At 39.0% G+C, this 223164-nt stretch overlaps 14 protein-coding genes and 3 long non-coding RNA genes across 24 annotated transcripts; 9 read left to right on the top strand and 8 right to left on the bottom strand.

Moving 5' to 3' along the window:
* The first annotated feature begins 12496 nt into the window (after nt 1–12496).
* On the top strand, nt 12497–22648 carry LOC122654078 (U-box domain-containing protein 6-like). Its single transcript, XM_043848050.1, has 6 exons — nt 12497–12767; nt 13379–13464; nt 15079–15264; nt 18269–18376; nt 19503–20683; nt 21809–22648. Exons 2-6 carry the CDS (start codon nt 13414–13416, stop codon nt 22596–22598), a joined length of 2316 nt encoding a protein of 771 aa, XP_043703985.1. The 5' UTR covers nt 12497–12767; nt 13379–13413; the 3' UTR covers nt 22599–22648.
* A 1938-nt stretch (nt 22649–24586) lies between these two features.
* LOC122653969 lies at nt 24587–38948 on the bottom strand. The gene is made up of 3 exons (XM_043847936.1): nt 38934–38948; nt 24926–25590; nt 24587–24853 (listed from the first exon to the last, which is right to left on the bottom strand). Exons 2-3 carry the CDS (start codon nt 25571–25573, stop codon nt 24587–24589), a joined length of 915 nt encoding a protein of 304 aa, XP_043703871.1. The 5' UTR covers nt 25574–25590; nt 38934–38948.
* LOC122654083 (OVARIAN TUMOR DOMAIN-containing deubiquitinating enzyme 4-like) lies at nt 27397–31469 on the top strand. 3 transcript variants are annotated; one of them, XM_043848056.1, is made up of 6 exons: nt 27397–27686; nt 29230–29351; nt 29690–29835; nt 30069–30167; nt 30568–30729; nt 31395–31469. In XM_043848056.1, the coding sequence occupies exons 1-6, from the start codon at nt 27662–27664 to the stop codon at nt 31408–31410; spliced, it is 570 nt and encodes a 189-aa protein (XP_043703991.1). In that variant the 5' UTR covers nt 27397–27661; the 3' UTR covers nt 31411–31469. The 3 variants fall into 3 exon arrangements, with proteins under 3 accessions (XP_043703991.1, XP_043703994.1, XP_043703992.1); XM_043848059.1 differs by having other exon boundaries at nt 29690–29730; XM_043848057.1 differs by lacking the exon at nt 27397–27686 and adding an exon at nt 27810–27976.
* On the top strand, nt 35904–52995 carry LOC122654080 (argininosuccinate synthase, chloroplastic-like). Of its 2 annotated transcripts, XM_043848053.1 has the most exons (12): nt 35904–36029; nt 36409–36467; nt 36571–36652; nt 37313–37454; nt 37922–37970; nt 38166–38348; nt 38699–38773; nt 38855–39040; nt 40031–40119; nt 40225–40780; nt 44477–44480; nt 52974–52995. In XM_043848053.1, exons 1-10 carry the CDS (start codon nt 35960–35962, stop codon nt 40775–40777), a joined length of 1488 nt encoding a protein of 495 aa, XP_043703988.1. In that variant the 5' UTR covers nt 35904–35959; the 3' UTR covers nt 40778–40780; nt 44477–44480; nt 52974–52995. The 2 variants fall into 2 exon arrangements, with proteins under 2 accessions (XP_043703988.1, XP_043703987.1); XM_043848052.1 differs by lacking the exons at nt 44477–44480; nt 52974–52995 and having other exon boundaries at nt 40225–40917.
* On the top strand, nt 42055–45160 carry LOC122654082 (probable adenylate kinase 7, mitochondrial). 2 transcript variants are annotated; one of them, XM_043848055.1, is made up of 6 exons: nt 42055–42484; nt 43524–43664; nt 43906–43978; nt 44024–44115; nt 44742–44922; nt 45044–45160. In XM_043848055.1, exons 1-5 carry the CDS (start codon nt 42131–42133, stop codon nt 44892–44894), a joined length of 813 nt encoding a protein of 270 aa, XP_043703990.1. In that variant the 5' UTR covers nt 42055–42130; the 3' UTR covers nt 44895–44922; nt 45044–45160. The 2 variants fall into 2 exon arrangements, with proteins under 2 accessions (XP_043703990.1, XP_043703989.1); XM_043848054.1 differs by having other exon boundaries at nt 43906–44115.
* Nucleotides 47252–55754, bottom strand: LOC122654077. Of its 2 annotated transcripts, XM_043848049.1 has the most exons (11): nt 55560–55753; nt 54099–54896; nt 53263–53518; nt 52341–53229; nt 51659–51956; nt 51289–51513; nt 50296–50469; nt 49361–49558; nt 49149–49262; nt 47568–47957; nt 47252–47269 (listed from the first exon to the last, which is right to left on the bottom strand). In XM_043848049.1, the coding sequence occupies exons 2-10, from the start codon at nt 54813–54815 to the stop codon at nt 47625–47627; spliced, it is 3204 nt and encodes a 1067-aa protein (XP_043703984.1). In that variant the 5' UTR covers nt 54816–54896; nt 55560–55753; the 3' UTR covers nt 47252–47269; nt 47568–47624. The 2 variants fall into 2 exon arrangements, with proteins under 2 accessions (XP_043703984.1, XP_043703983.1); XM_043848048.1 differs by having other exon boundaries at nt 52341–53518; nt 55560–55754.
* Nucleotides 55755–57501: 1747 nt separating this feature from the next.
* Nucleotides 57502–62900, bottom strand: LOC122654079 (probable inactive leucine-rich repeat receptor-like protein kinase At3g03770). The gene is made up of 7 exons (XM_043848051.1): nt 61505–62900; nt 61125–61258; nt 59879–60122; nt 58823–59034; nt 58695–58717; nt 58003–58114; nt 57502–57728 (listed from the first exon to the last, which is right to left on the bottom strand). The coding sequence occupies exons 1-7, from the start codon at nt 62859–62861 to the stop codon at nt 57519–57521; spliced, it is 2292 nt and encodes a 763-aa protein (XP_043703986.1). The 5' UTR covers nt 62862–62900; the 3' UTR covers nt 57502–57518.
* Nucleotides 62901–97198: 34298 nt separating this feature from the next.
* On the top strand, nt 97199–116948 carry LOC122653970 (urease-like). Its single transcript, XM_043847938.1, has 4 exons — nt 97199–97335; nt 98309–98451; nt 116322–116432; nt 116880–116948. Exons 2-4 carry the CDS (start codon nt 98386–98388, stop codon nt 116946–116948), a joined length of 246 nt encoding a protein of 81 aa, XP_043703873.1. The 5' UTR covers nt 97199–97335; nt 98309–98385.
* A 7617-nt stretch (nt 116949–124565) lies between these two features.
* On the top strand, nt 124566–127251 carry LOC122654084. The gene is made up of 3 exons (XR_006331873.1): nt 124566–124600; nt 127003–127132; nt 127222–127251. It is a non-coding gene; the product is annotated as an uncharacterized LOC122654084 (long non-coding RNA).
* A 9838-nt stretch (nt 127252–137089) lies between these two features.
* Nucleotides 137090–141814, bottom strand: LOC122653971 (probable inactive leucine-rich repeat receptor-like protein kinase At3g03770). Its single transcript, XM_043847939.1, has 2 exons — nt 141640–141814; nt 137090–137877 (listed from the first exon to the last, which is right to left on the bottom strand). Exons 1-2 carry the CDS (start codon nt 141812–141814, stop codon nt 137090–137092), a joined length of 963 nt encoding a protein of 320 aa, XP_043703874.1.
* A 13391-nt stretch (nt 141815–155205) lies between these two features.
* On the bottom strand, nt 155206–163724 carry LOC122654361. Its single transcript, XR_006331897.1, has 3 exons — nt 163712–163724; nt 162308–162310; nt 155206–155344 (listed from the first exon to the last, which is right to left on the bottom strand). It is a non-coding gene; the product is annotated as an uncharacterized LOC122654361 (long non-coding RNA).
* Nucleotides 156157–169057, top strand: LOC122654360. The gene is made up of 3 exons (XR_006331896.1): nt 156157–156231; nt 157419–157424; nt 169047–169057. It is a non-coding gene; the product is annotated as an uncharacterized LOC122654360 (long non-coding RNA).
* On the top strand, nt 163787–168444 carry LOC122654358 (nucleolar protein 56-like). Its single transcript, XM_043848424.1, has 8 exons — nt 163787–164161; nt 164601–164815; nt 164913–165070; nt 165313–165500; nt 165578–165830; nt 166349–166497; nt 166593–166748; nt 167981–168444. Exons 1-8 carry the CDS (start codon nt 163957–163959, stop codon nt 168340–168342), a joined length of 1686 nt encoding a protein of 561 aa, XP_043704359.1. The 5' UTR covers nt 163787–163956; the 3' UTR covers nt 168343–168444.
* Nucleotides 169058–179529: 10472 nt separating the features above from the next.
* LOC122654357 (ankyrin-3) lies at nt 179530–188122 on the top strand. The gene is made up of 5 exons (XM_043848423.1): nt 179530–180092; nt 181206–181481; nt 182077–182214; nt 182376–183926; nt 188112–188122. Exons 1-4 carry the CDS (start codon nt 179769–179771, stop codon nt 183924–183926), a joined length of 2289 nt encoding a protein of 762 aa, XP_043704358.1. The 5' UTR covers nt 179530–179768; the 3' UTR covers nt 188112–188122.
* LOC122654359 (sister chromatid cohesion 1 protein 2-like) lies at nt 185369–191145 on the bottom strand. Of its 2 annotated transcripts, none has more exons than XM_043848426.1 (12): nt 190967–191145; nt 189595–189853; nt 189467–189501; nt 189339–189382; nt 188543–188607; nt 187916–188436; nt 187253–187364; nt 186711–186847; nt 186362–186642; nt 186146–186182; nt 185745–185997; nt 185369–185574 (listed from the first exon to the last, which is right to left on the bottom strand). In XM_043848426.1, the coding sequence occupies exons 1-11, from the start codon at nt 191088–191090 to the stop codon at nt 185972–185974; spliced, it is 1641 nt and encodes a 546-aa protein (XP_043704361.1). In that variant the 5' UTR covers nt 191091–191145; the 3' UTR covers nt 185369–185574; nt 185745–185971. The 2 variants fall into 2 exon arrangements, with proteins under 2 accessions (XP_043704361.1, XP_043704360.1); XM_043848425.1 differs by having other exon boundaries at nt 185745–186000.
* Nucleotides 191146–193814: 2669 nt separating this feature from the next.
* LOC122656737 (adenylate kinase 4) lies at nt 193815–200532 on the bottom strand. Of its 2 annotated transcripts, none has more exons than XM_043851372.1 (6): nt 200362–200532; nt 198197–198339; nt 197946–198068; nt 197685–197852; nt 196002–196091; nt 193815–194115 (listed from the first exon to the last, which is right to left on the bottom strand). In XM_043851372.1, the coding sequence occupies exons 1-6, from the start codon at nt 200471–200473 to the stop codon at nt 194014–194016; spliced, it is 738 nt and encodes a 245-aa protein (XP_043707307.1). In that variant the 5' UTR covers nt 200474–200532; the 3' UTR covers nt 193815–194013. The 2 variants fall into 2 exon arrangements, with proteins under 2 accessions (XP_043707307.1, XP_043707306.1); XM_043851371.1 differs by having other exon boundaries at nt 197946–198065; nt 198194–198339.
* Nucleotides 200533–205453: 4921 nt separating this feature from the next.
* LOC122656692 (probable aspartyl aminopeptidase) lies at nt 205454–213644 on the bottom strand. The gene is made up of 11 exons (XM_043851303.1): nt 213440–213644; nt 213103–213238; nt 212932–213010; nt 212559–212761; nt 212326–212395; nt 211561–211626; nt 211145–211300; nt 209642–209818; nt 207860–207934; nt 207635–207775; nt 205454–205829 (listed from the first exon to the last, which is right to left on the bottom strand). The coding sequence occupies exons 1-11, from the start codon at nt 213528–213530 to the stop codon at nt 205602–205604; spliced, it is 1422 nt and encodes a 473-aa protein (XP_043707238.1). The 5' UTR covers nt 213531–213644; the 3' UTR covers nt 205454–205601.
* Between the last annotated feature and the right edge of the window lie 9520 nt (nt 213645–223164).

A 223164-nucleotide genomic window follows, 5' to 3' on the forward strand; every position in this document is an offset into this window, starting at 1 on the left:
AGATTTAAGAAACTCGGCTGAAACTTGGCTCAAAGTGTTGCAGCGATTTTAATTCTCTGCTATTATTGCAAGAGAGGAGCCGACAAGACGAATCAAGGCCTCAAATGATTTCAACTAAGCCCCAGAAGCTCTTAAATGCGCCTCTCACTCTCTTTCTCTCTGCAAAAACGGCGGTGGCGAAACCAAGACGGCGAGCTGTCTAATCGGAAAATGAGGGGGCCTTGGAGGAAGGTTGCAGAAAGAGTAATGAGAGAGCAGACGGAGGAGGACGAAGAGGAACAGGGCCTTTATGAACCTCGAATATAGATATTCTATACCTTAGCTCACTCTTTCTCTCCCTTTTACCTGCGGATTTACTTTAATAAAATTTAGGATTCTGAGGCACACATGGGGGAGATAGGCAGATAGCCACGACGAAACCCAATTATCGTTCTGAATCTATTCTGAGTTCGTTTTGAGAAGAAGAAGAAGAAGAAGGGGGCGGGGAAGAATCGAGATAGAGAGACAAAAAGACGTCGTTCTGATCGGGAAAAGGTAGGGGAGGAGGAAAACCAGAGCTTGGTTTTATAGGATTATAGGCCTTAAATTCTCTCTCCAAACGGCTAGCACATAATTAAAACGAAATTTGCAGAAAAAACAAATCTCAAAATTTGGGAAACAAAATTAAAGGCAAAAGAACGTTCCCTAATCCCTTCCAGTCCCAGAGTTCTGCTAATAAGCTTCACTCCTCTGACCTGTCTGTGAACAGAGTAACAGAGATGCGAGAGGTAGAGGGAGAGATCCGGTTCTTAAGTCATATCAAGTATGAAAGGAAGCTAGAATGCATGAATATCATCCTTTAATTAAATCCAAAATAATTGTAAGCCCAGATCCAAATCTCCTAAAAAGATTTCTGAAATTTTAGTTTCCCAATTAATTCCTGAACCTGTAGAAGAAATGAATCTCTCATATATTTAAATTATCGAGGTTCCATCAATTTCTTTCTTACCTGTCAAGGGGCAGGTCTTTTCAAATTTTAGAAAAACATGGAAGAAAAAATTGTTTGATCATCTTTTAGTATTTAATACTTGATGTGGACTTAAATGACATTAGAAGGTAAAGTAGGAGTGATATGTGAAATATTGAAGGAGTGATACATGAAATTATCAAAGGTTTAGGGAGATACGAAGAATATTGGATGCATTATAGGGGATACGTGTACTTTACCCTTCTTTATATATGGGTTTGAATCCATTCGATTTTTACCTTTTATGCTGAGCCAATTTCGTTGTCGAATTCTGTCATTTCCATATATTTCTCCTCCATCAACCCTTTTTACCGAAATCGAAGAAACAAATAGGAAAAGAGCTCTTGAGGGCAAGACTGAAAGAGTGTAAGTGGAGAATTTTATTTTAATAAACATTCGGTAGAATACTATTGATTCTCAATGATTCTTTTTTCTTATTAGTTTTGCTCTTTCTGTTGATCTTCTGTTATTTATCAAATCTCCCATTTTCTATTATTATCTTTAGATAACCATCGATTACAGGGAAAATTATTTGGTCATCATAAGGGGATCTTTATCTATTGTTGTAATTGGAGTGATGCTGTGCACATTGTGTGGCGTAACAGAGGTCATGTGCACACAGTGGGATCTGCTGTGCATACATAGCCGCTGCTGCACCATACGATGCACACAGCAGCTCTCCAATTACAGCAACGGATAAAATTCTCATAAGGGCTGCGTCATTTATATCCCGTTTAAAGAGTGTTTAATATTAAACAAGCCCATAGCTTGGTTAAGGTCTGGTTAAGGCCCGATTCTAGTAACTCGATTGTAGCTCGAGATCAACAGAACCCGTTCTGTGTGAAGAAACTTCCGGGTCCTACGAACATTTTTTTTTTATTTTTTTTTATCATACAAAAGTAAAACCACAAGTAAGCAAGAATGAATTGAAAGAATTGAAGAAGAAGAAGAAGAATAAAATTAAGACAAAAAAAGATGATGATAGATACATTAATAGTGGTGGAGTAGTGGAGTATTTCCTCAATGAGTTGGAGATGGGGCTGGACGTCGATCTTGTAGCAATTGTGAGCATGGGTGGCCAGGATCTGCTTCATTATCTCATTGTCCTTTGGGGTGAACTTAAGACCCTCACTCTGCTGCTGCTGCGGAACCATCGGTTGTAGTTGTTGCTGCGGCATCTCTGAAATAGAAGTGCTTGCCATCGTCCTCCTCAACTTGCTTTACTTCTTTCTCTTGGTGTATCCAAGTCTTATAAGAACTTGAGGCTGAGCTGTTCGATACAAAGCCCCAGCCAATTCACTACAACTTATATATAAAAAGAAAGATACTGGCTTTAATCCTATTCTTTACTTCCATGTGAGGGTAGGCACATAATCCTCATATTTAGTCTCTTTCCAGATCTAAAGATGGAACACACTGGTCCCATAATCGGTCTTTTTCCATATAGATGGGAGAGGAGTGTTATTTGAGCAGACGGCACATGGGAACTCACCAATAAAGTGTTTAGCCCTACATGCCACATTCTCCCCCCCCCCCCCACCACTTTCTTCTTTATTAAAACAAAATAGGACTGAGTTCGACTGAGTTTCCCTCCATCCACCGTGAATGAGGGATGCTATTCATCGGCAAAAATAGGCGCAAACTTGGAATAATCTCTTTTTCCTTTGGGGTCATAAATACCCTCTTAGATTTTGATATTTTCTAAAATACTCTTTTTTTATCTCAGTTGGGCACCTCTCCCTCCAAAATACCTTTCTTGAACATCGTTAAAACCCAAACATCAGTTAATTTTTGTCTCATTCATTGAGAGGTGGGAGATGGCAAGAATAGGTATCAAGAGCGCATTTTGAAACATACCAAAACCCTAGGACGGTGGGTACGTGAACTGTCCTCTATGGGTGAAAGAATACTTTATCCAACAAAATAATGCATAACACATTAAGTTTAATGGAAAAAAGGGAGAAAATAATAAAAACACAAAAAACAAAAGGGTGTTTTTGTCAATTCAAAACTGCTGATGTTATTTTCCTCGTCCTAACCCTAAAGTTGACTTGTAGGGTTTCTCCCTCGAAATGCGAAAATCAATAGGACCCATTAGTACAGAGCACAGGTCGTTATATTCAACAACAAAAGTTTAACATCCGTATCAAAAACCCACTAATTCATGTGATTTTTTCGTAGTCAGTTTTGTGCTATTGACACCCTTAATATCCTTAATGAAACATACACATTATATTACTGTCAGCCTTATCACTACTTTCAGCAAAAGAGACTGTTTTCAGACTCAAACCTGTGACCTTTTGGTTACAATGGAGCAACCTTATTGTTGCACCAAGGCCCACCCTCATCTGTTGATTATATTATAATATCGTGCATGGCACTTGGAGACCTTTCATTTTCCATTTTTCAATTTTATTTTTTTGAAGAAAAAAAATATATATCCATTGAACCTTTGAAAGGCATTTTTCAATATAATTTTTTTTTTTTTGGGTCACGAGAAAGAGTTATATGACAACTATGATAGTTAGATATCCTAAGAATGGTATGGATTTATCACAAGTTGAATTTCAAAACCTAATTCAATCAAATATCATCTTAATGGTACCATTGGGCCTTATTAGGTGCAAATTCAAAAACAACTACTTGTTTGTCAATACTCTCGATCAGTATCGGTATTGAGTACTAGTAATGCTAATATGCATCGGATAATACGCTATGAATATATTGAACCATGATTGGCACATATCCCATGTGGGAACACTTACGATTATATCATGGTCGTGGATTTACCAAAGCTGTATTTTGGCTTGTGGAAAATATCGATTGAATTAAGACTTTACATATAGGATCTTATGGTCTACTATCCACAAATTTTGCCCAAAAGACGCTCTTTGTGTTGTAGTAGCGCTATCAGTGTTCGATAGTAGGGCCACGATTTAAAAATTCCACCTGAACTACCATGTATATTAAAGGGGGAAATGAACGCCACCTGGTCATATACTATGGCGTGTACCTACGCCCAGACACAGTCGGGTGCAAAATGACTTGCACACCCCTGCCTTTGCATAGGGGCGGGGTGGTCATTTTGTGCACGGCTATGTCTTGGTACAGGTGTATTGCCACAACGGATTTGGATCCTCTGTAGCGCAACTGGGAGTGTAGTGCACCATCCAACGGCCCACAGTGCTTGGGCACGTAGCCCAACACACAGACAAGGGTTGGGCTGCGTACCCAAACATTGTGGACCGTTGGATGTGTGCTACACTCCCTGTCGCGCTACAGAGGAACCCAACGCATGCCACAACACACGAGCTGGTGGTGTTCTTTCCCCCGTATTAAAGAGTCACTTTCTTGGTGGGTTTCTTGGAATACCCTTCCCCTTTTATTTTTCAAACCATTGGGGAAAAAAATTTAAGCTTTAGAGGAAGGGAGTCATGCACAGGAAGGAAGGGCCATTGAGGATTCGGAAATAGGGGGATAGATGATTTTGGTATTTAGAAGGGATTATTGTCCCCATCCAAGGGTTTTAAGCACGACTATGCACCTTACACAGCCATATATGAAATCTTTTGCCAAAGTTTTAATCAGTAGTGGTCATTAATCATTATTAATCTCGTGGTTAAGGGCAGGTAATGATAATAAATTTGGGCCTGGGCCTATGAGGCTATAGGGAACATCTTCATAGGGGATGCACATGGGTCTCATTTCCTCCCGCTCATACCGTCTAAAATCATACAAAGGGTGGGTTACCCTCTTAAACAGGAAGGCTTCACATGCTTTGAATTACAAGATAATCTTTATTCAAATATGTCTCCCATATAAGTTGCAAGAATAGTAATAGTTCTCGTATCTAATGGAATTGGTCCCGTGGACTCTCAACTTATTGGCTCTAGCTTAGATCAATAATCAAATTGAATTTGGGCTTGGGTCCAGGTCCAGGTCCTGGCGTTCTTATTCAATTATAAATTTTGTCCTAATCCCCCTACCCTTTTGAAGTTGGAGGGAGAAATAGTCTCAATATTTAGGTTGTGTTTGGTATACATTGTTGGAATGCAATGTACTAACTATAAGTTTGACCGAGGTTATACGTATGGCCATGCCTTACAACCATTAGGTGGGTGTGGAGGGGGGTAGAAGTGTAATTACACATCTCCATACAACAGTCGAAGGCATGAATGATTGTGTATGTAAATGGTCGTATCTATAACCTTTTCCCTTATAAGTTTATATAATATTAAATTAATTTTTACAAATAAAAAAAAAAATTTATGATTAAAAGCACAATCCCAAAGCGGTCGACTACAAATAAGGGTAGTATACATAAATGTAAAGCAAAGAAATAAAGTACACCACATGAAATACACGCATATAATATGGAATAGGCCAATACCATGCAAACCCTAACCCTAATACATGAATGCATGAAAAATCGAGTGAAAAACCTAAGCTGTAGAGAAAATCAAATAAGGTATAAAAAAACCCTAATTATCACGATGAAAATATGATACAATTAATACGAAAACCCGTGCATAAATAAAATATGATAATATTACGAAAATGTCCCTAGGACTAAAACAAACCTAGATAAAAATCTAGAAAAATACAAAAAAAAAAAAAAAGGAGAGAAAAATCATAAGGCGGCAAATCCACGGCAAACCCCTATTCTAACGACAAAACTACATTCTAATGGTAGAAGTATAGAACCATAAAAAAAGAGAATGGAAATTATGCAAAAACATGCATGAAAACCACATCATGATAAAGAGAGGACATGATGTGCAAACAAGTCGTTCAAGAGCTTACATCTAAATGCAAAGCAAATATAAAACGAGGTGTCTACAACCATTGTCTAGGTCCACTTATGATATTATATACGTGACAAATCAATATGTTGGATTATAGCTTCTGTTGTCAGATCTTTATGTATCTTGGAGTCCTTTCTATGATTTTTTTTGGGAACATGTTCTTTGTTTGAGAGCGTGGACCTTATATTATCACATAAGCCAATGGAAGCGTGTTTGAAAGCATCAACAGGGACGATATTTTTGCATTTTTTTGAAGAGTAGGGCGATCATTTCACCCCTTCGATGTTTGGGCACAATGCACACACTCCTAAATAGAATTCTTTTTTTTTTTAAGGCGGAAGTTTCTCACAATGCCTAGAAAACTGTGTCAATAAAGAGGTTGGGACTTGGGAGAGGGATTAGTTTGGTAAGGAGCCCATAGCGTTCATTTAGTTCCCACAACTTATTATATGAGAAAGAATCCTCACCCTCCTATGGTGGGATTTTATTTTATTTTTTTAAATTAACAAATCAGTTCAGAGAAGAATTTCACCTTCTTTGTGTCTGGGCAAAGCGCAAACACTCCCGACCAAATTATTATTTTTTATTTTTTTTCAAAAGACAAGTTTCTCATAATGCCAGAGAAGAAAATCGTGTCAATAAGAGGGTGGGAGAGGGATTAGATTAGTAAGGGGTCCACACTGTTAATGTAATCCCCACAACTTATTGTATGAGAAAGAATCCCCACTTCGCCATGGCGGATAATTTTTTCCTTTTTCTTTTGCCCTTTTTTCAGTTAACAAATCAGTTTAAAGAGAAAAGAATTAAGATAATTCAAAGATTCAATTTTTGACAATAATCTCTCAACTCAACCGGAACCCATCAAATTGGTGGGTCTAGATATTTCATTAATGGGACACATGTCAAAATTCTGGCTTCATGAACAGCCCAAATATTATTCATCTGATAATAAATAATAAAGTGGTACAATGGCATAATTACATATGACCCCATAAAAAATTGAACATATTGTTTATAATAACAATTAATCATAAGAAATCGAACTTTTTAATCAAATGACCCCACATGCTAAGACTTGAGACTAAATTATGACTTTCCAATTATAAGATCCGGCGAAGTCTCCAGTTGTCCCGAATATGTGACCCTTTTGTTTCCAGAGTCCAAGACCACAGTAATGGCTGTCGGTCATATGGGTCATGTCACTCTGGGGGCCCATGTAGCAGTGGAACCTACCCACCTACACACTTAATTTTTTTTTACATCACACAATTAGCCACTTAAATTGCACAAATATCCCCACCATCGTGGGGTCTCAGATGTCACATATCACATATTTCATGTTTGTCGCTTCTCTTTCGTTTACCTTTTTCAGAACATGTTCGATATGTAAATACACGTGTCAAACTCTAATTGAGCTGTAGTCAAACTCAGAAGAAAGAGGGAAAATAAATTAATATCGATGGACAACGATGAAGGAACTTTTACCACAAAAAATAAAAGAAGGGGAAAGTTTTATGAAGAAGGAACCTCTGTAACGTGGCTGGAGGTACGCGTCATTTTTCGTGAAGAGACATTAAAAAACTAAATGCAGACACCAGGGGATCAGCTCAATTGACAAAAGAGTAACTTCTCAAATAAGATTTCATTAAGTTCAAACCATCTTGGGTCACAATACAAAAAGCGATAAGAAGTTGGCGAGTCTTGGTTTAACGGTTAAGTTGCGTTATTAAAACCTGTTGGTTGCAGGTTTACAACTTGAAATCGAAGGTTTCTTCATGAAGACCAAATTGAACCAATTATTAGATTTAATTAAAGCCAAAAAAGTGATTTTGGTAGTGGAGAAAACCTACATTGAGTTATCTACAAAGGATCATCAGCATGATGCAACATGGATTGGTCCTCTGAATGCTGCGGCGAATGTTACATGGATGCCTCTTGCTCCATGTTTCATCAAAGTAAATTGTGATGCATGCAACACTTCCTCAAGGGATCTTGATTGGGGTTTGTGTTTTATCTTTAGAGACCACTTGGGAAGTCAAATTAAGGTTATCTCAATTCCTTATCTTCTCAATTCAACTATCCAAGGGGAGGTGGTGGCGATCAGAATCACATTATGACACGCTATTGCACTAGGATTCACACATCTGTAAGATTTTCATAAGGTGGGTTGGCATTGTCCCACTTTATTTTCTTAAAATCGATTTAGTTGTGTTGATGGGAGCTGTCTTAATGGTATGAGTCCAGTTACCATGTGTGGACCTAAAGTATTGTTTCCTTAATGGGAAGGAAACCCTAGTTTCTATGCAAGGTTGGTCCTTACCCTCACCACTATAAATAGTTGTCCCTGGCCCATTAAGTGACTTCTTAGAAAAAACCTAAAGTCAAGTGGAAGAGGGGAGACCAGACCAACGTTTGTGTGCAACAGGGATCGTAAAGCAAGTTTTCTGTTTCATCCATGGATCCATGTACGCCACTCGCACATCCATAATTTATGTATATGCTCATTGATCTCCATGACTGTTCCGCATGATTGTTTTTATCAATGGTTCATCAATGGTACCAAAGCCGATCATGGGTGATCAATGAGTTGCAATTTTATTTTTTTGGCTGTATGTGAAAACGTCCAATAGATCCAAAAAAATAAAAAATTTAAAAAAATTCTACATCGTCCATGGCCGAAACCATGGACGTGTTAACAAACAAGTCTGCCAACATGATCTCTGTTTTTTTGCAGCCACAAACAAGGAATTGAATTAAAAAATAAATAAATAAATAAAACCCTACTACAGCCATGGCTTATGCCCGTAGTTGTTTTTTGATTTTTTTTTGCTATGGTGGTTTAAAAAAAAAAAAAAAAAAAAAAAGAGGATTTCCTTATATTTGACCTCGGCATGAAGGTCGTCGAAGGGAAAGGATCCCTCGTCGGGGTCATCTGTGGTGGTCGGACCAGCAAAAATGTCATGCCGCTGGTCCGACCACCACTAAGGGCGGCAATGTTTTTCAAACAAAAAAAAAAAAAAAACCCCAATTTTCGTGGCTGAGTCTGATTATAATGAGATCATTGATTTGCTTTACACCATTAATCAATTCATGCAATTGAAGGTGGTAGCGATAATCAATGACATTAGGCGTCAATGTTTTTTTTTTGCAACAATTTCTTTCTCTTATATTCCACGGGCTCTGAACGGTATTGCAGTTGTTTTGACAAGGAAGATCCTATTTATCATGTGTTCTTCAAATTGGCCAAATTCCGTTCTTTGACTTTAAAGGCTTTGTATATTTGAAGCTAATAACCGTACATATGGTTATCAATTTCAGTAAATCTATCTTTAAAAAAACAAAATTCAAACAAAAGCGAACTGATTATTTATGATTTTGTTGGATTCGATGATACCCTTAATGAAACTACTACGTTTTGATTAAAAAACATGTCGACACGTGTACCATTCATTATAGGGTTTGAGGTTGAAGCTTGAAATTATTGGAGGGAAACAAAAAGATGTATCCGTGACCTACGGATCTTAAGGTTAAAAGTTATTTGATATGATAAAACAGACGGCTGGAACATTTCCACGTGTTCACTTAAGTTGTAGGCAATAAATAGATTCCTTATTCCGTACTCCTGTATGGAGACATCCGCTGCTGCCTGCCGGGTGTATCAGACTAGAGGCGCATCACAATAACACACCCTCGATGTGGTTTCCACTTTCCACAATAATCCATTTGATAATAGGACTGAAATGCCCCTAGATTGTTGGGATATTCACATAAACTGTTTATTGTTCCCTAAAAGTGGTAAATAAAAAGAGCTGATGTTTATCTTTGTAGAGTTAAGAACCTCGAATCTTGTAAATGCGTGTTGGCAAAGTGAGTTACCATACTGAAATGACCGAATCCTCCCTGCATTTTTTGCCCCTATTGGGTAATTCTCTACTCTTATTCTTTTTGAATAATTTTTGAGGAAATGAACTCTGCCCAAACACAAGGGTGGCAAAATGACCACCTCCCCACTGGCCGATGTTCTTGCATGTACCCTCGTTGACCTGCATTTTAGCATAGGGGCCACACAGCCAATCAAAGTTATTTTTTTCCATAATTTTTATGGGGAAAGGTTTGCTGTCCAATCGCATAACCCCTCCACCAATGTTCGGGACACGCACGGGCATTTAACAGGAGGGGTGGGGTGATCATTTAGACCCCTTGTGTGTGTGGATGTAGGGGAGTGCAATCAAACAGCCTTCATTTTCCCAATTTTTATATAAGTCTCTAGGAGTGCAAGTTTGGCCCTTTCAGCGTAAACTTGCTTATATAAAGCTTTGGGCTAAGCTCAACCTTCTTCGACCCTGCTTTTAGTTGACTATTAATATCCTTTAGTTAGACGATATGGATCTAATCATTTTCAAGTAACAATCTCAACCTTTTTCGATCATAACTATTCAATCTTAGATGACAAACTTTCTTGTTCATCTTCCGATCCATTACAACAAGAACATTTCAATATTCCATTGGACATATCTCTAGTACAGTGCATTGCCCAGTGTATCAAACGGTGATCATTGTACTTGGGAAGATAAAAATTCAAGTCTCAAGTGCGGTGTATCGTCCGATGCACTTTAAAAGTATAAACAAGTTGTGTACACGATCTTTTCAACCTTTCAACTTATAACGGGTTAATATATTTGAAGTCAACCGTAGTTAACATCAAGGTTTCGTCCATTTGTTATAAGAAACCGAGCAATTTATCTATCAACCGAAGTATCCTTTCAATCAAGAAAGATCATTTTCAAAATCCATTTCTTAAGAGTCAACCGTTGTAACCTTATTTCCAAGTTATGATTTATGCTAGTGAGTCAACAAACTCGATTAAGCAGTCCTTTTAGATGCATTTGTCATAAAATAAACATGCTAGAGTTAGTGAAGACAATCTTCATGCCTCCAAACCTGATTCTATCATGCATTAATTGTAGATAATTGAATCGATGTTGATGACGACAATCTCAAGCACATATGTAGCTTCACATATCTAGAAAAACATGAAAAAACTGAAGGACTCGGTGTGAGTCCTGCCGATAGACATTTTCTTTAAAAATGTAGACAATCCATGTGATGCAAACTAGATTTTTACAAATCAACTTTCAAAATAAAACAACACCCCAAACATGAGGCTATTTAGTAATGACACACTTCACTTACTAGACCACTAAGGGCACAAAGACTTTTGCTTAATTGGATACAAACAACAGAGAGAGAAAAATCAAAATACAAAGATTGTGACTGTCTTCAATATATGCAAGAAGTGTCTCTAAAAAACATACCCATAACACTAAGTCTGTTCCTACAAGATATGTTTGTTGACCATTCAATTATGTCTTTTAATAAGCACACCCATTGGTCATTTAACTATCTATTAGAAAAAATCAAAATACTCTAATATATGGAATCATATATTTTAATGGACTGAGTTTTCCTTCACCCACAGTGAATGGGGTCCCATCCACCGTGGGACGGGAGAGGGCGAGAAAAGGTATTGAGAGGGTATTTTGGAACATACCAAAACTCTAGGAGGGGTTTGTGAACCCTAAGTTGATGGGTGAACTATCCTCTATGGGTGGAAGGAACCTTAGTCCTATTTTAATTCATATAAATTTCAACAATTAATTGATCATCTTTAATACTCAAACTAAAACCAACCCAATTATTAAATGAGTGATCAATCTCAATCTTTAATTGACCTACCTACACTCACATAACCTGAAAAACAAAGGACATTTGAGTTGTTTTGTTCTCTAAAATTTATAGTGTCTCATAATGAAGGATTTCAAACTCATAATCGGGAGTTAAAACAGATGCTTGAATCGAAATTGGCCCCAAAAGCCCTAGAATTCCCGTTCCGAAGCATCTAGAATCTAGATTAGTCTGCTAATAATTCCATTATGAATGGTTAATTCAGTTGACCCGATTGCGATTTTTTAAGCCATGCTCACAATGTTGCATTTTCCAATAACTAATTGCTTAAAGTCAATAGAAGAAAAGAGCATACTTAGTGCACGAGGCTCCCATCACTACGAGCTACGAGGTTTGGGGAGGGTCATAATGTATTCAAACTTACATCCGATTCACTCTTTGAGAGATGCTATTTTCCGACTCGAACCCACGAACACTAGGTCACAAAGGAACAATTTTATTGTTGCATTGAGGTTCGCTCTCATGTATAGTCAATGTGATCCACACTAACATTTCTCTCTCATATTCTACCCATATGGGCCCATCTACATAATATCATTTTCCAATCCCTCATTGGCTATAGTGTGTAGATTATTTCTTACACAAAAGATCTGATTTATTTCTAAATGGATGGCTGTGATTATCTTATAGGCACTGTCTGAAAATATTTGTAATTGTATTAGGTTAAAATAGACTGATAAGGGTATAATTGTCTTTTAAAGAGGCTTTTCTGAAGCAACTGCTAACTGACAAACGGGAAAGTCGGCAATGGTCGGCCGATCATTTGGGAGACAAAAGCGGGAAGAATTCCAATCCCGCCTAATCCCTTGTAGCCATCGTCGTACAATACAAGATTTAAAAAAAAAAAAAAAAAAACCTTAATAATTAAATTAAGAAATGGATTTAACAAGTAAGAGTGAAATAGATTTAGATTTCACCATATCTCTTAGGATCTCTTATTATACTTGGTTCTTACAGAAAAAGCAAAAAGCAGTTTCTCCAATCTTGTCTCAAGAAACAAATCTTCAATGCCGTTACTTGCTTTGGTTCCGCCAACTCCGATTAATTCGTTCTAAGCGAAACTGCGAATCGAAACCTCAGTTCACAATTACTGGATTTCAGGCGGAATGAGATGGGAAACAGATAGTTGAAGCCCTACTTGTTCGTTTTTGTTTGTTGAGATCTGTCAATCATCGAGATGAAGCCTCCTTGGAAAATTCTATATTTTTCTGGTAGGCTTCCGAAGTAGGCATACTGTTGTCTGGCTTTCGTTCCTGTGCTTAAATCCCTTTTCATGTCATTTCTATTTCTTCTTCTGGGGGCCTCTCGTCTGTACTGTTGATCTTGTTGCTCTGGTGGTGTTCGACCCGTAATCAACTGGGTTTTTGTTCTTAAAGGTTCGGGTTCCTGAGTTTTTAATGTTCTTCTTGAATTTCATTTCTTGGAAAGAAATCGTAGTTTTTCGGATTGTTTTAGATAAATCCCAGCTTATGGTCATATCGTAATACCTGCGTCTTTTGTTCTATTTGAGATCTCAGATGCAGATAGTACATTTTGTTCGAAACCCAGACTGTTATATGCTATCATGTTGGTTACTATCTAATTGATTCTTGGAGATATCCGATGAAGTGATGCAATTAATACTAATGTGTTATCCAATTATAATTGGAGATGCCGAATAAAGTGATACAAGAATTATTACAACATAGAGTTGTTGTTGGCTACTTGAATTTACAGTGCTAAGGAGTTGCTTTGGCTTTTGAAAAGTCCTATTGAGGGTGCTTTGCTTTTTCTTTTTCCCCCCAAGTCATTAATTTAGATTTTCGTTCTCTTCCTTGAGCAGAGATTAACTTGTGAAAGCATCATTGATCGGGAATTATGGATGTTGCTGAGGTCGAAGAAAGTGTTTTTGCTGCCAGCGATGCCAAGGTACAAATTATTCGCTAAAAGAAAATTTATTCTGCTCAACATTAACCCCCGCCTTTTTAAAACTAACTATATTGGTTCATCATTAGCTCGTTTACTAAGTGAAGGTTTTTTTCTGTATTGTGGGCTCAATTAATAACATAACTGTCCATATGTCTTATTTGTTTAGGACTTTCGGGATTTACATTCTTGCTAGATATGTAACAGACGTTTAAAATATTACACAAGCTTGTCAGCCGATTATATCTGAAATAATAGAGCAATGATACCTGTAATTAACCTTCTTGTTGACCATTGTTCACTTTTAAAGCTTTATAATGTTTTTGCGCAACACTCGGTCAAAGCTTTATAATGTTACTGTAGGGGTGGATACTTGATAAATAGTTGACACATTTGCCTTTTTGAGAAATTAACTGCCAGACGATTGCTATACTTTTTTTTTTTTCTGGCAAAAGTAATAAGGACCGAGTGTTGCGCAAAAGTAATAAGGATTGAGTGTTGCGCCTGTGGCGGCACACTGTGTGCCTCATCTGACCATTGATATTGAAGGAAATAATCTGGGTCATCAATTTCGATAAGGAAATTGGGTTTTCCCCTGTTCCCGAGTTGTGTCTCTCTGCAACTCCTCTCTCCCTGACGACATCTTGCAGTCCAACAATAAACTGGCATTTACTTCCACTACGTTGTCCAACAGTTTTTTTCTGGCTTGGTGTCATCTTAACCAAGGGATTCATGATGAGCCTAACTGATTTCAAGGTTTAAGACTCATGTGTTAAGGTTTCTAAATTCATCATTCTTACTTCATACGTTAATGGCAGTTTTCCATTAAGAGTTCATCTTCCCCGGGGATTCACGATAGGTGTTAGTAATTTCATGGTTTAAGGTTCATAATTAAGGTTTCATGGTTAATGATTTAGGGCCTTTTAATGGTGGTTTCATTGACCTTGCTGTTCTCTTCGATTACCAGTGATTTCTCCATCCTTTGCATTTTCCGGCTAGGAAATGCATAGGCTCTGTAAAAATATTTAGGGTTGAAATATTGGCTCTTATGTAACTGGGAAATAAATCAATGATTAGAGCATTAGCCTGTTTCACTGCCCACCACGTGACGTGCATTGCACCAACCTCTTCATTTTTTTTGGATGGGGAGGGTGTAGTTAATAATGCAGTCTTAAGATTTAAATTGGATATTATCATCATTTTTATTAAAGCAATAGAGAAATTTAGAATTGTTACACAAATTTGATGGTTTGTATTAATGTTATCTGAAAAATTGGTTTGATGTGCAAATCTGAATTTCATTTGCATATGATGATGACAATGGCCCCATCATCATTCTTATTCTTATTATTATTGTTAGTGTTTGTTTTTGTTGTTGTTTTTACTTGGTTTTTGAAGTTGAAGTCATTTGAAGGTGTCTGAAAACTTTCTTCTCTTATAAGAGAAATTTGCAAATTCATACTTCCTATAATTTTAAAGAGTAAGAGTTTGGAATCATTGCACTTTCAACAACACCGTATTCGCCTGTCAGAACATATGACATTTTACAGATATATATTGCTTTACAGTTTCATTTAATTAGGTGGGTGATTATCAAATTTGTGATTGTACATGCAGTTACATGGAGGGATGTGTAGAAAACTTTCTGCAATTCTTTGTAAGGTATTGGAGGTTTTTCCAGTGTTAGAGGCAGCAAGGCCCAGGAGCAAGTCGGGCATCCAGGCCTTATGTTCGTTACATGTTGCACTTGAAAAGGCCAAGAATCTTCTTCAGCATTGCTCAGAATGCAGTAAACTTTACCTGGTAAAATTCCTTCCGTCTTACGTGGGTATCTTAATGCAAGTACTCATTTATCCCAATACTGTAGCTTTGGTAGTGTTAACTACTACCCATGCTTTCATCATATCTGCTAGTTTGACAGCTGGCATCTTCCATTTTTCTCGCTTGAGATTTTGTTCTCCAACTAGTTCGATTTAAAATAAGGTTTTGAATGTTAGCTAAAGAATTTGTTCCTGTAATTGGGCACTAATTTTGTTTTTCACCTGCTTTTAATGCTCTTTTCCACCAACAGTTTGGTCTAAAACTTTCAAATATATTAATGTTAGTGTTCAGCTCATAATTGATCTTTGAAGAAAATTCCATTATTTCTTTCTTAATTATTAAATGAGTTCTTTCATTTAAATTTTTGCTACTTCCTTGCACAGTCGGTAGGTAGGATGGCTTGGATTTATTTGATACACACATATACTGTTGAAATGCAAGGTTCGAAGTTTTGTTTTCGACCCTAGCCGGAACTGAGGTATCCCAGGTTTCGACCGAAATCTAGTTGAAACTTGGGATTCTTTTGGGCCAAAATTGAAACCTAGGTTGTGAGGCCCAGAAATGGTTTTTGTCCTTTTTTGTGTTGCCTATTTTTAACATTTTACACCTATTCCATGAATTAGTTTCACAAAAAAACCATCCACCCAAAATGGTACTTGTGGTTTGGACCCAAGTTTGCTACTGTACGCTGAATGTTGCTGTACACTAGCCCTATTATAAACAATGACTACATACAATTTAGTTACTGGAAATGTAAAAATACAATTAAAACTATCAAAACATACATTAAGCTAGGGAAATAAAGCATTGATGCAGGACAAACCCTAGAAGCTAAGGTATCCCGCAATGGGACTGGACCGCAGGTTATAACACCCTGAAATGGACTTGAAACAAGGGCTGGAATTTGCACAACACCATATTCAGCATTAGAAATAATTAACAGAATTTACTAATAGCAACTATCACCATAAATCAAATGAATAAACACCATAGGCTTTAGGAAACAGTTCTAGCAACAAGTATCCACAAAGCTAGGTAAGAAGATTCAAGGCATTGCATTCAACGAATCATTAAGCATGCATGACAGTCTACATTGATTAATAAACCACTAATTAGAAACATTAGGAATATAAACCAATATCAAGATAATGCAATTAATTCAAAAAATAGGTACTGTTTTGTGGCTGAAAAGGGTGGGAAAATCATGCAAACACAATTATAAAATTCTGTTTTAAGGTTAAGAGAAGGGATGGATTGTAGAGGTTGGTTTAGGGTTAAGGTTTTCAAGATAAAACCTGGGAATGGGGCTGGGATGGCTAGAGATAAGGTTAGGATGGGAAACAAGGGGTTTCGATTGAGAGGGATGGAGGGGAATGGTGATAATGGGGACTGGAATGCTTCAGCCGCAAGGGACAGGGGAAAAAAGGGATTCACGACAGCAGGGGAGGGGAGAAAAAGGAGTCACGACTGCAGGGGAAAAAAAGAGAAGAGAAAGGAGAGCCGTGGGGGAGGGAAGGGAGAGAGAGAGAGAGAGAGAGAGAGAGAGAGAGAGAGATGTACCTTGAGAGGGAGAGTGAGAATTGTAGAAGGGGGGGGGGGGAAAGCTTCACGCAGCAACTCTTTTCTTCATTCTTCATTCATTAATCAATAAAGTGGTTCATTACAACTTAAATAAAGACAATAAATGGGTATCCCTAAAATACCCTTAACCTAATTAAAACAAAAGAACTAACAAAGTGCTCACTTAAGTTATAAGAGCTGAAATGGAGCTGCAGAATTAAACAAATAAAAAAAACTAAAATGCCCTTCACTTATTTAACATAAGTACTAAAATAAAAGACTAAAATAACCCTAGATGTCTAAACAGCCTCGCGCTAGCCTGTAGCCTCTGAAATCTTCATCGAACCATAGTAACTGGCTCCGTGGAAGTAGTCTCCTGCGCCTCTGGTAGTGGTGCACAAAGGGCCTCTGATAATGGTGCGGCATGATGTCCCCATCAAGCATACAACACTCACCACTCAATTTCACGTGGAATATTTTTGGCGGGTCTAATCCACGAGCGGTGTATGACTGAAGAATTCGTTGATGTTCCTCCGAATGCAGCACATAGTTATCCCATGATATATTTTTGGTCCAGTTCTAATAGTCCATGACAACCCACCTATAAGCATCGTCATAAACATATTGGGGGTATCCCAACCTAGGGAATGGCTATGGCTCATTGAGACTGGAACTGGGTGTAGCCGGCACAAATGATTGGGCTGGATACGAGAAGATGCTGACGACGAAGATGACCCAATACCTGACCCATCCCCATACTCAGTGCTGAGAATGAAGTAGAAGATCCACATATCCACCCTCATAGCCACCATACCCTAAAAACTAATCCGACTCCATGAAGTCGTAGATCGGGCCATCAGTCTAAAAAAATGAAACAAAACTACCATGTCTATATAATACTAATTCTTCAAAAAAATAGATTTGGGAAAAAAACTATTACCTTCAAGCTCCAGTCCCACAAATTCAAGCTGTAGAAGGGTTAAAATGTGTATGAGAATGCAATAGTGGTGATCAATGAGTTATTTGGGCAGAAAGTCATAGTTTTTGGTCAAATCCTCCTTGGCAGTGTCGAACTTGTGGCACCTCAAGCTCTCGGTCGAAACTTGTTGAAATAGACAGGTTTCAATGGACTTTAATGAATATATAACAATAGTTTGACCATGTTTCGGTTGAACCCAAGGTTTCGTCTCGGGTGGGATTGAAACTTAGATATCTTGGTTGAAACTAAGAACTATGGTGAAATGGAGATGGATTTTGTTTTATAAATGATCGAATTTATTAGACTGTACTTGATACATCATTATCTTCTTTCAATTGCATTTTTGAAGGGAAAGTACTGCGTGTTTTTCCAGGGTACGAAATAGTTTAGATCAGTTTGTACTTCTCTCATGAATGTTTCATCAATTTCATCCGTTTTATTGCACAGGCTATAACAGGGGACTCTGTTCGCTTAAAATTTGAGAAGGTAAGGGGTGCTCTTGCAGATAGTCTCAGGCGTGTTGAAGACATTGTCCCGCAAGCAATTGGTTCCCAGGTAATTAATATCTTTCCTTGCATTTATAAATGCATCTGTTCATGAATCACCTTTTATTTATCAATAGACTGAAAACAATTTACTTTTGTCCATCGGTAATACCCTCAACGTCATGTCATTGTGCCTGATTGCTAGGGGTGCAACTCAGGCTAGGCTGGGTTGCGCATTTGAAGACTTTGAATTTGGTTGAGCCTGAGGCCCAGCTTGATGCAGTTGAAAGTTGAGCCCAAAGTTGGCCAAGGTTGCACCATACCTGATGCTAAATGTTCTGTAGCTCAAATAGTATGTCAAGAATTTGGGATGACTTGGTTTAGTTCTGTGTGCTTTGTCCAATTTTGTAATTGGAGATGATGGACCTTCTCCAAGATGGGCTGTAATGTATTAAACACTAAGATTCAGGGCCATTTCAGCACTATTTATGATGGGCTGGGGTTTTGATTGGAAATATTCCTATTATAATGGCGACAAAGGCTACACCAGCTGCCAATTGGGGTTTTACCATTGCAACAATTATAGGTAATAGCCCTAGCCTCCATTCTGTCTGGTGCCATTTGATATCTTCAGTAATCAGTACTGGTGATGATTCTTCTGGGCCCCAGAAGGGATAAAAATTTTTCTCCTGTTCTCTCCTTTCTTCCTCATTCAGACTCCTTGCTGGGGATGAATTGCATGGTCCTAGGAAACTTAGCCCCCTCAATCATATTAAATTATTTGGGTGCAGAAAGGGAAGTTAAAAAAAAGAAAGGAAAGGAGGTGATGAGGGAAATTCATATGGTGAAGTTGTATGCTGTAGGTCATAGTCCTAGCCTTTGGATGTCGACCTGATTCCAACAGGATATTTAGTCTTGAATATCTGAAGATCAATCATAGTGGGGAATCATTCCTTTTCTTTTTCATTTTTTGAATGGTTTAACAATTCATGTTACTACTCCGCAATGATGCTCATTTTCGTTTTTCTTGTCTCCCTACTGGGTTTGGTTTTCTTATGTGATATTTATTCTATTTTACAAATGAAGGAATGGCTTTGCAAACCCGATTATTTGCAGTCCTTTTTGTTGTTAAATTTTGCCACAGAATGAGGTCATTGAATTAACCCTAAGTTTCTTTTGGATCATATCCTTTTCAGATTTCAGAGGTTGTCACTGTACTTGAAGGGGCTGTTTTCTCCATTGATTCATTAGAGAAGCAAGTTGGTGATGAAGTGATTACATTGCTTCAGCAGGAGAGAAAATTTTACAGCAATTGTAATGACAATAATGAGCTTGAAATCTTTCACCAGGCTGCGTCGAGGCTTGGCATTACATCTTCAAGGGCAGCCCTCACAGAGAGAAGAGCTCTCAAGAAGCTCATTGAAAGAGCACGAGTTGAGGAAGACAAGCGGAAGGAATCCATCGTGGCTTACCTTTTGCATCTTATGAGAAAATACTCCAAGTTATTCAGAAATGAGTTCTCAGATGACAACGATTCTCAGGGATCAGCGCCATGTTCCCCAACTGTTGAGGGCTCCTTAGAAGATGGCATTGGGCCTTTGGGTAATGGCCAGGCCTTTGATCGACAGCTCTCGAGACTTAGTTCCTTCAATTTTAAGTCAAATATTCGGAGATCAGGGCAAATGCCAGTACCACCTGAGGAGTTGAGGTGTCCGATATCGTTGCAACTCATGTATGACCCAGTCATCATATCATCTGGGCAGACATATGAGCGGATCTGCATTGAGAAATGGTTTAGTGATGGGCACAGAACTTGCCCAAAGACTCAACAGCAGCTTTCCCATCTGTCTTTAACTCCAAATTACAGTGTTAAGGGTCTTGTTGCTAGTTGGTGCGAACATAATGGGGTCCCTGTTCCTGATGGGCCACCAGAATCTCTCGATCTAAACTACTGGAGGCTGGCATTATCTGAATCAGAGTTTACGAATTCAAAATCCATGGAGAGTGTTAGTTCCTGCAAGTTGAAAGGTGTTAAAGTGGTACCTCTGGAAGAGAGTGGGGTTGTTGAGGAACTTGAAAGAAAAGAAGTGGAAAATGTATCTTGCCCAGAAGAAGATGGTGACCTAGACATGGCTCAAAGATATGAGAGCTTACTGGCCATCTTGGATGGAAAAGGAGACACAAAGAGACAATGCAAAGTAGTGGAACAGATACGTCTACTGCTGAAGGATGGTGAAGAAGCCAGGATTAGTATGGGAGCCAATGGCTTTGTTGAGGCTCTGGTGAAGTTTCTAGAGGCAGCTGTCTGTCAGGGTAATGAGAAGGCACAGGAGACTGGAGCTATGGCTCTCTTCAACCTAGCTGTTAACAATAACAGGTTGGTTTGGTTCCCATATATCGTTTTTCAAAACAACTGTTGTTTTTCGTTATCATTATATGAAAACAATGCAAAATATTATGGGGGCTATCATGTGACATTGGGCTTTACCAAAATAATATTAATAATAATCATGTGACATTAGGTCTTTATGTTTTCTCTAACATTATTCTTTTGCTGTTTTTTACTTCCCTAATGTAAGCAGTACTTTATCTTGGTATTCACTATTCAACTAAGAAGAAATATCATTTTTCATCTGTAAATTCTTTTTAAAGGTAATGTACCAGTAGCCACACTGTTAGAACACTGCTTGAGACTGCCTCATTGGTGTGATGAAAAATACCAAAATTCCTTACTCCTGATGGCTATTTAAATATTTAACAAATGATGTAGCTTTGTCGTGAACTTAACTTTTAAGGCCAATTGATGTAGCTGGTGGCTGCTAATGTTTAATTGCCTGTCAGTGTCCAAGTCATAAGAGGCTGCTATTTTCATTATAATGAGTTATGGTAGCAGTTGCATGTCACAAAACTGGAACTACATAGCAAGAAGTGAATGTTTATATACTTAATTACCTCAGGATGGAAGGATTTGAAACATTCAGCCTCCCTTCTGGAACTGTGCCAAGCATAAATGTGGTTGAGATCCGGTGAACAAATATCCTAGGTTGAAACATTGACTTGTATCTCCCATTCCTTGTTCATCTGCCAGTTAATTTGTCCACCAACAGAATGCCAAAGACCATTTAATCAGATCAGTGATTGCAGCAAACTTTGTGGCTTATGTTCTCCTTGGTAGGATGCATATTTTCTCTCTATATTTGGTGCCAATCCTCCTATGTTGATGCCACTCTTAACATCGTTAGCGATAAAGAAGTCTTTTCATATTGTAATGTTGCATATCATATCCTCTACACATAGCTAACAAAATTTCTCTTTTCGTTATTTGTTCTTCTTTTGAAAGGAGAAACAATATACTCTTTTTACTATATTTTTTGTCTTCTTTGCCAGGGGGTGTGGGGGTGTGTGTGTTAACATTATTAATCCAATTTTTTTGAGTGGAAATGATTCTTTTGTGTCATCTATCTGCAAAGTGTGTTATTTATTTTTTATTTATTCTTTACAGGAACAAGGAAATGATGTTATCTGCTGGAGTAATTCCATTGCTGGAAGAAATGATCCTCATGTCGAAGGGATACAAGTCTGCAACAGCTCTGTACCTGAACCTCTCATGCCTTGAGGAAGCGAAGCCAATCATTGGTTCAAGTCAAGCCATTCCCTTCTTGGTCCATCTCCTCCGAAATGAATCTGAACCCCAGTGCAAGCTTGATGCCCTCCATTGCATCTACAATCTGTCCACTTATCCCACAAACATTCCCATACTCCTTTCAGCTAGCATCATTGAAGGGCTTCAAGCTCTCTTTGAGGACCCTTCTGATCACACATGGACTGAAAAATCAATTTCTGTCCTTATAAATTTGGTCTTGAATAGTTCAGGAAAGAAAGAGATTACAGCAACCCCAGGCCTCATTAGCTCACTTTCTGCTATATTGGATACAGGTGAGGCCATCGAACAGGAGCAAGCTGTCTCGTGTCTTTTGATTTTGTGTACTGGTAATTACAAATGCAGTGAATTGGTTCTACAAGAAGGTGTGATACCTGCATTGGTTTCAATCTCAGTCAATGGAACAGCAAGAGGGAAAGAGAAGGCACAGAAACTTTTGATGCTGTTCAGGGAGCTACGTCAGCGGGATCCATTACCCATTCAGACAGAGCAGCGGCCTGAGGGTAATATGGTTCAACTTCCCATTGAGGCTCCAGAGTCAAAGCCACTATGTAAATCTACATCTAGAAGGGTGGGTAGGGCTTGGGCTTCTATATGGAAGAGCAAGAACTATTCAGTGTCCCAGTGTTAGACCTTCTGTTTCTAACAAGCCTGTGTATAATTTCTGTTGCATCTTCTTTTGGGCCTTTTTCGTCCCTTCATTTTTCTTTCTCCAGATGGTTTTATTTTTAGAGAATAGGTTTCCTTTACCGGTGCCGGAACTATTACCAATAGTTGCACCAATAGGGCAACTATTGGTTAGTCTTTATCATTGGATGGATGGATGGAGAATTCCCTAGATAAGCTATTTGTCAAATTTGGTATCCCATCTGTGAAAAGGAAAAGAGGTAAGGGTCTATGTATTTCACCCAGAGGGGTTGTGGTGTGTGTTGGCGTAGGCATTGTACAAGGTGGGTGGCGCCAGCCCTACCTGATGAAGAATGAGGTAGGATAGGGGACCAATGGCAGCGAGAAACGCAACCATGTGTTTGAATTTGTTCTTAGGGAAATGAGTGAAGCTCCAAGGCTTTGTTCTTGTAGTACAAAAGTAGAGCTGACAACATTATAGGACCGTGGAAACCTGAACCGAAAAAGCCAACCATGGGTATGTTTGGATGCCAAGAAAAGAAGAAAAAATACAAAAAAAATTTGAATATGAGAGAGATTTGTACATAAATCAATTGTTGCATCATCATGATTTCTTCTCATTATGTTTTTTTTTTTCTTTTTTTCGACATACAAATAGGGTTTCCTAAATGCAAATTGGGTACACATGAGCTTTTGAATTAAATATATGTTTTAAGGGGAAAAGAACAATGTTTGGTTGCATGGCTTCTACGCCTAGGCACAGGAGTGTGCAAAATTATTGTCCAACCCCTCTTGAAATAAAAAAATCCCATCCGTGCTGATATTCATGTGTGTGCTCGCATTGGCCCTCGTACTTGTGCAGGGGTTACATGATCAAGCAACGACCTACAAAGTTGCGTTCTGTAGATTTACGCAACCAAACACAACCTTAAACTTTCAATTTACGTGCTAAACGTCCTTAGTAATCAGTGTGGGGATCATTCTTGGCCAATATTGATCCCCGAATCAGGCTAGATCGGATAGATTTATCCCTATTTTTCTTTAAAAATCGAATTTCTACTTTTTTATCCTTAGTTTGTATTGATCCACTGATACGGTTTCGTTCTCCTCTCAGGTTCCTGCCCGGTCAGGTGCGCAGGTTCCTCTCATAGGAGGGGTGGAAATAACGACCTCACCCCCTGCCCAAACACACTGCCCGAATGTGATGAGGTCATCATTTACGCCCTCTTATGAGAGGAACCTGCGCACCCGACCGGACAGAGAACCTGAGAGGAGAAAAATTCACGGTGGTTTCCACAGTTCAGATTCTTTCTTCACAACCATTTTTTGTTGGCATCGAAAGCGTACGTTCAGCTGCATGGGATCTCAACTCGTATCCTTGTGATCATAGAGAATGGTTCAGGTTCGCCAGATTCCAGATCCACATATTGGAATCCACTCACTCTCTATAGATTCCTCTGGCGTACGAAAATGGTTCTGCATCGATGCCTGTATAGATCCTGGTTGATACCAATACGGATTGGGTGTATCGAGTCAATTTGGATGGCCTCGAGAAAAGAAAAAATGGTGGGAAAGTTTCAAGGAAGAAAAAACAAAAGAAAAAAACTCAGCCTGGGGACAGGCACACGGAGAAAGGGTTAGAGGGCTTTTCCTCTTATCCTGTTTAGGATTTCCAGAGGAGAAGCCATGAATACTGACCGTCGAACACAAGAAGCAGAGAGGACTCTTCTTCTTTGTTCTCCACTTCTCCCTTGCTTCCTAGGCACAAAATCTGGCGAACTTAATGAACCTATATCTTTTGGATCATATTACATTGCATTAAAGATATAACCTATCCATTGATAACAAAAAAAAAAAAAAAAAAAACTCAAAAAGGATGAACTGTTAAGGAAACAAAAAAAGGTATCAAGATTACAAGCAAGAAAAGGGAATTTTTCTTTGATTTGGGGTCACAATAGGAAACCATCGAAATATCTATGGACTTGATCTACCTCATATTGTGGCGGGTGTCATGTGCCACCCTGCATCAAACAACTCCAGAATTGGGAAATCGTTCACGGCGAGCTCATCTCTTCCCACCTCTGCTCCGGTGGGTTTCTTTCTTTCTCCACCCACGATAAGTTTGACCAGAGGCTTCTGGTGCTCCTCTTTACCATAAGTATCTTCTTTCTTTTCCGCGTCTCCATTGTTTCCCATCTCAAGCACTTCCTTGTAGGTGCTCTTGACTTGTTTCACGTTCTCGCCACCTTGATCGCTAGCCCTCTCAGTTTCTGTACCTGCTGCATTGCAATCTGCTTCTGTTGATGGATTCTTGGGCTCACCAACAGGATCAGCAGGAGGAGCAGGAGTAGGAGATTTGTCCATTAAAGACTTGAAGATTACCTCATCCTCATGTTCAGCAACAGGAGCGGAAACAGGAAGAGAAGGAAAAGAGTCGTTGATTGAAATTTCATTCTCAAGAGGTGAATTGTGGGTTAAATCCGATTTGGGGGCGAATTCATCCTCATTGCAGTTGACGTCGACCATGATCTCTTTCTCTTTCGCAGAATCATCAGGTCCCCAGTCCATGAACGAAGAGAGCAAGAAATTCAATCCCCAAATCATGAGGGTAAATGCCCGTTGTAAGAAAGGTACCCGATGGATCATCATGTCGACTGCACAATCGAATTTCCCAGGCAGGGTTTCGGGGATATAGACGAAAGACTCGATCTTGTCGAACACATGAGATGATGATGGGATCAACATCTCCACCATGTCTTCTGCAGAGAGTATCTGGTCGTCGGCGAAGGAAAGGATGGCTAGCCACTGCGACACCATTGGGCTGACGATTGGTTCTGTAAGATATGCTATTCTGTGCGCAATGGAGCCTATAGGCCCGTGAACCTCCTCGGCTCTACCATAGGCTTTGTGAGCGATGGTGAGAGCTGAAACTCCACACGCATGCAACAGTCGACGTCTTCGTTTGCTTCCTGTTTCCATTGACGCAATGTGTCGAACAGAAGAGGAGATGGGAATGCAAATGCAGGCCAGCCACAGGTGCCTTTTGTTTTGTCGTCGGAAATACACGGTTGATCGATATATAGAAAATTTTTCTCACTCTCTTATATTCTTATTCTATATTTATTTAAATTTCTTTGCTTATTTAAAAAATTTAAAAATAAAATGAAAGGGAATTGGGTATGCGGCCAAGTTTTCGGTAAACTAGCGGCATGCACCAATCATAGGACAAACGAATCCTAACCAAAAGAAAAATCACATTTCATAAAGTCGGTTAAGGTTATAAATTTAGAATTGAAATCTAAACCGAAATTGATTATTTAAAATCGAATCAAACTTAATTAAAAAATTCAAATCAATTTTGGTTTTAAAAAGTAAAATTTCATTCGATTTGATTTTGAACCGAAACGAATATGGTGTAACACATATAAATCGAATTGAACTAGAACTAGAACTAGAACTAGAACCCGAACCTGAACCAATAGTGTAACATGTATAAATCAAACTGAAATCAGAATCGGAGCCTGAACCGAACCTTAATCCCACAATCATGTCTTTTTGTTTAGTAGTGTGAAATTTGTTGAGAAAAAAACGTTGAAAAGTACAAGATTTGACATTGTAGGAGTATATCTTCGTGAGGTTGTAATTTCTTTTCAAACTTTATTTGTTTCAACAAGTTATTTCCTCTTAAATTGAATTTAAACCGAATTACCAAGACTAAGTACGAGTTGAATGAAACTGAAGAAACCCAAACAAACTGATTCAATTTGAAGTTACAAAAATTATTGATTTCGTTTCTAACATATTATATCTTGAATCAAAACCAAAAATTGAAACTGAACCAATTGACATCCTTACCCATTGGCCCACCACCACCTCTCACTCGAATCTAGATTAGCTACCCACATGGGGACGAGTGGGGACAGATCTGACCCCTCCATGATGCGTGGATCCCACACCCCCATGGAGGTTCAGATCTGTACCCACCCGTCCCCATGTGGGTAGTAGATCTAAACTCCTCTCACCCAGCCTTCTCTATCATGAGTCACCCCTTTGCAATTCTCGCTCCACCCCTACTCCCATTCGGATTTACCGGACAAGCTATAGAAGTGGGGAGCCACTAGAAGGGGTTGTGGAAGGGAAGATGAGTAGGGGTAATTGAGGGATTTAAAATTAACAAGAGAGAAAAATAGGTGAAAATTTTTAAAAACTTGCTTTTAAACTTTAGAGTAAATATAACGGAAAAAAGTTCATGGGAGAGTGTAACCCACGCCTAGACATAGGGGAAAAATGACCACCCTCCCCCCATGATGTCAATGCACATGTTCTCATTGGCCACACTCTCCTAGAGAGAACGCAGACCCAAACATAAAATAAGAAGAATCCTTCTGAATAATTCCCTACTCCATTAATTGAACCAAAAAAGAGGCATTGATTGGAGAGAAATTTTCCCATACTTTATCCTTCGGTGTGGATCGGAAGATGAGAAGCAGAGCAGTTCCGACGGTCTTGTCTCGTCTTGTGGTCGATGAGAATCACGAAACACAGAGGGGTAAATAGGTAATTGGGTATGGAATGGATTTCTAGTGGGCCTGGGTCTGGGCCTAGGCCTGGATATATTCTCATGAAAAGTAAAAATTGGTAACAATCGAGAGGAGAGAAGGGGTCTCGTTTTGTTCATGTCTTCCAGGAATTTGACACGTTTCTCTTCCCTGTCGATGACAGGTTTTGAGTTCTGAGTTGCCGATACTTTGGGAAATCGGACGAGTCAAATTCCGAGTCTAGAATCTTCGAAAGTTTGCTCTTCAACTCCAACAGTCACATCAACGGTAACATTTCGCGCCGAAAACCGCATCGAATTGGATTCCCATTTTTTTCATCACTTTTTCACCATAACTCTGAAGGATTCCATGTGGATTCTCTTATCATCTCTCGCCTCAGATTCATTGCGAGCTTCAATCCTAAACATACTGCCACAAAGAGAAAGAAAAAAAAAAGAAAGAAAGAAATGCCTCTCTTCTGTAAAGCAGAAACAGAACTAACGTTCGGTTTTCAGTTGTTTCTTCAATTATGTCGACTTTGAAGTTTCCGTTTGGTAACGATCTTCCTCAATTTCGTACCATCTGTATTTTTTTTCTTTCAATTTGAGACATGTCTTCTAATTGACTTCTGGTTTTGAATGGTTTTGGGATGCTTTTCTTCTGAATTTGTTCTCCTTTTGATACGTTTCGTGCATTTGCCTTGTCTAATGAGGAATTTTACTGGTTATTCTTGTCGTAGAATGTAAACTTATTTGTCTATCATCTCTATTTTATCTCTATTTGCATCGAAAATTTGTCATTTCACCTTCGAATTTATCGGTGATCCTTATGGATTGGGGCTCAGGTTTGGCGCATGCTTTCTTGTTTTTTTTTTTTAATTTTTTTTTCTTTCAACTTCTTTGTTAGGAATAATATCATTATGAATGGTTGTGTCTGTAATTTGCATAAAACAATTGACAATGGATATCATAAAACAGAAACCTGTGTTTGAGTTCTATTGAATTTGCATGGTTTCTCAAAAAAGAATGAAAGGGATACACCATAAATTTTGGTGTCTTGGGTTTTTTTTAGATGCCAGCAATGTCACCTAATTGATTTGCTTCAGGAAATATTTTAAATTTTATACTGATAAGGTTTTCTTATAATAATTTGTTTTCTTGATCTTCTAGTATGCGCAACACTGTATCTGATAGGTCCTCAGAATGCATGAACCTCATATAACATGTTGGTTGTGTTTGGTTGCAAAGGAAATTGAAGGGAAGGGAAGTAAAAAAAATTTAAACTTAAAATGGAAAAATTTGGTAATCATTATCGGAGTTAGATGCAATGTAAAGTGAATTTTTATAACCAAATACAAATAAGATGGAATGATTTGGAGTTAGTAATATAATCATGTGGGTAATGATTACAAAAGTTTCTTTTTTTAGGTTTGAAATTTTCATTTCCCTTCCCTTTAATTTCCCTTGCAACCAAACGGAGCCGTCAGTTTTTGTTTTATATTGTTATCGTTCTGCTGAGGAAATGAATTGCAGAACACCACCCTCAAATCTCGGAACATAATTCAATGCATCGAGTACTTTATCATCACAATCACAAACTACCACAAAGTTAACCTAAGAGGATGATGGTGGTGCTTCTTTGTTAACTCACTTATTTATAAGATATTCCCTCAGCTTACACTAGTTCTCTGCTTGCAACTCCTGAAAGGGATATCCTCTGTTTCCTATACAGGGGCTTTCTGTCATGTTAATGGCTGAAATAGCCAATAAAAAATGTCCATCTGCTAGGGGCTCCTCAGTGTTGGTACCTGGCCTTACCTTCATCCACATCAGCTCCAATTTCAATCATGTTTTGACATTGGGTGCTTCATTTTTATAAAAAAAAATGGGTGAGACCTAGAAAAGGACTTACATGTCATCATGTGGCAGTGGTGTCTTGGGTGAACACAGTATCATGTGGTGTAAAAAAGGTGAATCAAAAGTTTCACAACTGCAATTGTTTAAGCAGATGACTTTTCCTATATGTATATTAATTGAAAGCAATTACTAGCTGTTGCTTATATTTTTGCTGATTTAGTGTGCTGTTCTTTTGTTGCAGGCATACCTGGCGATGGTAGATGTTTGTTCCGTTCTGTGGTTCACGGAGCTTGCTTGAGAGAAGGAAAATCATCTCCAAGTGAGAGCATTCAAAAGGAGTTAGCAGATGAGCTTAGAGCTAAGGTATGACATGAACTCCTTTTCCAACCATTACTAGGGGCATACTTTGACTGACATATGATCCCTCACTATGTAGTTTGTCTGGTGCTTCCTACACTTTCCAGATAACTCAGTTTGTTCAAAGTATCCACTGGTGATTTTTCTGTAGTCTCATCTTATTCAATTGAACATTTTTTTTAGTGTTCTTAAAGTCAGCTAGTTTTTGGACATGGGTTTGCTAAGGTGCAGGTTGTTGAAATGCTTGCTTATTCTCTCTTCTTAATGTTGATCATTGTTGTCAATCTTGAAGGCGTCACATTTTTCTCACCTTTTTTGTTACAAAATGCAATTGATTTGGTCAGGTTGTGGATGAATTCATTAAGAGGCGTCAAGATACTGAATGGTTAGCTTTCTTCAATAATCTTTTCCTGGATTCTCATTCAACATCAATATGGAAATGTTTATGCACTTGTATACCCTTATTTCATGGAATAGGCAATCTAAAAAAGTGGGGATCTTCAATAAGTTTTGATGTTTGAGACCGGTGGAATCCATTAAACACTTAATATTCAGGGTTATTTAATTTCATTACTAGATTTTAGCTCCAAGTTGTCAGAAAAATAACCGATTTTATTGGTCTGCTGATTCCACAAATATTTGAAGGCATGCCTTGGATGATGAGGTTTAGGATAAACCATAATTATCCATTTTAAGAGTGTGAAAATTCTTTGCAATTTGTAGGTTTCTTGAAGGTGATTTTGATGCATACGTTGCACAGATGAGGCAGCCTCATATTTGGGGAGGAGAACCTGAGCTGCTGATGTCCTCCCATGTGCTACAGTAAGTCTATATTTCAAATGTTAAAGTTCTTTCTTAACTGTAACCTTGGTTATTCTAGTGAAGGGTTGGATCTTGGTAACTTTAGCAGCCTAAATTTTTTTTCCAAATGCCATGATAGTTCAGGTGATAACCATTCACCACCCAATCAAGAGCTAAAACTTGGATGAGAAGTATCTGAATTTTTTCTTTTTTGGTGGTAATAGAAGTATCTGAATGTTAAATGTTATATTTTCCTGCCCTTGTGTTTTAGTAGTTGTCTCAGTCCAAACAATTTGAATGGATTGGGATGGCTGTAAAGTACACCACATTTGATCTGCCAAGGCAACAACAGGCCAGTCCATGTTTTCGTTTATTTAAGTTGGATCCTTACGAGATTTTTTATGCATGAATTTTACCGCAGGATGCCTATCACGGTATATATGAAGGATAAGTTCTCTGGCATCCTCAAATCCATAGCTGAATATGGTCAAGAGTATGGCAAGGACAACCCAATCCGTGTGCTATATAATGGTTGTGGACACTATGATGCATTGCAAAACCCTTATGAATCACAAGCCAAGATGTAAGTTTTAATGTCAACCCTGCCAGTTCATCTTTTAGCAAGGACATTTGAAGCGCATCGTCAATGAAATTATCTCTAGGAAGCTGGTTCTCTGTCAGTGATTGAGGTGATTGTAACAGGGCTTCAGTACCTTTTGATTCTTAACAGGCTTAACCGTTCCTAGAGTGTTTTACTATAAATAATTTTGGACCATGAAGGGACAACTTAAAGTCCAAGTCTTACCCCATGCATGAGCTGTGAGATCATCCATGTAAATGTAATGATCTTATTCGTGATTAAATGTGACAATTGTGATCATCCTGTGAGGTTCTTATGGGCATGAAAGATCTCACATTTACTATCAATCAAAATGCAAGCCACTGTCCCTTGCATTTTCCAACCAGGTCCCAATTAGATGAAGATGCCCTTATTGGAGTTTTGCTTATTAGCTGTCAGTTTGTGTTTGTGGTTTCCTATGAAATGGGTTCCAATCTTCAGTTAAACAAGCAAAGAAATAATTTTCGTTAGAAATAAACTTTAGAGTTCTTCTTGACCCTAAGGTCTGGTGCCTAGATTTTCTCCAATTATTTCAAGTGTTTTTTGAGTTAGAAGCTAGTTGTTTCTCATGCACATTTTATGTTAAGAAAAGAACTTTGATCTAACAAAATCCATTTTGGGAATGGCAGGTACAATAAAAGATGAAGGGGTTCCATGGGTAAGGATTGCAGGATTAGCATACATTCCTATATATATATATATATATGATATGATGTACAAAAATCTGTCCCTACTTGAATCTTAAAATTGTACTTGATGATTCCGAATAAACCTTTCTATGCTCATTTGGCTTGCTGTGTTTTTGGAACTTTTACATGCCACTACAACTGAAACCAGTCTGAATTCGGAACTATCCGCTCGTGGCATTTATATCATAGTGTTGCTGGTGTGGTATTCTTGGAACATGACAGATAGTAACAACACTCATAGTATTCTAGGAACCATAACTGATAGAATCAACACTCCTGTGAACCAAGATCTTGATTCTCCAGACAAAGCATTTTTTCCAGCTCGCCAATGAATTTTGAATGTCTCAAAATTAATGTAATTGTGAGTAATCTACTCCCAAGATTTTGTAGTTAGCAAAACTCAAAAAGCAACATATCTGATGGTCGATAAAGAATAACATAAGGTATTTGTGATAGTGAAATTTGGTTGCAGAACTGCAGAAGTAAGGATGGAAATGCCTATGACTGTAGAAACTATCATGCTTGGAAGTTTTTTGCCAGACATTCCAATATGTTTGTAGTTTGATTTTAGTTGCTCAATGTCCAGCATAAAATAAACCACCACAAAGGGGGTAGGGCTGGCAAAGGATTTGGTCATGATCCAAATTAAGGTGGATTTGAATCTCTCTAAAATCAATTCAACTTGTTCATATTCGCTCCATGTTAGTATACAAAATTTTAGTCTTATAATTGGATTCAGATATTTCTATACATTTCAACAGTTTATAGAAGAAGCAACCAGTGATTCACTATTCTACATCTTCTTCTTCTTCTTCTTTCCTCATTTATTCTCGTTTGGGTTCTTCCTTAGTGGTTCAGCTGGGATCTGAGTGTCAACATTTCCACTGCCAATGTAAGCCTAAATGCCATCACTTGTGGTCATGTCCTATCCTGTGCCTGTCTCTGAAGGCAAGGTTAAAGGTATCGGTATCGGGGTTTCCTTATCCTTGGAATCGGGCTGGTATCTAACATAATTTCAAAACTGTTCTACTTTTGGTCGATACACCCGATTCGTATAAGTATTGTATCGGTAATACTTAAACCATGCCCTCTAAGACCCACACACTAGACATTTTGGGCCCGTGCTTTGTAGGGTGCTTCCTTGTATCAATATCAAGTGCCAGCTATATTAATATGTATTGTCCAATACGATTCCGTTAGACCACTAAGCCACCACCATCACTTATCAATTAAACTAACTTAGCTATCTTTTATACATAAAAAATAAAGGAAATAGGATGCTACCTGGTGGTGCACCTTGTGTGGCTCCCATGTCTCGACACACAAGGTGCCTTGATTGCCTGGGATTTCTGCTTTTACATTGGGGGAAGACGGTTGAGCTATTGGATTTTTTTGAAAGAATTGGTTTCAATCCAAAGTCTGAGTCATGAAGGAAAACCTTTTTTGAAAGATTTGGGTTCAATCCGGAGTATGAGCTAGACCAAACAGTAGCGTCCAACTCTACAATCTTGAAGCTCAACCGTCCACAACTAATAGTCAAGACTCAAGATTGGAGTTCATAAAAAAAGGGGGAATCTTACCAAACAAAGGGCAAATTTCACGGACACCCCCTCTAAGTATTCAATATGTCATGGACTTACCAAACTTGGTCAAAATGGCAACCTTCTCCCTTACGTTAAGTAGGGTTACCACCCAACGTTAAAATATTGATTTTACCCTCTTAGTAATTTAAAAAAAAAATGGATAAATGACACTTAAGGTACCTAGCATTTGATAAAATTATAAGTTGGGTATCCAATGTTTGACAAATTCCCTTTAAGGTACTAAACCATCACCATTCACCACTGCCGTCGCTATAACTACACCCTCGTCTTCCCGCACGACCACCACCACCACCACCCCACCACCTACTGCAACAGCCCGCCCCCTCGACTACTCATGACGCCCGCCCGACCAAAATTGTCGTGTCCATGATTTGTTTATTTGTTTCCGTAAAGCTGCTCTACGATTCCATCCCTTCGATCCTTCAATTCGTTTCCGTAATCCAAAGAGTCAACAGAGATTGCCGTGTCCATGAAATTCCAGACATCCACCCCTTGAATTCCTCAAAATCAATTTAAAATCATCATAGTCCATTGTAAGAAATAACCTCCGATCCCCAAATTTCACCTAGTTTTTCTCGCTAGAAACTGTTGGAAGACCTAGAGTTTGGATTTCATACAATTTGCAAATTGATCCAATCAGATAACGTCAAGAAAAACAAAATGAGGTCGTTGACATCATTTAACTTGCAAAAACCAGGGAAAGAAGTGGTGGTAGGGGTTTTGAGTTGGGGTAAAGAATGAAGTGAGGAAGATGGGTTTCATTTTGGGGGGTTTTGGAAAGGGAGTGGGTAACGATGATGATGGAAATTTGGTTAATGGAAGGGAAATAGAGATGAATTTTGAAGTTCACTGGAGAGATGGGTTCGGTCATGATGTATGGAGAATAATAAGAAGAAGAAGAAGAAGGGGAAAGAGAGGGTGGTTGGACGGTGGCTGTGTACAGGTAAACAAAAAACAAAATAGTCTTCAATATTGCTTCATTCTTATCTCTAATAATCTGCTTGATTTCTGATCTAAACTTGAAGAAATTCAAAAGCAACAAATAAAATCGCACAATATGGGTACCTTTGGTTGTGGAGGGAGTAGATTTGGTTGGTCAGGACGAACATTAGCTAGCGCACTGTTGAACGCCATGGAAAAGGCATTACCGGGATGGGAAAAGAGGAAATCCTTGAGAATCTCCTCTGGAATTAGATTAGTCTTTTTAGCACTCTTTGAAGAATTAGGGGTGTAGTTCCTTTGGTGGATGAGCTACTGTCTTGTTAAGATCGTCAATATCTTCTTCTTCTTCTTCTTCTTTGAGCTTGGAACAATCGAATTGAGATTCGAGAAACTAAAACTCGAAACAGGAACAGAGAAATTGAATGAAAATAAAAGAGGAATCGATGAGTAGAAGAAGATGGAGATAAGTAAAGTGTATTTATAGGTTGATAGACATGCGGGCCTAGGCATCGATTACGATGGTCCGTTTAGGTGCTGCCATGAAAGTCATTGACATTGGTGGTGGTTGGAGGTTGCAGCGGTGAAGCAGAAAGAAACGAAGAAGCAGAAGAAATGGTGGGTCCCATGAAGAGAATGGTTTGTATTTGGGATTTTACTCTTAAGGGTATTATGGGAAGTTCACAGGTAAGGGTAATCTCGCTATTTAAAAAGAGTTAACAACAACGTAACTGTAGAGACCTAACGGAGTGGACTAAGTTGAAATAAAGTCATTAAATAGAGGGTGTCTATGACATTTTGATCAAGTTTGATAAATCCGTGACATATTGAATACTTAGAGGGGGTGTCCGTGAAATTTGCCCAAAAAAAAAATAAAGGGGGAAAAAATATCTCTGAATTATCGACTGAGGCTAAGCCAACAGTAACAACCTCTATCCCATGGTTCATTTTATAAATCTGGACTGAGTTTTCCTTCCGCCACAGTGAATGGGAATCCAATCAACGCAGCGGGTTCAGATTCATGAGGAGGGTTATTGGAGGATGTTTTGGGAACATTCTAAAACCCTATATGGGTTTGCAAAAGGATGGCCCGGTGAATGTTTCAGCTCAGTGGAAGAAAACTTTCTCCTAAATTTAAAAAATTAATTATCCAGAGACCAAAACCGAATCCCCTACTGTGAATTACTACTGTAAAAAGATTTCATTTGTCCGGTTTGTCAAAAACCTAGCTAAACCCGAGCAATATAACCACTATGTACATTTCCCTACTACTTAACGCGTAATCTTTGTTTGTTTTCATCAAAAAAAAAAAAAAACCAAATCCCCTACCCTTACGTTTCACATAGACATTTGTCACTTTTACTTCAATAAATACCCTTTATGCAAGGATAGGATAGATATTACCGAGTCCGAATCACCAACCAGTACATAAGCGCTTTCATATGGTTAGATGATCACATATGCCCTAGAGAGGTATTTATGGAAAGGGAAAATGTTATCTGGGATGCGGCCAGACACCTGAGGATGGAGAAAATGATCGGCCGACCCCCCTCAACTGAAATGATGTGCCCTTCCCACCCCATGTGTATGGGCGCAACATGTGCCCCCTACACTCCCGGGCAGAGAACATCGTCCCTTATGGAAATAAAAAGGACACATATCGATCTGTCACCTAATCCGATTTAAAACATATATGTAAAGGTGGGTGATCCAGATATCAAATAACCCGACCCGTCTTACTCCGTCGGGGATTGCATAGTTTTGATCTGAAAAGGGTTTTTCTAAACCCTAAAAGCCACATTGCTCTGCAGTGTGTCAGATCGCAGAGGAACCCGATTGGCATCAACCCGTGAGTTATTAGTAGAAGGATACTCTAGTCTCTACCAGAGAGAGAGAGAGAGGGAGAGGCAGAAACACACACAAAAGATCTTCCTTAACTTCTCTTTTCTATCAGAGCACTGCATGGCTCAGCTACAGGCTATTTCTTCATCTCCTTCCAGCAATTTCGTTTTCCATGGCACCATGAGATTTGGTAAACTTCGTGTTCCTCTTCTATTCTTTTTTTTCTCTTGCTTTTTTCTTCTGCATTTCAGAATCTCATATGCTAGAGCCTGTGATTATTTCCCCAAACATTTTGACGGATTATTATTATTTAAAGTTCTAATTTGGTCAAGTTCGTGATTACGTTAGAATTAGCTCCATCCGTTCTGGAAATTAGTCTTATTGAACTTACCGAGGGAACGAATTTTTGTTGCTTCATCAATGATGCTTGCCTAACTTTTAACTCCAAAAGTTTTGAGAAGATAAATTATATGGGTGAAATGAAATGATTGAAACCGTGTCTCTGTATGTTTAATTTCGTGTTCTTTCTGTATTTTTTCGGTTTTGAGTAAGCCCATATTTTGTTTCAGGGTTCCATCAGATTCATGATAAATTATGCTGCTTGGGGAGGTTGTCTTCACATCAAGAGGTAATGCTTATGCCGACTCCTCCCTGCCCCTGATAGCATGCTGCTTTGGCATTTGTTATAATGATCGCATAATATGATTTGTTATCTTCTTTTTTGTCATTAGTTAGGGGTAAGGTCCAGTGGGCTCCATGGAAATGCAGTTGTTCATCAAAAGGGAAACCTTGCTCGAGCTTCTGCCAATCGAGGTATGATATTCTTACTATCTTTTTTTTTCTTTCTAAAATGAACTACTGATTTCGAGTAGAGGTTAACCACATTCTTCAGTCCCTTTAACATAATTAGGTCATATGATAGGTCGACTCCGGTGGATCTTAGTTACTTTACTTCAAACTCAAAGGCATGATCAGAGATCCATCCTCTGGTTTGCTATACTGATGCTCGCCTTTTGCTCTGCTTATTTTATAGCTTCTTTTGTTTGTGATTGCATTTTACTGAAGAACCTATGTGTAATATATCGTGCTTTCTGTTCAGAAATTCTCCTTCAGTTTCTTGGTCAAGTTTGTGCCCTTCTTTTTTATGTGCTGAACCTTTAGTAGGTGGTTTTGGTCTTTTATATTTCCCATCTTAATTATTTCCCTTCCATTCAGAGTAGCTGGTTTTGGTTTTACCATTGCTTATTGAACTAATGAAGGGGAAGGATTCTGGTCATGGCAGACTATGTTTCTTTTGTTTTTCTTGGTAACAACATAAAAAGAATTTACCAGTACATATTTTTATTATCCAAGGAGGATTCATGATTGATAAGTTTTTTTGAAAGTGGAAGAACATTTGTTTGGATATACTATGGAACATTCTTGATTGCTTGCTACATTTTTTTGGCAAAATTCATTAATCTTTAGCTACAGTCATTCAGGCCGTCTTGACTGGTGAAAAAGAGGCTGATGTCTCTTCATCTCCGAAGGGTAGAGGACTGCGTGGGAAATTGAATAAAGTGGTTTTAGCCTATAGTGGTGGCTTAGATACCTCAGTTATTGTTCCATGGCTAAGGTAAATGTTCTGTACGGTTTCTTGCTGAATTGGTCTTCTCATCTTTTTCCTTCCCGGATGAGATTGGATGTGATAGTTTATGGTTTTTCTTATGCACATTCTCTTCAGAAAATGAAAACAAAGATGAAAGAGTTTTTAATTGTTCATGCATCTCATATAGTATGGAGAGGCTGTATTCTTGTGAACATTTCATTTCAATAGAAGCAAGGATGGCTAATGCTCTAGTGATTTTTTGTGAGAATTTCTAGCAGATGAGTTAGCAAAATTTGGAGCCTCTAGGAGCTCTATGTATATATCGGGCTATATCTGATAATGCAGTATTGTGATCACTTATTTATCATTGAGAGTTATTGTACATCTTTGTATACATGGTATATTGAAATGTATAATATTTTATTTTTGTTTCACCTGCTTCATGTTTTGCTTCATATTATTTATTTATTCCTGTATTCCTTTGTGTCCTGCAGGGAGAATTATGGGTGTGAAGTTGTTTGCTTCACTGCAGATGTTGGTCAAGTATGTCATTAGTATAATATCTACATCAACACTGGGTTATAGTGTTATACATTTGAAGATTATTGAGTCTTAAATTTTCTTCAAAAAGTGTGTTCTTTAAGTGTTGGTGTATTTCTTATGAGGTTGATATATCCAAGAGCTAGTTCTTTTTGACTTGTGTGATAAATGCCTGTCTATCTGAATGCTACTTTATAGGGTATCAAGGAAATGGAGGGTTTGGAAGCAAAGGCTAAAGCAAGTGGAGCTTGTCAGTTAGTTGTGAAGGATTTGAAGGAGGAATTTGTGAGAGATTATATATTTCCTTGCTTGCGTGCTGGTGCAATATATGAAAGGAAGTATTTGCTGGGGACCTCAATGGCTCGTCCTGTTATTGCTAAGGTGAAGAAAACATGCACCTAAGTAACTGTCCTGTGTTTTCGAACCAAATATGTTGATTCTCCATTCCCTACTTGGTCCAATACTTGGCACCCTTCCCCCAAACAGTGCTTTAGTTCTGACTGCTGCTTGTTTCATTATTTAACCATGACAACAATTGGGTTATATCCCTTGTTGATTTATGCAACTTCTTTTTTCTTTCTACAACTCTTATTTTTTTTTTAATTCTATATATGTGCATTTATTTTCTGCCAATGATTCTTCTGTTTTAATGTTGTTGGTCCTATCAATGTTATTTTAAATTTTAACATGTGAAGAAATCTGATGTTCTATTATCATCTTTTTACTATCAGGCCATGGTTGATGTTGCCAAGGTAGTTGGAGCAGATGCTGTTTCACATGGATGCACAGGAAAGGGAAATGATCAGGTGAGTCTCTCAACTTGCTGTTTTGGAACCTATACTGTTTGAGTGTTTTCTAACATTGTGAAATCCAATATGTCATTGCAGGTTCGATTTGAACTGACATTTTTCGCTTTGAATCCTGAACTTAATGTTGTCGCTCCATGGAGAGAATGGGAAATAGAAGGAAGAGAAGATGCTATTGAATATGCAAAGAAACACAATGTGCCTGTACCAGTTACTAAGAAATCTATCTACAGCAGAGACCGGAACTTGTGGCACCTCAGCCATGAGGTAAATCTACCTGCCTCTTTCTTTTCTGGTGTTTTTAGTACATACCTCAGCGTTTTTATTTATGATACTTTCGAACCTATGACATCCTTCTTGGAGATGTAAAAGGATGTGTATAATAAATATATCTCTGACAATGGACCTCATTATTTATCAACATTAAGAAACATGGAGAAAAAGTTGGCACCGATTGCATTTTCCTTGTCTTACAACACAGGTCAGTAACTTCAAAATGTTAAATTTATCAAACTATTCATGCAGGAAGGGAAGAAGCCTTCCATCTGTTTGACCTAATTCCAAACATATCAGAGTATTGGGATAAGCCCGTTTTGACAAAGGATTACTTCTGAGGTCTGGAGTTAAACCTACACACCTAGGGGTGTCAATGGGCCGGCCGGGATAATACAGGGTTGGACCCGGCCCTGCCAGGTCGAGGCCTCAACCAAGGCCTGACCCGGCCCTGCCAGGGCCAGTAAAACACTAAACCCAGCCCGGCCCGGCCCTGTTCGGGCTCAGGGTGGGTTAGGGCGGGTTTGGGCTGGCCGGGTATTTTTGACACCCCTCAAGTACTGACAGAAAAAACAAAGATCTATCAAGATCTGCCTCCTGCCTCCAAAAATCCCTGCGATGAATTTTTATATCAGCCTTTTTTCTCATTGGTATTTAATTTCTTGGATTTTCTGTCTCTAAAAATTGTAGGGAAAAAGAATGTTGCCTGGTAGTGTGGCCCCTGCGCCCAGACACATGAGCATGCAAAATTACCGCTCCGCCCCCTGTGAAATAAAAAATAATCTCATCCATGTTAATGCTCTTGTGCATGCTCTCATTGGCCCTCTGCTGGTGCAGGGACTATGCGACCAGACAATGATCTCTTGCCCAAATTTTTAGTACTTAATATATTCATAATATCCATTCTAAAAATGGAAAATTTTCTTGGATCTTCCGGTAGAAGATAATCTAATATTTGCTACTTGTTGATATGTGAAATTCAAGGGAGACATTCTGGAGGACCCTGCAAATGAGCCAATGAAGGATATGTACATGATCAGTGTTGATCCGGAAGATGCCCCTAACAAACCTGAGTGAGTTGGCACTTTTCTTTGGCATCTTATTGCATAGTTTGGAGGTACACATACTTTATATATATGAAATTTCCCAGCTCATATGATGTGCTTGTTGGATGCTAGATATGTGGAGATTGGAATAGTATCTGGACTCCCCGTCTCACTGAATGGGAAAGAGCTCTCTCCAGCTTCCCTTCTCACAGAGCTCAATGAAATTGGTGGGAGACATGGGATTGGCCGTATTGACATGGTTGAAAACCGTCTTGTTGGAATGAAAAGCCGTGGGGTTTATGAAACTCCTGGTGGGACCATCCTCTTCGCTGCTGTCCGGGAACTCGAGTCCTTGACAATTGATCGAGAGACAATGCAGGTTAAGGACTCACTTGCCTTAAAATATGCTGAGTTAGTGTATGCAGGTAGATGGTTTGATCCACTCCGGCAGTCAATGGATGCATTCATGGAGAAGATTACAGAGACGACAACAGGATCAGTAACCCTGAAACTGTATAAAGGATCGGTCACAGTGACAGGTCGGAAAAGTCCTAATAGTTTGTATAGACAAGATATATCATCCTTTGAAAGTGGCCAAATTTATGACCAGGCTGATGCTGCGGGTTTCATACGGCTTTATGGTCTCCCAATGAGGGTTCGAGCAATGCTTGAGAAGGGTATCTGAAGAGTGATCTTTTTTTTCATAATGTAATGAGTGGTAGAAGCAGTCAGGTAGGTGTTTCAATGGACCCAAACAGGGATAGTTGATAGAAATAAATTGTTGTTGCTGTAAGGATCCTAATGAGAGTATTTGACTATTGAGTATAAAAACTCTCAGGATCCTACACTACTACCACACATAGTACTGGTAGATCCTGGATCGGTGTAACAGTACGGACCAATACCAATTTTTAAAAAATTACAAAGCGCAAAATCATTCGATCTCAACCGATTCGTTCTGATCTGGACTGGTAGCAGCAAATGAGACCGATATCCAAACATTTATGATTGACGATGTGTAATTGTTGAATGGAATTCGATATTTCAGATTCCCGTGGTGGAAACTGAGTCATGGTTTTTAAAGAATCGGATCAGAATCAACCGATGTTAATCTTGATTAACCTTGATTGTATGTTTCCCGAGTAGGATTGAACCCAATTCTTTTTTTTATTTTTTTGGTAAGGTGATTAATCCCAATTCAATCAAAGCCGATTCAAGTTGAATTCTAATCACTTTGAAATAATTTGAATCAAAATGGGTAAAAACTGATCCAAATGGATTACAAGTTTATAAACCCTAGGCTGGAAATATATGAAGGGAACCTTTCAACTCTCTCACTGTTTCAAAAACTGGAATTGGAGTGATTGAATTGGCCGTGATCGATTCCGACTCCGGCCAACTTGTTGCTGCCAATTCTAAAATTTTTGGTCTCTGGATCACTTGATTTTCAGGTCTGACAATTGAATTTAAGGCTTTTGGGACCACCGCTTCCAGAATCGGTAGGACCGATCCGACCCGAATTCCAAAATTCAAAAGGCTTTTATAATTGTTCGTTGGCGTATGTAGAACATGGCTTGAGGTATCGGTATTTGGTGGACCGGTACGGCTAGAGGTAAAAAAATGGTGAAAAAACCGAAAAACTATTTTTTTATGAAAACAAAGTCCATTCAGATCGATATGGCCGATCCAGATCGGTATATCGATACCGATTACTAAAACCCTGATGGGGAGCACACGCCGCTTTCTGGGTTTTGGTTCTCGTCTTAAACCTACCTCTCATAAGAGTGCGGAGTGCCAACTTGCCCTTGCACAGTTGCACCAACGTCCAACATATATTATGAGTGGCATCCATCGTAATTAGTAGCCAACTCCAAGGTTTATTTCCCAACCACTCTCTCCTCTTAAACCCTCATTCATTTCGCTACTCAATCAAAAACCCTCTCTGCCACTTCCGACAAGCCTGAACCCTCTCTCTCTCTCCTTTGCTCTCTCTCTATTCGTCGCCGGAAGAAGCAGAATTTCGCAGTCGTCCAACGCCATGGTCGGGATCTTCTGCGTGAGAAGTGCGGCTTCCCATCTGGCACGGCGAATTGGACTCAGTCTAAACCTCCGATCCTTCGGAGCTGCCGCTGCAGTTGAGTTGCCAGACGATTACGATTACTACAACGACGGCGATTACGAGCTCTCGCGCGACCAACTTCGACTGGTACCTACTAACGATTCTGATGGTTCGATCGAGGGGAGGGGTGTGCAGTGGGTTTTCATTGGCAACCCTGGCGCCAAGAAACACGTCTATGCCGAAAAGCTCTCCAAGCTTCTGCAAGTCCCTCACATTTCCATGCGCACTCTCGTTCGTCAAGAACTCAACCCTCGTTCTTCTCTTTACAAACAGGTGGGTGGCTATGCCGTGTGCGTTCAGCGCTCTCTTTTTTCTTTCAAGTTTGACACCTTCTATCTCAATCAGTCGTATCTCTTTATGTTTATATCTTTGTCTTCTCTCTGAAATTCAATTCCTTCTATGACTTTTCTTTTCGTATTCTTTGCCTTGATTCTTGTATGTAAATTTATTCTTCTTTCTGTTGAAAACTTGGATATACTCCAGAAGTCTTGCCATGAATTCTTCCCGACTCTGGAACCCACTGAGGCCTAAATTGTCCTGGTAGATATTAAAAATTACTAATGTTACATTATCCATTTAATATATCTCATTCTAATGTTCACATGGTCACTGTCAATCCAACAAGGTATGATAGTTGATTTATGAGTTGTAGATTGGCCAATTTTATAACACATTCTCTGTGTAGGTATGAATTTAGCCTCTCTATGTATTAGATAATTTGATGCTTTAATTAGAGAATATGTTCCATATGATTGAGGGTATTCATGTAGATGCTAAAATGAGATATATGCATTAAAGAGAAAATATAACATTAATAATTAGGTGATATATAGTTAGCTCAGCTCAATACATGCATAGCAGGTAGATTTAAAGTTGAAAAAGGAAAAAAAAACAATGAAATATACCAATGAGGGGGGTAATTTGGTTAGAGTTGGAATTTTGCTTTGTTGGGGGGGGGGGGGGAATCAGAGGAGAATTATTCTAACGATGTGTTTAGTGTTAATATGAGTGAAGTTTTGGGGACCAACAAATTCCCCTTATTTTTTTGACAGTGAGACACATGATTTCCCTAGTGTTGAAAGACCAAAATGCCCTGTTATAACCAGTGGAGGGCAGTTTGGTCAAATTTCCATTCAGACTTCGGGGGCAATGCTTATTGCAGTCAGTCTGCACTGACTACAGTAGTACTGTTACCATCTTCAAACTTCAGGGGTTGGATTGTTCCTCAATGTCATTATTGTAATTTTATCTTTATCTGTTTTCGCTTAGCTTAGGGACTATGTTACTATGACAAAAGTCCATTTTCATGCAGATTGCGAATGCGGTGAACGAAGGAAAGCTTGTTCCTGAAGATATAATATTTGGTCTTCTGTCGAAGAGACTCGAAGAAGGCTATTACAGAGGTGAAACTGGGTTCATCTTGGATGGCATTCCTCGATCTCGAATCCAAGCTGTAAGTATTTAATTCCCGGAGTTATTGCTCCTATATTCAGAGTTTTATGATTTCACTTTAATTTCGGCATTATGGTTGACATTCAATCCTAGCAGATTGTTCAATGAGGAACTAGTCTAGTAGTTCTAATATTTTTGGAAACTGTGCTTGTGGGGTTGTGTTTGTTTTCTATGAAACAAGATGAGGAAATTTTGTACTTGCAAGTGATAATCTTTTCTTTTTTTTTTGATTTAAAATGCAGGAGATCCTGGACCAAATTGCCGATATCGATCTAGTTGTGAATTTCAGATGCACAGAGGACTGTTTGGTGAAAAAAAGCCTCGGAAGCAGAATATGTTCTCAATGTCATGAAAATACTTCTGTAAGAAATTCAGGGACAACTCTAGTGAAAACTTCCTTTGCTGGTACTGAAGATGCCCAGAAAGAGAAATTCCGAAACTATGAAGAGCAGGTATTCTCCTCATTACTTTTGTCTTGCACGTTATGGTAACAATCTGTAGCTCTTGTTTATTAGCTGTTTTATGATGAAGATGTGATTATAAATTTTCTGCTCTCACATTGTTTCTGTCATCCTGCTTTCCCTTGGAATGGTTTTGTCCTTCCTTTGTCTTCTCTAGGGTTCCAAAACAGGGGGAAGTAATTATTAAACATTCAAAGATGCCTAGATTGGTCAATCTTTTGCTAATGATTCCATCGTCTTGTAAGCCTTCCCTTGGGTATGTTATGGAAAGTTCCATGAACCAATAAACTTCTTCCACTTTTGTAAAATGAGGAAATCTAATTTCATTTGGAATCCTTATAATCATTGCTAGTCTCATGACATGCCCTGTAATGCCAAAATTCCAAAGTTATTTCTCCTCTTTCATGTTTCATTTGATCAACTTCTTTGTTCTCAGTACCCACTCTGTTGGAAGTGGTGGTGGATTCTCACATGAATCAGATAAGCATTAGATCAGAAGACAAGAACTGTGTCTAGATAACGAGGAATCCCTTTGCATGTCTCTTGCATAATCCTCTTCTAGTTCTATCTCAGACAAATGTTACTAATTGCTAATTGAATATCTCTCCCTTCTTCAGAACAAGCCTTTGGAAGACTACTACAGAAAAAAAATGAAGCTTCTTGACTTTCAAGCGGCTGGTGGTCCTGGAGAAACCTGGCAGGGGCTTTTGTCTTTGTTACATCTGAAGCACATTAATGCAATCCATTCGTCGCAGAAATTGACAGTATAATGTTGGTTTTTGACCACTCCCATTAGCAGTTCAGTAAAAGGTTTTTCAGTACTAGCCCTAATGTGCGGCTCTGCAGTGGAGATGGAATTTACAATTTCCATCCATCATAATCCAAAAAGAACCAGATTCTGTAAACAACTTAGAGAAAGATTCGTTGTGGGTTTTACTTTCCACATTACAATAGAATGATAGAGGCAGGAGATGCAGCAGTTGTAAGTTCATTGGAGCTTTCTTTAACAAATATTCTAGTATAGTTTAGAAGGTTTCTGCTCGATTAGAGTTTTTTTTTAATCTTTTCTAGTAAGTGTTTGTTGAGGATGTGAGTCTGTAATATATAGGTGAGAAAGAAAAAACGAAGAGAATATTAGCTCATGTGAGCTCAAGCAGACAGCCTCAAGGTTGCTCGCTTATTTTTGCTTTGAGATGATTGAAATATCAATATACTTTGTTTCGTCTGTGAATAAACCTTTAGTTTAATTTGAGACTCAGGTGACTTGTATTATTTGTCAAGATTTCACATTTCGTGATTTAAACCCTAAGGGTTTTTCTTTTCTTGGGTAACTAAACCCCAAGGTTTTAAGTGGCCTAAAAAAAGACTGGAGATTGGGGGGTGTTGGGGCCTGGGGGGTGAGGAGGAGATGGAGGAGATGGAGAAGATAGTAGTTTCAAACGGGAGGAACACCAAAGAAGAGATTGGAGAGGGAGAAGATTGTTCATCTTTCATCCATTGTTTTGGCCAGTACCTGGGCCCTCTTTCCCTCTTTCAACTTCATGCCTGAATCGCAGCCTTTGTAAATGAATCTCATATAACTAAAGATCTATTTTTCTTCAAAAAGGAAAAAAAAAGGGATAGGGTTCTCTAAGCGGCTACTCTAGAAAAGAATCTCCAAGTGACTCTTAATATTTGCCATGTGGCAGTTGAAGTGAGACCAAAATTTTGTGAATGAATAGATCCTTAGATTTTTTGCTCACATGTAAAGTTTGAATTAAACAATAGTTTTTCAAGTGACAGAATTGAGCTTTTGGAAATGCAAGACTATGGAAGGCCAGGGGTAGAGTTTTTCATCACCCTTCATCCATGATGATTTGATGCTATGATTGGACTTCTAGAAAAATGAATCTCATCATTAATTGTCGGCACCCTTCTGACCATTACTATGCACTCGTCCACGGAAAAATGGATAGTAGTGATCAGATACATATGAGAGTATTTGATCGAATTAGGTTTTAAAATTTGACTTTTGACATTGATCAATCCATGCCATCTCTTAGATGTACAGGGATCATAATTGCCAATCACATGGCAAAAATGAAAACATCTATGAGATTCTTTTCTAGATGGGTCATTTTGCCAAAATTTTCCTTCTATAAAACCTTAACTTGTCAAATGCTATTCTTAAAAAAAATCCCGTTTTTGGATCACTTCACTCCACAAAATACATAAGGGGGAAAGAGATATAGCTTTGGAGTTTCCAATAATAGCTTACAGATTGAAGAGGGGAACAAATCTTGTTCAGCATCTAATGTAGAGAGGATGGGAGAGCAGACCCAATTATATCGTTTATATGTTTACACTCCCCAATGGCCACTCAGAGTCTGAAAAGGAGACGGTGAGAGTTACACAAAAAACTTGAGGGGCAAACCTAATCAGTTGCCAAACCAAGGCTCCATTTGGTTGCAAGGCGAATTAAAGGGAAGGGAAGAGAAAATATTCAAACTTAAAAAAAAAAAAATTGTAATCATTCCCCCATGTGATTGTATAAACCACTTAAATTTCTTACCATATTTAGTAATGATATATTTTACACTCGTAATATTTATTTTACACTTTAAACGAAAGGAAATTGGATGCAAACTAAAGTGGAATTTAATAACCAAATATAGAATGATTTGGAGTTAGTGATATTATCACATGGGGTAATGATTACAAAAATTCCTTTTTAAATATGAAAATTTCCCTTCCCTCCCCTTTAATTCCACTTGCAATCAAACGGAACTCAAAGGATGAAGAGTATCCATGGCCAACTTGTTTGCAGATCGTGCTAATTTCACTATTTTGATCAAACAGGTGGAAGAATGTATAAAGTTGCAGAGGAAAAAGAAAACAAGGTTGAAGAAGAGCGAGAAAGGAGAAAAGAATTCAAACAAGTCCCACCTCAAGCGCATTTGATGCTGGTAAAGAACCTACATATACACATATGCACACAGTATTTTTTCATACGGGCTTCATTTGGTTCAACGTAAAATATCTGGAAAAAAAAAAAAACCAACATACAATTTTCTATTGCATGTTTTTAAATTTATAAAATTTGCATGGGAAAATTTTACGAGAGGACCACACATTTTTTCGGATTAACAAATTTTACATGCAATTTGACCATAAAATCTTTTCATAAAAATTTCAATTTTTTACGAGCACCCTTTGTTGTCTTGGATGGATCACATATAGCCTATGTATCTGTGGGATTACTGGGATCCATCCATATATGGTTCTCACAAACATATTACAGGGGCTGCAATGCTACATAGTTTATATTTGGTTATAATGGCATTTATTGTAATTTTTACATCATATTTTACTTCCTATAAATAAACATTTGAAAATTTTTCAACATGCAAAAAATTTCCATGAAAATTTTTCCAAGTGAGTTTTACATGGAAACAAATGGAGCCACAGATTTGTCGAAAAGAATAATACATGGAATTCTGGGTTGGGGTGCATAGGAACAACTAATCACTATCCCTCCAAACCTCCCGGAGGAGTTGATACCTGATAACATTATGAACATCATTCTTCTGCGATTTCCAGATGGGTACAGTAGAAGTAGGAGAACCACGGAAGCTGCCGAGGATTGAATCCAGAGGAGAATCAAGTTCTTCGAGCTCATCATCACTAGTGTAAGATTTCCGGAGCACTGAAGATGCACTCCTTTGCAACTGAGATTGGCTTCCACGCCCGCCTATAAAACCAGAAAGTGAAGCTGGGGAAGGCGGCAAATACATTATTGGAGCTGCAGTGCATGGGAAGTTTAGGACACACTGTCCCTCAGCCTCAAGAGCATCCTGAAAAGACACTAAATAATCAAGAAAACTGGACCACTAGTAAAAATTGTTGATGGATGCTTGGTAGGGAGGGGAAGGGGGAGGGGCAGGGGCACTAGGGCTCTGGACAAGGTTTATGTTGTAATTTCACAAAACATACAATCCCTAATTACTTAAACACTGACACATAATTTTGAGGGACTGATTTATTGTTGCAACCCCACTTGACCACATCAAACACAACTGGGAAGCACATACATAATACATTCACTGATGGATTCCTGCATGCTTGCTCCATTTTCATATTTTCCTTCCCTGTTCCAGAGTTTAGAAATGTACACATGCAGAAGTTACTCACATTTATGTGAAAGCTGCTATCACTGAGCAGGCTTTAAAGTTTAAAAACCATCAAACGAAACAACTGACATACTTAATTCTTTTGCATTATTCCCACTTGAACGGTCACATTTCAGGTTTGTTCTCAGTCCCATCATGAGCTTCATTCTTGTTCTCATGTCAGTCAATTGTAATGGATCATGTTTCCTTGATCCATGGAGTCTAAAAGCTGTTTGGATCTAGAGATTTTTTATATGCACAATACTCCAGAACTTTCAGAGTTGTCAAAATTTGCCCTTGGTACATGAATTGACTAATCCAGTTTTTGAAATACTATTGGCCATTACTTCTCCCATAATCACCAAGCAAAGGAATAAGCAGCTAAAAATTAAAAACTGGATTGAACCCATACATCATGGAGCATGTTAAATGCCAGAGCTGTCAGTGAACTCTATCCTCGTCACTAACTTGCTACATGACAAACAGGGGTAGTTCCATGTCATAGAGGAACCACACTCATCTCACAGGTCAAAATTTCAGCTGAGACAAACAGGCTCACTGTCTTAAAAGTGACTGTAAGTAACAGGACATTGCAAGAATGACACTATATCCTATTATTATGAGATGGCATTCTTGTATTTATTATGAAGCTTTTATAGTTAACTTGTACCCACCTCCAGTGCACATTTCAAGATGAAATTAGACTACTAAGATGGCTATGGGGGAGTTTTACTGAATGGAGCATGACCTCATGACAAACAAATTTCTAACTTTTGTTATGTTTAGTTTTTCCGAATATGTTATTTGTACTCTTTCCTAATGTTATTCAGTAGGGAGACAAAACAGTGAGTAGTAGAAATGTTCCTTTGAACTGACCTCAGAATCTAGAGCCTGAAACAAAGTATCTGGAATTGGGTCCGGACAAAACTCATCTGGGACGAAATTGTTAAGAACCCTCCATATCAATGGTGCACCAAATGTAGGACATACCTGCAAAAGTATAAATTTCATGGAGTGAATAAACAGTACGGAAGTAGTGACAAGTAAGAGACCTGCATTAACCAAACAAAAGTGTTTAGCTGGTGAACCTCTTTTCTGATGGCGCTATTTAAAAGCAAGTCCTTTGGGAGCATCATGAGATCACTCAATGCATAAAGTAGATTGAAAGACTTGAAGGATGCCTCATTTTCCTGTCTATCATCATCATCAAGTTCATTCTCTCCTTCAGGCAAGTCATCAACATCTATACCAAATAGGTCGGTTAGCCATCTAGACCAGCTCCCAACCTGGTATCCATAACAATGAAAAGTCTTAGGCTGTTGAATCATGAGCTAACATCAGACCAATCACAATTCCACACCTTTCAGTACTAAGATATTTCACAATCCCCTTACGATCATCATTTTATGTTTTGAGAAAATGATCGAGAAGGAAATGCTATAGCAGGACACTTTGAAGGAAACATGATGCTGATTCAATGGGATCTGGACCAAAATTTGATAGCCTCATTTCCAAATCTCCTATTGATGATCATGACTACCTCATTTATCATATTTGATGGGTAAGCCAAAAGAGTAGGGGGAAAAGTTCCATACGAAGACAACAAAAACAAGAGAATTACATCAGACAAAGTTCACCTCTCACACAAAGGGACATGAATGTGTGACACAGATGACTGCAAATCATGTGACAGTGTGTGTGCCAGGATTCGATTCCCAACAAAGGCTTTAACGTTTTTGGATTCATTTTGTGATTTTATATTAATCTTTTTCAAGTGCATCCCTTGTGTAATGATCAAATCTTTCCAGATATAAATTCACATTCTGTTTAATGGTCCAACAAGCTCAAATATTAATCAAAGCTAATGGAAAGAAATATTACATTATTTCTGATGAAGTGGGGGTGGGGGGGGGGATCAAAGATGCATCTTGTGATTACAAGGATGGTGAGGCACAAAGAGGATCATTAACAGAAAGACATCCTGAAGCAAACTACCATGTCACGAGAAATAAGTACCACTCACAGCATTTTTCAGTTGTGCACCAGCACCGAAGCTTGCCTTCCCAGCCGGGATAGGAAGAACCTTTGAATCACTAATGGGGTCGGACACAGGATCTGTTGGAATCTCATCACCTGATTCGCGAAGAATAGCATTGAACATAGCCACATCCAATCTAGCCACACATTGTTCCATTACCTAGATACAAAAGCAAATTATTCCAACTTGATACTACAGAAGATAAAGAGAGAGGCTGATCATTTGTCTTTTTAAGAACTAAGTCCATCTATCCAATCCAAATGTCACTGGAATCTTGTTTTCAACTGAATTTAAATAAAATAAAATAAAAAAGAAGACCAAAGAAATCTTCCATAAGCCAGAATTATGTGAAATTATTTGCCCAGAAACGACCACAAGCAATAAGATGCAAATGCACCAATGGGTGCTTTTCCTGAGTGTGTTTCACTCTATGTGAATACTAACATAACTGAACAGTGTGTTGTATGATAATAACCACCGGATGAACTATGTTACCCTGATACTTCAAGCTGAATACATGTTCCACAAAAATTTGTTTCACATACTTAAAAAAGTCATTCCCTCAATATATCTGGGTATCAAATCTGATTCCTTCAGATGTTTAAAAAAGTTCAGAGTACATTCATAAGATGGTTTGCTTTGGCCCATAGATTGGCGGAGTACAATTTGCATTGGTTCTGTGTATGATGGAGCAATAGTACAAGTATTGCAACAGAGTAAGCAACCCACTATCCTTGGCATAAATTACTGGGAAAGGGTATGTAACTTTGAGAGCTCTCTTTATGTCTGATGCAGGGATCTGTCAATAAAAATATAAAGCAAGGGAATATTGTCTGCTTCGTTAGCTTTCCCACCATATGATCTACTTGAGAGAAAATTTGCTTACAAGTTAAATTAAGACATCAACCCAATATAACACGGTGGGACCTAAGCCTTTGACCATGTGCTTTGTATCATGCAGAGAAAATGGACATTTACCAATCTAGCTAGCACAGGCAAGCAGCCACACTCATGTCCTCCAGCTCGAATAGGACATAGCCTTTCACAAGCATCCTTGAAAGCCTTCTTCCAAAGTTCTACCGATAAGTTCCCTTGCTCTTGATCAATTAAACTTGATTTCCGCCCATAGCTTTTCCTCAAGCTAGAACTAAAACTTTTATCATTAGCTTTCCCAATACTGGACTGCATATGTGGAGTCAGAGTCTAGACAGAAAAAAGGGAATGAGGTCAGATGGCTAGCAGCAATAAGGCCATTTAGTGAGAAGATCTATTACAAATGTCTAGAGTTTTTTTTTTTTTTTTTTTTGGGGGGGGGGGGCGGTGGGGAGACATGAATACTAATATTTACCTGCCACCACACAGATTCAATGATTCGGGAGAAGATCCAAGCTTCAATTTTTTCCAACACAGACATAAATGTGTGTGGGTTTTCCCAGTCATCAGAACATCCAGACAAACTAAACTTCTTTTCCCTCGTGTTGGGAGAGGACTCCTTCCACTTCGATGGAGAAGATCTCTGGTTATTTCCCTTCCCACCTCCATTATTTTCAAGACGTGGACCAGCAGAAATTGAAAGCTGTGATTCCTCAATGGCTTGGCTGATGACTGCTCTCAGTACAATGGAATTCGAGAGCCAAAAGGTTAACCTGTATTCAGGAAGGGGAAAAAAAAAACAAATCTTGTTATCCATCAGAGAACAATCAGGGCAAACATGCTAAATTTATTTTGAGAAAATCAGGTTCATGAAGATCCCCTGAACGTCCCATAGATCAGATTGTTCTTTTCCTGTAATTTTCTTTGCCATCTACAGAATATTTTGATTGGATGATCCAAAGAATTCAACGAGAATGGTTTTCCCCCCTCCTTGGGAGATCTCATGGGCAAGCTCCAATGGGCTGTGGCTTCGAACCCATCCATGACAGGTTTAGCATTGTGCTGACTATCATTAGGACAAATAGTTTTGTGAAATGTTTAGCATTGTTCAACTATCTTTAGGACAATACAAAACACTGTTTATACTTTAAACATACCTGGGGACATCATTTCCACATGCTTTTCCTACCAAAACTAATCCTGAAATAGCACTTCTAGCTGCACTAGCAATCCTTGCAGGGGAACATTTTCTAAGAGCATGAAGATACAGTCTAGAAACGCGTCGAGCTGGTGCATGGACTTTACTCGCAGAACTCCCATGCTCAGCCACAACAGAATATAGCCCAATCTCAATCGCAGCAGCTTCTCTCAACTCTCCCTCAAGCCTCTCTATCTTATGCTCCAAGTGCTGGACTTTGCCATCAGAGAAGCTGTTTCTTGTATCTCTAGAAGCAAGCGTGGCATCTTTTCCTCCATCTGTTACAAACCTTCTAGAACCAGTATCCACATCTTTCAAAGCACCAATCTCCTTTACTTTACTTGTCAACTTATTATCAATTAACAATCCATGGCTCCTAGGTGAGTCTAATGATGATCGGATAGACTTCACATGCTTTAGCTTATCATCAGATAGAACATTACCCCTCCCTCCAAGAGCTCTCCTGCTAAATGAACATGTATCACCCGTACATGCAACCTGCTTTTTGGTAGAATCTGGAGAAAATGAGTTAGATGATTCAACTTCCTTCATAACATATTTTTCCTTTTTTTTCTGTTCGTCCTGTCCATTTTCTCCCTGTTCCTCCCAATCTCCATTCTCCACGGGAAACAGACCAGTAGTAGCATCTGCCTTCTGTGTCTCATTTCTGTTCTGTCCCTTAATATGTCCATTATCATTTCCTTTGGTGTGAGAGTCAGCAGAGTTAACAAGGCTTGCTTTCTCAACAACCTTAAGACCTGTATCCGAGGATGAAAATTTGGCTGAAGGATCCTTGGTATTAATGTCCTTCATTTGTTGATCTTTTCCACTACCAGATTTTTCATGAAACCCCTCCTGGGTCGAATCATTGTTGCCATAGTTTCTTGTATCATTGCTAGGTCTAAGCTCTTCCTGTGTGCCTTCATAAGCAACGGATGAAGAACATGACTGAACACTATGGGTAACAGATTTTTTTGGGATGGATGTTAAGCTAGTCCTAGCAAAGTTGGAAGAGGAAGCATGATCATTTTCTGGGCTCCCTGGATCAGAGAACAGATCAATTGATGATGAACAAGAACTCCCATTCAGATTCTTGTGTAAAAAAGTCAATGGCTTCTCCTCTGATTTTTCAGGTACCTGCCAAATGATTAATCAAGCTACATAATTATGCAATTCTGTGACAATCATTACTGCCTCTTAACACATTCTACCAACAAGGTTCTAGATCATAAGAAATTTAATGATTCTCTCTCCATAAACCTGCACTTGAGCATGCATGTGCAGGCACACAGAAACATACAAGAAGAGAAGGACAATACAATGTGTGCATTAAATTTTCATGGCTGTGAGTGGGGCCCATTGTATGCTTTGTATACCAGCAATGTGTAGTTTCCAAGCAAGATTAATTTGTGTGGTAGTAGAACTACTCAACATTCAATAAGCCTTGAGTCCATAGTCGTCACCGCATCTAAGTGACCCAAGGTATTGGAGGGAGCTTGGACGCAAGATGACACTAACAAGGCAACCAAAGCGCCTGGATGCCTAGGCGGCACCTTGACAACTATGCTTGAGTCAACCAATAAGGACTGAAATTTTGCAAACAGATGCACAAAGAAATAAAAAACTTATGCAGATCCCACCAACAGTTATCACACGTACACATAATTTAAGAAACCAGTACCATCAAAGCAAAGAAAAATTTCATAAGTAAGAATACCTCCAAATTTTGAGGTGGAGAACCTCCAGCAGCCTCAACAGCAGCAGATGAAGGAACACTAAAGGATGAATGAGATGAAACATCATCATCAGTAAAAGATGCAATCTCAACTTCCTCAGAATATTCTTCACTCATCAGAGTAGAAATCGATTCCTTCCCATCCTTGTCCAGTGCTGATTCTTTCAACAGGATTTCCCTCAGTAATGAGCTGGAATTATCCTTGTCAAATGGCTGGATTCTAACAAACAAAACTGGCTGAGCTGTGTTTCGGAAGCTTCTCTTGCAATTCATTGGAGCACCAATATTTACAGCTTCATGGACAATCCCATACTCTGCCAGGTCTATTATGACAGTTCCCAACAGCTTACCTCTCACTGTCTTATCCCTTCGTGGTTCATATAAGCTGAACTCCAAGTAGTTCTTCTGGAATGTCTCAGCATCTACACCTTTTGCGGGTGCTTCCCTGGATAGAGTAGCTATAAGCCTAAAAGACTCGTTAAATTCAATTTTCCCATCCCCAGCACCAGACCCAAAGGAGGGGACTACAGGGCCAGTTGATCCAGAATTCCGGTCACCATTTTCCCATTGAAGAAGTACAGACCAAAGGGATCCAAGAGACTGTGATGGAGGCCATGGTTTAATTTCCTGGACATGGACAAGGTAGTCGACCTGAACTGAAGCACCTTTTTTGCTCTTTGTCCTCAACCCCAGGACCATGTTGGGAGAAGTACTAGTATTGCTCCAAGCAGGAATGCAGTGCCAATGCTTCTAGATATTTTCAATCATGATTCATCACGCCTCTAAGGTGCAGAAGACAAAATCCACAAGAGTACTCTGTAAAAATGGAGAAATTGGAATGAGAAATAACTAAGGGGAGGAAATTATAATGATATTGGTCATAGAGATATTATCTAGAGAAAGGAATAAAGGAAAAATAATGATAATTATAACTGAAAGTCATACACAGAGATTGGAAATTCTAGCCAAAATGTAGATATTTCCATGAGAAAGTACTGTGGCTAAAAGCATGCATTTAGTGCCAAACTAAGAACATTACAAACCACTAGTAGCTAAGAGCTAAAACAACCAGAACCAGCCACTCAATTATTTTTTCTAATTTCTGTTCCCTTTTTGGGGAGGGGGATGGAGGATGCAAATATGAAAGAAGAATTAAACTAAAAGAGATATGTTCCAACCCCATTCAGCAGAATGATGAATAGAAATTCTAGTAGCACATTCCTGATCATTATCATCAACAATATAAGCACAAGAATTTCAAAAGAAGGAAATGAACCAGATTCTACATATAATCCAATAATCTGGAAGATATATCTCTCGAGATCGAAACAATCATCAAAAGAGCATCCAATCAACATCTTACAACAAACCCATCAAACCCTTCCCCCCCCCCCCCCCCCCCCAAAAAAAAAAAAAAAGAAGTTATATGAAGAAGTGACTTACATAGAGGAGAAGGTGGGCACAGAAACGGCAGGAGAAATGTGGTAAGAGTAGCTTGGTGTTGAATACTCTGCAACACCATGGCTGAGATATCATGTCTGAGGCTGTGAAGAAAGTCGACCATGAGAACGACTGAAATTTGAAAAAGTAAAAAAGAAGGAACAATGGAAAAGAACGAAGCAGAGCAGACAAAGAACATTTTCCCTTCTTTTTTTTTTATTTGGTTAAAAATCCCTAAATTATATTATAGAGAGGGTGTTGACGACGAACAAGTGAAGAAAGGGTGATAAGTAGTTAGGTGGTACTTTCTGTCAATGGTGACGGCTTTGTACAGGAAGAGGAAAGACAGAGAGAGAGAGAGAGAGTGTTGACAATGAACAAGTGAAGAAAGGGTTTTAAGCTAGTAAGTAGTTAGTAAGCATTTTCACTGATAACGACAGCTTAATAGTGAATTAATTAATTGGAGTGTTAAAGGCTGGAACAATGGATGTACTAACTAACATTATGGTTCTATAATCGAAATTAGTCAAACATCCATACGTATTATTTGCAAAATTCTTCTATTATTAATACTTACTAATCTCATATTTATATTTGTTAAGTTGTAGATTTATCATCTTTATGGGATTAGGGATTAGGGATTAGGGATTAGATCCTGAGTTATTGCGAAGTAAAAAACAAAAACAATGAGATTCTATTAGTTCCAAATAAAAATTTAATCCATTAGTTCATCTATAAATTCACCTTCACCATTCCGGTCGGATCCAAGATTTTCCCAACAAAACAAGGTATCGGAGGCTTAAATTTTGGAAAGGTTCTATGAATACTCTTTCTTACACACATAAAATTGGGATTTAATGAATCGATTGATTCAGATTGGAATCGATCGTATTCAATTTTATTTTTGGATATTTTGGAACGACCAATTCTAGGGTAATTGGTATCACATCACTGGGTTTTCAAATATGAGAATATGAGGGACTGATCTGGCCAATTCCGATCGTTTGAGACCAGATCATTGGGTTTTCAAATTTGAATTCTAATTCTAAGATTCTTCGAACAAATTCGATCAAAATTGACGAAGATCGATTCGACCCCATATCCTGGTTTTTTTTTTTTTTTTCCAATGTTTTTTAAAATAACAGATAAAAAAGGCAAAGAATGAGGCATCCACGTCCAATGACCAAATTTGAAACTCATTCATGCAATAATTATAATACTCTTGGGGTAAGATCTAATTAAGAAACTCATTCCTGCATCCCTTTTTTTTTTGTTTTGGTAGAACATGCATCCCTTCAAAGTTGGTCACAAAGCACAACTCATCACGACCATTAGTACCCTTATAATTATAAATATGTTAAGAATTAACATTATTGCAATTTGGTTGCATCAATGCCTCTTCTTTCCCCTAGTTTGTTCTTAATTCTTTCACTTTCTATCCTTGATTGATTTTTTATGATTATTAATTGACTAAAGAAAATATTAATAACAAATAAATATTGCAATTAAGAACAATCATGGGATGCTTCCTAGTAGGAACGTTGAAAAAAAAAAAAAAAGCCTTACAAATCTATCAACCCACCATTAAACTTTTGTTGTGCAAGTTTGGGCCGGTGAGGCCGAGCCCAACCTGGGCCTGGCAAAGCCACGGTTGGGTTTTTCAGCCCACAAGGTGGGCCAGGGTTAAGATTCCTAGGCCCAGGCTAAATCCAGGCCCATATATTTTATCGCAGTTTCATGTCAATCAAGAGCACCATGGCTCTTGAGAGTAGCACTAACTTGTGTCTTTGGAAAGTGATGTCCATCTCTGATTGCTAGGTGGCCATGTTATGGTTCTGTTTGGTTGCAAATAGAATGCAAATGTTTCTCTGGGAAGTGAAATATATTTACAAGAATAGTGATTTTTTGTGTTAAGTTGCTAGGAAAAAGCAAATTTTCCTTGGTTGGGATGAATGAAACTTCTCATTTTTGTTCTCCATCCATTGTTGCCTGAACCTGAGCTGCATACTGCAAGTTCCAAAGAACATCTTCAAAGGACGGCCGAGACGTTGATTCAGGAGATATGCACTTGTTGGTTATGGAGATAACAACTGATAATGATTCTTGGGAGCATGTAGTGAATACAATAGGATCAACAATTCGTCTTCGATTATCCTGGTTGCCAATGGATGCCTGCAAAATCAAGGGCCTACCTCAGGATAACAATGGGGGGGAAAAAACTTCATTTGAAGTATTCAGTACAGCAGTCAGGTTCTACTTCATAAAAAATTGGAGGAAATATGCCAATCAAAGCCAATATCTGATATATCATTCAAGCTTTTTAGACTAGCTTAAAACATATTAGCGGTTATGAAATATGAAGTGATGAATGGATAGAAAGATCATGATCATAGATGAGATTCCTCAAATGGTGGTTCCATATAAAAATTTTACTTTCAGCATATACCATTTCATTGATCAGCAATGCTTCGCCTCTTCCAGATACCAAAGGTCCAACAAGTGCTTCAAGTAATATGAAACCAAAGCTATAAACATCATCCTGCAACTTCGTAATCTGCCTGCAAAGACGAATATCTTAAAATCAAATGACAGCAACTAACTAAAATGCACTTGACTTGCAGCATGGTACAAACTTTTCGAATAAAAAAACAAGAAAATCTATCACCATCACACAATCTGTCTACCACGCATGAACAGATGGATGAACATAAAAGTTCAGCACAAGACCTTTTCTATAAACTCCAGTAAAGCCATGCCAAAAGTTCTAGAAAGAAAGATGAGGATAGGAAGGGCTAACAATTTCATCAGGTAAAAAAATGGGATACAAGACTCCCCAATCTGCAATGCAGTGTTTGTTTCTTGTATACGGACACAATTGATCAGAATCCAAAATGTCATGTATTTAGATAGCCTGGCTCAGAAATCTAAAAGAACTTAAATCCAGGGATTCATAGAAGACATTGTTTAGACAACAGTTACCTAAGTCACCGATTGGAAGCAACATGTTCTTGAGAAAACACATGAGTATCATCGATAGCAGTTCTTTCAATGACATAAGCATGACTTTGACCAATGATTAATGTGTTCTACTAATGAGATCAATTTACAAGAAATATGTCGGTTAACAAGAAACCTTACCATTTTTGGCCCTCTCCCTTTGCCTACAACAAGACAAACAGAGTAGAAAATGAGGAACCAATTTTGATTTAGGTAATAAATGTGCAGTAAATCAGTTAATCCATAATTCCAGCATTAATTAATCCTACCTCAAAATTTTCAATTTCTTCTGTGATTATAGACAATCCATAGTCACTCAGTTTAGCAATCTGATGCTCGTCTACCAAGATATTATTTGTCTTCAGTTGGTTGTTAAAGCAGCCAGGAATCATTCCAGTATGTAGGAAGTGTACAGCCTTAGCAATACCAATAAGAACTGCCAATCTCTCTGACCATATAAGGCCCTTCTCTGGACTATCCTCTGCATGAAGAAATGTAGCTATATTGAAACATACTACTGGGAATGGGAATAAAGCTCCAGTCCTTAACCCAACACTCCTTCAATATCGCCAATATATAAAACAAAGTGATACAAAAAAAAGATCGGGCAATCCATTGATTGATTCACTTGGATTGGTATTTATAAAAACAGAACAGGGGTAAAACCATTATGGCGAGGCAACATATTCTTCGTCAATAGCCTGATATAACCCTATCCAAACAGTCTACACCAAAGAGAGACGGTTCCTGCCCTACAGTCTGACTATTTGGCTTTGGAAGTAAAAACTATTTGACCATCTGGTGTCGATGCATCATTAACCAGTGAATAGTTGTGAGGGGGAAAAAGGGTGATGCTCCATGACATTGATATGCCTGTAACCATGGTGGTTTGCAGTCCAAACAGTTCAAGAGTCAGGTCCATCCAGTTTCTAAAACACTGGTTGGAATGCTAATTGTCATTATCATTTATGAATGGAATGTCTATTCATGACTTGCAAGATGAACAAACCCTCCCCACCCTTACCCCCAAAAAAATTGTGTATCACCCAGACAAATATAGTCAAATGATTGTCACCATCTGACCTGCACACTTTCTACCAAACGGTCATGCTTTTTCCGATCATACAAAACATGAGACAGGTATAGGATTCCATTCAATTGGTGGCTATTTGAATAAAAAGTGATCCGAGGTGTGACCGATGAAATGAATGTTCCTCTTTTATTTAAACTAGCATATGGGACACCATGCTTTTAGATTGCATGAAACCACAGAGACTCAATTGACCCAAAGAGATATTCAATGTTCACTTATATGCCAAACTGACCTGAGAGATGAGTACGAAAATTTCCCTTGTGCATATACTCATAAACAAGAAAGACTCCGTGGACATTGTTATCATCTTGTCCGCCAGTATCAATGCAGTGGCCCAAAAGGCAAACCAAATGTGGGTGTTGAAGCTTCGATAGTAAATCCAATCGAAGTTTAAGGTTTCGAATTGAATATCTCTTGAACAATGCCAAACATCGTATAGCAATATAGGTTCCATTCTCCAATTTTCCCTTGTAGAGCTGGAAAAGAAAAAAGGAGACAAAAAGACAAGTTACTGTATGATGGACATAAGAGCTTAAATGGCTAAATCATTCGATAATCTTATTTTACTCACAGCAGATAAGAAGCCACATCAGAATGTATTTTTTGCAATGCGAAAGTATTTCGATATGCAATTATAAAAATTGTCATTTTCTTCTCTTTAAAAAAATGAAATGCGTCTTGGAGGACAATACCCCTCATGATTTGCAGTGACCAACCCAAATTTAGTAGGAAGATGACCTAATACTAAACTACTACAGTTTAGTTCGAATGGCCAGTCTACTGTCAAGTCCTATTAAGAAGCCCCTAATATCAAGGAAGAGGGTGGACAAACTGGGTAGATATCTTATTGAACTGAGCATATGAAGGGCTGATTGGAATCACTTCTGAACACCATTTTCTAAAGTCCTCTCTGCCCAGCAATATAGTCCATTCTGATGCAATTTCAGGCACATTTTGCACATTCCCTACATGATGGTTTTTTTTAACTTTTCTAAGGAGCAATCAACCCCTCTTTGATCAGTCCACCAAGCAACTTCATAAGTTCATAGTAGAATAATGAACAGAAGGAAGCCATAAATAGGAGGTACAATTAAATGAACTGATTGAAGACAAGGGAGGATCCATGAGTAATTGCATAGATAACTCCAACAAGCTTCTTCATATATATGTTTTTTTAATTATTTTTTTTTATTACAAGCTTCTTCATATTATAACAACAAAAATACACATAAGTTCAAAGTAGGAACTGTACCACAAAATTAACTAAAAGGATTAGAATCAATGGAGAATGCATTTGGTCCCAAATGTCCTTGAATTTCCCAAATGTTTTAGCATTCATATTAATGCTCACATTAAGCTTGTCATTGCAGTATTTTTCCATTTCTCTTTTTCACATATCAAATATTTCATTGGATGCTCATTTATAAAAAAAAAAATTCACATAATATTCAAAAAATGTTTGAAGCTTCAGTTGATACCTTCCCCATTGAGCCTTCACCAATAAATGCTGACTGATCAAAGTTGTTGGTGGCTTCCTTTAACTCTTCTAAAGAAAACAATCGACATGCTGGGAGGCCTTGAGTCCCAAGTATGGTGGCTTGAGATATAAACCCTAAAGAAAAGAATACTCACCTTAGCTGAATGAAATCCTAAGAACATACAGTCACTATACAGAAGGCGCTAAACGCCCTCGATAGAAGGAGCTGTAGGAAGGGGAAAAAAACCTCTACGCCCAGCCCCACGTTGAGGCCTCGAGAAGGCTTGATAATGCTAAGAATTTTATATGAAGCTTTCTATCTGATCTTCAATTCAGAATGAAGCAAAGAAGAATAATGAGATATTCAGATGAGCTGCTTACTAGCATTTGCAAGGATCTCAGATGAGAATCCTGATGCTGAGTTCTCTGGCAATGCCTTTGGCATTAATTGCTGCTCTGATGCCCTCCACTGGCAATATCTTCTACATAAAACAAGAAAGCCATAGGGCAGAAGTACCACGACAACAACAACAATAATTCCTCCAATAACAGCAATTAATACTCCATTTTCCTTACTACCATTCTGACTACTCTTTTTGTGTACTTCTTTGCAATATGTCTCTAGGTGCTGATGTTGTGGATCAACAGACAAGCAATTCCCACCAAACTTAACAGCTCTGCTATCAGATGCAGAGGTAAGGCAAGAAGGCAATCCACCTGTTAATCTATTTGTAGATATGTCGACAAACCCAAGTACGCTGCCACAAGTTAGGTGGTAGGGAAGTGACCCGCTCAGCATATTAGATGCCAAATTCAAATAACTGATACTTGGCAAAGAGAACAGTGCTGCAGGAGGTGTACCTTGTAGAAAATTGAACGATAGATCAAGGTGCTGAAGCTGAACCAGTTCGTCAAACTGCTGGGGAATTTCACCTGAGAAGGAATTCTTGCTGAGAAGAACCGTGACTAACCGTTTTGGCAAGATGGGTAGTTCAGAATCCAATTGGTTCTCCCGCAAATCCAAAACATGCAGGTTGGTTAAGCTATCCATATCAGGTAATTTGCCAGAAACCTTATTCTGAGACAAAGCAAGAACAGCGAGTGTCTTGATTCTGCAAATTGAAGAAGGAAATGTACCCTTCAACTTGTTTCCCTTCAAGCTCAAAAACGTCAGGTTTGATAAGGAATCAAGCCAATCAGGGACAGTATCATTAAAAAAATTTCCATCCAGTGTCAGAGTCTGAAGCCTTTCCATGGTAGAAATCTTAGGAGGAATTGAACCAAACAGAAAGTTCGAGCTCAAGTCCAGAATTTCAAGAGAATGTAGCCGGTGGAATTTATCAGGTAGAGGACCCCAAATCCCCATTGACACCAAGCTAAGAACTCTCAAGTTGGTTAACCTTGACAAGGTTGTGACCAAAGAATCAATGGAGAAAACCTCTGATAGAGTCTGATTCGGAATCGCACATCCGTCGAATTCACTAATCTTTCTGGGCTTGTCACCCATAACTTTCATCTCGGTGATAGAGTTGTCTTGGCATAAAATTGTTAGCTGTGGAGACGAAGGTGAATAGCAGATGTCTTGACGGTGCTTGTCCCAAACTTCCATCGATTTTGGATATTCCAACTGTTTGCTTAGCTGCAACAGGACTTGGGTTTGGGAGGATTGAAATTGATGGGTAATGGGGATGAAGGAAAATAATGAAACACATAGTAGAAGTAGACTTGAAGAACCCATGGGAGAAGAAGAGCAGTAGCAGCAACGACAACAACAGAATTGAGGTTGTTTTACAGTTCAGGAAGTACCTAAAAATACAAAACAACAGATTGAGATAGCTCAAAGTAAAGAAAAAATATGTAACAAATTAAAACACGAAAAGGTTTCTCCATTTTGGATATTGAGATGGTTAGAATGAGCAGGGAGGAAGACAGAAAGATGACGACAATTTAAATTTTCAGTAAGGCTGACAAAAGATCCATGGATTACTCAAAATAACAGCAGAGAAGAATGGGTCAAGTATGATTTGTGGACCGGTAAGACGGAAGATTTCATGAGTTGCTGAAAAAACCCAAAGAACAAGCCACTGGTTTTAATAGCAAAAAGATCCAACAATCTATAGTAGGCACTCGGCAGAGCAGTTAAGTGAGGAGAGAAGAAGAAACAGGAGATAAGCCCAATAATGCTCTACAGATTACCTATTGACTAAGAAATTTTGCCTTCTCAGCACGGAAGAATTAACCAAGAAAGGAAAGAAAGATGGCGTTCGGGAAACAGTAATCGACATTCTTGAGGTATTAACTGCTTCTACCAACCACATGACCGACTTCAGCCATCCGACATTAATGAGGTGTAGCAGAGAAGAATATGTTTATTGGAAAGAACAATAAAGAGTGTACCTCACTCTGTCTCTCTCTCTGCCATTGGTCTTCTTCACTCTTCCGTCATTTTGGCTCCTACCATGTGAGTTGCAGATCAGAAGAAGCAGAAAGAGCCCACGAGCCGCCAATGCACAGGGGAAAACAAAAAATGAGTCTCATTGTCTTTGATTATATGTAGAACAGTAGATATATTTCGAGCCATGGACGCCCCTGCTTCAAGTACTAAATTACAGAACTGCCTGCATTGAATCCTATCACAGTTTCTCAATTAAGCATTCTTAACCGACTCTATATTACTTACCTAGATTACTGAAATCTAAGAAAGTCCCTCAAATCAGAGATCGCTAACTGAATCAAATTTCCTAGCAGGCAAACCCCCCCATCATAAATACTAATCTGAGTTGATCCTCCTACTGCATTTGATGGAGAACTATGGGATGTACACAAGAAAAATGGCCACAACTAGACAACAAGGTGTGCTTAATGAGTTTCTTTCAAGGGCCAATCCTTGGTCTCCAATGCAATTATCACTCGCTTTGTGCATTTGCAGGATGGCCTCTCGTGACTACACGCAAAAGTGATTGTCCCACCAAGTGTGATGGATGAAATTTTGCCGCTACACTTGTAGCAGGAATCTACAAGGCTGATAGCCAAGGAAATGAGATCTTAAAGAAGAGTGATGCCTCCTTGGATAGGGTTTAGATAGACGTGGATGGCTTATGGGTCAGTGTGAGAATGAGTGAGTACAAAACATGATTCAAGAAGGGTGCATTAGTTTCAATTCGATTTCAATTTGGGTTCATTTTGGTTTCAACTACTTAACAATTCAGTTCAGATTCGGTTTATGTGTACATATATTCGAAAATACGGAGAAGAAAAAAAATGTGTTTTTTTTTTATGGTATCAGTTTTGGTCCAATTTCTAAGATCAGTTCAGCATTTTATTGATATTGCAAAGCCCTAATCCGAAACATGATCTAATAAACTTATATCGATTGCAGTTGGTTTCATCGATTCGGGCAACTTTTGATACCATTGTAAGGGGTTTGAATTGAGTTCCATCTAACGGTTCAAAAGTTGATAGCAACCTGTCTGGATACTTAAATAATCAAACAAAAATAAGAGGTCATAAGATCAACTCTCCTAGGCTAAATATCCATCGGGTCTAGATCCTCTCCCCACATGGTTGAGAGCCCCCATTGGGAATCTCCACCCCATCTGACTCCTGGTTAGACTCTAACCGGGTCAGATGGCGTGGAGATCACACATTAGTGGTTCTCACTATCTCACCCATGTGGGGAGAGGTTCCCGCCTCCAAATCTCCAATAGTCCTCCTAAATATAGAAAAGTCCAAAGGATATGGTTTCAAGAACTGGGATCAGATTGGTGAATCAGCTGTCTGTGATCGATCCAATATGGTTGATTCACGCATAAAACCCTAAAATCATAGTTTTTTGAATCCAATGATTGATTCTAAGGTTTTTGGGATTAATTCCGATCAATGATCAATTCCATTTCTAAAACCTTGGGACTCACCATATTTTAGATTTGCACAAAAAAGAATGGACAAATTTTTCCTTCACTGCACAACGAAGGTTCAGCTACCACCCTGCTAGGTTTACAAAACCTATAGAAGGGTTTTAGTATATTTTCAAAATATCCTCCCAATACCCTCTTGTGCCTATCAAGAAACCCGCGGTAAATTAACACCACCCGGTCGCGTTAGACACGCCATCCCTACGCCCTGACTCAGGGATATGCAAAATGATTGTCGCACCTTGGTCATTTCCAGGGATGCAGGGGGTGCGGCGATCATTTCACACGCCACTCTGTGAGGATATGGGGGCGACGTGTCTAGCGTGACCGGGTGGCATTCTCTTTCCCAAAAATATTTTATGCACCATGAAATGTGAAGGAAAATGTAAATTGAAGCCAAATAGGAGGGTTATATGGTAATTCAACTGCATTTCTTCGAAAATTCATTCGACGTCAAATGCTGGCCCATGGGCCATGAGACAGGTTGTCTAATAAAATCACCTGTCGCTAGCTACTCGCTGGTCTTAAAAACCATGTGGGCAGTGAATGAATGCCCTTTGTAAACTCTGGCGTAGATTTAAAAACTACCCATTCTGTACGCATTCTTTAGCTGTGTGCTAATGGGTAAGACCCAATTCAGATGTTGTGGATCATCTTTAAGTATCGGTATCGGTATCGGTGTCGGTCGCAGCCTCACAGGTACCTAAACCGATATAAATTAAGAGTCGATCAAATTTTATTTTATTGTAATTTTTTTGAAAATTATATTCGATATATAAAGTTATAAACAACTAAATATCTATCATGGCTATGTAAAAGAAGGTTTTCAAAAAGGTCAAAGTTATTTAATGTAGTATTTATGTGAAACGGCAATCTTAATAGGAAATAAAAAAAATGTATTATATCTTGAAAGGAAAAGATAAGTAAAGTTACAATTTAGTTCATCAATTTGATTACAATAAGATTTTCCCTGAACTAATAGATGAAAATCTGGAGTGTTAGGTGGTTGATTCGGTCCGATTTTAGTCGGGCTGAATTGTTTTTGGGGTGATAATAGATAAATCCGAAACCAAACCAATAAGTGAAAGTTTGGTTTCAACCCGATTGAGTTCAGTTTATTTTGATTCTCTTATAGGGTAGTTATCCGTTTGGGATTTGATTTACAATGTATATTATATGTAAACATAATTATTGGAAGGGGAAAAAAAAGACATATTCTTTTATGGCTTTTGGGTTGGTATTGGTTTCTTATCAGTTTTATATAAGTTTCATAACGGTTTCCATCCGATTTTCCATGTTTGGTGAGTTTTTGATCGATTCGGTACTTTCCAGTTTTCAACCAATTCCATAATATCTTAAATCAAAACCGGCCCAATAAGGATTCGATTCGATTCGATTTAGGCTTCTTTGGTCAGTTTTGATCCCATGACGAATTCAATGTAGGGTTTGACGTACACTCTCAGATGGGATGATTTCCATTCCTCGTGAGTTTGGATCTGATCCATATTTAAATTCCAGTCCCAAATTATCATCCAAAGGTTATGTTTGGAAGTCGAGAAAAAAAGAAAAAAAAAAATTTTTTAATAAGAAAGATAGAAGATAAATCAATCATTGCACCATATTAGAAATTTTGTTCTATTATTATTACTTTTTTTTCTTGGCATTCAAACATAGACCAAAGGAAGTATGCAAGTTCATGCATGCATGCCAAAACCAGCCAAAACATGCAAGTAGACATAAATAGTAGTTGGGATTCAATAATTTGAATTTGACATTCATTGCAGCCCTGAAGCAATTATCAATCTCTCATCATCCAAGAAACGACCAAAGAGCATTAAAACAAGCGGTGTTTGGACTTTGGAGTTTGGAATCGATGATATATATGGGTTAAAATGCAAGGAGTTTGTGACGTGTGGTGGACCCCAAAATTGTATCTATGGCTTTAAAAGGTATCAATAATTGATGAACGAGTTGCCGTGTTGGGACTTGGGAGGATACATGATCGAATATCTTTCTTGTCCAATTTAACAATGGAACTTTCTTTGTTAGAAAATTTTCAATGGAATTAGAGTAACAAAAAAGAAAAAAATTTCTATTAAAAAACCTAAGATCATCCAAGGATTGTTCACCCACCATCTTAGGGTTTTAGTATGTTCCAAAATATCTTTTCGATACTCATTGATTTTAGTATGTTCCAAAATATCTTCTCGATACTCATTCTCATCCTATTTCATTATTATTATTTTTTGTTTTGATAGAAGAATATTTCATTAGAGAAATGAAATAAACGGATTACAGCAAGCTTTCTATCCATCAGTAATGGCAAAGCAAGGATCGAATATAGGCCAAACAATCCTATCCGAAATAGATTGGGCCCTCCTAGCAAGGGAATCTGCCTTAACATTCGTAGCCCTTGGAATATAATGAAACACACAAGCATCAAAGTAAGTAGCAATGTGTTTGATATCTTCAATAATCGGCGTTACAATCACAACCGATTTCTTCCCCTCTTCTTGCAGGCAAGACATGAGCTCTTGATTGTCGTTTTCCACCACCAAGTTGATGATCTCCCGCCCCTTGATGAATGGGATTGGGTGGAGGAAAACTTGGTCTAAAATCCAATGTAAAAAAAGGACCGAATTTTCTTTTACACATGGTGAACAAAGAATTTCTTCAGCCATATGGATCTAATTCTTTTGATTAAACTAGGAAAGGTAGTTCAGACTTATGTTAGTGAGAATTGAGAACGGTAGTTAATGATGGGACTCATATTCCAAAAATCCAATCATAACATCAAATCACTGTGAATGAAGAAATTCTTTCTTCACCCTAACTAATAAAAAAATTTCACCATAGAAATTGGCACTAAGGTCAAAATGGTAATTTTTTCCAATAAAATCTTAATATTTTCGTGATTAAGTTTGTCTAATAAACTACACCTAGGAGTGTATTTAAGATGTCTATCAAATTCCTAGACTACATCTAAGAGTATAAAATTACCTTCTTCACGTTAGCATTTAATGCCTGAAATTAACGATGTGGACTTAAATGGCTTTAGGTTGAAAAGTAGGGGTGGTACTTGAAATTTTCAATGGGTGCGTCTAGACTTATCAGAAACCTTAAGGGGGCATGAGGACTATTGGGTGCATTTTAGAAGGATTTTGATCTTCTACGCATCGACACGTTACCGAGCAGCCATTGTGCAGCCCACACACAGATAAAGACAAAAATAACTTACCCATTGCCCAAGCACCCTGCCCAGGGTGAGGTCCACGCCTTACCTGTGTGAGCCGTAGTAGTTCCAAATTGATGTAGTAAATAGTGATTGCGGAACCTTTTTGCAATTGGGATACAATTACTTAGTGCTATCCAATTGTGGAACTACACCACACTCAAAATTTATCTCGATCATAAAAAATTAAAAAAAAAAAATTCAGAAAGGAATGAGCAAAATAAAAATGAAGGGACAACCAAAACCTGTATGTCAATTGAGTCGTCGACGATGATCGATCAATATATTATTTATATCTTTGTAATAGTAGTGGCAGTGGAAGAGGAGAGATGGGCCAAATTGGGAGCAAGTATGGTTGTAGGGCACCAGTATTGTGATGACCCCAAAATTCCACTCCCAATAATTTGGGGGAAAAAGTAATGTTGTTGAGGAGATAGAGGAAGATGTAACCATTGATATTGATAAACACAGCGTCTGGATTATGAGGATGGAAGGCCACTAGAGTGATAGAAGGATTATATGGAGGACCACGATATGAGAATGAAAATGGTGGTGGAATACGGATTCTCACGGTACTACTATGTCTCAACCACCAACTACAGCTGTCTGAATGGTAAACCCATACCTTAATTGGCAGCGGCAGCAGCATGGCATAAAAAATTTCCAACGATCCCATTTGGAGTAGACCGTCACTAGACTCCCCTATGATGTCGAGGTACTCGCCAAGGAATCCGTCGCCGAAGTGGTGGCAGGGAGGAGGTTTAATCATCTCTATTATATTATTATAGGGGTAGAGATGCGGCGGAGCATTATACACCATGATGCCACCACCCATGCAGATGCCCCCCATTTGATTACGAAAACAACTGGATGTCCAGTAAATGCTTCCTCTTATCACTGTCGTCTTGTGATACCTCACCAGCAGGTTTAACTCTAAGAAGAGGTTATACGTGTCCACACTGACACCCACCGTGGTTAACTCCCATATTCCCGTATCGGATGAGAAAGTCTCAATCTCAATAACCCTATTCTTCGTCTTCGTCTTCTTCTTCTTCTTATTGGATGGTAGAGGAGGCAATGCGGCCACCGCACGCACCACTCTGTATCTATCATAATAATAATCAGCGCAGACGGTGGCGTCGACTACGAGACCCATGCACGGTTGTAATTGACAGCTGAACGATTGCTGCTGCTGCTGTTGTTGTTTAGGTGAAGGAGGAAGTTGGTAATAGTCTTTGGAGAGAGGGTTGAAGATGTAATAGGTCGTCTTAATTAGGTCGTTGCGACAACAGAGAAAAAGGCCATTGGTAGAACAGATGCAGTACTCATTATCGGGAATTCTTCTCCTTCTTCTTGGAAAGGATGATGATACCAAACTCAAACTCTTGATGATATCATCTGACTCTGACTCTTCTATCAATGGTGATGGCGATGTTGCGAAGAATGTCCAAATCGGACTACCAATATCCTCCCATGTATTTACAGAAAAGGGGAAATTTGTTGGGGTTTGGAAGAAGCCCAAGAGGCAACCGCCGCCGATGATATTACTTCTGATGCTGCTTCTTAATCTGTTACGGAAAGAAGGGCGTGAGATAAGGTGGTACCACCTCTTTGATACACACTTGGATCTGAAGATTGATTTGAGTGGCAAACGAATTAGAATCTCCATAAGAATATCATCACTACTGCAACGTTCCACAACATCACCATCATCATCTCCGTCTTTTTCACTACTTCTGCTGCTACGCATGATGTAGTTCTTTGTTGTGAGAATGAATGAACGAAGATGGATAGAAAACTCGAGATAGCTAATAAGCTATTAGCGATGATGAACCTAACCAGAACCAGAACCACCCTCACAGCTATTTAAGAAGAGAGATGTACGTGATCAATTCCGTAAAAAAGGAAATCCTATTATTTAGGGATTGATTGTAGGAGTCCTGAACGATAACAATAAGAAATCGATATGGGGGCAAAGAGTCCTCCTACACTAACGAGAGGTTTCCTTGCAGACTCTTCTAATCTCAATAGGAATGTTTGTTATGGGAAATCCGGATCATCACCTTGATTTTGTTAACTTTTTTAGTGGGGCTTGGTTCGTGGGGTTCGTGCATAAGGGCAGCCTTTAATCTTCGATTACAATGTCTAATGCTTATTTATGCAAGGTTGAAAAGTAGCAATTCAGATCATCTACGCCCAGGTGCCCGAAGAGGCCTGTGCGGCCTACACTGGGCCGCACACGCAATGACCGCCTTACCCCCATTTGAGCAAGGAGTTTGGGCAGGGGTAAGGCGGTCTTTGCATGCGCAACTCAGTCTGCACCTCACAGGCCACTACGGGTAGGATGCCGTAGAGGATCTAGATCCGAAAAGTAATGGGTATAAGAAGAATTTTCAAGGGGTGCGTGTGGAATTATCAAAACCTTAGGGGTGCATGAGAAATATTGACTATATTTTAGGGGTATGTGTATTTAACCCTTTAGTTAATAAGAATTTTTATCATAAAAATAAAAAAAATGCAACCCTTCATCACATGCCCCATATTGGCCAATATGCCTAATCCATATCAGTATCAACCGTGCCCCATATTGATACTGGCCTGATCATGTATTGGTTCTAACTAGAGATAAAACTATTTAAAAAATGTTTTTTTTTTTTCCATTTGAATTAATGGCAAAACTAAGGGTGCAAGTTTGGCCACCCTGGCCCAACCTGAGTCCTAACAGCGATTGGGCTGAGATACTTGGCCCTAAAAGCGGGTCAGGATTGGAAATTTCTGGCCCTTAGTAAGGGTTGGGTTGGGTCAGGTTTGAGGCCTCAAGCTAAGCCCAACCCTGTCCAGCCCAACCATATTTTAAGTTATACTATGAAATATGTATTGATATACTATATACATTATAAAATTTTAAATGTCACACTATTTAGTTATATAATATATTATATATGAAGGGATGTGCATCAGACTCCATGCTGGCACACATCCTCGTACATGTCTAGCAGCCCAATCGTTGGATGCCTCGCAAGAGAGGAGCCAAATCCGTTCAGTCATGAGATCAGACCCTTTGATTGAACCCAAGAAGGGTAGTTTAGACATTTGTTAGTGGGGACGATAGCTTCTAACAAGACTAACTACTTTAAAAGTTCAATCATATTGTCAAATCATTATTTATAGAGAGATTCTTTCTTCACCCTGGCTAATAAAAAACTTTTATGTATAGAATAAAAATTATCAATCTATTATCCATGCAGTTACAATACTACTACACATTCAACATTCATATTCTCTGGAGTTTGACTATCGGTCCAATTAAACAGGTCTTTTATAAGGGTCCATAGTTACATTACATGGGCCTAGGCTTAACAAATGGGCTGTCGTTAGCCATCCCTTCAGCAACTCTGATCAAAAGCAAATATAAAGATACTTTTCCTTTTTTGGTAGGGGAGAATGTTCTCTGTGCCAGGGGCGCAGGCTGTGCCCAGACACATGGGGATGGGTGCAATGACCACCCTGCCCCCTTGAGTGGCAAGCCCATATGTCTGGGCGCAGCCTACGCTACGGCACAGAGAACATGAGTCCTTTTGGTAGATATAAAACATACGAGAAACAACTGTCAGGCTGTGTAGCATACATTAGAACCTCCCTATAACTAGGGCTGTAAACGGATCGGATTCGGCTCGGATAGTGCTATATCCTCATTCGCATCCGATTAGCTATCGAACAGATTCGGATAGTGCTAAACGGATATGGACACGGATATGGATCGGATATTTTATCCGTTTACATGTAAATATAGCTTTTCGGATAGCTATAGCCTATCCGTATCCGCATCCGTTTAGCTTTCGAACGGATTCGGATAGTGCTAAACAGATACGGACACGGATACGAAAACGGATTTCGGCTATTCATTTACACTCCTACCTATAACCCTGTCTTTCTCTCCTCCTATGAAATGACGATATATCTGCCCCTATTGTGGGAGGAGAGATAGACACAAAAAGGTGTTAGTGTACACAACGCAGCGTCGCAGCCAGACAAGAAATTCAATCCCTACATACAATTAAGTTGAATGTATTCTATCCTACAAAAGTAAGAGGTCAGAAGATCAACTCTCCTAGGCTAAATATCCATCGGGTCTAGATCCTCTCCCCACATGGTTGAGAGCCCCCATTGGGAATCTCCACCCCATCTGACTCCTGGTTAGACTCTAACCGGGTCAGATGGCGTGGAGATTACACATTAGTGGTTCTCACCCATGTGGGGAGAGAGGTTCCCACCTCCAAATCTCCATTAATAGTCCTCCTAAATATAGAAAAGTCCAAAGGATATGGTTTCAAGAACTGGGATCAGATTGGTGAATCGACTGTCTGTGATCGATCCAATATGGTTGATTCACGCATAAAACCCTAAAACCATAGTTTTTTGAATCCGATGATTGATTCTAAGGTTCTTGGGACTAATTCCGACAAATGACCAATTCCATTTCTAAAACCTTGGGACTCACCACATTTTAGATTTGCACAAAAAATAATGAACAAAGTTTTCCTTCACTGCACAATGAAGGTTCAGCTACCATCCTGCTAGGTTCACAAAACCTATAGAAGGGTTTTAGTATATTTTCAAAATATCCTCCCAATACCCTCTTGTGCCCATCAAGAACCCGCGGTAAATTAACACCATCCAGTCGCGTCAGACACGCCACCCCTATGCCCTAACTCAGGGATATGCGAAATGATTGTTGCACCTTGGTCATTTCCGGGGATGCAGGGGGTGCGGCGATTATTTCACACGCCACTCTATCAGGATGTGGGGGCGGCATGTCTAGTGTGATCGGGTGGCATTCTCTTTCCCAAAAATATTTTATGCACCATGAAATGTAAGGAAAATGTAAATTGAAGCCAAATAGGAGGGTTATATGGTAATTTACATGGTAATTCAACTGCATTTCTTCGAAAATTCATTTGACGTCAAATGCTGGCCCATGGGCCATGAGACAGGTTGTCGAATAAAATCACCTGTCGCTAGCTACTCGCTGGTCTTAAAAACCATGTGGGCAGTGAATGAATCCCCTTATAAACTCTGCGTAGATTTAAAAACTACCCATTCTGCCTTACCAAAAAAAAAAAAAAAATACCCATTCTGTACGCATTCTTTGGCTATATACTAATGGGTAAGACCCAATTCAGATGTTGTGGATCATCTTAAAGTATCGGTATCGGTGTCGGTACTATCGTGGCCTCACAGGTACCTAAACTGATATATTATTTTGGATCTTTATCCCCTCAATTTGCCAGCCTCTCAATTTCCTCAATTCTATCTAATAGGGAGGGCGGAAATGACCATCCTACCCCCTGCCCGGATGAAATTCACCTCCCTCTATCAGAGGGAATTGAAGAAATTGACGGGAAGGCAAATTGAGTCGATCAAATTTTATTTTATTGTAATTTTTTTGAAAATTATATTCGATACATGAAGTTACAAACAACCAAACATCTATCTTGGCTATGTAAAAGAAGGTTTTCAAAAAGGTCATAGTTATTTAATGTCGTATTTATGTGAAACGGCAATCTTAATTGGAAAAAAAAAAGGGTAAAGTTACAATTTAGTACATCAATTTGATTACAATAAGAATTTCCCTGAATTAATTAATAGATAGAAATCAGGGGTGTTAAGTGGTCGATTCGGTCCGATTTTGATCGGGCTGAATCATTTTCGGGGTGAGAATAGACAAATCCAAAACCAAACCAATAAGCGAAAGTTTGGTTTCAAACCGATTGAGTTCAGTTTATTTCTATTCTCTTATTGGGTAGTTATCCGGTTTGCTCCGTTTGGGGTTTTGTTTACAATGTATATTATATGTATACATAATTATCCCCGGAAAAAAAAAACATATTCTTTTATGGCTTTTGGGTTGGTATTGGTTTCTTATCGGTTTTATATAAGTTCATAATGGTCACGGTTCGATTTTCCATGTTCGGTGGGTTTTTGATCGATTTGGTACATTCCAGTTTTCAGTCAATTCCATAATATCCCAAATCAAAGCCAGCCCAATAAGGATTCGGTTCGATTCAATTCAATTTAGGCTTGTTTGGTAAGTTTCGATCATCTGACGAATTCAATGTAGGGTTTGACACTCCTAGATGGGATGATCCCAATTCCTCGTGAGTTTGGTTCTGTTCCATATTCTAATTCCATTCCCAAATTTGCACCCAAGGTTATGTTTAAAAGCTAAGTAAAGAAAAAAGAATTTTGATGATAAAGATAGAAAATAAATCAATCATTGCACCATTAGAAATTTTTTTTGGGATCCAAACACAGCCCAAAGGAAGTCTGCAAGTTCATGCAAAAATTTCTAATGGTGCAATGATTGATTTATCTTCTATATTTATCCATTGTTAAATTGGACAAGAAAGACATTCATGTATCCTCCAGTCCCAACACCTTCATCAATTATTGACGCCTTTAAAAGCCATGGATGCAATTTTGGGATCCTACACAGACACAAACACACATTCTTTGCATTTTATCCCATCTTCCATCGATTCCAAACTCCAAAGTCCAAACACTACTTGTTTTAATGCTCTTTGGTCGTTTGTTGGATGATGAGAGATTGATAATTTGCTCCACGGCTGCAATGAGATGTCAAATTACAAAATCCCAACGACTACTTTTGTCTACTTGCATATTTTGGCTGGTTTTGGCATGCATGCATGAACTTGCATACTTCCTTTGGGTTATGTTTAAAAGCTAAGAAATGAAAAAAGAATTTTGAACTTTTTTAACTAGGAAAAATTTAGTGGAATTAGAGTAACAAAATAGAAAAAAACTTTTTATTTAAAAAACTTAAGGATAAAGTTTTTCTTCATCCATAGAGGATTGTTCACCTACTATCCTAGGGTTCACAAATCCCTTCTAGGGTTTTTGTATGTTCCAAAATACTCTCCCGATATCCAATCCGGGCTTTTTACTCCTCGGTGAATGAGATATCATTCACAGTGGGTAGAGGGTCTGACCCTTTGATTTAACCTAGGAAGGTTAGTTAGACTTATGTTAGTTAGGGACGAAATTTTGCTGCTAAACTTGTAGCAGGAATGTTCCTGCCACAAGGCTGGCAGCCAAGGAAAGGGGATATCTTAAAGAGTATTTTAGAAAATACTAAACCCTAAGAGGGTATTTATAAACCCAAAGGAGAAGTGTATTATTCCATTTCCTTGGCTGCTAGCCTTGTAGCAGGAACATTTCTGCCACAAGTGTGACAGCAAATTATTTTTTTTCCCTTAGTGAGAGTGGTAGTATTTACCTAAAAAAAAGAAAGTGAAGATAGTGGTTAAAGATGAGTCAATGAAGTGATCCCTTATTCACCCTAGCTAATAAAAAACTTTCACCAGAGAAGAAAAATTATCAATCTATTATCCATGCAGTTACAATCAAGGTTTGTAATCTCGGTATCAGATTGGGATCGCACAAACTTGGATGAAAATGACAATTTTGGCCCTATTTTTTTTGTAAGAAATCTGTTTATATATATATATATATATATATATATATATATCTTTTTACCCTTGTCCATACAAGTGGATCAGATCGGTATCAGGATCAGTCTCAACTGATACTGATCTAATCTGGCCAAAATCGACCGATCCGATCCTAGATTACGGACCGTGGTTACAATACTACTAAGCATTTAGGACCTGTTTGGTTAGCGGTAAATATGGGGTGGATAACAGAATAGTAAAGTGATACAAAAGTTTCTTTTTTTTTTCCAAACTTTTGCGTGTTTGGTTACCATTTTTAATATTGGTAATAAATAGTTGGAAATCAGGTTTTCTGACTCGACTTGTGTTAGAAAACCTGGTGACTCGGCCTAGTTAAACCTGGTCAAGTAAGCTGAGTCATGTTTTTTTTAATTATTAAAAAGATAATAATAAATGCTACATTGTTATAAATTGGATGATGAAAATTGCAATATGGAGAGAGAGAGAGAGAGAGAAATGACTTCCTTTCATTTATATACAGATTTGCAAATACTACATGACAATTTCCAAGAAGAGAGAGATCCAAACCGTCAGTTTTCATGAGCATTTTTTGTCTTTATTTTTTTTTTTTTTTGATGAAAACAAAGTTCATTAGATAGGAGTAGAAGATAACAGATATCTATCTTGCACTGTAGAAGCAAGATTTAGACCTATAGCTAGACATAGAGTATCTTTGTACAAACTGAATATAGTGTCTTGAGTTCTATTACTTATATACATCAAATCCTTAATATGATTATAAGGCCATGGTTTCCTAGTAGGTGATGGAAGGGCATGGACTATTGATTCATTAGTACACCAAATTTCTTTTATCTGCAAGCCTAATCGCACTGCGTGGTCTAAACCTGTCCTGATACTGTACAATTCAGATTCCCACATAGTTGAAGATTCCATTGTCCCTGCAGCAAAACACAAAAATCTTCCATCCAACAAAAAAAGTATGACCAGCCTCCCAGTCTTACTCCTGGAATCTGGGATCCTGCACACATTAAAATGGGATATTTAACTCGTGGCACAGATAACCAATCCCTAAACTCATAAAACTTATCTCTCATTATAGGTACATCATTGGAATATATTGGGGTGAGATAAATTTGTAAATCCGCTATCCAATGATTAATTTGGTTTAATATCCATGTAGCATTTGGTTTCTCAAGCCCAAATAGAACTTTGTTCCTGACAGACCAAATAAAATAACAAGTAAGAATGAAAACCTCAAAGAACCAGGAATATGATTCCTTATCTATCTTTATTGAAGAATGAAAGTTAAAGCAAAGATCGCTTAGGGATTCGAAAGCCAGAAGTTCAGTATGTAGACCAAGAGGTCCGGCCACCCAAATATGTTTGACCCAATCGCAAGATAGGAATAGATGCCAGTAGGATTCAATACAATTTCCACAGAAGACACAGTATGGGTCGACCTGGCACCATTTTGAAATAGTCGCCTTAACCGGAAGTCTTGCATGTATCAAACGCCAGAAGAAATTTTTAAATTTTGGATGAAGCTTCAGTTTCCAAAAGAAGTTCCACCAAACAGAAACACAACGCGAATTGTCAGACGGAGGAGAAAGAAGAAACAGCAGCATGTTTAGTACTGAATTTACCAGATTTGGTTAAAGAGAAGCACCAACTATCATGAGAAGCAGTTAAATTGAAATAAAAAATCACATGGTGCAACCTAGTTGGAAGCAAGAGCTTAATAATTAATATTATTGCGATCAAGCTCATCAGTAGTATTAATCTGGATTAAGGTTGCCTGCTTTTGTTGTGAGGAAAGTTGAGATGTGGAGTAATTGATCAAACTTCGTGGAATTGACTTATGCCATTTTTCAGTCCAAAAGAAAGTAGTCATCCCATTTCCCAACTACCTAGTAACCAAATTTTCCAGAATGGGAATAGTATTTGATATACTATTCCAAATATATGAACCTTTCTTCGATTTAGTAATTGGGTCAAATAGGGAAGTCTTCGAAAAATATTTAGCCTTGGTCTTTATTGTTTTAAACATCTAGTTTTGCATTTATTAGTTATTAGTTATTATATTTATTGATTATTGATATATTCACTCATAGTCAAGTAGCATTTATATTATCAAAAAAAAAAAAGGTCAAGTAGCACTTATGTATTTTAAAAATTGACAAGACTAGCCTAGTTAAAAGTGACTCAGGTTAAAAAAAAAGAGTCTTGCTTGACTTGGGCGAGTCAATACCGAGTCGCGTCATTTTTCATCTTGGCCGAATCTACATGACTCTTGATCAGGTTTTTCAAGATTTTGACTCGACTCGGATGATTCGTCAAAACCTGGTTTTCCAACCTTTGGAATGGGATAATATTTCATTAGACAAAAACGTCCTTAGCTTTTTTATAAAATTTCCTAGAATACTCTTTCTTTTCTTTAATTTACATTTGATTGCCATTAGAGAAGAATGACAGAGAGGGCAGAACTGAACAGCAGAGAGAGCCTGTGACTTCACCTCTACTCTCGAGAGATCCACTGGAAAAGGGAAAGAAAGGGCTAGGAAGAATCGAGAACTTAAAATCAAGATTTCTCCATTTTCATGGGAAAGTGATATTTATTATGCAAGAGAAATACAGAAGCAGAGAAAAAAAGAACTGTTGCAGTGACGATTGAAGAGCTCTTCTTTGTCGTCGTCTGGATTTTTTTGAACATAAAGAGAAGCATGGATCCAACATAGCCTGAGAGAAGAAGAAAACCGACCATTGGCATTGGGCTCTATGGAAGAGCCGTAGGGGCAACAAATTTCCTATTGTTGGAGACACACGGTAAATTTACTTTGTCTTTCCCATAGGAGTCTCACCAAATCGGGACTTTGAGACAGAAGGGGTGGAAGAAACAAGGCAAGAAACCCACCAAAACTCTTCTCTCTATTCAAACAGGCCCTTATATTCTCCAGAGTTTGACTACCGGCCCAATAACGCAGGCCTTTTCCAAGGGGCCCTAAGTTACATTACATGGGCCAAGGTTTAACAAATGGCCTGACTTGGGTCTGGGCTGTAATTAGCCATCCTTTTACCAAAGAGAGATGGTTCCTACCTGCCCAACAATTAGGGTGTAAATGAATAGCCGAAATCCGTTTCCGTATTTGTGTTCGTATCCATATACCATTATCCGAATCCATCTGAAAGCTAAACAAATACAAATACAGATAGGCTATAGCTATCCGAAAAGCTATATTTACATATACACGAATAAAATATCCGATCTGTATCCGTGTCCGTATCCGTTTAACACTATCCGAATCCGTCCGAAATCTAATCGGATGCGGATGCGGATATAGCACTATCCGAGCCGAATCCAATCCGTTTACATCCCTACCTACAGTCTGACTATTTGGTTTTTGGCAGTAAAAACTATTTGAACTTCTGGTGTCAATGCTTCATTAACCAGTTATTTATTTATTTTTGGGTTGGGGTGCTTCATTAACCCCCCCCCTTACCCAAACAATTTATGAATGGAATATCTATTCATGAGTTGCAAGACAAACAAACCCTCCCCCAACTCCCCTGCCCCATGACCACCCTCCACCCCCCAAAAAAAAAAATTTGTGCATCACCCAAGCCAAATAGAGTAGGATGATTGTCACCTTCTGACCTGCATACTTTCTACCAAACAGTCATGCTTTTTATGATCATACAGCATGAGGCAGATATAGCATTCCATTCAATTGGTTGCTATTTGAACAAAAAGTGATCAGAGGTTTTTTTTTTTTTTTTTTTGTTTTGTTTTTGGTAATCAATAATATTATTGGAGAAGGAGGCATGAGGAGCTCAAAGCATCCAGATTACAGTGATCTATAAGCCAATGAAAGGAGATAGGCCATACTGTCGTACATGCCACAGACAAGGCCTTCCGAACATTGACTTTAGAGGTGTGATCAATGAAATGGATGTTTCAATTTTATATAAACCAGTATTTGGACGACATGCTTTTAGATTGCATGAAACCACTGACACTCAATTGCCCAAAGAGATATTCAATGTTCACTTATATGCCAAACTGACCGAAGAGACAAGTTTACGAAAATTTCACTTGGAAAGATACTCATAAACAAGAAAGACTCTGTGGACATTGTAATCATCTTGTCTGACATTATCAATGGAGTGGCCCAAAGCCAAACCAAATGTGGGTGTCAAAGCTTCGATGGTAAATCTAATTGAAGTTTTAAGGTTTTGAATTGAATATCCCTTGAACAATGCCAAACATCGTATAGCAACATAGGTCCCATTCTCCAATTTCCCCTTGTAGAGCTGGAAAAGAAAAAATGAGACAGAAGACAAGTTACTGTATGATGGACATAAGAGCTTAAATGGCTATACCAACCAATAATCTTATTTTACTCACTGCAGATAAGAAGCCACATCAGAATGTATTTTTCGCAATGCGAAAGTTTTTCGACATGCCATTATAAATCTTGTCATTTTCTTCTCTAAAGGAAAAAAAACACTAATTAAGAAACAGGAATGCGTCTTGGGAGGACAATATTCCCACATGATTTGCAGTGACCAACCCAAGTTTGGTAGGAAGATGACCTAAAACTAAACTACTACAGTTAATTTCAAAGGCAAAGTTTGCGAGCCAGTCTAGTCAAGTCCTATTAAGCAGCCCCTATCATCAAGAAAGAGGGTGGACAAACTGGAAAGATATCTCATTGAACTAAGCATATGAAGGGCTGATTGGAATCACTTCTAACACCATTTTCTAAAGTCCTTGCTGCCCAGCAATGTCAGGGCCATTCTTACCAGATCAATATAGTCCATTCTGATGCAATTTCAGGCACATTTTGCACATTCCCTACAAGATGGTTTTTTTAAACTTTTCTAAGGAGCAATCAACTTCTTCGATCAATCCACCAAGCAACTTCATAAGTTCATAGTAGAATAATGAACAGAAGGAAGGCATAAATAGGAGATACAATTAACTGAACTGATTGAAGACAAGGAGGGATCCATGAGTAACTGCCTACATAACTCCAACAAGCTTCTTCATATTATAACAACATAAATACACATTAGTTCAAAGTAAAACAGCACCACAAAATCAATTCAAAGGATTGGAATCGATGGAGAATGCATTTGGTCCCAAATGACTTTTAATTTCCCAAATGTTTTAGCAGTCATATTACTGCTCACATTAAGCTTGTTATTGCACTAATCCGTATGTATGCAACGCATTTTTCCATTTTTCTCTTTCAAGTATCAAATATTTCATCCAATGCTCATTTTTTTTTTTTTTTAAATCATAATATTCAGAAAATATTTGAAGTTCCAGTTGATACCTTCCCCATTGAGCCTTCACCAATAAATGCCGACTGATCAAAGCTGTAGGTGGCTTCCTAACTCTTCTAAAGAAAACAATTGACATACCGGGAGGCCTCGAGTCCCAAGGTTGGCGGCTTGAGATATAAACCCTTAAGAAAAGGAACAGGGAAAAGAATACTCACCATAGCTGAATGAAATCCTAAGAATTAATGCAAAGAATTTTATATGAAGCTTTATATATCATATTCAATTCAGAATGAAGCAAACAAGAATAATGAGATGTTCAGATGAGCTGCTTACTAGCATTTGCAAGGATCTCAGATGAGAATCCTGATGCTGAGCTCTCTGGCAATGCCTTTGGCAATAATTGTTGCTTTGATGCCCTCCACTGGCAATATCTTCTACATAAAACAAAAAAGCCATAGGCCACAAGTACCATGACAATAACAACTCCTCCAATAACAGCAATTAATACTCCATTTTCCTTACTACCAGACTGACTACTCTTTTAATGGACTTGTGTGCAATATCTCTCTAGGTGCTGATGTTGTGGATCAACAGACAAGCAATTCCCACCAAACTTAACAACTCTGTTATCAGATGCATAGGTAAGGAAAGAAGGCAATCCACCTGTTAATCTATTTGTAGATATGTCGAAAAACCCAAGTTAGGTGGTTTGGAAGTGGCCCGCTCAGCATATTAGATGCCAAATTTAAATAACTGGTACTTGGCAAAAAGAACAGTGCTGCAGGAGGTGTACCTTGTAGAAAATTGAACGATAGATCAAGGTGCTGAAGCTGAACCAGTTCGTCAAACTGCTGGGAAATTTCACCTGAGAAGAACCGCAACTAATCGTTTTGGCAAGATGGGTAATTCAGAATCCAATTGGTTCTCCTGAAAATCCAAAACATGCAGATTGGTTAAGCAATCCATATCAGGTAATTTTCCAGAAACCTTATTCTGAGACAAAGCAAGGACAATGAGTGTCTTGATTCTGAAACTGAAGAACGAAATGTACCCTTCAAGTTGTTTCCCTTCAAGTTGTTTCCCTTCAAGCTCAAAAATGCCAGGTTTGATAAGGAATCAAGCCAATTACCGGTAATAACTCTGTCTATTTATCTACTAACTACTAATTCTTCTAATCTCTTCTGTCTCTGTTTTTTATTTATTTATGTTGCTGCAAAAACTGGGGCCGTTGTGATGTGGCACTGTGCTGGCCTGCGGAGATGAAACAAGAGACCCAAGAAAGGACCGGGTGGCTGCAGGGGAGACGCTCCGATGCCTAAGTCAGTTTCTTCAGCAATAGCAATAAGAACTGATAGAGCAAGAGTGCAAAGAATAGCTAGTAGTGAATTCAAGTTATACCTGTGGAGTTTCCCACATATTCTTCTAATTCATTATTTATATACAATATTTTACAACATTTTCTCCGTGTCTCTAAACCTCTCAGTGAGCAACGCTTGCAGGTGCCATGAGCGAAGTGGCTTCTTGTCTCAAAGGAACAAATACTCTGGCTCCATTTTTTGCAGATCAATGTCTTGTAAAACCGGTAAACTTTAGTTGAGCAAAGCTCGGCATATCCGTGTGCATATTTGCAATGGTTCGAATCAGCATGAGGGCAGGTGCCTCTTCTCCAAGGCATACAAATACGTAAACAAAAATGAAAACGAATTTCAGGATTTTGTCTGACCGATCTGAGCATTTGTTTGTTATCTGGTCAGATCGAGAAGTATCCAAGAATCCCACAATTTCGGTCCTCAACTTTTGATTTTCTGCTTTCACACATGCATTTGCTTGTTTCAAATGTTAGATTTTCCACCCTGGGACGGATATTGTCTATCACATGAAAGAACGTAATCTGCGGTATGAACAGAGATGTGTTCGGAACTACTACTCTTCTCTGGTTTCATAACTGATTTCCCTCTCTGCATTTCTGATCTGTTAATCTTCAATTGATTTAATACTTTTTTGTATTCAGACAAAATGCCAATTTGCTCACGGGAACTCCGAACTTCGCTCGCGAGGTTTACAGATACAAATAGAAGGTTGAAGAAGATTGTATATACATAATGAATTAGAAGGATATAATCTGTAATGACAACATTCCTGAGAAAATCACTAATAAATCAAGATAGAACTAAATCACAAAGGAAATTTCAGAATAAAAAAATTAGATGCCAGCAAGATTCGATCAAATCGAGAGTTATTTGTCAGTTCCTGAATGATTCGAGAGCAGCCTTCTTCTCCAGCATATTTCAGGCATTTCTCAACCACATTGTTGCTATAGTGGGTACCCAACTCGAACTTGGGAGAGGCTAAGAGCATTAAGAAGTGAACTCAGGGGTCAAACGCCCTCTATGTTCACCATCAGAATGGCAAAAAAATTTAACTAATTCGCCATTTTCATCTGTTAATTACGTATTTTGATACTAGGCAATCAGATAAATGGGTGTTAATCAATCAAAAATCATATGAAAATTGAGAGAAACGATTTAACGAGAAAGATTCAAGGTGGAAAGCTCTACTTTGCGATTAGGGCATCATAGAGGACGATTAGGTTTCAGATTAGAGAAGAAATAGAAGAAGGCACTTGAGAGAAGGGGCTTATCTACTCACAAAGACAGCGTCTGCTGCTTTCGGTTTAGGACGATGCTCTCATCTGGGATTGGGCAACAAGCGAAAGAGATGAGAAGGAGGAAAAGAAAGAAGTAGAAGAAGACCATAGCTGCAGCAATGATAAGGATTCAATTTTAGCATCAAATCCCTTACCTCTCAAAGCACCAGAGAGCTGCTTCAGCTCTTCAAGAGAACTTGATAGCTTGATCCCTCACATGAAACGAGAGGGGTGAGTGACTGAGTACACCACCCCATTCTAATGATTTGATTATTAGTCTTTTCACCATTTTGCTATTTTTCCAGACTTAACCCACGTTTGTTACATGAATAACAACTCAAAGTTGAAATGTCCATAAAGCATGGAATCCCATCCCCAATCTTCCGGACCGCAAATGGCAAAAAAATTGAACCGCCCTTGGCCGATTGTCAAGCAACCGCAGGCTAGCAGCCCTCTAGGCTGCAGGTTGCGATGGGTTTAACTGCCGCCGCCATGGGTTGGGCTGCTGGTACGGGGTATGCGAGAGGTAAGAGAAAAAAAACAGTCGCTGGCCAAACAGCCAAACAGCCACAGGCGGCAAGGGTTCTCATGGCCAGCCATGCTGCAAGGGTTCCTAGTTCCTACAGACATATCATTGCTGCAGCGGAGGTTAGAGTAATATTTAGAGGGCTGGATGCCTGGATCTGGGCTGATTACATGGCCTATACAAAGGTGATCGATGCACAATCCTGAATAGGAAATAGTTTGCTTGTGATTGAGAGTGAATAACTTCAGTAATTTGATCAAACTCGAAACCTCTCTGCATCATCAATTCATAATAAAGCCATTAGTGATAAGAGACTAGATTCTGGACTTTCTCATTGTTCAAATGTTAAATTCATATACAATTCCTTACCAATTAAATCACTAGATGATGATGATCAATAAGTGTGTTTTAGGTACAGTACCTGTAGTACATGTCTTAGTGATCGCAAGCTCTCCGTATAGAAACCGAAGTATGAAATTTCCTTTCTCAAAGACCAATTCACTAAAACTTACTTGATGTTTGGAGATGGTAATAGAAGGAAGGAACAATCCGTAATAATCCTCCTTCTGGCGCATCTCGAAAAGCAACACCTTATAATATTCAATTCCCATTATATATATTCCTGTATGTCCCTAGCTAGGAACATAGTACCCATCAAAGCTACGGTACGGAGAGTCATCAAAATTACTCACATCAATACTATACTCTTTTACCCATGTAAAACTAGAGGTCTGATTGTGGTAGTCTTTAAGACTCCATATCTCAATTTGGTAACCAACAAAACATGAAATGCAGAGTAAGTAGCCCTTTCAAGTTTCAACTCAACCAATTCAAGATCGCTGCCGTAAGGAGTACATGTTGTAATATCAAAACACTCATTGGGACATGGGACGACCCTGAATTCTTCACTCCCCATGTTGAACACCAAGATTGTCTGTTGTTTATTGATCAGCCAGCTGTGAAGATCTCAGTTCACAAAAGCCGGACATTGATTATCCTCAACATGGTATAGATGGAGAATTACCTACTTGTTTCCAAGCCCAAGGAAGAGCATAAGAAGAAGGGAGAGTCTTCTGTCATACCCAAGGTGAAAACTCTACCTTCTGTTGGGAATTGGGATCAATAGATTTAAAAGAATTAATCAAATGAACTATTTTATACTCATCAGTAGACTCAACATATCCAATACCGAAGGAACCACCATGCTCAAAACTGTGAAGTTTTTGCAATGTTATGATTTCACCCATATAGTAAACTGTTATTTTTTTCAAAAGATAAAGAAGACTTCTACCCAGATTTGGGAAAGATCAAGCCGGTTAGGCAGACATGGAGAAGGATTTGAATAGCTATAGCTGGAGGATCTGCAACTTCTTGGCCGCAGGTCAGTGATTAATTGCACAGACCTAACGGAGTGGACTAAGTTGAAATAAAATCAGAAAGATAAGGGTTATCTGTGATATTTTGACATAGTTTGGGGTGTCCGTGATATTTCATATACTTATAGGAGGTGTCCATGAAATTTTCCCTTTTATTTTTATTTTTAAAGTAAAAGTAAATTATCCTATCTGTGTAGTAAATAGTGATACGTGAACCTTTTCACAATTGGGATACAATTAGGTCATTGCACGCTGCCTGTGTGAGGAAGCACGGCAGCAGCGAGGATCCAAGTTGTTCCATTTTCCGAAGAAGTTAGGGATTCTGCAAATCATATTCTACCATTACATTCTAGACTTATAAAAACACATTCAGAATCTCTTTTTAAAGAAAAAAAAATTCAGAAAGGAATGAGCAAAATAAAAATGAACAACCAAAACCTGTATGTCAATCGGGTCGTCAACGATGATCGATCAATATATTATTATATCTTTGTAGTAGTAGTGGTAGTGGAAGAGGATAGATGGGCCAAATTGGTAGCAAGAATGGTTGTAGGGCACCAGTATTGTGATGGTCCCAAAATTCTACTCCCAATAATTTTGGGGAAAAAGTAATGGTGTTGAGGAGATAGAGGAAGATGTAACCATTGAAATTGATAAACACAGCGTCTGGATTATGAGGATGGAAGGCCACTAGAGTGATAGAAGGATATGGAGGACCACGACATGGGAATGAAAATGGTGGTGGAATACGGAATGTCACGGTGGTACTATGTCTCAACCACCAACTACAGCAGTTTGAATGGTAAACCCATACCTTAATCGGCAGCAGCATGCCATAAAAAATTTCCAACGATCCCATTTGGAGTAGGCCGTCACTAGACTCCCCTATGATGTCGGGGTACTCGCCAAGGCCGGGGAAGTGCTCGCAGGGAGGAGCTTTAATCATCTCTATTATATTATTATAAGGGTAGAGAACTAGAGATGTGGCGGAGTATTATACACCATGATGCCACCACCCATGCAGGTGCCCCCCATTTCATCATAAAAACAACTGGATATCCAGTAAATGCTTCCTCTTATCACTCTCGTCTTGTGATACTTCACCAGGAGGTTTAACTCTAACAAAAGGTTCCTACCATGGATCCAGATCTTCCACGGCCTATGGGGTAGTGGCCATCTTCCGGCCCGCTTTGGTGAGTGTGACACCTGTAAAACCACGGATCTAACGGTAAGTTTTTAAAACTTTGAAAACCTTGAGTTTTAAAAAGGTTTCAGGCATTCAACCAAGCCGGACCGGTCTAGGTTTGCCAAACCGGATTGGTTTACAACTAAAACAAAACAAACGAAACCAACCCCATCGTCTCATTTTCAAATCTGAAAACCCTCGATTTCCATTCTTCTTCCCAGCAAACTCCGAGCTTTCTCTTGACCCTCCTCTGAATCCCTTCAAACCCACCCTGATCTTCTTCCTCCTCTCGCTCATTTGTGAAGAACTCATCTCTCTTACCTCCTCTGGTCTGGCAAAGCTCAAAGGTGAGAACAAGAATTACAAAAATCCAGATCTGGATCTTTTAAAGATTTGAGAGCTCTAAATGACCTTGGCTCAAGCTTCTGGGTGGAGAAACGACAATGTAAGTCTCTCTCTCTCACAAACTTTGCCGGTTCTCTATTATCTCTCTCTCTATCAAGAATTCTGTTATCTCTCTCTCCCTGTCTCACAAACTCAATCTGCCCTGAGTTTATCGCCCAATAAACAAGGCAATGTAAGAACTCGGTTTTCCATTTTTTTCTCCTTAGGTAATTTGTTTCGAGAAATGTGGGGACTTGGCACTCTAAAATAAGAGATCCAATTCTAGAATCTCCTCGTCTTCTCCCACTATGACTTCTTGCCTAATGGCAGTTTTGAGCTTTTCTGGTTCCCTGTTCAACCCTTGGAGATGTCATCTAGAATACAGAGATTCTACAAGTGACCTATCTCAGTAAAGGGAGTCATCTATTAGTTGGTTCTGCAGGGGAATTTTCAAAGGTAAAACCATGAGCTTCCCTCATGCGTTCAAAATGGAGATTATAACAGGTTTGCTAGCGGCACTAAATCTCACTTAGAATTTTATTATAGATTTCATCTCTTTGAGGGATTTCTGTTCTTCCTTTCTTGGATTTTTGTCACAAAAAATCCAATTTGGGCATCGAACAGCCTGGCAGACGATGGGTGAGAGCAATTTTTAAGTCGATTTGAATCGATTGATAATTTCTAACTAGCTTCCTCTGTAGTATGTTGGAGCTAATTAGGCATGCTTGTATTATATCCATTGAAAGGATGGTGCCTTTATATCTTCTTTGTTGGAGCTTCCTCTGTAGTTCTGGGAGATTTATCTTGTTACTGCATTAGGTTTTCTGCAGAGATTTCTCTGTATGTACAAAGACTCATTTTATTGTCACCATCCATTTTGTGTTACATTTCTGGGAGATTTATCTTGTTACTGAAATAGGTTTTGGCTTACATTTGCCCTTCTCTTCCATTATTGTTCCCACATTTTGTGTTACATTTCTGGGAGATTATTGTTCCATATGTGAGTTCAGAACATGGGTAACCCTTCTTTACCATCTTATTGAACATGGGTAACCCTTCTTCAGAATATTGGATTAAACTAACATGATTTATGGAAGTAGGTGAGTCTTTAGCTCAAAACGGAAGAGCAACTGGGGTTACACCCAGTAGATAGTGGTTCGACTCCACCAAGGCTCCTAATTTCTTTACGAGGGGATACAATATTGTTTATATTTACCTTTATATGATCCTGCAATAGAGGATGCATTGAAGGCTGAACACTAGAAGTGTAGTTGCAAGTTTAAAATGTTCAGCTGTATAACAGTTGCAAGTTATCCGTAAAGTTGCTATGCCTTGAATTTGTTTTTCTATAGAGGTTCTATAGCTATAGATGTATCTCAGCAATTTTCTTTGTTTTGTTTACCTTTGTCATGTTCTACTGCAAATATGACCATTCTGGTTATGGAGCTTCAACTGGTAAGGTAGGCTGTTATTCCACTTAGTCCATTGCAATTGCTTTGGTCAGCTATTCTGTTTTTGTTTCTTTGATGGATTCCTTGTGATGCTGGTGGAAATAAAGAAAATATCTAGATAATGCCCTTGGTGTGTAAGCTTTGCCTGGAGGTTTCTTTCTTTCTTTCTTTAGCCTTTATAGTATGTTTTGTTGTCCTTTCTTCATGTCAAATACTCTACATATCCTTGCTGGTTAATTCATCTAATGTTTGGTTTCTATGCTGCATTTTCTAAAAAGCAGAGTATTGCAAAAAAAGGACTGTCTTTCCTAAAAGAGGAACAGTCCTGCAGAATTTTGTTAAGGCTTGTTCACAGAATTCCATAGAAAATAAGAACACCAACTCAGAATTCAGATTTGAATCAGATCAGAGCAATGGGCTAAGGAGATTTGAATTTAAAATCAGAAAAATAAGTGAAAACAGGGTCTTCAAAACAATAGCATAGCAAAGGGAACCAAGCAACAACATTATCTTAAATTATGGCAAAAAAAAAACCATGTTTCACAAAGATGTCATCCATCATCTTCACTACCCAATGATACCATAAAATTAATATAAGCTATATTACTTCAAGATAAAAAAATTAATAAAGAACCTACTGATGAATACATGAGAATCTTGATGGACTCGAACCATCATCTCCTGCGAACAAACCCAGGTGCTCTTCCTTTTTGAGCTAAAGACTCACCTTGGAAAAGAGAAGTTAATTGTTAGCTTGAATTCATCTAGGAACACCAAGTGCATACAGAACTAAATTTTCTAAACCTACCCAATGAGCCAGGTTCATCTTCATAATAGTGAATTATGAATCATTACCAGATAATGGGGTAATCATAGCCAAAAAATCCCAATTTCTGGTGGAAATTACCCAGAAAATACTGAGAACTGCCAGCCTTTGTTGGTTCACTTATCACAATAAAACTCTAGGAATATGCAAAAAACAAACACAAACCCTCACATTTACACACACACAAAGGAGAAATAAAAAAATTCCAAACAGATGTGTGGGACAGTTTTGAGTACTTGAAAACCTAGCTCAAGCTCCACAAAACAATAGAAAAATTCAAAAAACCTGAGAACTCATAGGTTCCCAAGGCCCTGTCATAGTCTTTAGATCTAGAACAACAAAGGGATCCACAAAACAATAGAAAGATCCAAAAAACCTGAGTACTCATAGGTTCCCAAAGCCCTATTATAGTCTTTAGATCTAGAACAGCAAAGAGATCCACAAAACAATAGAAAGATCCAAAAACCCTGAGTACTGCTAGGCTCCCAAGGCCCTGTTATAGTCTTTAGATCTAGAACAGCAAAGAGAATTATAACATTTGGAATCATAATTCTAACTCTAAACCTCTAACATTCTTTGATAAGAGCAATTTAATGAAGGTGTCAGCTAGCTCAAGTTGGTAATGTCATTTGGCATGTTATAGCCAAGACCTGGGATCAACTTCTGATTTCATCCTCCCCTCTCTTGTCCCCTCCACCCCTTAACAACCCAAAGTATAGCTTCTGAGAATTGTTTAAGTATCAACCAGTAAGTACACCTACAACTTCCCTCTGTTGGCAGAACTTCCAAGCTATGCCAAACCAAATTTTTTTTTTAACTGGTTTTACCATTTACCTGTACAGTGAGGTATAACTAACAGAGAGAACAAACAAAAAAGAAAAAATGATAACAGACCCAACCTTGCAACCCAGCCCCACCCGTACCCACACCCATGTTCTTCATCCAAACCACCCATCCTCTGCAACTCCGCCACTATCCCTCCCTCTGTTATTCCCTCCAATGTCGCCCCACTCCCTGCTATTCGCTCTCTATCTCTGTTTGTGAGAGAGGAAGGCTACAGAATATGGAGAACAAACAAAAATGAAAAAAGGATAACAGAGATTAACAACGCTGCAACTACATTGAAACAGAGTTCCGGGTTTATTGGGCAGGATCACAGGTGGATCAGGAACTTTAGGACAGAAATAGAGAAAAGTATATAGCTTAGACAGTATATAGCTTCAGCAGTTCAAACAATTACATTCTAACAACTAGATTCAGCAGAGAGATAACAGAGAGGGAACTTACAGTCCCGTTTCAGGCCCTTTCCAAGCCCTTCAAATCTATACCAAATCCGGTTGAAAAGTTTGAGTTCCCACCTTCGAAGTTCGCCAGCCGGAGGATGAGGAAGGTCGTTTAAGAGTCTTTCCGTGTTTTCCCACAGCGGTTTGGAGCTTCCAAGCCCTAAAACTCTTTCCCTAGTTTGAGTTACCACTTTCGAGGTTCGCCAGCCACAGAGAGACTTACATTGTCGTTTTTCCACCCATAAGCTTGAACAAGGACGTTTGGAGCTACAAACTCTTTCCCAGATCCAGATCTGGATTTTTCTTTCCCACCTTCGAGCTTCTCCAGACCAGAGGAGGTAACAGAGATGAGTTCTTCGCAAATGAGTGAGAGTAGATGAGGAAGACGATCGGGGTGGGTTCGAAGGGACTCAGAGGAGGGTCAAGAGAAAGCTCGGAGTTCGTTGGGAAGAAGAATGGAAATCTAGGGTTTCAGATTTGAAAATAAGACGACGGGGGTTTATTTCGTTTGTTTTGTTTTTTGTTTTAGTTGTAAATCGGTCCGGCTTGGCAAACCCAGACCGGTCCAGCTTGGTTGAATGCCTGAAACCTTTTAAAACTCAAAGTTTTCGAAGTTTTAAAAACTTACCGTTAGATCCATCGCTTTACAGGTGTCACGTTCACCAAAGCGGGCCGAAAGATGGCCGCTACCTCTTAGGCTGGATCCTCCTACCATTCCATTCAGCATCAAATGCAACCCTTGATCACCTCTTTTTTTGGTAGAATGCAGCCCTTGATCACCACGTGCCCCATATTGGCCAATATGCCCAAATCGTATCGGTATCAGCCGTCTACCAAAAAAAAATCAGTATCAGCCGTGCCCATATTGATAAGTTTGGCAACCCTGGCCCAACCTCAGTCCGAACAGGACTTGACCTGAGATACTTGGTCCTGAGGGCGGGTCAGGGCTGAAAAATTTTGACCTTGAGTCAAGGTCGGGTCAGGTCAGGGTTGAGGCCTCAAGCTGAGCCCGGCCCAGTCCAGCCCAAACCTGTTTTAAGTTATACAATGAAATATATATTGATACCCTAATTATATTTTAAATTTTAAATGTCTCACATATTTTGTTGTATAATATATTATATATGAATATAATAAATCATAATATATTTTACTATAGTGTTATTTGATGTAAAATTGATAATTTTTCCCCTAACCTAGCCCAACTCAGTCTAGTCCATGCATCTCTTCCTTCCCTCATTCCATGATCAGGGCCAATCAGGGTCAGCCTGACCCGCCCCTGAGGGCATGTCAAGGTTGGATTTTCTAGGCCCTGAGACCTGAGTCAGGGTCGGGTCCAGCTTGGGGCCAGCTATGGAGACTCGGGGTTAGGTTGGGGTCTTAAAAAACTCGACCCAACCCGATCCTGTTGCAACCCTAGGCAAAACACCATCTGATTCGACTCAATATGCATGGCTGATTCATATTGATATTGACCAATACTGACCCCGATCAATACCATTTTTCAAAACTGTCCTCCCACCCACATCAAAAAAGAAAAATTAGAGTTTTAGCATCATTTGGTAAAGTTTTTTGTAAGTGATTATATGGGTAAAAGATAAATTAATCGAGAGAACAAAAAATTGTATACGGTATTTTAGAAGAGACCATGAAATTACAAGCCTCCAATTGTATGAGGTCGTGGTGACGAATGTCAAAACTGCAGAGGGCCAAAGTAGTGAATTCCCTATAACAATTGGGTTACATCAAGGATCAGCTCTAAGCCCCTATTTGTTTGCACTCATAATTGATGATTTAACCAGGCACATTCAATATGAGGTCCCTTGATGTATGTTTTTTGCTGATGATATTGTTTTGATGGATGAGACAGTGGAAGGGATTAATGCAAAGCTAGAGTTATGGAGATCAAACTTGGAATCGCGAGGCTTTAAGTTAAGCAGAACAAAGACAGAGTATTTGATGTGTAACTTCAGTCAAACCAGGAGAGGTGATGAAGTGGTGGAACTTGAGGAGCGAGCGCTACCACAAAGTGAATGCTTTAGATACTTGGGGTCAACCATTAACAAAGGTGGTGATATAGAGGATGATGTTTCCCACTGAATTAAAGTAGGATGGTTGAAGTGGAGAGATGCATCGGGAGTGTTATGTGACAAACGCATGCCTATTAAGCTTAAAGGAAAATTCTATAGGACAGTTATAAGACCAGCCATGACTTATGGAGCGGAATGTTGGGCAGTTGGGAAGAGTAATATAGATAAGACGAGTGTAGCAGATATGAGGATGTTGAGGAGGATGTGTGGCAAGACCAGGAGAGATAGAGTAAGGAATGATTGTATTAGAAACAAATTGGGAGTTGCAACAAGCTTTGTGAGAGCCGCTTGAGGTGGTATGGTCATGTCCAACGGAGACCTATGGATGCACCGGTAAGGAAGAGTGACCAGATTCAGTTTGACGGAGCTAAAAGAGGTAGGGTCAGGCCTAAGATGACTAGTGGAGAAGTGGTAAGAAAGGATATGCATGCGGTAGGGCTCAATCCTAGTATGACCGTAGATAGAGTTGTTTGGAGGACTAGGACCCGTGTAGCAGACCCCTCGTAGGGGAATGTTCCTGGGATGCTGTTTTGACCTTTTTTTCCTTTACTTATTTTCTATTATTCTCTCTTTTACTTCTTGTACTTCTTTTTACTTATCTTATTTCTTTTACTATCACAGCCTCTTCGGATCCATGTAGCCGACCCCATTTAGTTGGGATAAGGTTATGGTTGTTGTTGTTGTTGTTGTAGGACTAAATTGATAGACAAATATAGGGTCTTAATTATTTGCTATCTATATTAAGTTTACAGGATGTGCCTGCATGGAGCCCGATGCACATCCCGACACAAGTCCAACAGCCTAGCCGTTGGATGCCTCACTAGGCACTCGTTGGGTGCTGGCCTCGTAAGAGAGGAGCGAAATCCATTCACCCATGGGATCTGACCTTTTGATTGAACTCAGGAAGGGTAGTTTAGACATTTGTTAGTGAGGACGTTAGATTCTATTGAGACTCACTACTCCAAAAGTTCAATCATAATGTCAAATCATTGTTGATAGAGAGATTCTTCCTTCACCTTGACTAATAAAAATCTTTTATGGATAGAAGAAAAATTATCAATTTATTATCCATGCAGTTACAATACTACTGGACATTATATTCTCTGGAGTTTGACTATCGGCCCAATTAAGCAGGTCTTTTCCAAGGGTCCGAAGTTACAATACATGGGCCTAGGCTTAACAAATGGGCTGCCTTTGGTCTGGGCTATCGTTAGCCATCCCTTTAGCGACTATGGGCTATGATTATAAGAGATTTGTCAATATCCTACCAAAAAGCAATCATGAATTCATGATCAAAAGCAAATATAATGACAGTTTTCCGTTTTTTTGTAGATATAAAACATATTTTCAATAGCTACGAGAAGCAACGTTATGAGGCTGTGTAGCATACATTAGAGCCTCTCTATAAGAGTCCACACATGGATGGATTCCGTTTGAACAGTTGGGAGCTGTCCTCGTACGTTCACGTACATGAGTCCAACTCCCCTATAATCCTATGTCTTTCTTTCCACCTCTTATGATATGACGACATATCTGCCCCTGTCGTGGGACGAGAGATAGACACAAGAAGGTGTTAATGTATGCTACGCAGTCGAACAAGAAATTCAATCCCTACAACATACAGTTAAATTGAACGTGTTCTAACCTCAAAGTGAAGCATGTGATTTGATTATAGAGATGTTACCCATTTTTTAGTGAAAACCGTTAATTTACCCTGCTTGTTTGTTTTGTTGTAAAAATTCTTAAATGATAGTTTAGAAATTTTCATGTAATTTATTTTTTCAAAATTCTATTTTATAATAAAATTTTTATTTTCCACCTTTCTATATGACAACAAACATACATATGTAATGCTTAATTCTTAGATTCATAATTATATCTCTAAAATGCCCCCTTATCATACATATTATATGATAATAATACATAATCGAAAGAGGGGGATCCTGACATAAATTTGACCATGATAAAAAGGCATGGCTAAGGTTAGAGTTATTTCTATCTCAAATTCAAATCGTCAACAAATAATTACGAGACGAAGAGAAATAAGGAAGAAAGGAAGGGGTATTAGTGGAAATAAATAAAAAAAAGATTTTAAAACAACGCTTGGACTTGTCTTCAACCTTCAACCAGGGCCAGATCCCCTGCAGTACCGGCGGGGCGGCTCTGCTGTGTGCACCGCCGCAACATTGGCAACCATGCACGAATCAACAAACCCAGCGAAACGGAAGAATTGAATATTTGCAAAACTCAGAAAATGTATAGCAGAAATAGAACTCCATTACATGGATCTGGATCAATCGACATGGATCATGTACAGTAATCTAGAAAAAGGATGTATAGCAGAACTAGAACTTCATTACATGGATCTGGATCAATCGACATGGATCATGTATAGTAATCTAGAAAAAGGCTAAATCCACATATTCACTCTCTGAAACCACAGTTCAAACAGTCTTGAAACTCAGAAAATGTATAGCAGAAATAGAACTGCATTACATGGATCATGTATAGTAATCTAGGATCAGAAGACTAAAACCACATCTTCACTCTCCGAAGCCACAGTTCAAAGAGTCTTGAAACTCGCGGATTCCTGTGTTATTCTGCAAAAACAGAACACTATATCAAATATCAAATATAATAGTAAAGAAACAGAGACTATATTGAATAACTTAATAATAGATTTGCTGATGAACTTGGCTACCTATATGCTATATCGATCGGTTTTTTCACGATCACAAATCATGCCAACTGGTTTGGCAACAGCAGCTTCTGAACGCCATGTGCAAATTGGCATCTATCTCCATAAGGACAGTTTCCATACCTTGTAAAGTTATCGCATAGAGTCGTTCTATATTTCTAATTATAAAGAAAGACGAATGTTAAAACTTGATACAAAAAAACTAACCTTATTAAATAGTTGAAAACAATTCCAAACCTACCGGATTCTTCTTGAAATTCTCATGTTCCGATTTCAGTTTCTCATACTTTCTCTGTACATCCAGCAGACGCTGAAGTTCTCCTGCCAGGGAGTGGTTCTTCATTTGCAATTCACGTGACCGCTGACGCAGAAATGCATTCTCTTGTTCGTAAAAACGACACATGTTACTCCACTGAGTTACTTGAAGCTTCAAATTCCGAGCCTCGTCTTCGAAATCGAACACTCGATTTGCTGTATCGACCGCAACATGATGAGGATCGAGCGCGGGCGCCGGAAAATCAGAGCTGCGAGTCATCGGCGGCCTAGTATGGAGCGCGTATGCCGGAATAACATATCCGGCAGGGATCGGCAGAGGGATCTGGGGACCATAGACAGATGGATCAGTAGTTCCACTGGCCGGCGGACGGCCGAACGACGCGAAGACGGGGTACATGATCTGCAAAGTGGAAAGTGATGGCGCGTTTTTTTGAAAAAATAAACTAGTGACTGAATATATATAGGCCTCTCCATTTCTCGATCTGTAATTTCCACTCTGCCTATGCGACACGTGGGTATAATCTAACTAAAGACCAATTTTTAACCCAATTGGTGTAACCCAACCTAAACCTAACCCGACCCGAGTTGGTGTAATCCAACCTAAACCTAACCCCGCGAACCAGTCTCTCTCTCACTCGTTCGTCCCCCCATCTTGCCGGAGACGTCGAGGGTAAGCGGAGCACCCTCGACTTCTGCGAACATCTCTCTCCCTCACTCCGTTTGGAGACACCAACCGAGTGCGCATCCTTCAGCTGCTGTTGCCGGAGAGGTGACGATTGAGAGGGAGCTGCTACCTTCGCAACTTTGTTCGCTGTTGCCGGAGAGAAAACAGGGCCGCAGCGGCGTTTAGGGACACCAACCGAAGCACCATTGAAGCTACCGGTACCATCTGCGATCAAGTTAAGTTCTCTGTTTCTTCTTATTCCCTCATTTCTTTTAGGGTTCTGATGCTTTAGTGTCTCCAACCAACCATTTTGAAAAAACGATTGTGTCAGATTTAGCCAGTAAGTTTCACAAGCAAGCTTTATTTAATACGACTTCTATTGAGGATACTCTCATACTATGGTTTTGTTTGATAAAAAAATTACCTTAGGAAAATATATTTAATTCTTTACTGTTTGACATTATTGGCATTTCCATCTTCCAGTCTTCACCTCTAGTGGACTTTTAAGTTAATTGAGTCTCTCAACTGTTTTTGAGAAAACAAAATCTGTCATCTTGTTTAGTTTGATAAATTACAAGCTGTTCTTACTTCTGATCACACCCCACTACTTCAGTAATTTTCTAATGGTCTGAAAGAAGAACATGATGATATTCAATAGGTGTTCCTGGCTTGCTATTTTCTTAATTCTTACTTGATTATTTATTTTTCTCTGAAGCTCATATCATGCTTCTAGGTAATCTAATCACTGAAACTCAGCTTCTTTTTCTTCATTAGGTTGAGGGGACCTTTCCTGATGGAACAAAATTAATCACCATTGATGATCCTATTGCTAAAAACGATGGAAACTTGGAGCTAGCTTTACATGGTCATTTCCTTCCAGGTAGGAAATGGAATGAACTTCTTTTTCAATTGATAAAACCATGAATATTTATTGTGATAACCAGTTGGCTATCTACATTGCCAGTAATCCTGTGTTCCATTAGCAGACTAAACATATTGAGGTCAATTGTTATTTTGTATGCAATGCTGTCATGAAGAAACTGATTTCTTCTCCATTTGTTAGAAATCAACTTGGTGATATGTTCACCAAAAAGCGTTGTTTAGACCTGCCTTTCTTGGTGGCTGTTCCAAGCTGTGCATGGGTGATATATATGCTCCAGCTTGAGGGGTAGTGTTAAGAATGTTATGTTTATGTACTACTGGTAGGGGTAGATTAAGAATTCTTTCTTTATGTATTGTATGTGTAGGGGGTATTATTTGTACTAGTTTATTATAACCAAGTTTATACTTGTCTCTTTGTTCCCTTTTTTTTTTTTATATATAAAACATTGCTCACGGTAGGGTAGATAAGCTAACCGTGAGCTCTCTTTTCTCTCCCATTCTTTCTTCTGTTCTCTTTTTCTCTCTCTCCTTGTTCTCCTTCTTCCTCTTTCTTGTACAGGTACTGGTTCTAGTGTTTTTGGTATTACAACAGTTATTTTTTTTTAAAATATTGCAACAGGTTCCATCATAAATTTCCAGCCTAAAAATAAATCTTTCATTAACTGGGAAAACAATATATATCCTAGATAGATATAGACCCATCTGTAAGAAGGTGTCTACCTTTTAATGATTTCTGAGTTCAGGATTCAGGACCTAAAAGACATTATTGCCTATCAGTACTAAAAATACTTAAAACACCCAAAAACTTTTGCTCCTTAACCTTAACCTTTATGTCTTGGTTGTGCATATTGTTATGTTGTTCTCCTTGTCTTTATTCTTTATGTATTCTTTGAAATGGGTTATACAAGCATCTCTCTGAATCTTGAGATGGTGATAAGTTAAGTACTGATGGAAAAAGTTCAATTCTGCAGTTCCTTCTCTAGACAAGTTTTTGGGAGCCGAAAATTATTTAGTTCCTGGTGAAATAAGGTTTGGAGGTGGAGATATTATGATCAATGCTGGAAGGAGAACTGTGATTCTTCGTGTCGTTAAGACTGCTGACCGGCCAATCCAGGTATGCATATTTAGATTGTGATTCTTTTCCTTCTTTTTTATTTTTATGGGGGTAGGGGTGGGGTTGGAATTTGTTTCTTATCTTCTTCTTGTTATCTCATTCCAAGCATCTTTGCACTTTCTATACTCGATCACTAAAGGTGGCTTTCTTATCTGAAGCGTAAGTTTCATGTAGACGTGTTCAAATGTTGGTGTATCAAGATGAAAACCTGCCCTTTATCATGTGGGAAATGTAAAATTTTATGATATGTTTAGAGAATTTCTTTTTCGAATGTCTCAACACATTCTTTTTTTTGGGTGAAGAATATATTCATTACCAAAGAAGGAGAAAAACAGGGAACCCCCAAGGGGGAAGAGAGAAAACAATGCTACATACAAGAGAAACACCCCATTCTTATTTGTTAGCAGTAGGTCATGTTGATAGAACCAATAACAAACTCATTTCTTCCACTGAAATTGGTTTTCTACTTTGTTCCTTTAGATTGGGAATTCCCTTGTTTCGTCAGACCTAAGTATTAATCATCTCTAGTTCTATTAAAAAAAGATCAATCTGGGGTTAGAAACATTTTTTTCTTGTCTTTTGTGATTTTTTCTACTTTATTTTTAATTGTGCTTATACTATTAGATAGATTCTTCATGTGTTTTCCTGCCTGTCAATAATTTGTCCTATCCATGGATCTGTTTCGAATGAATTTGATGCAGATCAAAAGAAGGATCTAATATGGTAGGCTTAAGAGAGAATAATAGAAGAAGGAAGAGAAGATAAGGGGCTGTTCAGGGACCGTGAACAGTACCCATTAACAGTAACTTGGAAGAAAAAAAAGAGGAAATAAAAGAAGAAAGTGAAACGGGAGAAGAGGTAATGCAAAAAGTTGACCTCGAACTAGGGAAAACCAGCGAGAGATCGATTGCAGCTAGGATCAACACAATAATGAAGAACAAATTAACTAACTGAAACTTTTATTGCTTTTTCTTTTCTGTTTACCTATGAAAGAAGAAGAAGAAGAGGATATAGAGAAGAAGGGGGATAGGGATAGTAGGCTACCTCAGCCTTGGGCTTCTCACACACAACTATCTCAGATGTTGAAACAAGGATATTCTCCCGTAAACGATGGCAACATGGCCTGAAAATTCTATTATCCAAAATCTGTCTCTATTACAAGAGGGGCTGCCTATTTAATGGAATAGGTCAGCTTACAAAATTAGAAACTTAAGAAATAGTAACTTATAAAAGAAATAACAACTTCTAAAAATAGAAACTAGGCTTTACAGTTCAGCCAACATGCAATGAACAAAATTAGAAACTAGTAAATATAGTAACTTCTAAAAAGAAAGAAACAAAATTAGAAACTACTAGATACCTAGACTTAATAACTAAAAACTATTACAAAAATAGAAACTAAGTTAATAGCAATTTCTAATAGAATATTCTGCCAGCATCCAACACCTAATCTTCACACCAGCTGTCCATATCAGCCCCCAAATCACTGTTCACGTGAATGGTAACTCGGGTACTGTGCATGTGAACAGTAACTTTAAAAAAAATTAATAATAATAAATTCTGTCTTGAATCTTGATCTCTTATCTATTTCATGCTTTTCTCTGGGCTGGGGCTGCCTTAGATGATGCTCCATTGAACCAACAAAAACTTGCCACATCATCAGACCAGGCTGCCTCTCACAGCAGTCGAATCCCACAACCTTGCTGGGCTGGTTTTGGGGCTTGTTCCTGCAAGTACATATGAGCCTTTGATCAACATCAGCTCTCCCCATCTTGAAAAAAACTCACCCTCGAGTTTGGTGGAGTTATTGAATTAGACTTGCATGATGAATCTTCAATTGGAAGTAGACTGCAACAACCGTTGATCTTGAGCCGCCTCTCCTTAGCTCTGATACGAAATAATGCAGAAATCGACCTTGGACTAGGGAAAACCAGCGAGAGATTGATTGCAGCCAGGATCAACACAATAATGAAGAACAAATTAACTAACTGAAACTTTTTTTTTTTCTTTTCTGTTTACATATGAAAGAAGAAGAATTGAAAAGGATAAGAAGAAGAAGAAGGGGGATAGGGATAGTAGGCTATCTCAGCCTTGGGCCTCTCACCCACAACTATCTTAGCTGTTGAAACAAGGATATTCTCCCATAAACGATGGGAACATGTCCTGAAAATTCTATTCTCCAAAAACTCTCTGTTTTACAAGAGGGGCTGCCTATTTAATGGAATTGGTTAGCTTACAAAATTAGAAACTTAAGAAATAGTAACTTGTAAAAGAAATAGCAACTTCTAAAAATAGAAACCTAATGAAAATAGAAACTAGGTTTTATAGTGCAGCCAACATGCAAGGAACAAAATTAGAAACTAGTAAATATAATATCTACTAAAAAGAAAGAAACAAAATTAGAAACTACTAGATACCTAGACTTAATAACTTAGAAACTATTACAAAAAAGAAACTAAGTTAATAGCAGCTTCTAATAGAATATTCCACCAGCATCCAACACCTAATCTTCACACCAGCTGTCCATATCGGCCCCCCAATCACTGTTCACGTGAATGGTAACTCGGGTACAGTAACTTTTAAAAATAAAAATAAAAAATTCTGTCTTGATCTCTTATCTACTTCATGCTTCTCTCTGGGCTGGGGCTGCCTCTCACAGCAGTCGAATCTCACAACCTTTCTGGGCTGGTTTTGGGGCTTGTTCCTGCAGGTGCATATGGGCTTGTGATCTACATCATGAGGGGCTCACACGAGCAGTCAAACCACGAAGGGTTTCAACCAAACAAATTAATTCATTCTTCAAAATCTGAAACTTGCGTAGGTTACAATCTTGTATTTAAAGAAAAATAAAAGACTCCTAAGTGTAATCTAGAACTGAAATAAAATCCTAAATCGACTCTATTACTGAGACTTTCCTAATTAGACAAGTAATTAGGACTCTAAATTTCCTAAACTAACTTAAAAACTGACAACTTAGGATAATAATGGGCCCTACAATATGAGACCCACTAATAAAATAAGAATTTTCGTGCACCCACTTGCAACCTCACTTTTGGGCCTTATATTTCAGCCCATTACAACAGTAAATACTAAAAACTAAAGCCCAACCCAAACCTATACCATAACCCGGCCCAATGGCCTGCATTAGAATGATTCATGAACAATCTGGTTTCTAATTATAGAATTTGGGGAATTTGTTCTACTCTGACTGTCACTCAATTTATATACTTTACATCATCAATACTAAGTTTAAAATCTATCTGCAGAATAGGAACTCACTTGTGTATGTTTGGGATGCTGCATTTCTATCTCATGTTGGAAAAAAATTTATTTTGTTGGTCAAGGTCCTTTCTTGCACCAAATTTTATCTGGTTATTTTGGAGCTGTCAGAAACTGGAACCCAGCTGTTTCTTTCTTATTTATTAATTGTGTAGAAAAATCAAATACAATAAACCAGAATGTATGAAGAAGATGGAGAAGAAGAGCACGATGGAGATGGAGAAGAGGAGAGAGAGGACGAACACGATAGGAATGGAATAGAATTCTTCTCTCGTGGACAGCGTCTCCCTTATACTAATTAAGCAACCAACTCTTTGTAGGAAACCTAGTAAGAGTCTAATAACAACCAAAGACTAAATAAAGTAAATATAATGAATAACTTCGGCTATGACTCAACTTAGACTTCTCCCACTCTCGACTTTACACTAACTTTGTCCCTCACGGTACAATATTCGATACTCCCCCTCAAACTGGAGTGTATATATCATACTATTATATAAAAGCACGTTGTGGCAAATCTTTCAGTTACCTATTCTACCCTTCATTCTTATCTAAAATTCCATTCTTCAATTCTTAATCTTTATGTCATTCTTTCTTATTATTTCTGAAAATTGGTACCCTTAGCTTTTTTTTTTTTTCCTTAATTCTTAAAATCGTTTTTGATGAAAGTGAATCTATCGAATCCTTTTCTTATCATAAATAAGTAAAATAAAAATCTTTCAGTTACCTATTCTACCCTTCATTCTTATCTAAAATTCCATTCTTCAATTCTTAATCTTTATGTCATTCTTTCTTATTATTTCTGAAAATTGGTACCCTTAGCTTTTTTTTTTCTTAATTCTTAAAATCGTTTTTGATGAAAGTGAATCTATTGAATCCTTTTCTTATCATAAATTAATAAAATAAAAATCTATCTAATCTTGCGACCTTCTCCTTCCTTCTCCCTCTCCACGATCTCCTCTCTCCCAATCTCCTAATCTCCCAATTTCAGTCCCTCTCACGTCTCAAAGTTCTTTATTCTTAAAACCGTTTTTGATGAAAGAAAATCTATCAAATCCCTTTCTTACCAAAAAAAAGAAAAAACAATCTATCTAATCTCTCCCTCTCCACGATCTCCTCTCTCCCAATCTCCCAATTTCAGTCCCTCTCACATCTCAAAGCTTCTTTATTCACTGCAAAACGAACCTCTCTCTCCCTCACCGATTACCGTTGTTTTGCTGCCCTAACTGTTGTAGTTCGTCGCCGACGTCGATCGCTGTTGTGTCCTCTTATCCTGGGCTGTCTATCGCTCTCGACTCTGGTAAGTCTCCACCCTAACCTCTCCATTTTATTTTCTTTCTTTTTAAATAGTTCATTCCCTCATTGCCAGCAACCACGCTGCAGTACAATGACTTCTGCCATAGCGATTCAGTAGGTTCATGATGGTGATTTCAGGAAACCCATGGGGTAATTGTAATTCCAAGGTTGGGGTACTGATGGAGATTCCAGCCCTACAGATCAAGTGTTGCCCCCTTTTCTATAGCTTCTTTTATTTCTTTTCTTTCCAACAGTTGTATATTAGTTTCAGCTCACTGGAGTTATCTTGTTATCTTTCAATCTGGTTCTACCCATATACCCGTGATCCTGTTGCAAGCTGATCTCCCATTGGCATACACTGTTTCGAGGTCAGCTCTGCATTAACAAATACTTAGGTTTTGTTTTTCTGGCACCAGTTATTGTGTAGAACAGGCTTATTAGTTTAATCTAAATAACATGTTGACTATATTTCATTAATTTCTCAGTAATATAAACCACAAAATTTCAAAATCCTGTCATCAGATATCATAAGTCAGAATCTTAATTTGTTACTCATTCCACAAGAGATGCATAAAAAGGACAGAGATATAGATCTGACGGATTACTGATTCAGGATTTGATAACGGATAGGTCCCAACTGATTCAAGCAAGGTTAGGTCAGTCAATCCAATCTACCTCTATCTGGATCAGAATCAGCCAATCCTTGAATCTTAATAGACCCCCATTTTTTTCAGTTGTATTCTATCCCCAATTTATTTGTGACCTGAACATTTCATCATTTTCACCCAAAAAGTTAATCTCAATCCATACTTCAATGAATTAGAACTTATATTGTTGTATCTATTTCAACTAATTATAGTTATTTAGGTAGATATAATTAAATGTAGAACAAGGCTTGACGTCCTTATTACTTGAGAAAAAATCAAACAAAGAAGCATGTTGTTTACTTAATTATTTTGAAAACTCCTTATCTAACACATTTCTAGACAGCATTGATATAGCCAGTCATCAATTGGAAGTGAGCAAGATTGTCATTAATTGCGATTGGTATCATCATTTTTTATTTTAAAAAATGCCTATTCACATCTTAGGCTGATCATTAAGAATACTTTGTAGCATTGTAAGAGTATGCTTGTATCCTATTATTCATCTCAGCTTCATGTTATGGATTCTACAGTATTTATTAATGTTTAGGTACCATATCTTTTACTTCTATTGTTGTTTTACCATGACTAAGGATGTCTCTAACATGGTTTGGCCCTTGTTGACATGGTTTAGTTTATGAAAACATTCCTTCACTGGTATCCATTGGGGCCTGTAGTCCTCTCATGAATTTAGCTTTTCCAGGTTTAAATGTGCAATACCTTGTTTCTGTTAGGCTTTGTTTGGAAGCCAAGAAAAGAAAAGAAACATATGGCCCTGCTTTAATAGACTTTTCCCTGTACCCTTTAACCATTTGGTCCGACTTGTAACCATTGTTTTAGTATGTTTTTAGCTGCTTGTAAGAGTCAGATTAGGCTGCAAAATGGATATTGTACTGGGGGGCTACCTGTGAACCAGATTTGATTGTTAGGTTAGCTGTTATGTTGTAGTTATAGCCTTCACCATGTGCCAGGCCTGGCACTACGGACTTTGTACTACAACTTTCCCTTTTTATGTTAATTTTTGGATAAGATAAATATTTAAGAATAAATCCCAAAAATATTGTATTGGTTGGATGGAAGCCAAAGCCTAATGCCTCTAATATCTAATAAATTTTCTTTCACCATTATTAACTTAGAGGGAGTACTCTAGGTTGCTCCATAGTATGCTCTTTATTAGAGTCATTGCTTATCTTTGATCTCTATTGTTAGTCTTGTATCCCACCTACCCGGAAAAAGAGAGTCTGAAAACCTTTCTTGGCTTTAGCACCTTCTACTCATGGTACACCCAGTAAAATACTGTGAATCTCAGGCCAAAGTGGGCCCGTGATGAGACCTATTAAATTGGTCTAGATCATGAAGTGATATTATTCAACTTGTCTAGAGTGTTTTCTATGTATGAGTAATTTTTTTGGGGGGAGGGGGTGTAGACACCTCATTTTGTCACCCGAATGTTGCCTTGACGATGATGAGTATCTCTCCATGCTTGAGGAATATTCTATCTATAATGAGTATCTCTCAATGCTTGACTCTTCTTTTTTTCTCCCCCACTCCAAATTTATGGTAATTTGATCATGTTTTCATCTATGGTAGTTCAAGTTTTTTCCTACAGTAACAAGATCTCCCTCCAGATCATTAACTTTAAAGCAATTTTTTCCACTTCATTTTCTATGCATTTATGCTTTTCCTTTTATAGATAATCTAACCATTGTTTTGTGAATGCCACTTGCAGATCTTGCTGTGAGAAATTAGCACTTCCTGCCCTGATATTTGCCAATTTTCCTCTTTTCTTGAATAGGTAACATCAACGTACTACTTCATCTGGATTCTGATTTACCATCACTTTTCATATACTCTTTTTGCATGTTTCAGTTATTGATTTTGATTTTCAGTGTTTGTTTATCTTTGATTCATCTTCCACCTGTGTAACCTCTGCTTCCGCCATTAAGATAATCTATATATGCTGCTCAAGGATCTTTAGGCAGGATTGTCCTAGGCATTCTTTAATTGAACTGTAAACTGGAAAGGGTCAGTATGGCAGCTTTTATAATGGTAATGACCAATTAAGCATGACATGTGGCCTTCCATTTTTACAAGACACAAGGTTTTAAGCCTCAAATTGTGGAGTATATGCCTCATGAAACAGCTTTTTGACAAATAGATACATAGAGAAAACATATGACATCCATACAAATTCTTTAAAAAAAAAAGGATAAGAAAAAACACCAGTAATTTGGAATGGTAGGTATAGTTCAGACACACTAGAAACTCTAATGACTACAACAATTTATTTTATACATCTTTAGTTTTATATGCATGCTATTGCTTTTGTAACAAATATGCTATGAATTGGAAGCCATTTGAGTATTTCGTATGTGTACTTACTTTTAAAGTGTTTTGCTTCAACAAATAAAGGATTTATGATTAAGCCCAGTGGCCCGGGTTAGTTGGGATAAGAGTATAAGGCTTAGTTGAGTTCTATTATGTGATTATGGTTTATGCCCCCCCTCCCCCCAGCACAGGGGGAGGGGTGCACTCCACTCTTTGAATTCAGATTTACTTGCATAATATTATTTCCGTAGCAACTGTCTCATGGATTCTAAGCGAATTGGATCTTCAAAATCTGATTACTGATTAGAGTTTCGGCTCATAAAAACAACCCCTTTTATTATTATTCATTATATGCATATAAATAATGCTTGGTATTTACAGGAGTGAAAAATACTTGGGGTGAAGGAGAGGAAATTGTTCTAATAAACCCCTGAGTCTACAAATATTCCAAGAAGATGGTACTTTTCAATGAAGGTTGCTTATCCTTTCCTGAAATTTATGCAAATGTAAAGGTAATCTCTAGACACTGAATTTTCTTTTTCTTTTCTTTGTCTCTCTTTTTATGTGTCTTCTTGTGAGATTGGAATGCAAGATCAATGTTTCTATGAGAATTACTTGGAGATGTATTCATATAAAGCTTGATGATCTGGAAATCTTTCAAGTGGCAGCTTTGATAGCAGCAACCAAAACAAACTCCATGAGATACAAGATGCCATGGGGCTGGATGGCAGCACTGTAAAATGTACTTTCTAGATATGCCGCATCATCTAGATGGCTACGATATTTGATAATTGAAGCGTAGGTTGCCCTTGTCTAAAGCCATTTCTATAATGGAAGTCTGTATTTCATGTTTTCAAATTATCCCTGTTATAATTATCCAAGTCATCACTCTATGAGAAGTGCTGAAAAAAAAATGCATAGCTTAGGACTTGTAAAAAGTATGGCTTTGAATAGGGTTGATTGGCGAAAGAGGATCCATGTAGCCAACCCCATTCAGTTGTGATAAGGCTGACTTGAGTTGTATCATCATTCAAGTCTAGAACCAAGGGCTTGGGGTGTGTTTACAGGGATGCTTTTCACTTCATTCACTCTGACTAGGCCCATTTAACCTGAAACATATTCTGCCAGAAAATTGAAATATATCATCTTCCTCTGGTTAGCAGACCTACTATTGTTACCCCCAATTTTTTTTAAAAAGATAACTTCCTTTCTGTCTCTTTTCCCTTGAAAGACTTTCAGTCAAATTCTTAGTTGTAAAAGACTGTTGAATTAGGTAAATCATAACCAGCCAAGCATTGACTTTATGTCTTCATTAATAATTTTCATCATATAATAAGCCATAAAATTTCATTTGCTGAAACAATTAATATGAGGTAATAAGTTAACAATGATACCATGATTTGCAGAATATGACAAGCGTTCTACAGAGCCACCTTCGTAATTGGTTAGGCATTCAAGAGAATTCATTCAGGAACAGAGCTGATAAGGTTCAAACTTTTGGATATTCAGCCTGTATTTGCCTCCTGGAGTATCAACTTTTGCATAGGGTCAATATCTTGTGAATGGTTACCATGGAAGGGCTTTCCATTCTAGGCCTGTATTTTCAAGTACAGTGGATGATGGTATTGATCCAAATGATTCAGAAGGCAGCAACTCTGAGGAAGAAACATCCTAAAGCGAAACTGGAGGGGTATGTCAAAATCCTGTTTCTTTCCATTGGACTCCTTGAGTGAAATTGGCCACTGCTCGTGGGTAAAATTGGGTATTGTAGAGTACTTATGTAGTTATGTAGATGTCTAACGCATGCTTATCAACTCTGACTTTCTAAATGTTGCACTAATAATCATGTAGAACCCTACTTAAAGCATAGCTGGTTGAATATCCTAATCATCCAGTCTATAGAAATTTTCTGAACCTTTGGTTAGGATTGTGACATTTTTAATTGTGTTACATTGTCCGCCAATGGGTGGTCAACGACATCTGCAGAATGTAAATGTGACCAATAATGTAGTAGAGCTGCTTCAACAAATTTTTTTGATCATATACCCTAGGTCCTATTGTTTTGTTATTATTGATCATTTTAGCCCTTTTAATTTGCAACCATATGGTTCCATGGAATGATCTTGCCAGTTGATCTTCAACAAGATAAATGGCCTTTCTTTTTTTTTTAGTAAGGAAAAATGGCTTTTCACTAGTTCTTATTTTCATGATCTGAACATGGGAATGATAAATTTGTTTTAATTGAAGCTTAGAAAGAAATATGCATAAAAGGTGCATATTTTGGTTGATTATTGATTCAGCATGTAGACTTTAGTAGGCCTTACTAAATAAACTGTCATGATGCATTAATAGGTGCTTCAATTGCTATTTCCTCATTACGAGAGTAGATACAAGTTGAGATATTGGAATAGACGTTGAGAATTGAGATATTAATCTATAGTTAATGATTGGCATTGAGAATCGGTAACAACTTGAATCAAATCATTTAACCTTGGATAATCCTCATTGGTGACCATTGACCATCCTTCTCTTCCTTGCCTACATCTCTCACCTACCCCATTCCTGTTTTTACATCTCCTTTGTTCTTTGTCTCTTTGTCCCACACACAGTCACATACATTCTCCACACGTGCATTTGCACGTGCGTGTTTACGTGTGTATATATATATATATATGTATGTATATAAAAGGCTCCAGCTTGGAACAACAAGAATAGGTATGAACAACATAAACACAATCTTATATATATATATATATATATATATATATATATATATATATGTAAATCAAGTAGCAGAAAATAGAGAAGGAAGAAGAGGAGAAAAGGAGGAGAAGAGATGAGAGTTTGAGAGCCAAGAGCAGCTCACTCAATAAATGAGAGAGGGCTGCAATATCTTTACTAATAGGGTTAGAGATTTACAAGGGTAAAAAGGGGAAAACAAAAAGCATAAAGTAAATAGGAGAGAGAATATCTCTCGGTATTAGTGCCAGAATGCTGACGCTAATCCCGAGAGGGATATTCCTCTCTCTTAACACTCCCCCTCAACCTGGAGCATATATATCAATCATGCCCAGCTTGTTACATATATAATCAACCCTCCCACTTCCTAAAGACTTAGTAAAAAGATCTGAAAGTTGCTCTCCTGTCTTGATATGCTTCGTAGAGATTACTCCTTGCTGAAGTTTTTCTCGAACAAAGTGACAATCTACCTCAATATGTTTGGTTCTTTCATGGAACACTGGGTTGGAAGCAATGTGTATTGCTGCTTGGTTATCACACCATAGTTGCATTGGTGAAGAATCCTCAAACCCAAGCTCCATCAATAACATTTTCAACCAAACAAGTTCAGAGGTTGCATGTGCCATGGCTCGATATTCGGACTCCGCACTTGATGGAGCCGCTACACTTTGTTTCTTACTCTTCCAGGAGATAAGATTACCTCCCACAAACACACAGTAACCTGTAGTTGATCTCCTATCAATAGGTGACCCAGCCCAATCTGCATCTGAAAAACCTTCTACTCTCCCATGTCCATGATCAGCATAGACTAATCCTCGTCCTGGAGCCTTCTTAAGATATCTCAAAATTTTGATCATAGCATCCCAATGAGAAGTGCGAGGAGATGACAAGAACTGACTTACAACACTCACTGGAAAGGCAATGTCGGGTCTGGTGAAAGTCAAATAGTTGAGCTTTCCAACAAGTCTTCTATACTTCTCTGGGTCTACAAGGACATCTCCCTCATCAGCAACAAGTTTGACATTAGGATCCATCGGGTTATCAAGAGGTCTACACCCTAACATCCCAGTCTCTGTAAGTAGATCAAGAGTGTACTTCTGCTGCGAGAGAGATATACCTTTCCTTGACTGAGCCACTTCAACACCCAAAAAATAATTTAATTTTCCCAAATCCTTAGTTTGAAACCTCTGTTGTTAGTGAGACTTCAAACTCTTAATGCCTTCAAAGTCATCTCCAGTAATGACAATATCATCCACATACACAACAAGGAAAATTCTGCCTGTGGTGGTCCGACGATAAAAAAGGGAATGGTCACTGTTACATCGAGATAGACCAAACTCAAGAACTACTTCGGTGAACCGACCAAACCAGGCCCTGGGAGACTGTTTCAGGCCGTACAAGGACTTCTTCAACTTACAAACCATGCTACACTCCCCCTGAGCAACAAACCCGGGAGGTTGCTCCATATAAACCTCCTCTTGGAGATCTCCATGAAGGAACGCATTCTTGACATCAAGCTGGTGTAAAGGCCACCTATGAGTGGCCGCAAGAGAGATCAAAACCCGAACAGAAGTGTGCTTAGCAACAGGAGAAAAGGTGTCGGAATAATCCACCCCATAAATCTGAGCATAGCCTTTAGCCACCAGGCGGGCTTTAAGGCGAGCAAGAGAGCCATCTGCATTAACCTTGACAACATACACCCATCGACAACCTATAGCAGACTTCCTAGGAGGCAATGGAACAAGATCCCAAGTGTGGTTATGTTCCAAAGCCTGCAATTCCTCCTCCATAGCTTTCCTCCAGCCAGAACTAGACAAGGCCTCTGCAGTGGTCTTAGGAACAGGATGAGATGCAACAGTAGATAAACAAGTGCTAAAAGAAGTAGACAAACCAGAATAGGAAACATGAGCAGAAAGAGGATGGCGAACACAGCGACACTTACCTTTGCGCTAAGCAATGGGAAGGTCCAAATCGGAAAGTGGAGTAACCGGTGTAGGACCTCCAGACGGTAAACACGTGGCAGCAGGGAGAGGAACAAGAGGGGCAGCGGCTTCTTCTCTTGAACGACGGCCATAAACTTTGTGAATTTCAGGCCGAGCTTGTGTAGGGACAGTAGCAGGTGGAGGAGGTACCGGCACATGAATATGAATAATATAAATGGGAATATCCTCATCCAAATCAGATGAAGTAACTGGTGTGGTGGAATACGGCTGAGACTCAAAGAAAGAGACATCAGCAGTAATAAAATATTTCCGAAGAGTTGGAGAATAACACCGATACTCCTTCTGAAGATGGGAGTAGCCAACAAAAATGCACTTAAGAGATTTAGGGTCCAGCTTGGACAACCCAGGGGTGTGATCCCGAATAAAACAAACACACCCAAAGACCCGTGGAGGCAAAGGAAACAAAGAGTCAGAAGGAAATAGCAAGGAATGAGGAATGCCCCCTTTCAACAAAGAAGAGGGCATTCGATTGATGAGAAAGCATGCAGTCAAAACAGCATCCGCCCAAAAGGGTTTGGTCACCTTCATTTCAAAGATAAGGGACCGAGTAACCTCCATTAAATGGCGATTTTTCCGTTCTGCCACACCATTTTGTTGAGGTGTGTCAGGATAAGAAGACTGATGAATAATGCCATGAGTGGTCATGAAAACATTAAAGGGAGCAGAAAAATATTCGCGGGCATTGTCACTACGCAAAATCTTAATATAATAACCAAACTGATTTCTTATTTCAGCAACAAAAGTGGAAAAGATAGAAAACAATTCAGATCGACTTCTCATTAAATATAACCAGGTAAAACGAGAATAGTCATCAACAAAAGTAACAAAATACTTAAATCCAAGAGTGGATGTTACAGGACAAGAACCCCATACATCAGAATGAACCAAAGAAAAAGGGGCAGTGGCCCGTTGATCGACTCTAGGAGGATAGCTCACACGGTGGAGCTCTCCAAACTGACAAGATTCACAATCTAAAACTGAAAGAGAACGAAAACGAGGATAAAGTTTCTGCAAACTCTGTAAAGAAGGATGTCCCAGCCGACAATGTATCTGGTGAGGGGATGAAGTACTCGAACAAGCAACAGAAGCCGTGTCCTCAAGAAGATATAGCCCCTCTGATACCCTGCCTCTACCAATCGTCTTCTTCGTCTGGAGATCTTGAAAGACACAACCATCAGGGAAAAAGGTTACAGAACAATTATAAGCCTTAGTTAGTTGGCTAACAGACAAAAGGTTAAATGGGAACTGAGGCAAATATAGAACTGAAAATAAAGAAATGGTAGGAGTGGGTTGAACAGTACCGGTACCCTTAACTGTAGCAAAGGAACCATCAGCAAGGATAACAGTAGAAGAAGAGTTATGTAAAGAGGAAAAGATACCTGACATCCCAGACATATGATCAGACGCCCCAGAATCAATAATCTAGGGCCTAGAGGTGGAGAAGCACGCAGTGGCATTACCTGTCTGGACAAAAGTAGCAGTGGAGGAAGCCTCCTGAGAGGCCTTTCCCTGGCTGTACCGAGCATACTCCTCCTCTGTCATGGTCAAAGAGACCCGGCGCTCCTCCGTAGGTACAAACGAGGCAGCGGGGTCAACACTAGCAGTGTTGGCTGTCCTGGGCTGAGATGGTTTGCCATGTAACTTCCAACAAAACCGTTGGATATGCCCAGGTCTACCACAGTGGTGACACACCATTCTTGTAGAGCCACTCTTCTTAGATTTATCGGGCAAGCCTGGAGAATGTGCAGAAGAAGAAACAACAGAGGTGTGCTTAGGAGGACCACGTCCCCCTGCACGGCTACTGCTCAGAAGGGCAGTACTATCAATAGTACTCGAGTTTCGGGTAGTGTCTCGTGACACACGAAGAACCCTAGAAAATGTGTCTGCAAGAGATGGAACCTTGTCACCACCAAGGATTTGAGAGTGAACTGAATCAAATTCGGGTCCCAAGCTACTCAAAAAGCTCATAACAGCTAACTGTTCCCGCTGGTTCTGCATATGTGTCACATCAGAAGTAATGGGCAGCAGTGCATTCAACTCCTCATACATACGCTTGAAATCAGCAAAGTGTTGGGTAAGTGGATTACCCTTCCTATCAACCCGATAAAATTCCTGAGATAACTCATAAATCCTCGAAAGGTTGTTGTGTCCAGAATACAACACAGCCAAGTAGTCCCACAGTTCCTTGACGGTGTTGATATGGGTGACTAAATCAACAACATGGCTGTCCATGGAATTCAGCATTTGTCCCAAAATTCGAGCATCAGTAATTTCCCATGAAGAGTCATCAGTACCCGCAGGCTTCACCCCGGTCAAGTGATTTTTGTCCCCCCTTCCAGTCAAAACTAAGGACACAATCTTCTGCCACTGTTGGAAGTTGTGACGCCCTTCCAACTTCGTAGATGTAAGATATGTGGATGAGGAGGATACAACCTCAGTCATCAATTTAGGAGTGGCATCTTTTGGGGTTTCTCCCATTCCGATCAATATAAAGAGAAACCAGAAATATCACTTAACAAAGGCCAAAAACAGTAGCAAAGTAGGTCAAAGCACTCTAATAAAGGCCAATATGCTGCAGCCAATCAACCACCAGAACAGATCCAAACAGCAGAAAAATAATCTCCAAAAAATAATCCAAGATGCTTCAACCAATAACACCACAAGACAGATCCAAATAACAGAATAATAATCCCAATCAAATAGACAGATATCCATAAACATAAAGCTCAATCAGCCCAACCGAGAACCAGGCAGCCATAGGAATGAATCTAAGAATATTCTTCCTGTAATATCGAATGCAAACCACTCTCCGAGTGTAAAAGAGCAGCAAAAAATCGAGTCCCACAAGCACCAACAGAAACAGAGCATAGAATCGAATACTATGCTTCAGAAATCAGCCAAAAAGGGAAAGAGAACATCAAACCTGAACAAGATGTCATCAATCCATCATAAAAACAGTCCTTAACCACACTAAAAATGGGGTGAAAGCACCCCCTGCTTCAGAAACTGAGTCGAGAGCCCAAAAGAAGTCGATTACAGCTGCACCTTCTTATTTCATGGGGATGAAGGAAGCTATGGAGAACCAGGTGAAGAAGCTTAAGCTTGTATCCAGTAATCGAACAGCTCTGATACCATGTAAATCAAGTAGCAGAAAATAGAGAAGGAAGAAGAGGAGAAAAGGAGGAGAAGAGATGAGAGTTTGAGAGCCAAGAGCAGCTCACTCAATAAATGAGAGAGGGCTGCAATATCTTTACTAATAGGGTTAGAGATTTACAAGGGTAAAAAGGGGAAAACAAAAAGCATAAAGCAAAAAGCATATAGTAAATAGGAGAGAGAATATCTCTCGGTATTAGTGCCAGAATGCTGACGCTAATCCCGAGAGGGATATTCCTCTCTCTTAACAATATATATATATATATAGCAGTCCTAGACGCCAATGAGCACAGAGAGAACTTCACTCTGGTCTCAAGCAGACCAATCATCATGGAGAAAACTCTTTGTGTCGAATAAATCCAAACAACAATGAACAAAATAAGCGGTAGAGAATACCAACCGCAATCCAAAATTTCATAGCAGCAACAACAGCATCATTAGCCCTTCTCAAGGAAGGCAAGTAGTAATCTTCACAAAGAATATAGATAAAAGTGCAATATACATTACTACGGACCACTGATAAATGTGCAGCATAGGTCGCTGCAAACCACTGATAAAAGTTCTATATAGGTTACTGTAGACCATTAATAACAGCATAAGGTTGTTGGGAACCACTGATGACAACATAAGGTTGCAGGGAGCCACATAACACATCATAAGATTGCTGAGAACCACAAGTAACAGTATAAGGTTGCTGCAAATATGTTGCTGATGACACGAACAATCAAATAATAATCATCTTCAGCTGATGACTAGAGCTAATAACATAATTTTCAAATACCAGATGATAACTCCAATCTCCCCCTCATGTGTAGTACGACACTTGGACAAATGATATGGAGAATGCAATGAACGATAACCCGTCATTATATGGTAGCAAGAATCAGCATCACAAAAGACCGGCATCACTTAAACCTCATACCAGAAACAGAGGTAGTAAATAAAATCCCAGATATGCCAAATTTAAACAAACCTGAGCAGATAATCTTCAATAATAACAACAGCAAACATCACTCCATCCAAGTACCAATCAGGGGGTTTGTCGAGGTGGTGACCAGGGGGAATAGGAGGTTCAAACAGGTCTCAACCAGCGACAAAGAAGATGATAGAGAAAAAGCTCTACCTCCTCCTCCACTGTGTCTGTCGTCTTCTTCACACATGGAACATCATAAGAAAAAGAAGGTTAAGCTTGCGGAATAAGAATCTGAGAGCAGCGAAAACAAAGATGAAGCTGTGTTAGAGGATGCAAAGCCAATTGGAGAAGTAATCAAGGTTACCCAGAATCTAACACTCAGATCCTTAGCCATTGATCTGAGTTTCATTACTTCGGCAATCTTGATCATGTAATTGAGAGAGATTTTTCCAGAATGTTTGATGTTCTTTGTCTTCTTTCTCTCTCTCGGTCTCCTTGAGGGCTTTGATGACCAAATCTGCTGCCGATGGCACCACAGAGACCTTGGCTAGTCGGTTCTGGACAGTAAGCTTCACTATCACCTGAAGGCCCTTCCAGTCCTTTGCAGTTTCTTTGGAAACGTCTTCTCCGATATTTTTGGGAGCGAGTGAACTCGCCGCACCGACCTCACCCCCTTTAACTCGAACATACACATCTACCACCTGCGATGGATCAAACTTTGGAGGCATGGTAGCACAAGAGTGAGGACTCACAATCGCCAGACAAGTGAGAGCGAGAGAAAAGCTTCAGCAGGGAGATATGTTGCTGATACCAGTAACTGAAGGCAGCAGTGAGCAGAAGAAGAAGAGAACCAGTAGCTGAATTTTCCCCCCTTCTTCTTCTTCATTGCTCTGATACCATGTAGCAAAATCAAATTGTGGTCAAGTGCCTAGTGCATTTGGTAGCTAGTGGTGCGTAAAGGCCCATTGCTACCAGGAGGTCTTGAGTTCAAGTCTCCTTGTTCACATCCTACATTCCCCCTTACCTTTCAAAAAAAAAAAAAAAATGTAGCAAAATCAAATACAATTAACCAGAATAGCATGATTGGAGCCTCCCCATACCCCACAGTGGCGGGAGCCTCGTGCACTGGGTACACCCTTTATAAGAAGAAGACGGAGAAGAAGAGTACGGGGGAAACAGAGAAGAGGAGAGAGGGTGAACACGATAGGAATGGAATGGAATGCCTCTTTCGTAGACAGCCTCTCCCTTGTATTAATCAAGCAACCAAACCTACTAAGAGTTTAATTACAGCCAAAGACTAACTAAAGTAAATAACAATGACTAACTTAGACTATGACTCAACATAGACTTCTCCCACTCTTCATAGACTCCTCCCACTCTCGACTTAACACTAACTTTTCCCCCCTCGCGGTACAATATTCAACAAACTGTTATGTCACATGTTATTTGAAAATTTGTTTACTTAAAAGTTGATAAATCAATTTTAAATCATTCTATTTGCCTTCCTGCTTTCAGATTGGAAGCCATTATCACTTCATTGAGGCAAACCCCTACTTGGTTTTTGATCGAGAGAGAGCAAACGGTATGCGGCTGAATATTCCTGCAGGAAACGCTATCCGATTTGAGGTACGATTCATCATGGATAATTGGTTTGCCATATTTACGTGTGATTTTCTTCTTGTTCATGATTATGGTTGAGGATGTTGTCGCTAGTTTGGTTTTATTGCAAAATACAGAAACATTATCCACAATAGATGTTCTTTATTGCCCATATTAACATGGTTATTGATCTGCAACAAATAATTTATCCTCTCTTTTTCCATGTCAAAATTGTACCTGGATTTGTCAGATTTTTTTTGCAGTAGTTTGCCTTTGGTTTGACAAGGTAGGTCTTGTCATTACCAGGCTCTAGATATTATTTGAGTCCCTTTTCTCTCTCTATCTCTGTGTGCATATCTGTTCAGCTGTTTCAAAAATGTTCTAAATGCAACCCTTGGCATGCTAATGGACCTTTACTTGCGTATCCTCCATCTCTTCCATTTTTCATATAACTAATATTATTTACTTTGACAGCCAGGGGAGACGAAAAGTGTTATACTTGTAAGCATTGGGGGTCGTCAAGTGATCAGAGTTAGATTTTAGGTCAAGAAGGTAAGTAAGAGAGAAGGAAGAAGTTGGAGGAAGAAGATGGCAAGAGAAGAGAGAAGAGAGAAGAGAATATTTTGGGTTGTAATCTTATGTGTTGGAGAGACTTCTCCATACACCTATATTACTTCAAACATAATAAAGAGAATTACATCCACCTCCCTAGGGAGGTACAAGAGAAATAAAGAAGAAAAACAGAATTACATAATAAGGCAACTAGTAATGAGACTAGTTCCTAAACTACCCCTATTACATGACTTCTAACACTCTCCCTCAAGCTGGAGAATATATATAATGCATTCGCAGCTTGCTTAGGAGAGAACTAAACTGAGGAGAGCCAAGAGCCTTGGTGAAGATATCTGCCAACTGATCACCAGTCTTCACAAAAGGAGTACAAATACAACCCTATCTTCTCCTTGATGAAATGCCTATCAACCTCAATGTGCTTAGTCCAGTCATGTTGAACAGGGTTGTGAGCAATACTGATGGCAGCCTTGTTGTTACAGTACAGCCTCATGGGTCCTTTAGTGTCAAATCCCAGTTCCCAGTTCCTGAACAAGTCTTTTTAGCCAAATGAGTTCACACACTCCATGTGCCATAGCTCTAAATTTTGCCTCGGCACTAGATCTGGCTACAACATGTTGTTTCTTACTCCTCCATGTGACTAAGTTACCTCCCACAAAGGTACAATAGCCGGAGGTAGATCTCCTATCTGTAATGGAACCAGCCCAATCGGCATCTGTGAAACCTTCCACTCTCAAGTGGTTGTGCCTTGCATACAACAGTCCTTTTCCTGGAGAGGACTTCAAATATCTTAGAATGCGATACACAACATCCAAATGACCACTCTTGGGAGCATGCATGAATTGGCTGACAACTCCCACTGCATAAGAGATATCTGACCGAGTCATAGAAAGATAGATAAGCTTCCCCACTAGCCTTTGATACTTCCCTGGATTAACAAGAGAAAGACCACAGTCCTCTCCTAGTTTGTGATTCTGCTCAATAGGAGAGCTTGCTGGTTTACAGCCTAACATCCCTGTCTCTGTCAACAAGTCAGGAATAAACCTCCTCTGACATATGTTGATTCCTTTCTTGGTCCTTGATACTTTTATTCCTAAGAAGTACTTCAAGGGACCCAGATCTTTGATCTCAAATTGCTGTGCCAAGTAGCTCTTCAATTTACCTATCTCAGCTGTATCATTTCCTGTGACCACAATATCATTAACATAGACAATGAGAGCTGTGATAGTACCATTACTCCGCTTGGTAAAGAGAGTGTGATCAGCTTGGCTCTGGGAATATCCATTCTTCAAAATAGCCTGTCGGAAGCGCTCAAACCATGCCTTTGGTGACTGTTTGAGACCATATAGAGCCTTCTTAAGGAGGCACACTTTCCCTTCAGCTGAGGGCATCTTGAAGCCTGGTGGAGTTTGCATGTACACTTCTTCTTCCAAGTTGTCATGAAGGAAGGCATTCTTCACATCCAATTGATATAAAGGCCAATCTTTATTGGCAGCCAAAGATAAAAGAACTCTTATTGAGTTATGGTTGACCACAGGGGCAAATGTCTCCTGGTAGTCAATTCCATAGACTTGACTGTACCCCTTGGCCACCAACCTTGCTTTGTATCTCTCAATACTGCCATCAGATTTATACTTGATTGTGTAGACCCATCTGCATCCAACTGGGATACGTCCCTTGGGAAGGTCCACAAGTTGCCAAGTACCATTCTTCTCAAGTGCCATCATCTCCTCAGACATGGCTTGTCTTCATTTTGGGTCAGACATAGCATCAATGACATTCTTGGGAATGGAAGCAGTAGAGAGAGCAGTAATAAAGGCAAGACCTGTAGGAGAAATTGCATCATAAGAAACAAACTGGGATATAGGATTAGTACAAGTTCTTTTCCCTTTCCTTTTAGCAATAGGAAGGTCCAAATCAGATGGAGAAGAAGGAATGTCACCTGATTGAGAAGAATGAATCTCAGGATGTGGATCTGGATCTGAAGAGGACTCTTGGTAGGTCTTCTTTCTTGTATTATGTAAGCCTTCACCTTTTTTGTATGTAATGTGGCAATCCTTCTCCTTACCAAAACCACTTTCAACAACCAAATCTGTATTCCCCCTTGATCAACCTCAACCACATCTACAATCCTGTGTTTTCCAATGTCAAGCCTAAAAGGGGATGTAGGTAGAGGAGAAAGGAAGAAATCATCAGCAGCCTGTTCACTCCCACAATTCTCCCTTAAAGAGGATGCTGAGAAGGGACAAAGAAAGGGATAGACTCAAGAAAGGTAACATCCTTGGAAATGATACATCGGCGGGAAGAAGGGTGGTAACACTTGTACCCCTTGGTAGTAGAACCCAAGGAAGAGACACTTGAGAGCTTTGGGGTCAAGTTTAGTGCGAGCAGATTTGTTAACATGCACATAACAAACACAGCCGACTCTAGGGGGAAGAGAAAAAGCAGAGGTCTTGGGAGATAAGATGTCCGAGGGAGATTTGAAATTAAGAAGCTTGGTAGGCATGCGATTGATGAGAAAGGAGGCAGTGAGAAGAGCCGCAGACCAGAAGATCTTGGGGACATGCATGCCAAACAAGAGACTACGGGTGACCTCTAGTAGATGGCGATTTTTCCTCTCAGCAACCCATTTTGTTGGGGCGTGTTAACACACGCTAGCTGATGGATAATGCCATGAGTAGTAAAGAAGGTTTGAAGACCACCAAACATGTACTCTCCCCCTTTATGAGTGAGAATCATTTGATAAAAATTCTGAAAGGCATCACAAACATCACTCTTATGCTTCAGAAGAACAGTCCATGTGGCACGTGAAAAATCATCAACAAATGACACAAAGTAACGATAGCCAAATAAGGAAGTAGTAGGGGAAGGACCCCAAACATCAGTATGCACAATATGAAAAGGAGCAATAGTTCTATTACCATGATAAGGATATGAAGACCGACAATGTTTGGCAAACATACATAGTTCACATTGAAAAACATGAGAAGGGGCAATAGAAGAAAATAAGTGAGGCAATTGTTTCCTCATTACAACAAAAGATGGATGGCCAAGACGATGATGCCATAATATAACAGAATCGATAGAACTACTATCATTATGGCCAGACACATAGGAATGAGTTGTGGGCAAAAAAGGGTAAAAAAGATAGAGGCCTTGCTCCTCACGTTCACTACCAATAATCCTATTCGTCGCTAAATCCTAAAAAAGGCAGTGAGAAGGAAAAAATGTGACACAACAGTTGAGAGATTTAGTCAGATGACTCACAGATAAAAGATTCAGTGTAAGGTTGGGGACATGAAGAACAGAAGTGAGGGAAATAGATGATGTCACAGGGATATTACCCTTACCAGATATGGAGGAAAGGGAGCCATCAGCTACCCTAACCTTATTGATGCAGAATGATCACCAAATAGAGCTTATTTCTTTAGAAATAGGCCTAGGGTTGGGTTATATACATGTTGGGCCTTTGTTCCCAAGGGTTTTTTTATGTATTAGGCCACTTTAATGAGCCTAAACTAGGGGCATATAGGTTACATACGGGATTAGCCCAATACTTAGTTTATTTTCCTATTTTTAGATTGAACCGGTTTAGAATTGGTTGCATCCAATTGGTTCAATTGGTCCAATTTAAGTGAAGTGTTCCTATTGGTCAATAGGTCCTTATATCCTATTGGCTAACATGGGATCTACTTTAAATTAGTTGTTTTTAAGTTAGATTCTCTTATTTTAAGTTAGTAGGGGTAGTTAGGATATTTTACTGTTTTGAATTAGTAATTTGATTGTAATTAGATTTCTTCCACGATTTTAAGTGAAGAGGAAGTTAGATTGTATTAGGACTTGGCCTTTGGCCTTTAATTATAAATAAAGCAACCGTGGGAGGCTCCCCCACATTGAGATTTGAAATTAAAATACAGAATTCGTGGCTGTCTTGCTGCTGCTCCTTGCTCTTCAAGAGTGTGTGCATCCTTGTGGGTTATCAAGGTGGACGGGTGGGTGGAATCCTGCGACTCTTTACGCCGTGACGGCTGGGAGGTTTTCTTTGTGAAGGTGGTTCTATCCTTCAATGTTAGATTTGCTGCCGTGGATATCTGCTGTAAGTCTAAATTTAATTTCTGTTTCCATTCCGCTTTCCCCCCATTCGATCCCTCTTGTTTTTCTACTTGAATTTCTAAAACCCTAGATCATCTAAGTCTTACCCAGCCTTTATCCTACATCTGTGTTTCACCAAAATCAGATCACAACCTTCCCAAACCAACCCCTCCACTCGTCCAGACTTGCAGCCCATTCTGACCAGTCCCAACCCTAATTTCTGTAACCCTCCATTAGCCATTAAACCCTAAAATTACAGATTCCCCACTTCTGGCCATCAAAACTCTCCCATATTAGGATCAAACCTCCCTCCCACAGCCCCCTAAGCTCGATCCCAAGCCTAGCCCTAAACCCCCACTCAAAACCCTAGTTTTGTTTGTTTTCCTAATTCTAAAACCCGAAACCCTAACCCTAATTTCTGCAGGAATTTAAAACTGATTCAAATTCAGATATTTTTATATCATAATGACCCCCTAGACCTGCAGATTAAAACCATATAAACCCCATTCCCAAATTCCCATCCTAAACCCTAATTTTGCCCTAAAACAGCCCCTAATCAGCCCCAAACAGCAGGCTTGACCAGACCTTGCTTTTATCTGGCTCCTAGTAGGATTATCTCCTATTCTAGGACTACATTACTTATCCTTACCAGAGCAAATGGTATAGGAATCATAATAATGAGACGTACCAATCATGTGGTTTGTGGCACCAGAGTCAATGACCCAAGACTGGGCGGCAGTAGAAGCTGAGGTGGAGACCTGTAAAGCTGAGGATGATGAAGAGCCAGCCACACTAGATGTAGAAGATGTGCTCAACTGTGACACAACCCTGCGAACCACTGCATCCATAAAGGTGGAGTCATCCTGTGGGGCATCAGCCTCAGTCGTCACGGAATGAGCTCGAGCTCCCCATCTACGGCCACCACGACCACGCGTACTAAGAGGGCGACCATGGAGAGACCAACACCTATCCTTGGTGTGTCCAGTACGTCCACAGTGATCACATTTAAATCTGTCTCGCCCAATGCCACTGGTACCAACTATCTCCACAGTACTGGCTTCCTCACGGTTAGGCCCTTGGCCTCTACCACCTCCACAGGTGTCCCGAAAAGAACTGGAATTGAGGGCTGATCTCTCATGAGATGATGCTGGTGGTGGTGCCATAGTAAGCCGCCGGGTCACCTCACTTTGTAAGTATTTGTAGACTTCACTAAGAGAGGGAAGGGGAGACCGGCCTAACAGCTGGAGTCTAACTGGCTCATAGTCAGGGTTCAGACCACCAAGTAAAGAGAAGACACGCTCTTTTTCAAGAGTCAGATACACCTTTGCTTCATCCTCTGGGTTGGTCAAATGAAGGTCCCTGTAGTGGTCATACTCCTCCACAAGACTAAGAAACAGACAGTAGTACTCAGAAATAGTGCTGTCACTCTACTTCAATGAGTGAGTTTTTTGATGGAGCTGATAGACCTTGGCAGTGTCACCTACTCTGTCAAAAGCCATAGAGACACTATCCCAAATAGCTTTGGCAGTTTCTTTCCTTATAAACCTTCTCCCAATCTCGGGCTTCATGGAGAAGATCAACCATGTCATAACTGTAGAATTTTTAGTCTCCCATTTATCAAAAGTAGGTGAACCAGCTGCTGGAGCCTTGATAGTACCTGTGATATATCCAAGTTTTCCCCTACTCCTAAGGGAAAGTCTCACGGAATGTGACCAATCCAAGTAATTAGTATCATCAAGCTTCACAAAAGAAATCTGTTGGTGAGTACTCTCATAAGCCAACTGAGGAACAACAGTAGAGGGCTGTGAATCAGCAGTACCAAGCACAGATGTATCCAAATCAGGCATGATGGCAGGAAAATGACACACTCAACCCAGACAAGAACACCAGAGACAAGTGGGGAGTACACACTCAACCCAAATAAGGATTCCAATTACAAGAAGTAAATTCCAGCAGGAAAAAAAAACAGGTAAAATCTGGATAGAACTTCACCCAACACCTTCCAAGGAGCAAAACCCACTCAAACAAGTTCTAAGACCTTAAACAAGGTATCCATAAACACTTCTCAACCAAGGGAGGAGTCCATGGTACTCCAAATGCAAGAAAAAAAAGGAAGCAGCAGTCATAGGCTGTACCTGGGCAGAAAACAGAGCTCCACGAAAAAGGAGTTGTGCTCACATAGAGCCTTCAAGCAGCAAGAAGGAACACATGGAGCTTGACAAGCTCCCTAGGGCGATTCTACTGCTCCATTCCACGCCTCAAACCCATGCCGAGAGAGAGAGATACAGAAACTTCAAGCTGGAGCTGGCGGTAACTCTAGCAGTGGATAGAGAGGCTTCCGTCTGAGCTCAAACGGCAGTTGCAAATACAAGGATAGGTTATATTAAACCTATTTCATGCTCCTTTCAACAGATTTCTTACATAGGGAGCTTCTCCTTGAAACCCTTTGTTCCCTAGGGTTTCAAAGAGAAGGAAAGAATGGAAGCAAGAAGATGGATTCGACTCTCAAACCCTAAATCTCTGATACCAAGGTAGATTTTAGGTCAAGAAGGTAAGTAAGAGAGAAGGAAGAAGTTGGAGGAGGAAGAAGATGGCAAGAGAAGAGAATATTTTGGGTTGTAATCTTATGTGTTGGAGAGACTTCTCCATACACCTATATTACTTCAAACATAATAAAGAGAATTACATCCACCTCCCTAAGGAGGTACAAGAGAAATAAAGAAGAAAAACAGAATTACATAATAAGGCAACTAGTAATGAGACTAGTTCCTAAACGACCCCTATTACATGACTTCTAACAATCAGTGGTGGGAATGTCATTGCTGATGGTCCTATTGAGGTCTCCCGGACTGCAAAAGTGATGGAAGCTGTACATTCTAAAGTCTTTAGGCATACTGCAGAAGCAAATGTCAGGTTTGGAAAATTGATGTTCTATTTTAGGACTATTTTGCCAGTTTTGTTTCATATTAGCAAAGTAGTTGGATTTTTTGACATGGATAATCTTGGACAAAAGAATGGAGAAATGGATATGGGGGATTCTGATCTCGGGGGGTTCGATTCTGCAGAGAAGGTGTTGTTGGAGAAGATTCTGCTCTTACTTGGGTAATGTCCCTTGAGGCCTATGTTAAAGTGTACGGGCCTACTACTGGTGGCCTAATCAGGCTTGGCGACACTGAATTGTATGCAGAAATTGAAATGGATTTTACTGTTTATGGTGATGAATGTATATTTGGAGGTGGAAAAGTCCTAAGGGATGGAATGGGGCAGGCTTCTTGCTATCCACAATCGGATTGTCTGGATACTGTTGTCACAAATGCTGTGATTATTGACTATACAGGAATATATAAGGCTGATATTGGTATTAAAAGAGGACTGATTCATGGTATCGGAAAGGTAGGCAACCCAGATGTCATGGAAGGAGTCTCATTTGACCGAAATTTCGGTATCTCGGAAATTTCGGTCAAACCGAAACACCGAAACAAAACGAGATTTAGTACCATGTTTAAAAGTAGAACAATCCATACTTATCACAGGTAAAATTGGAAAGCTTATTTTCTTCAACTACGATTTATTAGTCAGCATGCAGTGAGCCCGTATTTTTTAACCTTCATTGTATACAGTTCACAAATGTAGGTCAGGTTGGTCCAACCTCAGACTTCTATGTTTTGTTTGGTACCTATATTTAAAGGCTTAGTTTGTAACTAGACTTTCACTGACCAATATGAGGATGTTATCGCTTAGCTCCATCTTTGATCAGCTTTCCTAGGTGAATTACATTTAGATTGTTCTGACCATCAGGTTGATTTGGTCTTCGGCTGGGAATCTCCTTGTTTTGAACCATTGATTCAACAACAATAACAACAAAAACTCAGCCTTATCACAATTAAATGGAGTCGGTTACATGTATCTTTGCCCTCAGATCAGCTCTATTTGAGGTCATACTTGATACAAGGCCTAAGTTATGCATGTCTTTCCTCAACACTTCTCCTAGGGTCATTTTAGGTTTGCCCTTGCCTCTTTCAATTCATTCAATTTGAATCAAAACACTTCTCCATATTGGAGCATCCAAAGGCCTCAGTTGAACATGATATCATGCCACCTCAAACAACTTTCTCGTAGCTTAGCATTGGAGCTACTCCCATATCAGCTCTAATATGATCATTCTTACTTTATCCATCCTTATTTTGCCAAACATCCATCTCAACATCCTCATCTGCGCTACACTTAGTTTATCTATATGATGCTTCTTAACTGCCCAACATTCCGCACCATACATCCTAACCGTTAGTATGACGGTCCTATAAAATTTTACTTTAAGTTTTAAAGGAATACATCGAACACACCACTCCGGATGCACCTCTCCACTTCATCCATCCCATTTTAATTTTCTGTGAAATATCATCCTCTATATCACCTTCTTTATTTATGATTGAGCCCAGATACCTAAAGTAATCATTTTGCGGAATCTCCATCTCATCAATTTTCACCACCTCATTATACATCCTAGTGTAGCTTAAGTTACAGATTATATACTCCGTCTTCGTTCTATGTATCTTAAAACCTTTTGATTCCAAGGTTGATCTCCATAACTCCAACTTGGTGTTAATCCCTTCTTTTGTCTCATCCACCAAACAATATCATCAGCAAAAAGCAAATCCCAAGGAACCTCATCATGAATGTCTGTGATTAAATCATCCTTGATAAGAGCAAACAAATAAGCGCTTAAAGCTGATCCTTGATGTAACGCAATTGTAGACCTTCATAACCTCTACGATCTCTCCCAACATGTCCATTCAGATCACCCCTATAATAATCGTTTCTCATTGATTAAAACCTTGTGATAGTCCATCCATGTGTTCCCAAAATTGTAACTTATTACTTTCATCCAATCCTACTTGTGGTGTGTAAGCGCTAATTATATTGACAACCTCTTTCTCCAACATATCTCCAAATCTTTTAACATCCACCACATCATTCTTTCAATCTTTATTTACTACTATGCCCACTCCACTTCTATTATTCTTATCCCTTGTGTACCAAAGTTTAAAGACTTCCAACTCCTTAGCTTTTCACCCTTCCATCTAGTCTCTTGAATCTTTACCAAAAAAAATATAGTCTCTTGAATACAAGCTATGTTAATCCTCCTTCTCTCCTCATAACTTCTATCAATTCTAGGCTCTTACCCGTTAAAGTTCAAATGTTCCAAATGCTAACCTAATCCTACGCTTTTGGACTAGCTTCTTTATCCACACTTGTCCACGGTGCAAGAACCCTTGCCTACTTGTCACCGTATCCGGGTGCCAAAATGGCGCATCGCTTACAAGGGACGTGGTAGCTACCCTTTGCTCACTTTTCACTACACTTGGTTCATAGTGTAGCGCGTCGTTTTGAAGAATTGATTCATTGGATGGAAACCATATCCTACCCTATTTGGTCGATCATGAGGAACCTTATGTTTCTTAATCATACGAGTCTGGCAGCAGAATCTCCATTCTCCATAGAGCTTGGAATTTTAAGGGCAAAATATGCTAACTTCTCTCGATGCTGAACTTCAAATTTTCATTGCATAGACGGCACTCTTAAAAATTTCACTCTATTTTTTAGACCACCGAGCAAGATTGCTTTTTTCTGAGTAAGGCGCCTCTGGTCCTTTTCTTTTCCGAATAGAACGTAAAAGTTTTGTATTGCACCCAAATGAAAGCATGCAGATATCATACAGATGTCTAGAGAGAATAACTATCAAAATTTTCTGCGGAAGATTTGATTAGAGATGACAAAGTTCTGAACTTTCTTCCCGATTATAGACGTATGTCAGTATGTGACCCTTTGTAAAGAAAATAATCAAGTTCTGTAGTCCTGTATAGTTTAACACATAGTTCTGTCTTGCAGTCTATTTAATTGTGAAGTATCTGAAACTTAATGTTTTTGGCAACAGTGAAGGTGCAGGTGGTGGCCATGCTCCAGACATAATCAAAGTGTGTGGTGAAAAAAATGTCTTACCATCGTCGACAAACCCAACACGACCCTTTACTTCTAATACTGTAGATGAGCACCTTGACATGTTGGTATGGGGTTAAAGAAAAAAGAAACAGAAAAGTATGAGTTGCATTATTTCATCATGTCTGAATCTCAAAGCTAATCTAAAATCATGCAGATGGTCTGTCATCATCTCGATAAAAACATTCCTGAAGATGTGGCATTTGCTGAATCTCGGATACGGGCAGAAACAATTGCTGCAGAAGACATTTTGCATGATATGGGAGCCATCAGTATTATAGCTTCTGACTCACAGGCTATGGGTCGTATTGGAGAGGTCTTCAAAATCCTCTAACTACTCTATTGTTTATGAACATTTATATTTGAGTATATCTCCAAATTGACATTCATTTATCCATCACATGTTCTTTGTTTTTCAGGAACATTTTCCTTAGAGGATGTCTTATAGATCCAATGGATCGTTGTCATGGCGTCCAGGCGCTTTGGTCGCCATGCAGTCAGGCCCCCTCCAACACCTTGGGTTGCCTAGACTCCGTAACAACTATGACCCAATGACTTTATTAATGGCTGATTGTTAATCTAATTTGTTACCATTGCATGCCTGCTTAGCAATTGGATTTTCTGAAGTAGTTGAAGAAGTGATTGATTTAGTAGATGTTTATATGAAGATACGAGGTGTCAGAAAGCAATCTAATGGATCCAAAAGACAGGACATTCATAAGCTTATCAAAGAATCGAGGAATTAAATTAATAGAAGCCAGTAAGGATGGTTAAGGGGGAAAAGTCAGGAAAGGAAAATTAGGCTGTTGAGTTGGCCATTGCATCCCCACCTTTTCTAATAAATTCGTCACACTCCACCCCCCGTCCCCACTCCCCATTACTGTCTTATGCCTTGGGATATAAAGATTATTTCCTTGCTAAATGTGCAAAATATTTCTCTTTTAATTTTACTCAGTCAATTAGGTAAAAATGGGTTAGAAAGATGAGAAGGAGAAGAGAAATTATATAATTCTATTGAGCATTGGTTTTGAAAGCCACATCTGTGGCATTTCGAGTCTGAAAGACTTTGTAGAATGATGGGTGAGTAGGAACTATAGGTGGGTTGTCTTGATTTCTCAATTGTGTAACCTATTTCATTTCAGCTTTGTAGAGGGATGATGTGGCCAATCAGACGGTCCTTAAGATGAGGACCTTTGGGCTGATCATTTTTTCAGTTCCTCTGTCTATTTAAGCTGTATGGTTACTTATTTCCTAACATAATAATTCTAACAGATCAGTAAACAGTATCGCAGGGTTAGGAAATATTGTTAAAGTAGTCGCTTTTAGCTATGGGATTTTTATCCATTATAAATACTGCAAATCTTGGTGAGTACAACAGACTTAAGATATTGTTAAAGTACCTGATTGCACATGCAAGCCTATTTATCATAAGCACACCATGCAATGGAACTCTAGAGTCTAGAATGGTTACATACACTGCATAATAATATGTAGAATTGAATTTACAATAAGGCATGAGTACCTAGTGATCATCATTATACATCAAATATTGGCTTCGAAACTATGAAGCACATCCAGAATCTCTTATACTTTTCCAAGTCATCTTCTTATTAATCTTGTATTATTGGTGTCAATATAATTCAACTGGTTAGTTTATTGAAAACTATTCAAGCTACTGTAAATGTTAAGCATCAAATAGTATGTTCTGCTTGTATCTCGTATCATGATAGAGTCATCATTCCAGATTAAGATGTCTACTTGCGCATCATAGGCCTTGCACAGCTTATCTCTGTGGTCCTCTGTACCATCAAAAGAATCTGGGCAGCTGATTTTAGTCACTCATGATTCACCTGAGTCTTGAGAGAGATGATACCATCCATTGGAAATGAATGCAGCTTCTGCATTGGGCTCGCGTCTAAATTTATTTTGGTTGGACTTCCACCAGATCTCTGGAATTCCTTGGAAGGCTGACTGCTTCTAATCATGTCTTTTCTGCAACAAAAAATTTTACCTTCCAAGGGGAGGTGGGAATCTCCTTTTGGCTGCTTCTTGTTCAGAAATTACGAAGTTCCTTTCTCTTAATTTGTCTAGTGTGGAAGTAGTTTCTTGTACTAGTTTCTAAGGTGGGTCATTTATAATATAGTAGGCCTTTTATGAAAAAGGAACAAGTCTAGCAAGTCTAACTTAATCATTGATTTATAAAAAACTGATGAATCTAATGATGCTAATTTGGAGTGATACATCAGATGGATGTAGGTTATTACCATTGTTGACTGATTAACTGGAGAAGTGGACAAATTCTATTAACTTGTAGAGTTGAATGACTGAATCTACAGTTTCAAAAGTGTATCTTATTGATTTACCTTAGATATTTTTACAGAATACCTACTGGTAGATGCTGAAATGTTTGCTCTATTTCTTAACTTATCAATGATGTTCTTTCTGGATGTATTTGTTAAGGGGAGCTCATTCTCACTTATTAGTATATGCATTCTAATTTAGGCATTGATCGATGCGACATTGCCTGAAAGTAGTCTTGAGGATGAGACTGGTATAAGGATGGTAGCATTGTTCGATCATGAGGAAGTGGGGTCTTCTTCAGCACAGGGAACCGGATCTCCTGCCATGTTGGATGCTCTGGCAAGGATCACAAATTCTTTCAGCTCATCGGACACCAAGGTAGACACGGTTCTTATGTCCAATTTGGATTCTAACTTTTGTAATACTACAGACCTCTTAATTGTAATCATTATTTTATAAACCAATTAGCTCTTGGATCTAGTAATGTTTTGAAGAACCAATTTGGTTTCACAGTTTATAACACGCATTCGCTAATACTGTGTGTAAGAGAGCCTAGCATGTACAGTTGCTGCTATGATAATATCTTTCTTTAGTAGGTTATATGCTTTAGTGCTCCAGAATTTATTTATTTTTTCTCTCTTAACTCACCTTTCACCACTCTGATGTTCTTATTCACCGTTTTATGGTGAAGGCAATTAAATTAAACTTAGCATGATGAATGACAGGTGGTGTGGATAGGTTCCCCCCCTTTTTTTTTTGGATAGGCATTAAAAAGAAAGATATCCCTGAGTTTTTGTCAATGTTGTTGTGCTCTTTCCTTTTACTAGTTTGTTTATTTGTTTATTTATTTATTTATTTTTTGTTGGTCTTTGGTAGGATCCATGTAACTGACCCCATTTAGTTGGGATAAGGCTAAGTTATTGTTGTATTATAAATGTTAACAAAATAGGAATTTCGTGAATGGCTTGAATGATCAATGAGATCAGTCAAACTCTCTATTTATAATAATAATAATAAAAGAGATTACAAAGGGAAACACTGTTCACGGCACTATTCACGACACTGTTCACGACACTGTTCACGTGAACAGTGTCACAGCCCAAATTACAATCCTACCCTTGTTCAAAAGTACATAAATAAAGCATAAATAAAAAACCCAAAATACCCTTATAATATCGGGTAACACATCTCAACACTCCCCCTCAAGTTGGGGCATAGATATCACACATGCCCAACTTGACTAGACTAGGATAAAACAACTTCCCACTCAACCCTTTGGTGAAGACATCAGCCAGTTGATCTCCAGACTTCACAAAAGGAATACAAATCTGCCCACTCTCTAACTTCTCCTTGATGAAGTGTCTGTCAATCTCCACATGTTTGGTACGGTCATGCTGCACTGGATTGTGGGCAATGCTAATTGCTGCTTTGTTGTCACAGTACAACATCATTGGAAGATGAACAGAACCACGAATATCAAGGAGTAAACTCTGAAGCCATAGTAACTCACATATGCCCTGGGCCATAGCACGGAATTCAGCTTCAGCACTAGATCTTGCCACAACATTTTGCTTTTTACTCCGCCATGTGACTAGATTTCCTCCAACAAAAGTACAATAGCCGGAGGTAGATTTCTGTCGGTTTACCACCCGATCGCAAGATTGTGTAAGCCTCAATGCGAAGATGGTCATGAGGGAGACAAAAGGATCCCCTTTCCTGGAGCTGACTTCAAGTAATGGAGAATACGAAGAACAGCAGCCATGTGAGTGGAATAAGGATCATGCATGAACTGGCTCACAAGACTCACAACAATGGCAAAATCTGGCCTGGTGTGGGAGGGATAAATTAGCTTGCCCACCAATCGTTGATATCTACCCTTATCAACAGGTTCACCATCCTTCTCTTGCAGACGGGTAGTAGCTTCCAATGGAGTGTCACAAGGATGACAACCTAGCAAACCAGTCTCTGATAGTAAATCTAGAACATACTTTCTCTGGGAGAGAAAGATGCCTTTTGGAGAACGGGCAACTTCAATCCCAAGAAAATATCTTAGCTGTCCTAGATCTTTTATGTCAAATTCCCGTCCCAAGAAAGCCTTCAGGTGAGAAACTTCATCTGTATCATTACCAGTCACAACTATGTCATCAACATAAACTATGAGAAGAGTGACCTTTTCTCCCTTTCGCTTGATGAACAGAGTGTGATCAGCATGACTTTGTTTGTATCCACAGGAGACCATGGCTTTATGAAACCTACCAAACCATGCCCGTGGAGATTGCTTCAACCCATAGAGTGCCCTTTTGAGCCTACAAACTTTCCCATGGGTCTTGTCAGAGGAAAAACCCGGAGGAACATCCATATAAACCTCCTCTTCCAACTCCCCATGAAGAAATGCATTTTTTACATCCAACTGCTGTAGGTCCCAGCCAAAGTTGACAGCACAAGACAGTAAGACCCGGACAGTGTTCAACTTTGCAACAGGGGCAAATGTCTCCTGGTAGTCGATCCCATAAGTCTGAGTGAAGCCTCTGGCCACAAGCCTGGCTTTATATCTATCCACTGTTCCATCTGGCTTCTGCTTGACAACAAATACCCATTTGCACCCGACTGGTTTCTTACCCGAAGGAAGAACAACTAGCTCCCATGTCTCATTTTTAAGTAAGGCCGTCATTTCTTCCATCATGGCTGCTTTCCACTTTGGATCTGCAATCGCCTCCTGCCATTTCTGAGGAATAGAAACAGAGGAAAGAGAAGAAACAAATGCACGATAGGAAGGAGATAAAGCATCATAGGAAACAACATTGGAGATGGGGTGTTGGGTGCATGACCTAACGCCTTTACGAACAGCGATAGGTAAGTCAAGGGAAGGATCCTTACCAGATGATGTAGTAGGGTCTGGATCTGGATCAAGTGCAGACGATTGTGGAGGTGGTGGTGGTAGTCTCAACTTGTCCTGTGCGCTCCCGGGTATATACCTTATCAACAGGGATTTGACTGACTGGTCTACGCTCCCCCTGAATAGGAGCCACTATAGGAGCTGAAGTTCTGAGGGCTCCCCCTGAATAGAATCCGGAAGAATAGCGGACACATCTTGAAAACCCCGATCCTGCTCCCCCTGAAGAGGTGTCTGGGAATAATATGACAAGGACTCATGGAAGACAATATCCATGGAGACAAAAGTACGACGAGAAGGTGGATGGTAACACTTGTATCCTTTCTGGGTCGCAGAATAGCCCAGAAAAATACACCGAATGCTCCGTGGATCAAATTTCCCATGAGGATGATGATTGCGGACATAGCCAACACAACCAAAAACTTTGGGGGGGGAACCACAAAGGAGGAGGAACCCTGGAGGAGATCAACGGGGAACGACCATCGAGGACACGGTAGGCACACGGTTGATGAGATAAGCGGTAAGAATGGCATCGCCCCGAGTAGTGAGAAGGAACCGCCGTGCAAACATAATGGCCCGGCGACCTCGAGGAGATGTCTATTTTTCCTTTCAGCAACCCCATTCTAGGCAGGTGTGTCAACACAGCTGGTCTGATGGACAATACCATGTGCAGCCAAATAAAGTTGGAACTGACCCTCCATGTACTCTCTGCCATTATCACTGCGTAAAATGCGCAAGGTGGCATTGAATTGGGTCTGAACCATACGATGAAATAACTGAAAACAGCGGAAGACCTCACTTTTATGGCTCATCATGTACACCCAAGTGGCACGAGTATAACAATCAATAAACGAGACAAACCATCGATGACCAGAAAGGGAAGTACAATGGGCAGGGCCCCACACATCAGAATGAACCAAAGCAAAAGGAAACTCACTTCTTTTATTTAATGAAGAATAACTGGAACGAGTCTGTTTGGCCAAAACACAAGCCTCACATAAAAACTCATTCCTATTACAATGCTTAATCAAGCTCAGAAACAAAAGAGACAAAGTACTAAGGGATGGATGACCAAGTCGGCAGTGCCAGAGATGAAGGTCAGGGGACGAGGTGGACTGTAAATGATGAGCTGTAGAGGAAGCCAAATGCAAAGTAGAAGGTTGACCCGGGTCAAGTAAGTAGAGACCACCCTGCATCTTACCACCCCCAATCGTACGCCCCGTCTCCAGATCCTGTATGACACAATGAGAAGGGAAAAAGGTCAGTTTGCAGTTCAGATCTCTAGTGAGACTACTAATAGAGAGAAGGTTGGTAGAAAAGGACGGAACATGCAAAACAGATTTTAATGAAAGGGTAGGGGAGCAGCGTATGGAACCCTTCCCATTAATAGGAGAAAGGGAACCATTAGCTACTCGAACACTGTCTTTGCCGGAAGATGGAGAATAAAGATGAAATACATGGGAGGAGCCAGTCATGTGGTCGGTGGCACCGGAATCTATAATCCAAGGACTGGATACAGCCGATGCACACAGACTACTGACTGGAGTACCTGAGGCAAAATTAGAACCAGGAGGGGCAGCAGGTGTAGATGCCGTAGTGGAGGCAGCGGAAGAGGCCTGTAGCATGCGACGGAAAGCTAGGAGCTCATCCTGAGTAAGCCCAATGTCAGATGAAGGGGCAGCAACAGCAGGAGTAGGAGAATCAGCCATATGAGCCTTGGGCTTAAACTTCCCACGGGCTTTCTTTTCCTCAAAATTAGCAGGCTTCCCATGGAGCTTCCAGCATTGAGCCTTAGTATGATAGAGTCTGTTGCAGTGTTCACACTTGACAGGACCTTTAGGGACAGCAGTACCACCATCAGTAGTGGTAAGAGAAGGAGTACTGGAAGCAACTTGCAAGGCGGAGCGATCAACAGTAGAGGAATGCAGCATAGCAGCCCGACGAGATTCCTCATTATGAACCAAGGCAAAGGCCTGTTCTAGGGATGGAAAAGGGGACTGCCCAAGTACTTGCACCCGAATAGGATCAAACTCCATATTTAGTCCAGCCAAAAATCATAGCCACGTATTTTGTCAATGTGTTTGCGATAGGCAGCGGATCGAGCGATGAGAGGGTGATAGTCGGAGTAATGATCCAATTGCTGCCACATGTTCTTGAGGGCAGCATAGTATTTGGAGACAGAGAGCTCCTGTTGGGTAGTGGCATTAGCCTTCTTTCTAATCTCATAGACCGTGCATCATTCCCGTGCGACCATAAGTCTCTTTGGCACCATTCGGATAGTATGGGGGGTGTCAGAGAAGAAAATTATCGAGATATCCCCTTGCATAGAATGGATCAAGTAGGACATCACCATCGCATCATTCGATAACCACTTGTTGAGCTGAGAACCCTCTTCCTTGGTTTAGTTGTTGTCCCAAGAAGATGGCCGGTGAGGCCACGGCCAGCTCTTGTCAAATAGGTAGACCGAGACCACTTCAGGTAGTTAGAGCCATCAAGTTTGATTGGGGCAGCAAGGGGAAGAAAATCAGTCCGGGGCTGGCCATCAATGCCAGAAGAGGCCGAAGAAGAATCTGAACCAGTCATTGCAGCAGGTAACCAATCTTCAATGAAGCAGCAAACAGCCAAAAAATATCCAAAAAAATTCTGGAATCGACCCCCAATAGAAAAGGGCTGTATTGGAGCAAAAAATCTCAGATATGTAGGCTGGGAATGATGTCGAATGAAGGCAGCAAGGGTGCCAATCAGATGCAGCAGGAACCAGCAGCCCAACCCCAAGATCGATTAATGTCAGGGTTTTGAAAAAAACCCTGAGAAGAGAGATCGATAAGGGGCTGGGGTCTTCAACCAATCTGATGAAGTGAATAGGGGCTGAGAACAATATCAAATAAAGATCCCACAATAGAAGATGCAGCCGAAACAGATGTAGAGGCCTGATCTCCAAAAAAAATAGGAATCTTCAAATCGCAGACAGTGCTTCAGCTCCACTCGATCCAAAAAAGAGGCATAAAAAAGGAGGTATATTGGGGCAGCAGCTAGATCATTATGATCACCTCAGTAGTGCTGCCCTAATGGGAGAAGAATAACCAAAAGAAAGGAAGAAAGAAGAAGGGAAGAAGCTCGATGGAGGGAAGGAGAAAAAAAATCGAAGGGAGGGAGGTGGGTTTTGAAAACCTAGATCAGAGTGTATTTGGCTCTGATGCCATGTTAACAAAACAGGAATTTCGTGAATGGCTTGAATGATCAATGAGATCAGTCAAACTCTCTATTTATAATAATAATAATAATAAAAGAGATTACAAAGGGAAACACTGTTCACGGCACTGTTCACAATACTGTTTACGTGAACAGTGTCACAGCCCAAATTACAATCCTACCCTTGTTCAAAAGTACATAAATAAAGCATAAATAAAAAACCCAAAATACCCTTATAATATCGGGTAACACATCTCAACAATAAAGAAAGGTAAATACATGGTAAAACCCTGAAATTTATAGTCTGGCAGTAGAAAACAGACATTCAAGATTGCTATAGGTGTTTAATCAAAAATATTTTTGGTGCCCAGTCTTGCACTTATGTGGTGAGCAATTTCTTTTTTTTTTGGGGGGTGGGGGGGGGGGGGGGAGGGGAAGTTCCAGCTTTATTACCCTAATGGGTGCTTTTGTCTTGGGCCTAGTAGGGATGTGCTTTTGTATGGAACCTCTCTACTGGACCTCATTAGAACAATGGTACTTTTGCCTTTGCATGAAAAATCATTTGAAAATATCTCTGCTATGGAAAGATCCTCCTACGAAAAGGCTTAACTTTATACAAAGTCTGCACATGCTTATGGTCTTCTTTTTAAAACCAGAGAACAATGGAGCAAGCATTACAATCTAAGGTTTAGTTACAGAAGCAAATTTTTGTTTCCCATGTATGAAATGTTGATGGGCATATTTTAGCCTGCTTGATCAGGTTGGTCAAAGCAGGGATTAGACTAAAAGTTTAGATAAACTGTGAAGTCGTCATGGTCCTTGTTTCTTGTCTGCTATGCCCATTTTTAGTCAGTGCAGGGATGAAAAGTTCTTCCTCTAGTGGGTCATCCTAGCATAACCTTTTTACCGAATATATAAAATAAAACAACCTACTAGGTGAAAGCCAATATTATATATGCAATTTGTGTGAAGTTACTACTTGAGGGCCAGAACATGGTGCAAGTCCCGCTTTTGCAAGGTTGGGAGAGGTGGGTTGGGGATTGTCTAAACTTTTGGCATTTTTTCATGAAGTGGCTGCCCCTCCCTTATAGGACAAACATGAAGACAATCATCAACCGAAGTTGCATGGAGGGCTTGCCATCAAACACAACGCCAATCAGCGTTATACAACCAATGCGGTCACTTCATTCATATTCCGAGAAATTTCTGGGAGGCATGAGCTTCCTATTCAGGTCAGACCTCTTATTCTGTATTTTCAAGTGATGAAATCTCAGATGAAAAGGAAATTTACTTTAATTCGTACATTTTGTTCTGGTTTCACATGAATGGTTTGAGAAAAAGAATGGAAAGAAATGCAATCCCTGTGTTCATGCATTGGAGAGGGTCCCGTATGGTTTTGGAAACCAGAGAGTGTCAGGTATGTTGTTGAGAACCAACAAAAATGAAGCTTTGCAACCTAATCATTGTGGATGACTGTGGGGTTGAATTGTTTTACCAACCCAGCCCCATCTTAACAGGCGCAAGTGTGGGTGGTATTGGGTTTTATAATTATAGGTATGGGGTTAATGCTGATTCAGTTATTATACTCATGGCTGATCAGGTTGGAATCAGTTTTCGACAATTCTGGTTCCTTTCATCATTATAAATTATGGTTTTTGAAAGCTTTCTTATCAGAATTGAACGATAGATCAAGGTGCTGAAGCTGAACCAGTTCGTCATACTGTTGGGGAATTTCACCTGAGAAGGAATTCTTGCTGAGAAGAACTGTGACTAGCCGTTTTGGCAAGATGGGTAGTTCAGAATCCAATTGGTTCTCCCCCAAATCCAAAACATGCAGGTTGGTTAAGCAATCCATTTCAGGTAATTTGCCAGAAATCTTATTCTGAGACAAAGCAAGAACAGCAAGTGTCTTGATTCTGCAAATTGAAGATGGAAATGTACCCTTCAACTTATTTCTCTTCAAGCTCAAAAACGTCAGGTTTGATAAGGAATCAAGCCAATCAGGGACAGTATCATTAAAAAAATTTCCATCCAGTGTCACAGTCTGAAGCCTTTCCATGGTAGAAATCTGAGGAGGAATTGAACCAAACAGAAAATTTGAGCTCAAGTCCAAATGTTCAAGCGAATAAAGCCGGTGGATTTTATAAGGTAGAGGACCCCAAATCCCCATTGACACCAAGCTAAGAACTCTCAAGTTGGTTAACCTCGACACGGTTGGGACGAAAGAATCAATGGAGAAAACCTCTGATAGAGTCTGATTCGGAATCACAAATCTGTCGAATTTACTAACCTTTGTGGGCTTGTCACCCATAACTTTCAGCTCAGTGATGGAATTGTTAGCTGTAGAGACGAAGGTGAATAGCAAATTTCTTGAGTGTGCTTGTCCTAAACTTCCATCGATTTTGGATATTCCAACTGTTTGCTTAGCTGCAACAGGACTTTGGGTTTAGGAGGATTGTAATTGATGGGTAATGGGGATGAAGGAAAATAATGAAACACATAGTAGAAGTACACTTGAAGAACCCATTGGAGAAGAAGAGCAGTAGCAACAACGACAACAACAGAGTTGAGGTTGTTTTACAGTTCAAAGAGATATAAAACAACACATTGAGATAGCTCGAAGTAAAATATATAACAAATTAATGTTGAGGATACACCTGAGTCTATTACAGTAGTTAGGTAGTTTGTTATTTCTGTTTAGGCCACGTGGTCTCCATTTGTCCACTTGTGGTTCTCTTGTAATAACTTAAGTCTTCTCAGCTTTCACTATATAAATGGGCTAGAATACCGTAGGGGTTTTCTGGACCTTTCCTACTTATGTTTTTCTTTCTTTTTCCTGGTTCATATTATGTCGGCTATGTAAGGGTATATATGTCCATGTAATTCTGGTTTTATTAATATAAATAAAGGGCTTAGGGAATCATATCGATTCACTTAGGCATTATTCTCAAAGCTGTTTTGCTGACGTGGCATCAGAGCCATGATTTCTCTGCCCTGTTTTCAAAACCCCTCACCCTCCCATTGTTTTTCCTTCTCTTTCCCTTCTCTCAATTTTTTTTTCTCCCCCTTCTCGCTGCTTCTTCTCCTCTCTAAGGGCAGCACTACAGAGGTGATCAGATGATCTAGTTGCTGCCCTATTCCCACCTCTTTTTTCCCTTTTTCCCTTTTTCCATGTACTAAAAATTCTGCTCGATAGCTGCTGGTTCTCTCTTACAATATTTGGAGTTTCTAGATTTTGAAGATCAGTCCACGATAATTATTGGGACTGATTTTTCCTCAATTGAAGACCCTTCTGCGACATTCAACTACTGCTGTCAAGTCTACCACCGGTGCTGAAGACCCCTTCTCCCAATCGATCTCTTACTTTTAGGGTTTTTTTCTTTCCCCAAAAAAACCCTATGCATTATCGATTTTTTGGGATTGGGCTGCTTGTGGCTGCTGTTTCTTTTGGCTTTTTTTCTTCATCAAGGCCATTATCTGCAGGCTGTTGGATAGATTACCTCAGGCTTCTTCTGTAGCAATTTTTTTTTGGTTCCACTCCCCACATCGATCTCTATTTTTTGGGTTACTTCCAAAACCCTGACACCATCAATCTTGGGGAGGGCTCCGCTGCTGCTTTTTTGGGAGTTGTCTTTCCCATCACAGAGGGTCACTCGGCTCTGCTTTCAGGCCTTGGCTTGGCTTCTTTGTTGGGTTTATCTACCCAACAGCCCTTCTCTGCACTATGGGACTCCACTGCTACTTCAATCGCCACTTCTGATCAGGGTAGCCATAACAAATCAGATTATCTTAATCTTCATCCTAACCTTATCAAGTTAGATGGCAACAACTATCTGTTGTGGTCTCGATCTGCCTCTTTTGTTATTGTTGGACGTGGCCTCACTGACCATATTAATGGCACTATACCTATGCCGACTACCCCTGATGCTGTCCAGACTAGATGGCTTGCCAACAATGGTCTTTTTATGTCCTATTTGGTTGGCTCTATGAATTCAGATCTTGCACAGGGATTTCTCCTCCTTGATACAGCTTCTCAGATTTGGTCAGCATGTAAGGAGACATATGGGCAGCTTGGTAATGATGCTCAGGTTTATGAACTTTGCAAGAAGGTCCTTCATACTACTCAAGGGGAGTTAACTGTGTCTAAATATTATGCTACTCTCCGCAGCCTTTGGCAACAATTGGACCATTTTTCAGATTATCACCCTGATACAGCTGCCAACATAGCTGCCTATAAAAAACATGTTGACAAGATCAAGGTTTATGACTTCTTGGCCGGGTTAAATGTTGAGTATGACCAGATTCATGTTCAGGTGTTGGGCCATTCTCCTTTTCCCACACTTGAACAGTCCTATGCCCTGGTCTCTTCAGAAGAAAATCGCAGGGTTGCTATGTTACATCCTCCTGTTTCTGACAGATCAGCTCTCCAGACTGCTGCCCAAGCTCCTGCTGCCCCTGTTGGTACTTTATCTGTTGGTGGTTTTACTCCAGGCCCTGTTACTTGTGACCACTGTCACAAGCCTTATCACACTGTAGGAAGCTTCATGAGAAACTAGTTGACTTTGAAGCCAAGCGGGCTGCCAAGAAGAAACCGAAAGGCAAAGCAAACCAATCTGAAACTGTTCCTACAACCCCGGCTACAGACATTGGTCTATTCCAGGAAGATCGACAGGCCTTCCTACATGTGTTAAGGTCTTCCGCTGCTGCTGCCTCTAATACTTTCGCTGCTACTGCCAATTCTTCTACTCCTTTAGGTTTAAATTTTGCCCGGTCATGTATCCCATTTGGTGGTCATTGTGCTTCTGTAGCATCCCATCCTTGGATCATTGATTCCAGGGCTACAGATCACATGACTTGTTCTTTTAGCTTATTTCATAGATAGTCTCCCACTTCTGGGAAAGACAAGGTCAAAGTGGCTGATGGTTCCCTTTCTTCCATATCTAGAAAATGAATCATCAACTGCACTTCCACCCTTCCTTTGTCTTCTGTTTTACATATTCCTAATTTTACTACTAACCTTCTTTCCATTAGTAGTATTATTCGTGATCTTAACTTCAAGGTAACTTTTTTTCCTTCCCATTGTGTTTTTCAGGATCTGATATCTGGGAAGACGATTGGATTGGGTAAAGTACACTGTGGTCTGTATCTGCTTGATGATGGTCGTCTCTCTCCACCGGTACCTTCTCCCACTACATCAGAACTCCTTGGTCTCTTCTGAACTTTACCATTGGCACTCTAGATTAGGTTACCCTCCATTAGGAATTTTAGCCCATTTGTTTCCATCTTTAGTCACCAAATGTAATAAGGATAACTTTTTTTGTGAGGCTTGTGTTCTGGCCAAACAGACACGTTCAACTTATTCTTTATCAAATAAAAGGAGTTCTTGTTTTCATTTGGTGCATTCGAATGTTTGGGGACCTAGTCGTAAAACCTCTATTTCTGGCCATTGTTGGTTTGTCTCATTTATTGATTGTCATTCTCGAAATACTTGGGTTTATCTTCTTCACACTAAAAATCAGGTTTTTTCATGTTTTCAACATTTTCATAAAATGATCCATACCCAGTTCCAAGCCACACTCAAGGTTTTACAAAGTGATAATGGAACTGAGTATAAGGAACCTCAATTCCAAAAGTACTTTGCTGATCATGGGATTATACATCAGACTAGTTGTATTGATACCCCGGCCCAAAATGGTGTGGCTGAAAGAAAGAACCGCAACTTATTAGAAGTGGCAAGAACATTAATGTTTGCTCGGTGTGTTACATCCCAATATTGGGGTGATGCTGTCTTCACTGCAGCTTACCTTATTAATAGTTTACCTTCATAGGTTCTTGATTCCTGTAGTCCATCTGACATTTTACTTGGAGATTCCTCCTTTGTGGTACCTCCCAAGGTATTTGGCTGTGTCTGTTATGCTAGGGATACTAAATCCCTTGGTAAGCTTGAACCCCGTGGGTTACTATTTATTTTTTTGGGGTTATTCTCCAACCCAGAAAGGTTACAAGTGTTACCACCTTCCTTCCCGTCGTACTATGGTCAGTATGGATGTGGTTTTTCATGAAAACCTTTTCTATTATTCTTCCCCACCTCTTCAGGAGGAGGGTTCTAGTGAAGATGTGGTTCCCGCTCTTGAGTTTCCCCTCCCTTCATCACCTATTCCTACTACCCAACCCTCCCCGACTGATCACCAGCTTCCCTTGCCCGCTGTCCAGCTTCCCGTAGCTGTTGTCCAGCCTCCCGCGGCTGTTGTCCATCCTCCTTTGACTGTTGTCCCTTCACCCCACTGCAGCACTGATACCCATCCATTGTCGACTCAGGATCTAGATCCTCCTTCTCCTGGTGAGCCTTCCTCTTCTGATCCATCGCAAAGGTACTAGGACCTGTACTTTACATCCCATTTCTCGTTTTGTTTCTTATAGTTCTCTCTCTCCTTCTTTTCGTACCTTTGTTCCCTCCCTTTCTTCTATTTCCATTCCTAAAAATTGACAGGAAGCATCTACAGATAGAAAGTGGAAGGCAGCAATGTTGGAAGAAATGAGAGCATTGAACAAAAATAATACGTGGGATCTTGCAGCTCTTCCTCAAAGGAAAAAACCAGTGGGTTGTAAATGGGTGTTTATGGTCAAGCAGAAGGTAGATGGTACAATGGATCGGTGCAAGGCACGTCTTGTTGCTAAAGGCTTCATTCAGACATATGGCATTGACTACTAGGAGACTTTCGCACCAGTAGCAAAACTCAATACTGTAAGGGTATTGCTATCCTATGCAGTGAACCTTAGATGGGATCTTCAGCAGTTGGATGTGAAGAATGTCTTCCTCCATGGTGAACTAAAGGAAGAAGTATATATGGACATTCCTCCAAGTTTTTCAAGTCCTGCTATCAAGGGTAAGGTGTGTAAACTGAAGCGTGCCCTCTATGGCTTGATGCAGTTACCTAGAACTTGGTTTGGTAGATTTCACAAGGCTATGCTTTCAGTGGGATACCTGCAAAGCAATGTTGATCATACCTTGTTCATCAAACGAGTGGGTAATAAGGTACCTCTCATCATAGTCTATGTTGATGATATTGTAGTAACCGGCAATGATGGTGATGAGATCAAAAAGTTGAAGCTGTTTCTTGGCCGTGAGTTTGAAATCAAGGATTTGGGGACTCTAAAATATTTTTTAGGGATAGAGGTTGCTTGCTCTTCAAAGGGCATATTTCTGTCTCAAAGAAAGTATGTCCTGGGTCTACTGTCTGAAACAGGGTTGCTAGGGTGTCATCCCTACACTCCCATAGAAGCTACGACAAGACTCAAGGAGAAAGAAGGCACACCAGTTGACAAAGGTCGTTATCAGAGATTGGTGGGCAAACTTATCTACCTCTCTCACACTCGACTGGACATTGCCATTGCAGTTAGTATGGTCAACCAGTTTGTGCATGACTCTTATTCCTCTCACATGGAGGTAGTCCTTCGCATTTTACGCTATTTGAAGTCTGCTCCGGGACAAGGAATACTTTTATCTCCCAATGGTCATCTAAAGGTTGAAGCGTACACTGATGCAGATTAGGCTGGTTCAAGTGATGGGAAATCCATCTCTGGATATTGCTCTTTTGTAGGTGGGAACCTTGTCACCTGGCGTAGTAAAAAACAGAATGTGGTTGCAAGATCTAGTGCTGAGGCAGAATTCCGTGTGATGGCTCATAGTATCTGTGAATTGTTGTGGCTTAAGGGGCTATTGCAAGACATTGGGGTTGCAGTCCAACTTCCAATACTGTTATATTGTAACAATAAGGCTGCCATTAGCATTGCTCATAATCCTATCCAACATGACCCAAGTAAACATGTGGAGGTGGATAGACATTTCATCAAGGAGAAACTTGAAGCTGGACTAATCTATGTTCCCTATGTGAAGTCTACAGATCAACTAGCTGATGTGTTCACGAAGGGGCTGAGTGGCAAAGTGTTTCATCATTTTCTAGCCAAGTTGGGCATGTGTGACATTTTTGCACCAACTTGAGGGGGAGTTTTAGAATATATGGGCCAGAATACTCTAGGGGTATTCTGGACCTTTCCTACTTATGTTTTTCCCTTTCTTTTTCCTGGTTCATATTATGTTGGCTATGTAAGGGCATATATGTCCATGTAATTTTGGTTTTATTAATATAAATAAAGGGCTTAGGGAATCATATCGATTCACTTGAGCATTATTCTCAAAGCTGTTTTGCTGACTATAAACACTGTTGTGTCTTCTCACGCATTGGTGAGAATCATTCCAAACTACTCTGCTTCCTCATTTCTTATTATCGTATCAGAGCTCACAAGAGTGAACTTCTCACGCGTATCAATGGCTTTGTCTTCTCCAATGTTCGATTATGATCTTTTGAAGCTGCTCTAAGTATAGATTTGCATAATCAAAAGGTGAATCAGCGGAGTTTCCTTGATGGTCTATCTTTCTCTTGATCTGTGATCTTTTTATGTTCTTGAATCATCTTTCATTTAGATCTTCTCCTTCGTTTTCTCTGCAATTATTCTTGCTATTCTTCTAAGCAATCATGTTCACTAGTTTAAACAACTCTGAATCTGCTCTGTATCCTTATTCTTGCAACCTCAATGTTGCAAACTTTGTTACTCTTAAGCTCAGTCAAACCAACTTTCTCCTATGGGAGACTCAAATTTTATCCCTGATCGAAAGTCAGGATCTCCTTGGTTTTGTTACTGGGGACCTTCTCATACCAGATCGAGAGATCCTCGACTCCATTGGTAAATCAACACCAAATCCAGCCTATATGGCCTGGATTCGAACTGACCGACTGATCAAAGCCTGGATCACTAGAACATTATCGGAAGATGTTCTTGGTTTGGCCGTCGGAATTCAGACTTCAGCTGAACTCTGGAAGATACTCTCTTCAGCTTTTTCTCAAGCATCTGAGGCTCGAGAATTTGACCTCCTCTCTAAAGTACACTTTATCAAGAAAACTGATGCAAAATCCCTTTATGATTTTCTTGTTGAATTCAAGAACATTTGTGATCAACTCAATGCGATCGGTAAACCTGTGCCAGATCAGAAGAAAGTTTGCTCTCTTCTTACAAATCTTGGATCTGCTTATGAAACCTTTGCTACGACTATGCTTGAGCCACCAGTGCCCTACTATGCTGAATTGATTCCTCTTCTGTTGAGTCATGAATTGAGAAATCAGAATCATCAATCTGATACTGTGACAAATTCTCACATGGCTTACTATGGTGCACAAAACAAAAAGACCAACCAGCAGAAGAACACCTTTACCTCTCATGGTAGAGGATTTGTTCAATACAGCCAGCGTCAACCCCAAGGCCCCAATCAATGGCCAAAGATGACTGCTATTGGTTCTGGCCAGCCTCATCAGAAACCTCTTGGCAATACTCAATTCAAGTCACAGTTCCAACACAACACTGATAAACAGAGTTTCTTTCCCAACCAGCACCACAATCAGACCTTTGGTTCTCAGAACAAGCCTACTGGTTGACCAATTAGGTGCCAAATTTGCTACAAATATGGACATGGAGCCTTGAAGTGCTGGAGCAGGTTCGATAGTAACTTCTAAATACATGATGTTCCAAATGCATTGGCTACAATTCACATCGCTGATACACAGGATTCAGCTTGGTTCCCAGATACCGGAGCTACAGCTCATATGACTGATACCGCAGGTAATCTTACAAATGGCACACATACTGTTATGGTTGGGAATGGTACTCAGTTACCAATTACACATGTTGGTGAAGGACAAATTGTGCATGTTAACACAACTATATCATTGAAGGATGTTCGCCTTGTCCCTGCTATTCGTAAAAATTTGATATTAGTGTCATAGCTCACTAGAGATTTTCCTTGTGCTTTTGAGTTTAATATTACTGGTTTTGTGATAAAGGATCTACAGACAAGGAGGATATTGGCATCGGGGAGTAGCCTTGGTGGATTGTATGCCTTCGATAATGCTCCTCAGCATGAAGCCCATTGCCCATTTTTCACATCGATTCAAATCAGCAACAACAGAGGTTTGGCATCAGTGTTTGGGGCATCCACATGGATGAATCACAAAATTTCTTCAGAATAAAGGGGTCATCACTGTAACCCATAGCTTCCAATGACTTTGTAGCAGCTGCCAACTTAGTAGGAGTGTTAAGTTGCCCTTCCTTTCTTCTTTTACTTGTAGTATTGCTCCATTAGCTCGCATCCACTATGATCTTTGGGGTAATGCTCCCGCTACTAGTGTTCAACGATTTCGATACTATGCTTTGTTTGTAGATGATTTCTCTTGATATAGTTGGATTTACCCCTTACGACAAATCTGCTTTAAAGTGTTTGTTAATTTTCAAAACATGGTTGAGAGACAATTTGAAAAGAAGATTAAGGTTTTTCAATCTGATGGGGGTGGTGAGTTTTTGGATAAGGGATTTCTTGCACATCTCAATTAGGCTAGTATTGTTCATCATATATCTTGTCCAAAGACACCAGAGCAAAACAGCATTGCTGAGAGAAAACACCGACATATTGTCGAGTTGGGGCTTGCGATGCTCTTTAATGCTTCCCTTCCTCTTCGGTACTGGGTAGAGGCTTTCTCCGCTGCTGTTTTTCTTATAAATAGATTGCCATCCTCTGTTTTAGGCATGGATACTCCCTTGCATCTTTTATTTAACAAGGAACCCGATAATTCTGTGTTTAGGGTGTTTAGAACTCAATGTTTTCCATATTTGAGGGGTTATTGCACAAATAAGTTTGATCGATGGTCACTGCCTTGCATTTTTCTTGGATATAGTGATAGACACAAAGGTTATAGATGTCTTCATTATTCTACAGGGAAAGTCTACATTTCACGCCATGTTGTGTTTAATGAACTTGTCTTTCCACTTCAACGAGCTGTGGGTAACTCTACAGTTTCTCAGGGGCTTCCTATTGTTGACTTTAGTACATTTGAGAGATGGCTACATTCGGACATTCCTTCCTTAGACTCTTCACAGTCTGTTCCCACGACCAAGTCTGCTCCTGCTGCTGTTGGTCCTTGGTTCTCAAGTTCACACGACCAATTATGTCCTCCTTTTTTGCCTCAAACTGATTCAATTGTACCTCATCCTATTGTGCCCCAACCTGATTCTATTTTACCTCAAACATACTCTGTTTTGCAACAATCTGCTTCTTTGTTGTCTCCACCTGATCCACTTGTTGCGGTCCCTTCTACACAACAGTCCTCTCCTCAGTCTAGATCATCCTCTGTTTCCCCTCTCTGCTGCAGATCTCATTTCTTCTTCCTCTCATCCTATGGTCACTTGGAGCAAAGTGGGTGTTGTCAAATCAAATCCGCGGCATGCTCTTGCCTCTGTAACCATTCCCACAGAACCGAAATCCATAAAATTTTGCCATGTGTCATGATGGCTGGCATGTTGCCATGGTGGAGGAGATGGAAGCTCTTGCTCGTAATAATACATGGACTTTGGTTCCCCGTTCCAAAGAGATGAATGTTGTTGGGTGTCGTTGGATATATAAGACCAAACTTTATGCTGATGGTAGCTTGGAACCTCTTAAAGCGCGACTTCTTGTTAAAGGGTACAATCAACGGAAAGGAACCGATTTCCTTGAAACTTTCAGTCCGGTTATTAAGCCTGGTTCTATAAGGCTAATTCTTACTGTTGCTACAGTCAAGTGTTGATCTATACGGCAACTCGACGTCAAGAATGCTTTTCTTCATGGGGTATCTCTCCACTCCGATTTACATGAGTCAGCCTCCTGGGTTTAAGGATGTTACTCAACCCACTGCTGTTTGTAAACTACAGCGAGCACTCTATGGTTTAAAACAAGCTCCACGAGCTTGGTTTGATCGCTTCAGCAGTTTTCTTTGGAGTATGGTTTTTACTGTAGCATCTCTAATCCGTCATTATTTGTATATCGACATCATGGTCGCGTCTTGCTAATTTTACTGTATGTGGATGATATTATCTTGACTGGGAATGAGCCCTTGTTCTTGAATTCCTTTATTTCAGCTTTGAGTTCAACCTTTGCAATGAAGGATTTGTGTTCCCTGCATTATTTCTTCGGTATTGAGGTCATGCACGATGCTCCAGGTCTTTTTCTCTTGCAATTGAAATATGCTACTGATGTTCTTCGGCGAGCTAATATGACTGCTCTCAAGCCCATTTCTACACCAATGGGTTCTTCTACATCCTCAGAACCAGCCACGGATGCTCCTTTTTCAGATCCTTCTCTGTATCGCAGTTTGGTGGGCTCTCTCATTACCTCACTATGACCAGGCCTGACTTGTCCTTTGCTGTAAATACTATTTGTCAACATATGCATTGTCCTACACTTTCTCATTTCAAGATGGTGAAACGCATAATTCGGTATGTCGATGGTACTTTGACTCATGGACTGCGTATCTTGAGAGAGAATTCTCTTGATTTGTCTTCCTATTCCGATTCAGATTGGGCTGGCTGCCCTTTGACACGACGATCTACAATTGGGTTTTGTACTTTCTTAGGTTCGACTTGTATATCTTGGAGTGCTAAAAAGCAACCGACGGTTGCTCGCTCAAGTACAAAGGCTGAGTATAGGGTCATGGCTACCACAGCAGCTGAATTGACTTGGTTATCGTTTATCCTTCGGGATATTGGTGTTTCTCAAACCAAGCCTGCAACCATGTACTGTGACAATATCGGTGCCTTGCATTTGACAGTAAATCCTATCTTACATGCTCACTCTAAGCACATTGAGATAGATTATCACTTTGTGCGCGAGAAGGTGGCTCTTGGATCGCTCCTCACTCGATTTATTCCTTCCTCACAGCAGTTGGCTGATGTCTTTACAAAGCCTTTACCTCGGAGGGAGTTTTCAAGTATTTGTACCAAACTGGGCTTAGGTCCTAAACCTCAGCCAATTTGCAGGGGGATGTTAAGGATACACCTGAGTTTGTTACAGTAGTTAGGTAGTTTGTTATTTCTGTTTAGGCCACGTGGTCTCCATGTGTCCACTTGTGGTTCTCTTGTAATAACTTAAGTCTTCTCAGCTTTCACTACATACATAAACACTATTGTGTCTTCTCACGCATTGGTGAGAATCATTCTAAACTGCTCTGTTTCCTCATTTCTTATTAATTGAAACATGAAAAGGTTTCTCCATGTTGGATAGTCAAATGGTTAGAATGAGAAGGGAGGGAAACAGAAAGATAACGACAATTTAAATTTTCAGTGAGGCTGATAAAAGATCCATGGATTACTCAAAATAACAGCAGAGAAGAATGGGTTAAGTATGATTTGTGGACCAGTAAGAGGGATTTCATGAGTTGCAGAAAATACCCAAAGAACAAATCACTGGTTTTAATAGTAAAAGATCCAACAATCTATAGTAGGCACTCGGCAGAGCAGTTAAGTGAGGAGAGAAGAAACATAGGATAAGCCCAATAATGCTCTGCAGATTGCCTATTGAGTAAGAAATTTTGCCTTCATAGCACGGAAGACAATTAACCATGAAAAGAAAGAAAGATAGCATTCGAAAAATAGTAATCGACATTCTTGAGATATTTACTGCTTCTACCAACCAACTGTTGGACAAGTGTGTGTGTCCATCAAACCCAGTTCGGTCCGGTTCAACCCGGTTCACCTTTGTATTGAACTTTTATACATTTTAGTTTAATATTGTGACATGCGATATAAATTTTTTGAGCATTATGTGCCCGTATGTTTTACTTAAAATGGTAGTCACGACTAGGGTTTGGGCTGGGCACTCTTATCATATGGTCGTCGCATTGGGTATACCTAGACGTGTGATGTTAGGGTACGAATGCGAGTGCTCACATGTTTGATGTGTGCATTGACGAAGAATCTACTTTGTCGATTCCCTCATGTATTACTGCCAGATGTAGGAAGGGATAGACATGTGTCACTGATACCCTTTGCCTGAGGGAACCCTGTCGCTGCAAAGTGCGATCGCATTCTTTGGTTCATCAATGACTGAGACTCGAGCGAGTCAAAGCCGATGTTCTAGGAATGTGTGAACGCTTTGTGAATAAAGGAGTTATCCAACATGGTCACCACTGCCCGATTGGGGAACACCAAGATTGAGACTGTCTGTATATGGTCGGATCAGAATCTGGATCCAGTGCTGTTTTGAAAATGGTTTTGCAAAAATCTATTTTACATAAAATGATTGGTTATTTATGATTATTTTGAATAAAGTGTTTTGTCGAGTTTTACGAGATCCGATCAGATGCACAGACGCTCTTATATAGACATGTACTATGGATTGGGGTTTGACAGTACATGTGTACATGCCCTAGATTCCATAATGATGGTGTTGATTAGTGGGGGGTAGTATATAATAAATTGTTATCATATAGGGAGTTATTTGGAATTTGCTATTTTAATTGGTTCTTTATTTAATTAATGGCTATGGTGCTAATTATAATTATTCATAGATATTAAATAAAGTAATTAATTAATACTTTCCCTATTAGATTCTGCTTCTTCACCAAGCAAAGGACTCTGAGATAAACAGATAAAGCCAATCTGAGATAAACAGATAAAGCCTATCTGAGATAAACAGATAGAGCAAATCAAGAGAGAGAGTGTCAGACTCTCACAGGGATTCTTCCCATCTGGGTTTTGAAAACTCATCAATAAATAGAACCCAAAACGCAGGATGGAGGCAAGGCTTCCACGAATTTCACAGCCACCCCCTCCCACGGTTTTGGCTCTCCCTCTCTCTCTTGTGATTTCTTCTTCTTGCTCCCTTGTTTTGAGAGCTAGGGTTTTAGAAACCTAGATCTGGTTGGAGATATATTCGGATTGGCTTGGAGAACTTTGGTAGCGCCATTGGAGGTTCAGATCTGTTTGCTTGGAGTGTTTCTTGGAGGAAGAACCACTGTCTATTGGAGGAGCAACACTTGAGGCTCACTAGGTTAGCAATTCTTGATTAATTCCTTCAGTTTTAATTGTTTAACATTTATGGGATGCGAAAGAAACTCGAATCGATTTATTTTCGTTACGCATTCGAGTATGGGATGGATCCCTCTTGTCAGGGTTCCCATGGGCGACCATGGTTTGATCCTTGGACCGTAGCTTTGCCTACACCAACCACATTGCCGCCTTTAGCAATCCGACATTAACGAGTAGTAGCATAGAAGAATATATTTATTGGAAAGAGCACTAAAGAGAGTGTACCTCACTCTCTCTCTCTTTGCCATTGGTCTTCTTCACTCCTTCGTCATTCTGGCTCCTACCATTGAAGTTGCAGAAAGAACCCACAAGCCCCAATGCACCAGGGAAAACGAAAAATGAGTCTCATTGTCGTTGATTATATGTAGAACAGTAGAAGTCTTTCAAGCCCTGGACGCCCCTGCTTTAAGTACTAAATTACAGTACTGCCTGCATTGGATCCCATCAAAATTTCTCAATTAAACATTCCCAAGCAACTCTGTATTACTTAGATTACTGAAATCTAAGAAAGGCCCTCAAATCAGAGATCTCTAGCTCAATCAAATTTCCTAGCAGGCAAAACTCCCCCATCATAAATACTAATCTGAGTTAATCCTCCTATTGCATTTGATGGAGAACTATGCTCAAGTAGATGACTTTCTCCCAAGATGATTGAGAGCTATGAGATGTACAAAAGAAAAATGGCCACTACTAGACAACAAGGTGTGCTTAATGAGTTTCTTTCAAGGGCCAATTCTTGGTGTCCAATTCAATTATCACTCGCTTTGTGCATTTGCAGCATGTCCTCTCGTGACCACACACAAAAGTGATTGTCCCACCACGTGATGGATGAAATTTTGCTGCTACACTTGTAGCATGAACGTTCCTGCTACAAGGCTGGCAGCCAAGGAAATGGAATCTTAAAGAAGAGTGATGCCTCCTTCGATAGTGTTTAGATAGACCTGGATGGGTTATGGGTCAGTGTGAGAATAAGTGAGTACAAAACATTATCCAAGAAGGGTGCATTGGTTTCGATTCGATTTCAATTTGGGTGCTTTGGTTTCAACTATTTATCAATTCAGTTCAGATTCGATTTATGTGTACATATTCGTAAGTATGAAGAAAAAAAAACATGAGTTTTTTTTTTTTTTAATGGTATCGGTTTTGGTCCAATTTCTAAGATCAGTTCAGTATTTTATTGATATTGCAAAGGCCTAATCCGAAACATGATCCAATAAACGTATATCGGTTATAGTCGGTTTCATCAATTCCGGGCAACTTTGACACCATTGTAGTCGCTTTGAATTGAGTTCCATCTAACGGTTCAAAAGTTGATAGCAACCCGTCTGTATACTGAAAATAATCAAACAAAAGTAAGAGGTCATAAGATCAACTCTCTTAGGCTAAATATCCATCGGGCTAAATCCTCTCCCCACATGGTTGAGAGCTTCCTTTGGGAATCTCCACCCCATCTGTCTCCTGGTTAGACTCTAACCGGGTCAGATGGCGTGGAGATTACACATTAGTGGTTCTCACCCATGTGGGGAGAGGTTCCCGCCTCCAAATCTCCAATAGTCATCCTAAATATAGAAAAGTCCAAAAGGATATGGTTTCAAGAATTGGGATCAGATTGGTGAATCGGCTGTCTTTGATTGATCCAATATGGTTGATTCACGCATAAAACCCTAGAATCATAGTTTTTTGAATCCGATGATTGATTCTACAGTTCTTGTGACTAATTCCGACCAATGATCAATTTCATTTTTAAAACCTTGGGACTCACCACATTTTAGATTTGCACAAAAAAGAATGGACAAAGTTTTCCTTCACTTCACTGCACAATGGAGGCTCAGCCACCGGCCTACCATCGTAGCTTCACAAAACCTATATAGGGTTTTAGTATATTTTGAAAAATATCCTCCCAATACTCTCATGTGCCCATCAAGAAACCCACGATAAATTAACGCCACCCATGGGCCATGAGACAGGTTGTCTAAAGTCACCTGTCGCTACTCGCTGGTCTTAAAAACCATGTGGGTAGTGAGTAAGTGCCCTTATAAACTTGCTGTAGGTTTAAAAAGGGAAATTATCAGGGCCACCCCCTAACTTTTACCTATATTTTAAGGCACACCCACTAACTATCATAATATCAACCGTTACCCATTTTTGAACGGTGTTAACAAATGAAATTTCTTTAACCAATATACCCTTTACACTAAGACAGCGTTTGGTAAATGTCTGAACAGCGTTCAGAACAGGTTTTTCGTTCTTTAAGAACAAAAAAACGTGAAATTGCGTTTGGCTTGACGGTTCGTTTTTTGTTCTTTAAGAACGAACCAAAGGAATCTTTGAGGTAGAAGCGTTCTTACAGACCGTCTCCAAGACGGTCTGCAAAGAACAAAGAACAAATGCATCGCGATTGACGAGTAAAAACCCGTGAGCAAGCCTCGAAGACAAAAAAGCAAACTCAAAAGGCAGATCTAGGGAAGGAAGAGGAGGAGGAGGCGAATTTGCAGGTAGATCTCCTCTCTCTCTCTCGCTTCCTCTCTCTGCTCTCTCTACCTCTCACTCTCCCTGTCCTGTTTTCTCTCTCTCTCTCTCACTCTCTCTGTTTCTCTCTCTCTCGGTCGTTTGTTGGGATGAAGACCTAACTACGGATTTTTCTCCTTTGTCTCAGGATTTGGAGCAACAACCCTAACAATTGAAGGTTTCTGCTGCAGTGGTCCTCCCTAGCACGACCCTATCTGCAACTGAAGTTCACAACAACGAAGGTGACTTGAGACCTCTCTCCCTCTCTCTGTAATTAGATCTTTGATTTTCGTTTTTCTTTCCGATTTTAGTAGATTAACTATGATGAACAGTAGCTGTTGTAATGGCTGTTTGTTTTCTAGAATTTGTTCTGAAATAATAAAACTTGATTTAGTTGGGTTTATTTTTCTTTCTTTTCTCTATTTACCTGATGCTTTGGTGTATGTTCTATGGGTAATATATTGCAAAAATTGCTTTGTATTTTGGTGTAAGTTTTTATTTATACCTGGTTCAATGGCAAAAGTTAATGAGGAAGGCTAATTATGCACTATTTTAAAACAATGAAAGGAGATCAACAGAAATGAGAGCCTGCATTCCATTTATTTTCCAATAATGCACTAGTAAAGGACAATGTTGTTTTTTTACCCTGAATAAGTTATGCTCCTCTAAGTTCCTTTGGTCTAATTTGCTTAGTTGCTTCTTCCATATTTTTTATTTGGAATTGGTTCTTTGTCAAGAATTCATGAGGGAGGTAATTAAAAGATGGTAGGGATTCATTTTTAACAGCCAGGAGAATTGAGATAGTCTCCTTTCACTTGTTAAGGTTTGCTTATTGAGGGGAAAACAAAGCAAAACAATGTCTGTCTATGAGCTTTATACTCTTTCTTTCACTTTTTGCCTTTGCTCCATTATGCTTCTCCCACAAGAACAATGGTGGTTACCTGTATCCACAGTTCTATGACCATTCATGTCCAAAAGCCCAAGAGATTGTGAAGTCAGTTGATGCAAAGGCTGTTGCAAAAGAGACTTGGATGGCTGCCTCATTGCTCAGACTCCATTTTCATGACTGTTTTGTTAAGGTTCTGTCTTTCTTCATAATCCACACTAAATGTGTCACTAGAAGACTAATAACATAACTTCATTGCTATCACCTCACCACCTTTTACTGTTTCTTTTATACATATAGTTCTTTTCTTCTCCTACTAAGCCTAATAGATGATTTCTGAATTATAGGGCTGTGATGGATACATTCATAGACAGCAGTGCCACCATCATCAGTGATTTCGAATTATAGGGTTGTGATGGATCCATTCTGTTTACAGGCTGAACAGATTGTATGTTTTTGCATGTATAGACTGGTGGTCCTAGCTAGGAAGTACATCTGGAAAGAACACAGTAAATTAATTAACAATACTTTATCCTGTGTCCCCTAATCAATGAGTACTTGATGGGTCTTTAGCTCAAATTGGTAGAGCACCGGAACATGAGCATGTTCCAAGGGGATGGTGGTTCAATCCACCAAGGCCCAATTTTTATTCAACTATTCATAGCATTGTCGTTATGACACTAATACACACAAGAACACAATTTTAATGGCATTTTCTAAATTTGGCATATTTTTATAATTACTTTGGTTATGTTAATGAGATATTTTAATATGCTAAGGTTGGTAAGAGAGAAAAGAATTTTACAAGTATTTTTTGGTGTAATTTAGAAGGAAATGGCGATATTATAATTAACATCAAATAGGGAAGAACAGTTTTACCAAACATCATTTTAATTACGAGCAGGTTCTTGAGACCGTTACCAAACAATGTCATTTTTGGTCTTAGAACGTCGTTCTAAACAAAGAACGCAAAAAGAACGTTCTAAACAAAGAACGCCCGTTCTTTGTTCAGACATTTACCAAACGTAGCCTAAGACTTCAAACAAAGTCTTGGTTCTCCGTAAATACAATTTTAAGACCATTTTACCCTTCCAATTAAAACAAGTGAACCACTCTTCCTTCCCCAATCGAAATAACTCACCACCACCGTTCAGCTCTACAACCCCTTTGCAACCGTCGTCAAAGTGCTCTTCAACCGACGAAGCTCGCAACCGTCATCGAAGTTGCAGATTTCATAGATCCGAAATGCTCTCAGGAATTCGACCAGATATCGAATTCTCACTGGAATCTCTCCTGTTAACAGATTATGTGGAAGAAACAACGCTTGTAAGCCCTTCAACTTTGTAATACCCATTGGTATTTCACCTGAAAATCGATTGTCAGAGAGGCCAAGAAGTACTAGATCAGATTTTTCTGTTGTTGTTGCAATTTTACTCGGTAGAAGACCAGAGAAATCGTTGGAACTCAGGTCCAGAACAAGTAGCTTCTCCGACAGTATGAATCTCGGCAAAATGTCATATTTCAAGCTATTGAAGGAGAGATTGAGCACCTCTAAACCTCGCAGAGATGAAATGCAGGTGGGAATCACTCTGACAATGGAGTTATTTGCGAGATTGAGGACTGTGAGCGAATCAACTGAAGTAGAGAAGCAAGGAATCCTTGAAACAATAAATAAATAAATAAATAAATAATAAAAGAGCTGAAATTGTATCTGGCGGAAGTCACTAGATTTGATTTGAACTTGGGTATGGAACTCACGATAGAAGACGATTCGGGAGGGGAGACTTCTCTCCAAATCTCAGACCCAATGGAGCATGCACCAAGGAATTCAAACTCTTTGATTAGGTCTGCAAGCATTGCCCAGAAATAGATTGGGAATGAAGCTTTAAGATTAAAAGAAATTAGGAAGAAGACGGGCAAGAAATAAGGAGCAACGTAAAGGGAGTAAGAGAGAGAGGGAGAGATTGATAAAAACGAAACCTCGGTAGACAAGATTATTTTGGCCTCATCTCTCTAAATCTGTTCTGTTTCTAACACCAAAAAACCAAAAGCCTGAAAATGGAAACCGCCCCTGGGTTTCTGTCTTCCCTTGTTTTTTCTCAAACATAAAACAAAATTTCCTATAAATACCCAATAAAACTCCCTCTGATTTGAAAGTAAACCAAAAACCCTCTCAAAACCATCTCCCTTTCTTTATGTATGTATTATCTGTCTCCAGATTCATTCCAGAATACAAAATGTTTAGCACCCTTCTTCTTCTTCTGTTCTACCCTCCAGCTGGTTTTTAGTTTGATTTTTTATCATTGGTCGTTGATTATGGAAACCAAGGTTGGTAACATCGATTTATGCAAACCTACCTTATAAACAGGGCCGAATCCACCCTCCCCAAGCTTGTGATCAGAGTGAAAATCTCTGGTTGCTGCAACTAGGGTTTCTAAGTTTCGAGTGGATTTTCCAAGGTTGTGGGTGAGTGTGGGGAAGAAGAAGGGTTTGTGAGTATTTTAATTGAAAGGGTAGATTAGGTATTTTGCCCACCAAAAAGGGCAGAATTGTCTTTTAAAAACTATTAAATGGTTGACATCACCACTTAACAGTTCTTAACTAACGGTATGGGGTATGTGTGGAATTAGTTTGGTAAAACAGTGGGTGGCGCTGATATTATGGTAGTTAGTGGGTGTACCTTAAAATATAGGCAAACCTCAGGAGGTGGCACTGATAATTTCCCATTTAAAAACTATCCATTTTGTATGCATTTTTGGCAATGTACTAATGGGTAAGACCGTAAGACCCCGAATTTAGATGTTGTGGATCATATTTAAGTATTGGTATCGGTGTCGTACTATCGCGGCCTTGCAAGTACCTAAAACTGATATTAATTAAGAGTCAATCAGGGGTTTTAAGTGGTTGATTTAGTCAATTTTGGTCGGGCTGAACCGTTTTTGGGGTGAGAATAGATGAATCTGAAACCAAACCAATAAGCGAAAGTTTGGTTTCAACCCGATTGAGTTCAGCTTATTTCGGTTCTCTTATTCGGTAGCTATCCGGTTTGCTCCATCTGTGGTTTGATTTACAATGTATATTATATATAAACATAATTATCGGAAAAGAAAAACATATTCTTTTATGGCTTTTGGGTTGGTATTGGTTTCTTATCAGTTTTATATAAGTTTCATAATGGTTTCGATCCGATTTTCCATTTTTGGTGAGTTTTCGATCGATTTGGTACTTTCCGGTTTTTAGCCAATTCCATACTATCCCAAACCAAAGTCGGCCCAATAAGGATTCGGTTTGATTCAATTTAAGCTTGTTTGGTCAATTTTGATCCCATGACGAATTCAATGTAGGGTTTGACACTCTAGATGATATGATCCCAATTCATCGTGAGTTTGGTTTTGATCCATGTTCTAATTCCAGTCCCAAATTTACAAGATTATGTTTGGAAGTTAAGAAAAGAAAAAAGAATTTTGTTAACAAAGATAAAAGATAAATAAATTATGGCACCATTAGATTTTTTGTTCTATTGTTCTTCTGTTATTATTATTTTTTTCTTGGCATCCGAACATAGCCCAAAGGAAGTATGCAAGCTCATGCATGCATGCCAAAACCAGCCACAACATGCAAGTAGACAAAAGTAGTCGTTGGGATTTTATAATTTGAATTTGACATCTCATTGCAACCTTGAAGCAATTATCAATCTCTCATCATCCAACAAACGACCAAAGAGCATTAAAACAAGTGGTGTTTGGACTTTGGAGTTTGGAATCGATGATATATATGGGATAAAATGCAGGGAGTTTGTGACGTGTGTAGAACCCCAAAATTGCATCCATGGGCTTTAAAAGGTATCAATAATTGATGAAGGTGTTGCCGTCCGTGTTGGGACTTGGGAGGATACATGAATACCCAGGCCGAGAATTTCCTTGACGCCCAAGGAATAACTTTAACACACGATCCAAGCCCGTCATTTTTTGGAAAAATTACATAATTAGTTACTTTTGGGTTTTCATTTATAAAATTGTCCATCCTATGCTTGAGTTAACAAAAATAGATAAAAACAAGTTTTTTTTTTTTGGGAATTGGGAGCTTTACATATATAGTTGATAGAAGGGGGGGGGGGGGATCGAACCGGGGAGGGGATATAAGATACCAGCCAAGAGACTTGAACTCGAGACCTCTTGGTGAGCATGAGCATGAAGCACACCACGCTCACCAATTGAGATAAAAACAAGTTTAGTTTTACAAAACTTGACAAAACAGTGATTCTCCTTCCTTCCTCGACAGTTCCCCTTTGAAAAAATCTCTTTTTTTTTCCTCTGTTACTTGGGGTAGCAGAGATAGGCGATGGCTAGGACAAGGGTAGGGTTGCAGGGAATGGAGGATGCCTGGGCGAGAAGGCAATGACAGGGGTAAAAATGTCTAAAAAAGTAAGTGTGGGAGGGAGAGACACTATTTTGTCAGTTTTGTAAACCTTAACTTGTTTTTGTCTATTTTTTGTTAACTCAAACATATGGTGGTCAGTTTTGTAAATGAAAACCCAAAAGTACCTAATCATGTAATTTTTTCCAAAAAATGACTAGCTTGGATTGTGTGTTAAAGTGATTCCTTGGGCGTCAAGGAAATTCTAGGCCTGGGTATTCATGTATCCTCCCAAGTCCCAACGGACGGCAACACCTCATTTTTTTCCCTCATGTAACACCATCCCCACAAGGGAGCGTGCCCTCATAACCAAGAGGAAAACCGTCCTATCACCACCACGTCAAGAGATATTCTGAGTGTCCCAACCGCTCTGATAATCGCTCTAGGTATAAATATTGACAAGAGGACCTAAGAAAGAGGATCTGATAACTCGTAATTTCTTACTGCTCTCCTGGACCTTTTGTTAGCCGAATCGACTTAGGCATCGGAGAGCCTTCTCGGTGTGATATACATTACGATTGAGCTCCTCTCCAGGGAGCCCAGAACACCCAGGGGGCATCCAGCCGTTGGGCTGTGCCGCACACACCCCTAGGTGTGCACCGAGATATGTGCGACATAGCCCAACCCTTGGATGCCGCCTGGACACTCCCTGGGCATTGAGCTCCCTGGAGAGGAGCCAGATCCTATACATTATCACCAAAGTCAAAATGGTAATTTTTCCCAATAAAATCCCAATATTTTGGTTACTAAGATTTTCTAATACACTACACCTAGGAGTGTATTTAAGATGTCCATCAATTTTCTTTTTTGCACGGCCGGACCTGCATTTAATGCAAACAAAAATTATCATAAAAACCCCTAGCCCCCTATAAGAGTGTCAGCTCTGCACTGATATAGTATACCGAAATCGAAATCATACGTATTACTGGTATCGAACTGAAACCGTACGGGTTGATACCCTTAGGCCCCCTGTTTGATTATACTTGGAGATTCCATTAATTTTAAAGTAAAAATAAATTCTCTTATGTGATAAGTGAACCTTTTCACAATTGGGATACAATTAGGTCATTGCACGGTGCCTGTGTGAGGAAGCACGGCGCAGCGAGGATCCAAATTGTGCCATTTTCCGAAGAAGTTAGGGATTCTTCAAATCATATTTCTACCATTACATTCTAGACTTATAAAAACACATTAAGAATCTCCTTTTAAAAAAAAATTCAGAAAGGAATGAGCAAAATAAAAATGAAGGAACAACCAAAACCTGTATGTCAATTGAGTCGTCGACGATGATCGATCAATATATTATTTATATCTTTGTAATAGTAGTGGCAGTGGAAGAGGAGAGATGGGCCAAATTGGGAGCAAGTATGGTTGTAGGGCACCAGTATTGTGATGACCCCAAAATTCTACTCCCAATAATTTGGGGGAAAAAGTAATGTTGTCGAGGAGATAGAGGAAGATGTAACCATTGATATTGATAAACACAGCGTCTGGACTATGAGGATGGAAGGCCACTAGAGTGATAGAAGGATTATATGGAGGACCACGATATGGGAATGAAAATGGTGGTGGAATACGGATTCTCACGGTACTACTATGTCTCAACCACCAACTACAGCTGTCTGAATGGTAAACCCATACCTTAATTGGCAGCGGCAGCAGCATGGCATAAAAAATTTCCAACGATCCCATTTGGAGTAGACCGTCACTAGACTCCCCTATGATGTCGAGGTACTCACCAAGGAATCCGCCGCCGAAGTGGTGGCAGGGAGGAGCTTTAATCATCTCTATTATATTATTATAGGGGTAGAGATGCGGCGGAGCATTATACACCATGATGCCACCACCCATGCAGATGCCCCCCATTTGATTACGAAAACAACTGGATGTCCAGTAAATGCTTCCTCTTATCACTGTCGTCTTGTGATACCTCACCAGCAGGTTTAACTCTAAGAAGAGGTTATACGTGTCCACACTGACACCCACCGTGGTTAACTCCCATATTCCCGTATCGGATGAGAAAGTCTCAATCTCAATAACCCTATTCTTCGTCTTCGTCTTCTTCTTCTTCTTATTGGATGGTAGAGGAGGCAATGCGGCCACCGCACGCACCACTCTGTATCTATCATAATAATAATCAGCGCAGACGGTGGCGTCGACTACGAGACCCATGCACGGTTGTAATTGACAGCTGAACGATTGCTGCTGCTGCTGCTGCTGTTGTTGTTTAGGTGAAGGAGGAAGTTGGTAATAGTCTTTGGAGAGAGGGTTGAAGATGTAATAGGTCGTCTTAATTAGGTCGTTGCGACAACAGAGAAAAAGGCCATTGGTAGAACAGATGCAGTACTCATTATCGGGAATTCTTCTCCTTCTTCTTGGAAAGGATGATGATACCAAACTCAAACTCTTGATGATATCATCTGACTCTGACTCTTCTATCAATGGTGATGGTGGTGTTGCGAAGAATGTCCAAATCGGACTACCAATATCCTCCCATGTATTTACAGAAAAGGGGAAATTTGTTAGGGTTTGGAAGAAGCCCAAGAGGCAACCGCCGCCGATGATATTACTTCTGCTGCTGCTTCTTAATCTGTTACGGAAAGAAGGGCGTGAGATAAGGTGGTACCACCTCTTTGATACACACTTGGATCTGAAGATTGATTTGAGTGGCAAACGAATTAGAATCTCCATAAGAATATCATCACTACTGCAACGTTCCACAACATCACCATCATCATCTCCGTCTTTTTCACTACTTCTGCTGCCACGCATGATGTAGTTCTTTGTTGTGAGAATGAATGAACGAAGATGGATAGAAAACTCGAGATAGCTAATAAGCTATTAGCGATGATGAACCTAACCAGAACCAGAACCAGAACCACCCTCTCAGCTATTTAAGAAGAGAGATGTACGTGATCAATTCCGTAAAAAAGGAAATCCTATTATTTAGGGATTGATTGTAGGAGTCCTGAACGATAACAATAAGAAATCGATATGGGGGCAAAGAGTCCTCCTACACTAACGAGAGGTTTCCTTGCAGACTCTTCTAATCTCAATAGGAATGTTTGTTATGGGAAATCCGGATCATCACCTTGATTTTGTTAACTTTTTTAGTGGGGCTTGGTTCGTGGGGTTCGTGCATAAGGGCAGCCTTTAATCTTCGATTACAATGTCTAATGCTTATTTATGCAAGGTTGAAAAGTAGCAATTCAGATCATCTACGCCCAGGTGCCCGAAGAGGCCTGTGCGGCCTACACTGGGCCGCACACGCAATGACCGCCTTACCCCCATTTGAGCAAGGAGTTTGGGCAGGGGTAAGGCGGTCTTTGCATGCGCAACTCAGTTTGCACCTCACAGGCCACTACGGGTAGGATGCCGTAGAGGATCTAGATCCGAAAAGTAATGGGTATAAGAAGAATTTTCAAGGGGTGCGTGTGGAATTATCAAAACCTTAGGGGTGCATGAGAAATATTGACTATATTTTAGGGGTATGTGTATTTAACCCTTTAGTTAATAAGAATTTTTATCATAAAAATAAAAAAAATGCAACCCTTCATCACATGCCCCATATTGGCCAATATGCCTGATCCATATCAATATCAACCGTGCCTCATATTGATACTTGCCTGGTCATGTATCGGTTCTAAATCTATTCAAAACATGTTTTTTTTTCCCACAAAACTAGGGGTGCTAGTTTGGCCAACCTGGCCCAGCCTGGGTCCTAACCGCACTTGGTCTGAGATACTTGGCCCTAAGAGTAGGTCAGGATTGGAAATTTCTGGCCGGGTTGGGTTGGGTCACGTTTGAGGTCTCAAGCTAAGCCCAGGCCAACCCTGTTTTAAGTTATACTATGAAATATATATTGATATACTATATACATTATAAAATTTTAACTGTCACACTATTTAGTTATATAATATATTATATATGAAGGGATGTGCATGGGCTCCATGCAGGCACACATCCCGGGGCATACCCAATAGCCCAATCGTTGGATGCCTTGCAAGAGAGGAGCCAACTCCGTTCAGCCATGGGATAAGACCCTTTGATTGAACCCATAAAGGGTAGTTTAGACATGTGTTAGTAGGGACGGTAGACTCACTGCTCCAAAAGTCAAATCATAAGCGTAATAAAAAACTTTTACGTATAGAATAAAAATTATCAATCCATGCAGTTACAATACTACTAGACATTCATATTCTCTGGAGTTTGACTACCTGCCCAATTAAACAGGTCTTTTATAAGGGCCTGAAGTTACATTACATGGGCCTAGGCTTAACAAATGGGCTGCCTTGGGTCTGGGCTGTCGTTAGCCGTCCCTTTAGCAACTCTGATCAAAAGCAAATATAAAGACACTTTTCCTTATTTGGTAGGGGAAATGTTCACTATACCGGGGGTGCAGGCTGCGCCCAGACACATGGGGATGGGCGCAATGACCACCATACTCTCTTGAGTGGTAGGTTCATATGTTTGTGCGTAGTCTACGCTACGGCACAGAGAACATGAGCCCTTTTGGTAGATATAAAGCATACGAGAAACGACTATCAGGTTGTGTAGCATACATTAGAACCTCCCTATATCCCTGTCCTTCTCTCCTCCTCCTATGAAGTGACGATATATCTGCCCCTATTGTGGGAGGAGAGATAGACACAAAAAGGTGTTAGTGTACACAACGCATTCGGACAAGAAATTCAATTCCTACATACAGTTAAGTTGAATATGTTCTGACCTCAAAGTGAAGCATGTGATTTGATTAAAGAGATGTTACCCATTTTTCAGTGAAAACCTATCAATTTACCTTGCTTGTTTGTTTTATGGTAAAGTTTTTTAAATAATAGTTTAGAAATTTTCATGTAATTTATTTTTTCAAAATCCTATTTTATAATAAAATTTTCTTTTCCACCTTTCTACATGAAAACAAACAGAGTTGTTCAATGTATATTTGAAGTTCTTACTTTCTTTTATTTTTTTAATATCAATATACGATATTGATACCATCAATCCATATCAAGATCAGCATCCACTTATATCATATATATGTATCGATCAATACAATGCTGATACCTAAATCCATGAGATCAATATACCACATAAATGTAATAATTATTCGGCTTAATTCTTAGATTCATGATTATATCTCTAAAATTCACTTTAGAACTTGTACTTTTCTTTGTATTTTTGGGGAGATTAACAACGTGGCTGACTCCTGGATTCGAAAGACGATCTCCTTAACAGCAAGGATTGACTGGCCAAATTCCACTCATTGGTTGTTTGATCTTTGTAAGACTAACTCTTTGCGCTTTTCCTCGCCCTTAATTGAGATTCTTTCTACCCAAAAAAAAAACAAAGATTATATCTCTAAAATGCGTCATCGTCGTATATATTATATGATAATACATAATCGAAGGGGAGGATCATGACATAAATTTGACAGTTATTTCAGATTTTTTATTCCATTTGATTTCTACTTCATTAAAATAAAGTGTAAAAATCAAATCAAACAATTTCCCAAATACAAATCACTCCATGAAATAAACAATCCCCGGCTCCCCGGTTTCAATTCAAAAAGGACTAAAACTCTAAACCTCACCTAAAAATGCTCGAGTTGCATGAGTAACTTCCAAAATCATAGAAAGGGAACCAGAGAGCTCAGAGGGGAAAGGAAAGACAAGAGTCCCCGAAAGCTCCTCCCCTAGTTGCTTTTCGAGTTCAAGGCCTTTGAACCCCTGTCTCTGTATTCATTTTTCATGGCGTTGTATCTTCTCTACGAATCGGCATCTGGTTATGCTCTTTTTCTAGGTCATGGCATCGATGAAATTGGGCAGAACACTGAAGCTGTTCGGAGCTCTGTTCTTGATCTTAATCGCTTCGGGAAAGTTGTGAAGCTCTTAGCTTTTAATCCGTTTGACTCTGCCCTCGATGCTCTCAACCAGGTTAATGCTGTTTCTGAAGGTGAGACAGTTGAGCTCGCTCTTCATGTGTTCTTTCTGATTTAATAGGCTTTGAACTTGTTATGGTGGAACGGTCTTGTTTGTTGTACTTTAAGGTTCTATTAACTTATTATCATGCACCTCAAAATTTCTCAGTGGTTCTACTTTTGACAGACATTATCGTAAAAAATTTGTATGAAGTTCAAATGCGAACTGATATTTGTTTTCTTACGTCCTTGGTAAGATTTTTGAAGTAAATCTTTTCGTATATAGCTGCAATTTTTGCTGGTGCCTTCGCTGAGTTTCGTAGTGGCTAATGCTTGTTTGTGTGTGATCTAGCATTTCATTGTGGTTCCATTGGCTCTGAACACTTTGTGAAAAGGCTGTGCCTATAGGACAGTTTTGACGCTTTATGCTGAAAGTGTGAATGTTTGATATTTTGTGTTTTGCTGGGGTTTCAGGGCTTATGACTGAGGAGCTGAGGAACTTTTTGGCGCTGAATCTCCCAAAAATCAAGGAAAGTAAAAAGCCTAAATTCAGTGTCGGAGTTTCGGAGCCAAAGATTGGGTCACATATTTTTGAAGAGACTAAAATTCCTTGCCAAAGCAACGAGTTTGTTCTTGAACTTCTTCGTGGTGTGCGGTTACACTTTGATAGGTTTATCAAGGACCTCAAGGTTTAACTTGCATAAGCTGGTTCTTCATTTTCGTTTGCGTTTGATGATTTTTATTCAGTGTTCTTATATTATTTTATCTGCTTTTCCCATTTTATAGCCTGGTGATTTGGAAAAAGCTCAGCTTGGTTTGGGACACAGTTACAGCCGAGCTAAGGTCAAATTCAATGTCAACAGAGTTGATAATATGGTTATTCAGGCCATCTTCCTGCTTGATACTCTTGATAAAGATATTAACTCCTTCTCCATGAGAGTCAGGTTTTGTAGATGTTCTTTCATTGTTACATTCTGATTTTGCCTTGGCCTGCCTTTTGTTTGGATTTCTTAGGGCAACAGAACCATTTTAATTGTCATTTTATTAGAGCCAATTAAATTTGTCCTCTTTCACATGGAAACCAATGGTATTTCGTGTGTTTATTTCTTTGGAAAACTAGTGGCATTGTGTGTATTTGTTTCCTCCATCATTTCCTCATTTGATTCTTTTGAGTTAATTTCTGTAGGGAATGGTATTCCTGGCATTTCCCTGAGCTTGTTAAGATTGTCAATGACAACTACCTCTATGCAAAGGTTTCAAAATTTGTCGAGGATAAATCACAATTATCCGAGGACAAAATCCCTGCCTTAGCCGACATAGTAGGAGATGAAGATAAAGCTAAGGAGATTGTTGAAGCTTCCAAATCATCTATGGGTAAAACTCATGAATTATTTCATATGGGAAGGCAACATCCTATATTCTATTCATCCTGTGGTTTTAACTGTTTGCAGGACAGGATTTATCTCCAATTGACTTGATTAATGTCCAGCAATTCGCCCAGAGGGTAATGGATCTCTCTGAGTACAGGAAGAAGCTTTATGACTATCTGGTTACAAAAATGAATGACATTGCACCAAATTTGGCTGCGCTGATTGGTGAAGTTGTTGGTGCCCGTTTGATTTCTCATGCTGGTAGTCTCACAAACTTGGCCAAGTGCCCTTCTTCTACCCTTCAGATCCTTGGTGCAGAGAAGGCACTATTCAGGTAGTTACTCTATAACACTTACTTTGGGCTTCCTATTCTAAGAAGATCTTTCCCCCTTTGGTATATGATGGGCACCAATGTTTGCAATTATTGCATTGTAGCTGTTAAATTTTGGAAATAGGAAAGCACTTGATGTCGTAAATCCTATAATACCTGATTAATGTGACGTTAATATCCACCAGTGCCATTAGTGGTCTCCTCCCACAATTTTGTACAATTGCCCTTTGATCTTGCTTTGAAGGCCAGTGGAACTACTAGTTTTGGATTCTGGATGTGTGAAATCCCTTAGTTCAGATATAGTAATGTACTTTTACTCTTGCACTTTTTTCTCTCTTGGAGTGGGGAGGGGGGGGGGAGAGAACATACTTTTTCATGTTTGCGCAGCTGATAGCCAAGTTCCATTTACTCCTGAAAGTTGATTGTGCCAACTGCCAATTAGAGATCTTGGGTTGTTTCTGTTTTTAAATTATTTCCCTAACTTCTTATATTACAATTCCTCTTACTATTTATGCCTACAGGGCATTAAAAACCCGGGGAAATACACCAAAGTATGGCCTAATTTTCCATTCATCTTTCATTGGGCGAGCATCTGCAAAGAACAAGGGCCGAATGGCGCGTTATCTTGCAAACAAGTGTTCCATTGCATCTCGTATTGACTGTTTCTCAGGTAGCTCATCGTTGTTTGATTTGCATATTCTTCTTTCTCTGTCAAATCATGGTATGCTTGTTAGGTCAGACAGTTTTTTCATCTTGTGAATACAGAAACAAGCACCACTGTATTTGGAGAGAAGTTGCGTGGGCAAGTTGAAGAAAGACTGGACTTCTATGACAAAGGAGTCGCACCTTGCAAAAATATTGATGTCATGAAAGCAGCTATTGAGAGTATCCAAAACAAAGGTGGGGCGGTCACCGAAGATGGTGAGAAAGGCTTTTCTTTCCAAATTTATAGTATGTGCTTACTAATGTTCAAATGTGAATCAGTTAATAGAATTTTGTGCTTTTGGATGATCTGAGTACAAGTTGTCCTCTATGTATTTACTGCTATATAGATTATAGAGAATATATGATGCTTTCTTTAGCATTATCGTGGGGGGGGAGAAGAAAATAGAATTGCTTACTAGGCATCCACCCTCCTTGCTGATGCCTACCATTTCATTCATTTGAACTTTTGATCAGTGGGCAACTGTTGGGTAAATTGTAACATTAAAAAATGGTCGCTGTATGAGATACCTGGATGTTCTAGGACAATAAAAATTTCTCTGATCGGGTGGTCTATCCATCTAATATAAGTTACTCATTTTGACACGAACTTAGTTGGGGTCGCTTGGCTAGTTTACTGTTACCGCTACACACATAGACGGGTTAGGTTTTAGGCCCCTTAGCTGTGCTCGAGTAGAAGGGACCTGTGTGTGTGCGTGTTGGGGGTGCTCGGTTTGATGCCATGGCTAACCTGAAACATACCCCGACTTGGGACCTGAATCCAAAGAAAACCCAAACCCCATATATATTTTTAAGTCTATACGGTTGAATTGGCATAGGTAAACTATAATCATATTATGATAATGATGGTAAGAGTATTTTTCTGGTTCTGAGCATAATGTGGTTAATTACATAGTATCTATATTCTGGGAAGATGCTCACCTCCTGACATCATGGTAAATGTGACACTACATTTTGAGTTATTACCTCAAAGCCTTTTAAGATGTTTCTTAAACCCAAGAAACCCACTGGAGACCAACCCAGCTCAAGTCCAGCCTTTAATATCTGAGATCTGTGTCGGGTTTGAACTATTTTGCTTGGTTTTGGCCGGGACTAACCAAGCATGTGCTAGAGCTAGGCTTGCTCCTCCCCTTAGCCCACCAATGCACCCTCTAAACCCTCCAAAAGTAAGAGAAAAAGGGGGGGGGGGGGGGAGGAGATTTTCACTCCCCATGTTTCGATCTTCCATATGAAGATAATTTGGTTGATAGGATCACCTGATCATGTTGGTCTTGGTTATAACAACAGCCAGGTGACATGAGCACTAGGCTGTACTACCTGTTAGGATGCCTTAATTATCTTTGCTGTTTGTTCCTCTTATCTACCGGGCACTTGGAGCTTGGCTCCTTTCCTTTGACCTTTTTCTTATTGTGGCTGACTTATGTCTGCAGATGGAGAGAAGAATGAGAATACAGAAGTTTCTGCAAAGAAAAGCAAGAAGAGGAAATCCAAAGGTGAGAATGGTGTGAATGGTGAGCCGATGGATGTTGAGGAACCTCAAGCTGTTACAAATGGACTGACTTCCAAGGAGCAAGAGATGGAAAAGAAGAAGAAGGAGGAGAAACGTAAGCTAGCACAGGAGCTGGGGCAGACTGAGGCTCCTGATAATTTGGATGGCGTGAATGGGTTTGTTCAAGAACAGGATGGGACAACGAAGAAGAAGAAGAAAAACAAGGATGTAGATGGAGAGGACTTACAGACAGCTAGTGAAGTTAAGAAGAAAAAGAAGAAATCAAAAGGAGAAGATGATTGATCAATAAACTTGTTTATTGTCACAAGTTTGAGTATAAAACTTTGTATTGGTTACTGCACTCAGGTTCTAAATTAGAATTTTGGATTAAATAGTTTGTTTTTTGATTTTCTTCTTTACACATGGATGGAACTATGTTTTACCAGATAATGGAAAAAGTGTGGATGGATGGACGAGGAGGGCTTCAACTTAATTAAAATATTACATGAGGTAGTGCTATTGATTTAAGTTTGTGTTTACATGTTATCAATATAATCATCTATTAATCTGGAAAGTTTCAATCTAATTCTATATGGGATATGAAATGGAGAAAATAGTTGACATTTCAATCAATCTATGGGTTATGGTCCAGTCCATGATGCCCATAAATTAATTGATTAGTCCATAACTGTAGCCCAAGGCCTATTTGAAATTCATTACCCAAGGGCCCAACTGAATTATTTCGAATTTTGATCATAAATTACAGTTCTAAACTTCAAATTCAATTGATATGCTTTGCAGCTTTGCCTTATAGGGTGTCAATTGGTTGGTTCAGTCTGGTTTTGGTCCAGTCAGCAGAAGTTTGGATCTGTCTTTAATTGGGTTACTTTATTGGCTCTTATTGGCCTGTTACCGGTTCGCTTCCAGTATTCCATATATTTCCAGTTTTGGTTTCTAGAAGTTTTATAAAATCCCAGCCCGAGCCAAACTGGTAGAATTTGGTTCAGTTGGTTCTGTTTCTAAAAGGTTGGCTTTTTTAGTCCGGCTAGTTTGGGCTGGAATTCGACGCCCCTAACTCACTCATTCGCCTATTAAGTCGTGAACTTTTAAGATAAGCTCATCACCCTCTCTTGACAAACCCCACAAAGTTGGCGGATTTTAACCTAGGTCCATGCACTCAGTATTTGCAGACTTTACCTCAAGACCAAGGGTCACGCTTTTAGGTATCGATACGGGATCGTCCGTATCAATGGATTTGTATTGGTATCAACCAAGATGGTATTGATAAAAAAGGGACTGCTTTTTGAATTTTTACTCGAGTCGAACCCCGATACGGTCTAATCTGTATTGGTATTGGTGGTGACCGATACTGATGCACTAAACCCTGCCAATGAGGGTGGCACCTCAACCACCCTACTCGTTGCCAGCTCTATTCTCTAACTTTCCAGGTCCGGCTTAGCAAACCTGAACATTATTATTCAAGGTCGGGCTTGATCTGAGAATTTTCCAACCCAGCTTTATAGTGGGTGTTCTTAATTTCTTACGGGTATCTGTCAAACCCATCTGTTCATAGCCCAAACCCTAATGGTGCCTAAGCCATAGGGCCTTCCTCTAATGTCCCATCACCAATTCTGAGGACAAATATAGTTTAGGTCAATTGGGCTAAGGTCTAGTGTTGAGTACACGAGATCAAGCTTACACGCTACATATTGCCCTGGTGGTTCGCTATTCCCTTAGGAGATCTGCGTCAGGAGGTTGATCAATGGTTCAAGTCTCCTTAGTGACACCTAGTCCATACTTATTTACTTTCCAGGAATTGGAGCCTATGGGTACCATATTTGACCCATTGTGGGTCTTCTCTATGCCTCCTTGTAGGGCTTTGATGGAGTTGATGGCCGGTCAACCCTTGAATTGCACCTAAAAAACAAAAAGAATATAAGGCCCATAAGGTTTACAACTTGAAGAAGAAAAGCACTGGTCCTCCTCTCCTCAAGTTCCTTTCCTCAACATTTCCTTGGATGGTGATTCATTAATTATTACTATCCATGGGTTTAATACCCATACCATATAAGCAAGAGATTTTATTCTAGATGTTCCAACAAAGAGTAAGCTTTTTCATTTCTTCTCCTAGGTTTTTTCTGCTTTCTTGGTTTCATCTCTTTAAGGAAGATAAAAGGACCACTTCATGTAACTTGTTCATCACTCTTTCTTAAAAGAGGGAAGAAGCCATGGTTTGAACTTTGAATTGAAGATGGCTTACCACATAACTACCGTCCACCTGATGCCATCTGATAGCAGATGGATCAGCATATAAGGAGTGTTTTTGTAATTTACCAAGGAAAAAGAAAGACAGGATACTCATAATACATACCCTCTCACAAAGATTGACACTTTCTATTCTCATTAAAGATGTAGGTCTCTATAACATTTAACGACACCCACCAAATTTAGAGTTTCAAGAATCAAGATTAGATCGAAGCCATTAAAATACCGATTCCAAGGTCGATCTAAACCAATCCAGACCAATTCCAAGCCAAATTGATTCCATGTTTTTAAACCCTAATTGAATTCTGCTCTCACTCCAACATATTGGTTTGACATGTAAGATGCCAATAGAAGTGAGCATCATATCAATCCCACATCAATAAATAAAAGGTACAGATTTTTTCTAATGATTTCCTAGGAAACATAGAAGAATTTTATTTGCTTGAATTTTGGGAACTTTGAGAAACAAGCAACTCTGAGTGGTGGGGTTTGATGGAGACATAAGTCACTCTTTTCTCATCCCCTTAGAGGCAACAACTTCCTTATGATTGTTATTTGTATTTAATTAGGATTCCTCCCTTTTTCAAATTTGAATTATAGACAAGGTGGTTATGGAAGATTGATTGCAAAGTAAAGCTTCTAACTAAGTCACTAATTTTTTGTCTCTAGAGAAACAATGGTGGGGAAGTGAACAAAGATTATTATTATTATCAGATCAGTATTAGGGCCCTTGTTGTCCCTGATAAATGGCGCCAGTGCATTTCAAAAGACCTATGAAGTGTCTCATAAGACTTTATAATTGGACATTTGGACCCCTATCAATGATGATCTTCTAGGTTTGGGTCCAATGTGTTGATTCATGGCTGTTTTTAGACACAAAGGAACCCTAATTGTTGAAGTGGGGAATTGGGTAAAGAGGGACTCCCCTGTCTCAATTGTGGAGGACAAGTTAGAAGAGGTCCACCATATTCTTTTGGGCCAGGCCATGGAAATACCAGATAACACTCTCTATTAGGGGGTAAGGATTTTAAACTCGGAATCGGGGTCGAATCGGCTCCTAGGGATTTTGATTTGGATTGGATCAAAACCGGTTAGAATTAATCCCAAAAACTCTAAAATTGATCATCAGATCTGAAAACTTAAGGATCTGATCCCAAAGATTCTTGGCCCCTCAGATATGAAAACCCAATGATCCGGTCCCAAAAACTCTAGAATCAATCGCTTTGGAATGTTCCAGAATTGGGATTCATCACAGTCGATTCTAATCTAATTCAGCCGATTCGGTCAATTCGATTCCGATCTTTGAAGCAACGGTTAAGACTTAAGAGTTTTCAGGTATGGTTTGGAGCGAGATTGGTTAAGCTGGGCCCTTAACCTGGTTAGGGCTATTAATAAGTTGGGTTAAAGTGTTAAACCATGAAAATGGCCTTACCCGGACTTTCAAAAAATTGTAAATCCCATTCATAACCTTTTTTTTTGGTACAGCCATTCATAACTTTACAAGTGAAGTGAAATGAACTGAAGGAAAAGGATGGGAAATTAAAGTAAAAGATTAAATGGAAAAAAGAACGCTAATAGGTTGTATGGTTCCTGTTCCCAAACACAAGACTGCATTTTTTACCTTTCAGACCCCAATGTCTACAAAATCTCATTCCAACTAATCCCTCTACGTGTGCTATCATTGGGCCTGTGTTGGTGCATGCAGTACATTCCAGACAATGATCTCTATACAAGTGTTTGGGTCAATGGGTGAGCATGCCTAGGTATCTACCCAAGAAGCAGAGGGGTCATCTCACGGTGCCCTGTGAGAGGACGTAGGAAACGCCACCAAGTAGAGATGTTTTTTTCTAACAATTAAAAACAATAATGATTGTATAACTATTTTTGGATATTAATTAAATTTGATAATAGAAAAAATAATTAACACTTACACACGCTGTATATTGCCATAAATACCCCTAGATAATTTTTTCTGCCTATTGATTGGTTGAGCCAGGAAGAACCAATCAATAATTTGGTACCCGTATCCAATAGATTCTTTAGTCCTTTGCCATGTTATTTTCTTATTATTTCGGTTCAAATAATTCGTTGAAAATTGATATTGATAATAAATAAAAATTTAATCAGTGAATTTCACAATTATTGTTGACAACAACTTCAAAATTTTATTTTATTTCAACACCGCAGAGTGTGGAATGGATTAGGGTTCACTTTTCGAGTAGTATTTTAAAAGAATTGGGTGCAATAATTTGAGGGAATCAGCAACACAAACAGTAAGGGCCTTTGCTGGTTCTATTTAAGTATTTAGGTCTTGAAATCAAATCTGTTGTCAATTCTGTCCCTCCCCACTTCCCCCAATATAACCCTATAAAGAAAAGAGAAGGAAAAAAAAAGAACCGGATGCAATAATGGGGAGGAGAGCGATAGAGGGAATGTATGATTCGCAGTTGGACATCGTTGTTTCTCCTGATAAGTTTTTTTAAGGATCTTGCTTGGTGTAATCACGATTGGTTATACTGAGTTTGACATATTATCTCAAAACATTGTATGATGTAGGTATCATTAACGGGTTTTATCATATCTAGAATGGGTTTTTGGCTCTTATGGGCTAATATTAGATGGTGATGATGACCACCATCATTGATTACATGGAGATATATTCAACTTTTAATATAGGTTATTTTTTGTTGAAGGGGGGTGAGGGTTAGAATTTTTAATAGAGTTGGAATTGACACATTTATATACATGTATTTGTTGGGGGAAAAGGTTGCACACGCTCTCCAGGTGTACAATCCTCTAATAATCTCTCTCCTCCCCCTTATGACATATTCTCTCCTCAATCTCTCCATCCTCCATTGGACGAACCGTCCCATGCCTCCCAATTGGTGGGGCGTGTAGAAACCAAGGCACGCAGACAATGAGCTGATCCTTTTGCCCATTTGTTGGACTAGTGTAAGATTTTCAAGAGGGTGAGGAGTAAGACTAAATGGATGGTGGAAGTCTGACCAAGGTTATAAGTATTAGTATTGGTGTTTGTATCGTTCTCAGTTGATAGTGATATGATACCGATACGGATCAGGCAATATCAGGCCAATACCGAGCTTAAATATAAAATAGGCCATAGCTTGAAGATATTACGAGTGCAGAAATGGAACTTCTCACTATTTATTAGGGGGAAAAAAAAGCCCTACCAGGTTGCGTGGAGCCTACTCAAACACAGGGGTGTGCAAAATTATCATTCTGTGAGCTCTCATTGGCCCCACATTGATGAATGATCACTTCCCCTAATGTTATATTTGATTGGAGATTCTCTCTCTTTATTCATGCCTGAAGTAAAACTTCTATCCCTATTTAGATAGAGATGACAAAAGAAAGGAAGCAAAAGGTATTTGGCTCTCCTTCAATTGTGGTGGGAGTTGGAGGATCCAGCCAATAAAAACAGGAGTGTTTAAGTCATTTCATAGGCGGACCAACTCCCGCTACGACTAGAGGAGAACCAGGTCCAAGCAAAAGAGCAAAAGAGCAAAGACAAAGTAATGCTGCACACAAGACCACTGTACCATACTAAAACAGTCTTGGTGTAGGAGTAGGACTGATTCGCAGAGTGATGGGAGAAGGTTACCTACACGGCTACACACTATATAGAGCCTTCACTACATACGAGGGATAAGAAATTAAGGATGGTTTGGATCCCAAAGTTGGGAATGGAACCCTTAGGACTTATAGATTCCATCAATGCTAGGAGAAGAAAGAGAAAAATAGAGAAAGAAAGAATTGCTCGAAATCCAAAGGGGGACTCTCTAGAGAAACTCACGTGACCTTACCCACATGCTCCTATCGATCTTAGTGTAAACTAAACTTTAGTTAATTGGTTTTACTACTAAGTAGACTACTTAATAGTGTCAAGTGTGGTACCCTAAAAAACATTAAAATAAGAACAACATAGTATATGATCGAGAGATAGAGTTTACCATTAAAAAAAATAAATTTATATAGATACCAAATGCATCGGCAATGTGTCAGAATTGGTTGGACCGGTCGAAGGTGATCGAAATAAACCTGAATCGATCCATCAAAAGACTCAAAACTGGAAATCAAAAACAGAATCGAACCCATAAAAATTGATAAAAAATGGACAGAAATCAATAAGAAAGGAAAAACAAAATTCATTTTTTTTTTCTCATTAAAATGAATTAACTCACATTAATTAATGTATACTTAATTATTTATTATTAATAGTTAATAGTAGTACATTTTAGAAAGAAAAAAAAGAAAAGAAAAAAAACTTGATTGTTATTTAATGGGAAAAAAATTAATTACTGGTGTCTGAAGGAAGTTACGAAGATGCTCATAACGCACGAGTGAAGGAGAGTTGAAATGATTCTGTTGGACAACTTGGACTCTTGAGTATCAAGTGAGTGAGTGAGTGAGTGAATTGGATTCTTTTATTGCTTCCATGTCTGTTGCTTCAAGCCTTCTTCACTCATACTCTTCTCTCTCTTTCTCTCTTAACAAATTTATTAATAATTAACAACAACGTCAAACCCTCCACTCATAAATACTTCACTTTACTCGCCTCTCTCTCTTCTTTCTCTCTTGGGAAAAGGTGTTTGGCCGGTGGGGAGTGACCGTATTAAAATCCTCTGCAAACGACCAGAGATCTTCTTTCCTTTTCTCTCGCTAATCACTATTTTATACAGTAATATCTGTTGACATTTTTTTATGTGGGGGAGATAGTAATAATAATAGTATCCACTGACAAGTCGCATGTTTAATTATCTACCTTTTAGTGCCTTTTATTCAATGATCGTTATTTGCATCCGAATCTAGTGGTGTCAATATATAGGTGATTTTTAGTCGGATTTGATTTGGTCTTTTGTTGGGTTGGCTAATTATATTTTGGGGACAAGATTTTTGTATGAGTGTGCCCTACACTAATACTTTCATGAGTCTCTCTCTTCCCTCGTATGAAAAGATACCTCTGTTCTCTTGTTTTGAGGTGAGATAGATACACACATGACACATGGGAGTGTTGACGTAAGCCACACCTTTGTCCTTTTTATCAAACAATTATCAGGTTGTTTTCAATTTGGTTTTGGTTTTGGTTTTTCATATAAATAAAAAGGAAAAAGGAACACAACATGGCTTCCAAAGCACAGCCTAGGGTGAAATGACCAGTACGTCCCCTGTGAAATATGGAAATTCTATCACTATTGATGCCCTCGCACACATTGTGAATGGCCCTTGCACTAGCTCGGTCTTTTATTTGGAAACCCTTATAAGGTTATTATCAATTCAGTTTTGATTTTTTGTATATATAAGAACTATTTTTTTTTTTTTTTAAAAACATGTTTTTTTATTGGGCTTGGCTTCATTTCTATTATTTTGGTTTCCACTGGTTTCATAGTAACCTAGACCGAACCCGACCCAAGAAAGATTCAATTTAGTGTGGTTTGGTCTTAACCAGTTGATTCCAATTGATTCGACCAATTTAGCTAAAATTTGACACTCTTGTATCATAGTGTTGAGATGTTGAGAGTTATAGAGGTATGAGAGAGGATTGTCTAAGCAAACAACATAGAGGAGCACACCAATGACTGTGTTACATAATGATTTTGTATATTGAAAGACAAGAAGGTCATTTCATATGAAGAAGATAGAGATAGAGATAGAGAGAGCGAGGATGCTAGTGTACTTCCCAAAAAAATTTCCCCAAAGTTATAGTCTAACATCAATTATCTAGGACCTTAGATGCATCTTAATCATTACCAATGTATCAATATTGTATTGATGATATCATCTCATATCTCATCTTGGACCAATACTCTCTAATGCCAAATCGTCATTATTGATTTGATACCTATAATATTGGAATTCATATACCATGGGAATTGAATCCTCTTCAACGCACATCCAACGGCTGAGAACATCTGAGCATGTACCCCGAGTTCCTCCAATTGTGGAATATGTGTTGGAGGGGCTGACGCGCTAGAGAGGAATTCTTTTCATACCCAAGAGAAATTTTTACAAAAAAATTTCCCCTTCCAGATCTTTTAAACTCTAGAGGTTCCAACCTTGACCCTCTATGCAACATTTGCCATCACTCGAATCAATCTGCAAATCATTTATTTTTAGAATGCCCGGTTATTAAAGAGTTGTGGAGACAGGTTGGTTTCCATGACAATTTTTCGACTCACAACTTGAATGCTGGAGTCATTTCTATAATCAATTCTCAACATGCGAGCAGTCGAGGAAAGGTTTCGGGTCTCCTTTTTCTACAGTGTGATTTGGTATATCTGAAACAACTAATGGGACATGATCTTTAGGCAAGGCACATTCAATTGCAACGCAATTATCCTCAGAGCTATGGCGTCGACTAGGGATCACGTTCAAGGTTTCATCCAACCAAGAGCCCCTATTCGTCGCATTATTAAGTGGATTCCTCCCCCAAGCAACTTTGTAAAATTCAACGTGGATGGGGCTAGTCTTGGTAATCCAGGGAAGGCGACAATAGGTTAGGTGTTTGTAGATCTCCTAATGCATCTTTCATTACATGTTTCTCTGTCGGGATTGGATGGAACTATGCTTTAGTCGCGGAAGCTCTGGCCATAAGGTTTGCCCTCTCTATGGCTTCAAGCATGCATGTCAAGAATCTGATCATTGAAGGAGATTATCTTCTGGTTATTAACATTCTCAAATCTCAGCCATTATTTCGGACTATCGGGAGCTCTCCCTCAAGTTTGACAGAGTTATCTTCTTGTATTCACTTCGCGAGGCCAATGCAGTTGCAGATCATCTAGCCTCTCAAGGTTTCCATTTACAACATCATATTGTATGACATGATTCTCCTTTTTTTGTATTTTCCTTTCTTTGTATGCGGATTCTTCGGAAACTTTGTTCCTTCGTTAATAAATATTATTACAAAAAAAAATAATAATAAAAAATCTTCACCTAATGCTTTAAGATTTTATGTTGACCCCAAGCGATATTTCGGTTATTATCAACCAGAAAATATATATATTTTTGATATTTCAGTTACCCAATCACTATCACGGGTTATAAAAAAAGACACAACATTAAGTCTCAGCTCATCTCACTCTTGTCTTTGTCTCTTCACTTTGCCTTGTTCTATCTATGACTCATCTCTTTGTCTTAAAGCATACTCCTCTCAATAATTAATTAAATAAAGGGAAAAAATCATCCTTTTTGTAAGAGTTACATATGGCAGGCCAGAGGGAGAGTCCAAGATTTTGGTCTCCTCACTCTCCTCTCCTCTCTCTGCTGCTCCAGGCTTTGTCCCTCGAGTCTCAAGTCCCATGTTGAAGGTTTGCCAAAAAGAAAATCCCACATTGACGGCCACGTCGGATAATTTATAAATAAATAAATAATAATAATTAAGGAATGGAGGAAGATACGTACTTATCCATGTTCGATCTGAATTCTGACACTCCATACTCTTTTTCTTTTTCTTTGGCCCCAAAACAAACAGCTTTTATTTTAGGGATATGAAATCCGCAACAGAGGACTCTGGCTGATACTCTCATACCTCACGTGACGTTTGGTTCATGCACGAGCCCTCTGTTGCAGGACTCATACAGTATTAGTTGGTATTGTGATGGATCAGACCTTTTTGTCCCTCAAAATCCCGATACTCCTTTGGTCAAGCTCAATCCGATCTCGATACCTAATACCATGGTCTATTTGTATTCATGATCCAATGAGGGTTACTGCACTCTAGATAAACCGTTTTTTGCATTGTTCGATGAGGCCCACCACCTCTTTGATGGGAGTTTAGAATTTAGATCACCTTCTTATATGTGTACGTTTCTTGCACGATTAGTGATGACATGTATTCTTTTACTTTATTAAGTGTCCTTTTATGCTGACATAGGTTACGAAGGAACATTTATAAATACAAAAATACACATGTCATCACCTCATCATATATATAATATTTTAAAAATTGAATCTATCAATTTAGATCAGATAAATCTTTGAATGAACACTTTATCGTATATACATTGATTTCAAAACTGATCTAAACCAATTATGATCTAGATCAACAATTCGAATCCTAATTCCGTATCTTAAACCTTGATCGTACATAAAACATACACATACTGATAGGTGATCCTCGGGTTTCTTTGAGGATACATTGTCCGAATTTCACCTCCATATGTCAAGGTTATAAGTATCAATATCGATGCCTTCATGGTCTCAGCCGATGTTGACAAAGATTGGGTATAAGTATCGGTATCTTGGGATTGGACTCAGCCGATTCCGTTATGGATTTGTTCATATACATATACCCCATCCAAACCGATTATTGCTGGACGGTTTTATCACTATTTGGACCTCTGAAAATTAGAGATATTCAGTCAGAGAATAACTTTGACTGTCCCATATAAACACTTACTTAACAGGGTTAGCTTCTCAGGCACTATACACATCACCTAGGCTTTTATCTTTTGGTCTCTCTACGACAGTAGGTCTACCGTCTACACGCTACAATAAACCTAAACGCTACCAAAAGTACTTGGGGGCCTTTCTCAAACTTTTTTATTGCTTATTCGAGATACCTAAACGGCACGTGGAGTAAAATTGGATGGTCATGATTTATGGAATCAAAATTAATCTTGGATTTTTCAACATCATATATATAAATGGGAGAATGTTCTCTGAAAATGTTCTCTATGTGGGGCACCCCATGAGTGGCAGGTCCATATGTTTGGGCGCAGCGTACGTTGCAGCATAGAGAACATGAATCTTATATAAATATACCTTGAAGAAGCACCTTCGCCGTTCATGAGTGGTGATACTACTCCAAAGGTCTCACCTGGGTAGGGTGCACGGGCAATGGGTAGGGTGGTCATTCATCTCTACCTATGTGAGGCTGCACGCTGATTGTACGGATAGTGGCAGCAGAGGATCCAAATCTAAAACATGAATATCGTATCATATCGATCATGGTCGATTTTGACATATCGGCCGATACTATAGGTATGCCTTCTTAACCATTGGATTGGTATCTGAAGCGAATTTAATAAAAAATTGACGGGCCCATGCGGACTGCGTGAGGGTTGTCTCATTGAATTGGAAATTTTTGTTTTTGACTGTGGAGTAATAAATGTGGACCCCCTAACTTAACCTATCGTCTATATTTTAACCATGGTTAAACAGGTCCCATTAAAATAAACGCTGATCCCTTCACTTCTCACTGGCGCTCACTTCTTTCAAGTTTCACTCTCTGTGTTCTTCAGAGACAGGGGAAGCCGGAAGGGAGCCTGAGATGGAGTTCCATCTTCCATGGTGAGTTGATCCTGTTTATATGTCAATGTGACGGATAGAGAGAGAGAGAGAGGGAGAGAGGGAGAGAGGGAGACGTTCGTTCATGCTATTTTTCTCGGTTTCCGGTTCTTGAGGTTGTAGTTTTTCAGTCACAGAGGCTTTCATTCCGTTGGCAGATGACGGTCTTCGCACATACATCCGGCGGTTTTCTCGCTGGTAAACAGGTTTTTCCGGTCGATTACGAAGCAGAAGTTTCTCAGCGTCTTGTTGAAGCTTCGCACACTGGCGATCTGAAGACGGCATTCGAATGCATCGCCGATCCTTCCGTGGATGTTAACTTTGTTGGTGTTGTTTGCTTGAAAATGAGGAAGACGGAAGTACTCTTGCACGATGAGTCTGCCGATGAAGTACGGATTGAATACGAGGAGTTCAAGACCGATGTCACGCCGTTGTTTCTCGCTGTACATACTGGCAATCTAACGCTTGTGCGGAAACTTCTGGTAATGTTTTTGGTTTTCATAGCTTTCTATCCACACGATACAATATTATTACCTGCTTTAAGTCGACATTGAAGCTTGTTTTGTTAGTTCACTCATCTCATCTGCAATGTTAATGGAGTTTTCTATGGTGTTTGAAGTCTTTCATGATCATCATTAGTGTGGTTTCTCGGTTGTATAAGTGTAGACTGAAATATTGTTTCAACTTCGGATCTATTAAAATTTGGGTTTCCGGGATCTTCTGCCTCTCATTTGCTCTTTTACCTTTTTTACTTGTTTAAGTTGTTTTCCATTTAAATTTTGGACTTTGGATGTTTGTAAAAAGGGAAAATAATTAATTCAATATTTGATTCGAAATCGACCTCTCTCCCACTCCTCCCCTTCCCCCAAAATATCCCCTTTTTTTTTTTTTGGGACTGTTTAGTTGCGCTACAATTTAACTTCTTTTGACCCCATTGAAGGAATTTTGCCTTCGCTTTAAACCTCTGAAAACTTTTCCAGTTAGGCTTTAAGTTCCGCGGGCATTTTATTCAGAATTGGAGTTCTTTTCGGTAGAGGTTCTTTATCTGCAGTCATTTTAACTTTTTTCGTTTGTTTTTTTGCCTTTTGTTTGATCTTAAGCTGTGATTGTCATACTAGTTGGTTGATCAATAGTCAAAATTGTCTAATTGATTTGGAGCTTGGGGCCATGGCACCTCAATTCCAGGGTACCCATGTTGTTGGTTTTGCGAAGTCCCTAACATTGACCTCACCCGTCATTTTCTTTCCTGGTGCAAAGTCGACACCCCTCATGGATGATATCACATAAATAATTAAATAAATAGTAAAAGGACGATAAATGATACATCTCCTCCTTTAATATAATCACAGACCATGTACTGTGCTACTTGATAAAAGATTTCCTTAGCTCTACGAATAATTATGTCCGCTTCTACTACGGGGGTATCCAAGAATCTTCCTCTCTGATACTAGTTTTGGATTGTTCTGTTTCTTCCATTCTTTTCCACCTCATTTTTACATCAAAACCATAAGGAACAACATCGATAAAGGGATTAATTTCTTGTTCTGGGGTCATTTCCATGTACTGAAAGCTTTTAGCGTTTTGGGTGATGACAGAGTGTAGGAGCCGATGTCAATCAGAAACTCTTCAGAGGCTACGCAACAACAGCAGCTGTGAGGGAGGGCCATCTAGAGATCTTGGAGATCCTGCTCAAGGCAGGTGCGTCTCAGCCAGCATGCGAAGAGGCCCTTTTAGAGTCAAGTTGCCAAGGACGTTATGGATTCGCCGAGTTGATCATGGTTTCCGACTTGATTCGACCACAGGTTGCCGTGCACGCGCTTGTCATTGCGTGCTGTAGGGGTTTCGTGGACGTGGTGGATACACTCATGAAGGTTTGCCATTTTGTTTTGTTGACCTGTTCGGCTGTTCCGTGACTTCCGTCTATCAGTTTGATGGGCCATCTCGAAATATATTAACCTGATTGATGTGTTGCGTACGTACGCTCTTTTGTTCCTTTTGGGGTCATGACACAAACGATTTTGGCAGCTCGATTGAGGAGGGTCTTTAACGAATTTTTATCTCTTATAATTCTGACACCCTCCAATTCCTTACCATCCCTCATAAGGCAGTGGGTAAGTGGTAATTTCATTCCCATATGAGGGATTATAGGGAATTGAAGGGTGTCAGAATTGTAAGTGATAACCCTCTCCCATGTGTCAGAATTGTAGGTGACAACCCTCTCTGCTTTACCTATTCCCCATTTTTCCATGAGAATGAGAAGGTTCAAAACTAGTGCTTATCCGAATCCATGGCCTTGTGAAGAAAAAGATTCTAAAATCTTGGCTTTACCTTGTTGACCTCAAATTGACTTGGGCTATAGTCTAATTGAAAGAGCCCATTTTCGAGCACAAATTTGTTACAATTTGTTATCCTTTATTAGTAGTGGAAGCATATGGTAAAATGACAAAAAAACACATTGGTTGCCAGTGTGGGGTGGATGGGAACGCTATCGCTCGAGTGCTGCTTCGATCTTCCAAGCCTTCCCTACACACCAACGTCGACTGTAGCGCGCTCGTAGCTGCCGTTATCAGCCGGCAGATCTCAGTTGTCCGACTGCTACTACAGGTAAAAAGAAGCACTTCAAAGTTTCACTATAGATAGATGGTCACGGTCGACTACACATTGAACTCTTGACCATGACAGATACTTTCGAAAAAGGGTCACCCTGACATATGCTCTTTTATTGGTACATTCTGATTTGAAGTTATTTTTTTGACCGGGAACAGGCTGGTGTAAGAACAGACTTGAAAGTGAAATTGGGAGCTTGGTCATGGGACACGACATCAGGTGAAGAGTTCCGGGTTGGTGCAGGGTTAGCAGAGCCTTTCTCAGTCACCTGGTGTGCAGTTGAGTACTTCGAGACCAGTGGTACTGTTCTACGCATGCTTCTCCAACACCACTCTCCAAACATTTCTTACTGTGGGAGGACGCTCATCCATCACTCCATCCTCTGTGGGAATGTTCGAGCACTCGATGTGCTTATACATTGTGGTGCCGATGTTGAATCCCCAGTCAAAACAATCAGGAAAATTGAATTCCGCCCCATACACATGGCTGCACGACTTGGGGAGACTAGAATCCTTCAACGCCTGATAGATGCTGGCTGTGACCTCAACTCCCAAACAGACTCAGGTGAGACTGCTCTAATGATCTGTGCAAGGTACAAACGGGAGGAGTGTCTCAGTGTCCTTGCTTTCGCCGGTGCTGATTTTGGTCTTGTCAACTTCTCGGGTCAGTGTGTTAGTTCGATTGCCTCGGCCAACCACTGGGCCCTTGGTTTTCGACAAGCTGTGCTTGGCGTAATTCGAGCAGGGAGTATTATTCAATCAAGCAATCCATCTGTCTTCGTCCCTCTGATGTTTGTGGCGCAATCAGGTGATACTGAGGTCTTGGAAACACTGATCAATAGACCCGACATTAATGTTGACTACCAGGATGACAATGGGTTCACAGCAGTCATGGTAACAGCCATGGAAGGCCATGTGGAAGCTTTCCGGTTACTCGTTTATGCTGGGGCAGATGTAAAGCTGTGTAACAAGTCAGGTGAGACAGCAATCACTCTATCTGAACTAAACCAGAATCGTGATCACTTTGAGAAGGTGATGCTCGAATTCGCACTAGAAAGTGGTAAACGTGGAGCTGGGGGCTTTAACGCCTTACATTGTGCAGCCCGCCGTGGTGACATAGCTGCAGTTCGTCTGCTAACGAGTAGGGGTTACGATGTCAACATTCCTGATGGGGATGGGTACACCCCACTTATGTTAGCAGCAAGGGAAGGCCATGGCTGCATATGTGAGCTTCTGATCTCATGTGGAGCTCGATGTGAAATTGAGAATAGAAGGGGAGAGTCTGCACTATCACTAGCAAGGAAGAATGGTGTAAACAGTGTTGCAGAGCGTGTGATACTAGATGAGCTTTCTAGGACGCTTGTGTTAAGTGGAAGCCATGTTCAGAAGCATACGAGGGGAGGTAAAGGAGCTCCACATGGGAAGGTGATGAAAATTTTGGGTGCTGCTGGGATATTGCAGTGGGGGAAATCTAATCGAAGGAATGTGATTTGTCGGGAAGCTGAGGTGGGGCCAAGCTTGGCATTTCGGAGAAACCGTGAAAGAAAGGGTGATGCTGATGAGCCGGGTGTGTTTAGAGTGTTGACAACTAGGAACAGAGAGGTGCATTTTGTTTGTGAAGGTGGGATTGAAAGAGCTGAACTGTGGGTGAGGGGAATAAAGCTTGTGACGAGGGAAGCTATTTCTGGGAAGAAACGGAGTGATTTGTGAGTTGGGGAAGATGGGGAGAGAGAAAAAAAGGTTTTGTGATTTTGGGGTGTATGTAAAGAAGTAATGAGGGTACTTCATCTCGAAGTATTTAGGGTCAGTTTACTTGTAGCTCTTTCTTTTGGTAATGTAGAGGTTGTGTCTCTGGTTGCTGTAAAATTTTACTCAGGAAAAAAGATTAGGCGGATATATGCAATGCTCCCACTTGTGTAGTCCTTCCCCCCCCCCCCCCCCCCCTTCTCTCCCCTTCGAACTTCTTAGTTTCTCCGAGAGAGAGAGAGAGAGAGGGGGGAACAAAATATGAAAACTTCTATGTTCCACCTCCTATTTTGTTTCAGTAGTGTTGAAACTCCGGATATTAACAGAATATTTCCGAGATTTAGTACTATGATTCAAACAATTCATTCCTTTCATCCATGTATTTGATGAAAATACCCTGTAAACATGGCTGAATCGAAAAAGGGACCCAACTACCCCTTTACTATTTTTAGTGGTTTAGGAGAAAACTGGGGGACAAAAAAACCAAAATAGAGGGTGCTTTCTGGTTCAATCTAGTTTTTGAAAATCTCTGTTAAGTGGCTTTGCTTTTCAAGTTTTGATTTAGGGTTTTATTTTTAACTATACTAAGGTTTCAACTTTTAAGGGTGACTTTTCATGGTTAATTGTTGAAGTTCATGGTTTCCTGCCAATTTCCATCCTTAAAGAGTTGGATGGATTTAAGGTGTCAGTGGTGTCACAGTGCAAGCTTTCATGGTAATTTGGCTGATCAAATTGGGAGACTGTTGACCGTCCGATTCATAATAATGTGCTGTTAAGGCTCCTTTGAAGTACTTTCAAGCTTTGTTCCTGGGTAAAATTTATGGAAGAAAAAACTAAGTTTTACCTGAAATTGGGGCCAGAGCAATGAGTAAAACAAGCCTTGGTTTGCCTTTTTTTTTTTTTTGGGTGGGGTGGGGGGTTGGGTTAAACAAGTCTTTTCATAAACCCAATTGGCTAAGAGGAATAAACTTACTTCCAAATGAAGCAGAGATGTCTTACCTCTGTTTTTTAATAAATCAGGCCTTTGGATAAAATTAAATAAACAAGAAAAATAAAGACTGGAAAGAGGAGATTTTGAGTACACAAGAGAATGCCCAAAGGGAGAAACAAAATTGAGGGGGAAGGATCAAACATGACGATATATATGACATGATAAATCAAAGTATACAAAACTGCAAGCTATATCTGTGCTTACCCAACCAACCGAGTCTTTGATGAGCAAGGTTATAAAACACAGTATGGGTCACTGCCGATACCGGTACGAATCAACGGTATGGGCCAATTCATGATAAAGAAAACCACCTTTTGATAAAAATAAAAAAAAACCCACTTGTCAGCTGATACAACCAACTGATCCATATTGTCATCGCTCTCCATACCGATACCTAGAACCCAGTAGATGAGAGACGATATACCATATTTCCTATATACATAGAAATCCAGACTCAGAATCACCAAAATTGCCCCACCCCGGCATTGACTATACATTTTACATGCCTAAATACTTGGTCAGCTTAAATTATATTTTTTTCATTTGAGGGGTTAACAGCACAAGAATGTCATCATATGGGTTTTCTTGTTTCACATCCACAAACCCTCCAGTCTTCAATACCTGCAATACAATTTTTCATGATATTACTATCATGACATATTATATTTTCTCATGAATTGTTTAATGTATAGATTCCTTCAACTATACTTAAAGAAGTTAAACATATTTGCAAAGAATTCATTTCTTCTGCTTATGTATCAAGCTTACTAGATTGCGGTGGATTGTCTTACCAGTATCTCATAGAACAGTCTAGCACTTTCTTTTCTTGTTCTTCCTTTCAAAACACCATCCAAACTCAAATTTTCCCTGTCTTTCTGCTCCTTTTGAATTAGGAAGTTTTTCTGCAGATATTTCGCCACTACCCTGCACACAAGGAATTCATAGGTTGAATAGTCTCTCCTACAAGAATGGACCTGGAGCCACTAGCACAAACGATTATATAAAAGCTCCATCCCACCTACCTGTTCCTGACTGTCCATTCATCTACTGCATTTTACAACAACCAAATAAGAATTCTCCATGAATTGGAGATAAGAAATATAATCCAATACAGATGGTCTGAGAGGAAATTAAAATAAAAAATTGGAAACCAAAAATTTGAGCAACTAAGTGTATATGAAAGTATTCTCACCCAGGTCCTGGTTATTTTCCTTATGAGGGATAACATCCTAAAAGGAAAAAAGATAAAGGCAACATCAGGTGCTAATGTTCTAGAAAACAAAATTGTGGTTAGTGCCATCGAAAAAAGATAAAACATAATCCCAGTAGACCATTGGTATTCTACCTCACGCATTCTTAGCCAACCCAACACAAATCAACTCCGCTGTTACTAAACATGTAATCTTACCTCATTTATTAGGTCAAGCACAAGATCCTGCGTCACAATTGGAGAGAGATCTTTTTCTACACTTGTAACTTGAGTCATGCTGGTATTCTGAACCTCAACAGGCCTTACTGATATTGACTCATCAACAGAATTTTCCTGAAAGGAAGCTCTCTGTTCTGAAGGCTTGCAGGGTGTTTCAAATCCCAACTCTGCTGAATGGCTGGTGCCTACTGCAACTTCAGCTGGCCCTTCAGTCTTAGTATTGGTTTCATATAAGAAAAATTTGAGCTTCGATGAAATACCTGAAATAACAAATGCATAGTAAGTATAAACTAGATATAACAGACAAGGAAATATGGGGTTAACTCACCAAGAAGCAGAGGCTCCATGAAATCTTGTTTAAGCCTGGATATTCTGTGGGCTCTCCAGACATCAAAAGCAGTTTGAGGAGCTTTCCTCCGTTTAACTACTAAACAACTTGAGTCATGTATGTTATGCCTTAATAACCTGCGGCCAAAGATACGATACTATACCAGGTAAGTCCATTTGTTCTTCGTTCTTCAGTGTTCAAATTGTAACTCAATTCACTATTTAGCTGTCAGCCATTCCAAATCTATGAAAAACCTAGGGAAAACCCAAGATAATAATTGTGTCACCTGCAATGTTCCTACCCAACCAATTATATGATCACGAAAAGGTATCCAAGCGTGCTTAAGAAATTACAGTCACCCACCAGTATATTACAGTTCTACATAAATATAGACTTAGGCATCTTTTTCTGTCATTTGATTTGATTTGATTTGGGTGATCTCCAATGTGATGTAACCACCGTCTAAAAAGCTATCGTGTCAAATCTACATTTTAATATGAAAAAAAATTCTATAGATAATTGCTTCTAACGCAAGCACTCACTTGTTAGGAAGCACTATAACTTCATCAAAGACATGCTTTCTCTTCCTTGATATCCTCACTTTCTCCTCCTGAGCAGGTGTGGTAAAAGCCATAAATATAGGTGTAGCTGATCCTGCATCAAAAGTAGTAATGTTGACATGGGATCAACCTGCTAAGGATACATAAAAAAATCTAGAAGCACAAGGTTGAAAGTGATCCTAACAACTTGTGTCTCTAGATAAATGTTTGTGTATGTGAAAACTGGGAAGATCTTAATCAGCTAACCTAAATCATTTCCCTATAAAACATTTCGAAGTGTTTGGCACCAAAATTTAAGGTTCTTTGGTCAGGAATCCAAACATACAGAAGTGAATACATGTGCACATGTTATACAGGAGAAACTTTGGTGACCTGCTCCTCCATAAAGTAATGCATTTAAAAAGGAAGTCGATCAATCATTTTTTCATTCAGTGTCAGCATTGACACAGGTAGCCAGTTCATCTCCTTTCCAGATGATAATTATCAAAAAGTGTACTACTGCTAAAAACTCCATAGCATTTAAATTTGGTGGATTTTTCAGATACCATAAGGCCATTCAGTATGGAATTGTACATCTTCCCATCATACTAAAAAACTATCCCACAAAATGGTATAAACTTCAGTTTGTGTTTCCAGCAGTCTAACCTGGAACACATGTACTTATAGATTTATGTTGAGTTCCATCAGGTGTAATATCAATTTGATGGTCATCAGTAAAAATATTATGTTCAATATCCAACGGTGGTATTTCCAAGAACTTTATCCTCTTCGCTTGACTATCCACTTTATCGAATTGTGGATCCAGGTCCAGCGATTTCTCAGATCCACCAAACATATCAAGGAAGGGGCACTCAGATTCCAATGGAGTTCGACCGGGAGTAATAACAACTGGGTGTCCTTCAGTGAAGACATGTTGTTCCTTGATATTCAATTGTGGCATCTCTTGGAAATTTATCTTCTCTGCTTGATTATCCACCTTGTCAAATTGTGGACCCATGTCTAGGGGAATCTCAGTTCCTAACATGTCAAAGTCTCGACATTCTTCTTGAGTGAACTGACTACATTGAACCATCTTCACATTTGATTCTAAACTGCCTGTATTCTGAGATTGGGTGACCACCATATTTACCACTGTATCAAGATCCCTTATGTAAGGTGAATGAGCACTACAACGACAACAGCAAAAACATTGATCAAACAGTGAGGATCCCTTCAGTTTGTGAGAGAGAAAAGGGAAAAAGTTTTAAAGAAGAAGAATCTGTTAAAACATACTCGTCAAATGTTGTATATGCAGAAGGGCAGATGTCAAGCTGAAAAGGTGGTTCACTGATGAGATACTGTGGAAGCACACAATACAAGAACATAAACAAGGTTTTTAACCAAAAAGAAATCTTTATAGAATACCTACAAGATACTTAACAAGAATTATACATGTGACAGAAGAGTCGAAGAAAGCTCCTATAGTACCAATATCACTGAGGCTGGACTTTCCCTAGTAAATTATGCATAAATAAATTCAGATTATTCCTATAAAAAATAAACAGTTCTTTTTTTTATTATTCTAAATTGTTGTTCTTTTGTAACCTTATTTGGCATTACTTTTAGTGAAAGAGAAGTTAGGTTGTCTAATCTGTTACTTACAATATCTGATAACAGATGCTTTTGGAATGTTGACTCAAAAATTTTGAGCCTCGAGGACAATATAAATTTGTCAAGAAAACTAAGTAATATCCTATATATAGCTACCAATTGAAAAATGAGTTGGCTCTAAAAGAGCAAAGCAGCATGTAGCCTAAATTCTGCTCATGAATCAATCTAGCTCATTCAAGAGGATGGCATCTGCCACTAGTTGAAAATACACTAAATGCATATCTTAACCATCTGTTCAGGTGAAAACAACCAAGATATCTTCTGTCTGAGGTGAAATTTTGGGGTATCAACCATCACGAAGAGGCCCACCTCCCGCATGATGAATTTAATCATAGATAAGCCATATGAACCATATAGCACAAGGGACATAAAGCTTATATACAATGGTAGCATTGAAGTTCTTTTTTCATAGCCTTACCTTGTTCAGAGAATAATATTCTCTTGCTTCATCTTCTAATGCTTCTGTTTTATGAAAAGACCAATTACAAAAGTTAGAACAAGGAAGAAGCTACAAAACATCCAAAAGGAGCTAAAACAATCTGATACCTTCAAGCGTCTCTTCACGTGGTTTGATGTTGCGCCTGAGTAGTAAGCAAAACAGAGAAAGGAATTTGCAATGCTTAAAGAAGAAAACAAGAAACTTAAGCACACCTTAAGGACATTCAACATTTTACCTGATTACATCTTCTGAGACCTCAAGATCAAAAGCGTCAAGTTCAAACCTGTCTGGAAAAGTGATAGAGACATGTTCACACATGGCTTCTCTTTGCGGGTTAGCTTTTCCGCTGACTGAAATTTTTTTTATTTTGACCAAAATCTCATTACAATCATGGTAAAGATAATCAACTTTCTTCGAGTATATCCTCACAACACCAAGGAGAAGATAACCAAGTACTCTATATGTGATTGTTACTTCATGTAGCATTATCTCATCTGCATTGGATGACAACAGCAGAAAAAGGGGAAAAGATAATCAGTGAGTGGTGATGATCAAAACTAACCAAAATACACAAGGATAAAGTTGTAGGACTAAACTTAGAAGACAATCACATATGTAATATGCCTCCCTTAAATGGGAATCAAACTCCCATATAGACCCCCATTTGTCTTTAAGATGTGTTTACAGTACCACTAACTGCCAATACAAAAGTAACGTGGCTGAGGGGATTCGTGGAATTTAGGGCTCAAAAGAAACACAGATGAGGAGAGAAACTACTGCATCACTGCAAACAATGAGGGGAGAACAGCCACTTCTAATCAAAACTCGAGGGGGGACCGAGACCAAATGCCTTTTTAATTATTATTTTTTTTTAAAGGTAGAGGGGTGGTAAAGAATCCCAATCTTGGTGAACAAGCCAACCATCTTTCCAACCATAGCAGATTATAGTGTTTTCTTATTGCTAAAACTTTTGTTGTGATAGTAACTATTAGAAAAGCCAAAAACCAGGACTAGTGATACAACCGTAAATCCCAAACGGGAAAAACTTATGGAAGAGGAAAGAAAGCCAATGAAGAAAACCCGATAAGGGTACCTCCTTTCTCACGCTCAAAACAGCTTATTGATGGTTACCGAGAAGAAAAGGCTTCTCAGTCCCACATAGAAACACTAGTACAGATAAAGCACCTTTAGAAGAAACTTTGACACAAACAGAAAAAACATAAAAGAGACAGACAGCAAGTTCAGACCTCGATGCAGGACGAGAGAAACCATAGATGCAGAGTAGAAGTACAACTCACATTGTGAAAGAATTTGGAAGTGAAGCAGAATAACAGAACCAAGAAATCAAATAAGTGGTAAAAGCCCAGAGAGGGTAGAGCTAATTCAAACACTAAATAAATTCTCTCCCCTGGCGACAGACAATGCGAGTACTGCTCTTCACCAACCCAGGAACTTTCAAAAAATAAACCCATTATAGTCTCTCAGAACAATACCCAAGTAAATAAACAACAAACAAAGAAGAAACAAAATACAGAACCAAACAATAGAGAAAGCTTTACTGCTAGAAAGAGAGGAGGAAAACAAAACAAGGGAAATGGAAGACGTACCAACAGAAGAAGGGATATCAGTGACAGTAACTTGGTCTTTCTTGAGCCTTTTGTGACAATAAGCAGCAACCCAGATAGTGCCTAAAGGCCCTTTTCTGGAGAGAAGAGTATGAGAATAGAACATTTCTCCGTTTTCTCGCTCCCTATTTCATTGTCTTCTTTGTTTACTCCAACGATCAAAAGCTACTTCTGCTGTTTTCAATCTCAAAACTGTTTTTGAAGCTTTCTAAGGTTTTGAGTAGAGACTGAGCGTCGAGCGAGCGAAGCTGTTGCTTGGAGCTCCGTAGAGTACCGAGGAAGGAGGACGATGAAAGTGACTGTCCAGTCACTATGAGTTAAAACCAACTCAACTTCACAAAATGGATCAAATATTTACATTTCTACCCAAGGTATGTAATTAATTACACGAAATACCACTTAAGGGGTGCATATAATTACAATTACACTCTAAAAGTGTAAAACCAATTCTAGCCCGAACTAGTAAAACGACTAAAAAAACCCGGATCAAATCAAATCAATCTTTATCCAGACTAGTTTTAGATTAGAGTATGAGGGGATGGGTTGAAAATTGGATTATACCTAACCAATCAATAGTCAGATTAAAATGAAATTGATAAGCAAATGATTGAGTGTATTATTGCAAATCAATGAGTATGAGGTTATGAATTGAAAATTTTATTTGTAACAATGCTTCTATGAATTTTAATATTAATTATCTACCTTGATATCTCTTTATCAAAAAGATATTTCTTCTCGCAATGATTACCCCTTAATTCTTATAAATTTTATTTATTCATTGATTTCAATATTAATTATTTTTTGTTTCAATTTATTTTTCTTTATTTTGATTACAACATGAATATATTAAATCAATTTCTCTTCTTTAAGTACATGAATATATTTAAGGAAGATATTAAAATATTTTTATTGAATAATTTCTTATTAAAGGTTATGAATGTAAGATTTCATTGTGATTCAAATAAAAAAAAAACGAATCAATCTAAACCAATATTAACCTGATAATAAAAATCAAAATTTACCAAATATTAAAGTTCTTTAATGATTAGTTTTGACCACATTTATTCCCAAACCAAAACTGTGTCGAACCGACCGTTTGACAGCAATGTGGAAAAGAACCATGTGTTTCCTTTGAAACTACTAAAGCACCCCTCTTCAAAAGGAGAGAGTTAAGGGGTTATGTCGGTTAAGGAAACGAGGGCAATGAAGTAATCCGAAGGTGAGTTAATAATAATATCTTAAGTTATAGGATAAGCATAAGCTCACAGATTTATGTAAATAATAATGATAAATTATGTACCCGAAGGGAACAAGTTAAGGGAAGAGACTAGAGGAGGCGAGTACAAACGAGAAAGAGAGGGGTCCTTTTCTGAAAAATGGACGAAATATTTTGTCCAAACTCCAAAGTGGGGAAAAGGGAAATAATTTGATATCGCCATTTGGACTCAAACGTGTCGTATTGGGATGTAGTTGGCAACCGGACCTTTTAAAACTGCACCTCCCTCCTTTACAATTTTACTATTTATAACATAAAACCTTTTGTGAAATTTTAAATGAGATATAAATATCTTATACGCTACCCCTAATGGTCGCCTTTTTTTTTTTTTTAACCAAAAAAAATAAAATTGGTCCTCATAAAGAAAATTAATATTATTAAATGAAAGGTACATTGGAGTTTCTAATACAAAAAAAATGTTTTCGAATAAAGTACAGAGAGGTATTTATTGCATAATATAAACTAGCAGTATTGATATTGAAAAGATATCTGTAAAAAATGAAGTAAAAGACTGCATGAATTTTGATGGCCAAAATTCCTTAGAAGAAGTCAACAGCAAATTTGAAATAACGTTGTTGTAGCACCATAACTTGTTGATTGGGGTATTTTCCCCTTTTAGTAGGTCATGCAATGCAGCACAGGAGATTTATGAGAGAGAAATTGGGGTATTCTCTCTCTTTTAGTAGCTCATGCAATGCAGCACGGGAGATTTATGTGTGAGAGAGAGAGTAGCAGTGCACAGTGCTCCTTATGCCCAGACATAGGCATCATGAGATGACCACCATGCCCTCTGGTTGGATGCCCGAGTGTGTACTCCCATTGGCCGTTGCCCTTGCGCTAGTGCAGGCCATGAAGCAAGCTGGGTAGCCCACATCCCAAAAATTTTTAAATAAAAATCTTAATATTCAACTTAATAACTATAAATTTGGAAAAACATGTTTAATAGAAGGGAAAGAGAACACTTCCTGGCCCCTGTCCATGCTCAGACACAAACACTCAAAATAACCATCATACTCTCAAAAAATTCCACCTTTTCATGGGATCACGACAGTCATTTCACCCCACCCATGTGTATGAACACGGGCAGCACACCACACGTGCCCAGATAACGTTCTTTATGTGGGAAAATGTTCTCTACTGGGGGCGCAGCTTACGCATAATAGAGAACATCGACCCATATTATGTTTATTTTACTGAATCATTTAACCCATTTCCAGACTAGTTATGTATGGAACGTGTATGAACTTCGTTCCTTGTTCTTATCTCCAAGATATGATCCCCTGTTCACTTAAAATCTCTACCGTGGGATGCAAATCTACAAAATAAGTAACAGCGACCCTCGATTCAAAAGACGGATCAAAAAAAATTCTCAATAAGGTCTCCTCCCAATCACTTGGATCGGCAAAGTTTAATGCAAGCGAAAATGAAGCTCAAGAGACAAATCAGGCTTCCAACCTTGTACGTAAAAGCAACCAAGCAAAGCTTACCGGAAATTTTGCATGCAAAAGATAACCAATAAACAAGAGAGCAAACACCTACCTTTCTCAATTCTAGTACAAAACTAGAAAATTTTTTATTTGGAAATAAGTTCAGTAGCAACTCTAAAAATTGCAGACTCACCGCAGTTTTAAAAAGAAATTATATGACACCAAAAAAGATGGATCAGCAGTTCCGACAATGTATCGGATTACAAGAGTGCAAATCCAGTATGGTCAAATAAGTTTTTAAATTAAAATAAGGGGCTCCGCCGCTCCTATGAAGAAAGCACCTTCAGAACCTCAGTGGTGACCTCTTTTGGGGGTTTCTCCGCATGGATGTTAGCAACTGCACCCTTCTTTCCATAATAATCAATGACCTGCAATACAAGTGCTCATAATAAGGAGAAATAAAACTGCAAAATGCACACCAAAGAGTTGAAATGGTTGAAAAACTTGAAATATTGAAAACCAAACAGAGCTCTCTCTCTCTCTCTCTCTCTCTCTCTCTCTCATACTAATTGATTCCATTCAGACAATCACAATCTGCTGTACATGTAATTCTGGACTAGCCAGTATTCAGTAATAAATATTGAATCCAGACAGAGTACCACATAAAAAAATAAAAATAAAAATAAAAGGTTGATACAGTCGTAAAATGATTTATGAAACATGTATTGATAGACATGTTCAGGTCCATGTCACAAATTCCAATGAAATTACCATTCAGGACAAGATGGAACAGTTTCACTATAAATATTGATATTGTCCCCCGCAGGTGATTCACTCGATCATTTTCATGAGCGGAAAAAGTATCTAGGGATATTTTAGTGATTACACTTCCCCACCCCTTGAATTTACCTACGTATCCCTGGATAACCTTTTTGGCCATGTGATTTGATCAGGTGACCGGGTGAGCTAGCTAGGTGACCCCCAGGTGATGTACAATAACATCTCCTTTTAAACCCAAAAAGGCATGACAAGCAACACTACCCCCAAGGACGACAAGGGTAGTGTACATCCCACATTTCCCCTTTTGGGTAGAGTACATTTTTCAATGAGGTCGTATGCTTTGGAAGAAACTTGTACAGTTTGGGAAGGGGTTTTGGTTGCTCAAAAAGAAGAATCTACTTCAATCAATATGCCCTTAGGCACAGCCAAACATAGAAATCACCCTTGGAAGTGGTGGACGATTAGCTAGATGAGCGGGTGCTGTAGCAGAACTGATTGCAAAAGAGGGTGCAACTAAGAAATATTTGTTGTTTTTCCCGTGTTTCCTCATGTTTTGATAAAACCTAGTTGTTAATCTATAATGAATATGGATTCAGAATATGGTTAAAGAATCTTCGACATGGCAGATTAGTCAGCAGTCCAAAAAGGGTTTCATATTTGGCACTTCAACACAGATGTAAAAAATCTTAAGCAGCAAGTCCTAATTCTCATAAAAGGGATTTTCTTATTGACATCCCTAAGGTGTCAAATAATTTGTAACTTTACCTTTTTGCCCTTTCGTTATGACACAATTTTTTCTAATGAGGGTAATAGTGTAATTTCATATGCTACTCAAAAAATATGCATGACAATGACACTTTTTGATAATGGCATAATGACATGTCACTTTCAACTTATTTATGAAAACCCTTTTATACCCTTATCCTATGAACTTTTTGAGAACAAGACAAGGGCCAATTAAAAAGTGTCAAATTCTAAATGCACCTATAGAGGGGCCATTCAGACACTCCCCTTGTAAAAAGACCCAAAGGAAGACAACCACTAGGACAGCGTACTGAAGAAAAGATTGATGATAAAGCTGGCAAACAAGCACATCCCTTGTATAGGTGGAAGGAAACATTGTCCCATGAAGTCGGGATTTCCAAGGACCAGCATATGAGGGAATGTATCTTAGGCTATTGTCCCACCAATTGCACTAGATTTTTCTTGGGAAAACTGGTGGCTGCATGTGAATTTTTTTCGAGGCAATAACATGCTTGATTCAGTTGGTAGATCTGGTCGTGGTGGTTTATGTTTACCAGCACATCATTTTTCTAAAAAGCAAAGCATAAGCCTCAGGAGCTCTAACAATACCAGCACTATGAACTCCTTGTAAGTCGGGATTTTTACCTTGTACCTACACTATCTTCACCTCTGACACCTTAAAGCTAACCAGTTTTCTCATCTAAACATAAAAGAAGCGAAAAAGAGCACACCTTAAAGCTGACCAGTTTTATCATCTAAACATAAAAAAGTTAAAAAGAGAAAAGCATACCGGTTCAGTTTGCCTGTGAAATGCCTCCAGCCTTGACTTCAGAACTTCAGCAGTATCATCTTTTCTTTGAATCAAAGCCTCTCCAGAGACCTTCAGGAAAGTAAAAGATGAAAAATACATCTTTGTAAATATGCATGACCAAACTTAACGTAATGAAGGCTTGACAATTAAAACAAAACATAAGAAGGAAGCTAAGAGGTTCCAAGTCCCCAAGTCCCTTGAGAAATGCAAATGTACTTGGAACAATATTTTATATGAAAACAAGCTGTTCGATTCACTTGCCATGCTAAGATCATAATTCTTCTCTAGGTCTCCATACTTTTATTTAATTATGAACTTTATGACCTACTTCCAAAACAAAGAAAAGAAAGATACATATAAACATAAAGGTGAGGAATTGCTGGTCTGCCCGACCACAACTTTTTTGGGAAGTTGGATGAAAGAAAAATCATGAGACTTGAGGCATTTCAGACACTTTGTGCTACAGGGTGGGGATAATGATTCCATTTACGTGGTGTTTTGCTCCAGACCACAGATTCCTTCAGCTGGTCGGCAGACCAGCAAACCTTTGACCAAAACATAATCCAATAACTTTTTTCTGCCAGGTACACTACTTGAGTACTCAAAGAGGAAAATAGGTTGTCTAAAGTAAATAAACATCAGGAGCTTTTAAACAATTCTAACAATTTAATTAATAAAAGGTTACTAGCCAAAGACAGCTATAATCCCCAAATGTGTAAGATGAAAATAATGTCTCTCATTTTTTCTTATGGGTATCTCAAAAATATTTAAGGTTCCCCCACATATAAGGAGGGTGTTGAAACTTCTGCCAGATGTGGATTATCATATGTTTAAAGCACTATAACCATTTAAATGATTTCTATGGACCTATATAAAAGAAGGAAAGGGGAGGATCCCCCTTGCCCGAGAACCATAAGTTGTAAGCAGCTTGGTGCCCTCTTAAATCTTAAGCATGTTGTTGGCACTTCAAATTTGATTTCTACGGATATTTGAAATATATCATGCTCTAGCTAGCAACCAAAACTCTGTTACATGTCATATTAGAATCCAATTGACATCCAAAACCCCTACATATTTATATAGATGCCCATCAATCTCCACCCAAACATATTTTTTAGTTTGACAATATCTGTTATCTGATCTACATCCCAATTTATCAAATATGAAAAATAAATTACAATGTTGCCTATCATCGAAAAGAAGGAACCATTCCCTCGATTTCTTTTCCCTGGATTTTATGTAAAGAATGACAAGATTTGGAATATAATGGAGAAAATAGATTCAGGTAAAACCTAGGGCTTAAAACTTGGGATCAGCGCTATTCAAAGCTCACCAATTGTCCAACCCAACCTGCCAAAATATGTCCACCTCTGAATCCATGTGATGGCAGTCCCACCGATGCATTAAGACTATAGTAGCACTCACTAAGTATGCCCTCCATGCCTTTTCTTGTTATTGTGGTAACAGAAAAATATTGAGTACAACCATTAATTGTTTGGTGGAAGGGGAAATTATTTAACACTATTACCCTCCAAATTAGGATAGATCTATTTCCCATCTTCAATCACATTTCCTATGGAACCTACTAAAATCTACGAGAATGAAGCATTACGCAATAAAAACAAGGAAAAGAAATAAAGAATGCTAGTCAGATAATCTTACATCATCAACACCAGGAACTTTTGGAGGTGCATATTTTGTGTGGTAGGTCCGACCACTCGAAGGATGAACCCATCGACCAGTGATTCTCTCCTCCAAGATGGCATCATCAATGGCAAAGTTGAGTACCTTATCAATTTTGGCTCCCTGCTTTTGAAGCATCTCATCAAGCTGCAAAAGCCAAGCAACAGGAGCATGAATGGAAGTTCATAAATAGAGAAACACGATTTAAGGACAAAACTAGATAAATGCTTTGGCATGCACCTTTTCGGCTTGTACCACTGTCCTTGGGAATCCATCAAGAATGAAACCTTTCTGACATGAGGGCTTCTTTATTGCTTCATCAATGATACCAACAACCAGGTCATCAGAAACAAGTTGTCCCTGAGAAGCATTGACAGATCCAACCATAGGAAAACCCATTAATCAATCTAATCTCAATACATCCACAGAGAACAATAGACATGACAGGAACCATATAAGACATCGTTAGAAGGAAAAAGATGTTTTACCGTTTCCATAGCCTCTTTAGCCTTAATTCCAAGGGGAGTTTTAGCAGCAACAGCTGCTCTCAGCATATCACCAGTGGCCAAGTGGCACAAGCAGTATTCATCTTTGATGATTGGTGACTGGGTACCTTTTCCAGATCCAGGTGGACCTGCAAGTCATCTAATTTGTATAATTTAACAAGTTGGAACCAACCACAAAATATAATATTTTTTGGAAATACAAAATGCTAACTCACAAATAACTAGATGCTGGATGCAAATAGTTTGCAAAGGCAAATGACAACTTAAAAAGGAGCAGCTAACAATCTTGATAAATAAATACCAACAAAACCAATCAAAAGTACTCTATAAATCCTCTTGTGCCCAACGTGCTTTGGCCAATTCCAAGCTGCTCTAACAATATCTAGGTGTGAGTTGGGCAGCATTAAAACACACAAAAACCAAATTTACTTGGAATGTTAGGAAATAGTGCTATAAGTCATGGTCTCCCCTTCCCTATTCATATCTCAAACCATGAATCAAAATATTTTTCTGAGGGTGAAGGCAGTAATCCCAGTTCACAATCAATGTGAACTTCATTGAGAAAAGTACAGACCTAACTACGAAATCCCCTTCCTTTTATTGTTAATAGGAACGATCATATAGAATCACCAATTCAACATAAAACTATGATACAACGTACAAAACTCTGAAATGGTGGAAGTTGACAGGTCAGTGGATCAATAGTTGGTCATGAAAGATAGCTAAAAGCTGTTAGACTAAATGATGATCCACATTACATCATTACCCTGCCAGTAGACATGCTTTTGGGGGGACAGATTGACTAGAAAAGTTATCTAGAAAAGAGCTATGGGTATACATTTGTCATGTCAATCTATGTCACATGACAAATTTATGCCCAATTCCATTTCGCCACATGGCAAGAGAAACCTCCCTTGTGGGAAACCCTACTAAAAAGTAACTTATCAATCATCATTTATTCAAGCTGCTACTCAATTGTTCCTAAAATGGAAGATTCAGTCAACAGAAGATATCAGAAATAGAAAATGCTTGTCATTAGGCTTGTACAGCCATGATATAACTTAGTGCCCAGCTGCCCAAGGTGATTAAGCCTGTGACAAGACAAAAGGTCTAGCTGAAATTGTACCTAGATCAGAGACCCATGGGTCCACAAATCAATGGTTCCTTAAAAATTCTACATCAAAATTAGTAACTCAGATGACTGTTAACTATATGGTCTATATGATACTTTATCAAGATCTTTGAAACTCCCATGCCATTTCTCTTAACCACTCAAATAATATAGATTAGATACATGTCTGAACCATTTGTTAAATCAGGTCCAAAGGCTTCCAGGAAAAACCAAGATGGGTTAGTGCAGTGTGTTTAACACTACAGAAATGGACCCCAAATACGGAATATGTGACATTTCGCTATACAGCAGCAAGATACCTACACAACTTTGTGGTGATCGATAATTATTTGAATAAAAGTGGCATAACATCAATAAAAGCTTCTTGCAACAGTTGTCAGTAAGAAAAAATTTGCCTATCGCAACCAATTTCCTTGTTGTATGGAAGGGAGTCTGGTCAATAAGGGCATTTAGTTGATGGATACTATAATAAATAGGGTTGATTTGGAGAGAAGGGGAGCGCTATTACTTGAGGAGGCATAAGGAGTTTTTACTCCAATTTTGCAGAGGCCCATATCTCCCCCCTCACCTCCTTGCTCCACCGTCTAGAGGGATTCCTTTATAGACCAAACCCACCAATATCTAAGAGCCTTCAGTAAAGCCTCTCTTTTTTTCCCATTGCAGGAAAAAGGATAGTAAGAGAATAAACATCAAACGAAATCACGATTTGCAGAAACACAAACAAAAGCAACAACAGTTCAAATTAAAAAAATAGGAAGGGCGTGAGCAAGCTCATCCAGCTACCGTTCAAACCTAGATCCAATAGTAACAACACCCAAAAACATAAGAGAAACTAAATCCACAGCAGATTTAAGACCATCAGTAATATAACATATCCAGAATAACACCCACCACAGACAACCCTAAATGCATCAAACAAACAAATTCCCACAACGAAATCTTCACCAATTTCAATATAATTTCACGCATTACATAACTTTCAAAAAAAAGAACGAAACGTAATGGAAAGGAAATTTACCAACAAGGATAAGGCGTTTGTCGGGTTTAGTTGAGCATTTCATGCGGCGAAGGAGTTCCGTCATTAGATCTACAGACGGTACATCCTCCAAGTTTGCTGCAGAACTCGCCATTTCTTCTCTCTTTCTCTCTGGTTTCTTCCTCTCCTATCCTCTCTTATCTAACGCTTACCTTCCTTCCGCTCCAAACTATTCTCTTTTTGTGTAGTAGTAAAGGTCATACAGCCCTCAGGATTAAGAGGAAAATATAATAAGGGAGACCAACAACTGAGAATAGCGACGGCGAGTCTTTCGATGCTTTTTTTTTAATTCTTTTTTAATTATTAAACCAAATAAAAAAACAAAAACATGCCTTTTTCTGATTTTTGTCAATTGTCCCCTAACGACATTTAAATTACCATAACGATCTTGCACTTTGTGGATAAGACATTAGTGTCCCTGCTTCTTCCCCTACCGCTCTCCATGGGCATGGGCCGCCAGGCTCCACAGTCTAGTCTATACACTTCTACCTAACACTTCTAAGAAAGTCCATGACTCCATGGTCCATGCCCGAGCTTCACCAACCTAATGGTGGCAGGCCTAAGCTCCAAAGCCCAAACCCAGTCCGGCTTCACAGTGGGCCCAGCAGTGCCAGGATCGCCTGGCAAGGCATGCCGGGTTTGATTGAGACAGCATATACCCAAAGTAGCCTCCATCTAAAGTATGGTTTGAGGAATCAGTATCGGATTGCCCCAATTGATTGATCCATAGTAGAATGGTCAAACGGGGATATCAATAATGAGGATCACATACCGATGAATTGGTGTGGAGCAAGGATATAAATATTTTTTAAAAAATCTGATTTTCTTAAAGAAAAACAAAGATAAATTCTTCTAATTCAAGACGATCTAGATCAGTATTGATTGAGACTCTCACCTAGTAGTAGTTGGTGATTTGGTATCATATTGGTATTGGCCTCTACCGCCAAACAGAAGTCTTGTATTCTCACTTAATAATTGTTTTTTATTTTTTTAGTATTAAACTTTTACATAGTTGTGTGCCTTGTGATGGGATGGGTGAATAGGTATTTTTGATTTAGATGAATTATAATTGTCACAATAAATTTTTTTTAACTAAAAAGGAAATTATTATTTTTCAAATATTACAAAGTATCTATCTTACCAAAGAGGACCTGATTTAAATTAGTCATTGTGTCAGATTGCAAAGTCTAATTCAATGTTTCATTCAAATACACTCTTGTAATGGCAAGAATCATATGTATATCCAAGCATGTATACCACTATACTAATATTCTAAGCAATATTGTGTATTCTCTCAATTCTGCCTTGAACAAATGATTAAATTAAAAATATTATAAAAATCGATGATTCATATATATCATGTGATTTTTGAAAACATTGGATTCCTTTGTTATCCAGGAAAAAAAGGTTTTCTCAAGTCCATGGTAAAGGGAGAATATGGACTCTTGGAATTTCAAAGTCTCATCATAATTCCCACATCTATTGTCGAAGATTTGAAATACCCGTAGTTGATCAAATTAAAGGGTCAGATCTAGTAGATTAAGAGATTCTCTCTCTCAACACCATTGGTGACTGAAATTCAATAATAATAATAATAAAAGAATAATCAACTACAAATTTATTTTTTTTTGCAAAAATATCTTCTTATGATCTAAAAAATCCAAAATCAGGATCCAAATTGATCTCGATCATTGTTCAGCCTTGCAATCGGTATGTATACCCATTAGGGCAGCTTTCGTACAGTGATCGGTCCGATCTGAATAGGCCAAAATTGGGATCAGCCTGAATTAGCCATTTTGATCCGATTTTTTAATCCTTGGATCCTCTTTGGTCGCTAAGAAGTACAATGAGTGTAAGAGGAAGAGCCCCCATTCAATGAAACCTTCCCTTGCTAGTCCATTGAGTTATTTTTATTTTTTTGGTAGGAAAGTCCATTGAGTTTTGCCATGTGGAAGGTTGATATAGCAATATAGTCGTTTGGATAGTTAGGGTATAATAAGGGATTTTGTAACCTAATAGTAACTACTTACATGATAATAGGATTAAAACCGAGTTTTCCTTCAGCCACCCCCCGGTGAATGGGACAGTGACTTTATATGTATTGGGGGAGAGGGTATTTGGGAGAATACACTAAAACCCTATTGGGGTTTGTGAACCTTAGGATGGTGATGGAACCATCATTAGGGGGTGAAGAAAACTTTCACCATAGGATTATTAGGTATTTAATTTTGAATTAGAAGATAAATGGTAAAAGTCCATAAGTATATTACCCGACTAAAAAGAAAGTACTAACAGAAAGATTTTAGTGTCAATTAGAAAATAAATAAATATTAGGAAAGCAGTTTTCTGTTTGGGAGTGTGGCCTACGCCAGCACTCCCATGTGTCTATCTCTCTCTTCCTAAAAACAAGGGAGCAAAAATGTCTTTTCACATGGGGAAGAGAGAGATAGACTCATTGGAGTTCTGGCGTAGGCCACACTCCCGAACATAAATCTTTTTTCATAAATATTATTTAACAAGGATATTTTTTGGTTAATGATATAACAAGGAAAGAGGGGATGAAAATGGAAGGTACAATAAAATCAATAAGAATTTTTTTCATCTTTTACGAGTTAGGATCCAATCAACAAGGCTCAAGATTCTCTACAGAGTTGGTTAACGACTAACGACAGGTGGTGTCTAATTTTGTAATTTAATTTTGGACCGAATACCAAACCCTAACAAACTGTTTGTCCTTTTCCTTTTAGATGTTCAAATCTTCCCTTTTTATTTATTTATAGATAGAAAAGCAAAGCAACGATCGAGCCAAATTCTATGCCCACGTGGGTAAGCTCATTATCAAAAAAAAAAAAAAAAACGTGGGTAAGCTTTTCTCAACGTAACGGTGGTTGTAGATGAGCGGTGGTTGTAGATGAGCTAGCTTTTTATTATCAAAAAAAAAAAAAAAAGATGAGCTAGCTTTTTTTTTGTAATTTAAATTAAGCAGATCGTTAAGGATTTGTGTCAACAATTAACTCTTTCCTGCACTCTTTGTCAAACACCTAGCAGGAAAAATGGAAAATTTTGCAGTTCGCACGAGGAAACCCACCCAATGAGAAGACCTTTTTTTTTTTTTTTTTAAAAGCTGATACCCCCAATGAGAAGACCGGATCATCTACCATTTAAGAAAAGTCATCATCTAATCGTACGTGAAGAGTACATGTACGGATAGGTGATCCAGACTCCCTAATGGGATGATCCACTCATCAATCAGGCCATGGCCCACCTATGAACATCGTCACCTACAACCAACAACCCTCAGGCCTCAACAGACCCTAACTTCACCAAACCCAACAACCCATTTCAGTCTTAGCTCATCCTCCTGTGCTTTCAAGTCCCACCAACCCTTCTAAGCTCCTAATGCATCACTATCTCCCATTTGCAAGTGAAAAGGTGTGGAGAGGTTCCACCAACTACCCATTTCAGTCTCAGCTCATCCTCCTTTGCATGTTAAGCATCATTTTAGTTAGGAAGCTCATGTAACCTTCATCCATAGTTTCAGATGGTCTATCTAATCTAACTTGAAGAGCTAGTTGATGAGCACAGTATGAATGTTATCTGTCCATTTTCTAAAAAATTCACACTTAATAAGCTGAATTATCAAATAAGATTGTAAGAGAAGTCCCCACAGCCATGGATTTTCGTTTTAGTAATTGATACACTCCACCAATTGCTTCGAGTCATTGATATTGCTCTGCTGACTCCCTGTTTGATAGCCCTGATCTGTCTCCTGTGTTGATCTTATCAGAGCTTATATGACCACAGTCTAAAATAAGCTCCTACTGTAGAACCATTTTCAATAAAGACTGAAACCCACCCAGCTTCTTTAGATTGACAGTCAAAACTGCCATCAGTTACCAATATTACCAATATGAGATTATCTACTACAGGCATACTGTTAGTTTGATTTGCAATATTGTAGAGGTTTCCAATGTTATTGGTGTCTTAAAGTTCAGTACTGTAGTCATCACAAGCATGCAAATTCTGTACCCATCTATCAATGTTTTTTCAAATTTGAAACGGGTTTGGCTTAGCCGACCCCAATTAGTTGGGATAAGGCTGTTGTTGTTGTGGGTGTTGTGAGAGGTCTGTGACTTTGTTATGGCATCTCATAGTCATATGTCCTATGCATCACATTCCTATTTAATAGAACAGAATAAGTTTAATTTCAATTGATAAATAAACTATGAATTAATCAACATGGATAAGTTACAGAGAAAATCACTAATCTTTACCCAAAAAAAGAAGAGAAAAGCCCTAATCAAGTAGGATCAATTAATAACAAATTAAAACTGACAAGGCATACAAATCACCACTCTGTCAATGAGACCTAATAATTAGTATCATCGTAAAGCATGCCCTTTCACCATGTGGCAGACACAGATGTAGTAGGTATACTCTTTTTTAACCCCCAATGAATGTGGGCACATTCAAGTGGAAGGCATCCCACACCCATATCAGTGATTAAAAATTGAGTTTAAACTTGAAAAGGGAAATTTTTTCCTCCATGGCCATGTAGAGGAGCTTTTCTACACAACTCATCCATTCTTAACCACATGGCAAGATGGATGGGGCCAAAAATTTGTCAATATGTGGAGGGAGTTTTGTTTTCTAAGTGCAAATAGGTAGAGGGTTGACCACATGATCCACTGCTTACATGTGAAGTTTTATTAATATCACATCGATTGTGAGTGAGAAATCCTTACCCTACTTATTTTGGGTGAGAACCTGAGAGGTCCTACATCTAAAGACATCCAGGAGCTGAAATATTTATTATTCTTTTGCATCAAACTACTAATTAGTATGGGGAGGAGGGGGTTAAACCCCCAAAATGTTGTTTCAATCAATAACCAGTCACATCGATATTGTTCATGAGCATTCAGTCATTCCCCCTAATACCATATAAGAACCCTGTCAGAATCAACTTCCACCTCAGAAGGAAGCCAAACGTACATTGAGCTCACTTCTTATCATGATTATTTCCTCAATGGGGTTCTGTTATAATATACTATATATAAATTTCATAATTATTCCCAACGCATTTAATGCATGAGAATCAATAAGTCAAATACAAATATACAATCATCTTCATGATTATCCTTACAACTGATAATAGAACTAAAAGCAAACAGATAAATTTTCAGGATTAATAGTATTAAGCCCACAAAGGTATGGTTGAGAGCTCAGAGTTGAACATCCACGCAAACTTTAGCATCAAGCTGAGAGAACTCCTGAAAATAAGCCTTGAAATGTTCATAAGAATACCTCACATCATCAACAGCGCACATTTCTCTTATGCTGTGCATTGATAACTGTGGAGCCCCAACATCAACTGTTCGGATTCCCACTCCGCTTGCCAGTATAGGACCAATGGTTGAACCACAAGGCATGTCATTTCGGACTGCAAAATCCTGCGAGCACAGAACAAGAATTTACTTTAGAGGGGAAATGCTACAAAGAATTGTGAAGTTATAAAATTTGTATAGAAAAAAATAGTTCACAGATTAGACTCTTACTGATGAAATAGTTCTCAAATGTACAATTTAAACAGAGGAGGGATTTTGCGGGAATGTCTTACAAATGTGGTGGAGGGCCGGTAGGAAAGAAGTTGCAGGGGAGAGGAAATCGTATAAGAAGAAGAAGGGAGGGGGGAGAGGAAGAAGAGTGCACACGCATGCACCAGCCCACAGGCTTAAACCAAACTCAATTATTTCATATTCAATCTGTCTTTCTAAGTTACAAGCTGGTATTTTAAAGATGAAAATAAAAGACTCCTAACGTAACTCTAAAATTGAAATAGAACTTGACTCTAACTTGGACTTTCGAAAAAATCCTACCTCTAACTCTACACAACTCGATCAACAACAATAAAAGAAATTATAAAATAAATCAAACCCTAATGGACCCAATTACAAAATAGACCAAAAGTTAAAATATCCTACTGAACTATAAATCAAACTGGACCTGGTTCATCTCCGTCTGGATACCCCAAAATGGGCCCTGCAAAACTTACATGTATCATCATCAATTCTAACAACCATATTGCTTTAAATACTCAGTAATCACATTTGATAGTCAACAAAGAGACCCTGAGCAAGCGATAATGCAAACTTACAAGGTAGTGAAGAGTGAGGATGATAAAGAAAGGGGAAAGTTTTCATACACAACTGTATGTGAGAGGGTGGGAGTTTCAAGGCATTAATTAATGGGTGGGAGTTTATGACTTTTTCAACTTTTTGTGAGAGGGGACATGGCCGTGTATGAAAACTTCCCCCATAAAGAAATATGAGGAGACGGGCAGCCCATTGCGAGATCACACAAACTGATGGGAATGTGCATCTACTAATAGAATAGCAAGAAAACAACTTTTGCATAATCCTAGTCTGACCTCACCCTATCTCTGATAAGCCCTAATCAGGCCCCAACCAGTCGCAAGATTGTAAAATTAACATCATAGCTGCTTATTACGCAAAACACAACCCTGGCCCATGTTGTTGCAGGGCCAGTTTCAGGAAAAAAGCTGAAGGTTATGTGCTCCCCAAAGAAATTTCAAGTGAAAAGATTACTTCCTTTAGCAATTAAGTTTTAATTCTTCAAATGAGAATACGATTTATAAATATGTAATAATGATAATAAGTACTAAATGAATTTTTATAAATATGTTTAAAATTTTTTAGAAATTATAAAGGATTTTTTTTTTCATGTTAATGATAAAAAAAAAAAACTCCTCCTGCTCTTACATAGCATATGATATGAAAGTAAGAAAAAAGGACTCTGATAAGAAAGCTTTCAAAAACCATAATTTATAATGATGAAAGGAACCAGAACTGTCGAAAACTGATTCCAACCTGATCAGCCATGACTATAATAACTGAATCAGCATTAAACCCATACCTATAATTATAAAACCCAATACCACACTTGCACCTTTTAAGATGGGGCTGGGTTGGTAAAACAATTCAACCCCCCACAGTCATCCACAGTGATTAGGTTACAAAGCTTCATTTTTGTTGGTTCTCAACAACATACCTGACACTTTCTGGTTTCCAAAACCATAATTGACCCTCTCCAATGCATGAACAAAAGGATTGCATTTCTTTCCATTCTTTTATCTCAAACAATTCATGTGAAACCAGAACAAAATGTACGAATCAAAGAAAATTTCCTTTTCATCGGAGATTTCATTCACTTGAAAATACAGAATAAGAGGTCTGACCTGAATAGGAAGCTGATGCCTCTCAGAAATTTCTCGGAATAAAAATGAAGTGACAGCATTGGTTGCATAACGCTGATTGGCGTTGTGTTTGATGACAAGCCCTCCATGCAACTTTGGTTGATGATTGTCTTCATGTTTGTCCTATAAAGGAAGGTCATATCACCAAAATTATAGACAGATCCAATTATAGGGATGTACAATTCAGAAAAAAGAAAAACAACATACCATATAATTTGGGTGTAGGGCATGTGCCATGTCAGCAGAAACAAGGAAACTCCGCTGTATTGCTTTCTCAAGAAGCTGAAAAGCAGTCAATGTAAAGAAACTTCAATAAGCACAAAAATGAGCCACATATTCCATCAAATCTTGAGAGAGAAAAAATGATAAGCCAAATCTTAAAATAATAATAATAATAATAATAAATAAAATTATGGGAAAATAATTAGAAAGTCATTCAATATTTATTTTAACCACTCCTATTCCCAGCATATAGCATACATGATACGTGTGCAAGCCCTTCTCTCTCTGAAATTTTCATCAACTAGGATGAGAAAATAACCAACATAGTGCAGTTTCAACTGGCCATTTCTAGTTGACTTTCCTAAACATCTCAATTTCTAGAATAGATGGACTTATGCAGTTATGCAAGGTCTTCATGGAGCACTCTTATTGTGGTTGAGGATGGACACTAGAAGTATCTGACTTTCAGATAGTAGGGACAAGTCAGATGGCTCAGATCCCTCAAAGCTTACAAGCTAAACTGAACAAAGTTTCATACCATACGGTCCTGGACACTTCAACAAACAAATCAGTGATCCGGGCAGGTTAAGCCAGGTTGTAAGGTTTGGATACAGATTTCTCTCCCCACTACAAGTTTAAAGTTAGCCTTCTTTGGGGGTCTGCATCTCTTCTCTTAGGGTTAATCATAGGACAACACCCACATGGGGTCATTGCTTGGTGTGATGGTAAAAGCTTGGGCAGCCAACATGAAGATGTGTGTTCGACGCAGTGGGCAGCCACTTCATGAAAAAATGCCGAAAGTTAAGACAATCCCCAACCCACCTCTCCCAACCTTGCAAAAGCGGGACTTGCGCCATGTTCTGGCCCTCAAGTAGTAGCCTTTTCAGAGGAGGATCTTTCCATAAGAGAGATATTTTCAAATGATTTTCATGCAAAGGCAAAAGTACCATTGATCCAATGAGGTCCAGTAGAGAGCTGCCATACAAAAGCGCATCCCTACTGGGCCCAAGACAAAAGCACCCATTAGGGTAATAAAGTTGGAACCTCCCCCACCCCCCCCCCCCCCCAAAAAAAAAAAAAAAAAAAAATTGCTCATCACTTAAGTGCAAGACTGGACACCAAAAAATATTTTTTATTAAACACCTATAGTAATCTTGAATGTCTGTTTTCTACTGCCAGACTAAATTTCAGGGTTTTACCATGTATTTACCTTTCTTTTTAATACAACAACAACTCAGCCTTATCCCAACTAAATGGGGTCAGCTACATGGATCCTACCAAAGACAAAAAAAAAAAAAAAACAAATAAACAAACTAGTAAAAGGAAAAAGCACAACGGCATCGACAAAAACTCATGGATACCTTTCTTTTTAATGCCTATCCAAAAAAAAAAGGGGGAACCTATCCACACCACCTGTCATTCATCATGCTCAAGTCTAATTCAATTGCCTTCACCACAAAATGGTGAATAAGAACATCAGAGTGATGAAAGGTGAGTTAAGAGAGAGAGAAAAAATAATTCTGGATTACTAAAGCATATAACCTACTAAAGAAAGATATTATCATAGCAGCAACTGTACATGCTAGGCTCTCTTACACACAGTATTAGTGAATGCGTGTTATAAACTGTGAAACCAAACTGGTTCTTCAAAACATTACTAGATCCAAGAGCTAATTGGTTTATAAAATAATGATTATAATTAAGACTTAAGAGGTCTGTAGTATTTCAAAAGTTAGAATCCAAATTGGACATAAGAACCGTGTCTACCTTGGCATCCGATGAGCTGAAAGAATTTGTGATCCTTGCCAGAGCATCCAACATGGCAGGAGATCCGGCTCCCTGTGCTGAAGAAGACCCCACTTCCTCGTGATCGAACAATGCCACCATCCTTATACCAGTCTCATCCTCAAGACTACTTTCAGGCAATGTCGCATCGATCAATGCCTAAATTAGAATGCATATACTAATAAATGAGAATGAGCTCCCCTTAACAAATACATCCAGAAAGATCACTGATACGTTAAGAAATAGAGCAAACATTTCAGCATCTACTAGTAGGTATTCTGTAAAAGTATCTAAGGTAAATTAATGAGATACACTTTTGAAACTGTAGATTCAACTTTACAAGTTTAATAGAATTTCATATATTCTGTCCACTTGTCCAGTTAATCAGTCAACAACGGTAATAACCTACATCCATCTGATGTATCACTCCAAATTAGCATCATTAGATTCATCAGTTTTTTTTATAAATCAATGATTAAGTTAGACTTGCTAGACTTGTTCCTTTTTCATAAGAGGCCTACTATATTATAAATGACCCACCTTAGAAACTAGTACAAGAAACTACTTCCACACTAGACAAATTAAGAGAAAGAAACTTCCTAATTTCTGAACAAGAAGCAGCCAAAAGGAGATTCCCACCTCCCCTTGGAAGGTAAAACTTTTTGTTGCAGAAAAGACATGGTAAGAAACAGCCATCCTCCCAAGGAATTCCAGAGATCTGGTGGAAGTCCAACCAAAATAAATTTAGACGCGAGCCCAATGCAGAAGCTGCATTCATTTCCAATGGATGGTATCATCTCTCTCAAGACTTGGGTGAATCATGAGTGACTAAAATCAGCTTCCCAGATTCTTTTGATGGTACAGAGGACCACAGAGATAAGCTATGCAAGGCCTATGATGTGCAAGTAGACATCTTAATCTGGAATGATGACTCTATCATGATACAAGATACAAGCAGAACATAGTATTTGATGCTTAACATTTACCGTAGCTTGAATAGTTTTCAATAAACTAACCAGTTGAATTATATTGACACCAATATTACAAGAATAATAAGAAGATGACTTGGAAAAGTATTTGAGATTCTGGATGTGCTTCACAGTTTCGGAGCCAATATTGGATGTGTAATGATGATCACTAGGTACTCATGCCTTATTGTAAATTCAATTTTACATATTATTATGCAGTGTATCTAACCATACTAGAGTTCCGTTGCATGGTGTGCTTATGATAAATAGGCTTGCATGTGCAATCAGGTATTTTACCAATATCTTATATTCTGTTGTACTCACCAAGATTTGCAGTATTTATAATGGATAAAAATCCCATAGCTAAAAGTGACTACTAGAAAATTAAATAATAAATTGATCAAGGTAGAGACAATAGAGATTATAAGTTTTAACTTGATGTAAAATACAGATATATAGACTATACAGGAATCCCTATCTCTCTTCATTTTATGTGATAAGCAGCTAGAATACTGACCTTTAAAGAGCAAAACGACATACAAAGGTTGTCAAGCCTTCCTGAAAAGATAAATTCTTTCATAGCACCAGCTATAGTGCTTGGCTGAGTATCACATAATTGTAACTCAAAATCACATATTTCATCTGGTTCACATCCGGCCTGAGCTGCAAGAAGCTGGAACAAAGACAAAAGAAATATGAAGAAGAAAAGGTATCATTGAAATGAAATACTAAATTCAGATTTGAACACCCAAAATTTCCACATGCCCAAACTAATGCATGTGCTAGAAGTAATATCGTCTTGTCCACATTCTTTTTTTTTTTGGATGATTTCCATATTCTTTACTGTTTGCCATCAACCTAATTATCTAAGTTCCGGATACTATACCCATTCCCAGGAAAAGAAAAGAGTAATGCAAGAAAATTTTCATCAACCTCTAATAGAAGTGAATGATGCTTCTTGTTATCACCCTTCTCAGCCACCGACTTATTGAGTTCAGCCTGCAAATAAAAATCACCAAATTAGGGCAAAATAAGTAATAAAAAAACCGATGCACCAAATGCATGCATGCTTGTTTCCATACCCTCCTCTTTGATTTTTAAAGATTTTAGCCCATAGCTATCTATGGTCCACATCATGAAGACCAAAGTACCATTATTCATTTCTCCCAGCAGCACACACTATGAATGACTTAACACATGATATTATTAATAGAGCACTATTGAATGTTCCATAATTCAGAGGCAATTATATAACAAAACCTTAAAGGACATGACTGCATTACATATTACTGGACTCCACAAGGTGCCAGATATCCATGAACATTAATCTTACCAACCCATAACCCATAAAAACTCATAAATAACTAAAACAATTAAATGTCCACAATTTCAAAAGGGAGCAGCACGGTCTGTGCTACAAGACCAACGCATAGATATGAAGACCAAATAAATTGACAAAGCATCCTACGGAATAGGAATTTATACAATGATTTCTAAGGAAGGATAGGGCTTACGGTATCCTCGGTTAGCTTGATGGAAGGCCTAAGAGTCACCATATGGAGGGAAACAACGGGATCAGTTTGTAGGGAAATCATAGTTTGATACTTGGACAGTTGGACCCATGTAAGGGGGGTTATAAATAAGACTGTGGTCTAAAAGATAGGGTTAACACAACTTAAATCAAAGTTTTGAAATCACCTTAATTGATGTTGCCAACACTGGAACGAGATGACTTTGTGGGTTCACCTTAAATCCGTCATTAACACCTCTATTGGATGAGGATGAAACAAAAACATCCATCAGTGATAATCGTACAGAAGGAAGCATAGAAAGGTATAGAAAAAAATATATATTTTTTCAAACAGAGAACGGAAACTTCAATATCGTGAGATATGCAGTCCAGCGGGGTAAAATCATATTTTCAAACAGACCTGTCTAAGTGAATCGCCAAAGTAGGAATCCTCATTATAGGCTCCTCTATCCTCACAAGTTGATGGAAGTAAGAAGCGGAATCACCTTTTCCTTTCCTTATCATCAGCCTGCCTGCAATAGATAAGTCGCGATCAAACCACGTATGCCACAACCCACCTCCGTATGTCTGGACACCAACCTCCAAATATCCTCCTTTAGCTACCTGAGATAAATCCACCACTGTTCTATATTGGATCCAATAAAAAAAAAGGACTTAATTATGCATTTCAGGTTGGCTCAAGGCCATAATTCGGTACGTTCCTTCGCTAGCCGAACTCCCGATATGAAAGTAATCTTCAAAAAGAAAGAACTGAAGAAACGAAGGGAAATCACCTTTGTAACGGGCATGAGTTTCAGAGCTGGACTGTCGGTGTGTGCACCAACAATATGAAACCCGTTTCCAGCAACATATCTAGCAAAAAATTCCGCAATTTCAGCGACAATAAATTAAGAACGAAATCAAGAGTACAATAAAATGATTGACCGAATGAATCCCATATTTACTTTTTCCCGATCGCGAAAGCAACAATGGTGGAGTAGTTTCTTGTGAAGAAGTATTTCTTCCCGACTTGTAGTTTCCAGTCTTCTCTCTCGGAGACTTGCTCGAATCCTGCGTTCTTCAACCGCTTCTTTGCCTCGTCTGAGAAAAATACAGACGTTAAGACAACCCATAATCTACTGGGAGAAACCCAGTCAAAGTGAAAAGAGACCCTAGGGTTCCGGAATTAAGTTCACACAAGGGATATTAAAAAGAAAAGGGGTGGAGGACTAGCTCTGAAATTTTAAATGGTGACAGAGCAAGCTAGAGAGAGAGAGAGAGATGAATATGAGGAGTGTTTACCAACTGCATGGAAGGCTGTGGGAGAAGCGTTAAGAAAGTCGATAAGATCAGAAACAACGGAACTTGCTTCAGGCTGTTCTCCTCCCGCCATTGATTCTTCTTTGACCTGCCTTCACTCGGCTCGCGTTGCCACCAAGCAAGCAGTATGGAAGCAGAGTAGCAGACTCCGAAGCGCATGCCTCTCTGCCCTATGCCCCGCCTCTCTTATATTAAATCAATTGTTCGCTAGCGTGCACGTGCGACAAGTGCAAACGGAACGGCATGGGCCATGAGTTGGAGCAGGGGTGTCGAACTGTCGATTGGTCCGTTCGGTCAGGCTGAACCGGTTTTTAGATTGGTAAAAGGTCAAAATCAAACCCAGCCATTATCTGGTTAGGTTTGGTCTCTAGTCTCTACCGCTTTTGGTTTTGGCCGTTCCATTTCATTTTGATTTCTATCGTTTCACAAAACTCATACCAAATCTGGTCCGATAATGTTTGGTTCGACCGATTTGAATTTGTCATTTCGATCATCTCAGACAGTTAAGGCAGAAATTTCACACTCCTTAGTAGGACATCGTGCAAGGGTGAGGCCAATTGGCCTCACTCATCCATATATGGCAAGATAATGTTGACCAAGATCAAAGGGACGTGATTAAGGATTGCTTTAAATAACAAATCCGAATGTTTCCTATAAATGAGTAGCATTCCTAAGGGAAAAGATATGGAAATGAATTATCCTCACATCTCTTTATCGAGTACGGTTTGTTATTGGTGAAGCCTGATTTTTTGATCCAAAATATGCGGTTGAGATCTTCGGAGGGTCATTTCGGCCCGAAACGATCTCGGATTATCGAAAAATGGTGAACAACCCTGCCAAAGGCTGGGAGTTGTGTTGGACTCGTCGAGATCTTTTAAACGGTATATTATGGGATATACATTATGTTTTGGTCTGACCCTGTCCGGCTTGACAATTTCTGGGTCCAGGGGTATTCTTATACTTCTTGGGGTTAGGGCTTCTCTATATAACGTTCTTATCTCTGAGAGGACTGTAAGAGAGGTTTTGTAACATTTTCAGAGAATAGTGAAATTCGTTCTACTGCTCAACCGTGGATGTAGCTTCCCATCTTGGGGGTGAACCACGTAAATTTCTAGTGTTGTGTGTTGCTTGTTCTTCTTTGTTTTTATTTTTCTTCTACAAATCGCCATTTTGGGCATTGTTTTTTAACACGGTTCTATAGTAGGGATTACCGTAACAGATGTTAGCTCAATCCGAGAGAAATTATGTGAAAGCTTTACAGAATTATTAAGAATTATTATGAAACTACGCTCAAAATAGTGTTACCATTTTTTTCTTTTCCTTTCTTGTTGTGAAAGCTACTAAATTTTGATTCTAGTTCGTTGCAAATATCAATACAACCTCATTTCTGGTTTATATTCATAAGTATTAATTTTGAAAAGATTTACTTAATCCTCATAGTTAATTATTGGGCATACCATCTAAGAAGAAAATAAAAGTGAATTTTCGAAAACACCACAACCTCACTTTTGGTTTATAACTGCTGAGTTTGAGTCTCATATAGTGTTTCGCAAGTCTACATAATCCAAATCACCTATAATATTTTAAGGCGTATTGATCAGTTATAGCTAATGAAAATACTCCAACCTCACTTGTCGTTTATAACTAATGAAAATCTTTTCTAAGGTGTATTGGATCGGTTTGGAATTACCTAAAATATTCGAAGGTGTATTAATTGGATCGGTTTTGGAATCACCTATAATGGTGAATTAGGCTAAAATCTGAATCGAATGCATTTGCCCCTTTTTTTAATAACAATTTTCATGGATAGAGTTTCCCACCACCCACGATGAATGGGATCCCATTCACCATGGGGCAGGAGAGGGCAGGGGAAGACATCACGAGGGTCTTTTGGAAAAATACTAAAACCCTATTGGGGTTTGTGAACCCTAGGATGGTGGGTACATGAATCGTCTTCTATGGGTGGAGGAAAACTTTGTATTATCTTGTTATACTTGGTTATATCAATGGACCTGTATCGAATTGGGAGTATCGGATTGAGATCATCTCGGCTGAAACCAAATTCACTAACCCGACACCAATATTACCAACTTTGTGTGGCATACATTATTTCCAACAATGAATGTAAAACAAATTTTCTTATCCATAGTAGACTGACTGAGGTCTAATAGGAAACTTCTCCAGTTTCATTTCTTCATCACCTCCCAAGCCTCTCAAAAACAACTGCATTTGCAAGATTTTCCTTGCTTAAACATAAACAAGATCAACTTGCAATTTGGCAAGGACTTAATCAATTTAGATGGTGCAGACCTATTTCTAAACCTCAACTATAAATCATTTATTTCATCGTCATTGTTGCCATTCATCATTGTCGCCATCTTGCCCTTGTCATTCAAGCAATTTGGGACTCATGTTAAATGGATCGTATTCTCTGCTTCTGCAACATTCATTCATTTTTTGGGTTTTATTTTCACGATGAGCAGAGAAAGAAGCTTGAGATTCACGGTTCGGAGGCGAGAGGAAGAAGACCCTTTTCACGATTTGCAGAGAACAAAGCTTGAATATGAGAGGAAGAAGACGATGGTAGTCGATTGCAGATCCCTCTTCTCCATCGTGAATCTCACATTTTGAACCCAGGGTTTTTTTTTTTGAGGTCTGGTTTGGTCGGTTTCGGTCCAACTAAGCGATCGGTCTTGGTTTATCTCATCAAACCGTATTTAAAAAACATGTTAGTAATATTTTCTCAACTGTACAGTTTAAGTACAAAAACATTAGGTGGTCTAGTATCCTACGGTCTTTAGCTACGTTCTCACTTACTAATAGAATGTTTATCTCACCTTTTCTTTATGATGTACAAACGTTATGCTCTCTTTAAGTAAATAAAATTTTCTTTTCATAAAAAAAAAAACATCTGTTAGACCTATTTAAGTCCATGTCTGGAGCCCTCATGAGAGGGCATGACGATGGCTGCTACCCCTTAAACCATAGAAGATTTGAATCTGAGGATAAGGAATATTATCCTTATTTTGCCCCTCTAATACTGTTTTTCAATTGGCCTCTTTAAGAAGTGAATGTACAAATTGTGCTCTCCACTCCAACTAAAGAAAAGACTTTGGAGGGTAAATAAAAGAAATAGTGAAGTGAGCAGATTCACTGCATTTCGTGTTGTGTAAGAAAACCTATTAAAAAAAGAGATTTTAAAACAATGCTTCGATGATGTTTGTCTTCAACCCTCAACCATGCACGGAACCATCGAAACAGTATCCTTACATTGGTGCTTAAAATGAGAAGAATACCAGGAATGAGAATGTGCATAGAAAGGGGAATGAGAATATCCTCTACGACAGGACAAATTCAGGTCGACATGGGATAGCCGATCCCCATGCATTCATGCCTATCCGTCTTCAATGAGATGAACCATAGATGAACCACAACTCTGGTTCAACAAGGTCCACGTCTGACCCTTTCTTCAGGTGCCGTAAGGTACGTTTGATGCTCGATCGTGGAAAACTATACTTGCGGTGTGTTGGTTGTATGCAGCTGAACCATGAAGACAAGGTTCTCTGAAGGGGTTGGCAATGGTATGATCAATCTAATTAGAAGAATATGTCCCTTAGAAAAGGATCAGGGTTGTTAAGGAATGATTGGATAGGAATATTTTATTTAGAAAATAACCAGGGTTGTTAAGGGATGATAGGGTAAGAGTAGTACGTAGTATATAAATGTTATGAATAGATATTGGGATTAGATTAGCTAGATTGTTGAGTAATTAATTAAGTGCATGGTTTGTTAATTAGTTAGTTAGGATTGGATTGTATTGTCTTATAAAAGGGAGTTTCACTGTATTCATAGGGTATGAAAAAGTATAATCAATCTCTTTCTCCCTTTTCTGTTCTAGGAGGTCGCTGCCCTTGAAGCCAACAATGTTTCTTTTCCATATAACTTTATTATACCCAGTGGGTCGTTACACTATTGTTTAAGCATGCTCACTGGACTTTATAGCTCATACCACGATATATGCATTTTTTCGTTAATTAAAGAGCAGAGTAGCAAGGACAAAGGAAAGGGACCTATGGATCCACAGTAGGAGTGATCGATAGTCTTTTTTTTTTTTTTTTTTTTAAACGTCTATTGGTGGAATAACATGAAACGGGTGATAGCGGAGTATGTGCAAAAGTGTTTGACATGCCAATTGGTTAAAGTTGAACATCAACGACCGTTGGGTCTATTGCAAGTTTGCAACCACTCTCATTACCTGAATGGAAGTGAGAGTGGATTACTATGGATTTTGTTACCACTTTGCCTAAGACTTCGAAAGGCTTTGATGCAGTTTGGGTGATTGTACACAGATTGTCAAAGTCAGTTCATTTTTTCTCCATCAAGATTAACTACCCAATGGACAAACTTGCAGAGCTTTGTGTGCAAGAAATAGTGAGATTGCATTGAGTGTCAGTTTCAATTGTTTCAGACAGACATCCGAGGTTTACCTCTCGTTTTTGGTAAAGCTTACAGAAAGCCTTGGGTACTCAATTACATTTCAGTATGACATTCCATCCCAAACTGATGGTCAGTCAAAAAGGACCATTCAGATATTGGAAGACATGCTCAAAGCATGTATGACATGCCAATTTGTACGACCCGCAAGGACAATTCAAAGGGCCTATGAGGAGGGATTTAGAATGTGCATAGACAGAGAATTAACGGGAATGAGAATGTCCTCTTAGACGTGTTATGGATTCCATGGTCCTCCGTCAATCTCTGGCTGCTCTAGTATTTTGACTTCCTCTTCACCGTTTGGTCCGCTCGACCCTGGTCACATCGCACTCCAGACAACTAATCGTGTACTCGATTTTGAAGAAGAAATTCAGAAGCTGATGACGCAAAACACACCGTTGAAGCAACTCTATAGCTCTTACTTTGAACAGAGAGAAAGATCGAAAACTGAGAATACTTTTATGCGCGGACAACTACAAGATTTGGAAAGAAACATACCTTTCTTGAAGGAAAACTGCAACGTGTGGAGTGCGATTATGAAATTCTCAGACAATAATTTAACTTCGTTAGGTCTAAACATGAGAGACTTAAGAGGAATTTGGTAAGGAGCTGATACAATATCAAAATGAAATTGTTTTAAAGTATTCATTAGTTTTTTGTGTTTTTCGTAGAAGTTTTAACACTCGATCTGTATTTCGTTATTTAGAAGTTTAAGATGACATTGTGCAATAAGTGGACACGAGAGAGCCTGTCCCCGTATGGGGAAAAGTGCCAATTTGCGCACGGGAAGACGATTTGTGTTATGATAAGAATAATTACAAGAATATGTCCCTTAGAAAAGGGATTAGGATTGTAAAAGAATGATTGGATAAGCATATTATACATTTTACCATACGGGACAGACTCTCTCTTGTCCACTTATTACATAACGTCGTCTTAAACTTCTAAATAACGAAATACATACCGAGTGTTAAAATTTATAGGAAGAACACAAAAAACTAATGAATACTGTAAAACAATTTCATTTTGATATTGTATCAGCTTCTTACCAGATTCCTCTTAAGTTTCTCATTTTCAAACCTAACGAGGTGAAATTCTTGTTTGAGAATTTCATAATCGCTCTCCACACGCTGCAATTTTCCTTCAAGAAATGTATTCTTCATTTCCAAATCTTGTAGCTGTTTTGCGCAGAAATGTATGCTCAGTTTCCGATCTTTCTTTCTATTCAAAATAAGAGCTACAGAGTTGCTTCAACTATGTGATTTGCGTCATCAGCTTTCGAATTTCTTCCTCAAAATCAAGTACACGATTAGTTGTTTGGAGTGTGATGTGACCAGGTTCGAGCGAACCAAAGGATGAAATGGAAGCCGGAATACTATACGCGGCAAGGATTGGGGGAGGATTATGGTGGAAGAATGAATCTATGGATCGCCGGCAGGGTATTGGTAGCAATAGCAGCGATGGCCGGCGGACAGCCGAATGGCGCTAAGACGGGGTTCATCGACACACAGGAGTCCGGATCAGCTCCACATATGTGGAGGATAGCTACTCTCCACACAAATGAGAAGTTGACACGTGTTACGCTCAAATACAGTAGACTACCGGCCGTTAACTTTTGTTTTTAGAATTTTTGCTTTTTTTAATTTCCTTTTAAAAAATGTAACCCAAAAGTTATTCAAGTGAGAAACCGACACGTGTATGATAATAGACTGACACGTATTAAAGGGAAACTGGTTACCTCCTCAACAGCTCAAATGTTTTTCTAATATCTCATAACAGTGGGACCCACATCATCTTCCTTGTTTCGATTTCCTGGCATCATCTCTCATCACTCCCTTCTCTGCAACCCCACCCTGTCCCCTTCCCTCTCATCGTCTCTCATCACTCCCTTCCCTGCAAACCCCGCATCACCCTTGCTCCTCCCTGCGAACCCCCTTCACCACTGCCCGGTGGAAGCACAAAAAATTTGAGAATCAACTTCTGCTACTCTACCAATGGATAGCTTTTGGAGTTGGGTCCATCTTCCTAGTTCCTCTATCAAGTTGGTAGTAGCTCTTACACCCACGTCATCTTCTTCCTCTTGATCCCGTTTATCCCAATCCTCACAACTGCGATTTTGCCAAACCCATTTTGGTTTGGTTTTCCAAAACCTCCAAAACGCCACCATTTCATAATTTCAGAACAAAGATACCCAAAATCTGGTTTTGCAAAGATTGTCTCTGATCATCGTCTCTCATCACATGAATAGAACACAGAGCTTTCTGTCATCTCTTCCCTATTGTGTTTTCAATCCAAACGTATTGCCTTAAAATTAGCTTCATCTAAAATTGGGAACAAGCACAAAATAAATAAATAAAATTAGAGATACTCGCAAATAAATCTGAAATGGGGGTGAGAAACGGGATTGCAAGAGTGTAAAAGATTGGGAATTGATGATTTGGGTACTCAGAAACAGAGGAGTTTCAGTGTCGTGGACAATGACCTCATCTTCTTCCCTTGTTCTTCATCGTCATTAACGTCATCAACAGAATTAGCTTCTCTGTGCTCTTCAAATATGGTAAAATCCCGTGCTTCTATAGAGATTCATGGTAACAACCCAACTGGGTTTCAAGGATGGAAGACGGAGACTGATGTCCTAGTCCACAACTGATTAGAAACGATTCCGACGGAGGGAGCTCTAATGTGTTTGATGGGATGGATATGTAGGGGAGGGATTGCGGAAGGAACATTGCTCTGAGTGGGGTTGGGGTTGCAGGGAAGGGAAGGGGCGGGGACAAGGGAGGGAGGAAAGGGCTGTGGAGTGAGGGTGAGTGCCTTCGGGTTCACCGAAGGAGAAGAAAAAGACGATGAACAAGAATAAAAAGTTGAAACAAACAAAAATGCTAAATAAAATATTCATTCTTGAGCAATAGTGGGTCCCACTTAATTGTGTGGTAAAAGGATAAAAAAGCCAAAGAACAATGTGAACGCCTTTTCGTTTAGGGTCATAACACGTGTCAGCTTCTCACTTGTGTGAAGAGTAAATATCCTCCACATATGTGGAGCTGATCCGGACTCGATACGAGATACATAGTGAAAAGTGACATGGCGCATTGTTAAAAAAAATTATAAATTAGGCGACTCTTATGGAGTTATATATATAGGAATTTTTATTCTCAAAGGCGCCACCTGGAAGGTTTTAATCTAATGGTCAGGATTCAATCAGATTCTTTCACACACCCCTAAGGCTAACCTAACTCGACCCGACCCGATTGATTCTCATTCCTCCCTATCTCAGTGCGGCGCCCTCTCCTCTCTCACTCATCTCTACCAGTCTGTTCGTCTCATCCGTCGTGGTGAGGTACTCGTTGCCGATGACAATGGCGACAATGGAGGTGGCAAGGAGGAAGCGGTCGATGCGGTTATTAAACCAGAGTTAAGCGACCAAGGGGTTGGAGCTGAGGTTGGAGACGTGGGGGTTCTCAACGGCGACGATGAGGTCAATGCCGGTGTTGGAGAAGGCTTCTAGGATTTCAGGGTTGGTGTGGCTTCTACTATTTTCCACTCTACTTTCAGGTACTACTTAGATCTGGTCTGCTCTCTGAACTTCTCTCCCCTCTTTTATTTGTGATATTTTCCTATTATCTTGAGCTGTGCTTGTTTGCATCTTTGTTTGCTTCTTTTGCTTACATTACGGTGTCTAGTTTTATTTTCTATTGCATGCTTTTCCTCTCTAGCTTTTTCGGTTTTCTCCTCTTCCTTCTCTATTATTCTGCTTTCCTCTCCATTTTCCTGTGCTTACCTTGGTTTCTTCTTTTGTGTTGTTTACTCCCCTACCAATGTTTCTCTCATGATATGAATGCATTTTCCTTGCTGTCTCTTTACTTCTGCTCTTTGTGTTTTTTCCCTTGTGGTGGTCTCCATCTGCATACATAATCAGCCCGAGATTATTTGTCAATTTCGTGCCTAATGTTTGCATTTGGATCTCTTTAGTTAATATTCTTTCAAATATAGAGGATCCTTTTTTGTTAAATGCTTGTGTGGGTTCTATCCTTTTTTATGCTAGGGCGACTTCTAGTCTTAATCAGGTAGTCATTTTTATGTGGATATTGATGATCCCTCTCCCCAAAACATCCATAATAATTTTTCTGTGGTCCTATGTTTTGGTTAGTTTTAATACTTTTAATGTTTGTGGGCGCTTGTTTGCTGATCCATATCTCTTGTTTAGCTACATACTTCTTATGTTGTGGTATGCTTTGGAGGGCGTTTGTTTCATTTTATTGTCCCTCTATGGTCTCTGTGTTTTTCTCCATTTTCTTGTTCCTTTATGGTCTCTGTTTTTCTCCAGGTATGTGAGTCTTTAGCTAAAAAAGGAAGAGTTTTTTCTCCATTATTTTATTCAGATTCCCAAACTAACCCCTCCCAATTGTATACTTGTGAGACTTTGATTTGTTTTCTTCTTCTTAAAGTACCAAAACTATCCTTACTACTAAGTGACAGAATACACCTAACTGTGAGTTTTTTTCAATATGTTTTCTTCTGAGGATTTTTCTTTGGTCCTCTTGGAACCCCGTATATTATGGTGTACTTGCAGATGACCTTGTTGAATATTTTCAACCTTTCAAAGAACACACCTAGTATGAATCTATTGACTCTAGAAAGTTTTTGGGAAACTAAACCCGACAGTAAACTGATTTTGGTCAAAATGGTTCTAAGCATAATTGATTTTTTTTTTTCTTTGATAAAGGGAGGGAAACCTTAATTTTACTTGAGTAATTCCTTGAAAAACATAATTATTTGTGACATTACAAGTTGGATGAGGCACATATCTACCCTGTCACAAAATCTCTTCATTACTGTCTCAAGACCAGAGGCAGTGGATAATATCCCTTCCCTTTGGTTCTGTTTTCTTTTATTCTTTGAGAATACTTCAATTGACCCTTTGTTGTTACATCATGGGTCCCAATTCAACTCATTCCTTGGCTGCTACAAAGGAGAGTAGTACGATTGGTGGTCGATGCTATGATAAGCTACAAATGAAGCATGTTTTGGCAAAAAATACAAAAACCATATTTGCAATGGACCAAGTTTCTCTTCATCCCTGGTGAAATAGGAATTCCTTCACCATAGGTATCAATCCTATCAATGACCACAAAGGAGAGTAGTTTCAACTTCACCAATAGGGGGTGGGAGTGTAATGATGAATACTATTATAGTTTGTGATGGATAAATTC

This window comes from Telopea speciosissima, chromosome 3 (genome assembly GCF_018873765.1).
Source record: "Telopea speciosissima isolate NSW1024214 ecotype Mountain lineage chromosome 3, Tspe_v1, whole genome shotgun sequence".
Classification (NCBI taxonomy): Eukaryota; Viridiplantae; Streptophyta; class Magnoliopsida; order Proteales; family Proteaceae; genus Telopea; species Telopea speciosissima.

Bases quoted from the DNA above. Each gene is read 5' to 3' on its own strand.
- LOC122654078 (XM_043848050.1), top strand. From the start codon at position 13,414: ATGGATGTTGCTGAGGTCGAAGAAAGTGTTTTTGCTGCCAGCGATGCC. The intron at 13,465-15,078 runs GTACAAATTATT...TTGTACATGCAG, and splicing joins TTGCTGCCAGCGATGCCAAG to TTACATGGAGGGATGTGTAG. The intron at 15,265-18,268 runs GTAAAATTCCTT...TTTATTGCACAG, and splicing joins AATGCAGTAAACTTTACCTG to GCTATAACAGGGGACTCTGT.
- LOC122653969 (XM_043847936.1), bottom strand. From the start codon at position 25,573: ATGGAAACAGGAAGCAAACGAAGACGTCGACTGTTGCATGCGTGTGGA. The intron at 24,854-24,925 runs GATCCTGTTGGT...GAAACTGAGAGG, and splicing joins CTACTCCTGCTCCTCCTGCT to GCTAGCGATCAAGGTGGCGA.
- LOC122654083 (XM_043848056.1), top strand. From the start codon at position 27,662: ATGTCGACTTTGAAGTTTCCGTTTG. The intron at 29,352-29,689 runs GTATGACATGAA...TGATTTGGTCAG, and splicing joins CAGATGAGCTTAGAGCTAAG to GTTGTGGATGAATTCATTAA. The intron at 29,836-30,068 runs GTGGGGATCTTC...TGCAATTTGTAG, and splicing joins GGAATAGGCAATCTAAAAAA to GTTTCTTGAAGGTGATTTTG.
- LOC122654080 (XM_043848053.1), top strand. From the start codon at position 35,960: ATGGCTCAGCTACAGGCTATTTCTTCATCTCCTTCCAGCAATTTCGTT. The intron at 36,468-36,570 runs GTAATGCTTATG...TTTTGTCATTAG, and splicing joins GGTTGTCTTCACATCAAGAG to TTAGGGGTAAGGTCCAGTGG. The intron at 37,455-37,921 runs GTAAATGTTCTG...TGTGTCCTGCAG, and splicing joins GTTATTGTTCCATGGCTAAG to GGAGAATTATGGGTGTGAAG.
- LOC122654082 (XM_043848054.1), top strand. From the start codon at position 42,131: ATGGTCGGGATCTTCTGCGTGAGAAGTGCGGCTTCCCATCTGGCACGG. The intron at 42,485-43,523 runs GTGGGTGGCTAT...ATTTTCATGCAG, and splicing joins GTTCTTCTCTTTACAAACAG to ATTGCGAATGCGGTGAACGA. The intron at 44,116-44,741 runs GTATTCTCCTCA...TCCCTTCTTCAG, and splicing joins TCCGAAACTATGAAGAGCAG to AACAAGCCTTTGGAAGACTA.
- LOC122654077 (XM_043848048.1), bottom strand. From the start codon at position 54,815: ATGGTCCTGGGGTTGAGGACAAAGAGCAAAAAAGGTGCTTCAGTTCAG. The intron at 51,957-52,340 runs GTATGTTTAAAG...TCCTGAATACAG, and splicing joins TGTGGAAATGATGTCCCCAG to GTTAACCTTTTGGCTCTCGA. The intron at 51,514-51,658 runs GTAAATATTAGT...TTTTCTGTCTAG, and splicing joins TTGAATCTGTGTGGTGGCAG to ACTCTGACTCCACATATGCA.
- LOC122654079 (XM_043848051.1), bottom strand. From the start codon at position 62,861: ATGGGTTCTTCAAGTCTACTTCTACTATGTGTTTCATTATTTTCCTTC. The intron at 58,718-58,822 runs GTAGGATTAATT...GTCTTGTTGTAG, and splicing joins AAGAAATTGAAAATTTTGAG to GCAAAGGGAGAGGGCCAAAA. The intron at 57,729-58,002 runs GTATATGCTGAA...TTGATTTTGCAG, and splicing joins CATTGCTGATCAATGAAATG to GCATCCATTGGCAACCAGGA.
- LOC122653970 (XM_043847938.1), top strand. From the start codon at position 98,386: ATGATCAATGCTGGAAGGAGAACTGTGATTCTTCGTGTCGTTAAGACT. The intron at 98,452-116,321 runs GTATGCATATTT...TCCTGCTTTCAG, and splicing joins CTGCTGACCGGCCAATCCAG to ATTGGAAGCCATTATCACTT. The intron at 116,433-116,879 runs GTACGATTCATC...TTACTTTGACAG, and splicing joins GAAACGCTATCCGATTTGAG to CCAGGGGAGACGAAAAGTGT.
- LOC122653971 (XM_043847939.1), bottom strand. From the start codon at position 141,814: ATGGATCAGAAGAGGAAGGCTCACCAGGAGAAGGAGGATCTAGATCCT. The intron at 137,878-141,639 runs GTGATCAGTCGG...GTCCTGTTGCAG, and splicing joins ACAGCGGGCAAGGGAAGCTG to CTAAGCAAACAGTTGGAATA.
- LOC122654358 (XM_043848424.1), top strand. From the start codon at position 163,957: ATGGCGTTGTATCTTCTCTACGAATCGGCATCTGGTTATGCTCTTTTT. The intron at 164,162-164,600 runs GTGAGACAGTTG...CTGGGGTTTCAG, and splicing joins GGTTAATGCTGTTTCTGAAG to GGCTTATGACTGAGGAGCTG. The intron at 165,071-165,312 runs GTTTTGTAGATG...TAATTTCTGTAG, and splicing joins TCCTTCTCCATGAGAGTCAG to GGAATGGTATTCCTGGCATT.
- LOC122654357 (XM_043848423.1), top strand. From the start codon at position 179,769: ATGACGGTCTTCGCACATACATCCGGCGGTTTTCTCGCTGGTAAACAG. The intron at 180,093-181,205 runs GTAATGTTTTTG...GGGTGATGACAG, and splicing joins CGCTTGTGCGGAAACTTCTG to AGTGTAGGAGCCGATGTCAA. The intron at 182,215-182,375 runs GTAAAAAGAAGC...GACCGGGAACAG, and splicing joins TTGTCCGACTGCTACTACAG to GCTGGTGTAAGAACAGACTT.
- LOC122654359 (XM_043848425.1), bottom strand. From the start codon at position 191,090: ATGTTCTATTCTCATACTCTTCTCTCCAGAAAAGGGCCTTTAGGCACT. The intron at 189,383-189,466 runs GTATCAGATTGT...TTCATAAAACAG, and splicing joins ACGTGAAGAGACGCTTGAAG to AAGCATTAGAAGATGAAGCA. The intron at 188,437-188,542 runs GTATGTTTTAAC...TTGTCGTTGTAG, and splicing joins GCATATACAACATTTGACGA to TGCTCATTCACCTTACATAA.
- LOC122656737 (XM_043851372.1), bottom strand. From the start codon at position 200,473: ATGGCGAGTTCTGCAGCAAACTTGGAGGATGTACCGTCTGTAGATCTA. The intron at 198,340-200,361 runs GTAAATTTCCTT...GATGACTTGCAG, and splicing joins CAAACGCCTTATCCTTGTTG to GTCCACCTGGATCTGGAAAA. The intron at 194,116-196,001 runs GTATGCTTTTCT...CTTGTATTGCAG, and splicing joins TTCACAGGCAAACTGAACCG to GTCATTGATTATTATGGAAA.
- LOC122656692 (XM_043851303.1), bottom strand. From the start codon at position 213,530: ATGGCGGGAGGAGAACAGCCTGAAGCAAGTTCCGTTGTTTCTGATCTT. The intron at 209,819-211,144 runs GTCAGTATTCTA...ATTCTAATTTAG, and splicing joins TGTCGTTTTGCTCTTTAAAG to GCATTGATCGATGCGACATT. The intron at 205,830-207,634 runs GTCAGACCTCTT...CTGTGCTCGCAG, and splicing joins GGCATCAGCTTCCTATTCAG to GATTTTGCAGTCCGAAATGA.